General features: G+C 36.4%; 3 protein-coding genes across 7 annotated transcripts; 2 read left to right on the plus strand and 1 right to left on the minus strand.

The window, feature by feature from the left end:
• The first annotated feature begins 24,321 nt into the window (after positions 1-24,321).
• Positions 24,322-106,807, plus strand: LOC102692282 (neuronal migration protein doublecortin). Its single transcript, XM_006632623.3, has 8 exons — positions 24,322-24,400; positions 31,398-31,805; positions 42,660-43,003; positions 86,893-86,995; positions 92,515-92,568; positions 95,354-95,452; positions 99,242-99,336; positions 100,068-106,807. Exons 2-8 carry the CDS (start codon positions 31,442-31,444, stop codon positions 100,122-100,124), a joined length of 1,116 nt encoding a protein of 371 aa, XP_006632686.2. The 5' UTR covers positions 24,322-24,400; positions 31,398-31,441; the 3' UTR covers positions 100,125-106,807.
• A 13,620-nt stretch (positions 106,808-120,427) lies between these two features.
• LOC102699144 (calpain-5) lies at positions 120,428-163,225 on the plus strand. Its single transcript, XM_006632658.3, has 13 exons — positions 120,428-120,668; positions 127,587-127,772; positions 143,783-143,914; positions 150,445-150,653; positions 151,406-151,598; positions 153,740-153,933; positions 155,761-155,838; positions 156,252-156,447; positions 156,988-157,110; positions 158,714-158,916; positions 159,303-159,424; positions 160,097-160,233; positions 160,788-163,225. Exons 2-13 carry the CDS (start codon positions 127,608-127,610, stop codon positions 160,968-160,970), a joined length of 1,935 nt encoding a protein of 644 aa, XP_006632721.1. The 5' UTR covers positions 120,428-120,668; positions 127,587-127,607; the 3' UTR covers positions 160,971-163,225.
• Positions 163,226-163,544: 319 nt separating this feature from the next.
• Positions 163,545-226,632, minus strand: LOC102691808 (serine/threonine-protein kinase PAK 3). Of its 5 annotated transcripts, XM_015351133.2 has the most exons (18): positions 226,566-226,632; positions 225,699-225,962; positions 216,376-216,527; positions 192,843-193,039; positions 190,570-190,670; positions 187,619-187,772; positions 186,901-186,938; positions 182,321-182,386; positions 176,271-176,405; positions 175,526-175,697; positions 174,315-174,378; positions 170,920-170,968; positions 170,178-170,290; positions 169,293-169,410; positions 168,756-168,855; positions 168,442-168,638; positions 167,715-167,852; positions 163,545-166,979 (listed from the first exon to the last, which is right to left on the minus strand). In XM_015351133.2, the coding sequence occupies exons 4-18, from the start codon at positions 193,015-193,017 to the stop codon at positions 166,890-166,892; spliced, it is 1,710 nt and encodes a 569-aa protein (XP_015206619.1). In that variant the 5' UTR covers positions 193,018-193,039; positions 216,376-216,527; positions 225,699-225,962; positions 226,566-226,632; the 3' UTR covers positions 163,545-166,889. The 5 variants fall into 5 exon arrangements, with proteins under 5 accessions (XP_015206619.1, XP_015206620.1, XP_015206622.1 ...); XM_015351134.2 differs by lacking the exon at positions 216,376-216,527; XM_015351136.2 differs by lacking the exon at positions 182,321-182,386.
• Between the last annotated feature and the right edge of the window lie 53,251 nt (positions 226,633-279,883).

Raw genomic sequence — 279,883 nt, forward strand, 5'->3', positions numbered from 1 at the left:
CAGAACACTCACCACACATATGCTATCAGTGGGGAGGAGAACAGAGTAATGAAGCAAATTCATAGAGAGGGATTATTAGAGGGCCATGATTGGTAAGGGCCAACGGGAAATTTGGCCAGGACACCAGGGTTACACCCCTACTCTTTTCAAGAAATGCTGTGGGATTTTTAATGACCACAGAGAGTCAAGTCCTTGGTTTTACATCTCATCCAAAGGACAGCACCTGTTTACAGTATGGTGTCTCCATCACTATACTGGGGCATCAGGACCCACATGGGCCGCAGGGTGAGCACCCCTTGCTGGCCCCACTAACACCTCTTCTAACCACAACCATAATTTTTCCCAGGAGGTCTCCCATCCAGGTACTGACCAGACTCACACCAGCGTAGCTTCAGTGGGTTGCCAGTTGTAAGTTGCAGAGTGATATGGCTACCATGTATTTGTTGTTCTTGTTGTTTATTGACTGTCCATATGATCACTATTTATTATGTACTGTTTTGTAATGTACTGTCTACATTGTGTGGTGCTGTCTGTTGTACGATGTCGTCTGCTGTACTGTGCATGTCCCGACTGAACAGCACAAATAAATATTTACAATGTACATTTTACTAATATGCACACCTGATTTCATTATACATAAGAAATTCTCTCTTTGCTTTAGAAGAATACCTGATGCCATTATACCATGTCACTGTCTCTGGAATGCATTTTTATTGTTTTTAATTTTGAAAGAATTGATTATCTTTAACAGTTATCCATTCAACCAGTTTCTAATCATTTGATCCAATACCCGATTGAGGATCCTGGCAAGCAGCAGGTACAAAGTACACTCTAGACAGGATGGCTGGCACACACAGACACAAACATGCAGTTTCTTGGCCAGTTTTCCCAGAAGCCAATAAATCTACCTGTCCTTAGAAGAAACTGGGGTACTCAGAGGAAACACACGCAAACATGGGGAGAACATAAAAACTCCATGCAGGTCCAAAATTGAACCTAGGGCTACAGCACTGGGAGGCAGCAGTACTATCCACTGCACCACGGTGCCTCACTTTGACAGATACACTATGTATAAATAAAATAATGAAAAATAGGATACAATATAAGAAATGTGATCACTTTTAATATGATATGCTATGTTACATAATACAAGTAGGGGAATAGCCATCATATGTGACCAAAAAGAACATTTTTAAACTAGATTTTGCTTTCCTTCAAAAAATGAGGTATTTTACAGTGATTGGCTGTTTGAGAAAAGAATACTGGTTTACTGTGTTGATGTTTAAATGCCTGTCTGTTTCTGTAAAGCAAAATTATTGTATTATTTGCTTTTATCTTATTGAAAGATAGAAAACATTGTAATGCAGTTGTATTGCTACTGTTTGAAAGCAGCAGTTTAATTTCTAGAAAGGTTATGCCATAAAAAAGTTATAGAAAAAAATGACTGATTTTTACAATATTTCAAAATTTCAGGGAGTCTCATGTTTTGTTGCTATTATCTAGTAGTCACTCAACTGGGTTCATTTCCAGGTATGCTGTCTGCAAGGAGTTTGTATGTTCTCTCTGTGTTGGCATTAGTTTCGTCCTTGTATCCCATCCAGGATGTATCCTGCTTTGTGCCTGTTGCTTGACTAGATGCAGTAGGCTCTCACTCTCTACTGACCCTGGGTAAAGTGGTTTGAAAATGGATGGGTGAATTTTCCACCATTAAATGACTACTTTATTCATTACTTTTGCCTAAGACAGTTGTAGCTCTTTAACCTAACCAAAAGATGGTGCTACTGCAACACAATTTCATGGTGTGTTACCAGAGAATATTCAACAGAACCAAGACTAAGTCTTTCTGAGCATATGTATCATTGTTATACTGCTCTTGCATTGCTTTTACAATGTATACAAAGAAGCATACAGAATCTAGATTAATGGTACTACAAAGAATTGGCTATTATTGTTCTTAAAAAGCAAAAGAAACCTCTATGTTTCCTACAATCCCAATCCAAACTGTAAAAGACTGGCAGACCGCAGGATGCGACTTAAAAACTCAGAATTGCGACTTGAAAACTCAGAATTGCGAATTTATATCTCGGAATTGCGACTTTATATCTCACATTTGCGACTTTGAAATAGCCCATATTTCATTGTCTGTTCTTTTGTTATCGTAACGGATTCGGTTTCTAGGGCTTGTGCCTCTCACCGCTCCCACCCAAGTTCGTACCTCACTGCATTGGTTCGAACGCAGGTCTTGCCAGCTGACCTTCTTTTTTAAGTAAAAAAGGACATACAATGGAAATATGTAAAAAGTATACATTTCAGCTTTTATAATTGTGAATTCCTCTGGATTTGAAGTGTCTATTTCTGTATCTTATTTCATATTTTGTCTCCATTTTTGTATTTCTGGTGTTTAAATAAAAACTTTTTTAAAAAGCCCACCATCCACTATTCCGTCCGGGTACTATGGAAGCCTCACTGGCGGAAATTGGATTCCATAAAAATTAGTGTAATTAATTTAATTTTTTATCAGGGCACTGTACAAGACAAGTCTTCAGGCCTATAGATCCTATGATCCTGTACAATTCATGAATATAGTGTAACGGAACGGCAGACATATTGGTTGTATGATCTGGTTGCAGTGTGGTGACGGCACCGCTCTCCCCTGCGCATAACAGGGATGCTGGTCACCGGGTCTAAAGAAAGTGTTCTTTAGCTCAGCTGGCAAGACCTGGGTTCGAGCCAATGCAGCGAGGCACGAAGTAGGGTGGGAGTGGTGAGGGCACAAGCCCTAGAACCCGAATCCATTGCAATAACAAAAGGACAGACAATGAAATGTGGGTTATTTTGAAGTTGCAAATGTGAGATAAAAGGTCGCAATTGCAAGATATAAAGTCGGAATTCTGAGATACTAAGTTGCGATTCTGAGTTACTAAGTTACAATTCTGAGATACCATAGTGCGTTTTTTTTCCATAGGCCTGTTAGAAAGTTTAGGTGAAAACTGAATTGTGCATTCCAAGCCAAAGACATATAGACAGTTCTAACATGCATACAAACTAGGCCTCCCAAAGTTGTTCAATGCTCTTTATTCCTCCCAACTGCCAAATTAGTCCCCACTGATTCTGTTACCTTTTTAATGCTTCTTTTTTATTGCTATGTACAAAAACAACATACAGTACAATCATCTTATATACACACACATTAACTGGGTGGAGTCTGTTTCGGACCCTGAACTCCTGAAGACCTGCTGCGAGCCGAAAATAAATTCCCTTTACCATCAGCCACTCAGGGCCTCTGGCCAGCGATAATCCCCTCTCTCTATTGGGCAGAACAAGTCACTCTTCCCGGGCAAGTTATCCTGACAGAATACTGAACAGCATTCATGTTCTCAGTCACCATATAGTTTGCAGCCACACAATACATCTCCAAGTGCAGGCACACCTCCATTAAGCACATGAAATTAATCTCCTTGACCATGTGCTGCAGGTAATTGCAGTCTAGGAACTGGAAAGCCTAGTTGTGGAAGCAGTAGTGGAGCTTGGACAGAGGTATCTAGGAGCAGATGTGCAGATTGAATGTGTGGCCTTTGTCCAGAAGAATGGGACAGTACCCAAAGAGCAACACCCAGATAACAGTCTAAATGGAGTGTCCCTGGTGATGACTCCATGACTCAGGCTGCTGTATCTGGCCAGGGTCTCCACCTCAGCAAGATAAATTTAGGTTTCCTCCACCATAAAAAGCCATGGGTCTTATAGCCAGGCTCTGTCCTTTTTTGTGTCAGTAATTCAACAGATAGATTGGTAACACCGATGCTGTATGCTATGGCAGAAAAGTCTTGAATTATCTTAACTTTATAGACACCACTGTTTTTTTTTAATTTTATTGACATGTATTTAAATTCCTAGGTTGAGTGTCAGCATCAGCGGATACTCTGTTTTGCAGAGTATGTATCCAATTATAAATTACAAACTTTTAAATCTATGTCTCTGTATCTATAGTTTTGATTTTTTTTTAATTTTAGAGGCACATGTAAATTAAACATACAAGAATGTAATAAAAAATAATAAAGATTACAAAACCAATCCATTATGCTTACCGTCAGTTGATGGTTTAGTACACAGTTTAGTACACAGTAGCTTGTTGATTGTAACCAATGGTTCCTTGAAGGATCCCAAGCCTTCTAGACACCAACAACCAATGGCGTAAAGATGCATCTCTTGTGTTAAGTCCTAAATGTGCATCTTCTACATTTCTGCTTGTGTCCTCAGGTTCTGCTTTTACTTTTGTTCCAGAAGGGATGTTTATGATATATCTTTGTCTTTACTCATTGTAATATACAAGCACAGGATATTTTAATTTCCAAAAAGGTATTTGTTTTACTTTTAAGTATGATTGATGGATTGTATATACGGTATAGACAACTTTCTGTTTCAGTGTAGATTTACTTTACTTTTCTAAATTTTCCATTAGCTGTAAAACATAATTTCCAAACCTGAAAGCTTTCCATGCCAGGACATATCCTGGTTTTTGAAGGTGGAATTGGAGTAACTAACTTAAGTTAGTCTTCCAGTTGGGCATTGGACGTTGAGCTCTGTGCACTACTCTACAGTGCCTTAAGATCCACATTAATTCCACATGTTTGTTAAAGTAGAAAAAATAGTCATTTACTTTAATGTAATCATATATATATATTATACAGTTGTTATAAGTAAATAAGGATCAGATTTTACAGTGGATAAAAAGGCTTTAATATTCCTGTAATATGTTTCTTCCTCCCTCCCACTACTCCCACTACTGTCATATTAGCTTTGTGTGTATACATTCATTTCACATTAAAAGAGGGTACCATCTTTCACAATATTTGTTAATCTGCTTCAAGTCACCAATTTGTTCTCTGCACACTGTGAAAATGTTAAATAAATACTTAGCAAGAATATAGAATTCTGTGCTATTGTCTGTGCTATTGTAAGGTAGGGATGCCATAAAACATCAAAGAGGACAAAGACACAAAATGGGTGCATTATAGATACAAGCAAATGTATACAACAGGTGTGTCCATATCTATATGCAGAAGCAGAGGGATCTTTGGGATTTTGGTTCTCCCTTAGCTCTCAGATATTTAATTGAACTAATTACTGTATAATGTTTCCAGGTCTTAGGCCACTGAGGATGCAAAAGGACCTATTAAACTAGTAGGAAAGAAGTTCTCAAGGATTTCATTACTATGTCCTAAAATTAAAATGAAAGTTTCACTCTCACCATCTGAATCACTTCTAACACCTGTTTAAATTAAAAGACTTTCTGTGTATTTGTAAAGGACACGGCTGACCCAATTGAATTTTGTAGAGTGTGCTGGCTCTCTGTGGGTGTCAGTGTCACCTTCTGTAATGCTAGAAATCCCACTTTTCTTTGTTACTCCTATACAATGTTATTGTCAGGGTAAAAAAAGGCCTGGCTCTCCCCCTTTTCATTCCTCACAGGGTCTTTTATTTTCCTTAATAGTGTAACGCCCTCGCCTGCTGGTGAGGAGGAAGCGCCCCTAGGCGCTCATAGTACCGTTGGGCATGCTGGGAGTTGTAGCCGGGGAGAGTTTGAGGGTCAGCATGATGACCAGCGGCTGACCCTACCTGTGTAAATAATGTCATAGTAGTTCTAGTGTCCTGTGTAGTCTTATAAGTGTATAGTGTGTTGTTAAGTAATTACCACCCTAAAGATGTGTACGTGTTCCCTCAGTCTCCTTATGTGCGTGTATATCTGGTGTTTGGTTTTGTGGTTGTTAAAGAATAAAGCTATCGCTTGGTTAGTTAATCGTGTCTCCACTGGTCCTTTGTTCTGAGAAGAACCTGTAAACGCTACAGATGGTGGTCTCAAACAGGTCTGGTTAGGTTGTTCTGCTCTGTCTAAAATTAACCTCCTCTAGCTGTCAGAGTGTCAGAGTGGGATGGGATAGCCCTTCGCCGGGGACGGTGAGCTAAGCAGGGGAGAGTGTAACGCATATGGCTGGCAGGTACTGTATAAGAGCCAGCTTACCAGAGCGGTGACGTCGCTGCCCTTCCCTGTAATAGCAGGACCACAGCCCCTGGGCTGTGGAGAGATCTCTCTTTAGCTCACCAGGCTGGGTCCCTGTTGAGTGACACAGGAGTCCTGGGTTCGAGCCCCCGATGGTGCGGGGCTGACCTAATGCAGCAGGGATATGAAAAATCAGACAGAGACATCTGAGCTAGTATGGTAGCATGAAAAATATCATCTGAGTCAGATATAATGTATGTTATCTGTAGTGGTAGAAGTCCACCACTATACCGGTTGGTGGATGACACATGAGGACAGGAAGACCTCTGGTCATAGATCATGGCCTGGACTGCAGCCAGGGCAGTAGGAGACAAACGGGGGTCTGGACAGACTGTCAGGGAGCAGAGGAAATCCATCAACACTGAACAATAATGAATCACAGTCATAGCAAAGACAAAATAGTCTAACAAATTGCTACTATATTACATGAGAAAGAGAAGACATCATATTGCTTGCTGTTCTTCCTTGTTGCACAAAGTTCAGCATATTATTATTCATTGCATTTTAAATCAATAAAATCAAGAAGCATATTTCTGTGAAATGTATATTTTAGTGTATTAGAATAGAAACTGCTTTATATTCAATACAAAACTGAAGTGCAAAGTTAAACTGAATTAGACTGTAGCCTAATCGCAACTCAAATGCAGCATGTACAGTATTAGTTTTGTTATTATCTATCATTGATTCAAAACTCCTTATTTTGAGGCATAGATTTACACAGTATTTTTGATGAGCATCATTTTTTCCCATTAGACTTCATTTTTTTCAGTTAAGCTAAATTATACCCTTTGGACTGAGTCAGATCTTGCTGAAAGAATGCTTGGTGTCATCAATAACTAACCACATTTAAACCATTAATTCCAGAGAGTTAGGTCTTGGGTTACATGTAACAGAATCTGGAAGCCCTTTTGATGCTAGATGTGAGGGGCACTTGAAGAGGAATCAAAATTTGAGATACAGTTTAAAGAAACAAGTTTCTTTTTTTTCTTACGAAAATAAATGCAGCTGTTTAATCATCTCTAGACATTATGGAAAACTTTAGTACAGATTACAAAAATCTTCAATATTTACTTATACAGCTTTACTCCAGCCACTACATCTGTTCTCTCTGTTTTTGTTCTGTTCTTAAGTACAACATACTGTAGCTCTCCATTTTTTAACTTTTTTACTCATTTTGCCTGAGCTCATGCATTAAACACTTCTGCTTAGCACAAAGCCCTGGAAATCCACTTTGCTAACTTCCTAAGGTCACCTGATAAGTTTTTGTATCACTTGATAAGTTTAAATCTTCGAATCTACATGACATATTTAAATATCAATAACAGTCAAGGGCTCCCTCTTGCAAAATGCATCAGCAAAAGCCCTGTCCCCTTCATCTTATTGTTTTCTCAACTCAGCTGGATTATTCAGGTAACAATGGCAACATTTCAACCCTTGGTTATCAATTTTCAGAATTAAAAGAGAGGGAGCTGTCATTCTTGGTTAAAACACGGAGTACTGCGTCACAGACCTTAAGAACTCAGGTCATTCATTTTCAAATCTGTCTCACAAACAACTCAAATGCTCTTCACACTGTATGCACAACCTCTGGGTGACCCTGAATGCTACTGAATTTCAGTTAATTATTGTTTAGTGTGTTCAAAACCAGAATGCAGAATGCTTTGCGTAATATTTCAGATGGAAACAAAAGCTCATCATTTACTACAAATACTGCACAAATCCTATTGTTTAATCCTATTTACTCAATCAATGCCCAAGCCCAAAGATGAAATTTTTTTTTAAAAACATATACTAGACAAACCTAACCATTCTTATTTTCTTTCTTTATGTATCAACACAGGGATTAAATTAAGTGCTGAAGCAAAATCCAAAAAATATACACATCTACATTTCTGGTGATGAGCTGCCCAAAAATATTCATATTGTAATATACTGCATTGTTAAGAGTCATCTCAGTATTGTGTCCGAGAGCATGCGTGTGCCTTTGTGAAAAAGAGTAATTGTTTTAGCATATGATTTGTATCTTCTATATTTATGTTTCGGTAGGGAATGCTCATCAAGGAGTGATTTAAGCAGTGATTGTTTATATACAATACTTTAACAAATTGGTTTTCAATGCAAAGTCAGCTCACCCTCAGAGAATATGTACAGTTCATAATAAAATTGGTTATTAGAGGTATGGTCCTTCATCAGATGATGTTGGCAATTTCCTAAGTTTTCTTAATTGCAGTACACAGTAAAAATGTATGCATTGGCAAAATAGGGAAATCACATGTTAGCTATGGAATGTAACTCTGAAAAATGAACATTAAAAATTTCTGTTGAGAATAAACAGTGTTTTGATTGTTTACTTTATGCCTATACAGGCTAAGGACTGTGCCTGTGCTTCTCAGCCAGTTTGGACCGTCATGGACAGTAGATTTGAAAAAAATATCTTTTTATTTTAAAAAAGCCAGATAATTGGTAAGGGCCAATGGGAAATTTGGCCAGGATGCTGGGGTTACACTCCTACTCTTTTGGAGAAACACCCTGGGAATTTTATTGACCACAGAGAGTCATGACCTTGGTTTTATGTCTCATCTGAGGAACGGCACCTTTTTACAGTTTAGTCTCTCCATCACTTTACTGGGGCATTAGGACAGGGTGAACACCCCCTGCTGGCCCCACTAACACCTCTTCCAGCAGCAGCCTTAGTATTTCCCAGAAGGTCTCCCATCCAGGTACTGATCAGGCTCACACCTGCTTAGCTTCAGTGGGTTGCCTGTTGTGAGTTGCAGGGTGATATGGCTGCTGGCATAAAAAGATAAAGAGACATTTGGAGAGCTGAAGAGATCACAGGTGGAAGCTTGCAGGGAGGAGCTGAGAGCCAACTTTGCACCAGTTGCACATCAGTGGAAGGGAAGGGTTAAAGGGGGAGGGAATCCATCACTGTGTCTCCCAGGGCCATGACTGGAAAGTGGCCACCAGGAATGGTGATTATTGTGAACATGAAGCCCTGACCCAGCACAGACTGATCACTCAGTCAGAGTGAGCACCAGAGGAGGGGGTCCTACAGGGACAGCAAACTTAGAAGATTGGGGAAAGGGAGAAAAAAGGGAAAAGGGTGAGAGGAAAAGAGAGGTAGAGTGGGGGAGGAAGTGTTGGCATTTGATAAGTTGTTAAGGAGTTCCAGGGAGCAGTGATGAGAAAGTGACTCTGTTCTGTCTTGGAGGAGGTGGATATTTGTAAAATCGTTGAATGGGTGGTGAGTGTGAGGAGATGATGAGGTGGGAGAGGTGCAGGAACAATGAAGGCAAGGTCTAGCAAAATGGAATTCTGACAAGTCTGAAATGCCAAGTTATTAGAAAAGATGAGCACATATTTTGATTGATGTTATTTGTAACTCTCACTTAACTACTGTGTACACCCAGAACTCTCCTCCAAAACATGATCTTTTCATAAATATACAGTATAAAGTGTGACAGTGGAAGACAAATCCCACTCCCTGCTCCGCTGCGCATGGGAAGGCGCAGCTACAACACCTGACACTAATCAGGGCTACACTTTAAGATCCCCACGCGTCCACAGATGCGTCCTAGAACTGAATGTGTTCGCAGGTCGGCTATACAAGCAATTGCTCTCATCTACAAGAGGATTTATTCTCCTCATTTGAAAAGGATTCTCCTGGATACCGGAGAACAGTCACCTCCGCAGACGACTACACCCTATTGGATCCGACTCTATCACACAAGTAATCCTGTTGTTATTCCACCTAGGATCTCATTGGACTTTGCACAAATTTATTTTAAAAATGTATTTTATGTGCTCTTGATTGCTTTTGATTCAAAAGTCAACCTACAAATCTAGTGTCATGCCTAAACTTGAGATCATATTCTGCAAAAGAAAAAATATTTCAAAACTTATTTTGCAAGTTGTGATCTAAACATATTTTAATAAATCCCCCAGTTAAACATTATTTGCCTCAAACATAATTTGAGTTCATATACACCATTAAATAACAAATTAAATGATAATGAGCATATAAAAAGCATGTTTCTTAGATCTTACTGTTTCCTACAGAATGCAAAGAAATCTGAAGTGTTATTTTTTTGCCAATGTAAGATGACAGTATTTGTCTCAATTCTATTCTGGTTTCTATATCAGAATGGTCTTCCATAAGTGATGTGTGGAAGCTAGTCCTCAGTCTTCAAGTAAACAATAGTTACTGCACAGTGACAGTAGACAGGATGTAGCTAATGTACCTATTCAAAGAACTTCCTTTTTTCATGTTTGATCTCATGCTGATATTTTCTTGGAAAGAGTTTAAATGCAAATGATTGAGTTCTGGAAAGGCCAGCAATCAAATCATGACCTACCCTTACTCCTCTTTATGCAAACCTCTAGCCTTGATATATCTGTTGACGCTGTGATAGATCAAATGTCATCACTACTATATTGGTCCAATATGAAATATGAAACATACTTTTCCAAAATTGAGAATGAACATTTGTCTGCACTTAATCTGAGGTTTAAAATAAGAATTATCTTGTTGACAAGAAAGAAACACCTGAAAAAAATATTTTGTTGCTCTCATGTACTGTGAGTTTATGGTGACTGTCACTTGGTAGGTAGGCCTCTAATGTAAAAAGCATTAAAATATTTTTTGTGTGTTTTTCTAACACAAAAGATTTTAATCTGTTAAAAAAAAATCAAATAAGATTAAAAAACCTGAAGGCAGACTAAAATGTAACACTATAGTAAGAACTGTAGCAATAACTGTAGCAGGTACAGTAATTCATATAGGTTTGTGGGACATATTACATAGCCCATAGTAAAACAGACAAGAAGAACATCATAAATCTAGGAATTAAATCTAGTAGAAATAGATCTGTGTTTTTCTACTGTATTACTATAATGAATTTGTTCTGCTAATTCTCCTAAACTTTCCTTGCAGATTTTGACTATAAATTGTAACCTTTCATCAGGGTGGCGTTCTGTAGGAAATAAATAACAGGCTAATGCATTGAAATCTTGCCAAGTTCTCAGCATGAATTCTTGCTTCCCAGTCAAAGCTGCTCTTGTGGACATCCTAATGCTTGTTCCCTTTGATGGCCTGTTATGTCCGTTTGGAGTGCGCCGTCATCCTTAACGAAAGCACCTCATTAGAAATCCTTGCAAGAAACAGGGCTAGTTGTACACTCTGCAGAAAAGGTAACCATAGCAATGAGGAAGAAAAAAAATTCAGGTCATTTTTTTTTAGAATTACATTTTGAGTTTAGCTACGGAATACATACAATGTGGTAGCTTTGCATATGTTCTAAATGTTGATTTCCATACTTGTGTCATTAGAATGATCTTTAAACATGGTGGAATAGCAGCTGATTTTCATGTCTTAATAAAATACTAATAGGCTGTGGTGAGTTATACTTTCTAGTATCTCTCTTTTGGTGTTTAACTTTAACTTAATAACTTTATTAACCATCCAAAAGGGTGATAATTTGTTTTTGCCATCACCAAACAAAGCAAAAAAATAATAAATAATACATAATCCTCAACATAAAATCCATACATGTTAAAAACCAATAGTCTTAGTCATTCAACAATGCAGTCCATATACACACATCTCAGTCTGTCCATATTACACCACTCTGATAGAAACAGTCACTTGTGTTTAATATACCGACGGAACAAAAGATTTTTTGTATACATTATTCTAGGCCATAGTGTTTGTAAAAATGAAGGTAGAATTTAAAATGGGGACGAAGAGGGTGGGAGCAGTCATCAACAATAAGCTGAGTTTTCCTTTGAGCTGCAATATACAGTGTAATACAGCTCTTTCCAATTTCCCCTTACTCTTAATGTTCAGGCTACCATACCACATGTGATCCCAAAAGATAGGGTCCTTTCCATCAACATTCTATAAACCTTCTCTAAAATATTTTTACTCATTCTAAACCCTTTCAGCTTCCTGATCCAAAATGTATGCTGACTAACCTTCTTAAAAATGCAGTTGGTATTTTCTGCAAAGTTTAAATGTTCATCTATTACTGTTCCTAGGCAGCTGAAATACTGAACAACCTCCACAGGTTGATTAATAAAGTAGAGAGGGTAGAGAGGTTGAAAGTCTAGCTTCTTACTGACACAAGTAGACAGTTTTTTGGTTCTATCAACATGAATATGAAGCATGTCTGACTGATATCACCCTTTCAATTAACTTATCAGATCAAGTAATTCTCCATCCTTTCCCTATCACCCTCAGTAAACAATCTTACTAGGGTCATATCATCTGCGTGCTTTAATAGATCAACAAAAGTTCCCTGCATTTTAATTTAATTCATTTTGTTGGAAAATAATAGAGGTGACAAAAGACAGCTCCAGGGAACACCAGTATTTAAGACAATTTCATTTGAAAATGTATTGTTCATAAGAACCTGCTATGGGCAATCTGTTTAAAATTCCATAAATCCATTTTATAAGGCTCCCAGTAATAATATCCAAACCCTACAGCCATTCCAGTATTATGTTTGACTGTCTTGTAGCAACTTTTCATTCACATTTTGCTTGAATGGCCCATAATACCCACTCTCAAACTAGCCTGACTATGACTTCCCTTGAGATAACATTTTCAGGTTGGTTAAGCATGCTAGCTTCCTGGTGTCTAGTCTGTGTCTGTGAAGCTGTTGAAAGATATGAGGTAACATCCCCCTGATCTCATTCTACAGCTGGTTACTTCCATGTAAGACGAGGGAAGACTTATCTAAGTCATCTCTGTTGTTGGGAGTATATCTTAATGTCTTACTCTTTGGATCAAGAAAACACACACTCCACTGAGAAGTGTTCTAAGACTTCATATCAGTTTTAGAAGTCTGGGTAAGAATCTGAAATAATCTTTTCATTCATACTGGGTTTATGTTTATATGTGATAATTTAAAAAAATAAAAAGATGAGATCTTGATGACTTTCAAGAGGACTTGAAAATGTTCTGTAAAACCAAAAAATGCCAGCAGGTGCAGTTACTGGGTTTATTTCACAATAGAATCACTGTCCACCCATTCATTTTCTAACTGATTCTCTCCCAGGTCACAGGGGACCTGGGAGCCTATTCCAGCAAGCAGGGGTTCAATGCAGAATACATGATGAACAGGCTACCAGTCCATTGCAAGGTACATACAGTACAGACACAAACATACACAGCAGTGCCAGTTTTCCCAGAAGCCAACTAACCTACTTTTATGTATTTGGACTGTGGGAGGAAACTAGATCACCCAAAGGAAACACAGGCGAACAGGAAGAGAACTCTACGATGCTAACACCCCAGAAATTGAACCCATGGCCCCAGTACTGCAGGTCAGTAATGATAACAACTGAGCCATCGTGTCACCCTGCTATTGCAAACTGTATTATACTGCTAGAATAAAATAAAGGGAACAAAATGACATGGCACACTTTTGACAGTTAAAGGATCCTTTAAGAATCCTTAAGTGTTATAGGCTTTACAGTGCATGCAAGTACTGAACATCAGAAGTACAAGGTCATAGAACAGATGTTTTGAAACAGAGGACATGAAAATGCCAGTGGAGGATGATTTAATCTCTCCTGATTCACTAAACATCATCAGCAAAGCTTCTTTTTCCAGTGAACTGAAAATGAACTCAGTACAGACTTGTTTCTATACTGTACATGTAGGCCAAACCCCATCAAAACTATTTTGCAGACTTGCTTTCCTGAATACTGTATATCATCGTTAATTATATTTATAAACAGAAAAAAGTAATCTGGATGACAAAACTCATCAGAGAGAGCTGCTTAATCCTAACAAAGGTCACAGCACCCTAGAGCCTTTCCCATACTGTAGTGCATAATAATAATTGCTTACACTTATATAGAGCTTTTCTGGACACTCCACTCAAAGGGCTTTACAGGTAATGGGGACTCCCCTCCACCACCACCAATGTGCAGCCCCACCTGGATGGTGCGACGGCAGCCATAGTGCACCAGAACGCTCACCACACATCAGCTATCAGTGGGGGAGGAGAGCAGAGCAATGAAGCCAATTCATAGATGGGGATTATTAGGAGGCCATGATTGGGAAGGGCCAATGGGAAATGTAGCCAAGACGCCAGGGTAACACCCCTACTTTTTTAGAGAAGCACCTGGGATTTTTAATGACATACAGAGAGTCAGGACCTCGGTTTTATATCTCACACGAAGGACAGTGCCTGTTTACAGTATAGTGTCCCCGTCACTATACTCGGGCATTCGGACCCACATGGAGCTCAGGGTGAGCGCCCCCTGCTGGCCCCACTAACACCTCTTCCAACAGCAACCTTAGATTTTCCCAGGAGGTCTCCCATCCAAGCACTGACCGGGCTCACACCTGCTTAGCTTCAGTGGGTTGCCAGTTGTGAGTTGCAGAATGATACGGCTGCTGCCGTAAGGCACAAGGTAAGACTCTACCTTGGACAGAGCTGCAAATCATCTCAAAACACACACGCACCAATCAAAACAGTATGTCTTTGGAAGGTAATAGGAAACCAGAAATTCCAGAGCCAACCCATGCTGACATGGGGAGAATAGGCAATATACAGTACACACAGAAGGTGCCCCAATATTTATTCACTCTGCTGCCTGGATTTTCAATACTGATTTATAATGGAATAAAATTAACAAGATAAGGTATGATATAAAGTGAAGACAGAAGCAAAACATTTCTAGCTTATTTGACCATTTCTTAAACAGAACTATTAATAAAAAGGCCTTAGTGCATTATTCATACAGTATGACAACTGGATCATCTGAGATCTTTAATGCTTTTCTCAGTTTCAAACACAACCACAACTTGTAACCCAAGACACAAAGTGATAAAAAGGCACCCAGTGAAGTTAACAGATACTGGTCTGTTCAAGCCCTTTAGTCTGTCTTCTACAGTATGTGTTTTCAAGAATCACATGAATTTGCATTGAAAGAGGGCTGTGAGAGGTGGGTGGTGGGAACAGTGAACATCGATTTCCTCTGACAGAGACAAAATATAACAAGTATGTAAAACACACGATGTCTCAGTATGTTAAAATCTTTAATGAAAAGCTTAGCTTGAACCCCTTTGTGTTCCAGCAGTAACACCACATGTTTTGCTTTGATCTTGCAGAGCTCAACTAATATCCCAAAAAATGGTCTTGATGAACCATTACGGAGAAAGAAGGAGTTACAGGTGGGAACACCATGTGCTGTAGTGCCTAAGGAGCTGTGTTGTTCTTTCTGAAGGCCTCTCCTCATCTTTAGAGACTGCAGCAACAAAAGAGCCCTGCCCCCACAGAAGAGACAACAGCTGTTTACTGCTTGGTAAATAAGAAGCCACACTAGCCTCCTGCTGGGTTGGGTTTTTAATCTACCATGCAGTAGAGCTGCTATTGACATATGGCTGACATCATCACCTGGTGTGGTTAAGTCAGAGAAGAAACTGCAAAGTCATTTTCCATCAGTTTAAACCAATTCACCGCCAACCTACTTGCACTCTTTAGTGCAACAACAAGGTTGTGGGTAAATAAATGAGGCAATGTTATTAATCATCCCTGAAGCTGTGCTCAATACATATTGTTTCTCTTCCTCATTTACCCTGGGTTCCCTTACTGTGACACTTGTTTATTGGTTTCTGTGGAACTTTTGTTTTGTAAAATTATAAGAAATTCTTTATTTCCTTATTGCAATGGTGTAAACCTGGATTAGACACTTCTGGATGGATCAACAATTTTCCTATACAGGACAGAAAAACACCAACAGATACTGTAGATACCAGATACAGAGACCAGGGAGATTCAGGGATACAGAAACATGGATTGATGGAAGGATTGATTTAGATTTAGAAGGAAATGACGGAAAACACTTGAATCAAAAGGCATTTTAAAAAGGTGATATAAAATAGACTTCTCTTTCTAATTGCCTCTTATGCCTATAAAACATTAAATGAAGCAAAATTTGCTGATAAGTTTGTTAGCTTTTGCTTTCATATTTAATACTGAGGGGGAAGGAATTATTTCTATGTTTTATGATACTGTAACTGATAGGATTTGTACTTTTTTGCAGGGTTATGAGAATGATCACATGAACATTTTAAATAATGAATGTAAATACAAATATTTATTTTAAATTGTCTTTACAGAACCCAACTAGCACAATCTTTTTATGAGGTAATCTTCAGACATAATCCCACATCCTTGCAGGCCAAATCATGTACCCTAGTCAAGAAGCTGTAAATTATGTTTAAAATTAGCATGCTGAGTTATATTTGCTGTTGGAATCCAAATCATAATGATTTATTGTTATTTGAGGGGAATAACATTTTAGATATTTTTACATTAAAAATATTTAAATACTGTGCAAAACTAATTGTAAACATTTATGTGACACCTATGTTTATTAATTCTGCAAGGGCAAGATGAATATCAACTGTAAATAAAGGCTTGGTACTTTTTTATGGAGTCTGGCTTTATTTAGCAATACAATTGAAATTTTATACCAAAAACCAGTCTTCATGTTATGCTCCAGCCACCTTAAATTTAACCACCCCTGGGACAAGCTGTCATGTATTTATATCATCTTCTGTTATACCATACACCATATCCTTATCTGTGTGCTATATTGCATTACAACCTGAAAGCCATCTGATATTCCTAACACTGATAAAACAGCCACTTTCAATTTGTACTGTAAGAGAAGTATGTTTCTGCTGTCTGCTTTTTTGTGAAAGGTTTTTTTTTGGGCTGGTGATAGAACACATTTTGGATTTTTTAAAAATCTTTAGGCAAAGGTTGGTTTGACCACATTTAAAAAGATTGATCTACCGAAAAACATACTTTTTAGTTTGAGTGATTTCTGAGCAAATAAGTATTATGGAATATTAAAATGTGAATAAAAGACTGTTAAATCCGTTAAAGCAGTTTTCTGCTGCTCAATGTGTTACGTTTTTGGTGCAAAATAACATATTATGAGTTTGAACTAGAAGAAACACATAATATAAAATGGTATAGTATTTTTGCCTTAAATGTATTCATCTTTTATGTGTTTAAAATTAATATAATTGTTCTTACAGTCACTTGGTTCCTGAGTTTGATTTAGGAGTGGGAACCTTGTTTGTGGAGTCTTGTTTGTTGTCCCAGTGTTGGGCAGGTTTACTCAAGGTCCCCCAACAACATTGATTCTTGTAATGAGTTGATGTAAGATTCAAGAAATCTAAAATAGGACATTGAAGAAACTATGTGATATATCATCACAGAATATATTATGCTTCCTGCATTAATTAAATCAGCACTCCTGAAGATGGCAAATCTGTTCTGACAGCTTTCCACCAGACAAGAAAGCATGCAGCTGCTGGACCTGTCACTGCTTTTACATTCAAAACCAGTGCAGTTCAAGATGCACGCCTCTGTAATTATTTTTTCACTGATTTATTACATGGCAGACATCTGTCATGATTTGGGCTCCTGATTATTAGGCTACTCTGCAAATCATTACTTTATCAAACAGTAGCTATGACTTGCCCCGGTGACTGACTTTTTTAACCCCCATAGTATTAGAAATAGTTTATTAATTTCAAATTTCTGATTTCTACAGTAACATCCCTTAGGCTAGAGCTTCAAAAGAGAAAAAGTTGTATTTTTGCTCAGAAGAAGAGATTCATACCAGATCTTTGATTCTTTATCTTTGTACAAAGCACTAGACTTATCGAGTAATACCTTAATTTAGAATGCAAGTTAGAACATCATCAGTAGTTTTCTTCCATCATGACTGTATTATTTTCTGAGTCATCCAGGACAATATACTACAGTGTATTCAATTGCTGTCTTGTCCCTTACAATTCATAGTGGGTTCCTATAACTAAAACAGTGTTTCAAATTTTAATCTATTATTTAAACAAGCTATGCATACAGCTCCTTTTGTACTAGTTACACAATTTGTTGCTGACCAATGAAAAGAGGACTTAAAGAAAGACTCAAACTGACAAGCAGACATTATTTTGTGACTGAAATCTGTACAATATACATTAAGTGAGTTTATACACCTGGGCTACTAATACTTTCTTAAATGCATTAAGACATAGCACATAGACATTGTTCTTTTGTCTGTTTTACTAAAACAAACATCCCCAGATCTTCCACTGAAGCAACTTTATTTCTTTGTAATAAAACTATAATGTTCTTTAAATGTCAATGTAATGGTGCATGTGTGAATATCTTCTTGCACTTGACTACTGATAGATAATGGTTATTGCAATATAACAACTCAAGTCAAGTCAGGTCTCAGATAACTTATCCTGATAACTTTAACTGGTGCAGGCTTTTATTTGTTGAAAATTATGGAACCTCATTCATATACATTAAGCAATAGAATGTGCAGGTTTGAAAAAATAGACCCTGCCCATCTAGGCATTGGTCATTGAGAGGGGATTCTGCAATGGCCTTTACTTAAGAAACTGGCACAGTGTTTTTTTTGTCAAGTTTAATGAGTAATTCAATTTTGTAACTAAGAACTGGGTTGGAGTAAAAGGATACATTTACCCAGCCTGAACAGAAATTTTGCACTTGAGGGAGGCCTGTTGCTTTTGTCAGCTTTATTTTGAAACCCCATGTGGAATTCTAAATATATTTTTTCTTTGACTCACAGGTTGCAGCCATGTTTCCCATTTTGCACTCAGGACTGTGTCTGACAGCTGGAGGGCCTGCAATGAGATGGTGGTCAGAATGAATTAGAATTATGCGTAATATTTGCTGCAGCGTCCGGAGTCACCACAACAGCTGAACTCAGCCAGAATCCAGTAATGATACCACACTTTGTGAGTACACACCTTCCCACTGACAGAAGATTCCATCAGGGTCCTAAGTGCCACAGAATTTCCTCAGCTTTCCATTATATGACAGGCTGTCTGCAAATAAGAAATAACTGTAGAAATTCACTCTTTTTTGTAACCATTTTTTTACAGGTGATGTTATAGAAAAGGCGTGTCATGCAAGATATTTCAACGTTTTAATAATTCTCTTAAGCTTTTTGGTAGGTTTTCCCCAAAGGAATTGCCAGAGCAAGTTTTCAGGAGGAGCTGTAGTTTTTTTCATTTCCCAATTCCGCTATGTCACATAGGAGGAAGAAAGGTTTTATTGGTTCTGGCTTTCCAGAAGCAAGGAAATACTGTTTATTTTTTAGATCTGTGTGTATCATAACTCTGACAGGAATTGAAAAATATTGTAAATGCTGTTGTAATTCCAAATCCTAGATAGATAGGTTTGATTGGCTATTCTGTGTCCTGTCCAAGGGGAGAGCAGTCCCATCTCAAGCTTCTGGGACAGGCTCTGACCATCACTAGGAAAAGAGGCTTTGGGGGACAAAGGGGGATGCATATTTAATATAAAATACCTTTGTGCTAAATTCCTCACAGTCCACGCAGAACACATCATTCTGACGTCTATTAAAAACAGCAGTTCAGTTTGTTTACAAATGCTGACTGACTGAGAAAGAGAATACTTATGCAAATCATTGACTTGCAACAGGCATTTTGTTGGATTGAAACAGAATACTATCATGGATTTTTATAAAAATGACTGTTTCATATACGGATTTCTCAGTGCCAGGGCGTTGGTAATATTTTGTTAAAATAATAAAAATACAGCAGTTTGCTAAGTCTGTATTTTTGTAATTTTATCAAATGTCTTTAAATATGCCAGTATATATAAGAATATCAATTTCTACATATCATTTTGGACCAGTTGACCTGTTTTGAAGTGTGATCCATTTTTTAGTTTGTACAGTACATCAGGATCTAAGCTTTATGTGGAAAAAACATCAAGAATGATTTTTCTATACAGAACAATCAGGAGACCCCTCAGTGTCCTCAAGTTTGAACTGAAGAGCCAGCTGTTGTGAAGCGGTAAGCTTTTTATCTGCTGTCGAAAGGAGGTGGGATCACAACTTAATTGGAAATGATTAGTCTCTGAAGGCACACTGGTGGCTTTGATTACAGTAGACTGGGCCTGGCACAAATGGCCTTGTGTAAAATGAGTCCTTTTATTAATTTTTTCTTAATAAAGAATACACGTAAAGCATTCCCACATGCTACACATCATTCAGAGAGCTAGGCATTGTCTCTGGGAAATTAAGAATCTGCAGGCAGTAGTCAGATCTTTGTACATCAACAGTGAGTGTGCCATTTCTCGGTACAAATATATCAGAGCTTTCCATTGGCTCTTATCAAAAAGGACATCAGCTATTTGAATGAGCTGCTTGGTGGCCCTGCCTGAACAGATAAAGGGCTTTATTTTAAATCATGCGCATAGGCAAGCTGACTGAACAAAGTAACAGTTTTAACAGAAAATATGCTACAGTAAAGTGGACTGTCCAGCTAGATGAAATACACGCTCTTGAATTAGTTGATTGTGTTGCTTGGATGTGGTATAAAACATACACAGGAAAAAAAGACTTCACCTTGTCTGACTTTTACTTTCCAAAGCATTATTTTATATTAATCTATATTTGTGCCTTCTTTGCATATTTCAAAAACACATAACACAAATTAAATCAAGAAAAAGCATTTCTGTCACTCAATAAACTGAAATGCTGCAGAAAAGAGTTGCATGTTGTGCTTGTGTTTTACACAAAAGAGAGGAATAAAAGCTCTACTTTTTCTGCTTATTCCTTAACAGAGCTTTTGGATAATTTTCTTCAGAGTAATGAAATCTTAGTGTAGATTAAATGCAAAGAAAACCTTCCCAGATAAATTCAAGCTCTTTTGTTGAAATTGCTTCTATTGTCACAAAATATATTGTCCTTCTTATGTTAAAACATGTATTTTGGTCCTTCTTTATCAGTGGAGACAGAGATGCTACTCAGTTTACTTTTTTGCATTTTGCACACACTGTACAAAAATTTATTTAAAATCAAATGTCTCAGACCAATAGCCAAAAACAGGTGATAAAAAATATGTTTAGTTATGGCAGCTTGACAAAAGCAGTATTTATAATGTGGGTGCATGTTGCTTAAATTAATTTTCAATCTGCTAAATGGGTTAGATTATTTTGTACTTGCATTTTGTTGCATATTTTACACTACATCCCAGATATGGTACCACCCTGTTAGAAAGATCAGCACAATTTGATGAAACTGGGTTTTTATATTTGCATGAGTAATTGCAGAGTAATTGTCTCCGAGTTTCATGACATTTTATCACAAGGCTGGTTAATTTGTTCAACACAATGAAACCCTAATCTCTGTTTCTTTATTAAGGTGTTATTTATAGACCTGTGGTATAGCTAAACCCTTTAACACCTTGAGTCATGATATACAGTAGGATGACGAGCATTTAAAAGACACTGTAAGGTTTCTCAGGAGAATTACATGATTATCATTTCAGGTTAAATTCCATGTTCATTTTTTTTTGGTTCTTAATAGGCATGTGCTGGCTGTTCATTTTTTTCATAAATCCTTAAATACAAATGGTTTAACACACAACTGGTATAATGTCACTGGAGATATAACTATACACACCACGACTATCACAGCTTAGGCAAAAAACCTAGATTTTCTATCTGGGACAAAGCCCTGAGGAATGGTAGAAGGCAGCGTAAGTTTGTCAAATTGTTTTCCCAGTGCTGTTATTAACACTAATGGGTTTTAGGTGGTGTTATTGCATTAAGGTTTCCTTTGTTGTATCATTGGCACTACTATAAGGCACTAAGTATAAGGCAATAATAATGCGAATAGCGTTATAAAGCAAGCATGTCTTTAGAATAATGTAATATTTATTTTCTAATGTCACAACATTCTTGCAGTTAATAACATGACATAACAGTATGTTTTAGACAAAACACATCCTGTTTAACTTGCCAACATACAACACCAACTAACTTCAATATAAAAGTCACATTTAAAACCACAGAACGCGATGATTTTATTTTCATTTCAAGTGATTTTTTATGTAATTTTGATAGTTTTGATAGTTAACTTGCAGTGAAGAGTTCATGATACATCACACACAAGCAGAGTAAGCTCATATGGAAAACTGCCTTTCAGCTCATGAGGAGATTATATCAGAATTGGCTGGAAAGCAAGACATTTTATTTCTGGGCATGAAATCTAGAATACTGCAAAATGGAAAAAAAGCTGAAAATGAAAAGTAGTTGGGAAAAATGTTTTTCCTATTTTTCCTATTAAAATCTTTGCTTCCCTTTTCTTTTTAGCAAAAGCAAAACAAGCCATTTAAGCAATATAAAAGTATCTAAGTATGTCAAAAACAATATCTGGAGCACTCCTATGTAAATCCTGCTCTATTTGTGACTAAAATAAATCAAAACACTTTAGAATTTTTTAATCCCAATTGAAGACCTGGTGTGTCCTTTAAAAACATCTTCCTGTTATACTGTATATTTCATCTCACTTTACAAGTAGTCATGCTTTCTACAAATTCTGATGCAGTGGTACAGTGGTTAACATTGCTGCCTTGCAGTGCTGGGGCCCTGGGTTCAATGCTGGACCTGGAGTGTTATCTGCATTGAGTTTGTATTTTCTCCACATGTTAGTGTGGGTTTTCTCCAGGTGCTTCCTCCCACAGTCCAAAGACATACCGGTAGGTTAATTGGCTTCTGGAAAGATTGGTTCTGGTGTGAGTGTGTACAGTATGTGTCTGTCTTTGTGTGTTGTGTGAGGCACGCACTTCTCTTCAAGTATGTACTCTACCTTGCACCCATTGCTTGCCTTTTAAGGCTCTGGCTCGACCATTAATCTGAATTGGATAGAGTGGATAGAAAATGGATAGAAGGATTAATGATTGTTTTAAAACAACAGTCTTTTCTTTGAATATAAGTATTTGTTCTGAACTAGCCTCTGTATGCTTGTGATAGGGAAAATTATGTGAGATTAGTCAGTCCAACAGCAACCCTTGTGAAAAAGATATTATTTGCAGCAATCTCGAAAATCAGAGAATACAAGGTAATTTTCAAAATATGTTGCCTAGTAAATTTACTCTCAACAAAATGAGAGAAATGATCAAATGTGGGGAAAATCTAGGAAACTGAAATTAAGGAGAAAAGTATAACTACATCCCTTTCTATATGCACACTCTAAAAGCCTTTTGTTTTTTAAAAAATACTACATTGTAGTGAAAATGTTCAGATCAGCTTTTACTTGGTGATATGCTTTTCAGTCTTTGAGGAACGATGGAATAAAATACCTGAACTGATTTGAAATGCAGAATCGGTGCTTTTGAAGATTGAAGATCAAATCTTTTAACTTTCTACTTAAAGTAAAGCTAAATACTTTTCTTCTAGCTTTCAAATGCATACAAATTCGTTACACACAACTGGAAGTGTTACATACTGTTAAATAAATAGACAATTAAGATGTATTCAGTAGACATTTATCTACAGTATTTATAAGCAATACTTAATGCACTATGTTCAAAGCAAAAACAAGCTTCCAAAATAGATACTAAAAATATTGTGATTTTAGAGATTACTTGGATTAGATGATAAACAAGATTAATTTAAGATTTCACATGAAAATCAGTGTTATGCTGAAAGAAATAGATGCTGAGAGCCTGAAATCCTTTTAGTAAAAGGAGTGCTTCTGTTTTTGCAAATGTTATGTTTGGTTGTGTTGTGTGCTGTTGAAAGATGGTTATTTTATTGAAGAATTGGGGGAAAAGAGTAGTCTTGGGTCAATGCCCTCAGATATAAACGTTTTATGAGTTTAGTATTGATTTTTCTCTGTATGTTGTGTTCAACATAGAAGGTAGATGAAATACATTTATATCTTAAAAAGCAATGTCATCAGAAAGATTTGAGATAATCCTAATACATTCTCTTCATTTTGGGATGCATGATTAAAAATGTAATATACAGTAGGTAAGATATTTTGTACATTACTATAAAATTAGACATACTGTTTTTTTTTTCTACAAAACATTAGGGAAAGCTTTTTAAACAAAGATTACAATCTAGGCCTTACATATGGGATTACATCACATAATATATCGAAAGAAAAACATGCATATGTTTGCATTTTACTTGAGTTGAGTAACTTTGAGATTTACCTCAGACTTGTATTTGTTTCAATCTCTTCTTAAAAAGATAATTTCAAAGATATTCATATAAGTCTTTCTTGTTGCTTCCAATTGCTTCATTGAGCAGATCATCAGTGGCTATAACTGCAGAAAGCTTCTCTGACTGTGAATATCGATCATCTGTGGTTTGAATTTTACAGACACTAGGACCCAGCAGCCAGCTCTGCCAGCCAAGCAGAGCTCTCCAGGCTGTAGCTCAGACAAAGGCAGTGTGAGATTGTCTCTCTATCCTGCAGCATCCACACCCTCGCAGCACAAGACACGGGGTGAGTACTTACACAAGAAAAGCAAATAAGATGATATGGAATACATGTAAATCTCAAGCTACTACGTACTTATGGTCATATGACTCACAGAAATATTTATTTATTAACTACTGCAAATCTGTCTGTGAGATATTCTAAACCTTAAGAAAAAGAATTACTTAATGAATGCATCTCGTTGGGAGTGGAAGCAGGTGGTTGGAAAATATATGGACACCTTTTCGTATTGCCAAAGGAAATATTTTATTTGCTGTGTTTGCTCTTTCAATACACATAGTGCTTTTTTAAACAAGAAATTTAAGTAAAATAGCTGAAGCTCTGAAACTTTTAAAATTACCCTTGCTATAGTCTGTGGTTAAACACAGCAATAATCATAAGTCGTGCCTTTAATCTGAAAGTCTTGGTTGTGTGCTGATTGTAAGACAGTGATTTTCTATTGTGCATGGCTACAGTAGCTTCCTCTGCCTCAAATGCTGTGAATGCTCTGTTAAAGCCAAGGTGTCATTTTGATGTAACGAATGTGTCAGTGTTAAACTAAATATCCTGTTCTGCTCTGATTCAGTACTTGTCCTTCATATTACTGTAGTTTAAAATATTCTAGTTGCTCAAAAGAAGCAACCTTCTGTCTTCTGTTAAACAATGGGATACTAGCTTCCTAGGGTAATGTCAAAGTGATTTACCTCTTTCTATAGGAGCAGATGGGGTTTATACTGTTGACCACTGGAGAATACACCACATTCCCTTTGCTACAATATATGTTGTAAAATAGCCCACAGAACTTAGTAAAGGGTTTTGTAGTTGAAATCTTGCTGCTTCATCATATCAATGGAAACCATCCTCTACTGTATGCTAATGTATTTTCCTAAAAAAGCTCCAAATATGATTTTGACTAAATTGGTATTATGGCAACTTATTACTTACAGAAACAAGAGATACCTTTTGAGAGAAAACCAAACCAGTGCTTCCAAACTGGCAATGTCTGAGTGTTTTTTCCTTGGAATGAGCTATGGAGCTTTGTGTGGCTCACAGGGCTTTATGAAGAGTGAGGTGTGTGTGAAGCAATGGGATTAAGCACACAAATTAAGATGCAACACCAATGCAAGATATAAAACCATCCCTATTTAAATGATGTTACATTTCAGAGAATGGCTTGGGATTCACAAAGTGATAGTAAATCTTTTAAGAACTGGGTTCAAATCAGGTCACAAAGGCCATCCAAGCTGTAATGTGCTTGGCAAGCTGTAACACTACACATTTTGGCTGACATTTCTTTGTTTAAACCAAATGGTCAGTGATATAAGGTCAGGACTGAGCTGAGCTGAAGGGTTTTAATGGAAAAAGCGTGACCAATCCCTATCTTTATCCAGTGGATTTGGCCTGGCCTTTTATGATCTGCATGTGTTAAAGACAGCATCCAAGTAACACAAAGATGAACAGTGAAAGCAAAATCATGTGAAGATTCATATGAAGATAATTTTCTATTGCTCAATATACAGTTTTTAGAATCAAGGTATTCAGTAATCAATCTTAGCTGTTTTGGCTGCAAATATATTGTTATATAAATCAGTTTCATTGGTTGTGCACACCAAACTCTATATTATAAGGCTGAGCTCTTAATTTAATTGAGGGGACATGGACAGCGCATGGTAATCTAATTGTGTTCTAAAAATAGATAAAAAGTGAACAGTTTCTTTCTGTGTCGTGTGAAACTGGTATTTTTGTTGGGAGTGTACTGATGTACTGATGATGTGATAAATAAATTTAAGATGCTTTGTCAACTGTGGACAGAATGAATTCCCCCTTCCTAACTCTAACTACAGATCCATATTGGAGTCATTTATTTCAACAGCCTTATGAATCATGTGACTTTCATCCAACATTTGTCAGTGTATTCTTAGTACCTGTTTACCTTTTTACTAATAATGATTGCATTATCTCATTGTTAGTCAGAATAAATGTTGAATAAATGGCTAATGCTAGTATTATAAACAAAGCTGTGAATAATTAAATATGGTAAACTACCATATAGGAGGATAGGCCTATCATTGGGTCTGATCAGTTGTTCTAAACCATCTGGTCAAATCAATCACCTAAACTCAGATAGATTAATCTCATTGTTCTCATATCACAAACATTTACAACATATAAGTAGTATTATTTAATCTACTATATCTAATAAACCAGGACAGTGAAAAGCAGAGCCTTTGTACAGAGTGCTTTAATCACAATTAGCACTATTTCAAAAATCTTGACAATGCAAACACTGCAGGACTTGTCAGGAGACAAACCTCTTACTTTCCATTTATTAACCCCCTTGAGAGAAATGTAATGACAGCTTCCACTCTGAGCTCATCCATATTGCTGCTGTGTGACGTTTTGGTGTCAGCTGTGTCCTCTCAGGTCTTTGCCAGCCCATGTTTTAAAGATTTATCCCATGGTAGTGTTGCGCATTGATCTATATTAATAAGTAACAGAGAGCTATGTAGTTGGTTCCTTTTCCATAAACCTACCTATATGGCACACAATGGGAATATCATCATTATACCCTGGGTAATCAAAAGCATGTAGGTTCCCCCTGGTCCATTACATTTACTTCATAATGTGATGACATAATGTGAGCTTCTGCCACATCCCCAATGGGAAAAATGAAACTCTCTAAAAAATGCTTCAGTTCTGTCTGGAGAAGCTTTGAGTTTTGCCATTTATGTGGTGGGGGAAGGGTAAAGAGAATAACCATTTTCCATTGCCCTGCCATGGACTAGTGGTTATCATTAAATTAAGACAAATCATTGGAGGAAGGGCTATGATGTTAAATACCATTTAATAAAATAATAGAATTCCATCTGCTTTTTTTAAAGCTCTTATAAGACCAAAGTAATGCTGGCTGGTTCTTTGTATTTCAGACATTAGCTTACTAATTGTAAATAATTTCGTAGGTATGATGATAATTAATGGTTTCAGGTTACACATATTGTAACATTACAGTCTCATATTCAAAATGTCAAGAGGATGCTCCTTTTCACATTGCCTAACAATGACCTTGTCTCTCCTTAACAAAAACACATAAATTAGTAACTTCCCTTGGAATTAATTAATACAATGTTATTTTTTTCAAAATAATGCTATTAGTTATCATGATCAACGACTAAATCTAAGACAGTTCTTCATGTACAACCTTCTATATTAGGTTCATTGCATTGCAATGTCTTTAAATTTAGAACAGATTGTTTGATGACTTTATAAGACACAGAAAGAACATCCTGTGCTTATCTAGTGCTCATTTATTGTTTAAAAACTGGAGTTTTGGGATAATGCATTGCTTTGATAAGCATGCAAGGCTCTGGGTAAGTGTTTTTTAAAATACTATTATAACATTTCTCATTGTGCTTTAGTTTAGTATAGTTTTAATTTGGATTATAAGCAACAAAGCTTTTTGATGAAGATTAAGTTAATAGTTGGCTTACTTTGTATTATATGTATATAGGGCCTTGGAATGTATAGTATGAGATGTGCTAAGTTAAAGCTAATGTTATTGATAACCATAAAATAATAGAATCTGATCACTTTGTTAATGTAATTACATTCTTTAGTTAATACAGAGCGTAAATGTCTGTTGTCAGCTGTAACAAAATCTGAATTCACTTCATATGTTCTAGTCTGGTTAATTTAGGCCAGCTGTTTTTCATATAATTTTTTTTTCAATTCTGTTCCTTTTCTTTATTTTACAATGCTTTGCTATAGAAAATATATATAAAAAAAAAAATTATAAGTATGCAAGTAATTAGTCAGGATTCATTATTTTTTACTGTGACAATTTACATACCATTGGGAACTTAAGATATACTGTTTGGGTACTATCTGTGTTTGATCTCCTCCTACCTGTATGATTATGAAACATTTATTATATTTGGTTTAAACTAAGTTTTTGTGTTTGAAAAATGTATTATACTTTGGATAGTTAAGTACATACATGGAAGCTGTAGAATGCTGGTAGAAACAGTGGATTTCTTGTCTTATCAAACACAATATAGTTAGTAATTTAAGACTGTGACACTGATACTGGAAATAACTTCCTTGTGAAGTGTTATTAGGGGTTTCTTGCAAATGTCCTATTTTTATCTTTTGCTTTAGTAAGTAAGATTTTTGTAATTCTATCAATGCGAGCAGGTGCTTTCTCTTTTCAGGCAGAATACTGGCCCTCGACTTTGCTTGAAGTATTTATGTACAGTAAGAAAGATGCAGTACTTCGATGAATAGAACTAGGGGTTCTCACAAATATTGTTTCAACGGGTACAGTATCTTTCACTCTCTCTGCACAAGAGACAATGAACATTTGAACAGAACTGAGACTTTTAAGGTTGATTCATTTCATGAAGACTTGTTAAAGAGTTTTTTTCCATTGCATAGCCAATGAAAGAATCATTGAGCAAATAAAACACTCAGAGACAACTCAACAAAGCTGTTATAGATATTTTTTCTGAAATTCTTAGTTTACATTGATTTGCTCATTCCAGAATTGATATTGGTCCTTAAAGTACTGACAGTATAATAGACAGGTCTACTGTATCTAAAAAAATATATAAATGAATGTAAGACAATCACTTGAAAAAGGATCTATGAATGAAATAAACGTTTTAGGCTAATCCTTTGATTATTCAAAGTGCCAGAGCAAAGTACAGTGGGAGCTCCATCACAGACAATGCCTGAGCAGACATTCCCTGGAACACATCTTTTTTTGTAAAGAAAAGGGGCTTGATTTTCAATTGAAGAACTGTTTGTATTTAAAAGGAGCAGATGTTTGTGAAGGGTTTCTTTGGCACTGACACTGTTCAACGCAGAACTTTGTTCAGCCTGTATGCAGAGCTTACTTTGCTCTTTGGGTGAAAGAAAAATACAAGATTTTACAAAAGAATTATTCTAACTCTTTGATATTCATATGTTTCTGACTTTTTTAAGTTTGTGACTCACAGGGCATAATATCATTTTATCAGAAATAATAACCTGTCTTAAAAAAACACTTGCAAACACCTCTCAGAATACATTATTTGATACTGTAGATTTAATGTATTTATTTCTCCTTACTGTCAGTTTTTCGGAATATGATGATGATTTATCTAATGCACAATACTGTGGTTTTTGGGGCTATTGCATCTTAGATCATGGGTTCTGGGATTGATTCTGGACTTAAGCACCTGTGAAGTCTCCCCATGTGTTGTTGTCGGATGTGGAGTTCTCTCCACGTTCACATTTGTTTTCTATAAATGTTCCACTTTCTTCCTTGTTCAGCTATTCTCTTTCTATACAGTATATCCTTATGGACAGGTACCCCACTTGTGCTCTCAAACCCTTCTTGGGAATGTTCTTCTAGGATAGGTATTAGGTCATTGTGACCCTTACCAGCCATTATTTATTATTTAATTTTTTAAATGATGGTGATGAGTACTGTACAGTATGTGCAATAGACCACATAATTCAGATAAACATTATAAGTGATGTTCTATAATTAAATCAAGAATTCACATGCTAAAAAAGAGTGGTTATAAGGAAACATTTTAATTTTATCCACTTAGACTGGGAAAACAACAGGTGTATAAGCAGCTGAGACTGAAATACATTAAAGCTGCTTTCTTATTCAGTTTGCCAAAACACCCACTAGAGGGAATGTCTGTATTGATTCAGTCTTTTCAAAGAGCCATGATAGAGTGAAGAAAACAAAGGTGTGAGAACCATTAGGGAACTATGATCATAATATAGCATGCTTTAAAAGAAAGATTTATAATTTCAGGAAGGGCCATGATGGAATGAGATTAGGAGAAATAGAATGGTATAAGAACATAGATCAATAAAGAATGAACGACAGCCCAAAAATACTCAGCTTCAAGCACAAAAAAGATAATTCCCAAAAGTAAATAAAAGTGTAGATTTCAGATACTCCCAGACATAATGAATCAATTCATACAAATATAAGGAGAAAGAAAATGCTTTAAAGAGTAAGAAAAAAAAACAGCCAAAGAGAGTACAGTGAGTTGGCAGTAAAAAGGATATTCATACTAAATATTAAAATACTATAGTATGTTTTTCATGAAATGTTTATGAAATAACTTGATTTTCAGAGAAAATAGTGGGACTAATATTTTATTTTTTTAATTAGATGAAAGGGAAATGATTAGTCTTTTAAATTAGTGTTTACCAAGAAAGACATTTACTGCAATTCTCAAACTAAGAGAAGACAAAGTTCACTATTAAATAATATTAGCACAATTACTATAGGCACTAGAGGTGGGTCATCTTTATGGAAATAGAATTGTGGGGGGTAGCTAAAATGGAGTGAGAAAAGGTAGGTCTTACGTAGGACTAAATCAATTCATTGGATATGGTATGTTAACTGTATATTTTTAGAATAATGTTCTTTATAACAGTATAAAACATAATATTATAATATAGTATAATAAATGTAATGCATATTTCTGGATTGAGAACTACTTACAGTAAATTGGGGTAATGTAGTTAAGATCTGAATCAGAATTCTGAATTATGACAATTGCTCTTCGTAATTCATATCAATGATCTAGATTAATATACAGCACATGGGGTGGAGCGGTGGCTTTGTGGCTAAGGATCTGTGCCTGTGGCTGGAAAGTTGCTGGTTCAAATCCCATGGCTGGCAGAGGAATCCTACTCTGTTGGGCCCCTGAGCAAGGCCCTTAACCCCAACTGCTCCAGGGGTGCTGTACAATGGCAGACCCTGCGCTCTGACCCAAGCTTCTCTCCCTGTCTGTCTTCATGGAGAAAAAAAGCTGGGGTATGCAAAAAGACAAATTCCTAATGCAAGAAACTGTATTGGGCTAATAAAGAAACATTATTATTATTCTAATTAGCAACCCAACAGTAAAAAAGTAGCCTTTTCTCTTCTCTATAATGTATCAATGTCTTGATTAGATCCATTTATTTCAGTCCAGTCAGTGACCAAGTTGTCTGCTTCTTTTCCATATTTCCTCAGCTCTCCAAACCCCACCACAGACATTCCACAACTTGTGTGTCACTATGGAGCTAGACTTCGGACACTTTGATGAAAGAGACAAGACCTCCAGGACCACAAAGGGGGCCCGCATGAACGGGCTGCCCAGCCCCACGCACAGCGCTCACTGCAGCTTCTACCGCACTCGCACCTTGCAGGCTCTAACCAATGAGAAGAAAGCCAAGAAAGTGCGTTTCTATCGCAACGGCGACCGGTACTTCAAGGGTATCGTTTATGCCGTTGCTACTGACCGCTTCCGCACCTTCGACGCCCTGCTAGCAGACCTCACCCGCTCTCTCTCTGACCACATCAACCTGCCACAGGGGGTGCGCTTCATCTTCACCATCGACGGATCTCGCAAGATCACCTCCATGGACGAGCTGGAGGAGGGTAAGCTTCGGGGAATGGGGAATGGAGAACAGCATTCACATCACACATTTTCAATTCATCCCCTTAAAAACTCCAAATCCATGAGATGTGATTCCTCATACTGTGTATCTTCACACATATCTATCCCTACCCTTAATCATCAACCTAACCTTGACAGACACTGAATGTGCAGCAGTGTTTATCTTAAGGGAATGGTATCCTGCAAGGAGATTGTTGCAGTTACATCCCAGTTACAGTTGTTAACAGAAAAATTCTGCATAAGACAATGTTATGTAAAAATGTAATAAAAAAAGGTTGAGTCTTTTATTTCTGTGTAAACCCTAGCTTTATTTCAGCTACTATAGTTTTCTCTGTAGTTTTTCATGGCAGGAATTCCCACATTTATATTCAACTATGGCTTACATTAAAATAAAATTAAAATTGTATTTATTGCCTGCTTTAATCTAAAAATATAACAGTGTTATGGCAGAGTTGTTAGACACTTTGATGCAAGCTTTTACCAGTGCCCTTTTCTTGCCATAGAAACAAGTACTTATATTTTGAAAAAGAGTAAATCTAGAAATCAGTATCATTTACAGGATTGTTACTAATATAGCAGCAGTCTTACAGGTAATTTATTCAGTGGTCTTTCTTTAAAAGAAAAAAGACAATTGATTTAATTAGTTTTCGGATTGAGCATGGTAGTAGCTGCTATTTCAATTTTCACGCCAACCCGTGCAGAGCTTATAAAGGAAGACTTTAGGTCTGCGGTTCTCAAATGCACCACAAATGTGCCAATAGTGGCACAAAGTGAAGCATATGGCCAGGTCTTCTGTTCAGTGAGTGGTAGAAAAGTTTTCCATTCTCAGCTTTTGAACCATAGCCTCCACCTTTGAAAAAGCTGAGCGCTCACTTTTGTACCAACCTCACCAACGGGTTGTCTATAAAAACAAAACCTGGCCGTGTTTCAGAAGTTAAAGGGGGTAATACAGCTACAGAAAAAATGCACTCTAACTTCAATATGTTTAAATGCCAGAAACATTAATCCCAAAGTATTAGACTTTGGAATTTATGTGAATGCAGAGGTTTATGGCATTATCAGCATTACAGGAATTAGACAAAATTTGGTGGATGGTGTTGAAAGAGAGATAAACTGTTCAGGAAAGACAGAGGGGGAGTGGTCCTCATTTGACTATTGATAACATTTCCAACAAAAACATTGCTTTGCTGCTGCATCACACACACCTATATGTGTGAACTGCTTAAAGGCAGGATAATAGAAAAAACTCAATCAGAGTTACAATGTAGGGATGTTGTGTAGCATAATTCATTTCCTCACTGAAATGACATTGCACCTTTCTGAAATAATGTGCTGACTTTCAACAAATTAGTGTTATAGTCTGGGCAGATGAGAAAATATTTTAAGGTAAAAAAAATACCTGAGTAAATTCCTGTCTATGATTAAATGAATATAATTTAAGATGTTAGTGCATAAATGAGATTTCTTGCTCATGAGAATATTTGCATATGTATTAATAAAAGACATCTACAGTATCTTTCTATTAGGAGGCACTGAACAAAGAATAAAACGTCAGAGTAACTATGCATTTCTGGTCTTGCAGCAACAGCAACACATTGAAAAGCTTAGTGACTGCAAATGTTTTTTTGAATGTGCAGGTAATACTTAAATACCGCATATCTACACACTATTATAATTTTCCTTTTAATAGTAGCCACTATTACTGAGAAATCATATATTAGCAGCTTTTATATTTTATTGATTCTCTTCTAAGCAGTGCTTTGCAAACGTATTCAGACCTTTTCTACGGTATTCCATTTTTTGATATTCCAAAGTAAATGCATATACATATTTAAACTTTATTCAAAGGCTGAAATTTTTCAAAATGAAGGCTTTTACAGGTGAATTAGGTTACAATAAATACCAGCAAAACTGTGGCAAAGTGTATACTTGAACAGTATACAGTATGGGTGTGTGCATGTCTGTGGTTGTGTCTGTCTGCACCACGATAGACTGGCGTCCTGTCCACAGTGTCCCCTGCCTTGTGCCAGTTGCTTGCCAGGATAGGCTCCTCCAGGAGCCTGAGTTGTAAGAGTGGTTAGAAAATGGATGTATGGATGTATGGATCTAATATCTAGTATCTAGTATCTAGTTTGTTAGTATCTAATACTTTGCTCCATCTGTTTCCACGAGTCTTGATAAGCTTCCCACTCCCTGCTCACAATATAAAACAATTACATAATGCTGCCACCACCAAGGTTGACAGAAAAGATGGTGTTGACTGAGTGATGCACTAGGCCAAAAGGCCTAGGTTTTGACTTGTCTGACCAATTGTTCTAATGTGGGATTTGAGATATTTTTAATTTCAATCCCATACAGTATAAACCTCCTTCGTGGAATGCCTGGGATATTGTTGCCCCATGAACCTTTTCAGCCATCTCAGGTAATTCTGGCACCTCATTTAATTTAGGTGTACCACAGTAAACGGTTTGCGTACTTATGCAATCAAGACTTTTACATTTTATTTATTTTTATTTTTTTGCTTTGAATATGTGGGGTAGATTGTACAGCATATCAAAATATACATTTCTACTTCAAAATGACGTCAAGCTTTAAAATAACACTATATTAACACTGCTCAAGAGTTTGAATATGTTTTCAAGGTGCAGTATGTTATCCCAGTTATATGTACCTACCACTAACTCTCAGTAAAATGCAAAAATAATTCAGACTTTTACAACTACCGTTTGCCCAAAGACTAATTAAGCAACATGTTTCAATTGAGCTTTTGATGAGTTCAAAACTGGAGTCCAGCTTGACTGAGTCATTCACCTGCTTGAGTCATTTTAAGAATACTGCATAGGTTTTTGGGAACGGGTGGTGAAATGATATTTTTTTTGTTCTTTCTTGATAGAAAAAAATAGATGAATACAATTTGGTTCACAAGCAAAGACTGAAGGCTGCCAGCCAGAATTGAATAGCCACCAGCTTTCTACACAATTGGCTTTGTGTCTAAAAGTGTTGATTTGAGTAACAAATTGTGGTAGATTAAATAAAGGGTCAGATTTTTTTCCTTTATTTTAAAAGGCATGTAACTTGAGAAGAAATTCTCATTTATAACAAAACACAGTACATATTTTCTTATGGTACTTTATTGAATTATTCTTTCATAATCACATGGGTTCAGTAATCTGTAAATGAATCTATGTAGAAGTTATTCCAACACAAACATACAAGTTAATCTTAAATGGTGGCTTTAAATTATACTTAGCCCCACAAAAGCTTGTAGATATTACTCTATCAGGTTATTAGTAATTAGATTATTAGATTCACATAGAATGATATAAATCATTATTATATCAGTTATTTGATTCAAACAGAGTGATATAGATAGACAGATAGATAATACTTTATTAATCCCGTAGGGAAATTGATGAAATTGATATAAATGATGTGATAACATTTCAACATGCCCTTAAGCTTTCATTATCAGTGCAGCACATGATGAAGGTACCACCCACCCACAAAATTCCATTGTCTGTATTTTGTTGAAAGTGAATAGAGAACTTTGACCTATTTTGTATTTCTGTGTAGAGAACGAAAACATTTTTTTTAAATCAAAATAATTGTTCACCCACAAAAATGTTGCACTTTCATTCCCTTATAGCAAAGTTAAAATCAATAGCTTTTTCTTTGCACCCACTCCCACAGATACTGTACAACCGAAATACACCCAGCTGGATGGAATGTTATCACGTGAAGTATTGCTGGTGGCATGTTTTGAAGAATTCCCTGATCTCTGTGGTAGAATCTTAGAATCCTGATTCAAGGCCTAAATGGTTCCTGTGATCTCACTATCTAATACTGCTGTCTGGATTTAAGGAATTCTTTATGATTATGATTACATGAGCCTACTCCTGTTTTTAAGAGGTCTGTAGCACTGATGCTAATAAATGTAGATATTTTATATACTTTTTATTTAACTTAATTTTTCATTTAATTTAACTCATTTAGCATGTTTGCAAGACAAAAAGATAAATAAAGACCTTCTTATAGAATGAAATTGATAAGGAAAAAGCAAATAATGCTCTCATCCAAAATATAAATTCAAAATATCTCCTGAATTCTAAAATTCTAAATTCTAAAATTGATAATGTGACATGCCCAAGGTATACCAATCTTGTGTAAGTCTGCTTCTGAAGGCACCCTTGGAATGTGCTGTTCTGAGCTTCTTAGACAAGAGTCTGTGTGGAATTAAGCTTGATCACCCAATTTAGCACGTTAAGCAGCACTCTTCTCATCACCCCCCATCAAATTTCCTCTTTCACATCAGCCTGCATGTCACCCATGCCCATCAAGGACACTCCTGTTTCATAACAGCCATTTAAGGCTGAATACATGAGAACCCATTTATGAACTCATCATGCCCAGCGTGGTACAGACAAAGGATGGGGAATAAAGAAAGGAGTTAATTATACCAAAAAGAAGAGCAGCTGAGGAAAAAAGCCCCCCACCCTTGTCTTTTTATCCTTTTTGTAAGCAGCTCAAAAGGAAGAGATGATCACCTCATTTTGATCAAATTAGCACTGATTTAACTCTTTGTTGCTTTTCTATAATCTACCCCTTTGGGTCCTTCTGCCATTGGAAATTATTTTAAAATAACCACTGATCCATCTAATGAATAAGCATTTTATACTGCATGCTGGTGGAAAACAGTTTCAAAAAGGCAACAGATAAAATGTGGAGGGACTAGCGGCATCCACTAAGGAGAAGCAAGTATCCGAAAAGAGTCAGATGCTGATAAACATAAGTGAAAATTAGTTCTATAGGGACATGGAGCATTGAAAAGGATTTAAGACACACACAAGCTGAAGACATGCATGAGTTATTCATTTCAATCCAATAGTACTATGCAGAAATTCAATCTGGCTTTTAACAATTCCATATTTGCTTTTCTGTGCTGGTTTAAAGATACAGATGATATAGATGAAAATATTCATGAATCCAGGCATCAGAATTCCTGCTCATCAAGGTCTTCATTTTTTTTCCTTTTTCTTTGTCAGTGCTTTAAAAATGCCATTAAATGTTATCAAATGCTTAAAATAAGGAATGATAATATAAGATGGTATCAATTTAATTGGTTTCAGACAAATGGAAAGCAGCAATTGTGGCAGGGATGCAAAAAATGTATTCCTTTTTGTGCTGTACCAGCATACACCCACCATCCTCTGCTGAAAAAAAAGTAATCCTGCCTGCCAATAACAAGCACCTCCTGTGGCAGATAATTACTTAAAAAGAACTGCAATAAAAAACTCAAATGTTGCAAGCTTCCAAGAGAGATACAAACTAAAGCTCCTTAATTTTGTGTGATTAATTAGAGACTCTTATAAGATGTCTGTCACTCATAAACAATTCAACTTCCCACAGTCAATGTCACTCTTTAAGCCTCTCTATGCTGCCCACTGAAATAACAATACTTCACTTTCTAAGCCTTTAATCTAGAGACAAAAATCAAAACTGTCTTTAGCTGTTATGCTCCATGATTCTTGATAGCACCATTGATCCTCTAGTCCTACACCTGTACTACTAAGAATTTATATCCAGAAAATGAATGATTTTCATCTAGTATCCACATTAATGTCTGAACAGATTTAGTAATGGTCTTTCTGGGAGTAATATGTTTTTATATGTTTTTAGATCTTACATGCTTTTTCAATATATCCTATTGAACATTTTTTTCTCCAGTGATAGAGTTCTTTTACAATGTACCACCACTTAAAGCTAAATGGAGACTGTAAGAAAATAACCCTCCCCAGCTTAACACAAGGAGACTTTGCCAGAGACTAAGTAAAGAGCTTTGAAAATCATCTTTAATTGAACCAAACATTCCTCCCTAATGCAGTATTTAATATCTCTTCAGTTCTGTGTTAGAAAATAAAAGGAGCTCATAAGAAATATATTTGTCTTTATCTTTTTGTCTTGTAAACATTGTAAGTTAGTCAAATTAAATGAAAAAATAAGTTAAATTAAAAGTATATAAAATATCTACATTTATAATAACAGTGAAGTCTTCGGATAAAAAACTTTCTTTGGATGTTTGCCTATTAGCGGTTTTCTTGTTAACCTGCTCATTTTAGAAATGAATGTGCTCCTGAGATATTGTGAAGCTGTGAACGGAGAGCTGTTGGCAGAACAAGGTCTTAAGAGACAGTAATCTTGAAAGGTGACCTCCTAAATATAGAAGTGGTGGCAAACTTATAAATGGAGTCATTGACAAGGTTGAACTAGAAAAATATGTCAAAGCTTGAAGCCATACAGTATTAAATCTTGCTGCTCTCTTTTTTAAAACAGCCAAATACAATTTTTGGAGGTCATAGTAAACCATTTTTAAGTATTCTAAGTAGGGCATGGTTACTGTAAAACTGAACCCTTAACTTGAAAGTGAACATTTGCTTGCTGGAAATGAAGAAACTTTTAGTTTAAGGGATTAAACAGCTAAAAAATAAAGCCTCTTTGATGGGATAATTCACACTAAATCCTCACCAAGGTTTTTTGTTGCTGTTGGAATAAATGTACTTTAACTCTTGAATTTGACATTGGTTTGCTGAGAAATTACTTTATCTGACAGGAATACATACACAGTTGTTAACCATCTTAGGATTTACAGTACATGGCATTTGCATGACAGAAGAAATAGTAAAACTAAACATTTTTAATTTTCATTTAGATAAAACATGATTATTTCATTCCTGGGGGAAATAATCTTTAAAATTCTACATCTACCCCACTTTTTACAAGACTTAAGAGTTCAGTGATTCTCAGATCCAGAAAACGAACCTCAAAGTGATAGAAAAGAGGTACAATAACAAACCTCTGATCCTTTAAATAAACTCTAAATCCTAAAAAAAACCCAAATAAACTTCTACCATCACGGGTTCGGATGCCTCACATACATTCAAATTTCAATATCCATTTTTAATTTTTCTGAATCTTAACGTTACATCCTTTTTGCAAAAATGCATTTTCTAGTACATAATCCTGCGCAAATTCATCAACAGTAGTAATATGAAATACTAATAAAGGAAAACAAAATATGGTTCGAGATGCAGGTATACCACTAATGCTAATTTGTAAGAAATAATACATACAGTACCAATTCCTAATAATACACAGTTTGCTAAATAATAAGAGAATAGCTTCTCTCAATGCAATAACTTTAACCTAAACTACACAGTAGTGTTGAAATCTCCAGAGAGTAAGTACACGTTTGTTCACTGAATGCAGTGTTGTTGGTTTTATCATAGAGCCTTGAGGGTTTACTATGTAAGGAAATTAAACCAAGTTCCCAACTGACCATTTTAACACAACAAACTACTGTACAGCCTGTATGCTTTTACTTCAAACATTCCTGAAATATCTCCTCTGGCACTAAACTAATAAAACCAAGCAATGTTACATGCCAGTGGCTCCTGTTTCGCAAGCACAATAAAATCAACAATATGATGGTGATCAACTATATAATTCTGTGATTTAGATTCGAACATATATACTGTATCAGATTGAGCAACTTCTTATATCTTCAAGTCTAAGATTCAGCTTATACCTTTCATGAAATAAAATCTCAACACTCTTTTTTTCTGTCCTTTAAATAAGAGAACAGGAATAGCACAGTATTGTGAGTCAGAGACAAAAGCTGCAGATACAAAAATATAATAACTCTTAATACACGGTGGTGTACAAGCAGTGACAAATATTATTTGTACAGTTTCGCACGTCAAGATATAATTAAGTTTCCAGCAGCTTAAAAAGTAGTGAGACAGAAAGTCCCTTCATTCCTGTTGCTTGGCTTTTTGCTCAATTATTTTTTGACAAAAGCATTACCACCTTATAGCATCATACTGTATGTAAGAAGTTAATCACAGTTGTGTCTAGTCAGTTCTTACAAAGAAGAATATAAGGAAAACCAGGTAACTACTGTAAGTGGTGCTGGTGGACCAGTAAGTGGCATGCTTTCTTCTTGACCAGAATTAACAAATCAATAATGTAGTATATTAATTTGTGACAATGTGCTCTTGAAGATGCCATGTTTCAGATGAAACATTAAACTGAGACGCTACCCTCTGTACCCGGTCATTAAAGAACCCATGGCACTCTTAGTAAGAATAAGAGTGATATGCCTGCTGTCCTGCATAATGTCTCATTGCTCTACCTGATCTATTCTCTGTTGGAGCTTTTGGATCACCTACTATAGTAGGGTGCTGCACTTGACAGGTTGTTGAAGTGGGTCTACTTCTATATGTCGAATTCACCTAGATTTCACTCTCTCCAGGGTAAGCTTAGGAAACACAGAACAACAGAACATTTCATAACGTGTATAGATGTGTGTCAGCAGATTTGTTCAGAGGAATATGTTAGCTTGATTGTTGTTTGGAAGTGCTGTCCACTTACAGAAATATTTCATCATGAAACAGCTGAGCCATCCCTCTTCTGCTGTAAAGTGAAAGATTAGGAGAGAGAAATGTGCGTTTGTGTTGAGACTTGATTGGAAATAAATAGGTTCAAATCTTTTTTGAAATGAGCAACATTTCATTTGTTATTGTCTAAACCACAAGGAAATGAACAGGCTGTTTTATCTGTATCTATTAACAGAAGAACATGTCCTTAATTTAATATAAGAAATGCTGATTCCTTTGTTTGATGGGATAGAAAAACAAGTACAGCTGCCAACATTTATCCCCTGACTTCCTTTTGTGCAGTGACCAGCTTTATGGTTAAACAATGGTGAAAATGCAAGTTTGCAGTGATCTATGAAGTGGTTTATCCTTTCATTCTTTCTTCATTCCCATAATAATGCAAGCCTGGCTAGCAGTATTTGACAGCCGGTGCTAATTTATATAGACAGTTAATACGTTATTATGTTGATTTGTTCCTTTTACAATTTTGCTGCATACAAGCTATTTTCTATAACCTGTGTATCGTATTGAAAATAAGTCTTTCTGTTTATAGAGCTTTACACTGTGATTAACAATAAGATATCCAATCTTTAATCAGGGGATTGATTGATAATTCATGAAATTTGAATAGACTAAAATTTGTGTCCCCTTCAAATGCAGTTTTATGAAATGATGACCCGTACTTGACATTTGTGATCAAAACTGGAAAATTTCAAAACACTCTTTTAAAGATACCAGGTTCAGACAACAGTATTAGAACCTGAATCTGGCCTGTATATTGAATTAAATAAATAATAATAATAATAATAATAATAATAATAATAATAATAATAATTGCTTACACTTATATAGCGCTTTTCTGGACACTCCACTCAAAGCATTTTACAGGTAATGGGGACTCCCCTCCACCACCACCAAAGTGCAGCATCCACCTGGATGATGCGACGGCAGCCATAGTGCGCCACAACACTCAACACACATCAGCTATCAGTGGGGAGGAGAGCAGTGATTATTAGGAGGCCATGATTGGTAAGGGCCAATGGGAAATTTGGCCAGGACGCCGGGGTTACACCCCTACTCTTTTCGAGAAACGCTCTGGGATTTTTAATGACCACAGAGAGTCAAGACCTCGGTTTTACATCTCATCTGTAGGACGGCGCCTGTTTACAGTATAGTGTCCCCGTCACTATACTGGGGTATTAGGACCCACATGGACTGCAGGGTGAGCACCCCCTGCTGGCCCCACTAACACCTCTTCCAGCAGCAACCTTAGTTTTTCCCAGGAGGTCTCCCATCGAGGTACTGACCAGGCTCACACCTGCATTCTAAATGATTTAGTATGCATTTATCATACTAAATGATTTAATTCTAGTGACAGATCTGTAGTTGAATTCGCTGTAAATTCCTCTCACTTTTCACATGCAAGCATGTCTACAATGACTAATGTGGCTACAATGTTTAAATACATGATATTACACAATTTTAGTGAAAACCTAAATTAATTAAATGTTGTTCAATACTTCTGTTATAGCCAAGGTCCTAATCAGTCAAACGTATTTGAATTTTTTGTTTGAGGAATATTTTAAAAATTGTTTTCAGATTTCAGAATTAAAAAGCAGTGTCTAGTAAATGTTACCAACTGGACCTCTGCAGAGAGAAAGAGAAGTTTATTGTGGGAAAGTTTGATACATTGTCATTCACATCTGTCTGTTCATAAACTGATCAACAGCTAAGAGATGTTGAGATAGAAATTAGGGAGGGAATTCTTAAGAAAGAAGTAGAGAAGGAAGAAGGGACAGCAAAAAGGTGTGCATGCTAATGTTCTTCGACAAATAGCCTTGAAGTATGGTTTTTTGAGAAATGTAAGTAGCAAGTAGATCAATTAAGAGTATCAGTCAGTCCCAGTGATTAGAAGTTCAGTGGAAGATAAATCAGCACAATGTCCCACAGGACCAGGTCTGGGAACTGTTGCTCGAGCAAACAGGAAGTACTGTAGCAGGTGTGAAATCTGTGATTTGCCAGTGGCTTGTTTAATCTTTTGCCACTTTTATAATTAATAGTTGTACACAGGCAGTTCAGTTTTGCCTGTTGATATTTTAACTGATATTGTGTTATTGAAACACTAAAGTTATATTGGAGAAAAGGACAAATTTGGCAAATATAAAAATTTTCAGAAATCAGCAAAACAAAAGCATGGGGTGCAATTAAAGGTTACTTCATTCATCTATCCATTTTCTAACCGTTTTATCCAGAACAGGGTAGCAGAAGGGCCAGATCCAATCCATCATGCAATGGGTGACAAACTGGTTACACCCTGGATGGGACACTAGTCCATCACAGGGTTACTTCATGCATTTTATTAATAGAACTAAACTTGACTTATTGGTTTCTCACTGTCTGCAGGGGAGAGCTACGTTTGTGCTTCTGAAAACTACTACAAGAAGGTGGACTACACCAAGAATGTCAACCCCAACTGGTCAGTGAACGTCAAGGCTTCAGCCAACCAGAAAGGCTTGCAGTCTCTGGCCAGTGGGAAGGTGGCCAATGAGGTGAAGGAGAGCAAGGATTTTGTGAGGCCCAAGCTGGTCACGGTGATGCGTAGTGGTGTGAAGCCGCGGAAGGCAGTGAGAGTCCTCCTTAACAAGAAGACGGCACACTCCTTCGAGCAAGTCCTCACAGACATCACAGAAGCCATCAAGCTGGAGAGTGGGGTGGTCAAGAGAATTTACACACTCGATGGCAAACAGGTATGTTCTATTGCAAATGAATGGAATGAATAGGTTGTATTTCCGAGATGACTTAGAAAGAAAGCAGAACACTTACTATACATTAAAACTTATTAGGCTACTTCTCATAGAATTTAAATGTTTCACGTAGTTGTAGAAAATGTCTATAAATATGTTATAAGCAATGTATTACATACTGTATATTCCATAGGTCTACAATTTCACATGATATATTTCTTTGATTTTAAAGTGCCTGCTCGAGACACCAACATACAGTAGGTTCTTTAAAATAACACCTGAGCAAGGGGATAAAACATCATTTATGCTTTATCAAAAATTGTAATGTTGCTTTTTAAACTTACTTTGTATTATCAGCATGTATTCACTTGTAACTGGTTGATGTTTTCATCAGGTAAATTATGTGATTTTCTTTAAACTCCAATGGTGAAGAACATCCAAACCACATTTGTTAACCTATACAATTTAGATGGTCAAATGCTGGAAGGCAGTGATTACTGAAGCTGTCTGCAATGTCACAAAAGTTCAATCTACATAACAAAAATGAGACCTTTATTATTTCCTTTCACAAATACATGCAAGACTGTATGTAGGCTAGCATAATGAATATGGTTTTGATTTGTAAAAATGAAGAGATAAACTGTATAATACATATTCTTGGTTTCATAGTTATTTTAGGGACCTTTGAGGAAGTAAAGTTACCCTGGCACTGATATGGAAACGTGTATGGAAATGTATGAAAATTAGAATGGAAATTTGCTTCAGCTAAGAGAAGATCAAGGGCATGTACAGTTCAAGATTTATAGAAACATTCTTAACTTAATTATTAACAAAACAATCTGAACTGTTTTAATGCTTCCTTCATACTTATTAATTGTCAAAAAGGTCAGACTACTGTCTCATTAATTAATTTCTAAAGGGAACAAGTTACCTTTAAAATTTAGCATGTCAGGAAAAAAAAACATTTCCTGTTTGAGAGCAATAGTTATTACAAAGGCAGTGCAGTCTACATAATCTTTGAATCTTTGAAGACAAAGTGTCAACCATAGATATTAAGTGTTTTCTCAAAGGACAAGAGCTTCTCCCGAGAGTTAGTAGATGGCAGAGACAAGTCATTCAAGGTACAACACATCTGCAAATGACCATTCTGTTGACATTAGAAAATTATTAACAAACCAAAACACCATGCAACAGTTAGAGAGTTGTAATGGGACATGGTTACAGGTGAGGTTTAGGGATTAGGGATCGACTACAGCAACACCATCCCAGTGAAATGGTGGTCTCTGTCTCTTTAGAGGCAGAATAATGAAGTACTGTAAATGTCATTGAGTGAAATGCTAACCAGGAATTCATACAACAAGTGATTTCTGTACAATTTGATAATTATTCACCACCCCCCAGACAATACAATGCATGTACAGCATGTGCATGGGAAGGAGGGCTGGGTCATGATTTTGATGTCCAGAGATCGACGAGTGGAGAGGGATCATCTTTCACAGGATAAGCCTGTGAAAGTGCTAATTGGTATACTGTATATTTGTTATATTTTTAGATCATATGTTATGTTTTTGTTTGCTTCCTAGCTACAACATATTGAATAAAGATGGTGATGCCAAAAAGCAAACATCCAACCTTGTATTATTAAACAGTCTGGGGGTAACATAGAACACTTACTGTAGATTATCCATTTTAACATGTTTAAAATCCAGTTTATTTCTATCTTTGCTGGTGATTTAGAAGTTTCAGTTGTTTTTGGTATGAGCATACGTGAAGCTTTATAGAAACGTTTGATTGCATCTTATGTTCTTGTTAGTTATTTTGAGATCTCTTTTGAGGGCTGTTTGTTTTTCTGGTCTGACTGGGCTCCCAGAAATACTGTAACTATACTGTTGTAGCTAGAAGGGAGGAAATGTTTTCCATTGGTGTGATGTTGTGATTATTTTATTTTCACGTTATGATAATGAACAGCATTATCAATTGACTAGCATTATAGAATTAATTATACTGCATCATGGTTATTTTGGGTACATGGGTACTCTCCTGTTACATATTTAAAAGAACAGAGAACCTTTTTATTTCAAACAATAGGCTGTCGTGTGATTTACATGGATCATGTGAACACAAATCTACTTGTTTAATTTTATCCAAGATTCTGCAATTTCCCTCATGGGATCAATAAAGTATCTATCTATCTCATAGTGTTGCAAATGTCCTAGATTAGCTTGGCAGAGCCTTAAACTTGATTTACTTCTTCCGTTTATGTTATATTTTATCTTTACCTGTCTGTTATTTAGAAAGTCTGACTTTTAATTGTTTTCAGATTCTGACTGTAAGCAGAATTTATGACAGTGATGAATATAAAATACTGTATATTATACTGAGGGCAGTCAATCTATATTCTTTAAATGTTTGCAGAAACATTTAGGTGTCTGCCTGTACAGTACATGTTTTTTTTAATAGAAAATTCAGGTCCACTTTACAGGACAACTTTACAGAACTGTATAATTTTTACAGCAAATTACATGCAGAAGTAAACAAGATCTCTATTTCAAAATGCCACATGAGGTTGGCACTACTTTAACAATTATACCGTTGTACACAGGGTAATCACAGATTACAGTCTGTGTCTTTCAGCTGTAATTCATTATTTGCAATTTTAAGTGCTTTAAAGTAATCTAAAGTCAGTGTTGGAGGGCATTCATGTACTTGTGTCACATACGTCTTTTACAATGTTCACTGTATTTTCATAATACTTAAGTTTTAATATAAGGCAATCTTTGTGCATAAAGTATTTCCAGCAAGTACACATGTTCTCTTAATTGTTTTACTTTTAGTGAGAGAACAGTATTTCAGTTTGGTAGTAGTGATAGTTTGTCCCTGGCGTGAATCTGTTCTGCCTGATGATACTAATGGGTGGTTTTAATGTTATTTCCTACAAATAAAGTACTGTACTGTATTATTTTAGCAAAATAAGTATTGTAATAATTCCATGCATATACAGTACAGTAGGTAAAATAAAACGTAGTGCATTTCTATGTATACTAATTATTTTTAATAGAAGTAGATTTTATTTGGCTTTATGAGGGCACACTATAAACTGGATGATATTTTGCTTATTAGTTTTGGTTCCTGAACTGGGAATAGGATCCATGACAGAGCTGTCATTTGTCATTTCCTGACTGCTTTCTCATGAGTCTCATGATTCCATAGGTAAATATTCCATGTTGACAATCCCCACTCATGGACCTCCTGTCAGTTAATGTGCAGAGGGTTCCCTTTCTATTTCAGAGCCTTTCGCATTCTGAAGCAAAATCTTTTCATGCAACACTGGCTTACAAAGGTGACCTACTGGGATTACAACAGAGGAACCTTGTAATAATCAAACGTGCTACAGCTACATTGCAGATTTAGCAGGACCTGAAACAATGTTATAGACCACCTTTTTCTACTATTTATGGTTAATATTTCAGTATTTCTTCATGATTTTATTTGACCAGATGCCTTTATTTTAAATGTGAAAAATAGAACAGACCAGATCTAATATTAGAGACAATCAACTGTGTCTGGCTCTTACCGGTACATGCAGGCTTTGGTGTGCTAAAATAAACTTGCCAAGATAAGGAGAGTAGCTTGAAAAAAACAATTATATATGTTGTACACAAGGGTCAAATGTTCAAGCCAGGGACAGACTGAGACACATGATTTTACCAGTCTTCCTTGTTCCTGAAATGGTTGGTGTGTTTGGAGGTTGAATTGGCTTCAAAGCATCAGAAGATGAAGAGGTGGGAGAAGCTATAAAAGCTGAGCTGATACTAGTCATTATAAACTCACTTGAACTGAAACTCTTTTGACACACAAGTCCACCAGGATTCGGACTAGGATCTCTGAATCAAAACTGTTGTACAACATTAAAATTGAAGTACAGAAAAATGTTTCTCAGAGTGCTGTACATATTAGTGTATGTAAGATATCATCTGGGCAAAGGAAATAGTATTTTTTTTATCATGGCTTCATCCAAAAATGAGATTTGCTGGTTTTAGCTGCAGGTACAGTAAAATGCTAACCTGCCTATCTTTGATATTCAAAAGGTCAATGCAATAAGAAGGATAAAAGATGCAGAAAATAACTCCAGTGTTTGATCTTAGCTGTGGCTATGTTTTGTGGTTGCTATAGTGATTATATTTACAGTACACTGTGTTTTGAATGGCTTTGAGGGCATTGTTGAATGGTCTTGAATTAGATATTTCTCATTCTTCTCACTGCTCAAAACGATGTATTTATAATTTACATTGTATTAGAACCTTTTTTAATGCCTCCTTTTACATCACCATCCTTATTACAGAATATATTATATTTATATTTATATATGGAAGCTTGAGGGGTGTGGACTTATTCAACCTCCACACAAAACAGCTCCTACTGCCTTATTATTTTTATTTGGGCCACAAACACAAAATCACAGTATATTTATAACAATAATGTAAACTGGCAACTGGTGAAAAGTATAAGAGCTGATGAAATGATTCTAGTCTTTCTTTTGGTTTAGGAATTTTCACATTTATTTATATTGTTTGTGTGTACTCTCCCAAGCACTGCAATGGAAAATATGTAATTCTGCCACACCTGTAGGGTTCTAGATGATCTGAGACACCTGTTAATAGAGTCAGTGGGCTTGGGGAGCTTACAATAAAGAATATGAGGTTTTGTCCTCAAGTGGAATGTGTTTGACAGATGTGTATACTTCATTCCCTGGGAAAAGCTTGACCAGCCCAGACAGTAAGAAACGTTAGTGGGTTATGTGATGAGCTTCCTTGAATGGGCCAGACAGGTCAGTCATCTGGAAACTGCGAAGTTTGCTGAGGGTTATGCAATATGCCATTTTATCGGATAGTGTGGAAAAATGGCATTACACTCTTGATGAATATTAACAAACATTTGATTGATTTTGTACTGCTTTATTTGTTTTCAACCTTGGCTTCCAGAATTGATTCTTTTAGATTTTAGCAAGCCCCTTTTAAAGTCATTTTTAAAAGATGACTCATAACATCTTATATGTCCTACGTTCATGGAAATGTGCTGTGCCCATCAATCCATTCTCTACTTGCTTAATCTAATTTGGGATTGCAAATGCCCTGTGCTTATGATAACTGTAAATCCTGTGTCTATCCTTTCTTTTCATATGGCACTCCCATTGTCATTTTTACACATGTAAATGGATTTATATTTACAGTATATTACAGTATTTAAGTTTATATACTCTTTATCATATATATACCATGTGCTGGGATTTTGTGAAAACATTAGGAAGGTTAGTTCTACTTCTTAGAATTAGAAATACATTGATGCAGACTACAGTTCCATTCTGTAACTGTGTTACACAACCAAAGTCTTACAGTGTCAGTAAATTTCTGCTCTTTCCTAAACCTAGCATTAAAATCTGACAATCTGTTTCACAGGTTTCTTAGGGCACATTATCATTGATGGGTAAAACACAAATTTGTGTGGGAATTATTTTTGAAAGACATAAATGTAGAATTTAGTTTTAGCTAAAAATATGCTAAATGAGCACACGAAGTGTCTAAATTCATCATAACATTTAAACACATACACAGGACAGATTATCTAAAAATAATTGCTGTTAGAGACACACTATAGAAACACTGTGAAACTTGAAAATATAAATAAGCAATGTGGGAACTGCAATTGCCTTTCAATTGAGCTTGCTATCTGCATGGAGTTTGAATGTTCTCTGGGTGCTGCAATTTCCACCTCCTTTCACACATGGCGTGAGTATATGCTTGTTGCTTGCTGGGAAAGGCTCCAGCTTCCCCAGTTCCTAAAATACATGAAGAAAATAGATGGATGGATAATATAATATAGATCTTAACTTGTGACTAGAATATTGTGGACTCAAATCCAGGGTGAGGCACTGATTTTGCACTCCTAAACAAGGTACTTAACTCAGATTGCTCCAGTAAAATACCCGGCTCTGTAAAAGGGTAAAAATGTAAGTTACATTGGATGAAAGTGTCAGCCAAATAAATTATTAATATTGTTAACATTAGCTTTTTGTGTTCTGCTGGGAAGACTGTCAAGCTCTGTTTGCTTATTGTGGTGTAAAAAGTGGGCAGATAATCGCACTAGCACTGTTAACCAGCCTTTCTTCTTTGACATGGTAAATTTAACAGATCCTTTTGCTTACCACACTCAGATACCATCACAAATTTCTGGCCGCACCAGCCTAATAATAGATAATCCATTCCCTGACTGGGTGAGTGTAGCAGATTCTTCAGTGGGGAGGAAGATGCATAAACTACATACAGTGCCACTCTTTAAAGTTGCTCTGCGTGTTTTTTTTGTCACAAATACATTACCTGCTCACCAGATAATTTCTCTAGCTGCTCAGAAGATTTAGGAAACAAATTAAAACTTTTGTCAACCTCAAGCTAGAAATACATTTTACTTAATAAAATTCAGTCTGACCAGATAATGAGGGTTAAAAGGCTTTCTTATTCTGCTGACTGAAGTGAAAGTTTGTCAAAAGTGTATTTAATTGACTCTCTGTAGCACATATTATAAAACATTTGTCCTAACAAAGGCTAGTTTAGGTCACAATATCTAAAGAATTTTGGTCTTTAAGTATAACAGTAGAAATATTAGTTTTGCACAAAAACTGATTGTCTGGAACAGGTTCTGCAGCAATGTTAATGAATGAAGACAAAAATCCTCCAAGCAATGGTTTATAAGCTGTAAACAATCAAACAAGCAAGGTATGCAAATTGCCTCTTCTTGTGTGGAACCTTTCTTATGTTCTTGCAGCCCGTTAAAAGCATATAAATTTGCACTCAAGGATATCCTTAAAAAATTACTTTGATTTGTAATCAATATCAGAGCTTTGATCTTCAATCATTAACAGAAGCACATACAGTGGTAAATGTAAAACTCGTTGTTGGACAAATATACTCTTAAAATATGCTCAGTAATGAATAGTTATAGTATTCCACATTTCCTAGGTATCATCCAGACAGTGGGCTCTCAAGCTAATATTTTACAAAACCAGATTTGTATTGGTCTTTATACTATTCCTGTTATGTTTGTACTAATACAATAATGTACTGGTCATTGCTGAATCAAAAATCAAAAGTTTACTAGGTTCAATGAGTGTCAAAAAGCACTCAAGCTATCTCTTTGTTCAGCTGTCACCATCATGAAAGAGGACATTGTTAAAAATATATTCTACGGAGACATGCTAGCTTGGAAAGCATTATTCAGTAGTTTGTACTAAAACAAATCTCATATTTACAGCTTTAGTAATAGTTAACTTTATAGTTAATGACTGAAATAATCAGATGTAAATGATTCTATTACAAACTTTGAAGCATCATTTTCCCATTTGCTACTTTAAAGCTTGCAGTCATGAAACATTAAAGTAGTAATTAATATCTGTTATGTAAAAAATGTAACTGTTTTGTAAAAAAACGAAAGACTGAAAAAGGTAACTAACATGAATAAAAAAGAAAAAAAAAAGAAAAGTCATGATTGTTTTTGTATTCAAACATCCTGGTGTGGCAAACCTAAATTTATATTAACACAATTAGTCTGTTCTGTCTGTCATAGTGATTCACATGATTTCAGAATGACATCCAAGAACCTTTCAAAATTACTCAGGGATAAAACTGTATAAAGGCACAAGTAAGGGACAAAGGGATCAAAATATTTCAAAGACTATAAATATCTCTTTGAGCATGCTGTTGTCAATCAATAAGAAGTTGATATTAAGCATAAGGGTATAACACATTTCAAACTCTTTAAATATCTTTGTGACCCTGCTGAAGTCAATCATTTGAAGTGGAAGGCACTTTCACACTGCCCAGATGAGACGGTCCCTCCAAACTGAGTAACCAGACAAGGAGGAAACAGGTTCAGGATGCAGTTATGAGGCCAGCATTGACTTTGAAAGAGCTAGAGTTCGGAAAAAGTCCCTTGGTCGCCAATATCCCAGTCACTGTACAAAGGAGTTTCTTTACCACACCTACTTTCATGCTTTGTAGTGGCATCCTTATGTTATCATTCTGCTTCCCATCAGCAGGCACTGGGAAACATGTCAAGTCTGTCAGAGGAAAATGGATGGAGGAAGTACTGTTTAGTTCAGGTTTTTGTCTTTAGTTTCTGCTGACATTTACTATAATTTATCCTGCCCTTCAGATTGTGCCTTCCACTTTTGATTAAAATATTAAGTTTAAAAAATGTGTGTGCACAATTTTTTAATTTCACAAAATAGGACACCATATGAAAAGTCTGGATATCTCAGCAAAACACTGTTTATGCTGCATGATAGTAACATGTAAGTGCCTATCCTTTCTAGCATTTTAAAACACAATACGTAGTGTCTAGCTGATTAACCAACGATTTCTGAGGTTTCCTTTTGCCTCAGGAATTTTTTTATTGAGAAAGACCTTTGTAAAGTGAGGGCTTTCTTTTTTCGAGTATCTGCAGTATGTGTGAGTTTAGACAATGTCTTTCAGAGATTCTTTCCTTTGTTTCCAGCCAGTTGCTGGTGCTTTCTGGAGGAGTGAGTCTGATGCAGTGCCCACCCCTTTCTGATTCTGTGCTTTTCCGCAATGCTCTCTCCCCATTCCGCTCTGACAGCTGGTGTGACTGGTTGCTAGGGAACCACATCCGCGGCACAAAGAGACCCCAGCTGGAGGGGGCTGGTCCGTCAGTCACCTCATCCCCATGTGTGTGTGTGTGAGCGCATGCCCGGTACTTTTTTCACTTGTTTCCTTTTATTCACCACTGCTGTGAAAGGAGTTGGCACAATCAGTTTTAATTGCAAGCAAATTCTATCTATTTTCTCATCAGCCATCAGCAGCCTGTGCACTCAGACAGAACATGCAAATTCATTCAGCTGGCAGAAAATTAGCAATGATTTCATTTTTTAAACATGCAGTGAAGATAGTTGTAGTTAAGTATCAAGAACAATGCAAAATGATTCATCTCCCTACTGTAGTGATGTACATTTCCTTCTTTTGTCCTTGAAGACTCCGCTGCATGATGAATAAAGGAGGAATGCAGAAAATCTTATTCAGCAGCCATTTTTCCCCTACTGCTGGACAATGTCACAATGTTACACTGAGCATCAGTTAAAGACCCCTTTTGAAAATGATCATTATGTATATTTTTCATTTAGCGTATTCATTTATACAAGGTGATACAGGATATTCACCGTGATCAATGAACTGTACAGTCTTAGTCACAAGAAATTAAAAGTCCTCCCAATGTTAATATTTTTTTAGTCTGAATTGTCTTATATAAGAATCATACTAAATTTTATGGCATCCTTATTCATTCATCTTTGTATTGAGCAGTTTCAAAGATCTGCTTTTCAACCTCTGATCCAATGGTCAGTTGCCTTGTGTAAAATTACATTTGATCATACAGTATGTCTTTTTAAACAAATTACTTTAGATAGTTAACTATACTCTTTGGTGCTCCATCTTTGAGCAGATCAATGGATTGGTAATTGTAAAAGCTAGTCATTGATTTCCTTAGACCAAATTAAGATATACTGTACCAACACCACTATGCTATCTATTTAATAGATGTTATCTGTTTTCTGGAATTGTCAGATTTCAGATTGTCAGATTTCAGATTGTCAGACTTGTATATACAGTAGTTAGGGTTACAGTAAAAAACAATTCTGATTGAAAACAACAAATGGCAACCTTTTGTAACGTTTTAACCTTTTACAAGGACATCAGCCCCTAGTATGGCCCCACCGCCTCATCCCTTGGGGCAGCTGTACTTGTCATTGTATTCTTTGCAGCGCATCAGTATTATCACTAAGTGAAAGCTCAGTTTGGATGTGACTTTTTGTGACATTTTTGCTGGTGTTCTCTGTCTTTTATGGGCTTTAAATCGTTATCATACAGTAGTTTAGCTCAGTTGTTTTTAGTTTCTTCTTCTACAATACGTTTTCTATTTGAAAAATAAAAAGAGGTATGAAAGGGAAGTGAATGGGAAATCTAAAAATCTTCGATACCTGTGAATCAGCCTTTCTTAAACGAAGTGACTTTAATTGTCTGTTTTGTAACTCAAAATGAAATCCTCAGGCATTTTTCTTTTTCTCAAAATTAGAAAAGGAAAATATAAGGGACCAAAAATGTAATATTTTAATAATGATCAATTTTGAACAGAATAACCACTTTTTGCAGTTTTAGACATTTGGGTGGTTCAGTAGAGAGAACTCTATCGGTAAAAGCAGACAGCAGATGGGGTTGCCATGGTGATTTGCTTCTCAGTAATGGAGTAAATTTTATCAGTGACAATGACACAATGTGCTGAGTCTGCTCTTAGGACTATCCTTAATATTAATACGCAGTGAAAGGCAGGACATGCTTAAATGGAGATGTGTTCATGTGAAGAATTTTCATTGCATCATGTCAGACATGCTGGATGCTTTTTAAACATTTCTAATCCCACCTTTTGAAGCATTACACCTTTGGACACAAATTTTCTGCATCAACAATATATATATTTATATGGGAAAGGTCTTCAAACTGTAAAGCACCTAAAAGTACAAAGAAAAATGAGACCTGCTTTTAAAAATCATAAAAGGGGATTTTGAATTTGATTGACAACAAGCTAGAATGCACTTTTTCACAATAATTTGGTCTCTTCTCTTGCCCTGCATCAACCTCTCCATCTACAAGTGAGATAAGCCCAGGAGGAAATTGCTAGATTCCTAATAATGCCCCAATAGCATCAATCATATTAACTGCTAGAACTTAACAGAGATAGGGTGTCACCATAGCAACAGCTCAATGACACACTTGCAGGAGGATGCTTAATAGAGCTGGAGACAATTCAGACCATTTGTATAACATCACCTCAGCAGAGTGGGCCTGGAGGGCATTTAAACATCAGGTACCAGCTGTGATCCATGAACTCCACAAGTTGTGCATCATAATTGTCTTATATAGTTCCCTGCCCTTCAGTTTCAGGGATAGAATCCTGATAAATCAAAAGTAGAAAAGGGCATATTAGATAAGGCAAAATAATTATTTAGCTGATAACTAACTGAAGGGTTTATAATTTGTTAAACTAGCTGAATAAAACAGTTAGCACATGATGTACTTCTGGACTTTAGCCATAATATGTACATGCTTTAAAAAACTCACGCACAAGATTTTATGACATCCAGAAAACTTGACAGGAGGAAACAGCAACACTATTGCATACAGAGGGCTACAAAGAGATGAATGACAGAATCTTAATGTTCTATCTTGGCAGCCTTTAATTCTCTGAAGGAGTTTTTCTACATACGGCATTTAAACCCAACAAAGAGCAACAGATGATGATTCACAGGATTAAAGGGTGGTGATGATGTGGTGGATTTCTTGGGCTATGGCAAGCAGCCTGCTCTTGGGAGATTAAAACAGATTCAAGTCACGTTCTCTGCTGCAGTGTCATCGTTTTGAGGCCTGATCTACTTTTTTTTTCTGAGATCATTTGTTCATTAATATGGCTCTGTCCCTGTGGCACATGGCTCCCCTGGAGATTGGTCGTGCCTTACAGTCGGAGTCAGCATCCAGTGCAGTCTGTGATTTATTACCCAGCCATTCCCAAAAGGCATTCACTCTGGAGATCTCGTGCACTGACTCCATAGATTGCTTTTCTGACCCTCTAAACATGGTAGGAAAGGATGAAGGAAAATTAAGAGCAAGTTCTCAATTTTTATAGCATACTCAGTTCCAGGATCTCTTGCTCAGAATCAATGCCTTTATTGATACTATACTTGAAAAGACTGGTGTAAAAGAACCTATATCTGAACCAGAAAAATGCAGAATTAAAAATGTATTTTGTTCATCACCAATTTAGAATTTGGAATTATGGTGGATCAAGGATAGTGTGGTGACAGTCTGTTTTTGTCAGGAGGAATTATTAAACTGAGGTTCATTCATATCTTTTTGAGCCTGTAACATGGATTGTTATTATGTTCAATAATTGGTGGATGCAAAGGAAGAAAGGATGTTATCCACAATGTAACAACAACTCCAGAATTAATGTAAATCTGTCAGCTGCTTATGTTGAAGGCCTGCACAAATTTGTTCTCTATTTGATTATTTGATTTGATAGTGTTAACTAATAAGTATATGTTCATGATAAGGGTTGAGAAAAAAAGGACAGACTTTATTCAGGTCTGAATATATTTCAGCAAGTTTAAAATACTATAAGAACATTATGGACAAATATCATTATGTTCTAAAGAGGACTGTTTGTTCATAGTACTGTCCATGGTACTGAGTCGTCCCAGTGCCCTTTTGGACAGCAGTGTTCCTCTGAGCCAGCTTTGAAGGCAGAAGGAAATAAGAAAATATTAACTGTAATTTTCCTCACTAGCCTTTTGTGGGAAGGCTGGTATAGATCATAGGAACGGGTAAAACTGGTGTATATCAGGTATTGTGTCAGATTTCAGACCCCAGATTTAATTAATAATAATAATCATTATTATTATTATTATTAAAATGGTTGTGCTTGGAAGGATGAGGAAACAAGAGACAGTAAAGGGAATTCTGCAAAAGTTCATTTTCATGTACAAGAATGTGAGTCAAAGACTAATACATGTTTTCTGAGGGTGATTAAAATTTGGAAACATGAAGAAGATACTTAGAACTATAAAATAAAGTTGTACTACCTTAATTATCCCATTCAAGTGAACATTTAAAAAGCAAAAAGTCACATGGGATATACACACATGAAAAGAACAAATACACTCTATGAAAGCAAATCACTTACTATGCTAAGAAAACATACTGTACAGCTCTATATCCTTCCTAGGAAAGATGAACAATTAAATTCTATGTCTTTCATCACAATTTATTTGTTTCCAGCACCGAAAAATGTAATTCAATCTTAATATGCTTCTGTTCCTTTCAAAATTGTTTCTAGTTATTGAAAGTATAAAAGCCTTTGTGTTAGTCTCCTTTCAATGTAATCTTCTGGTATTTCCCCTCCCTGAGTTTTACATCTATGAGTCAATACCCTCTACTGATTGATATGCATTCATTTTAATTTATATACTGTAGTATCTTATTTGCTCTTCATTTTATTTAACTATAAAGGAATGGCTAACCTCTGGACAATTTTGTATTTTCTTCGTCTTTAATTGGGTAAATAAAGCGCAATATAGTCAAAGCTGGAAGAACTGAACCCAGAATACAAATCTTGTGACTATGAAAATGTATATGTACAGAAAGCTACCTTTCCATTAGCATTTTTAATGACTGTAGAGATCTGTTCCATTTTCTTTAATTAATCATTTTCCTACCTTGTTATTAAGGGTTTCATATTATTCCCTGACACATGTTTTGTAAATTACATGTTGAAATTGTATATTCTAAAGTCAGTCAGTCAGTTTTAATATTCAGCACATGCCATGTCTCACATACAATTTTTTTTGCATTTTTTATTGCTTTGTAACAAAATACAGTTGGGGCATTTCAAAAAGTCCGTATACACAGTGGGTCAATTACAATAAACTTTCTGATTTTTGTTGCGTACTAGCTCGTGTGCTACTGTCTGCATCATCCCCAGGTACCTGCACAATTGCAAGAAATAAACCAGCATAACAAAGTTAGAGACCGGCTGCACCCTTCCTAAGTATAGTACTAATGATTAAGCTGTTGCTCTACCGAGCTGGAAGTGAAAGGCTTTGAATGGGAATATTTGAATTATATGCTCATGATAATTTAATGCTATATTCTCAAGAGAACACACTGTTTTTTCATGATAGACTACATTTGTGTTTACAAAATAATTTAGTGTCAAACCTCGTACACTTTTGCCTCATTTGTTGTACTTCATCTAAGAATGTTTTCTAACTTATGTCTGTGGAACTTGACTGTTTGGGGTAGCTGGGTCTCTTCAGTTTTGCTAAATAATGACCTTGATTTTCCAAAAAAATCCAAGGCTAGAGGGAGACATGCTTTGGGCACTACACTCCAAGTTTTGTTAACCCTGTGTTCTTAGCCACTGATGTTTTTATTTGTTGTGCTGGTTATACCATGCATGTACACCACAACAGAATTTAAGCTACTGTTTGCAAAGTCACAGCAGTCACTACAGAGTTATGATGTAACAGACATATAAAAAAAAGAAAGCAGTAAATTGCTTATAGCAAACGTCGTACTAACAATCTCATACTTTAGTATCCTCTTGAGGGCAGCAACTACAGTTACTTTGGTTTCGTTTCAACTCAGAATATTTTTAGTATGGAGCTGGGTAATTGCAATGGCTAAGTTCATTACAATTTGTTTTTACCTATTGTAGTAGTTTAGTACAGAGCTGCGTATTAACATGGAGTTTATCATCAGTTAATATGCTGCTTTCAGTTTGCAAATAACCTATTTTGTGTTAGTGCATTAGTATTATTTTGTGGTGCTGTTTGATGTGTCACTCTGCATTAACAAACACTCTGTTCTTTCTGACCTTATTTTGAAGACACAAACTCTTCTGGTGTATGAAGGAGGTGGCTCCATCCTTAATCTTACTCTTAAAACAATAATTCACAGGAAAAATAGCTCTAATAAAATTTATCTAGAGAATCATTATTTTTTAAAAAATTTAGCATAGAATTTCAGATCACATTGCGTTTCCTTCCTTACAGTAACGATACTGTTGTTGAGGCACCTACATAGGATACCTGCAACTATGAGTTGATTGATGACAGTATGAAACACACAATTGTATTAGCACCTAAAGCTTTGACTCGCTGCAAACAATCTCTTAGATGGTGATCCTGTTTTGAGTTTGAGTTGATCATGGATTCTTTCTCTCAGTAGGTAGTATAGCTGCTTGTGTGTGGCGTGGTTTTCCCACCAGCAATAATTTGAGAGATCATTCTTTCTTGTTAATTAAAACAGGGCAGACCAATTTGCCCTTTATCACCTTTGCAAACATAAACTCCAAAGAATGTTTTGGCAATTCATATTCAGGAGGTAACACAAATGTCTAAAATGAATTGTGAGCTTTAACATTTACAGGTACTGTACGACTCTGTGTCCGACTCCGATAGATTGATTTGTTAGTGCAGGATAATTAATAATGTCTGAAAATGTTTTGCCTTTCTAGAATGTATAGATTTCTATATCCCCTATATTGTCATTATTACATTTTCATTATATATTATGTACATAATTTTATCTGATGTCAAATGAAATCTTAGCTCATTTCTTGTATAATATCCTGTTCAACTCTTAGTAATGCATGTACCTGACAAAGTACAATGTCAAAAAGAAAAAAAACACACAACATTTCAGCTGTGGAGCTTCTTCAGGTGTGATACTTTGTGTCTGTTTTCTTTTCTTGACAGTATTGAAATAAATCTTTACCTGTTCCTTTGCAGCCTATTTATGCTGACACAGTACAGTGTAATTTCAATATTTGTCATTGGAAATACACGGCAAATAGATGAGAAATACCAAAAGGAGATTGTAACACTGAAACAAAGTAAAAGAGAAACAAATTGGTAGACTTGTGTTAATCTTGCTCATGACTTTTTCCATTAACAGATCTGTAGTGTCCTCCGAAATTCTGATAGGAGATCTGTCATTTTTTTATATTCTCGTTTTTTGGCAGCAAAATAGGTGTTCATTTGTGATATCTTTTGAAATTTGAATTTTAATCTCTATTACGTGACTACACTTTCTTCTTATTTCTGTGTCCATAAAACACTTCAATATGAAAGCTTAGATGGAGGCTGAAAACACAAATAAGGCAATAAATAAAATTAAGAATGTTTGTCAAGATAGTGTATTCTCATACCTTTGAGTTCAAACCTCTTAATCCCCTTTTCATCACTGAATTTAATGCTTTTCTTGGTATGAAGTGTTTTGCATTCATTCTGTTCTGTATTCATAGTAACAGCAAACAATATGTCATGCTTCTCGTATCTTCCATATACAGTACCATGTTTAACTTAGAATAGTGCTGGCAAGGGGGAGCTGGAATGGCTGTGAGCAAGCCAACCTAAAGTCTGCAAAGCTGCTGATTCCTAATGGTGTGTGAATGTGTGGGAGGGTGTGTTGGAAATTAATTACAGGAAAAAAGGGATGCTCTTAACAGCTGGATAAAAGAAAGTGATTTACTGAATGGTCCTTGTTCTTCTGCCTTCTTGCAAAAAAGTATTGAAGTTAGAAGAATGTTCATAGGTTACTGTGTCTGCTCACAATATTCCTTTCCACAGAATCCTTACATTTAAAAATAGTTTCATTGACCTGAATAAGTGCAGTGTAATATATGTTTTTTTTGTAATTCCCTGCATACACTTAATCATATTGGAACAAAAATCATACTTTATGTACAACCTAGTAATTTCAAGTGGCCATAAGTACTGGAACATATTCACCTGAAGTAAATTTCAGTACAATGTGTGTAATTGTTTGAAAAGCTTTGCCATGGCCTGTGGAGTTCTTGCCTATTCTATATATAAGTATTTATAAAATTGGATTGAAATTGGGAAGGTGACTATTTTCCACTCCTGATGAACCTGGTTGCACTGGCTGGGTTGCGCTGGTTCTTGGGTGTTTGTCATTGTGCATGGTGAAGTATGAAAACCCTTTTCTAGGATTTTCTTTCACATGAGCAAACAACATTTATGTAACTACAGAATTCTGTAAACTACAGAATTCATTTGGCTGTTGCCATAGTTACATCAATAGAGACAAGTGAACCAGTTGCACAGGTAGCCATATACTGTATGCCTAGGCCAGGAAGTTACTTTCAGTAATACAGATGATACAGATGACATTACAGCTTTATACTGTATATGATATGGTGTTCTTTGGAGCACCAGCAGTTCCTTTCTTTCTGCACATTTGGTCTCATCTGTCCAAAAGAAACTTCAAAACTCTGTTGGCTCATCTTTTGGCCCTTTTGCAATTCTGAAACCTCAGGTTTTTGTAAACTGTAGATTTCAAAGCCTTCTGCTCTGCACTCTAAAAGATGTTATATATAAATATTCACCAAAAGTTGTTTTAGAGTGTTCTTGGATAGTCCTGATAAAGGTTTGGTTAATAATGTGCATGACTTCCTTTGGTGATTCATTCTTGGTTGATTAACAATTACAATTTTGGTTTCTTTCTTCTTTATGTCTGCTCATTTTGTATGGACATATTTTTTCCTTTCGCTTTTGTATAACAGAAAGTAAAGCCTTTTACTGGCACAATTAAGTTCAAGTAGAGTTTGTTAAGATATTGAAAAACAAACTGGTACAGTGAATGGAAATGTGGTTAATTATAGAAATCTTAACCAGGGCCCCGTAAACAAACAAATAAAATAAAATGTTCTCTTTCCTGCCTGTAAAACAAGATAAAATGTTCAGTTACACTTGTCACAAGATCAGGTTTTCCAATCTTTCAACCATTTTATCTTACTATGATAAATTGTGTCTTTTTTAATCTTTTTCCCATTTTGAACCTATTTTGAAAACTGTAAAGTGCTGTGTTTTAAAAATAAGATCAGTTTTGACTCTCAAACCACAATCTGACCCACCCATTTTCCATAATACATCACTTCAGAAATCTCTCTGTTCAGCAGGGACCCTGATGCAGTTCCAAAATCCTCTAGTTCCTCCAAAAGGACCCAGTATCAGGACAAAAAAGCACAACATCATCCATGTACAATATGTATTTTACCTCCAGTCCTTCACTGCCCTGAAGTACAAAAAAAAAAATAATCTCTGTATTTACTCTTAAGGCCTGTATAATACGTTCCATGCCAGACAAAAATAAAAAAAGAGGACATTGGACTGTCTTGTCTGATACTACACTTCTATTTACTTAATCACTTAAATCCCATTTATCAAAAACTTACGTTCAACACTGTTATACAACAGCCTTACCCAATTTATAATATTCTATGCTAGAGTTAACCTTTGGCTTGGCACAGCACATGTTTGGTCTATGTGCATGATATCCACTAAAACCTTCTCATACTGAATGTTAACATTTTACCAAACAAGTTAGAATCAAAACGTAGAAGACATTGGCCTCATTGGCCTCTAATTTCCTACTATAATTATGTTGATTAAATTCAAGTGGAAACCCATCACCACCAGATGCTTTTCCCAGTTTAAAAGTCTTTAAGAAAGAAACATATTCACCATCATTAAATGTTCTATTAAATCAGACTCTATTTTCATCTTATATATAGACTCTATTTTCATCTTCTCCATCATCCCACCCAATAACATTTTCAGTTTATCTTCTTCAATCTCTTTCCTCCATCAAAACTTCAATAAAAATCCTGTGATATTTTCATAATATCTTCTGTAGAAGATACCCCCATCTTTTTAACTGTTTGAAAAGGCATTTTTGGAGTATTTTCTTCTTGTAAAACCTGACTATTAAACATATACTGTATCTCTTATTTTGCTCTTAATGTATTTAACTCACAATTCACCTTTCTTTATTTTTTTCTTTTTCCCACCTCTTTAAATAAATATTTAAATAAACTTATGAACAATCAGCTGTCACCCACATAAGCCTCCTGTCCTTTACTCTTACCAGTTGGAAAGAGTTTAAAAGTTTAAAATTGTTCTGTATTGGCTGTGCTTCCTGATTAGCAACAGATTGCTGCATTCATTACCAGGTGGCAGCACCTTTCTGATAATGGATGGCAGAAAGAATAAATTTAATTATTTTCAAAGGTTATTTGATATTGTATATAATCCAAACACTAATAGTTCTGATGTCTCTTTTGGCTAAAAACCTGACAACAAATGATATACCCACTTTTACTTCTGGTAGGATATCACCAATAATTAGTCCAGATATTTGCTATGAACATTATTGTTTCAAAGTTTCATTCTGATTCTGTTTGCTTCATAGGTAAACAAAAAAAATGTTTCCTTTAAATGTATGCCATGGTTATGTTTTTTCAGGATACCAAAAGGGAGACGACCTAACAAAATACTGTCATTCAAAAAAATGATTTTTTGAGTACTACGTAAAAGCAAAATATTATTAGAGGTAATGTGGTCTTTAAAAGTGATGGCTGTGAAGCAGATGAAACTGTAATGTTTGTGTGTCTCTTGTTCTCCAGTGAACCTTATGTAGTGCACTTGCTAGAGAAGACCCAACTAAAGCTGGGTCAGCAAAAATGTGACTTAGGCTCTGTATATCATCTGTGATTTTCTAAAATAAAATTCAAGGAGGGCTTAATCACATCCATCCCACAAGAATAAAAATATAATTAAAAAGGAATGAATTGTGGTATGCACATGTTGCTGCTCATTCCAGAGGTTTGTTTATTCAGTTATAATTCACACTTAAAGTTCAAGGGGTTGGAATCATTATTTCTAATAGGGCATTTTGTAGATCAATTCTGAAGTCAAATTATAAGATTACAAGATCATATTGAGGAACACTGCTGGAGATCCCTTAAACAGAGTACTGCTAACACCAGAAAGACAAAGAAATCAGGACTTATGAAGACTGAAGATGGTTTGGACCAATGTTTTCCTCTAAGCTGTGCACGTGTGCGCACGCACACAGGTTATGAAATCAGCGCACATAGGAAATTGAACTGCGCACAAAAAATTAAATAAAAAAGATGATAATAATAAAACAAACATGGTCAATTGAAAGATGCTAAATTGACCACGAGACTGGCTGCGAAAGGCCCAACTTGGCTGTGTGTATTATTATTGCTACTTGATAATTGATATCTATCCTCTCAATAATCTCGAACCTTACTGCTCATGCTCGCTCGGCACTTAGTCTCTATGACTCGGCTTGTTAAATCGCTGTCCCGGTCTTTTGGATCTCTATGCTTCTATGAGAATTACTATATTAACAAAAAATGATTTCAGGTTTACACTTTTACATACACTCAATTTAGTGTGCACAAGCTTTTGTCACTGGGGAAAAAAATCAGCACAACTTGAATTTTTTGCGCACACAGGACATTAGAAGTTAGAGGGAACATTCATTAGGACTACTATTTCCCTGGTCTTGGATCCTGCCCGCATTAAATTCTGGACTGATGCATCCTCAGTCATGATCTCCTTGTTAACATGTTGTCTTTCACATTCCAGTGATGCGTGGGTGAGTCTTTTGCTTGCATCCTTAAGTCTATTTCTTGCCGAGATAGACTCTGGCTCCCTCACAACCCTGAACTGAAAGGAGTGGTTAGAAAATAGGTGGAAGGGGTTTTAAGCTAACCATTCATAATTATGGGTGGCATGGGGGCACAGTGGTTAGCATTGCTGCTTCAAAGCACTGGGGCCCTAGGTTCATGCTACCTGCACGGAGTTTGCAAGTTCTCTTCTTGTTCATGTGAGTATCCTCAGGTTCCAATTTCCTCCCACATTCCAAAAATATACCAGTAAGTTAACTGGAATTTTTTGGGAACATGGGGATGGGACCTTAGGATCAATTCCAGACCTGGGGTGCTATCTGCATGGAGTTTGTACATTCTCCCCATGTTCATATGGGTTTCCTCTGGGGGCTCTGGTTTCCTATCCCAGTCCAAATAAATACTGGTAGGTTAAGTGATTTCTGGGAAAATTGTCCCTGGTTTGAGTGTGAGCATGTCTGTGTGTGTCTGCGATAGACTGGCATCCCATTCAGGGTGTACTCTCCCTTGTGGCCATTGTTTGCTGGGTTAGGATCCGGTGTCCCCACAGCCCTGTACTGGATAAAAAGCCCAGAAAATGGATGAATTAGTTAAAATAGAGTTGTCTTTTTAGAACAGAAAGGAGCGTTTTAGCTTTATGGATGTGTGAAGAGAAATATATAAAATGAATGATGAGAATGACCTGACAATGACTCTTTGACAATAAGTCAAGGAGATTTGATTGGCAAATATCAGGGATTAGCTGCTACAGCACTTCATATTGGCTGCTTTTCTGTTGTTGTTCTTGAAATGTCAAGATTCTGATCAATGTGAAATAAAGATCAACAGGAAATAAAGATTGCTAAATTAAGCTGAATTAATAACAGCAATAGTTAACATAATAGCAAAAACCCTAATGGAGGCTTTAAGTAAATTGTTGATGCAAATAATAAAACACATATTGTAACTAAATTGTGTTTAAGATGCCTAAGATTTTTGCACAGCTGTTACATCTTCCTAAAACTAAACATCTGGAATGTTGGCTATTGGTAAAAAGCTTTATATCTTTCCTTTAAGTGTTTTCAAATAGAAATAGGCCTGTATTCTAACAGTTCCATTTGCATATGTTAAAGGCAGATATTTAATGAGAGCTGAAATACAGAATAATGTTCCATGAAGAAATGAATGTAATTAATGTTTTTCCCTTACTAAGAGGAATGAAAGACCATTTCATTGAATTAAGATAGTGCAAATGAAGCTACGGAACCTGGTAATTATCATCTGTAGCTGGGATGATAAGATGAATGGAAGTTTTAAATTGCTATTTTCAGCTGTTCATTCAAAGTCATTAAGAGTACTTAATGCAATTAAATATTGATAAATAAGGACATCCAAAAAGTCAGAGAAAAACAGAAAGTCCTATAGGAGCAGATCACTTCATTGGCCATATACAATTTCTCATAGTAGGAGTTTGTCTTTTCACATACCCCAACTTGGTCTCCATGAGACACACAAGCAGGGATAGAAGCTTGGGGTCAGAGCACAGGCTCAGCCATTTATATGGTGTCCATGGAGTTAAGGGCCTTGTGCAGGGCTCAACAGTAGGATTCCTCTGCTGGCCACAGGATATGAACCTGCAACCTTCCAGCCACAGGAGCAGATCCTTAGCCACAGAGCCACTGCCCCACCCCATATACATATATGTTGTGAATATCTAACGAGAGTCTGAAAAATTGCAAAGGTTTTTGTCTTCTCAAATCATACACAAGGTCATCTGTGAAATAATTCTACTTCAGAAAGCTTATTTATCAGCAGTGACATGAGAACAAAAGGGGACAGATTTTCCACTGCAGGCAAACTGTGAGCAAATTGCCCATCTAATTCATTTACTATTAGAGTCTGTCATTACATTAGTTCAATCTACAGTGGAAAATAAGCGCCAAAAAGGACCACGTTTTAAAACTATATCCTGTTTAAGCCTAATATACAGTATTTTACCTGCATTTGTTGATTCTGAAATTCAATTGTTCTCTGTCATCTGAGTTCTATCTCAACTAGATCTGCTTCAATTTTAGCAGTGACAGCTTTTCTATCTTTATTCTTTTGTTGGTAGGTTTGATCCATTTGCAGTTTACATCCTAATTTACACAAATTACAAAGAGCAAGGTGGCAGAGTATTTAGCCCTGGGTTCAATTCTGGACCAGTGGTACTATCTGCTTGGATTTTGCATGTTTGCCTTGTGTTCCCTCCGCAATCCAAAGACATACTGGTAGGTTAATCAGTTTGTAGAAATAATTGCTCCTGGTGTTAGTGTGTGCATCTCTTTGTATATTTCTGTCCTGCAATTGAATCGCATCCCATTCAGTGTGTACCCCTGCACTCATTGCTTGCTGGATAGTCTCTGGCTCCCTCATGACCCTAAATTAGATGAAGTGGTTGAAAAAATGGATGAATGGGTAAAAGGCAAGCGCAGCTGACTTGTCATTTCTTTCATATTGTCACGCCCCACACTCTCTCTCGCAAACGCCGTTCCATTCCTGTCACACCCCATACTCTCCCTCGCAAACGGTGTTGCATTCCCAAACTCACTGTTTTACAATCTCATTCCTAGTTGAACCCATCACATTCCCACATGCACTACATTCCACAAATTCTCACTCCTGAACCAATTATCCAACCACATCCCTTTCCTTTCATTATTTGAAGTTCCCTCACACACCCACCCTTGCTCACTATTGAGAAGCCTCCAGTAGAACGTCCGTCCGTCCGTCCGTCCGTCCGTCCGTCCGTCCGTCCAAACCTTTTGACTGATCTCCTGTTACATAATTTTGCTCCTGGCTTTTGACCACACCTTTTGGATTTTGTTTTTGGATTTCCCTTGTTACCAGATTCTTTGCTTCCCTATTTCACCAAGCCCCTGGATTACGTCTTTTGGATTGTCCCTGTGCTACTCCGCATTCTGCGAGACTCACGGTTACGCATAAGGATCCTCGTATTTTACCAATTGGCTTCCTGATGCATATCTCACATACAGTGGCTTTTAAATGTATTCAAGATGTCTCATTAAATGAAATTACACCTGCATACCTTTTTTAAACTTTATATTTTAAAGTTAAGTTACAACTAATATCAACAAAAAACAAAATTGAAAAAATTAAATGTATTGATTGCATAAATACACAGCCTTGAGAACTAAATATTTGGTAGATGCACCCTTTGCAGCAATTACTGTCACATGTCTTTTGGGAGTAAATCTCTTCCAACTTTGTATACTCACTTGGTGCAATTTGTGCCTGTTTTTGGCAGATAAGCTCAAGGTGCTTACAGGCAGCAGTTTTTAAGTCTTTCCAAAGATACTCAATAGCTTGTCAGATGTTATACTTGGCATTTAAACCAGTAATGTCTGGGACACTCAAGGACATTCACTTTCTTATTCTTAAGCCAATCCAGTGAAGCTTTGGCCTTGTGCTTTGGATGTTGAAATGTGAATTTTCGTTCCAATTCTAGGTACGAAGCAGGTTTGACGCAGGTTTTCCTCTGAGATTTGAATATAGTTTGTTCCATCAATGTTCCCAACAGTCCTGACAAACTTCCCAGTGTTAGGAATTACAGTTTGACATAATTTCACATTCAGAAGCTAGAGTGCTGACTGAGCGATGAATTAGTTAGGTTTGTGTCAGACGTTATACTTGGCATTTAAACCAAACAGTTCAAATTTTGTCTTGTGTGATCATAAAATACATTTTGCCATATTTTGCAACATGTTTACAATATCGCTTAAGTACTTTGTTGTAAACCTCATGTGGGTTTTGAGGTTGCAGATCTAGGGTAAGATTTACAGAAATGTTGTTTACCACCTCTTATTAATTTGACAACAACATGCTCAAAAAGATATTTTTTGTCCTTGAAATATTTTTATCCCTTTCTCCTTACCTGTACCTTTATAGAGTTTTATCCCTGAGCTGTTTTGAGAACTCCTTGGTTTTCATGGTGGAATATTTGCTTGAAATTCCCTGCCTGATTGAGGGATCTTACAGGGATAGATGCATTAATTTTGAACCAAGTGAAGGACTATTATTGCACACAGACATAAGCCATTCACATAATTGTTTTCTCTCATTAGGTAGGGAATTTTATACATCTATTAATAGAATCACAGTAGAAATTCAGACTGGCACATAACTTATATTAGCAAGCTATTAATTTTATATATACTGTTTTGTTTTTTAAGCTGAATGTTTGCTGTTCTTGGGGGCATAATAGTTAAAATAAAAAAGTCACTGGAATTTCACTGCATGATTCAGATGGCACTAGAAAAACTGATCTTTCTTTCAAGTAAGTGTCAGATGTTGGGCATAAATATGAATATAGCCTACTAAAACTAGTTTCTTATTTCTCTTAATGGTATTATGAAAATGACAAAACATAAAATAGTTTTCATATACAGTAGGTAACGCTGCAGTTCCTTTTTTCTATTGCCTTAATACACCTGGGGGAGGGATAAAACTATCCTGCCTAGCTTTTCGACAGTAATAAATGCTAAATGCTACAGAGCACTTTTGACAGCAGTGCTACTCTGGGATTTTAATGTTTTAGTTACTGTTGCTTCCTTTTAATGGTATATCTGGTGTTAATGGCAGCCAAATAGAACAAAATGTCAAATATGTATTCAGAAAAAAAAGTAATATACTGTATCATGCATCTTTGGTTTAGGAGCACCGCTTGGCTTTGCAAAGTGATGCATGTGACATTTTTTGCTAGATGCCAGACAAAAAGAGTTCTCGGCTGGGATAGTTCAGTACATTAGGTGGTTACTTTGTGGACAGCACCCCATCTACTGAAACAGAACTGCAAAGTAGATCCCAATGAATTCATAGATCTTTAAGACACATGTGTGGATAGTCACATTAGTGGGCAAAACATAAAAAATATTACCTCACAACTCTAAAAAAAGCTACAGTCAAGATAGTAAAATATATTTCTTTTACAATGTACAGCTCATCAAGTAATACTTTTTTTGTACTTCCTATACTGCTGTTTTCCGAACCTTTGCTTTCTTGCTGAGAATCTGCAAGGATAAATGCAAGTTGTGATTGTTGCATAAATAAAAGTCTTGTCTTCGAATAAAAAGAAAGGCTGTGGCAGGCTTCCAATAAAGATTAGTTAGTCTAAAAGCCACAGTAATTTTTCTGCATTAAGTGTGCATGGAGACTAATTAACATGCCTGCCTAAGGCTAAATTGACAATGAGAGATGGCGACAGAACATGAAGAGACTCTGACAGCATTTTTGGGATTTGTCTTTTGTCAATTTATTTTCAACTATAATTAAAATATGAATACATACATTTATTTAAGAAAAGAACAATAGATTTTTATTGCCAGAAAAAAAATGAGCAAGTTAAGTACAATATTAAGAGCACAAATTGTGGTTTCCGATTGTTGTCTTAGGGTAATGCCTTTGAGGCCATATTCTCTTTTTCATTTCTCAGTGAACAGTGATGTTTTATATTTTATTAGATATTTGATCACATTTTGGAATCTGGATTCCTCATTTTAAAAAATGCTGTTAAGCTAGCAACATATTCTATGAACAATAATAAAATAAATCATATAGTAATGCATGCTTGAAATACTGCTGAGCCTGTTTTGGGCACTATGAAAGTTGTGCAAATGAAGTGATTGCATTTCATTTGCATTTTTCTTTTATAGCTTAACATGAAACATCATCAACGAGATCCATGTTCTCAGCCAACTGTCTCATTGATAAGACATTTTTTAATGTAAAATAAATTTAGTTTGAGAATTTTTATTAAAGTTACTAGTAGACTATATAGCTAAAGACTATACTATCAGTCACATCAGTATACTGATTAAAATGTAATTTAAGAGATATATCACAACATATGACTAAAATAGGCAATGATAAAGTATATATGTTTGTTTTTTTATGTGAGGATCCTGGAGTTTCTTCTACATCTCTTAACCATATTTTATGCACAGTACCACTTACTCAAGAGCAGAAGACATTTGCAAATAATTAGTAATTTCAGTAAATTACTGCCTTCTGGGTCTTTATAAGAACCCATATATAAGTGTAGTGGTTGTTACAATTACAATAAGATATTACTTTGTGAAGCAGTTTTTGGCTTTTTATTTAATAATATGGAAAAGAATACATATTCCAGTTTGTGCCAGACCCAGAGACTTGTTTAAGTCTGAGAATGTTTTTCCATTAACTGGAGAATTGGCTGTGTTAGTGTGGGCTGTTGAAGTTTCCAGATAAATGCTGGAGTCAGTAATATAGTATGAGTTTACAGCCATTCAACACTTTGCCATTCCCCTGCCCCTCGTGATTCTTCACGTGTCTGGTCTGATCTGTCAGCACTAGCACGCAAAGCTGAAGGCTGAGACAAAAGTTAAACCTAATTTGCCAATGGCAGTACGAAGATGACAGCTGTTTTATAAGCTTATGTTATTTTTCTTTCTGGAAAATACTGTACAAAAATAGAGTTTTTTTGGTGTCTACACATTAAATTTGGCATTCAACATAAGAACGTGAAAAGGTTTCCTTAAGAGAAGAGGCTTTGCAAGCCATTCATGTTTTTGACATATTGCAAGTTCCATAGTGCTCTACAGGAGAATTATCAGTGACTGGAGGAGTGGCTTGTCTTACACTGACACCCCTTGGAGCTTGCAAGTAGGCAAACATACTACAGAAACTGTGGTAGCAGCTCCTAAACAGCTAACTTAAGCCAGCATTGCACAATCACTTGTCAGCTAATGACAACTCAGGCTCAAACTGGAGTCCTGTAGACCAAAGGGTTCAACTTGCACCCTGAGGAAATAACTGTATGAACTGCATGGAATACCTCCTTCTCTGTCTTGAAATCAGTATTTTATAACAAAAAAAACCCCCTGAAAAATCCCTCAGCAGGCATAAGAACTTTGAAACTGTTCTAGTCATCCATACGTATGTCATTAGATTCCTGTTTCTTAAACAGTAACATAAAACCAGCTATTCAGCTCTGTGATCTGACAATATGTTTTTATTGGTTATATAAGCCTAGAACTCAAGGGTGTTATAGAGAAGGTTATAGCTGTAAGTACTTTTCAAACGTAGCATGACAGAACTTTGACCACTAAAAACAACTGTAAAGCTGAGGTTTGACGAGTGTTTAAACGCAAAACTAACTGGTGTGTGCAAGGTAAATCTACGTGCTTCAGTTGCTGTTCAGTTTTTGTTGGCAAGCCCTGACACTAGCATTAAGATCTGAATATTGGTTGAGGATGTTTTTTGCTTCATTTACTGTGAGCTAGAGATTGTTGTTCCAATTTATCTGTTATATCATGTATGGAACCATTTTTTTAATGTAACAACTTAAGTGTAGCTTCAGTTGGAAACATGAACAGCTGTTGAAACAAGAATTAAGGTGAAGTTCCAGGTGAGAATGGGAGGTTTGAAGATAGGGCAGGGAGAGGTATATTGCAGTTCTGTTATTAATAAACAGTCTATAGTTTTTTTGTACTAGAAAAAGAAAGTGATATATTTTTTAAATATACAGAAAACAACATAGAACCAACATGCTCCCTCATTACCATACAAGACCATAGTGGTCTAAATATAGAGATAATGATGCATGTGCTTTAGTGTTGTATACCCACAAATTGACTGACTGTGGAGTCTGGGATGTAGCCTTAATTCTCTGATCACCTTATACAGTATGAATGTTAAGACGCTGAGCATCTATTATACCCTCTCTTTATTCATGAGGTACAGAAATACTAAATCCTCTATGTCTGTGGAATTCTGGAAGAAAGTCACCTTGAAAAAAGATTGAGATAATGGTGAGACATGGGCAATTTCATGCAACCATGAATTTCTCTGCCTAGTAATAAAAAAAGGATTAATACATTTTCATACTTATGATATTTCAAATAAATGCGACCACCTTACACACAAACTATTACTTTCCAAGACTTACTTCTAACATCAAAGGTCAGTGATTTTAAAATGCTTAGAGTGTGAAGATTTCATCCAGAAACTTCATCCAGAAATTATCATTAGAACATGTGTAAATGCTTAATGCAGTATAATAGCAGTGTAACAAAAACACAGTTAATTTATCAGTACTTTTATGTATTAATGACATAATTTTCTGCCAGTTTCATTCAGTATGAGTTCTAGAAAAAATATTGGTGCTGTTTTAGTTCTGTGTCTTGTCATGCTTTTAATAGTTACTGTGCCAGCGGCCATGTCACCTAGCAATTCACATCTAGCAACCCACTGAAGCTAAGCAGGTGTGTGCCTGGTCAGTATGTGGATGGGAGACCTCCTGGGAAAAACTAAGGTTGCTGCTGGAAGAGGTATTTGTGGGGCCAACAGGGGGCACTCACTCTGTGGTCTATGTGAGTCCTAATGCCCCAGTATAGTGACAGGGACACTATACTGTAAAAAAGGCGCCATCCTTTGGATGAGATATAAAACCAAGTTCCCGATTCTCTGTGGTCATTAAAAATCCCAGGGTGTTTCTCAAAAAGAGTAGGGGAGTAGCCCTGGCATCCTGGCCAAATTTCCCATTGGCTCTTTCCAATCATGGCCTCCTAATAATCACCACCTATGAACTGGCTTCATTAATCCGTTCTCCTCCCTACTAATAGCTGGTGTGTGGTGAGTATTCTGGTGCACTATGGGTGCTGTCGAATCATCCAGGTGGAGCAGTTTGAGTGGAGTGTCCAGAAAAGTGTAAGCAATTAATTAATTAAAGATAAATCCCTTCATTAATTATTATGAGGAACTGCTACAAAGAATATTAGAAAATCCCTGTTATTCTGCCAGGGTTTTTCTGCACAGCATATCACAGTTAAACCTTTGTACAAAATGTAATACTTGTTTTTGTTTATAAAAACACAAATATGGACATATGTAACATCCAGGTTGTATCCTGTTTTGTCCCTATTGTCTTCCTTTTAGGCTGCTGCTCAAATATGAGATGGTTTCTGTTAAAATTGCATGGATACAATTTAGAATAGACACAGAAAGGGGCATTAAAATAAGTAGTGAAATCATTATACAGAGGTTACATACAGTAACTCAATGTCCCGAAGTGAGGCAACATAGCAAAAAGTGTACGTTGTGGATTGATTATAAAGAGCCTCTTTTAAATCCTGTGTTCTATACCGAAACAACTTGCTCACATTGGCAGCATATAGTATATGACTAAGCCTCTTTCATTTCTTGGCTTAAGTATCATATAAATACATACATGTAGGATATTACAATAAGACCACAGTGAAAGGTAGCAGTTCTGCTGAAATGAATTATGGTATACAAAGACCGGAGGTGGAATACTGTATATTGCCTAATGTATCTCAGCAGTCCAAACTGAGGTGATATGCCTTTCATGGCAAATATATATTAAAAAATGTAACATGACATACTGTATATAGCAGATTTTAAATATTCTAAGTTATGTAAGTGCTGAATCTTTATAACACAACTTTTTATACCAGTGCATATGTAGTATTTTGGAAACATATATTGTATACCCTACAGTTTCTGGCTGAATTAATTCAGAAGGATTCAAGGCTGAAACTGGGGTGTTTGCCATTTTCTAAAAAACAACATTTATGTAATAAAAAGTAATGAGATAAGTGAAATAGGAACAGGGCTTTAATTCCACAGGAAGTAGCCGTGGAATCTGTGCGAGGCTCAGCAGTCCACTGTAGGCAAAGTAAATACAACACATAAATCCAGCCTGGCTTTTTTATGTAACTAAGTAGTAGCACAGACATTGAGTTGAGCAATAACTCAACTGTTTGACAACTATAGACAAATTATTCGCCTTCTGTTTCAAAAAGGATCATCTCTGGTAATTTACATAGAGCAACATACTGTAATACTAAAAACTGATTAAAAAAAGTCTCTAATTGTTTTGCATTTCCATAATGATTATGTTTTCTAAACAACAGCACAGGTTTTTAACAAAGTACAAAATGTACTGTGTTTGAGGACAGATGAAAAGTAACATCCTGAAGCACATAATGTGTATTTATTTTTAGCTGAGATATCTCTTTGTCAATTCACAATCCCAACATTGTCTCCCCTCTATGTGGGACTCTGTTAGCTGTGGAAAGGTCTGCTGCTCAAGATGTTTGTGACTGCGTTCTACAAAGCCTCTTCAGAATGATTCTGAATAAAGGACGTTTTATCACCAGTATAAATAAAAAGGCTATAAAAAATAGGATTTCCATTTCCATTTACTAATGTTTTATAGGGTTTCATATTAATTTGCACTTCAAATAGAATATTTAAAAGAAAATTTTGGAATTTACTGTTTGTTGGGGATACCGTTGACACATAAACTACTTTGTGTACAAAATGTGTTATGAAATCATTTACAGAGTCTTAAACGATCAGGAGAGAGGACCTAAACTTAGGACATGCACAGCTCATTATAAATACTGTATGAGTAGCAATTGCCTCTTTCCTCGTTTTCATCATTTTGCATCCTACCCAATGCAACAGGCCGTTTAGTCTGGTTGATGAGACTGCTGTAGTGCTATAGTCTACCAATACAAGAGGCTGGCTTTTGAGAAAGCAGATTGCACTGTTGTGTCTCTGAGCATGTATTTGGATTTTGCTTAATGGACTCCCCAGCTAAAGAAAGAAAGGCTTTAATATTTGTTTTTTATGCCATCGCATACTGCATGTATCGTAGAATCTGTAGTACTAAAGAGCCATAATACATGATTCCATTGAATACACGAAAACCATTAAAGTTGCAGGTGAAGGTTTTTTGGGGGATAAACTAGACTTCACCGCCAAAATCAGTAACTCTAAAATCATCCACTCGTATGCCCTTCCCAGAGTGTATCTGACTCTTTGTTGACATCATACGACTCTACCCCCTCGCTCTGTGTTTGCTCTGTCTGGGGGGTAGGTGGGAATTTGAGAGAGTTCAGAGGTGTCCAGTACTTTTGGCTGCAAAGTAAAAAGGTCTCTTTTTCTTTGTTTTTATAAATAGATATATCGAATAATATATAAAAAAACTTTGTTTATAGGCCACCTTTCATACAAATAGCAGCTCAAAATGCGTTACAAACCAAGCAGTAAAATAAAATCTTAAAATTAAGAGACATACTGTACTTTCTGTCGTAAAGGTACTCTTGGTACTGGTACTCTTCTATACACTTAGTGCTCTTTCTGGATAATGTGTTTAATCACAGCCTCTCACAGTGATAGAAATGGATCTGATTTGCTGGTCCAACTGTGACTGAAGAGACACTAGTGCTATGTTTGGAGCCTCTGCCTTCCCTTCTTTGGCCCATTCCCAGAATTGATATGGAACTCGTGAGAGCAACCATGGAGAGCATCCATGAAGGGGACAATGGTAGTTTGGGCTATGGCTGCAGACACAGTTACAGCCCTTTATAGGGAGCTTCTGTATTAACTGCCTGACTCATCTTAGTGGTCCTTCACTAGAAGCCCAATACACGAATACCTGTATGGGTGATGGAGGAATGAGTTACAGGAAATTAAAAAGCAAATGCAAATACATTTCTCTTGAAGAAAGTCTGCATTTTCATAGAACAAAAATGGCTGCAGTCTCATTCTTTTTGTTATCCTGCTCCTCTGGAATTATTATTTTGATAGTGTTGATGTGCCTTTACTCTAAAGTGAAATATAACATTAGTAGTTAATGGTTAATTAATTCAGAGTGTATATTTCTGACGTCATCGAATTAACCGTGCTTATGTTGCATATTCTGTATTTTTCATTATTTCTACTTGGTAATTTACAAGTTATTTATTTGTTTATTTACTGTACAGTTTGTATCTGTGGGGAAGGAGAAGTGAATTATTATTATTATTATTATTATTATTATTATTATTATTATTTACACTACTTAACTGTGAAAAAGTAGGCATTGTTTGTTGTATGGAAGGTTAAACTAACCTGTTCAGAATCATATTCTTTTAAAAGGAAATTCCTCAGCATTATCTCAAAGGACTTCCATTATGCTGCAACATTATTAGTTCAAATGCTTTCACAATTATAAAATATGTGTAAATGATAGGATTACACAAATTTGGATTGTCCAAAAAACAAATTAGCAATGTGTAAAGTGTAATTACATACAAATACTGCTTGATGTGCAAACCTCACACCCAACCAGGACGTTGTTGGAGCAGTGACCTTAAACCTGGTTTTCAACACAAAATAACAACAAAAGCATAAGGAGACTGTTGAATATAGTGCAAAATGTCACAATTTAACAATAAGAAGGACAAGGATTAGTCTTAATGGGATTACATGGCATAGCATAAGCACCGGTTTCTAAATGGGATGAGGGATTGGTTGGCATTGTTTAGAGGGAGAAACACTCTGTTCTGCTTCGTTTGGTAAGTGGTTGACATTTTGTAGTTATGAATCTTCATAAAGAGAGACCTATACATGTGCTAGCAAAGTGACTGGATACAAAAACTACTCCAACAACCTTCTCGGCAATAATTCTACATATCAGTCTCATCTCATGCAACCAAAAAATGTCTCTGGTGATAGAGTAAACAGAGAGCCTTTATCAAGCTCTTAAGTCAAGACACCCCCTGAGAAATTCAGCTGAATCTGGGAGCTATTCCAAAAATAATTTGCCCGCTCCAGAGCTAACAGCAGACATGGGTTGAATATAAATTAGTTTGGATCTCTAAGCAGGCAGAATCAGATGGAACTACAGTCTCCCTTATGTTTCTTTTGCTGCTCAAGTGTCATCTTCTCATCTTTTTTACATACAAGTAAATGTATATTTACTTATTTAAATGTGTATTTTATGGCTTTTAACATTGCATTTCACAGACTCATTTGTCAGTTTGCACACTATTTGGAAAACTGTAATTCAAAAACCTACAAATTTTTGCTTGTGGGAACTGAATCAAAAGATTTTAAGCTAATTATCTTTGTAAACATAAAATAATAACAGTATTTTACAAAACATTTTTATGGCTGCTTATACAATTATTTTCTGCCTTTCCCTGAAAAATACAAATAGGCAGGTCTTCCATTGGTTGCATATCCACTTAACTGTGAGGTCAATTTTACATTTAATGTTATTTTATTCTTCTCTAAATACAATATTTCAATAAAAACAAAAAACATTTATTCTTATTCACATTACTTTGAGATGTAAAACAAGGACTAACGTTAGCCCAAGGTGTAAAATGTAAAAATTAGTTTACATTTTACACCTTCTAGATTTTTATTTTGCTTGTGTAAGAAAAGATACATATTTGTCATGTAATGTGCACAGAGCAAGGAAAAAATGTATATGTGATGTGATGTGTTCCACCCATGTAACCCTCATTTTCAGACCTATTGTTGCTTGTACTGTGATTTCAATCACAGAAGGACATCTTCTTTCTTGTAATGATTAACCCTTGCACTGACCCTAACACTTATTTCTGTGTGCCTCTGATTTACTCTGATTGGCTGCTTTTCTCATTTCTCTAATTCAGATGCAATCAAACATCATTTGTGAAATACCAAATTTTCCAAGACAATGTTTAAAGTAGTGTACTCAGTGACTGGTGTCACTGACAATAACTACATAGTCTGGTTGGTGGCATGGACCAATTTGCTGAATAATCTCCAAGCCATTTCTGTGTCATTAATCATTTACTAATACAAAACTACATCATTTTCTACAGATCTCTGATGGTGCATCTCTGTTTTAGATGAGAGCAATTATTCATGACCATTATAGATATTGGGTCTCTACACTTTCTTTGATGTTTGCATGAATTTAGCATTTTGAAATAGATGTGCGTGCAAGATTTTTTATCTTTTCTTTTGGGGGGATGTTACTGTGCTGTCAGTGTAGTGGAATCGACTTCTCATTAAATTTGGACCAGTCCTGGAGAGCATGAGCATATGATCTCAAGTGAAAGACTAATAGGATTAATTACTTCAAAGGTTAAATAAGTCATAAAAATAAGAGCCAGGCTTTATGGGTAAACTAAAAATCTAAAATATTAAGCATTTGGAAACAGTGGAAAATTACATAAAGGAAGTCAATAATTGCTTGGTAAATTTGGGAAGAATTCAGGTGAAATAAAATAAAAGACATGTTCTTTACAGCTTAAGAAAATGCCTACTCTTTGTGCGAGTTGGAAATTAAAATCAAACTGATGACTCATTGTAGCACTATTGCTGTTGCCTCCCTCCCAAATAACTGGGCTATATTTCTCTGCTTGACATGATATGTATTTTTTTACATTGATCCTAAAGCAGGAAATTGCCCTGCTTTAGGTTTCATAATGTCAGTTCTTTAATGATGTTGAGAAGGCTCTGTGTGCATGCTTGAGCTTTTTATTTGCCTCCCAAAGCCCCAATCATTCTGAAGGGCACAGAGAGGGCAGCTAACTAGGTTAGGCAGTTGTTTTTGAGTATAGGGCAATATTCAAACAAAGTCATAATGCAGTATGCATGTAAACTTTGCTTTGCAAATTGGTGTTATATTTGGCTTTGAAACTTAAAAGGGCTTCTCTTCATTTTGCAATGACTTGGCTTTTAGTGAACATATGCAAAATACTCACAAAGACAAAGACATGACAGCAAAGAAGCTATAAATGGACTATATGAGTGCCTGGCAGGTAGAATAATGTTCATTTTATGTGCTTGATGCTTACTGATGCAGCTACTACATATTGTGACATACGCTTTCATTTTTCACTGCAAGTTGTCTAAAGATGCCATTGAGTTTAAAGTTATTTACAGATGCAGCCATTCAAAATAGGTGGGGTATTTCCTGGTATACCCTGGTGGGCGTATCGCATCAAAATGCAGTATCACGTAGTATCACGCGGTGTATTGCGTCATTTGACGTCATGCCGGAAAGTATCCGGAATCACCTTGTTAAACCGCCAGGAGGAGCCAATAAAGCTTAACCTCTCATGTACAGTACAGCATTTGAGCTTTTAAATTAAAACTGTGTATTACAGCATGTTAATCATCAGTCATTAAAAAGTTGGTATATTTTATGAAAGCAAGATTGCTCAGTTGGACAAAAGTACACAACCTACCTTTATCAGAAATATTTATGCATCAAAGCCTTTACCGAAGATGTTACTAATAGCATTGATAATGAATGACTTTGGAGAAGCTGTAAACTCAAAGTATTACGCTGGTCCACATTCTTTCTACCCGTCATATTAAACTAAAATACTTTTAGTTTTTTCTTTGACAAACACCACAGCATTTCCTGGATCTAACTAACAAGGACAGTACATTAGCTAGCCAATACGATAAAGGAATGACTTTTTTTGCTAATTTCTTTAGCACATTTGTACAAGCACTTGGAATCTGTCCAAGCCCTACTTTGTCAGGCATTTTCTTTTACTGCAACGGACATAAAAACTCCCTTGCTTTCAACAGAGCGTTTCATAATTTCTAACTACGAAAATTATTTAAACTGCGACACTTATCATTCAACCAGAGACAAAATATCACAAGGATCCTCAAGAGCACATCAAAGACTGTATGAAAAGATACTTGTATCAGATACATGAGAATCCAGCCTTTTTTATCAACGCTTTCTTTTCCGTATACCAGATATTATGGAACCACTTCAGCCGGTCAGATTCCAGGAATCGGTACTTTAAAGAAAAAATACAAACCGGTATTCCATTTCTCCCTAAACATTTTAAGCATCGAAGTCTTTAACTAACATGTGAAATAGCGTGTAAAAAAGTGGTAGTTTTAAGCTTTTCTGCGAATATAATATGGAATCGCGTATCTAAAGAAATTAATAACGATATGATTATATTCGTGTACTGCGACAGGGCTGTGTAGGGCTGTTTCGCCTCTTTCTTCAGGTGAATTCCCTAGTAGCCCACTGGTCTATGTGCCTGATTGCTAAACCTCCAGGTTGTGTGTTCAAATCCAACTGGTGCTGTGACTGTTCTTTTTCTTTTAGGAAACATTTCTTTGAAAAAATAGAATAGCAATATTGGACAATTAATTGACTTTTATATTTCTAAATATCACAACATGATCAAATTTAAGTCATTTTAATAACAATGAATAGTCACCTATGCATTACAATATAAACATTTATATTGATTTAAATCAAGTTTTGATTTAAATCACAAACGCGGGTTTAAATCTATGTGTTTTTTGATTCACAATCAGACAAATGCAACATAAATTGATATCTTTATCTCCTAAGTATCTTAATTAACTTTCAGCATAGCTTTCTCCCCGTTTAGATTTATTTTTCTTGGGATCTTGGGATCAAATGTGGAAAGATTAGATTGTAATCGTTTTTATGTTTTAAATACATTTTAGAAAAGTGTAATCTATACTAAAAAGCTGTACACCACCTGCTATAAAGATACATATTGGAATACTTTCAGGCTCGGATAGGACGGACACAAGAACTTAGACTTGCGGATTTAAAGCAAGTTAAAGTCTTGATTTTATATATCACCTTTAAAAGTGGCATCTCAAAGCAATACAGATTACAAAGTAAATACCCAACACTGATTGTACCCATCTGTCATGCTAATAAAGCACCTTGAATTGAATTTAATTGAATTGAATTGAGAGGGGGGGGAGGAGGGCGTGCGAGAGAGCACAGCCAGGACAGACAGGCAAATAAGATACACTCCACAGACATTCACAACAGCGACATATAAAAAAAAAACGTTTGCACATATTGTTAAATTATTGTTTTTCAGGAAGTTAAAAAAACACTTGAATTACTTATCCAGTACTTATCCAGAAATAAAATTATTTTTCATGCAACTAATGTCGGGCAACGTGTTTTTTTTTAATCCAACATTGACAGCCACATCTTAAATCTTGTCAGTCAGCTCTTTTTTCTCTATTTGAATTGTGGTGTTTCAAACAACTTGGGATAACAAGTGGTCTCAAAGTCACCGACAGCTTCAACAACAGATGTCAATTTCCTAAGTCCTTCCTTAGTCTTCCTGAAATTGTCAGATTATGAGTGAATAAAAGCATTTTATTAAAAACACGTTTGTGTTTGTTTGGGAGCTATATTATGTATTTTTCATATGTAAGATATAATGATGTGCTCCTGCTTACACATCACACGACTTTAAAAGCTAAAAAAACAGGTTTCGATTCACATTATCTGGCAAGCCTTGTTTTGTCAAAGGAAAATTCTATTCTACTCTGAGAATGTAGGGGGAGGAAGAATGCCCGTGTTCTTTTCACTGCAATATTATGGACACTCAATTGACTTAAAAAAAAAACATTTTTTTTTTGACAGCTGGTACAGCACCCCACCACGCCCATGCGCCAGCATTATATTCTCATGTACCGGTAGAATATGTTCATTGTCTTCCAATGAAAGAAGGGTTCCTTTCGCCGTAGTCGGGAGACATTAGAAGCTTGCCACGCCCGGACTGTTACACCAACGCATTAGCATGTTAAAGCGATTTCATTGAGGAGCCTAGCTTTCTTAACTAGTAAGTACTGTACTTACTAGGTTTTGGAGGGGGGGAGGTGTCTTTCTCTGGAAATCTCACCCCCTTCTACTTTGAAAATACCAGTGAACTGGTTTAATTCGTCACAGCCAGCACTCCTGCAGAGAGGGGGGTTGTACTTGCAGTGCATCGGTATAGATGCGAAGAGCCAGAGCCGAGTCGAGTCTAGCCATGTGTGAGTCTAGTCTCACAGAGCTTCAACAGCAGATGAGAACTTGTGAGTTCGATTAAGAATGAATAAAAGCATTTCATTAATAACGCGTTTGCGTTTGTCTGGGTGCTGACAAAGTAAAAAAAATGTTTTTTTTTTAATACATTTTAGCAAAGTAATGTACCATAAAATAATTGTGAGACATATTTGGGTTAACATGTTCAGTGTTCAGTGTGTGGTAATTTGTTTGGTGCGAGTGAAGTTTTATTTAATCTCTGACCCAGGGAAAAGTGTGGTGTGGACGGCTAAGGAGAAAATGCAGGCTCGCGCTGTGTCCGTTATTCTTTTTGTCTTTTTGTCATTTTGAGCCAGTGAAAGCTCTGTTGTCCTTCACATGAATGCCTGAATCATTGTACCGAACCCAGGATTTTTCAGTATTTTTTCTTTAAAATACCAATAACAGCAACATAAAGTTTACATAATATGTTGATGTTCCAACATCAACATATTATGTAAATGGCGTGGCAGTATCGTTTATGACCTTTATGACCTTCGTTATGCTCTTCGTTAATGTCTAAGCCAGAACACATCATTATATCTTTTTGTATTTCTTTAAAAAAAAAAAAATCGTTTGCCCAGCCTAACAGTATTGTTGTTATTGTTTTTATCCTGTAAAGCACTTTAAGGAGCCACCTTTAAAAGCGCCATATACAATAAAGTTCATTATTATTACTGTTGTTAATTTGTTGGAGAGGTTAATATTATTACGCAGAAGACAAAGATAGCGATTTATGTTGCATTGTGCATTGTGCATTGTGCTGCTGTAATACAGTTTTAAATAATTAAAAGTCTAAACAGTATCAGCTTTATTTTATGGGTTTTAAATAAAGGCGATTTAAACACGATTTAAATCAATATAAATGTTTATATTGTAATGCATAGGTGACTATTCATTGTTATTAAAATGACTTAAATTCAATCCTGTTGTGATATTTAAAAATATAAAAAGAAGTCATAGCTTCAGCTGGATTCAAACACGCAACATAGGAGTCAGGAACCTAACCCACAGCACCACCAGCAAGGTGACCTGAGGAGTGTTGAAAAAGCCCTACAAACATTATATAATTATATCGTTATTAATTTCTTTAGATACGCGATTCCATATTATTTTCCCTTTTAATCAAATTCTAAAAGTATGCTTGTTGACTCCGGTATCACGTTAGTTAAAGACTTCGATGCTTAAAATGTTTAGGGAGAAATGGGATACTGGTGTGTATTTTTTCTTTAAAGTACCAAGACCAGCCATATACTGTATGTTTATGTTCCAAAATTAATATTGTTTATGGCCTTCAAACACATTACACAGTAAAGACATTTAAATCTTTCTACGACCAACCAACGGACCACGAGTGCCCCTGTCGGTCAACCAATCACGTACCGCAGTATTTTGCGCGAGGCCGTAGCCAATTACAGTCCCTCCGGTACGTGTCTGTACCACGCACTTTGAATGGCTGCATCTGAATAATAAACCTACAGTGTATAACCTTTTCTATTTTTGTATAGTTTTTGTAAGATGTTATCATAATTAAAAATCCACTTTTTAAGTGGATTTATACTTCTTTTGCTTCGTGCAGCTTTTACACCTGTGAATTGAATATTCCATTTTGCCTGAGGGCTGAGAGCTTTTCTGTTTAATGTAATAAATTCCTATTAATTACCCATTCATTTATTCATACGGATTAAACTGTTTTAATGCCAAAAAGACCATGGCTTTTAATTGTTTTAGCTGATATAAAATTGTGAATCTTCTGTGAATAGTGATTACAGCTGTGTCTAGGAAAACACAAGACTGCAATGTGTCCTAAAAAATTGTGCACAACAATTGATCTCTATTTTGAGCTGGGGTGTTGAACACAAGGTACCTCAAACAACTACATCTTAGTAGCACTTGGATTAATTATGTTTACTGCTGAAGCAGTTATGGTGAGAGTCCTGTAATTGACAATAATAAGGAGCTCACTAATATCACAAATCCCTTTTTCATTAAGTAATCAAATAATTAATGGACACCAACAATTCTAATATGAAATATTTCTGTAACATCAGGACTCTTTTTCTGCAATCTGCAGATATCCTGAAAATCTGTTAAACTTAGGTTGCACTGTAAAACTCCTTTGGTAGTTCACTGAAGAACAATGAATTGTGATGAATGAATATCAGCTACTCTCTGGTCACAAAGGCTTTATGTACTGTTGTTACATTAAGTGCATAATATAGTCTTTAAGATGCTCAAATTGAGAAAGAGAAAATAAGGTTCAACACAGCAATGTCATTAACACTCTTGATATTTTCCATGGCATCTTCAAAATTTCTGGAGACAAAATTTCTGACAATCCATCATTATGATGAGTGCTCAGTCCAGAAGTCTCATGATAAAACAAATTAAATTAAAATGTCCCTGGAAAACGTTTGGACCAATGAACAGTATGCAATACTTCAGATTACCTTTATTAAATATCATACTTCTATTGTTGGACTAAAAGTTCATTTTACGTTAGTTTTCTGAAGGAGAACATTAATGAAGAACAAAGGGGAACGGCTGGAAAGTGTTTTTCTTTTCAAAACAAAGGTTTGTTTAAAATACTAAAAATGGTCAATTACATTACATTATATGTTCCATGTATGCAACTTATGCAGCAAAATTGAATTTTAAATATGTGACATTGTGTTAAATGCATGAACATTGTAACTAAGTCACAGAAGTATCAAACAGAACTTATCAGTATAAGATCATGCAACCATGTTCTAATCATTATCTAATGGTTAAAGAAAGAAAGGAATTTTAGCTGTTTTTTTACTAGAGAACCAGTTTATCAGCTATTTTCAATTTTGTATTATGAGACATAAAAAATTTATTTATTTAAAATGACTGTATTTAGGTAAGATATATTAGTGAACTTTAGGTTATTGGCTTCAGATTTCTTTTGTGAGTTATTAATTCCCTACTGTTATACTTAATACTTAAACTCAGCCTTAACAGAGTCTTTATGTCCTTGCAAAAACTTGTAACATAAATTCTTTTTTAACAAATATTTTAGTGTTAATAACTTATTTGTTAAACTTTTATAAAGTATAATTTGCAATTCCTTAACTGAATTGTTACTAATTTATTTTTAATCATGTACAGTTATGCTTTATTTAACTCAATTTTTATTTTCTTCTTCAGGCAAAAAATATTGAAATCTTCTACCGAAACTCTAGCCAGATTGTTTAAAATTAAGCACTAATCTTGATAGATCTTTAGCTTTTAAACTTTATAGATGTGTAGAGTCTAATGAATGAACGTGACAATGAGGCAACTCCTATCAGTTCACACTTGCTGCTCAGGTACAGTTTAAATTGAGTTGTCAATGTGAATTAAATATTGTTAAATGACTTAAATAATAGTGGTGAAAACTAGTGTTGGTTTTGAATAAACTGCTGTTGTTGATAACATACTGTATATAAATTATGACTCATTGTGTCTAAGATAAATACGTCTTGTTCAGTTTTGCTCTTCTAAAACTGCTCTCACCTTTTTAGAATCATACTATTTTATTATTAACTTGTGGCACTTGCAGAATTGAAACCTTTGGTTCAGACAAGGCCACATTTCCATTTAAAATCAGCTCTGAGAGAGGCTTGATGATGTTTTGTTCATGGGTGGTGAAAGTCACTGGAGAGCCCTAGGGCACACAATTTGCATCCCATTTCTGCAGACACAGCTGGAGAGAAGCTCAGAAGGGAATATAATCAGTCTGTAGGGACAGAAAGCTGATTTCCTTTGCCGTCAGTCAGCAATGTAATTGATAGCCTGATAGGCAGCACTTAATTACCACCATTGTGAGCCATTTCATAGGTTAACTAAATGCCACTTAAAAAACTGCATTTGTCTTAAAATAATTGCTAATTATGACCATAATAAAGAGTACAGGAAATCAAGTTGAATTTATTAAAAAAACTACAGTATATGTATACTACTGTATATTAGGATTTTCTACATCAGATGCTGAAAATGGGGTGGAACTGTGGTGCAGTGGTTAACTTTGCTGCTGTGCAGTAGGGCCCAGTGTTCAATTCCAGACCTGGGGAAGGGTTAGCTGTGTGGAGTTTGTATATTCTCCCTGTGTATGTGTAGGTTTCCTCTGGGTGCTCTGCTTTCCTATCACAGTCCAAAGACACATTGGTTGGTTAACTGGCTTCTGTTGAAGCTTGGCCCTGGTGTGAATAGATAAAGCAGTAAGAAAATGGATCGATATTGAAAACAACACTCTTATCTTTCCCTTGAATTTGTTTTCTTTAAGAACATAGAAAGCATTTTCTAAACAATGCTACAAGCTTTGCAACATATACACACCCACAACTGGATTAGTTTAGGCCAGTTTAATCAGAACTTCACTTACATTGTATTCAGAAGTTTACTATTAGGTTCCATATGATACTACTCTGTTCACAGAGTTCCTGTCCCAACTGCATATTTATTCTCATGATAATACCATGTTCCCTGGTAAGTGAAGAGGATTATACAAGACAAGCACAAACACTATAGTAGTTCTCTAAAGATGTTGATGTGTCCACCCTGGCCTTGCTATGCTTTAAGATGATTGAAAATGGACACAGCTGACTGGCGCCACAGAGGCAGCCCCTCTCTCCACTTATAGCATTCATTTGTCTGTAAACAATATGGCAGCTGTTAGAACTAGGGAGACTGGATTAGCTTAAGTGAGCCTAAAAATGTAAAATGACGGAGGTCAGTACTTGACTGAGCCATTGACCTTGATGTCCCTGATGCCACGATGCAGTGAGAGGATCTGAGGTTTAGGGCTCAGACACTCACTAGCCCAACAGATTAGTGTTTCTTGATTACATGGAACACTGGACTACATACAATACAGGGCAACATACTGATCGTCCCATAAAGCTGCTCAACAAGTGTCAACAAGTGTTGGGACCAGGGATTATGTCGTAAATTGGATGAACGTATTAAAGTCTTTGCATTAATACCGAGTAATTAGTTTCTGTGTGTTCTTAGCTGTAGCCTAAGCAAAGCCAAAATAATAATAATCGAATTTCCCACAAATATTGGAGACACAAGATTTAGAATCATTTGAAAAAGAAATGAAAATGCAATGAAGTGAAAAGTGCATCATAAACAGTACAATTATGGGTTAATACCATGCTGAAAAGTTAAAGGAATGTAGTAAAACAGTGTTTCAGCTATGGCACCTTCTTCACAGTCTCTTTTTCAAATGAATGCTTAATTAAGTAAAGCATCTACAGTAGGTAGAAATAATGCTGTAAGCCCTCTTGGGTTTCTATAGAGATCAAACAGGCATTGTGCTAAAGGTAATGAAAAGATGCAGAAAAAGGACCTCCACATATGAAATGTGATAAAGCATGTAAGAGGATACAAGCAGCAGGATATCATAATTTATTGCAAAATTGAAAATGTGCTTGTCGATTGGCCAGAATTAATAAGGTTTGTTTAGCATTCTCAGAAATCTGACACTACTAATGTTATAGACTCCAGATTAGTGCTTTTAGAAATTTAATTTGAAGACTTGGCAGAGGGATGGAGAAGAAAGTCATTCCTTTCTAGCGTACTGTACTGAACTTTGATCTCCCTCAATACACTTACTCCTCAATTAAAAATTTTTGTGTGAATTTAAAAAGAAGTCTTCCAATTATAGCCTTTTGAAGGGTATACCATTGCTTTTTCTCATATGAAATTATTATCCTGCACTTTTGTCTTGGTTCTGCTGTCAGCATATTTGCCTATACTTAAAAAAAGTTATCTTACTTTAATAGCAGTTCCGTTAAGCGTGTCACAGCAAGTATGAGGATGGTGACATTAAGCCTTGACAGTTTTAAAAGCCCAAGAGAGAATGCCATTTGCTCAATCTGATTTATTTGGTGTCCAGTAGCTTATTTACAAAAACAAACTCAATTGATTTTAATTGTAATTAAGTTGTAACTGTTGCCAGTTTTTAGGCAGATACAGGATGTTCAGTTTTTTGGACTTGCTTCTTACTTTGCTTCTGATTAACATAGATATACATTTCCTGCCTGTGTTTTAGGTAACATGCCTCCAGGATTTCTTTGGGGATGATGATGTCTTTATTGCATGTGGCCCTGAAAAGTTTCGTTATGCCCAAGATGATTTTTCACTGGATGAGAATGGTAAGTCTCACTTACTTTATCTTAACTACAAGAGTCATTAGACAGATGATTTCAGCACTACTTATGTCAACTGCAATCAGTACCCTATCGCTTTTCAAGTATCCTCTTGTTTTTATTCCTTTTTATGCATAGTATTTGTCTAGATTTTGTGTTAAATTTATTGTATATAAGTTTAATTCTCTACCAACTGCTCTTATTTGGTCTCCTGATGTCACAATTATGTTCTTGGAATGCTGACATTAATTAATTGAGCTTAGTTTTGAATGAAAAGGAAGGGATTTCAAAATAAGTAAAATAAAAGTGTAAAATGTTATAGCAATAGATCAATAGCAATTATAGCAATAGCAAGAGAATGATGACTGAAAAAGCTGAAAAATTAACAGAAAGGAAGACAGCAAACACAAAATAATTACAATATACTGTATGTATTTCATGTTCTTTTTTCTTGTTAGCAATGATCTGCTAGTCTAATATTAGAGCCATGTGGTTTTGTAGAGCCTCAATACATAATGATTCATTTGTTTTCATATTCTGTTTCATGAATACATAAATGTCATCTGTCTGTATTGGTCCATGCATGTAATATCGTGAGACACAATTATTTAAATTGTTTAATTGAGAACAATCAGAAAAGCAAAGTAAATAAGTGTTTTTCTTGCTCCAATTTTTTTTACTGATAGTCATGACATATATTTGTCTCTACATTATTAATTCAGAACATATTGACAGTTTTGTTTCACTATGAAGAGAAAAAATAATATTTTAATTGAGAAGACCATCTGTATTTACAGTTCTCAGAGAAGTGCTATTTTCTGCCCTTCATAGAATTTCACTTCTATTAGTACTAATCTTGTGATTTTGACATTACAGATGGAAGTTAGAATAGGCTTGAATCTTAAAACCCATTTGGCTGAAGAAAGCCATGGCTTAATTAAAAAATAACTGTTTATTACATAGAACGTTATAAAATTATTTGATGTGTCCAGGAAGTCAATTAGCTGGATCTATTGTCGGTTTCACTGGAAAAAAAATACATGTAAAAATGAGTATCACAACAGCCAAAAAAATTGTTGATCTACAGCCTCATAGTCTGGTAAAACAAAGTATCTACTAGGATATACATCACTGGGTGAAGTCTTCAATATGTGGCATTGCTCTGCTCTTTTCTGCAATATTATTCCTACTGTACTTCTTACAGAAACATAAATAGTAAAATTCTACTGAGGTGTTTTTAGTTTGAAACCAACAGTTAATTCTCATAGATCTGCAGTTTGTGGTGCAAAAGTTGCAATTTAGCTTCATGGATGTTTAGACAGGAACAAATTCTGTTGATTATGAGGAACAATTTACAATTAATAAAAAAAGGTTTGATTTGTAAATTTACTGGTTTAGTTATTATATTTAGTATTGTCTTCTCATGTATACTTTACCCTAAGTCAGTGTGATCACTGAACAATATGAATATAAGATTGCTGAATGACAAGCTTTGGTTTCTTCTCTCCCAAAATAAACTATATCAATAATAATCAGTGTTGTCATAATGCCAGAGAACACTTGTGGAGGCTTTGGAGCCTACAACTTTTGTTTTTAATACCACTGAATATACAATATATGAATTGCTCATTTTGTCTAGCTCTTGTGCATAGTAGTGTAGATACTGAAATCTGAAAAATACACTAAACCAAAGATCTCCAATTCTGGTCCTGGAGGGCTGGCATATCTGTGGGTTTTCATTACAATCCAGCTTTTAATTACCTTAATCAGATCAGTAATGGCGTAATTGTGTCAATGTAACAGTTTCTCCCCGCTCCTAAGAGGCTGAGTCAATACCTGTAGTCCTAATATAAACCAGTACAATACAAAACATAGCTTCCCATTCCCCTCTCTGAGAAAATGGAAACTCAGATGAAGAAAATACTAATGGCAATCAATGCATTCATTTCAAATTTGTTTAATAAATTTAAATCGCATCTTCGCAAGATCTTACGAACAGCAGTTGTGGATAATCTGGTTCGGCGTCACATTTGAAATGATATGTGCCCCTGACAGCACTGGTTCCCAGTCTTTTTGCATCTTAAATCACTTGCTGGTGTTTCTCTTTTATCCAATAAACTGGCCATGGTGCTCATCATACCAAATGTACTGTTAATTCACGTTAAACACTAAATCACATTTGGCACTGACACTGACAGACATCTGTTGAAAGAAGATCAAAAGCAAATTAGAGAGGATCTGTTCCACACAGAATGTAATACGTTGGCTTCTAGGACGTTCTTTCTGCTTCAATAAAAGGACATACAGCAGCCAGAATATGAAGTGATTTTGTAGTGTCTTATTTTTATCCATGAGAAGTCCATGGGAATGCCAAAAGAAGAGCAAAGTCTTGTTTAGATGCAATGCATTACATTTTATGTGAAAAGGAATATTAAGACCAAAATCCTACAACTTCTTCTCTATATAGTACCTCTCCCTTAATACACTATAGTTTTATTTACAATTTAAGAACGGTATAAGGCAAAAGGAATAAAAAGTTCACTTTATTTCAGAATTCCACTTATCAGTTTGCAGCATTTCAGAATTAGATTTTTTTTAAGACTGCAATGAATTTTAGACTGTGGTCTAAAAATCAGAAGATTATTTTTTTGTTTCAGCATACTTTACATGTTTATGAGGTCTGTAGCTCTAAGGTTAACCTTTTTTTTCTTATTCAGATTTTTTTGTAATTACACATTTAGACCTGTTCAGAAGAATTTATATTATCCTACACTGTCTTGGTTCAAGTACTGTAGTTTATGCATTTATTTGTTACTAGTTAAGATTACTAGGTTTGGCTGCAAATTTGAATTCAAGGAAAAGTTCTTGAAATGCAGATTAGGCATGTCTTGAAGAGGTCGAGATTAAAGGCCTCAATTTGCTATACAATTTGTCGAAAATCTCTCCAAATACGAATTCATTAATCAAGTGGTGAGTTGATTAATACATTTACCATTCTTTGTCAATCTACACTTTTGATAAATGATCATAAATTTCTAGACCTCATATAAAAATACATTTTCAGAATGCGCTAGAATAAAAAAAAATGTTCAGAGACATTTAGGCCTGTACAAGTTTTACTCTAAGCACTTTGACATTTATGTACATCTATGTGAAAGTTCAGCTGTCTGCTAATGAACCAGTGATGGTTTGTTTACTTCAGTTCCAAGAGATTGGAAAAATTCTTCAAAGAACTATATTTAATTCTACATCCATCTGTCCATTCTCAGTCTGTTTGTACTGGTGAGGGATGCAGAATACTTACTTCTGAGAAAGAAAAGGCTTCACTTGCCAAGTTATAAAACTTTCTCTACAGGAAATAATAGGTCCCCAAAAAAACAAATCCAGTATATGGTGTTTTCCATACTAGAACCGATTCATTATTAGCTGACATTTGCTCTGTCTTTTAGAAAGCTCTAGATTAGTAATTTTCCAGATATGTCTGTCTATTTTTACATACAAAAATACCTTAAAATTCATAGCTATTCAGTTAATTTTCAAAACTATGCTTAAATATGATAGGAAAATAAGTATTGTTCCAATCACAGTAAAAAATTAATAGTTCTACAGGTTACATTTTAAAAAAAGAGACTAAGATGGCAAATTGAATTGGATAGTCTGAGGTTTTAATTCACTTGGCATACTGTGCCTGCTGTGTATCATTAGTATAGCAACAGCCAAATGCCACTGTTTTTGTGATACCATTTGAACATAAATCTTTGCACTAATGAGCACATTACAATTCAGGAAATTGTCTCAGTTAATTTTCTGTTTGTGGCTTGGCCTTGGGGAGGTCTGCTGTGAAACATTTTGGCTTACTGTCAATTTTTCCTAGTGCCACATGACCCACAACTGAACTTTGCGGCAAATTGTGGGATACACACGCCTATCTGTTTTCAGATTTGCCCTACAGCTGACGAAAGGAAGCAGAGCAAATATTTCAAATCTTTTAAAAATGGGCATCAGCAGCTTAAAAAGTGATATTTGCACTGCCTTTGACTTCTGCTTTGGTAGTTGAGATCTTGATTTTGTACTTTTTAATCCCCTCTTATTTTTTTTAGTGTGAGTTAAAACTAATTAAATTAAAAAAATTAGTCTGCACCCATATCAGTTACTCTAACGCATTTGTAATTTATGCAAATATAGTACCAAGCAGACCTCAAAGAAATTTAATTAATTAAATCTATGAGTGGTGTGGGAGGGAAGACGTTAGTATCGTGTTGCCAAATTCCATTAGGTCTCTAATAAACAGATTGGAAAGGGCCCTACCTGCTGTCTGTTTTAATTTAGTGCTCTTCCTAAAGTATGTACAGTACCATTACAGTTAAAGTACTGTATGTCATCATTCAAGGGACAGGTAATTCACACTACAGTAAAACAGGTCTAGCACTGGTGTTGCACATTAATTAGTAACACTTCTTTTGACACTCATGTGGTTGTACTGTTCATGTATTGACAGCACTTACTCAGTGTGTTAATACCACTTTCTCTCCCTTGTGGTATTACCATCTTCCAAATCAAAAAATAAAAATAAAAATGTGTGAAAAAAATGTTTCTTGCTTGGAGAACTTTATTCTCAATTGTTTGCATAGTTACCCATCTGTTATCAAGACCTGCTCATTTTTCTCACATCCACAACTGGTCACATGTTTGCCTAATATAGGTGAACATATTTTAAAAATGCATACTGTATAATGTAGAAAGTCAAATATGCAGTACATTTTAGCAATGTCTTTAAAAGTGGTCAATCTGCATGTAGAGATAAAGAAAAGGGTATAAGTACGTTTGACAATGCTCTTCTGGTCACTATTCTGTATTTTCTTTAAGTACGAGCAACCTTACGAGCTCACATTATTCATTGTGGAAGGAGCTGCCATATCTGCTAGATTTAATGTCAATAGTATCGATTTAATTCAGTAATTGGCTGCAGAATTGTTTAAAAATATGGAATGAAATAAGTGTTGTGCTTGGCAAATGTAAGTAAAAGGAAAAAGATTCTCATGAATTTCTCAATGACAGGTTTAGGGCAAAAGCAACTATGGCATTACTCTTCAGCACAGTAATGAGACCTCTGCTTGCAGTATTGTCAATCCCCTGTGGCTTTTAATGCCTGCATTTTGAGAAAGGGAACAAGAACACATGAGGCTTCAGACAGTTGGTCTACTTCCTCTAGCAAGACGACACTCTCTCTGCAGGAGTCTGATTTATTTCAAGGGTGAATGAAATTTAAGATGACACATCTGTAGTTCTGACATTTAAAACTCCCCTCCCCAAAAAAAAAGTGCCTGGCCTCTGTTTTTGTGGTTGTTGTTACTCAAATATGAAGCATGAGTCATGTATCTAGCAGTTGTAAACAGGTGTAAGCTGTAAATATAATGTTGGCATTGAAGACCCCTTGTGTGAAACCCTGACACTGGGTTTCTTTAAAACTGTAAAAATGGAAGAAATAAGTTTGCCACGTTAATTATTTGGTTACTTTCTTTCAGCACGCTTTTCCTCTGGAACCAAATCCAAAACAGCCCAGGGGGGGTATAACCAAGGTTAGTGGAAATCTGTTAAAAAAACTGAGGAAATGTCTGCAGAGATCTACAGAGATATGGGGTCCCTTTGTTGAATATACTGCAATATTACAAAATTGAACACATTTTATCTGCAAATGTATAATGTTGAAGTAGACCAGGCATCCTAGAATTATGTATTGTGGAAGTTAGATAGAGTTGCACAAAAGGTGACTGGGTATTTATGCTGTTGTATGTCCATTACTCTACGTTTTTAAGAGCAGTACCCCAGCTGAAATTAAAATGATAATGATAAAGCTACATCTGGAATGGATCATGGCTGCCACTCCAGATTGAAACAATTTACGATATGAAAATGTGAAAAGCCTTACGAAAAGGAGTGGAGTTCCTCCACCAACTTCATGCACGTTCACAGATCATAGCAACAGAATTGTATGAAACTGTATTTGTCGAAAGAATGAGAACCTGAACGTATGTATATAAAATAAAAAATTTAAACAAAAAGTTTTTGTCTCTCATTATAACTCTCTTGCAGTATATCAGTACCAGCCCAAATGTTACAGAAACAATTTCTCTGACACTTATGGTGTTATGTAACAGAAGTTCAGGAGGAGGTCAAATCCTAATCTCACACTATGCTCCCTTATTTATTAATATTCACTGGCTGCACAAAATTCCCCATATATCTTTTGTAGCACTCAACATTTCTGTATCTTTAGAAACACTTTGTTGAACACTTGGTGTTACTAAGACAATAGTCACTTTCTTGCATCTTTTCTAACAAGCAGCTCTTCAACCACAATTTCTCTACGGAAAACAACTGGCTGTACACCTGCCATACTATTTGCTTTTTTTCAATTCACCTGATGCCATCAACCCCCCTTGGAATTCTGATCAACTTTGCCTCCTTTTCTCTTCTCCTAATTCTGCACACTCCACTATCTCCCTCCAACTCCCCTTATCTCTCTCTTTCTGGTTGAGTATCCAACCAACTGCACTTGTGACTCCTGTCAATATTAATTATTTGTCTCTTAATGTTACTTTATGTTTCTTTAATTATGTATCTTCCTTTTCCCCAGTTTTACACTGTCTCCACAGGAGATCGCCCAGTTGCTGATGCTCACTCTGCCCCAGGGTCTGAGAGCATGACATTGTCTGCACTAGGTCCAAGCCTCCTCATTCTCAGCCTTCGCTGTCCATGGTGCTTGAACCCTGGTCACAGCCCTGGCTGCTACCTTGACAGGTCACCACCATTTACCTGCCCTGTTGGTGTCCAACTGGTGCAGTGTTTGCCCTAGACTCTCCCCAAGCATCCACTTCTTCTTCTGGGGGTTTCTACTTGGAATCCATCCTCATCCATTCTAGCAAAGTCCAGCAACTAGTTCATATCCTGGTCACCTCCAGCTATTTTTCCCGGACACCACAGTGTCTTCCACTGCCCAAGACAGGATGCCATTCTCAAACAAGTGAGGGTTTGTTGGCAGTATTGCCACATTGTCCTTGACTTGCATTACATCACCAGCATCATACATGATTTTCTTTCACTTTTTTTATTGGTGTTCCTATAAAACATTGAAAATATGAATCTTCTCGATCAAACAAAACTTAAACTTGCATCATACAGTATTTGCTTCTTGCTCACTCAGTTCTCCGGCTCAAAACTCTACGATCAGTTCCTGTGAAACTTTGCTGTCAAACCAACTCACTCTTGGGGGAAACATTAGGAGGTTGTAACATCTTCAGCCAGTACTGTCATTTTATTAGCCAAGTGAGTTAATGTCAAGGTATTAAGTATACTCTTCTATTATATTCATTGGCGTGTTTCTTTATTATTAGAAGCTGACTAAACTACTAAAGTAGTGTTATTTAACAGATGTTAAGAAGAAGAAACTCTAATTTTGCACTTCCACTCTCCTACATATAAATACGTTCAGGTGGGTAGCTGGGTCAGCAGGCTGCCTGGAATTCTGTGACCATCTTTTCTAGCACCTCTCCCTCTACCCCCTTGCAGCTGCCTTTCTGGCTCATAACTTGCACAAATCGTCAGCCAGCACTTCCGTGTCCTCAGCCAGGCAAGGACACATTATTACCAAAGTATTAAGAATGCTCCCTTCAGATTTGTTGGATCATTTAGTATTGTTAGAATTTGACCACACTTCTGAAAAAACATGCAATTCACCTTTCTCAGGTAGGAGTAGATAACCTTGCTGAAAGAGTTTATAAGTACCCCAGGAAAGTATGACCTGGTGTTGGAAAATCCATCAGTCTCAACATGCTAACTTGAAATACTTATTAATGTAAAAATAAGAAGGTGGGCGTTATCATGTGAATGACTATGTAAATGTAATTCTTCCATTCCATCACTGTCCTTCCAGATGTTTCCTGGCTAAAACCTTCTAATAGGGACAAGAGGTTCGTTTTGCTCATCTCCATAGACAGGCAGCCATTCAATTAGCCAAGTGGTTAAAGCCAATATGCTCACTAAGCTGCTCAATTGCAGTATCTGTCAGGAGGATTTGCAATAATACAAATTAGTTTCAGGAGGTTTCTCCCCAAAACAATATCTTTAGATAACACCCAGCACCTCATGTGATCAGGAATTTGCTGGACAGATGGGTATACACTTCATAAGAACAAATGGATGGAAGGTTCACATGAACTCAGCCATTTTTCTTCGTCATAAATGTCTGTGTGAATGGTGTGGAGCTTAATTAATGTTTGCTCCTGTTTTTCTTGTTTCTTGAGGCATAGCCATTTTTTTATCCTGATGTGTGAACTCCCTGCCTGCGGTTTTTGTTTCCTCCAGAGTGCCATGTTATGAAGGGAATCCCTAAAGGAGGAGCTCAGAAGAGCTTGGCAAAGAGTCCAGGACCTGCCCGACGCAGCAAGTCACCAGCTGAATCGAGTGAGACGATTAACCTCTGATTTATTGATTCACCATGCTGACTGCAAATGGAACTTTTTTTTCATTTTTTAAATTTTTGTTGATTTCTTTTTTTTTTCATTTCTTTAGCTATCGTAAATTTGATGTGGGTAAACGTCAGGAACTGCTTTGTACATGCACACCATCCTTCAGCAAAACTTCTGTAACAGGACATAGCATGGCACAACTGCTGTTTTTATAATAGTATTCATTTTATGTTTTATTGTGTCATTCTCTTTTTCTCCTTAATTTGATGGTGGATTGGAAACTTTATTGGCTTCGTTTACTACAATCAGACATTGCTGTCCTGAATTTCAACATATCAGTCAAAATGGCACATTTGAACAGTCGGCATTTTCCACCTACTCTGCTTCATTTAAAAAAAAAAGAAAATATAAAAGAACAGACTTTTAGAGGTACTTTGACAATATTTTGTATTTTAAAGACTGTACTGTAAGCGTATGTTCACTTAACACTAAAATGGTAATGACATTCCAGAAAACCTGCTTTTCCTGCAGACAAATGTAAGATAAATCCAGACTATGTTTGACAACAGACCAGATCTATATTAACTAGTGTATATTACATATTTCCAAATGATCAGAAGATGATCTAAGTTTATTTACCATTTTTGTTAAACATTACCAGTAAAAGAGCTCCAGATTAGGAATTATATTCTATCCCTGGTAATATGACAGGTTTTAATAACAAGGGACTGCAGGGTCCTCTCCTATAAAACCCTTAGACAAAGGTAAATGCCTACATGAGAAAGTCTCTGTAACAATGTCTATGAGGAAGCAGCTCTGAATGAAGAAGTCACCTTGAAGGCTTGCAGACTGCAGTCATGCAAACCAAATTAGGGAGGCAGACAGGGCCAGACTGGGGAAGATGCAAAATATAAAACATGGAATTAATTAAGATCCAGCTTTGCACTGTTCTTATTGGACCCAGGGAAGCTCTGATCTATTACAAGTTGCTCATGGCCTTACACTGATTCAGTGTGGCACTCTGTGGCTCCATCAGGCAAATGCCAATGTCGCTCTGTCATTTAAAGCTGGTAGCAGAGATAACAAAATGACTAAATAAATAAATGAATAAATGCTAGTCCTTCCTAAGGTCTATTCAGGGAACATTCAAGAATTTAAAGAGTGGGTGAAGTTTATAGGAGCTGATGGGAGATGTCCTGTCAGCCTTACATTACAGAGGGGAATCATTGCCAAACCACAGGTTTGGAATTGTAACCCCAATATTGTTAATCACTTGAAATAAATAAAATAAAACCAAGTACCATTTCTGTCTTACATTTTTAAGGTGGTATAAAGGTAGTACAGTATGTACAGTAAGTTTGATGTTTTTTAACTCTTCTTACAAAGTTTAAAAAAAATTGGGATATCTGCTGTGGGAGCAATATACAAAGTATATAATGGGTACCCTGTATAAGCGTGTTAGTTTTGAAACGTTTTCATAAAATAGAAAATAATAGTTTTTCACCTTGATGCCCAGTGTTCTCAAATATTTGTATTTTAGCCTTCTTTTAGCCCAAACATGTTTCCAAGATTTAAAAAAAAGTTATTTAGCTATAATTTGAAATTGAGCTCTGAAATGACCTGGAACATGTGTTGATATGCTTCATCATTTACTAGAAATGTGTCTGCTGTCAGCAAGGAAAGCAGAGCTAATCCTAGATCTGAGTATTGAGAGCTCAGACGTTGTTTATATCTGAAATTGGAGCCATTATATTGTTAGAATCATGACAGGAAACTTACATGGAAATGAAGCACTGTTTTCTTTGTGACATCTAATTGATACTTTGTTAAATGTCAGTTTCAGCTACAGTACACTTCCTCTTTATTTTAAGGTGTACCTTGACCATTTTACAGCTTTCCAATCTTTCACATTATTTTAGTGAAGAGTGCGCTTTCCTTACATCTTCCCACTGCTGGTTTGCACATTATAACATTGTTTCTATTAATTTTGAAAGCCTGTTACATTTGCACTATAACTTTTTGTCTTTGCTTGTAATTGTACATTCGATTTAAATGCACTGCTTTTTCTTTCGAAATAAAGAAATTGAGTTTTCAATTTGATGTTAGTCTGTTCTCCTGTTTGCCCCCTTTCCTTGTTTAAGACTTTTTCTGTGGAAAAGGGTTTTGATTGAATAGGTACAATCTTTAGTTTGAATTCAGACAGTCAGCAGTTGGCAATGTCTGGCTGGCTCAGCTTAGGTCCTGGAAATTTTGGTGGCTGTTCGCTAAGCTCTATTGAGAAGATAAGCAGTCTTTTCTCCAGGGCTCAAAAAGACTCTGTTTTAGAATGAATGAAGCCAGTGTACATCCATGTGATATAATTGGCTTATACTAGTATTCCTAGGATTAAAAAACAAACTACAATAAATGTGTTGAAGAAAAAAAATTAAAAAGTCCACTCAGTCTCTTAGTTTCTACACAATGAGGCAGAAACGGCTCATGGGCCACTCCAGCCACCCAGGTGTTCCACTTGTTTTTATTTGCCCATTGTGCTTCTTTCTATGGAGTGCCTGAAAAACACATTACAACACGTGTTCTTTAAAACCCACACTGTGTTGTATTTTCATTCTCATTTTCATTTTCAAAACCCATTCCAGCTCAATAGATGCATTAAGTGACATTCTTGCCACATACTGTCCAAAATGTGTAAAATGACAGGACAGAGTACTGCACTTTAAGGTTACTTTAAAGCTGTTACTCTAGCCTGTACTGGTGTGGTTTGTTAAAAAAATAAAAGCCAGGCACAGTCAACTTGCTAGTTAAGCCCTAGTCCAGGTGATACTGGTTCTAGCTGTGGCTGATGTTGGATTCCCAATAGTGTGGTACCACAACGGCTGTGTTGGTATTAAAGGAAAAAAGGTTATTCCATATAGCATGTCTAGAAGAAATGTCCTGTTCTGCAAATCAGTACCAACACCTCTGTAAGGCACAATGAAGCTCACAACATGTCAAATAATGAATGCCTATGACAGGTGGGCATAGTGAAGGATGGCATTTTCTTTTTCCTTCTTTGCAGTAAAGAGGTGTACAGTTCCAAGTTAACAAGGGAAAGAAAATAAAAAAAGCTCTTCATAAATAAATATATCCAAAAGAGAGATACCAGTTTGGTTCAAAATTTTTATAGTCCTCTTTTAGCAAGGATTTGTCTGAAATTATTAGGTCAAAAACGAATTTGTTGAATAAATCATTTAGCCTAAAAAATAAAACACATCTTTAATTCAGACATTTTTAATTGAAAGAACAGAGAAATAGGGAAGCCCAATGATCGGGGACTCATAATGATCCTTCAGATGATTGTGTGGGAAAATTCAGTTACTTATGAGAAGAACCCAAAATTCCATAATTTTAGACCGTTTTCAATGTTTGAAGAATTTGCTTTTGCTTGAGAGCTGATTCATTATATAAATAAAAGCCTTTTTTTTCTTTTTTGAGTGTGTTTTTACTATCAGTTAGTGGACTGAGGCAACCACACCACCCATCACACCACCTTCTGTTGTAAACAGATGCCTGCGGTTTCCTAGCAACCTGTCAATGCAATGGAGTAACGTCTGTGCATTGGCCAGCAGAGTGAAAAAGAATGAAACACTGTACTGGTCAAAAAGGGAATCTTAAAAATCAAAGAAAAACACAAGGCATTGGAGTAATGGGCTTTGGAGGCATCATCACTCATTGTGAGTTCTTAGCATGGGGTGTCTGCGATTTAACTGCTGTTTAACAGAACTGTCTCTTTTTTTGTTTTACACAGCCAATGGCACATCCAGTAGCCAGCTCTCCACTCCTATTTCAAAGCAGTCTCCTATCTCCACACCCACTAGCCCGGGCTGCCTCCGTAAGCACAAGGTATACAATTTTGCATGTTTGCTTTTCTTTGCCTGACACTGAATGCAAAAATGGGCAGCATGATAGAATGATGATCAGTGCTGGTTCCTGAGTCCTGGGTTGCGTTATGGAAAGGGGTATCTTCTTTGCACAGTGTTCATGTTCTCAGCATGTGATCATGTGGTTTTTGACAGGAAAGATCCCCCACCTTCTTAAGGTATTGTGGGTGGTTTAATTGGTGTCTCAGGCCATGCCCCAAATGCCACACTAAGCCTTCCTCCAAATCCATACTTCTGTGACATTTCCTCCCAATGTCCAAAGACATACAGTACTAGTGAGTTAATCGTCTTCTGGGACACTTGGCCGTGGTGTGAATTTGGGTGTTTTTTGTGTCTGTATGTCTGGTCAGCAATGGACTAGCGTCACTTCCAGCCAGTTGCTTGTCAAGTTAGGCTCTGGCTCCCCCGCGAACCTGAATTGGATTAATCTGTTTACAAAATGGATGGCTGGTGTGAAGAAGCACATCTTGACGTCAAAGCTTGTCAACTTGTCAATTGACAACTTTCACAAGTCTCCATATTTTCATAAATTATGAACAAATGGTTGTGAAAGGTATAAAGTGTGATGGTACCATAAATGTTGTATGAAAATGTGAAAATCTTGTCATGAAAGTCATTCAATAACAGGTAATCTGCGGGAGAGTGCAAAACAAATGCTTTTATTTTTATTTCTGTCTTTCTTCCTCACTTTAGGACCTGTATCTACCCCTTTCATTGGATGATTCTGATTCACTTGGAGACTCCATGTAAAGCAGATCACCAGAAAGCAAAACAACAAACACCCTTGCAGTTGAATTCAAATCTGACCTGCTATTTGCAGAGGTATCTTTGGTGCTCACCATCTTGAAAACGCCAAAATGAAGCATCCAATAGACTTTCTTTATAAATTGTCTTTGCGTCACACATTATGACTACCCGGTTTTAATAACACTGCCTGATAAACAGTTTGTAGCTTAGGAATTTAAACAAAATGTTTTTACTTGAGGTACAAAGGTAATTATGCAGTTCAGTACGTGATCGTCTTGCCATTTAAAAGTTGGAAACAAATCATGAAATCAGTTTTTTCAAATCATAACTATGGTACTGTAAATGATGATTTAAAGAACTGTTGTCCATTATGCTGTGTCAGCTGTAACCAGATTTTCAGACTAAAAAGTCATTTTACAACAGAAAAAACAAAAATATACCACTGTCTGCTTAAAGGAATATTTGTATCCATAAATTAGTTGTCCTTTATGGTCATAGTATATAAGTATATAACATTTCCCTTAAAAGACCTGTTTAAAATTGTCATGCATTTTTAGCGTAACTGGCGCAATTTGTGATTCTTGGATTCAAAGGAGTTAAAGCAATGTTAATAAGGCATACTCGTCTGGTGGCACAGGAGTTGTTAAGTTTATAGTGTGACATTTTCTGTTTTATTCTCCTGGAAAGGCTGTATCTCTCTGCAGTGAATTTAATTAGACACATTTAATGGTGTGCATATGTATGAAATAGAAGGCACACCAAATCTACTGTTAATAGCATAAATTGAGTACGGCATTACACTTACAGGACACTCATCTGCTGTACAAGCTATTCTCAAGCAAGAGGGCTGCAGTACTAATTTCTCATAAAGACCTCACAGAGTGTCTGTCTACAGCAGTGATTTCATTACTTTACATGTAAAACCACTACATCGAATAAAATTTCATGCTTTCGCTTTTGGAGAAACAATTAAACAATACATATGAATTGTAACTGTCTTGAATGCTTAGACAGATTAGTAGCAAGAAAAGAATTTTCTGGAAGAAAGTGTAACAAAAACAAAAATGCCGTGTACGTGTATAACATGTTTCATTAATACCAAAGGTATTCCTAAGATTCCCTTTGGGAAAAGACAGCATTAGGCTACAGAGTTAAACAACCCTGATTTGTTAAATAGAAATTAAACTTTCATTTGGAGGCTTAAATTTAACATTTTTTATGTTGTAAGTTCTACTTCTCCAGGCATTGCTACAGTTAGAATGTTTTTTTTTTTCCAGGCCAGATATATCTCCCAAGCTGTTGAGTAATTTGACCTAAACTATGATCTACTCTGAACGTGTTCTTGTTTATATAACAGCAGCCATTATAGTGAAGTGTTCTAGGGTAAAGGAGGCCATTTTTTTTTGGTTCTCTCTTCAGATGAATGAAATATGCAAACAGACATTTGTTTTATTCTGCCTCAAATATTTTTTCACCACAATGAAACCTACCCACTCTGAAACTGATTGGTTAATATATACAGTACAGTATATATAGATTACAGCAGAATATTTACATTTTGGACCTGAAACAAGAGAAAAAGTTACAAAGTACATTAGAAAACATGCACCTCCTCTGTTGTACTGCTAACAATAGAGAAATAAAACAAACACAATGTGAAACGTGTAGTTTAGAGTACACAACACATACAGTATGCAATACAAAGATGTCTATACATTTAAAATGCATATGCTAAGAATATTATGTTTTTGCAATTTGTTGTTGTTAATGTTTTTACAATCATTTCTAAACGTAAATTGACTTTTGCATTAATAGAAGTGTCTCAGGCGATTGGAGTAGATTAAATCTTTAAAACTATTAATTTGTTTAACACTGCATGTGAGTGATATAAAAATGGAATAAATCACATAATGTTTGCATAATTCAAACAGTGAAAACAATTAGCTAATATTAGTTTTTCAATTAAACCCACTTTAAAATGAACACAGAACACTGTGAAATTTGTACAACAATTAAAGCAGGTTACTTTTTTAAACTACGAAACTCCAAACTTTGTAAAGAGATCATTTCAGTACATTTTGGAAGTTCATTTGTAAAATGTCTAACCCTTTTTCATAGGAATATTTTTTTCTACACTTTGTATGAATTAAATAAATGTCAAAATTTTCCTCAAGGAGAGCACCGCCATGCAACGTGGAGAGTGAAGATATTTCACTTCCTGTGGTGCCTTTTTAAGACGTACAATATGTGTTTTTATATACTGTAGTAAACAGGAAACCATTTTGTTTTGTAAAATATTTTAACGTATTTTATGTCTGGAATTTTGGGCTAACAGCAGTGAATACAACATACTGTATGTTGTCTGATTTGTTAAAACCATATTTTTTTAGTTTGTGGAATACTAGAACACACATTATAGAGTAGGTTTGCTGTGTTAATGTTATAAAACTAGTTATTTTCTGATGTAAGAAACACATTTGAGATATCTTCTTTTCTATCCATTGCTATACTGGAGTTCAAGCCTTGTTTAGTCCTTTGCAAATGCACCTTATTGTGGAATTACCCATCACATTTTCCAATCAAAACATGGAAACGGTTGTTCTAATGCATTTCATTTGTTTACTCTTGAACAGAGTTAAAATTCAAGTCTTTCTCTACTCCTACATGGACCAAAGAGGTCACAGAGTCCACTATGATTTCAAGCACCTTCTGCATAGAGAGAATTGTAGCATTTAAGGCTAGAGTTGAGTCAGATTACATCTAAGATAGTAGATCAATTTTGACTTTTTCATTTCAGGCAACTGGTTTATTTACCTCTGTTGCAGCTCTCTGTTTAACACTTGACCATCTGAGACCCTCTAAAAAAATAAATGACTTAGAATTATTCCCTTTTGTGACAACATGTCTTAATATCTACATGATGTGGAAATGAAATATAATAAATTGATTCAAATAGTTTATCTTTATTATTTAAAAAGGAGATTAAGTAGTCAGTTATATTTGCTTATCAGTCCAGACTAGTTTGTTTCATTATTTATCAGCAGTCTCTTTGTGAGGTTTTTATTCTGGTATACTCTTATTTACCTTGCTTTCTGCAATGATTGAGACTGCAATGGGGGATGCCTGACCTTGACTATTATATGAATTTGAAAATAGAGTAGTAAGCTACACTCTCTTTTCTTTATTCCTGATTAACCAGATTCAGCAATGTTCCAGACCAGGTTGCTATAGTAATTTAATAAAAGATCCTCTCCTCCTTTGATTAGCATTATAACAAACCGCTACCTTAAATTGTTTTTGGATATACAAAGAGCATTTTTTGCAGAAAAAATAAAAAGCAGACACAGCAAAAAGTGGTATTACTATTCTAACCATGAGCGCATTGCCATTCAGTCGTCCCTGTCACCATGGCAACATGGTGGTTTGCTTTAACACCAAACATTAATCTCCAGTATAAACAGGAATGTCTAGAGAATTAATTGCACTGTAAACTAATTGGTAGCTGTTAGCTTGTGATTCAGCTGTATTGAATGTATGAGAAAGATAAGGAATGGAGAATTGGAAATTGAAAAGGTGCTTTGAGCTACTTTGGTCTGTTCTGGCATACAGCTGTAGCATCTCACAGCACCTGTGAAACAGAGCTGTACTAAAAAAATGGATGCCGCTGTGTTCTTTCTTCGCATGATACCACTATATATGGAAAACCAAAATGATGGAGGATTGTATAATGATGCTGTGGAAACACACAGTGCGAGATTTTACAGTATGTGTTATATACAACACAACCTACTGTATATAATCTAGTCAACCAAGGCTTAACGTTATTTAGAATGTGGCATTAGAATTCAGCATTACAATGGTTTATCCCTGTAGCCCGTTTTATGATAAAATCCAGCTATTAGATCTTTATGGATCATCCCTGATGGTTTCAAATGCATAGCATTACTTTAGGTGCAAAAAATACCAATGTGGTATGCCAGAAACATTTTTGCAGGAAATGGTTCTGGACTTTTCCTTAATCCTAGTGATTTTCCAAATTGCACTGTTATACCTTGTACAAACAGCTCAGATATGACTCCCGGTTCGCATCAAAAATGAAAAAAAAAGTCTCAAGTGCTAAACTGTAAAAGTGGATTTATCAAAAATAAAATAATCTGAACAACACAAAAGCAGATTATTCTGATTATTCCAATTACCTTGACCTCATACTCAGCCTGTATTTCACTGGCTCTTGAAATTTTAAGCATAAAAAGAGGTCCATTCATACTCTGTATACTGTAAATTAAAAGTTCAGCACAACCATTCTCTTTTATCATGTCAAGTCATAAAACAGCATAAAAGGTTCATATTTACAGTACTTCACTATTTCTCATATGCTCAATGCTTATTAATGCACTCCTTTCTCCTTTTCCTGGATATCCTCATATTAGCTTAAGTTTATAGTTTTTCTTTTTCAAAAATGTGACAATATTTAAAAACAAGTGACTGGATGTTTCAATATATCATACAACCATTCATTTTTAAATGATCATCATTTGTACTGATGATCTGTACTGTTGTTTCTTTTTAAACAACTGTATTAGGAACTTGAAATGTTAAAATGCCAGTTAACAACATCCTTTAGTGAACTTACAAATAATAACTACATACTGTACTACAGTACTAAGAGCAAATTGTTGGAGGAAAAAAGGACCAGTTTACTTTTTCAGTAAAAAATCAGTGACTTGCTTTCTGTTTGCCTGAAGGTCTTTAAACATTTCTGTGATATACAGAATATACACAGTGCTAAATACATGAATGAAAAATCTGACCTAGAAGTAAATTATATTACATGATTAAAGCACAAGAGGTAGGTTGTTATTATTATAGTCTTAAATATCTGAAAAATCAATCAATTTAAAAAAAGATTATAAAAATATACAAGATGCAGTCCGTCAGAGGTTGTATTAGGTAAAATACTGTACGTTTGAAAACAGACTGCATCCTAAGAGGAATCTGACAGTATGCAGTGTTTGGTCTTGAGTGAGCTTCGCACCATTCAGGACTGATCAAAAGATCAACACTTTGTCAAGTTCTGCTTGTTTTACAATAATGAACAAAGGTTTGATAGACTGCTGTCTGTATTAAAGCACTGCATTATACAGTACCGTGCACTAGAAATACATGCACTGTTTGATTTTTAACAATGCAGCAAAGGTTAAACAGGGTTGTAAATATGTAAGCAACCTACATTCCTAGCCTGGTTACTATAATTTGCATCACACCACATTAATGGATAATTTTGTTTTCATATTTTCTTATTTCATATGTGTAAAATGGGAATCTCTATTAACTTGATCATTTTAGGTTAATGGAAGTCAGATTATCTGGGAAGATCTACAGCTTTATTCAGTAAATTATTTAATAAATTCCTACACAGAAAAGAATACTCATAAACGCCCTCTGGTTCTGTGCATACTATTTACCTGATACTGTGTTTGAGGCAAAGAAGTTCCCTGTTTGTTTCTGTAGAACTAGAAATTCATACCAAAGCAGTATTGAGTTCCTTAATCTAAGCAATTGTTAAAGTAACATTTCAACCCTTGCAAAGAACTTACAGTTTGGGATTTAGTTTTCCTCTTCAGAGTATTGTGTGTGCCTCCATATTTTCTCACACAAGGGTGTCCAAAAATCCACCTGTATTGGATTTCTTAAGTAATGGTTTATTGTGAACAGAGTTTGAAAGAGTGTGTGTACGTACTGTATGAGTGTCTGCATGTCAAGGTCCAGTCTCTTTTTTTATACTGTTTTTTTTTCTTTAGGTAACCATGTCCAGCAATTGGAATACTAGTTTAAAATGGTTCCTGAAGTATTAGAGAGGCGTTCCCTTTAAACATTTTAAAGCCACTACTTTTATACACACATGAAAAGCAAGTTAGTGCCAAAATTCTACTTCATTATCAAATTCATAATATGGCAGTTTCGGATCGCTCATCTCTCATTTGATTGTATACTGTATGTGCACGTCTTAGCTACATTTGCTCTCAGTGGTGAAAAAATGCTTTTTCTTAAATTGCCATTGTGCCATTTGATTTGTACATAAAAAACATTTTATTATTGACTTTTTAAGCAAACATGCAAAAAGAAGAACAATTCTGGTATGTTGTTATACTGTAGGTAGTATGCTGTAACTTAGATTATAGGTGGTTTTGTGGATTTAGAAACGCGTTGCTTGCAAATAAAACAAGCTTTTCTCTTGCTTCATTTTCTTTGCTTTTTTTACATTTGAGAGAATCAAATTGCATGGTCCATATCTTATTGTGGCATGGTCATAGTACTGGGATAGTTTGTCTTTCATGGAATGACATACTGTACACTATACTTCTTTCAGACTAAATTTACTTTATCTTCATCATCGCTGAAAGTTCATCAAATTCAGATTAACAGCTTTACCTTACCGGTATTTTCTAAAAGTTTCAAAACAGTATAAATTTCTCATGTATAGAATTCAAAAGCTCAGAGATAACTGCACAAGGCTATACAAGTGAAAACTGAAACTCTTGTATTTAACAATCCATGAAGATGGCAAATTTTAAATTGTGACCATGCAGAATTTCTTATTCAGATCTGTATTCCTTTTAATGTACATTTTCAGCGTGTGTTGTAATATCAAAATAATTAATAAATTTGGTTACAAATATTGTAAATGCTTGGTTTTTAATTAATACACTCAGTTTGTTTTGGTAATCTTACTGATAACATTTTTCTGTTTTAATTGTGTCATGTTGGTTGACCTAATATGCGATAAATACATCATGATATTAAACTTGATACATCATGATATTAAACTTAAGTAGGAACATCTTCTTAAAGTGAACCCAGCAGGATGTCAGTAGTTGCACATATATCACACAAGAAGACACAAATAACAGCCTTGTAAGAGGTTCTGATCCTTGTACAGTAATATGGAGCCAGCAAATATACTCTCTGTGTTGGAGGTTTGTATCTGATGCTCAGAACAATTTATGTTTTACACCTACATCATTGTTTGGAAACCCAGAGAACATGTAAACTGAAGATATATTGAAACTGCAACTGCATCTGGAGTTGTATGGGTCTTACCATGAATTCACATTACCCCTTGTATTTCAGATAGTTTTAGTTTGTTTTAATACCCATTAACATTAAGTAAAGAATCCCAATGAGACATATACTGTATACACTATGCCCAACAGCAAAAAGTGCACTGCACCAGCATTTAAGCAAATCATTACGTGTTAAATGTATGAAATGAAAGACTGGTGTTAATATGTCTAGTCAGTTATTAGTTATCTTAGACTACCAGTGTTGTCTCCTGTGGTGTTCATCACAATAAATAATTTTGTATTTAATGGTACAGTAGATGTTTCCTAGTTCACATTTTTTTTGGAACTCTGCACAGTGCAGACAATGAAGATGCACTATCCATAAGAAACAGATATTGTATGTTGCATAAGAATATTAGCAACACGATTATGGAATTGTCAGGATAAGACTACAAACTTGGCCCAGTACTTGGTTACTTCATAGCACAACGAAAAATACTTCTGTATAACTGCACTGTAAAATATTTCATCTTATTGCATCTGCATATAAAACGCATGTAACATAAAATTAGGCATCTTAGAGATTGCACACAAATTAGGTATGTCCTGCAAAGTATTTTACAATATTACCTCAGCAGGCCCAGCAACTATGTAAGACTAACAATATGATGCCAAAGAACAGCCTGATCTCAAAAGAATATCTTTAAATAATCTTTAGAATGTAACTTTATTTTCTAAAGATCAATCTTGTAAAATTACCTTCTATTCAGGTATCAACCAGGCGAGGTCTAAATGGAAGTATTTAAATTGAATTTTCTCCACAGGTAGGTACATTTCCTATACTAACCCATGTGAATATAGTCAGAATGTGATAAAACAAAAACTATGGTTGAACTGTGGTATGAAGAAAATTCTCATGGTACATTTACCAAAGTAAACTTCAGTAAAGAGCAGCACTGTCTATGCTTTGGTTCTTTGAAACATGATCACGATTCAAAGTTATATATATGTGCAAACTTATGTTACTCTGGAGTGATATCAACGAAACAGCTGCAGTGAAGCCAGACTTAAAATATTGCTCATTTCCCATTTGTCTTGGAAACTATTTTTAGAAAGTCCCTCCAACCAAGAACTCAGGGTGTGCAGATCTTCTGGATTAAGCCTTGAGACAGTGATGTTTTTGATATGTGACTTCTATTTACTGTACATCTATTACTTTAATTTCCACTAGTTAATTTTGAACTTGCTGGCTAGATAAATTCTAGTGTTTTCTTTTTATCTGGAATGTTATTTAGTGTAATGACTAAGAAAAACTAAAGGAGATCAGATGGTTATATACAAGAAAACACAACAATGCAAGACTGTTTTACAGATAACTTTTAATCTGTCTGCACATCTTTACCCTAATGGGATTACCTGATTAAACTGTTAGCATGGTGCTACAGACAATATTCGACCAAGGAGTTCTATAGCAAAAGATGTTTTAAAAATCTCATACTGTATTTGGGTGCCTCATCTTATCACCAATATGTGGTATTGGATTGTTGATGCATCCAATTAAATGATTGTTTATTGACCTTTTATCTTAATATTGTAACTTTTGTTCCTTTTTACGCTGTAATCATAAGTACAATAGTTGATGAGCTCAGTCTGCTACAGCAGGTGTCAGCATGGAAGATATGAGGATTATAAAAGCTGTCCTCAAAGAAACACACATTTTTGTGGCTCTCCTTTTCTTTACAGGAGAGCTCAGACTAATTGTAGGAGTGCTGCACTGCTCGTGGATGACACTGCAATCTCACAAGATTCTGGCAGTTCCCAGGCAATTACTGACCTCAGGGATCAGTGTAAGACAAGGACACCCGGCTTACTTACTGTATATCAATATATAACAACACTCATAATCAATTGGGGCACTGCTGTTCAGGGAATCCCAGTTAGATAGTGACATAGTGCAGACATTAAATGAGTATATCTGGACTACAGGGCTAAACCTATGCTCCAAGGGATTTTATGTACAAGTGGAATCCCCATCTTAATTTGAATATTTTTGTGTAGGGCTATTAAACCAAATCTCCCTGAAGAAATAATATACAGTGCCTTGCGAAAGTATTCGGCCCCCTTGAACTTTTCAACCTTTTGCCACATTTCAGGCTTCAAACATAAAGATATAAATTTTTTATTTTATGTGAAGAATCACCAACAAGTGGGACACAATTGTGAAGTGGAACGAAATCTATTGGATTTTTGAAACTTTTTTGACTAATAAAAAAATGAAAAGTGGGGCGTGCAAAATTATTCGGCCCCCTTGCGTTAATACTTTGTAGAGCCACCTTTTGCTGCGATTACAGCTGCAAGTCGCTTGGGGTATGTCTCTATCAGTTTTGCACATCGAGAGACTGAAATTCTTGCCCATTCTTCCTTGCAAAACAGCTCGAGCTCAGTGAGGTTGGATGGAGAGCGTTTGTGAACAGCAGTTTTCAGCTCTTTCCACAGATTCTCGATTGGATTCAGGTCTGGACTTTGACTTGGCCATTCAAACACCTGGATACGTTTATTTGTGAACTATTCCTTTGTAGATTTTGCTGTATCTTTGGGATCATTGTCTTGTTGGAAGATAAATCTCCGTCCCAGTTTCAGGTCTTTTGCAGACTCCAACAGGTTTTCATCCAGAATGGTCCTGTATTTGGCTGCATCCATCTTCCCCTCAATTTTAACCATCTTCCCTGTCCCTGCTGAAGAAAAGCAGGCCCAAACCATGATGCTGCCACCACCATGTTTGACAGTGGGGATGGTGTGTTGAGGGTGATGAGCTGTGTTGCTTTTACGCCAAACATATCGTTTTGCATTGTGGCCAAAAAGTTCGATTTTGGTTTCATCTGACCAGAGCACCTTCTTCCACATGTTTGGGGTGTCTCCCAGGTGGCTTGTGGCAAACTTTAGACGAGACTTTTTATGGATATCTTTGAGAAATGGCTTTCTTCTTGCCACTCTTCCATAAAGGCCAGATTTGTGCAGTGTAAGACTGATTGTTGTCCTATGGACAGACTCTCCCACCTCAGCTGTAGTTCTCTGCAGTTCATCCAGAGTGATCATGGGCCTCTTGGCTGCATCTCTGATCAGTCTTCTCCTTGTCTGAGCTGAAAGTTTAGAGGGACGGCCAGGTCTTGGTAGATTTGCAGTGGTCTGATACTCCTTCCATTTCAAGATGATCGCTTGCACAGTGCTCCTTGGGATGTTTGAAGCTTGGGAAATCTTTTTGTATCCAAATCCGGCTTTAAACTTCTCCACAACAGTATTACGGACCTGCCTGGTGTGTTCCTTGGTCTTCATGATGCTCTCTGCGCTTTCAACAGAACCTTGAGACTATCACAGAGCAGGTGCATTTATACAGAGACTTGATTACACACAGGTGGATTCTATTTATCACCATCAGTCATTTAGGACAACATTGGATCATTCAGAGATCCTCGCTGAACTTCTGGAGTGAGTTTGCTGCACTGAAAGTAAAGGGGCCGAATAATTTTGCACGCCCCACTTTTCATTTTTTTATTAGTTAAAAAAGTTTCAAAAATCCAATAGATTTCGTTCCACTTCACAATTGTGTCCCACTTGTTGGTGATTCTTCACATAAAATAAAAAATTTATATCTTTATGTTTGAAGCCTGAAATGTGGCAAAAGGTTGAAAAGTTCAAGGGGGCCGAATACTTTCGCAAGGCACTGTAAAGTCTTTTCTCTGTCCATTTTGTGCTGTTCTGTCTCTTTTGCTCCGGAGTTCTTCAGCTCAACAATTCAGCAATTAACTTCAGTTCCAATCACCAAAATACTGTACAGCAACTGTAATTATTCTAGGTAATTACTTGAGAACTTGAAGACACAATATCAAGAGGAGAGTTGTCTATGGCTGTTTGGAGCCATTATTATGCATTTGCTTTACATCTGGGCTTTACACAATGTCAAAGCCTTTTTTTCAATAGATAATTTATTTGAAGCCAAAGTGGTTTCACAAACCTCAGCATTGTGGGAACCAAAACCTGCTTCAAAGGCAATCACAACAAAAGTCAATATGTGCATTGTAAATACTCAAACACTGTGGAGCAGATTTTGAAAGCATCAAATTATGGAACTTTTATGCATAATACTTAAACAAATACATAAAAATAGGAACAATTGGATGATCTCACTGCTCACAACTCCAGGATTCTCACCTCACAAAAATTCCCACAGAAATACAGATAATCAGGATTGTTCTTGCTCAGTAGAAAAATTAAAAATGACCTACTGTATATTCTTGGCCTTGGATTCACCTAAACACATTATTCTGACTTCAAAAATCTACTATTTTCTTTCTTAATGTGTAAAATGTTTTGTAGTTTAACTTCCAGGAAGTGGCCAGAAATAAAATATGATAATACCACTCCCTTTTTCAGTAGCCATCTTTAAATTAAGTGTTCGTAGAACATTTCTTCAAGCCTTTGCAAGAGTCAGAAAAAATGAATTGCTTTTCAAACACACAAGAACATACAATTATTAAAAATTGCATAACTTGTCTTTAGCAGTTTATCACTTCAGTCACAGTACACACAGTTATTTGAGTAGAAATCAAATACATTTTGCAGCCTGTTTGGCTTTTCCCTATCAGTACTGTGACATTTAACTGCTTGTCAATGAGAAGATCCCAGTGTGTTCTCTACACCCTAATGAATTCTACGTACTCTATGCAATATTTTAAATCTATAGCAGATGTATGAAACGCCTTCACACCACAGAATCTGGGTCATCTGATGGCAGCTGCTGATGAAAACTCTCCATTTATTCAAGGTGAATGTGTGTGTTTACACCTATACAGTATATCTTCTTATTACCATTAAGCTGTGCAGAGTCTTGCAAAATATTAAACTTTAACTGAAGATGGTTGAAGAAAAGAGTTCACTTTCAAGAGTTCATGAAAACAGATCCCATCTAGGAACCACAAACGCTTCTTAATTGGAAGGAACTATCTCATCTCAGCCAGTTTCTTAATTAGTGTCAGACAGAGGATAACAACATCTGAGTTTCAAGTACTGCAAAGTGTGATGTAATATGGGGTGATATGGAATGAAAGCATAATAGTAATCTGTTCACCACAAGGATTTACTGGATGGTTCAATACCTTGTGTTGTATCTCCATCCAGTGGCTACTTGGGAAACAGCAGGATGTAAGAATCCAAGTAATAGACATGACAGGCATGCATGAGTGTTCAGTAACACTGGCATATCATTTAAAATATAAAATTCCTCAGCTTGGTATAGCACAAGAGAGATGGTGATCAAAGTTATCTTCTCAGTGTATCATAAATGCCAATACAAAGGTAATACAAATGGCACTACAATACAAACAACATTTCATTGTAATCTCAAATATTTTTTTAAATATAAGCACCAGAAGAAATCCAGCAAATTTCTTTTACTCTTATCTATTTTATGACCTAGTCTTTCCAGGTCTCCATTGTTCTACCTGGGTGTAGTTCATTCTGTCTTTTATAGTATATTCAGCAATATTGGCAAATCATTATTTTTGTTTCTTTATACACCAGTTTAAACACTGTTGTGAAGTTAGTTACACTAAAAGCTTTATTACCCGATAAGTTAGACTGCATCCATTAAATCTAGAATGTGAGCTTATATTTTCTAGGTGTTCATGTGAGTACTTTCATGTGAGTCTGGCAGCATTCACTTCAACCCATGTCTGGAAATCAGAGAAATGCTTAACAGTGAGTTAACAGGATAATCCTTAAATTAATTATGTGAGCTTCCCTGTTAGAGAGAGGATGATGTAGAGAGGAAGGCCAGATTCTATTTCCAGGTTCTATCACCTGGAACCCCTACAGTCAAATGTTTCATAACAGAAAGATTTCCCTTTATATACAGTATTCTGGCTGCCAATAACCTGGAAAATGGTATTCATTATCAGAACACAGATCTCATTGTAATACTAGTAACTATATACAGTATATCAATTATTTTAATAAAGCTAACAAAAATGTAATAACTTTTTATAGGAAATAGAAATATTAATATTAAATTGACACAAATGGACTCGCAGGTCAAATTAATTGACTTATAGTAGCTGGAATTGCTTGAGGAGTATAATACAAACTTCCATCACATTTTCCCAGATAGAACAAACCCCAGATTTCAATCATCAAGCCATCAAGCTAACTCAAACCAGTAGAAAATATATTCTAATTCCACACACCATTGCCATCTTCCTAACATCAACTTCCTGCTAAAAACCTTCCTAGTAGACAAAATGGGATATGATTGTATTGCAAATATTTCAAGCCTTGTGGAATACAGCCAGCATCTGTTCAGACTGTTCCTGCTACTCACAGGGGTGAAGCATGTTATTAAGTGAGCGTTACAAATATTTTGTTCATTAAGTGTTTTTGAGACTACCAGTGATTGGACCGGCTTTAGACTATTAAATATATTCAAATCATAATTAAAAATAATAAGCAGATGAGCAGTTAAAAAAAAAATAACGAAGAAGATATATAAGATAATATGGCCCCACAGAATTCCTGAATTATATCTTCTTCTAATAGCATTTAGTTTCAAGTAACATTTGATCATTTTTTACAAGCTTTTCTTGTTTTCTCTTTATGACTGCATTATCCATAATCCATGAAAATGCTTCAAATCTGAGAATTAAGAATCCTTGAGCTTCAAAGGGGCTTTTAAAATATTGTATTCAAGACTACACACAGAGGTCTGGATTATCCATTTAAAACCAAAATAAACAATTGTTTATTAATGATGTAACCATGCACTAGATCACCACGTCTTTCTAATTCTCAAAAGAAAATCGTTATGTGATGCTACAGCAAAGCAGCAGCGCTGTTGCCATAGTAGCACAATCATTTTCATTGAGTTTGCTCATAGTAATTTACAATGTGCCCCTTATCTAATGTCACAAACCTCTACATTAGAGTATCCTGTATTGTTAAAGATTCTCTTTTGGGTTGGGGATAATATTTTTTTTATTCTTTAAGAAATCATATTTTTTCTACATACTGTAGTGTACAGTACATTGAATGTATGTGCCTAATGAGACAAAGACAGAAAAATAATTTTGGGTACTGTACTGCAGCAGCTATAACTAATCATAACATAAATATCAACAGGACCTTTACCTGTCCACCTTCTCACTCATGATTTTAAAAAATCAAAAAGGTGCTTAGTTCACCATGTACTAGGTGAAAGGTTTGTGCTGTTTCAAAGAACACAGAACAGAGTTACAGGGAGGATGATGTATTGTACTGTAGTGTGATTGCAGTTATTGTCAGCCTATCAAGGGCTGATGTACAGTACATACCACAAGGCAGATACAGTATATGTTTCTCTTTCTGAAGTTTGTATGGAGTGAAGTCTGTGTGCATGTTTTTTTTTTTCCTGTATGACAGGTAGTTTGGTGTGAGTGTAGATGTATGGTTTTCATATTATTACAGTGCATTGGTGCTCCAGGAATGCGATCTGAATAGAACACAATGGGCGCTTTTATTTTATTTAATAACTGACAATCCAGCAGGAGTGTAACGAACAGCGCCCTTAAGGAGGAGGGACTACAATCGTGACAAGGAGTCTCACACCTGAAACAAATGATCTCATTCAAAACCCAAACTCAAACAGAACTTTTAAGAAATACAGAAAAGTGTGTTTCCTTTTGGACAAAGTAGTGTTAGGCAACTAGACAAATGTCTCATGGTATTACCCAGTGTTGTAAGGGATTTTATGAATAGATGTTACCCTTTGGATTAACAATGGCAGTGATTTTGTACTCTGACTTTATCACTGCCATTGATTACGTAAAATGAAAAAGACATTGACATTACAGTACTGCACTGTACTTCACACAAAACAGTATAAATTGTAAAATCGGAAACTTGTGGGAACTAACTTTTTCACATTTTAAATTCTGAGATTAAATCAAATCCTAAAAGGAACATATCCTTAGTTGTGTGGGTGGATGGGGATATTTCCCAGCCTTTCAGCTGTGTCACAGCCTGAGTTTGAACTGAGATTTATGGTGTCCATTTAGCTCCCAGGAGATATACTGTAAGTAAACCCTCAGGAAAAAAACAACAAATAAACAAGCAAGTGAATATGGTATGCTCAAGTTAAAGGGAAGGAATTTACTTAAGAAGTAAGTTACAAATCATAATCTTTTTAAAACTACTTGGGGACTAGAAGATCAGAACCCAACCAGATGTCTGGTTTGTATTGCACTGATTTGATTCATTTATAATTCATTCAGTTCAGTTGTATTCTTTTAGTGTATTACACCAGATATACTGTAAGCATAGTAGCATAATAGCTCCAAGCAATTTGGATGTAACAGACATCTGGGACTGTAAAAAAATCTCTTAATGCCATATTTAGAATTTCCAAATTTGGAAACCATGTGTTTTCCAAGTCTTTTCCTACAATAATCTCAGTAAAAAAATAGTGGCTATTATCCAGGGCATTATTTGTCCTCTCAGGCATACATACAATATTGAAGTGGGGAAACATCTTCCAGCATTCCAGTATTGCCCCATTCCTGCATTCAGAAGGACGGTGCACATTGCGATGTGAGACAAATACTCAGACATTAATGAAAACCTATGCTCCAGAGTCAAACTATCACACATGGTTGCTGCAAAGAAAAGGAGACTTTGTGTAGTGGGACCCCCAGTTAGGTATATTTTTATAATGCAAATAATGATATTTCCCTTTGTAACTCTGAAGAGATCATAAAGCACTTTATGACTGGGTGTTATACACTAATATTTATCATAAATGAATAATTTTATCTTTAAACATTTCCAAAAGCACATAAAAATATTATTTAAACTACAGCCTTCTAAGAAAAGGAATTAAAGCTGAATCTAATAAGCTTCCAGCCCAATGCTTCATTTTAACTGCTTTAGTATTTTAGGATACTAATGCAGTTGGTAGCAAGAAATCAGATGCTAAACATAAATGTTCACACTATAACTTACAGCAGAGTCTACACATACACATTGTTCAGAAATATTCTTATCAAATTAGCCTGTATCACATGTGGTTTTAAAAACATAAAAAAGAAACGATCGCAGACATTGCAAAGAACCAAATAAATATCTCTCTTCAATTAAACGAAATAAAACAAAACCCTTATAATATACATTTCAGGATAATGAATTACAGATATTTTTAAAAATAACATAATGTAGCATAAAAAAGGGCACATTAACAGTAGGTTTATTCAAGTTTTTAACTGAGCGTGACACTTGCATATGTAATACTTCTATATAAACTCCCCTTCAGAATTTGGTTTAATTTAACAGGGCTGAGCCTCTCACGAGGTGGTCTTAGTTTGTTATGGCAAAAAGACTGAGTCAGGTTTATTTGTTTTATTGCAATGTAACTGCAGTTTAAATTGTATTGGCATTCACCCCTGTTGTTTATAATGGAAAAAATAAGCTTTTTAAAAAGATTTTAAAGAGACAGATTCTTCTTCTGCACCAGAGTACAGTGACTCCTCTGATGCTAAATCCACAGAATGTTTTCCACTGAATAATTTCTGTAACTACGATCTCCAGCAGTGGTATTGTATTAATGATCACAATAATTCGCAACTTTGTTACTCCACAGAATTTAAGGTTCAGCAATAGTTTCTGGCTTTATTGTACAGATTCAACACAAGAAACTGTAAACTGAAAAAATAAATTCAAAAGGATAGCTCTCACCAGGCTGTACTGTATCTAAACTGCGAAGATAGTACACTTTTTTCCAGACCAGGACATTTATGCTTTTAATCCAGCATAAAGCAGAATACATACTAAAACCTCATACACCTAGGTCTAGCATCTACCATCACCACTGCTTCAAGTCTGCAAACCTTGTTTTGTCAACAAGTAGAATTCAAAGACAAGCCTTTAAACAAACAAAACTCCATGTAAACATATATTACAGACTCCCAGCAAACAACAATTATCCAATTATCTGCTATAGATGAATGATTTAAAATGTTTTAGTCTTTTATTTTTATAAACTAATGTTCCAAACCAAAGAAGGTCATTTGACCTATCTAGCCCATTTTGTTACAGTAATTGTTCTGGAGACAGTCCAGGGTATCACCTTCGACAATGTGGCTGGGTAGCATGTTTCATACTCCCCACCCAAAGTAGAGAAATATTTATAGCTCTTTCTCACAGCTAACCTGAAGTAAGTACATTCCCCTAGTTCTAACGAAAACCTTTCCATTTTGTATCAAACACAGTACATATCATAACATACATTATTTGATGTGGTTCCACTTTCACTTTATTGGCCATATACTGTACAATTTCTTGTAGCAGGAATTTGTCTTTTCGCATACCCAAACTTGCTCTCCATGAGACACACAGACAGGGAGAGAAGCTTGGGGTCAGAGCGCAGGGTCAGCCATTTATATGGTACCCATGGAGCAGTTGGGGTTAAGGGCCTTGCTCAGGAGCCCAACAGAGAAAGATTATTCTGCCGTCTGCGGGATACGAACCGCCAACTTTCCAGCCAGAGGTACAGATTCTTAGCCACAGAGCCACCACACCACCCCTTCTTTATGTTAGCAACATACTGGCACAGGATTAAATAATCTTTTTTTTTTCTGTCAGAGATGTGTTTTTAGCAGAATCTTACATATCAAGTTGAAACCTCAACATATTTTATGCCAAGTGGTTCAGTCCCTTTTTTATTAGAAATGTTTTGCCCATTTATAATTTGAAAGTTAGGAAATTATAATAGCTTAGCCCATTTATCATTTGAAAGTTAGGAAATTATAATAGCTGTTACTAAATAATATTTAGTTTGAAGTCAAGGTTTACCTTGCTTGGTCATTAAGCATTACTTATCTCACCTAACGATTTATGATCCATTATCACGTTATTGTCTTTCAGCTAAAGGTAAATTCTACGCTCCCATCCTGCCTCCAATTTTCCTGGTGAACATGGAGTCATATTCTCACCATAATAAATCTCAGGAACTGCTGTGGTCTGAGTACAAGACATTAACCCCACTATGTGGTTAGCTGACCAATCGGTGCAAATATTGGTACTGTATATTCACTCCCAAGAAAAAAACCCTGTAAATTCTGCACACAAAGTCACAAAGACACAAAGTCTCCAGTGGAACCATCTCTAGAAGCATCATGACTACTGTGCATTATCTCTGACCACTGTCTTGAGTTTATATTCTACTTTTTGATTGGATGGATTATTTATTTTTATACGATTATTTTTACAGTCCATTAGTTCCTTTTCAAACAAGCTACAGTCCCTTATCACAAGGGATCAATGTTTAGCCATTTTGTACCCTTTCTTGTGTCATAACAATGTATACTGTTTGTACATAACATTGAGATGATTGCTGCAGAGAAATCCAAAATAAAGTGTTTCTTCTTTGGACTGTTGAACACTAAATAGCATATAGTCTTCTGTTGGCATTCTGCACATGTTGAATGAGAAAATTAAGCTGTTGAACTGCTTACATAAATGATGGAAATATACAGTACGTTCTGTATTACTATTGTTCTGTGCCGAGGTGGTGGATAATTTATTCCATGAGAAGCAGTGGCGATCTGTTTCTGTGAAACAACTTTTTATAATGTTACTACAGGTGGTGAACATATGAGATATGAGACTACTCTGGGATTTGACTTAATTTTAAGGGATCTGTGATGAGCTTAAGCTGCCTTCAGCAAAGTACGTTTCCATCACTGCAGCAAATAATTAACTTTGCCCTTTTAAGACCAGAGAAATTAAAATTTTGATCCATATGATATTAGGGCTTTGCTATTCCTATGTTGAGTTCTCATACTCTCCTTACACGGCCTGCCCCATGTTTCAACCAGTCCCAACAGATTAATTTCTTCTGTTCATATGAGGGTCTTCAGGTTATACACAAAACCTCATCAAAACCTCATCTGTCATAGGATTGTGGTGTATAAGAAGCTATAAAAATGGTTAAAAGAATGGCTACATGATTGTAAATTACATGCAGTTGTTCTTATTTCTTCATTTGGGAATGTTTGTAAATCTTTGATATACAGTACATATACAATATTACTCTGTAGTGTGTTGAATAAAAATGACAAAGGAAGGTTTGAGAGAACTGGGAAAACAGATAAAAACAAAATGAAAGAAGAATTGCTGGTCTGGCTTAAAGCAAATATAAAATACTTTTTAATTAAAATCCATATTAAACATAGCCCCAGTAAACTAAATTAGCACCCACTGGGCAATGCATACTAATCGATGACAGATCTTTATGATCCATTCATCTATTGTCCAATCTATTAATTCAATTTAGAGTCACAGGGGAGACAAAGGCTATTATTGTATGTAATGGGCACAAGGCAAGATACACCCTGGAAGGGAAACCAGTGCACTGAAATAAGAAATCCACATGGGCACAGGAAGTATTCCTCAGAGGTAGCATTCCAGAACTAGAATTGAACCCAGGGCTTCAGCACTGCAAGTCACCAATACTTACCAATGTGCCCCAATGCCTCCCTGATTTTAATGAGGATTGATACAACTTTTGGAGAAACTTCAACGTACTGGTCATATTCACTGAATTAAAAAGCAACAATAAAGCATTTCTCCTGTTTGGTAAAGCCAACTTTAAATGAATGACGTGTACAAAAAAATCATGATGACATAAATCAATAGCCATAATTATTTCAATTATTATCAAGACTCTGTCACAAACAGGCTGACATTCCAAAGCTGTAACAGAGCATTTTATGTTTTTCATGAAAAATACATGAGCAATAACTACTTTGTAATGATATTTAGGAGTATATTAAATATTATTTGTTGAGATCTTTAGCTGGATCCTGGTATACAAAGTAGCTTGGATTCAAAGGGTGATCTCATAAGCTCTAAACTGAGCTGTACAGACAAGCTGACACGTGTTTGTTCTCTAATCTTATGAAGAAGTAAAAAATTGCATTTTTTTGGAATCCGTCTTTTCACCAGGTTTCTGAAATTCTACATTTTTACATATACTTTAAGTACTGAAGATCTCATGTCCTGTAGTGAGTCGGGGGCATTTTAAAACCAGCTCCTCATTCTTCGTAGACTGTGTCTGCAATCTCCCAACACTTAACTGAAATGAAACAGTATGCCAAGTATTTACATAATACTTCCCTGCCCTGTGACTTGACTTGTCAAACCAGTTTGGGGGAGTGAGGTTTTACTCCACATAGTTGAAAATACCCTGATACATGCTGGCACTGGAGACAGAAAACAATTCACAGTTCTCTTGCAGTGCTTATTGTTTCAGCAGCAAAACCCTGAAGACCCTGAGGACCTCCCTGCAGACACTGGTAAAGTACATCCCCAAATAAGAAAGGTGTGGAGACTCTTGCTAGTCTGCTCAGTTTTACAGAGGCTGTTCAACATATTTTGAGTCTTCAGTCATCCTGTACATAGAGAGGTAAGAATGTTTATCCTTTCTGGTTACTTTTCTCTTTCCATGTGTATTCGTGGATTTTTTATGAGATGTATGTCCTGTTCAATTTGGATTGAGTTAAGTGGGAAAAAAGGTTTTTGACTGGACTTCTTCATGTATCTTACAATGCTCTGGGAGTATCCTCTTAATAGAAGAAATAAGATCATTCACATGCAGATGAAGCTGCATGCATACTTAAGCATGACTGTCTGTGAGATATTTTAAGCCATTCTGTTTGAATATTAATTCACTATTTAATATCCACACTTTATAATTAGCTTTTATTGATGGATAAAGAAGTAACTATAGTGTTAAGAGTCATGACACATGACTTAGTGAAAGAATAGATATATAGCATTGATTCTTTTCTGTTCCAATTTACTGTATTTCATAACAAAATACAATTTTACACAAAAGCCACCACAAAAATTATAACCTGCTATTTCAATAATAGAAATTTCTGTATTTCTCAGAATACATTTACAGTTTATTATACAAAATGTGATACACAAAAATGGCATGCATGTAGGAACTTGTTAACTAAGTTTTCAGTCAAACCATTATGTTGTCAACCTCAAGAATATGACTGAATACTAAAAGTACAGATTTAATAAAACCAAACATTTACCTTATTATTCACTTAAAATCACATGCAACAAAACTAACATTTTTATTCCTGGTGCACGATTCAGACAGGGATTCAAATGTGTGATTCAATAGACAAATTGGCTTGCTGGTTAATTCACCACATATAAAAACATTTTATGATTTTCTTCAGATTTCAATGCATCTTGTAATTCTTTCTGAATAAATTAAAACATTTATTGACCTTTTAATAAATTGCTATAAAGCATTAAAAGAACATTCATATGTAATAAAGTGTAAAGTGTTACCATTCTTTAATTTTACTGTATGCCAGCACTTTCTACTGTACTGCCTAAGCTCAGTACATTGAGCTTACATTGAGTAGTATATTGATGGATTTCAATGTACATTAGTACTGATCCATTGCAGTACACAAAAATAAATTAGTTGATACTGGTTATTGTTTACAAGAATATATAGTTATGTTAAAATAGTTTTACAGTATCTCTCCATGTTTTGTCATTGATACAGAAGAAACATATGTGCTTATTGAAACAAATTCATATGGATATTTCCTTTTAAGAAGAGAAGACTCCTGTTGGGCATGTTTACAACAGTCAAGGTTTCAGTCTTATAAAAAGGAAATGCCGTTATTTCCCATGGTAATTCTGGGATCACTGCAGGTCCCATTCCTGTTGAACTGTGTGTTAAGAAACCAACATACAGTATTTAGCCTTGTTTCTTAAAGTAAGTATTAAAGTATAAAGACCAGCTCCTTCATGCTTTCTTTTAGCGGTTTATGTAGAAGTCTCACAGATACAGTATACTAGACAGAATGCTGTCAGTGAAAAGTGCATGTACTGTAAAGTCAAACAATGAATAGCTTTTCTGAGAATAAATAAAAAAATGTAACTACTGAATAGGAAATGGTTTATTTCTTAGAATTAGAAGACCTAGAGTTACAGTATATGCAAACCTGCAGTCATTTTGACTGCTATATATTCAAAGCACTGCAAATATGATGACAATAGGAAAAAGCATCACTGGATGTTCTCCATTTTTTTTCTTAAATTCATTCATTACATATATGAAAATCCTTAAATTTTCCAAATTATGAAAATAAATGCATTTTCCAAATCTCATCTTATCTTGTAATAGACTTAAAATCTTATCAAACGTAGGAGCAGAGAATGTTAAAATGAAAAATTAAATGTAAAATAGGATTGCAGAAGGTTTGTAGGAGGCAATCCGGTTGACAAGGAGTTGGTTCTTCACTTAATTGTTACATTTATTATTTTTAAGGTGTGCCCATCTGGTCATTATACTGTAGCTAATCAAAACATTAAGATGTCTTGATTTGTGTTATTTGATTAGGCCATAATATTTCTGATATAAACACTAATATATGACCTCTTTCATGGAAATTACATGCTCTTAGGTCTTTTTAAAAAGAAAGTAAAATATCAGCTTTAACAAAATGGCTGGGTATCTTATCCCAGACACCGACAACGCTACTGGGGTACACCCAATAAATACAGAGTGCCTGTATTTAAAAGAATTACATAAACATTTATTTAAACTCAATGTCTTATTCAAAACCTGAATGCTCACACTGAAGATGTTCTATGGAAAGATGTGTTACAGTCAATGTAAATGTCATCTCATGAGAAAAAAGATAATATATGTTAACTACATTAGTATTCAGACCCATGAGCTTGATATTTGGTAGAAGCATATTTGGCAACAATTACAGCACAATTGTTTTGGGTAAGTCTCTATCAACTTTACACACTGCCTTAGGCAAGATAAAGGGTCTTTCAAATGTTTATAATCTCTTCTGATCTCTGTCTTTATATACCTTTGTGATGTTTTGAAAGCCCATTGGTCTTCATGGTGGACTTTTTGCTTGAAATTTACTACCTGACTGATGGACCTTAGAGAGATAGATGTATTTGTTCTAATAACGTGAGAATCATTATTATTGTACACAAACAGAGGACAATTGGCTAATTGTGTAGCCGATGAAAGTAATTTTGTGCACCTACAGTAAATAGATTTAGGTTGACCACAGCAAAGGGTGTGAATAATCAATACTTTTTTACTTCAAAATGTCATTACAGCAAGCTTTGAAGCAAAAAAAATTAAAACTGCTAGGGTCTGAGTATGTTTTCCATTATATCTCCTTTATTTCTGCACTCCCATGTCCCCTGTCGGTTATGTATTTGTATTGTTTATGCACTTCCTAACTACACACTAGTGTAGCATGGTTATCTTAAAGAAGTTGCACCCTTGGAAAAGATTCAGGAATTCTTGTTTGCAGCAGGAAAGTTTTCATAGACTAAGCAAGAATAAGACCGTTAGTTTACAAATAAAGATATATGTAAACAAAAAATGATATAATATACTTTATCTATAATTGTTGCTGCTTTACTTCCACAGTTTGTGAATGTGCACAGTATGAATTTGTTTTGTGGCTATGGTCTCACACTTAACAACTGTTAAATACTGTATTTAACATGGGTTGGTTTAGTTCAGGAAGACAACACTAAAATGATTCTCTAAGGATTTTAAAATTAAAATTACATCTCCTAGGAACAGTTTGATTTTAGGTTTTATTGTCATTTTATAGGACAAAATAGTTTGCCAAACATGGTAATGCCCAACATACTCTATTACTAGCATAGTAACATCTGGTATTTTAAGTGCAGTGCTTAGTTAAAATTAAATTTACTTTCGTACTTTTTTCCAGGGAGTCTTACCACCAGATCTATTCAGTTCACAAATTTAAGAACTAAACTAAAAGACACTTAAAATTCCATTTTGTGCTCCTTTAACTACATCATTTGTTTTTAAGTGTGCTGGAGGACTTTTGCAGGAATGTTCAGGAATTTTATAATTGGTCATTCACTGCATGCTCTATCGCTAGTGAAAACTTGTTTACGAGCGTACCAATTAGTCATTTTCATTTGCAGATCCGGAGTAAATAAAATAAATTCATCCATCTGTTTAAAGAAAACAAATAATTGTAGAGAAAAATGTGTGACTATAAATTTACTAGAATGCTTTGATAGCCTTCTCTTTGTGTTTTTTTTTTTAATTTCCTTCTTTCCAATCAATTTGTCCTACACAGTATTTTTACAAGTAAATGTATATTTTAAATTGAGCAATAAAAATGACCCATTTATAATATACTGTAGCAGTGTGAAAAAGCATGCTATGAAAGTGTCATACAAAGTCAGAACATTTATGTTTAAGTTCCCAAACAACTCCTTGACTACTACAAATCTGCATCACATATAAGCAAGAAGAAATCAAAAGAGATTCCAAATAAAAGTCTCAAAAGACTTTTATACTGTAAGTAGAATGCTCCTAATGTGAATAAATGGTCTCTCTTTGCATCTAAAAGTAGTGCAGAAAAAAAAACATTGAGGGCACTCTCTCTAAACTACTCCGGATAAGCAGTTTACAGTATATATACTAAGAATCCAATACAGCATATGTAGTTTCTTTATGTGGAACCTGTATTTTCACAAGCACACAAACAAGTTGTAATTACAGGTGTTTTCTTTCTTCTGATAACAGAATAGAGCAAATTCATTTTCACAGGGACCTGCACACTTATTTATAGTATGGACACTGTGGTTTTTCAGTCAGGAGGTGTGGTAAGACATCTATTGTAAAAAAAAAAGGTTGAACTGAGACAGCTGTGGGAAATTCCAGGTGATAACTCTAAGGCAGACTAAAGAGAGATAAAGGAAACGTAGATCCTTCGATGTCATCTTCTTTAAACAGGCTTGCTGAAATGACAACAGCGCCTTCAAATGTCATATTATTCAATCATTTTGTCTGATCCCTTTCTTGGTTTTATGAGATAATTAGACATCTTTGGTGTCTGCTGATTTCTAATGTTAAAGATTACTGCTAGAATTTTGAGCACCAGGGCTCATTTATGTCTTTATAAAACTGGGATTTTCAGCTGTGTTTTACTTCAGAGCATAAGCTCTTTCCTGTTTTCTAAAAAGTAACTTTCAAATTCTGCACTACACTCAGAAGCTTTCATTGAAAGACATAAAAGTTCTTATTCATTGGCTACCTTTAATTCTCAGTTGTACTGTATGTGTTCAAAGACTGAGGTGGTAAATCTAGCTCTGGTGATATCAGTGACAAGTATTACATGATGTCAAAAGCATGAACAGAAGTTCAGTTTAGGTTAGGTTTGGAAAGAAAATCACACAGTACCAAAGTACACAGCCCTGGCTTATTACAATGACAGTTTTTGATGCAGTCAGAATAAGACACTGTACCAAGCACAAAGAAGAAGGACACACAAACAGAACACCATGTGTTCTTTCATTCTTTTATTCATGTCTATTTGGTATGTTGAGTGCGGTGGGATTGTTAACAATGGTTAACATGGCAGCGTCACAGCACCAGGGCCCTGGGCTCAGTTCCTTGAGCGCCTTCTGCAGGGTGTCTGTATGTTCTCCCAGTGTTCATGTAAGTCTCATCCAGATGCTCAGGTTTCTTCCAACAGTCCAAAGACATGCTGGGAGGCTAATTGGCACCTGGGGAAACTGACCCTACAGTGAGTATGGCTGTGTATGTGTGCACCCTGTGATGGACTGGTATATCCTGTCTTGCGTGTCTTGCTTGCTGAGATAAGTTCCAGATCCCCTGAGACTCTAAATTGGATTTGAGCTTGGATAGGGTGGTAATAATAATAATAATAATAATAATAATAATAATAATAATAATGCTGTAATAGTTTGTGTGGTACTATTAAATTACCTATCGCATCTTCAATCTGTGGCAATGGTGCTGGTCATCAGACACGAAAACTTTAAATACATACAGTACATACAGTAACTTTAAAACATACAGTACACTTCATGTGGCACTCAGGCAAAGTGTTAAAGTGGCAAAAAGAGAAAGTAAAAAGAGGCATGTCTTTTTTAATTGAAGATCCTGAACAACTGAAGTACTATTGTTAAAACCTTTTGCAGAAGATGGAGTTTCATTTGTGTTGTCTGACTCACAGAATTATATTGCAGTGATGTTTTATTTATATAAATTACAGCACGCCAAATGAATCCATATAAAACACAGTTTGCCAAATGAATCCATTATTTTTGGCAGGAGCACAGAGTGATTTGTGAAAAATAGTTTTAGACATGTCAGTGCAACATGGAAAAATATACATTATTTGCAATCAGCCATTAACAGTAAAACGAACATTTATTATTTTCATGAATCTTTACAGAAATGTGTACTATAACATTGCTAAGTATACAGTATAAAAAGAATTAAGGGTTCGCTTTTCATAGGCTACTGAATATAAAATTATTTTATTTTCTCAAAATAGTGGGAGGATAGGTCACCTATACCACACCCTTCAGCTAGATTGATTTTAGTCATTAAATTATTCTGAACCTTTTAGTATACCCACAGGATGACAGCTGTTTTAGAAATCTCTTTGCATGCTGCAGACTTGGCTCCCTTTACTTTCCTGTTTTAAAGCAAACATTTCTGAAAGCCAGATCTGACTTAAACTGCAAGTCAAAATGTAGAATTGTGTAAAAGTACTTGTGGAGTGACACTTTTCCAAAAGGGCTGAAGATAATATCTCAAGAAAGAACTTTTCACAGGCTTTACCTATAAAGAAAACAATCAGGCAAGCACTGGGCCAGCATCAACCCAACATGATTTGCTGTGTTTTTCTGGGGCTAACATAATTCTGCACAGCAGTCTGACTGTGGCCCAGCACTATACAACAATGTAGTACAACAATGTAAATGTACCAATATCAGAACAATGTGGAAGCAATATGGACATTTATAAATATGCATAAGGTTATGGGTACAAATTAAGGACTATGGAGGCAGACCTAACACTTACTTCTCAGGTTGGTGCTAAAATATATTGCTGAATCACTTTAGTGTGAAGAATCTGTTTGCCCACATGTCCTGCTGAATTATGTGCACTATCTGCAAAAATGGTTTGCAATTGCATTAAGAATTCATGAACACTGCTAAACAGGGTCTACGTAGACCTATGTGGAGTCCATGGAATATAATGTCTTTAGGTATTTACTGGTGTTTTTATTTGCTCCTATTTTTTATATATGCTTTGTCTCCAATCTGTGAACCAAGATGTTTTTTTTTAATTTCGTTTTGAAGACCTTTGGTCTAAAATGTTTCTATTTAAGTTGTTTTTCGTACTTTGTTTTCCCCATTCTGCTCAGATTTACAGTACAAGTTCCATTAAGCAACAGAAGATGATGCTTTAGAGTTATGACAAGTTCTATCATATTTTTTTCAGATTGGGACTGCAGCCTGAGCAATGTTCTCGTCTTCACATCCATACAAAAAACAGAGGTACTCTGTCCTGAAGCAGCAATGCATAGAGAGCAAAAAGCTCTTTGAAGATCCAGAATTCCCGACCACCAATGAGTCTGTGTTCTACAAGAAACCCCCACCTGGAATTGTTGAATGGAAGAGGCCCAAGGTAATGTCAAGCTGCAATGGGTGGAAGTAGTAAAGTAATTGGAATAATTGTGAAATATTGTAGAGAAATAGGTTTGCATGTTGCACTACAAGGACAGAAATCAGTTGAAGGCAAAATTTGTTTTTTTCTTTTCGTTTTTCTGCATGGGCATATAACATTATTTAAAAAGTGTCATGCTTGTCACCATGGATAAGCAGAATGGCAAGGTAGTATTTGTACAGTAGCTGGCCACCTGACATTCAGAGCTGGTTACTGTGGTAATGTGACAGAAGTTGTTGACCAGGTGGTTCAAGACTACATAAGCTGTGATCTAGCAGTGCTTAGGAAATCTATCATAGAGTTTGCTACATCTCTAACTTCGTCCCAAATTCTTTTTGTGTTTGCTCCCTGGATTCTGGTCCCTGCTTTGCCCTGACTTCATTCTCTGGCTCTTCTCTGGTACTTTGGAATGTGTCTCTTAGTTTTGAACTTTGCTTGCCCCTGTTTACAGCTCTGAGCTGTGTTGGTCTGGACCATGCTTGCCATGCTCACCTGTCTCTGCTGCTTACTGCACACAGCATGCTGTGTGCTCACACATCTGCTGGCCTGCTTGCCCATGTTTTCTGTGTGCTTTTAGGTTTATTTTTATGTTTTATTATCTACAGCAGTGACACATTACAAAAGGTAGAAATGATTATTTATAAACTATACACAGATTTTCATTCTAAAATATTCTGCCACTTTCTCTTTCTTGTAAATTACTTTGATTCATTTATTGTATGAACAATGCATTAACATATTTAATTATATAATTATGAATCTAATTAGAGAGGCATGGTGTTGTAGTGGTTAGCATTGAGGCCTCACACAGCAGAGGCCCTGGTTTCAATTCCAGTGGAATGCTATGAGTGTGGAGTTTGTATGTTCTCCCTATGTTTGTGTGAGTTTCCTTCAAGTGCTTTGGTTTCCTCCCACAGTCCAAATACAAGCTGGCAGGTTAATTGGTTTCTGGGAAAACTGGCTCTAGTGTGAATGTGTCTCTGTCTGCATCTTTTCTGTGATGGGCTGTTGGATGGGAATCCAAGGTGTATCCTGCCTAGTGCTAGTTGCTTGGTATGATAGGTTCCCTTGCAACCCTATACTGGATAAAGTCGTTAGAAACAGATGTATTTAATTATGATTAGCATCTGCTTGAGTGTTCCGTCTCCTTCAAGTGTTTTTGGCTCTTCTACATAACTGAACTCATGCAACAGTACGTCCGGGTCAGTTTTGTAAACTATTTAAAGAGAAGTATAACCAGTGAGCGGTACTGTAATATATGCTCTCCATGCAAAATCTAATCTCACTTCTAATTCTTTCCTTCGTGAAATATACAGATCAGTGTCTCCCAACCTTTTTCTTACCACAGCGGATTAACAAATATAAATATATACAAAAATATAAACATTTTTCAGCACACTGCATCCCTCCCTACAAACACTTCCGCCACCCAGCATTATTATAAATATTACAAACAGAACTTATTTCAAAGTTCAGTCTGAGTTAGCCTCAAAGTCACCTTGTCCTGGCAGAAACTGATGACAGAGAAACAAAGAGCACTTTCACAACCCTTCTCAGAACACTGTTCACGCAGTTAGTAATATTCTACATCGGCTGTGTCCCTGAAGCATGTTCTGCTCTGATCTGCTCTGTGTTACACATATAACACAGGATTCTATAGCTTCTTGTACATTTTGTCTTGTGTTGTCAATAATATAGCACAATTACCAACAAATTTACAGTTTAATTAAATTATATTTTAATTTCATTAGATAACCATCACATAGATTACAAAACACAGTTCTCCCGCTTTGCACCAATGGTAAATGAAATAACATGAAATATCATTCTTCTGACCAAATCTTTTTTGCAATGTCCTGGTTTGAAAGACTGCTGGGGGCGTAGAACTCTTTGTATTTCTCCACTTCATCAGTAGTTTATGCTGTTTATCTAGTCCATAACTCCATCAACCAGCATTTCAGCCACAGGTTTTCAAGAAATTTACCGACAACATGTGGGAATCGCATAATAATAATAATAATAATAATAATAATAATAATAATAATAATAATAATAATAATAATAATAATGTTTCTTTATTAGCCCTATACAATTTCTTGCATTAGGAATTCTTCTTTTCACATACCCCAGCTTTTCTCCATGGAGACACAGACACAGACAGGGAGAGAAGCTTGGGGTCAGAGCGCATGTGTTGGGTGTTAAATTCTTCAGGTCTGACATACATAAACAGATCTCAATTTTTTGTTTAATTGTTGAAAGCAGCATTGTGTGGGTTAAAGTGTGCCCTCTGTCTCATGCACATACTGTTCATCAAATGTGCAACATTACTTTTTAGTTAGTGTACAAAACTAATATATAAACATTTAGCATTCGTTACCTGATTATTATTATTATTATGTGTCATTGCACATTAAAAGGGAAATGCAACATTATTTTTATATGTCAGGATTAGAAAGAATTGATGAGTGCATTTCAAACCACAATGAAAGCAGAATGTACACAGTAACATGTAAACACTTCAATTACATCACAAAATAGAAATTCCAAATTCAATCAAATTTCTAGATATACATGGCACCATATTCTGCAATTCAGAATGAGGCAACAAAATTTCTAGTTACAGTGGAGTGGCTTTATTACATTGTAATGAATACATCTTTTGTAATCCAAGAGAAATATGCTCAAGTTGGTTTTGCTGACAAATACAACTTTCTAGTGAAGTCTGCATGCAGATCACTTTGGAACATTTCTGCAGTGTAATGTCTGCTGCACAACCTGTTCCTATTTCCTCCTATATCACATTACATTAGTCATTATGGAGACTACTGAGCAGGAAGGGCCACTTCACATCATTATTCGTGCAAACTCTTGCTCTCGTCCATCACAAGACCAGGTGATTGTGACAATATGGCGAGTATACAGTATTTTAACAGATTTAACAATTTGGTCCTTAATTTGGAATTTGTAAAATTTTGTAATGTCTTCAATTAATTTATGTTGTTACCAAGATTTAATAACCAGAATGAGAAGTTGGGATTGCAGTTCCCGCTTTAATATCTGAAGGGACATGACTGTCCCTCAGCATGCTGGTTAAGAGATTGTATAGATTGTTGAGATTGTTATAGATTTTTTAGATACTGTATCTATATCATACTACTACTACTACTGTTATTACTACTACCACTACTACTACTATTACTACTAATAATAATAATAATAAGTGCCTTTCCAAACCCAGGAATGCTGTACATCATAAATAGATAGATAGAGACAAGTCGTGATGTAGATTTTCTGGGGTTCGTATGAGAAGATGACTTGTAGGTGGTACTTGGATGCTTTGGTTTGATCAGGAGTGGTACTTGGTCCAAAAAGTTTGAGAATCACTGTTTTAGATGTGGGATTTGTGACTTATGGCACATCTTGACGTTTCTGTGCTGTGTTTTCTTCTGATGTAGAAGACATAGGAAAAGCCTAAACCTTCTTAAAAACATTTCAGGCTCTCACATCATTACATTAATTGTTTGATATACTTTCTCTTTTATTGTATATTGACAACCCTTCTTCCCAGCTCTAAGAGCCCCAAAGCAGAAGAAGAACCATAACCCAACCAGTATACGTGTACAGCAGTGATTACTAAGTATGGAAGTGCCTTACAGGTGTCAGCCATGTTGAAACAGCATACAGGTTTTCGAGACAAGGAAGGTCTCACCCCAGGTCTCCAGAGTTGTCCTTTCCCCATGTTAAAAAGTACTCCCAATCGGTATTGTTACGGATTCGGCCAGTGAAACCAAAACCAAAGTAATGAACCCACTTGCAGGAGCTGATAGAGACAAGTCGTGATCCAAATACCATAGTCGAAGGAGAGAGCCGAGAGTCCAGGAGAAACCAGTGATCCAAAAAGGGAGAGAGTAGCCAAAGCCAGACCGTAATCCAAAACCGTAGACGAAGGAGAGAGCCGATAGTCCAGGGGAAGCCAGAGATCCAAACTGAGAAAGAACAACCGAAGCCAAGCCGTAATCCAAAAGACGTAGTAAAAGGGGAGAAACCAAAGTCGGAACCAGAACAGTACGAAGAGGTAGAAGGCGTAGCGCAACTAAGTAGCTCGAAAGGAAAACCAATACTGAGCGAGGAGGTAGGGAAAGACTAATGCTTAAATACCAGATAAGACGGAGGTGTGGTGGTGAAAGTGTACACTGATAGGTGGACTAATGAACTAAGGCTACGCCTTCTTCTGCCTCTTTCGTTGCCGAGAGGCAGGGATCGTAACACTTAGGGAGCCCATAAAGTAAAGAACTGGAGAAATCAAGCCTCGGTGTTATAAATGCATGGATCAGGCACTCAGCATTGGACATTGATAAAAATTGCCTAATGCGGGCACTATTTCTAAGGTGAAAGAAAGATGTCTTATTCAAAATTTTCACATGTGGTTCAAAAGACAGGAGAGGATCAAGTGTGACTCCTAGATTCCTGACTATGGCTGACGTGTGAATGTGGAAGTCATCCACCATCACTGTGAAATCCTTAAGTTTATCCAGCTGAGATTTGCTGCCCACAAGTAACATTTCTGTTTTAGCTTCAGGGAATTTGAAGTCAACCAGAGTTTGATGTCACGCAAACAAGAGATAAGTGACGGAGGGGGTAGACCAGAGGGGGAAGAAGTTTTAACATAAATCTTAGTATCATCTGTATAACAGTGAAAATGAAGACCATGTTTTTGTATAGTTTGGCTGAGAGGTAGCATAAAAATAATAACCCATCTGGGATTGTTGGGAACTATCAGGGACATTGTTCACTCCTGGGACGTGAGTGGAAGGGCAGGGTTTGTGTACCCCCCCCCCCCCACCAACACCACCAACACCACCTTCATTTTGTCTTCCAGTGGATTTCTTCTTTCTGGCTGGTGAGAGCAGTCCTTTTAAGGATAATGAAACTATGCCAGTCTGACTTAGAAAAGAGCACTTCCATTACCACTCTTCTGCATGTTTCATTTCCACTTGCAGTTTGATCAAATTGAACTCCATCTCATCTATCCCTGCACAACAGTAGTGGCACATCATCATCTTCATTCATGTTGAGCAGGCTTGACTCAAAACGGGTGAAGTAAACTAAGGAAAACTTGGCAATACCAGTATCAGTTTATTCAATGCCTTGTACTACTACAATGCAAATGCATTCCATCTTGTCTGTCACTGTACAAAAATGACAGTATGAGGAACATAAGGCCTTCATTCACATTCATGCAAGGTAAACTAAATGAGGTACACCTGGCAATAACTCAAAGCTTTGTACAAATAAACAACAGGTAAATGAATATTCATCAGTCTTAATGAGGTGATGAAAAAAAATAATGTAAAAACTTAATGATTACATACAGTATGAATCTAAAGTTAAATTTGACTAACATGTGAATATTTTATTCTCCATAGCAATTTCTCTCCACTTTGATAGGCTAGATCATGAAACATCACCATTCCGCAAAGGATTGGGGGTAATTTCCTTCAGCGCAGTCTGGACAATGCAGACTTCAGTGAAGGGTGGATTAAGGGTGTATTGGGGAGGTCATGAGCACTTTTGTGAAAAACAAATTCACAAATGGGACACCCTAAGCCCTTGCAGACTTGAACGGGAACTCACATATGGAGGGTGCAAAAGCATAATGATATACAGTAGGTTTACAGTATGAATGTAAATAATTCATACATAATGCACTGTATATAGCTGGTAATGGCAGGTTAAAATAAAAATAAGGTTCACAACAGTATTCCACATTCTTCATACCATTTTCTGCGTCAATCTTCAAAAACCAAATAAGAGTGACCCATTGCCGAGATATAGCTCCTCTGTTTTTAGATAATCACGTGATTCACCACACTTAACCCCCAGAATTGGAACACTGAGGCTGGAGTCTCAAATCTTATTTTAATTTCTTATTTAAAGCGTCTTATTTTAATACCTCTTAAGATATTATTCAGCGTTGTATTTTTAGACCTGAAGAAGGCTCCACAGCTGAAACTTTGTGTTTGTTTTCTTCTCTTTCAGCATGGAACAAACACTTACTGTACATGTTCCTTTTCAGTCTTATTTTAATGATGGTCTCACTCCTATTATTGAGGTATTTTCTTCTTGATTGATATACGTTTAGCTGCGTATTTCTAAATTCGTTATTGGAACAATCTACACTTTCTAGTTATTGTTTTTTCTACAAAACTAATTTAATTCCGGTGAAAAACCTTGATTCATATTAATATTCCATATTAAGTGGATTTAAAGAAGTACAGAGTACAGAAGTATGTACATGGCTATATCATTATATTATGAATGTAATAGTATAATTATGACGTATTATTTGGTCTTTAAATTGAATATATCATATGGCCCACAATTGTATTGCAATCTAAAAGTAATTTTAGAAAAAAAGTTTAATTGTAGCAGTAAATACTTAAGAAATGAATCAACTTTATACTTATAAACATCATGATTATTACAAAAGAGAATGAAACTTGACATAATTTGTTACAGTTATGAATTTTAATTAAAATAATTACTTCTATCTCCTAATTAGGAGAAAAAAATACAGAAACTGTATTTTAATTTTTTCCTCATGGCAGCCATAGTCCATACCCCTGCATTGTCTTGCAAATGCACTGATCTCTTAGAGCGCACCATTTGTAATGACTGAATAGTTAATTCCTTCAAATTGCTCTCTGTCTGTCCAGGTGGTGGGGTGTAGGGCTGAAGTAGGGCTGCCCCTCTTCCTCAGTTTAATATCTGATATGTCCACATTATCCACTACGCTTGAAAGTGGCATCACAAAGAAAATACAAAATGGTTGCAAATTGCTTTTAAGTCATATACTATATATGTACCAGCAGCCATATCACCCTGCAACTCATTAAAAATAAAAAGTCATTAAAAATCCCAGGGCGTTTCTCAAAAAGAGTAGGGGTGGAACCCTAGTCTCCTGGCCAAATTTCCCATTGGCCCTTATCAATCATGGCCTCCTAATAATCCCCTTCTATGAATTAACTACATTACTCTGCTCCCCTCTGATAACTGATGTGTGGTGAGTGTTCTGGAGCACTATGGCTGCTGTCGCATCATCCAGGTGGATGCTGCACATTGGTGGTGGTGGAGGGGAGTCACCATTACCTGTAAAGCGCTTTGAGTGGAGTGTCCAAAAAAGCACTATATAAGTGTAAGCAATTATTAATTATTATGAATTATAAGTAGAATAAAGAATTTTGGTTTGCGCTACTTCAGACAAGAAGGTGAATCCAAAAAGAGTGAAGCCCACACCCAGTTCCCCCCACTGCAGAGGCACACACACAAAATAAACAAATCTTTCTTTATAAGGTGAGATCTTGATCTTGATCTTGATCTTGACAAACAAATGCAATGAATTTGAGTTCACTGGCAAATGTCCCATCCCAAAAAAATATAACAAAGTCATCAAAAATGATTTACACTCATCTGCAGCATTCCTCTTCTACAGTACAGACTGTACTGTATGGCTGTCAAAAGAAATGCAACACTAAGGTCTAATACTGTGTAGGCATCCTTTCACGAGGCACCAGTAAATGTAGGGGTTTGTGCTTAACTGGGACAATTATTAATTGTAGCAGTAAGCCACAAAATGATTATTTTGATGGTATTAGAATCAACCTTACACTAATAAGTGGTACTAATACACGAAAATACATTTATTAATACATAAAATGTGCATATAAATATAACAGTTCTTATCGTGAGGGTTAGCAGAATACAAAAGGCATATATTCAGTCACGAAGAGTTACAAATACCAAGAGGGACATACGTTCAGTATATCATTCATTTAGACCGTTTTGTAAATGAACTTGGATTACAACTTCTACACTAGATACTCATAAGCAAGTATATCACTCATAGGAATTAAATTGATATCAACTGTGATTGATGTAACAATTGAATTATTGAGCGGTAATGCAGAATGCTGAATACTCATCCAATCTGTGTAGATTCAGATCTCCCGCAGGCACAAAGAAGCAGTGGCAGGCTTGTTGCTGTTCAATCAGAGCTCTCTGGCTCTGTGCCGGGCAGTGCTGTTCCTTCCTTAGGCAGGAAGACCGGTTCGTTCCTGATGAAGCACTAGTCCTGAATCCTTAGATTCAGATTGGGTTCACGAGGCTTGCTGCTGGCTAATCTCAGGTGGATCCTTTGGTACACGCTGGCAACCTCCGTTCTCGACTCTTAGAACAAAGGAAAGTCCTACACTCGGACACACTGGCTGTTACATGGTGGTCCGGGCTGAGTCACAGAATGTTCATGAGGCGCTCTGAGTCGAGAGATGCCCAGGAGGCGTGCTGAGGCACTCTGTGTTGCCTGTTTTACCTGGAGGAACTACCATCCATTGGTTGAAATGTTTCATGGGCATTCAAGACCCACGTGGGGTTAACCTGCCCTACCAGTTCCTGATTGGCTGATGATGAGTAACCTTGCCCTCTGACCTTAGAGTTGTAAACAACTTTGAATAAGACTTTCCCTTGGAATCCCAGACTTTAAGGCGCCAGAGATGACCATTTGTTAGGGTGGTTGATGTGCCTCAGCCTTGGGAGTTGTTCCTTATCAGGACACTCTATCAGCTAGAAAAACACCTTAGATTTGAATCAAATGGAATGGCATCTCTGTATCAAGCACCACTGAGGTGAAGGAGACAGGGACTGGCAAGGGAGCAGAAGACTTAATTCCTGTACTTTAATAAGCCTCGCTGCTACAACTGTATGTTCTATCAAATATTTGAAGCACAGATATCAAACCAAATTACAGAATATCTGTACCAAGCAATCACATTTAAATCAACTAATCATAGGACTCAGTATACAGTATATATACACAACACACTGTCAAAATGAAAAAATAAGTTTTTACCTATCAGATGTGACCTCCCCGAGCATTAACATAGACCTAATCAATAAATTGCCAGTTATAGGATGTTCACCCACTCTTCAGTTCTGCAGTTGAAGGTTGCTTTAGGATTACCACTCAACACATAGCATAATCAAATTAACCTCGCAAGAAAAACTGAAAAACTAAAGCAATCCCATCTCCACCTGCTTGATCAAGGGCTAACCCCCTGGCCATAGAATGAGGAGGCTGGAACCCCTATGCAGAGTGAGCAGTTAGCAAGAAATAAATGCAGAGGTGGAGAAAGAATGGAGAAGGGTTGCAAAAGATGAATCTGAAGGTGAGAAACCTGTGAATGGTATTTTTTTTTCAATTGAAGGTAATGACATTAGGAATGAGTAAGAGATAAGGCAACTGAGGTGAAATTGAACTTGGCTACTGTCCTACCTCCCCAATTTTCATTCTAAACTTTATTTAATTATTAGCTGTAATTTTGATAAATGTGTTGTTGTAAATTGTGTATTAAAGGGTGTATGATGTTTTTTTTTTATTCTGAAGTGCCTTAAGATAATATTTTGTGAAAGACAATATATTAGATGATGACAATGATGATGATTATTATTATTAAATATTCAATACAATCTTAGTGATCTCTTTTCAAATTTTAGAACCAAATTCTCAGTAGTTGTTTTAATTTAAATTACAAAGATATGTTGACTGTATTAATCTCTATAAATACACACTGAAGAAGATAGAGGGTAGAAGGTAACAGGTTTTCCTTTCCTACAAGCAAATCAAGTTCTGTCAATTTTCAGCAGGACAAAGCAAGACCACACAGTGTTAGTTTTATAGTGGCACATTGAAGTGAAGAATGCTGAGATCTTTCCTTGGGCAGCCTTCTGTATTCAACAGATCATTGGTGGGACAAGCTTGCTACTGCCACCGATGGATGACAATCATGAGCAGTCAACTTCATTGATAACTGTTTTCTGATATACAGTAGTCAGACACCAAAATACTGAAGCAGCAGCATTTTGTATTTAATTCTGAAATTCAGGGAGCCAATACATTTACAGTATGATAAAATAGAATAGATAAGAATAGTGTTGTAATTTTCAATGAAGATCCAAGCAATTGAGTTCTGAATTGCTTTACAGTATTGCATCTTAAAATATTAAATGTTTTAAAGGTGCTGGAGGACATTAATCAGGCCTGGAATGGAAGATTAAAGCAGGCATTAGCCTCTCTGCATCAGACATACAGCAACATGAACAGGGATGACACACAGATTTCTAACTCAAAACCTGGGACTGATTTCATTAGCCACCACAGTGAAACCAAAATAAACAGTAACAGAGCTGATAAGGAAACCAATCAGCATGATTTTGACCCTGACAAACCTCAGTTGTTACAGTCTGTTGCTTCAATGTGCTCTAAGCAACAAGACAAGGCAGATTGGAAAATTGAATGTCATCAACATAAAGTGAACATTACTATTATACTTGCAAAGAATCTAACCTGATGGAAATAGAAAGAATTAAACCCTACGAGATGCCAGATGTGACCAACTGTGCTAAGGAGGAAAAAATCCCAGTTTTAACAAATTGTTTTCTATTGGTTTAGGCAAGATTTAAACCAGTTATAAAACACTACCAGTAATACCAATAAAAACAGTCCTCTCTAGTCTACTCTGCAAGATGAAATGTCTCTATTAAAGCCAGCACTTTGAGTTCCAGAAGAACAGCAATGGAAAAAAACAAACATTCAGCGGTCATTAGTAAAACATTAATAACCCAAACAAGAGCTGGGCCAGTACTATACATTAATCTGAATCCAGATTTAAATGGATGATACAGTTTATTAGCACATAAATGATCCTGTACCTAAATGGCAACATTCTGTTGTAGAATCTTTGCCAAAAAGTGGCAGAGTATTGGCTTATAAAAACTGTGTAGTTTTAAGGCTAGTTTCTGCTTTTTTAACAGTCAAAGGGAAAGGGGAGCAATTCATTATTCATTGATGCAATGTGTAACATTGGGATAGAGAAGTGCAAACTTTAAACAAAATAACACAGTATGGATAGGATCCAAGGAATGTGTGATGGGTTTTATTTCAGTAGACATTTCAGATATTAAATGAGGAGCCACTGCATGAAACTCTGCAAAGAGAGATGCTCAAAACCTTAAAGTTGAAAAACTGCTTAGAGTTGGAACCTATGGATTAAGTTTGACTTCTGATTAGCAATTTCAGAATGAAAAAATTAGAAGACTCTAAGACTTTTTCTTTCTATTAGCTTTTTCTTTCATAAGCAACTTATGTTTGTAAGACGAAAAAATGTTTTATCATCTTGTTTGGAGACATTGCAGCAGAGGTCAAATTATTTCACTTCATTGCGCTCTTTAATCTTTAATGCAATGAAAGTGATTTTTAATTTATTAAGTAATCACACCTCAAGGTAGAATTTAAAATATTAACTTACTCATTTTTAAATGATAAGGAAGCAGTAAGGGTGCACTTTTTCAAACAAAAAAGTGGACTGATTTTTTGTTTAATAAATAATTACAAAGCAATGTTTTGTGTTACCTGTCAAATGAAGTTAAAAAAGATAACATAGCAGCAGTCAGTGCATTACTATGGGATTGTTGGTGTTGTTTAAAATAAAAGAACTTTTATTTATACAGGACTATTGTCCTTAATCTACATTCAAGTTTTGTCATCTCTAGGAGCTCAATCACTCAGATCACTCAATTATTCAATCAACACACCTTTCTGCTCTATAATTATAATATTAATCTTATATTATATACAGTATGTCCGATGACTTATTTATGTAAAATGTAAAGACCTATGTGTTTTCATTGTGCATTAGTACAGTATATAATTACATTCTTCTACTGGAAAAAACTTTGCACCTTATCACGGTCTTCCTGACAAACATATTCAAATATAAATAATTAATCAAAATATCATTTTTAATTGGAGCTAAAGGAATGTTGAAAGAGACGTTTTAGATTTTTTTCCTTTTAAATTTTTCAAGTTACACATCGGCACTCCTCGTAAAAGAACACATTCTTCTGATGACATATTAGGAGTAATAACAGTGTGTTGAAGTAAAAACATGAGAGTTCACATCATTTTCTTAAATAAGAGCCAAGAACTAGGTCTGTCCAGGATAAGAGATGTCTGGGGAGAAAAACCTTCCAAAAGCCCTAGAGCCTTGGTTTCAGTCTCCGTTCCATGGTTTAAGGCATCTGTCTGACCTTATCCTTCTGTGAACCTGCTAACAGTCTGAGGAGTGGTGTCTGGAATAACCCTACAATTTGTTCACAGTCCATCTCATGGTTGGTTAGCTGAAACATTGATATTTCTCAGAGCTTTTTTTCATAAGATGTGGCAAAGTAGACGAACAGTATGCACTTGGCAGTTGTGAAGATAATGCTCCATGTTCCAATGTATTTAATGATTGTGAATTGGTGAAGCAACACACATTAACATGACATCAAAATGCAATGTTATATAATACTTTGCCAACAGAAGTCTCTCAATGGGAACTTATTGAAACAATCTATAGCCCTATTTTAAATAACTGATTTAGGTTTTAACTCTTATTGTTTGTCCTGTGCTGCTATGTGGAGATGAGTCCTCAAGGGGGAAGTTTTTTCAAAGGTTTCCCCTGCCCAAAATGGTGGTACAGAGATCACGGGCTGGTTGACAGAACACCATCAACACTGGAGCAGAATCAGCTGCACATCCTGCTCTAGACAGTAAAAATAGAGTGCCAAGCAGAAAGAAGATGGTGTTGCCAATAAGGTGAATCCTAGGAGGAGTGCTGTCAGATTGCCTAGCTTTTAACCACCATAGACTGAATCTGTGCTTCGACTGAATGTTTGCTCCTAATTCTATTTTTGTCCAGCTCTGTCTGAAAGGAAAGCTCTGCTGCTGATTAGTTTTCTACCCCAGCACTACCTGGAAGGCCACACTGCAGCTGTTTTCCTCTCCAGCTCTAAATATTTAAATATTTTTCCCATAGTCCTGTGGGAAGAGCTCTATTCTCTCAACCCAACCCCGCTTCCAGTGCACGCTGTTATATACAGTTATTTTTATCACAAGACAAGACTTGTAGAAATAAAACTTTCTCACTTTACATCTTGTATCTGTAACGAACAGTTCTTTCCGGACCCTATGCGGACGACGTAGTCCGACGGAGTGGGGAAACACTAGGGAAACGTCATGCAGGAATACGGGGCAGAAGACAGGGGGCCGTGTCCAAGGTGCGCTGGTGCACGGGGGAGGTGTGGCCAAGGCGAACAATCCGAGAGAGTAGTCCTTAGGGAATATCCAAAAACACACGAGAAAGTCCAAAACCATAAGATCCATCAGAACAAGATAAAAACCACGAAGGCCGGGTCGGAACCGGCGGACGGGGAACAGGAACGGGAACAGAGGTTAAAACCTTAACGGGACCAGGCGCTTCCAGGTCCCGGACTCGCACGATATGGAAATCAGATGCAGAGCCCGGATGAGCGTCAGCGCCTGGCTTTTAAGGTGGGCTGGGAATAGGGAACAGGTGCAGAGAATAAAGTCTTAAGTAAAAGGGCTGGAGTACCCTTAAGGAGGGGGACTAATATCGTGACAGTATCACATTTGTGGGGTGTACAGTATCTGTGCTGGGGGCCCACCTAGAACCTAGGCCTATTGTGGCCTCCCCATGTGGCTTCACAGTTCAGATCCCAATATTTATTAATATTAAGATTTGGTTTAAAATGTTATTCTAAGAGAACCTTGTTATATTATTAGTTTGGACTAATATGACATTAAACTACTGATAAAATTTGTATGAACAGATACATTTTGATTAAGATTGCTATTACAGATTTTATTATACACTTCAAAAGGAGACACTAATTTATCTTGTTCATTTAGTTGCTAGTCGTTTAGAACATCTATCCATTTTCTAACTGCTTTAACCAATTTGGGCACAAGGCAAGATACACCCTGGGCAGGATGCCATTCCAACACGGGGCCTACCATTTTCTTCAAAAAATGAAAACGCAGTTTGTTCCATTTTGTTTTTTTTTAAAAACATTGTAGCAGTGAGCTGTTTTATGTTTGTAAGATAAAAAAACGTTTTATAACCTTGTTTGGAGACATTGCAGAGGAGGTCAAATTATTTCACTTCGTTTCACTCTTTGATGCAGTTAAAGTAATTTTAAGTTTTTAAGTAATCACTCCTCGAGGTAGCTTTGAAAATACACGTTAAAAATATTTAGTTACCCATTCTTAACCAATATGGAAGCAGTACTTACGTTTTCAAATGAGGCTACTGAATGTTGGCTGATTTTTTTTTGTTTCATAAATAATTACAAGGTAAGATTTGTGTGTCTGTTATCTGTAACATTTGGTTAGATTTATCATTGTTAGGAATTGGTAAGGATAAGATGAAGGTCAGATGTATAATAATACTAGAACTTTCTTTTTCACATCACTGTATATATTGATTTTAATTCTTCTTCATGATAAGATGACCAACAATATCTGAGTTGTGACCATTTCGATGTTTTTAAAGGGTGTTGACCCAGACATGTCTGTTTACTGTAAGCGGCTTAAAGAGAAGTTAGACTCGATGACATAAAATTGCTTGCATGCTTCAGACTGAAGCCTAATCAAGAGGTTTCTTGGCAGCTGTGAAACATTTTTATTTTTAAGTGCCAAGATTAAAGCACTAACATTGCAAATGTTTCCCGAGAGTCTGATTTAAAGACTGTTGACAAGAACCTGGAATTGTGTTCTCATGATAGTTAGAGATAAACCTTGGCTTTTTATATGTCTTTTGTGTATTTTTGCCCCATGACAAGTGACAATAGATGACAAGCTTGGATCTTCAGATTGTTTTAAAAGGTTTCCTTAAGCAAGTGAAAAATCTGATGAATTCACAGCTCTATTCAGTCCTGGCTATTGACCTACTAATACAGTAATATGGTTATTTTAAGTACCCACTCATTAGGCTTATATGTGTTACCAATAATATCTAGTGTCTAGTGTCCAGGCAAATGGGAGTACAGGTTGGAGATTCAGTGCATACTGTATTTCTCCTACAAATTCTAAACAACATTCTATTAATGTAAGATATCTAACACATTCTAACATTTTAGGTCATTCATGTGTGCCCTTATAAATTTCATATTCATTAAATCTTCAGTACATTAATACATGAAACTTCAAATACATTATGTTGACAACAACTGCAATCACAGGTAAGTCACTAGAGATTTAATTGCAGAAGTCCTGAAGTGCAGTGTGAGACAGCTCTAATGGTGCCAATGTATATTTACATTTATAAGTGTGATTAAATGTGTTAAATGATCTCAGATGCTATAATGCAAACAATAATAAGTCTAACCATACTCTCTGCTTTTCAAGCTTTAGGTACCACGTAATAACACACCACAATCTCCACTCTTCAAGAAAATACTTTTATAGAATAATCAACATTGTCTATTTATCTTTAATGAACAAAAAATGATTGACTTTTGAAGGAATGCAGGCATAATGTAGACATTAAAAGCAGACTTCCTAGACTTTATTAGTTGCGTTTGTTATGGTACTCCATCAAGCATTCCAGTTTAAGTTTTAAAGTTCATTGACATAAAAGAACCAATTTATTATGGTTAATAAAATGTAGTAGTGATTTTCATAGTGTTTTGTGCACTATGCTTTTTTTAAATCTGGTACCTGAAGATTCAACACTTCCTCCAGCTCAACACTTTGGGTCTCTTAAGTATTTTCTTTCAGTGTTAAATCAAATTTGACCAACTTAGTCAACAATTGGTCCACTTACTGTATGTATGAGTTCAGCACAAATAAAGACTAGTGGATCCTGTTATTCTCTAGATTCAGTCATTATCACTATATATTTTTGTAGATTACAAAAAAAATCGTTAAAGCAAAAGGGAAACAAGTTAAAAGTGAATTATTCACTTTTATAATTTACAGAAGTTGATGCTAACATTTTCCTAAATTTAAAGGTGATACATTAAATGGTGACATTTTTCCACATTAATTTCATTATTTATCCCATGCCTTTTTACAGGAAATTTGTGATGATCCTCACCTCTTTGTGGAGGGGATTAGCTCTCATGACTTAAACCAAGGGACACTTGGTAACTGCTGGTTTGTAGCAGCGTGCTCCTGCCTGGCACTCAGACCTAGGTTCTGGCAAAAGGTAAGGTTCCCTTTTAAGTCTTTTTAAGTCACAATAGTAAATAAAAGAGTCCTTAAATGTAGTATCCTCTATTCTAATAACAGAAAGTGTTAACTACAATACATATCATGTAATTCACTTCACTGCTGTTGCCTATGTGCTCTGGAAGAGTGATATCACAAACTGTCACTATAAAGAGCAAAACCTAATTTTTCAGTTTTCAGCACATTGTGCATTGGTAATGTGCTGTTCACATTTTTCTTACTGGGGATAACATCCAATGTCACAAAACCCAATCAAAATACATACTGTAAGTATTACAAACATTAAAATTAGAAATTGCATATCAACAGGTTCTCTGCAGACATTTCCTAAATAAATTAAAGCAAAGTAGCCCTTGCATAAGAATGTAGATTTTTTCTCATTGATGGTAATTTCAGTGAAATTAGGGTTAGAATGTATAATGAGCCTGTTACATCTCTCTACTAATTCTCTTAACTACTGTACACATTTACACACTACACATACTTTTGACATACTGTAGTGGATTTATTGTTCAATTGGATTATGTGTCAGACACAGCAGCTTAAATCCAAGGACCAGCCATATAACTTAAACTTGTACCATGGACTTGAATACAATCAATTGATGCCTGTGAATTTGTGCAGCTGCAACAGAATTTAAAATTTGGAGATGGACAGTGTAGGAAGGCTGGTAATACTGCATATGAAGAATGAGACTGTTATGATATAACTTCCCTAACTATAGTATCTCAAGATCTTTCATGTTCTTCAAACCAGATGACCAGTCTTTCTGTGTAACAAACATGCATTTGACATTCATTTTAACTGTGCAATTCAGGCCATCAGAATTACAGTACATAGTCCTTTACAGTGCCTTGCGAAAGTATTCGGCCCCCTTGAACTTTTCAACCTTTTGCCACATTTCAGGCTTCAAACATAAAGATATAAATTTTTTATTTTATGTGAAGAATCACCAACAAGTGGGACACAATTGTGAAGTGGAACGAAATCTATTGGATTTTTGAAACTTTTTTAACTAATAAAAAAATGAAAAGTGGGGCGTGCAAAATTATTCGGCCCCTTTACTTTCAGTGCAGCAAACTCACTCCAGAAGTTCAGCGAGGATCTCTGAATGATCCAATGTTGTCCTAAATGACTGATGGTGATAAATAGAATCCACCTGTGTGTAATCAAGTCTCTGTATAAATGCACCTGCTCTGTGATAGTCTCAAGGTTCTGTTGAAAGCGCAGAGAGCATCATGAAGACCAAGGAACACACCAGGCAGGTCCGTAATACTGTTGTGGAGAAGTTTAAAGCCGGATTTGGATACAAAAAGATTTCCCAAGCTTCAAACATCCCAAGGAGCACTGTGCAAGCGATCATCTTGAAATGGAAGGAGTATCAGACCACTGCAAATCTACCAAGACCTGGCCGTCCCTCTAAACTTTCAGCTCAGACAAGGAGAAGACTGATCAGAGATGCAGCCAAGAGGCCCATGATCACTCTGGATGAACTGCAGAGAACTACAGCTGAGGTGGGAGAGTCTGTCCATAGGACAACAATCAGTCTTACACTGCACAAATCTGGCCTTTATGGAAGAGTGGCAAGAAGAAAGCCATTTCTCAAAGATATCCATAAAAAATCTCGTCTAAAGTTTGCCACAAGCCACCTGGGAGACACCCCAAACATGTGGAAGAAGGTGCTCTGGTCAGATGAAACCAAAATCGAACTTTTTGGCCACAATGCAAAACGATATGTTTGGCGTAAAAGCAACACAGCTCATCACCCTCAACACACCATCCCCACTGTCAAACATGGTGGTGGCAGCATCATGGTTTGGGCCTGCTTTTCTTCAGCAGGGACAGGGAAGATGGTTAAAATTGAGGGGAAGATGGATGCAGCCAAATACAGGACCATTCTGGATGAAAACCTGTTGGAGTCTGCAAAAGACCTGAAACTGGGACGGAGATTTATCTTCCAACAAGACAATGATCCCAAACATACAGCAAAATCTACAAAGGAATGGTTCACAAATAAATGTATCTAGGTGTTTGAATGGCCAAGTCAAAGTCCAGACCTGAATCCAATCGAGAATCTGTGGAAAGAGCTGAAAACTGCTGTTCACAAACGCTCTCCATCCAACCTCACTGAGCTTGAGCTGTTTTGCAAGGAAGAATGGGCAAGAATTTCAGTCTCTCGATGTGCAAAACTGATAGAGACATACCCCAAGCGACTTGCAGCTGTAATCGCAGCAAAAGGTGGCTCTACAAAGTATTAACGCAAGGGGGCCGAATAATTTTGCACGCCCCACTTTTCATTTTTTTATTAGTTAAAAAAGTTTCAAAAATCCAATAGATTTCGTTCCACTTCACAATTGTGTCCCACTTGTTGGTGATTCTTCACATAAAATAAAAAATTTATATCTTTATGTTTGAAGCCTGAAATGTGGCAAAAAGTTGAAAAGTTCAAGGGGGCCGAATACTTTCGCAAGGCACTGTAGATTAGGAAGTTTGCATTAGATAAAATCCAGGATACAGTTGATTATAATAATAATAAACTTTATTTTATATAGCACCTTTAAAGGTGGCTTCTCAAAGCACTTTACAGGATGACAACAACAATAAATAAGAAGAATACACAAGATAAAACACAATTAAAATATATAGAGAAGACTCTGGATGGTGGTAAGAAAAGCAGAGGTGTGAAGAATGGAACCAGTTAAGTAAAGGCTTTTCTGAAGAAGAGGGTTTTGAGTCTGGATTTGAAGGAGTTTAGAAAAGGTGACTCTGATATCCTTGGGAAGAGAGTTCCAGAGCTTGGGGGCATAACAGGAGAAGGCCCTGTCACCCATACAATGTAGACGGGCTTGGGGAACAGTAAGGAGAGAAGAATTTGAAGATCGAAAGTTGCGAGGTGAGGAGTAGGGCGATAATAGTTCAGACAGGTACTGAGGTGCTAAGCCATGCAGAGCCTTATAGCATGAGGATTTTAAAGTCTACACGGAATTTGACTGGAAGCCAGCGCAAGGACTCCATGATAGGAGTAATGTGTATTACAGTATGTTAAGCTTGCATGGACCATTAAAATCATTAAATAGCAATTGCGTAAAGTATTATTAATGTATATGGAAAAAGAGAACATATTTATGCAGTTTGAATCCGTAGCCTTTTTATTTCACTGACATAATTAAAAAAGAATTTTAAAATGTTGTCTCCAATGTCATTTTCCAGTATGTACAATAGATTCTGCATAAAAGCTCTATTTACACGAAACAACTTAGTAAATGCAATGGCATCAGACACTTCCTGACTCCTAATTTTAAAGGATAATGTCTGAAGCTGTACAATGCTCAAGCCAAGCAAAAAAAAAAAAAAGAAAATCACAGTTAATTATGTACATACAAAAAGTTATCAAAAAGCAACAAAAAGTACAAGAAAATCACCAGAAAAGGTATACAAAATGTGTTTACAGCATTCTAATTTTCTGGTATTTCTGCTGTATATCTAAATGAACAGATAAACAGCTGAGGATATTTTTCCTAATGTTAAGTGAAATGGCTCACAGAAACAACAAATAATGTGGTATTTAGTCACAGCTCAGTTTAGACTTCATGTATAAACAGGTTAATGGGTTAGGTTGTATATAATATAAGAATATATTGCATAAGGTTGTTTATTTTTATTAGATGATGTCTTGCATCAATTATGGCACTAGCTGTGTACAGTATATAATGATTAATGATTGTAAATTGTAAATTGTAAAGTTCAACATTTTCCCATAAGAACTAGAAATGTGCAAAACATGTTTGCCCAAAGAAGGCAAGTGGATTTTGCTTTAGTACAAAATTTGCTTCTGATTTTCCAAATGTTTAAAGTTTGAACCTAAATTAAAATAGAATACTTTATAGGTCAGTGGGAAAACAAACAATTTTGAAGTTCAATTTTGAAGGCTTGAAGGTTCAGTTTTCCACCATACTTTTTTGAAAATTAGCTGCAATATACTTGAAACTATGATTAATGCAGGCAAAAAGCTTTGAAAGGCATCCTATTATTAATAAAATAGGTTATTCTATAGTACTCTAGCACTGGATTTCCAAGATTTACCTAATTTACGATTAGTTAAAAACAAATTCAATGCACACAGATAATATACGGTAGTTGTGTTCTTGTGTAGCATAAAGTACCTACAAATATTCTTGCTACCTTACTGCCTGGAAAAGGGGCAGAAACAGATGCTGTACAATTTCACAGATGCACTATATGAATACTGTATATAGTCACTGTGTCACTGATCTAGAGTTTTCAAGATTACTTCTTGTTGAGATGTACTGTAAGACCACTCCCAGAAAGAAATATTTTTGGATAATTATTTCTAAAATGTTTCTTAAATAGACAGACACTTTATCACATGTCTATAATCAACAAAGCATTCCTCCTTTTAGAACCAATGCCAAACCAGAATTAGTAAAGTAATTCTTCCATCAGAGGGGAGAGAACTTGAGCTGTGATTCCAATGCTTTTGTAGTCCTCTGTATCTTCTGTATACTTGGCTTATGCTACAAATGCTCTGAATTTATGTCTAATACAATGTATAAAATTGTCAAAGTGCCTTTCAAAAGTATACATCCCCTTGCAAAGTTTTTTTTTTGTCTGAGCATATAATCATCAAACTTGCAAAAAGGACTTTATTTTTAAAATCACAATTTCAAAGGGTTAATTTTTCCATTCACAACTCATACGCAAGAGTGCTAAAACAAATTGACCATGAAGGCCAAGGAGCTTTGAGCTTTCAAATCAAAAGAGGGATAAAATTAGGGAGAGGCATAAATTATAAAAAGTTTACTTATCCCTTTGAGTAGAGTGAAGTCCATCACTAAGAAGTAGAATATGCAACATACTACCTTGACATTACATAGATCAGACCTACACTCCAACATTACCCTTCAACTTTAGCAGCTGTGCAAGCAGGAATGGGTTTGGACTACCCGATGATGCCAAAAGTGAAAAAAACTGCAAAGTTCTATGTCTGACATTTTTCATATACTAAGAATACCCTAGTCCCTAAACAAAATTGGTCTGTCAGTGGCAAGGAAAAAGTCTTCACTAAAAAAGACTCATTTTAAAACTAATATCTATAGATATACAGTACTCAAAACCAAGAGATATACTGAAGATACAGGTAAGTGTCTGGATTTATAGTCAAATTAGATAAAAATTGAACTTTTTGATTTAAATGCAGAGTGTTCCAACAAGCCAACACAGTGCATCACCAAGTCAGAACAGTAGTGGCAACATTATGTAAAAGACATGCTTCTCATCAGCAAACAAGGGCAAGCTTGTCAGGGCTGAAGGAAAAATCAATGGTCTGAGATATGCTGAACTCAAAAGAAAAACCTAACCACAATAAACTTATCAGAACTGGAGAACATTTGCTAAGAAAATGGACAAATTAAACCATCCTACTGTACAAGGCTGGTAAAAATCTACCCAAACGTTTTAACAGCAATAATACTGCTAATGGGTTTTCCACCAAGTGCTGACCGAATAGGTTATGTAGTTAATAGATTTCACTTTGTATATTACTTTCAATATTGTTCACATACCTGATATGACAGTTTTCAGCTTGATTATTACCATAATGAATCTGCAAAAAAATGCATTAATATTAATTGTTTTTCATCAAAATATAATATTATAAGCAGGGGGTGAATACTTTTTATGGCAAAGTACAGTGCCGCATTATTCTGTAATATAAGAATGTGGCATTAACCTTCACTGCACTACTGTACATGTCCTTCATTGTGCATTCACTTTGTCTAGGAGGCCATACTGTACATTTCTGGCTTTGTCTTTGCACATAGACTGTATAGTATGTCTAATTTTACTACACAAATAAAACATGAAGTCATGCAGAAGACAAGTGGTCAGGTTACATCGCTGCTTGTCACTCAAGTGTCAGCTCTTGTCTTGAAAGAAAATACCCTGCACTCTGCCTGCAGGAAGTTAAATACAGTATTTCTTTCTCATTTATTGCACCATCACTGTTTGCTTTGCTTGGAGCATGAGGAGGCACTGCCTGAAGAGGTGCCTTAATGTTCTTAAAAAGGAAAGACCACAGGCTACACTGGCTGTCACATCAGTCTGTTTCAACAGCTGCATTTCACTTCAAATCAGTCTCATTCCTGGTCCTTGTCCATGACTGTCTGCTTCCAGAAAAAAATCAGCAATCTTTAACTTGCATCTGTTTTGTGTTCTTACAATAGATGGGAATGATATCGGATACAAGGGTCCAATCATGATAACATATTCAGAATAATAGGCAACAGGAAACTCTTAACAACTATCTCTTTTTTTATTTTTCTCCTCATGCTCTATGACTGTTCAGAGTTTTTGTGGAATATGAAGCAAGCTTTATAGTTGTCCTAACTGAAATGCTTTCATTAGGACTGTATGTTCATACCTTCACATTTCTTCACTCTCATAAGAAACCATGAGGTAACCTCTTACATCTTTCTTCAATATTCTTAGGTAATTCCAGACTGGAAGGAACAGGAATGGGACCCGAAGCATCCTGAGAATTATGCCGGGATATTTCACTTCCAGTTCTGGATCTTTGGCGAGTGGATTGATGTCGTCATCGATGACCGTCTGCCAACCATAAATGGCCAACTCATTTACTGCCACTCCAAAGCACGCAATGAGTTCTGGAGCGCCCTGCTTGAGAAAGCCTATGCAAAGTGAGAAGTTCTTCCCCATATTTACAGAAACTTTGTATGACATTGTAGTGTTTCAATATGGTGGTAGGTATTAGTCAGGAGGTTTTTCGAAGGAATGTCGATGCCAGTAAGCCATTGGGTGCACACAAGTTTGCAGTGGTATCAGCTAACCCTGTTTAGTAAGACACAGTTGAGCGTGAAAAATGTTCAGTAATGAATGGATTGGGTGTGTTTATATAAGAAGCTTGTTTGAATGTTGAAAGGAGTTACTTCTATAAGCAGAGTCTTAAAATAATTTGTGATTTCAAATTAATTTTACATTTAATAAAAAAATAACCCTTACTAATGGTCCCAGATTTAAAAAATGACAAGCTTTATTCAGAAGAGCACAGTGGCGCAGTGGTTGGTTTTGCTGCCTTGCAGTGCTGGGGCTCTGGGTTCAATTCCAGAGCTGGGGTGCTATCTGCATGGAGTTGTATGTTCTCCCCACATTCAGGTGGGTTTCTTCCAGGACCTCAAGTTTGCTCCTGCATTTGAAAGACCTACTGGTAGGTTGATTGGTTTCTGGGAAAACTGGTGTGAGTATGTGCGTGTCTGGTCTGTCTGCCCTGAGATGGACTGGCATTCTGTCCGGGGTATACTCTGCCTTGTGCCCATTACTTGCCAGGATAAGCTTCAGCTCCCCTGTGACCCCATATTGGATAAGTTAAAAAATGGATGGATGTATTGAAATTGCATTCCCTAAGCTGTCAAAATGTTGTTTGTATCTTTAGGCTGTCTGGTTGTTACGAGTCTCTGGATGGAGGGAATACTGCAGATGCAGTGGTGGATTTCACAGGTGCAGTCACAGAGTCCATTGACCTGGTAGCTGGGAAATATGCCTCTGAAATCTCAGAACAACTGAAGCTCTTCGAAGATTTGCTGAAAGTTCACGAGAGGGAAGGCCTCATTAGTTGTTCCATTAAGGTAAATCTGTTTTTCTTTAGACAACATTGCCTTCAGCCTCATTACATCACAATTTGGTAGACTACTGTAATCCAGTGATTACTATTAATGCCAACCAATTTGCATTTTGCTATCACAATACATTATGTAAGTGTGCAGACGTTTAATTTTCAGCACTTAAGAAAAGAGATGTTCATTATAAGAAACAGATATTACTTGAAATTAAATCCCTCAAGGAAACAGAAACAACAATGTACTTACATATTTACTTTCTTTTGCAACCATCTTCCAGTTTGCTATCGGCAATTATCAGCCAACCTAACTAAGTACCATACCAACGTTAAAGGGATGGGAAGACATATCTAGAATATTCACTACCAGAGCCAGCTCTCTCTTGTTGGCATCCCTTGGCTTGGCATCAGTCCCCTTCTCTCCTCCCTTCCTTGTGTCTCAGTGTCGCACTCTAGCAGGGTCTTGACTAGTCACACAGATCTCAATGTTGCTGAGTCTCATTCTGCCTGGCTGTGTTTCACTGTTGTTCTTGCTGTCACTGTCTTATTCTTGTCTCTGTGCCATAATCTGTCCCATTCTTGCCCTCACTGAGTCTCGTTCTGTCTTGCTGATATTCAAGCTGTAATTGCATCTCACTTTATTTCAGTCTTGCTTTCAGTGTCACAGAATCTTGCTGAGCCATTCTGGCTTCTGAAGTCATGTCTCTCCTGACCCCTGCTTTCCTAACAGTCCTGCCTCAGCCCTATCAGGAATCTTATTTGTCCACAGCATCTAGCATCCTACGTGGAGCATCTCTTTGTGCCGAGAAATGTGTGGATTGCACATGACCCCAGCTGTTCTCCTGCCTATGCTTTCTCACTCTCCGGACACTCCAGCTCCTCATTCACACATGAGCTTCAAGCACATTTTTTATTGAGTTTCCAAAGAGGAATGCTTTCTTTATGTAGGAAATATTACAAAATGCTGCAATATTTTCAATAACATTTATAATGATCAAATGCTCTTGCTTTAGAGTTCCCTGAATAATCAGTAAATTGCTTCTTTTCATTTAACTTTTTTAATGTTGTGAGACTTAGTAATAATTAGTGTGATATGTTGTAAGCGACACCACATCAGTTTAATAGAAAACAGATGTTTGTCTTGGAATCAGCAATAAAAGGAATTGAAACGCACCAGCCACATTAACATAGTGCCATATCAGTTTTCATTGCAAGTAACTGTTGCCAACTGTGGAAAGACAAAAATAAGAAAAAAAGGCAATTTCATCTAATAATGTTATTTACATAAATTGCAGGGCTTAAAAGCACCAAAGCTTGAAGAATTCAAGAAGTTATGCAGTCATAGCTTATGTTAAGTAGATACTGCTAAATCATAATGCTACAGTAAATTGTGTTAGCTTGGTTTTGGGCCCATTATCAGCATGACATCATAAAAGATTAGAGTAAATATATTTAAGCTTAAAAACCATGAGTAAGCATGAACGGAATTTAACAAGGCACCAATTTGCGTATCCTTAACTCAAACTGACATTAATAACTGGTTGGGTTCACGTGGGGTTATCTACCAGTCTGGTCAAACTGGAAAAAATGCTGTATGTGTTATGGGTTCGGTAAGAGGGACCGAACCAGTGAGTGAACCCACTTGCAGGAGCGAACAAAGCCAAGCCGTAATCCAAAAGCGAGCCGTAATCGTAGGAACGAGCCGAGAGTCCAGGGGAAGCCAGATATTCGAAAGGGAACGAGTACAGAAGCCGAAGCGTGATCCGAAGTCGTAGTCAGTAGAGCAATCCGATAATCCAGGGGCAGCCAGTGATCCGAAACAGAACGAAAGTAACCAATCCAAGCCGAGATCCGAAAAGCCGAAGTCCAAAGGGAAAAACCGCACACCGAAAGCCAAGACGAACACAGAGTAGAAGAAGCGCAACCAGGAAGCTCGAAAGGGAAAACCAATACTGAGCAACGAGGTAGGTAAGGACAGGTGTTTAAGTAGGATGAGACGGGGGTGTGGTGGTGAATTGGAAAACTGATAGGTGAACTGATGGATAGGGGCTACGCCTACTTCTGCCTCCTCCGTTGCCGGGAGGCAGGGATCGTAACAGTATGTCTGCCCAGTTAACCTCTTGTGATGTCTATACTGTATATTGCTCACAGGCCACTTCATCTTTGGAGATGGAGGCCCGGATGAGCTGTGGATTAGTGAAGGGTCACGCCTACTCAGTGACAGGGGTGAGGAAAGTTCGGCTTGGTCATGGGTTGATGACCTTCTTCAGAGCTGAAAAGATCTTCATGATTCGAATGAGGAACCCATGGGGTAAGACAGAATGGAATGGCACTTGGAGTGACAGGTGTGTAAAAAACATACCAGTTTCATTTTATTTTTAAGCGTGTCCCATTTTTGCTAGCGTAAGCTACAGTGAGTTACTGTAGATACTCATACAGGTAAATATTGTATGAGTCTGTGCATGTGTGTGTTGAAAGAGCTTTAATGAGGAACATAATGTTTACAATATACTGTAGAGTTTGTATAATAAAACTGTTTTATTATAGCATAGTTCAGGAAGGAACTGTAATCTTACATTTGTAAGAATATTAGTGAAAAGATGGTACAACAAAGAACCAATGTTCTGAGAAACCAAGTTTAGTGTATTAAAAACATATTAAAACAACATTATTATGGAAAACATTCAAAAGTGGGTGCTCTTGATATTACATAAAAATGAATAATATGCCAAACAAGGTCTTGTGTTTTACTGCTAACATTTTTATACCCAAATAAAACACAAAGGCATGTAGACAATGTGGGAAAGACTCATTATAATTGGAATAGTCTTGCACAATTTCAAAGTTTGTTTATGATCTGCAAATACTATGAAACACAATCATAACATGCAAAAAATGTGACGAAGCAGGAATTTATGAAGAGAACAAACACCTGTTCTCACTAATATAAGCATACGAAGCTCACCCTTATAAACTGTTTAGAAGGAAACATTGAATTAATTATAAGATTGGCAATCATGTTGCAGTACCTGCAATGTAATTATTTATGGTGTTTTTTGTAAAAGTTATTGTAAAGCATAGTTTCAATGTTAGAAAACCATTCTACAATGTTGTGTAAAGACTTACAGTGCTGTTTTATAGTCGTTTTGTGAGATACATAGAAATATTATAAATAACAGGAGGCTCATATATCTCACAGTAGATTACTAGTGCCTGAGTTATCTGAGGTTCTCATCCAGCGATTTCCTGACATGTTGCTTTGACAGAATATCTACTGTATGTAGCACGTTCCAGTCTGCCCTTTGTGTAAGACTAGAACAGCCCTTTGTGTAAAGAAGCTCCACCAGTTATCAGCTTAATATCCTCTGATCTGTGTTTTACACGTGAGGAAGTCCATTGGGATAATTTGTAAATGCTTTTGAGAATTTTAAATATGTGAATCAGGTCCCAAAATGGGAGCTTCATTTGGAAGGATAATAAAAAGGGCTAATTGACCTGCTCCTATTAATTACGTAGATGTTGCATAAAATAAAAATAATACCTACAAAGAAATGTTTCCAGGTGTTTGCAGAGTTTTTGGTTCTTGAATTTTGTCAGTCTTGTATTTCCTTTGGTATTCCTAAACTTATCGTGAACTAGGTTCCTGAATGTAGCAGTATTTATATAACTAATACACACTCTATACAGACACACACAATATGTGTATATATTTTTTTCAATTAAATTCAACTTTATTGTCATTAAACTTACACAGATGCATAGTATATTGAAAAGTTTTTCTCATTAGTCACTCAGGTGCAGTATATAAATAGGACAGAAGATAAGACAATAGACAGTAACACAATAGCAATAACAGTAACATGTAATAACATAACATAAATAACATGTAATTTATACCTATATATAAACAAACTTAATTTGGCTGCAATATTTTGCAAATCCTACATATTTACTGTCACATGTACTGTATGAAGTACTGTACTTAAAGTAAAAGTGGCCAACTTTTTTTTCAACTAATGCCATTTCCATTATTTTATTGCTTTAGACAGATGAACAGTGAATCTGAAAGGAATACATGTTACAGTCCTCCTTCACATTAAGTCATTCTTAAGAATGTGTACATATATCTAAACCCCTGCTCCAGAGGTTGATTTTCATCTGTGCCTTTCCAGCTCTAAAGAGTGGGAGAAAGTAGGCAGCAGTGAAAGGGAAGCAATGGGAATTACAGTTGAGGATGATGGGGAATTTTGGTAAGCATTATCATACAATATACAGTATCTATATTAGTTTAACTGGAAACAAAGCCTTAAAAGTCCAGCAACTATTACATTGAAACTATTAATCATTTATAAGAAGGAGTGGCTGATGAGATACTGGCTGAAGGTAGTGATGTGTTTCTGGCTATTTTTCACAGCTTGATTTCTCGTTAAAAGCAGTCATGGTAATTTAATTTCTCAGGCTGAATGGAAAAACTGAGTGTCTTTGGGGAATGTATTTAGAAATAGGTCTGTAAATGTCTTTAGTTGTAAATGTCAATGTTTTGGATTGAGCACATCAAGTTTTGCCCTTCCTGCTACACCATATTTAGCAGTTTGTGTAAAAGACGTAGTTTAATGGCTTCAATGACAATGGAGACATGTTGATGGTTTCAACTTTCCCACAGGATGTCATTTGATGACTGGTGTAAGTATTTCACTGACGTGGATGTGTGTCGCATTATAAACACCTCCCTTCTGAGCATTCATAAAACTTGGCATGAAGCAATATTTAAAGGGAGCTGGGCCAAAAATGCTGATCCCCTCCTCAACCGCAGTGGAGGATGCATGAACCACAGGGAAACATTCCTGCAAAACCCACAGGTAACCCATTGCAGGAGTTTATACATTTATCACCATGTGAAGTTACCATTCACTTTAAATAAAATATTATGGAAGTCTTATTTCACCCTAAAGGCCCTGAAGAAGTTGCCCCTCAGACACCAGACAAGTGCTTATAGGCAAGGACCAAATACTTCATGCACTAATATACTGTTGAAGGTTCAGTACAAAGAACAAAAATGTAGAACTGGTAGGAAGTTTGACAGTTCTAATATAACTTATGGAAGTGGAGGAAGTTCCAAAAAATCTAAATATTCATATTATAATTTTTATATTTTTTTAAATCTAAAAAAATAAGACTACTAAGAGGGTTACTAGCAAGAGTGGGCTATCATACAATGAAGAGCATGCTGTACTAATTTGGTTACTTGTATATTGGATGCTTACATATCATATTGTGTGTATCATGTTATAAAGTACACAGTATTTATCTATAATGATCAGCTAAGCTAATTAAATAAATGAGCTACTGTAACTGGTCAAATCTGCCTTGTTGCTATTTCTATTATCTGTTCTCCACAGTATGTGTTCGACATTTCAAAGTCAGAGGATGAAGTTTTGATTTCCCTTCAGCAGCGGGACATGAAAATGCACAGAAGAATTGGTCAAGGGGAGAACTTTACTATTGGGTTTGTCATTTTCAAGGTACAAGGCTAATATATTCAGAAATCAAGGGGTACCTCATCGAAGTCCTCATCTGAGCAGTAACCTACTGTATGTCAGGTCGTAAGTTATTTACAGAATGGGTGAGGCTGACTTTGGATCCTTGTAATGTCAGACAGAAAGTGATTTGGCATTAATCATTGCAAAATAATCTGGCAAAGAGAGTGTTGTTTTAATGTGTTTTCCATCTTATTTTTTCACTGACCAGTCAAACAAAGCAGTAATGGAGCTGACAGGGTCATTCAGTCCAATTTAATTTATTTTAAAATAAAGCAGAGACCTTTTTGAGACTAGGTTATGATTGAGATAAAAGTTCCATTTAAAAAAATGGACAATTGTGGCTTAATTTGTTTAGTGAGAAGTAAAATGAAAATTTACCCTGCAATCGGGCAATGGACTGAATCCTGACCATTTCCTGAAATCATTGATGGAACAATTTCCATTAATATGAGTAGAGTTGACACATAGAACTCCCGCACTCTGGATCAAACCAACAAAGACTAGTGACAAGCCTTGGGGACAGCATGTTCAAATGGTTGGCGGCTATTAATTGACAGAGTTATAACCATGTGGAAAAGAGAAAGGACCCAATACATTTAACTGTAGCCATGGTATCAAGTATCAACTCAGAAAACTTAAGACAGCTCTAGTGGTGCTTTTCCATTTATTTAATATATGAAACATACTGGAAAAAAAATCAGACAAGGAAAAGTCTCCTTAAGAAAATGTGTATCTGTTTTCTATTTGGCAGTATATTGGGTGTTTTTACTGGCTTTTTAATATAAACACATACAAAAGACGTCACATATTGAACATTTTCTAAATTTGAGAACACAATAAAGGGGCAAACAAAGATAAGATTGTTAAAAGTATAATTTAAATGAGGGATGTTATTGTTATTTAAAATTATGCAATACATTATTGCGAAATGATTTTCAAGATGATTAAGACATTCCCAGTCTTGATGTAATATGCTATATTAACAGGCTAAAAGAATTGAATCTTTCAAGCCTTGAACATAGAAGACTACGGGGTGACCTGATTCAAATATTAAAAATCCTCAAAGTAACACCAATGGACTTCTTCAGAATTGACAGGGAAACAAACCATAGGACATAAACTGAGGCGTTTCTTACAAAGTGTTATTGAAGTTCAGAACAAGTTACCCAATAACCAATACCCTGACTTGTATCAAAAAACAGCTGGATGAGATCCTTGGATCAATTAGTAATTCAGAGTAAGGATGCTTTCCTCACCTTTACAACATGTCTAATGTCTAATGTTCTTAATATAATAATCCCATGTACCTGTCTTCTTCATTTTCAAATGAATACTGATGGCCTCATGGATAGTAGCATGACAGCACAGTGCCAGCATAGTGTTGTAGTATTATGGAAAATTGATAGAAGGGTTTTAATTTTTAATTTCTTGATATAATAAATATCATCCACAATCCCACCTCATCCTCAGATCTAAAGCAAACTTTGAGATCTACTGACTAAATTCCAGTCTGAAATTGAACTAGATTTTTTGTTGAGAATTTCCCTTAAGAAGTCATTGTATTTTTCACTCGCTTTTTTAAAAGGTGGAACTGAATAGGAAGTATCGCATGCATAAAATCATCACACAGCAGGTCGTTGCTACTTCAACTTACATCAACGCCCGGACCGTTTTTATGAGGAAAAATCTTCCTCAAGGCCGTTATATCATTATACCAACAACATTTACATCAGGAATTCTGGGAGACTTCATGCTAAGAATCTACACAGATGTAGATTCCGGATGCAGGTAACCTTTATGCCTACTTTTCAGTCTCATCTTTACTTCATTCCAATTTGTTCTGTGTGCATGTCTATATTTCAAAGAGAATTATGTAAATCTTACATATTGTCAGTACTAATAAAAACTTTGACTAATAATAATAATCTTCTCTTTACATTAAAAAAGTACAGTGAAGCTTACTGTTTAGTAAAAACTATTCTTAAAACTATTTAGATTTATTATAGTTTACAAATCAATGATTCATCACAAACAATTTCAGCTTAGTTGCATTCTATAAGTCTTTTCTCTAGACCTGTTTGAACTTAAACAAACCCAATCGGATACTTTATGTTCATGACAGAGCTAAATAGAGAGTTTTAAGTTGTGCTCTGTTGGTCTTTCGGTCTCTTCAGCGAGCTGGTGCTGGATAAGCCAAATGTGAAGTGCTGGAGTTCATTCTTAGGCTATCCACAGCTAGTCACTCAGATACACATCCATAATGCAGAAGGACTGCAGAACCAAGACAGCTCGGGGGGTGAGTCTTTCTTTTGCTGACAAATGCATACTGTAAACTGGTCTGTGACAAGTTAACAAGAGGGGTCCCGTCAATACCAGCTGTACGTTGTTAATCAAAAGCTGATGTTACATACAGTAGCAATTCCATAGAAAGCTGTTTTAGCACCAGGGGGATTGCCAGTAACAAGACATTGGACAGAATACCTTGTAGAAACTCTGACTGGATTAGATTGTTCTTTTGAATTTACAGTATGATTCATAAATACGACTTATTTATTTATACCCATCTTCACGTTTGTCCTAAAAATAAATTTCCATATTCACTTATCATTAGGAATGGATAGAAAAGATTGTCTAGGGAAATTTATTCTTTATAAAGTGCAAGAAGCTTTATAAAAGCTGCTGTCAAAATGGTTTATAAATGAAAATTAAATATTCTGAAAATTCATGATGATACTCAGTGGCTCCTCGTCTTCTGCTAGTTATAAAAATCTGTAAAACAACTCCTTGATGTTTTAAAATGCTTTTTTAAAAAGGTTCCTTAACTCACTTCAGCCATAAATGCTGTTTATTTTCATCTGGTTAACTACATATACAGTAATTATTACTTTTGTACATAAGGTTTGTTTCATGATTGACTGTTTTAAACAGTAATATTTGTATTTGTATTAAACTGTTTCTTTTTATACAGGAGCTGACCCATATTTAATCATCTACTGTGAGAGAAAGAAGATTCAGTCTACTATCCAGAATAACACCCGGGAACCTGTGTTTGAAACTCAAGCTATCTTTTACAGAAAGAATCCTAGAAAGCCTATCACTGTTCAGGTGAGAGAAATCCTTTTTTAATCCTGATCCCTTACCAGAACGTCTAGTTCACCCTGCTGTTTGATTGTTAACCTTATCTGTGTTTAAGCTGCTGAAATAAGATTGCTAAGCATGAAGAAGAAAAGCAGCAAAAGAATGAAATTGGGTTGCTTATTGACAGTGTTATCAGCATCAATAATCCTATTTATCCTTTATCCCTTGAACAAAATCTGGTAGTTATCAGTAATGTGGCCTCCAGGCTTCAGATAGTTGTGAGAAACATTAAGGATGTGACAGAAAGATGGCTTTCTAATGTGTTAATGAAACCAATTCTACTCCTGTTGATGGTAAATCCAGACCTCCTAACATTATCATATCATCACTGTGTATAACAATATGTTAAATATTTTTTATTGCATTTTTACTTTGGAAAAAGTGTACTTTTTCTAACAAGTACACAAGAACTGGGAGATTTGGCAATACATAATTCTAGCTTACCAGAATAGATCTGTGGGGGTTGCACATTTCCTTGAGGAGTCACTGACTGCTGAACTTTCCCACTTCCCCCCCTAAAGATTTGGAACAGCAATGCAATTCAAGACCAATTCCTCGGACAGGTTGTCTTAACAGCCTCTCTGAAGGACCCCAGCCAACCTCAGAAGCTCCAACTATGCAAAGCAGGACGTCAGATGGCCGAAGAGATGCCTGGGAAAATAAATCTAAGAGTAATCACCACTAAAGAGCTGACAGATGTGTGAGAGAAACAACGCAACTCCAACACCATCTTATCACTTCCTCCTGAATCCAGGGAAGCACATGAATATGTTAATCGATTTTTGATATCAACTGACTGAAAACCAGACGCAGTTCATTAGAAATGAAACTAAAGACCAAGAAATACATTGGACAGCACAATAAAGTACTTGAGGAGTTTATAGTATTTTGAAGAGTTTGTTTGCACATTTTGCAAGTTTTTTATCCATACTTTATAAAAAGGATTTGATATTTGAGCTACTGTACTTATTGATCTATAACCAACTCTTGTCTGTGGGTTCCTCTACCTACCTTTTTATGTGTCACTGAAGCAGTCCCACTCATATTCATCAGCCTTCACTCTGTATGTCAACAATTAACACTTTTTTAAAAGGCAAGAACGTGTATTCAATTACTTAGTATCCTTTATGGAAATTTAATATCCACACTACTGCTGCATTTATGTAACTAATTTTGTCCAAACATATATATAACACTATCCATATCTTGTGCTTCTAACTTATTTAAAAAAATCTTAAATATGCCTTTATTTTGTAATGAGTTCTGTTTTCCCTTTCAGACTCCTTCTGTAAAGCTCTAGGTTGTGGTGGCTTTATTTTCTATGTAATTAGCAAATATATGTATTCTTCAAGGGTTTTAAAATTATTTTTTTAATGCAAGTAAATACTGTATACAGTATTAAGCACTGGGGTTGTTTTTAGCATTTGAAACCATTGCCAGCTTCAAATCAATAGCAGTTTGCAGCTTTTGCTGAAATGCCTTTGTTCTAGATAAATCATCAGAGAAAGATAAAATGACCTCATCCTGACAGAAAGGAAGACCTCATCTTCAAAATAATATTTTTTGGTTTCTATAACCAAATATACAAAGATGCAAATACACCTGAAAAACTACAATGCAAATAGGCTGCCTGATAGCACCTTTAACAGGCTAAAGAGCACCCCTTAAGGAGCTAAACCAATATATTTGCCATCACCAACAAATACAGTATGTCATCATGCAGTCTAAACCTATTTTCCTCCTAGGATTTACAGAATTTTACCTGATTTCAAATTCTACTTCCATGTTCAGTCCTTGAACATTCAGCAAGGTTAATCATACATGAAATATATGGGTAGAACTGTTAGGACTCTGAAATATCTAATTAAACTAGTTATCAACCTTATCTGTTCATTGTGTTTTATTTCCATTTTCATTCAATTGAGAGATTCCTATTTGTGCTGAAATCCTACAATATGGGTGTACAACCAGAACCATTACTATTACACCAGATTTGGCAATTGTATATCCCTCATTTCTATTCTTGTCAGAATCTGTTTTCAGCCTTGGCATTTTTCTGCTCTTTACCTTCAGCTGTGTTTCAAAGAGACAATTTGTTCCTACACAGCATGTTTCTAACCCCTCAAAAATTCCAAAGTTTATATCCAATGCAAAAAAAAATCATATTCATAAAGTAAATTAATCTTGAAAGGTTTACAGAACTTGTTTTGAAGGAGAGAAAAAAATTAAGTTAGGAGTCTGTAATCTCTTAAATTAATTTGAAAGCTATCAAGTTTCATTCATAGGAATAAACATAGATGTCAACTTAATGTGTATGAAAATGAAAAACTCGTCAGCTTAACTGAGTGAAAAAAACAGAACCTTTTTTGGTCAGAATGTTTTTATTTTTCTTATTTTTATTTCGGTCCAATTTCCAAACTGCAATTTTTGTTGTTTTTTACACTCAAGACACAGCCATGCACAATCCATAATTCAAAAAGTCTATTGCTTCAACCACAATTAAAAATAGCTTATTGAAAACAATTGTTTTTTTCATTTTTTTAAAAAAAAGAATGAAAAAAAATCTGCTGAGGTACAAGGGATGGATCAGCACTTTACAATTTTTAAATAATTAAAAAAAAACTCTTAATACACATTTATAGAGGAATCTCACATCACATTTACAGGTTTACATATCATCCAAAAATGGGGAATGTACAGGAACTTATACCATGTATGATGATGCTGAGCAAAATGTCTTGTGTTGTTGGGGCCCAAATTTTCAGTCAGAGAGTTTTGTGCTCTTTTTCTTTTCAGAGAATTGATTACACCCAAAAACAGGCTGGAGCCAAACCTTGTCCTGTCAGCCAAAAATTAAAATCTTTCACAAGACTATATATCCACATGTTTCTACATGAACATATCCCTTTTGTCTTGTACAAATGAAAATGTCTCAATTAAAAGTTTTTAAGCTGTCAAAGTTTATCTATGGATTGATTTGAAACATACACACCACAGAACATTCTATTATTATTATTATTATTAACATTATTATTATTATTATTATTAATAGCACTAATAATAATAATACATTTCACACACATTTTGTGTTTACCTTTTTCAACATAAATCCAAAAAATGGGAACTTTCCACCTATATGCTCTTCACCAAAACAGTGCTGTAATTTAAATAATTTGGGGCAATCTACAAAACTTTCTGTTGCATACATACATTTAATGAATACCATTTTTTATTTTCCAGACTTCAAAAATCACCCCATCCTGTCTAATGTGGCTGGATGAAAGTGTTAAAGAACATGAAGTGCCTGTAGCTAAGCTTCTGTTCTGGTGAAGTACTGTACCTGAAATATACTGTACCTATTTTTCCCAGTAACAAGCAGAGGTTAATCCCAATAGGAAAAGTAGAAAGAAAAGTAGAACGAAAGGCTCAATTTCAACTGCAAAGCCTTTTTTTTTCTTCTTAAACTAGCTTTATAGTTATGTTTCTTTACTTTTAAGCAAGAAATTAACCTCTGATTTTTCCATTGCATTTTGCATGATGATGCAGATCCCCACTTAAATATTTTTCACTGTGATGAACATCGGTAGCGCTCAAATTTTGACAGAGGTTTAGGACGAGCCTTTAATTGACATCCAACTACTGTATTGAATTACTGTAAGTCAGTTTTCTCAAATTACAGTGTATGCAACACAATTATCGCACAAAGGTGAGACCATGGCAAAGAGGAGAATTTTAGTATTGACACGACATGACTTTTAAGGTAACAAGTTTTGAACAGATTCTGTGACCAATAAATACAATACTTTCAATATTTCAGTAAATTCACAAGAAATAAAGGGTGCTTGGAATATTCAGTCCTCAGTTTTAAAAATCTTTCACAGGCTTTAGGCCATTTAATTATGATCATAGACAACCTTCTAAAAGTACCATTCACTTTCTTACTATATGTCTTCGCATGCTTGCAGATACAAACATCTTCAGGAGGACATTAGCAGTCTGGTGGACTTACTCATTAGGTCTTCAATGAAAAGCATTCAATGAATGGGCCCAACTAACTTTGAGAACCTTATGCAGGATGAGAGATGCTTTCTTTACATCATATCCTCTTTATATGTGTTTAATATTTAAACACATATAAAGTGTTTATGACAAATTATGACAAATGAATATTATCCATCTATCCATTTTCTAACTGCTGCTTCCAATTCAAGATTGTGGGGGAGCCAATGTCTACCTCAGTTATAATGGGTGCAAGGCCAGGTACACCCTTTGTGGGATACCAGTCCATCATAGGGCAGGCTAAATGAATATTAATATTTCAGATATCAAGAAAACGTCAGAGTCTAGAAGAATGTGAATTCAAAACTTTAAGAGCCAGTTGAGTGTTAATGACGAATTAGGAGAATAATATGAAACAATTGTACATATCAAAAGCTAATTGTGATGCTGCGGTGTTTTAGAGGTACAAAATATATATCTTTTCAATATAAGAAGCAACTGATTCTGCACACATACATGCATATATATGCGGCTTGTATATAGTATATGTTAAAAATATACTATATATAAATAGTTATTACAACCAACATTGTTAATATAAGCTCTTCTTTATTTTATTAATCAACTTCAACACTAGTTTAAAACAAATTTATTTTGTAATAAGCAGAGGTTAATCCTGTTAGGAAAAGTAAAAAGAAAGAGAAAACACATTTCAACTGTGGAACTTTCTCTTTCTTCTTATACTGGCTTTACACATTCAGTTTGTGTAATAATACAGTATTACTCTGCTTCTGTCCTGTTCTTCTCTTCTTAAAGGAAATCTTGTGTTGAGCCTGGGTTAACAGCCCATTTCACTTTTAGTGACACCTTTTTTGATGTGTATTGTACTATGGGTCTGACTCTTGGAAAGCTATAAAATATGGTACAGTTTTATAAAACTTAAAGTGGCAAAAACTGATATTTAAAAGATGTACTGTAAGTGTACTAAGATATTCAGAAATGCCTATCTGAATAGATGTATACTGGTACATTTTAAAGCTCTCTTAACAAAATAGAAATAGGGTAACAATGGTGTCATGAATAATTAATAAAATACTCATCACCATTCTATCCAGGACTATCCAGTGTTATTATACTTTCTGCATGGTAGTCTAACTTCTTCAATATCAGTGTATCAGAGCACAGTGTATGAATAGAACTTGGATTTTGAAAATGCCCATGTTACCTCATAGAAATACTTTTATTGATGTTTTGTTAAAAAAATATTTAAAAAATAGGCAGCAGTTGATTATAATAGGCTGAAGAACATACAGTAGTGTTTCTCTCTCAGTGCATCAATGCACCAAAAACAGGGTACATTCACAAAATGGTACACTTGATCACTCTTAGAACATTTTTACTTGTAAATGATTGAAAAACACTAACAATAACTGTTGTCTTTGACTCTTGTTTTTTCTATATTATTTCTAAAAATAAGCTCCTGGAACAGAAGTGGGACCTGTAGTTGAAAAAAGCATTAAAAAAAATAGCACCCCTTGTAAAAATTATATACACGTTGACCTGATCTAACAGACAGATGATCTTATCGTCCAACTTCAGAAACATGCTTGCAAGTTTCCACCCCTGTGGACAAACGGCTTGCGCTACAGGGGAACTCTTTACAATACCAGCTGTCTCTTAATTGAAAGAAAAATAAGAACCAAACTTTCTTAATAATTTTGTCTTTCAGAGGCAATCTAAATGAGGAGCCTAAATCATTGCTTAATTTATTCTTGCACTTTTAAACCATTAAAAGGGATCAAATCCAATCCTCAACCGTTTGAAGCCTGAAAAACTATTCAGTTGGTTATCCAGTTTGTATCACGGCTTTCTGTTCTCAGCATCACTAAATGTCATCCAGAAATGATGGACCAGTTTAGCTGTACAGTTGAAGCCTGCCTGAAAAACACTGATGTCACTTCACTGACTCTGACTTTAAAGAACGACTAAAACAAAATTGATCCTGTTCCAATGGATTTACACCAGCATCACACGAATGACGTTTGAGACTCAAAATATAAGATATGAGGAAATCCATTATATTATGTAATGAGAGACATGATCATGCAGTCATTTCAAGGTTCCGGAACAAATTTGGTAGTTCCTCTGCTTCAGTCATTGAGGTGTACAATGAAAAGCATTTGGACCAGTCTAGCTCATGGAAATACAGGAAAACAAGGATCTTAGTTGGACAGCCAATGGACAGGGAATAAACCAAGGCCTTTTGAGAGTTTCAACAGTTGAAAAGACTGGCAATATATTTCTTCCGTTTTTTTGTTTCTTCTTGAATTGCTCTCTGATTCCAGGAGTAAAAAGAAGAAATATGGATCTCTGCTAGCCCAGACTCCCTGAAAAACAAATACTCCTGACAGACATGACAGTTCCACAATGAATAGTGTTTTTAGAAAGTAAAGGGAGTCAAGATAAATTCCTGGGCCTCGGGAGCAGCAAAGAAAATGCTGAATTCCTTTGTTGTTGCTGTTTTCATTGTGCAGTCCCATTTGTAGTCCACTCCCATAGCCTTAATACAGAGGTCCAGTACGCGTGTTTTTTGTGAGTCTCCATCAGAAGGACTTTGATCTTCCTTAACGGCTGCTGTTTTTTATGGCTTCCTTTGCTGCTACAATCAATGGCGTCAAGCTTGAGAGGGGTTTGGCTAATTTTAAGAATGGATGCTAAATAAAAGAAAAAGAGGCAAACAGTCTTTATGGTTTAATTTGGTCATGGTTGGTTTTATGTTATTCATTATAAATTTAAAATGGTGTTTTAGGCATCAATCAAGATGCAGATCTATTTCCCATAAAACATTTTCATGAAAATAAATAGGTGTTGATTTCCAAATGTATAGCAAAAAACTTGAAATGGTGGTCTTAAAAATGAAATCAAAAGTCTTAGCAAGTTACAGTCTGGAATGGAGCAGATCAAATTGGATAAAAACTGGTAAATGGCTGATTGGATTACTTCATCTTACAATTTTAAAGTTTTGTAAACATCAATCTGTTTTCTAATTGCTTCATCCAATATAGGGTTGGGGTAGAGCCAGAGCCTATCCCGGCAAGCAACAGGCGCAAGGCAGGCCTTTTGTGAGTTTCAACACACACCAGTTACACTGGGGCAAAAACACACAAACACGTACACACTCACACCAGGACCAATTTTACATAAACTACTTAACCTACTAGTATGTCTTTGGACTGTGGGAGGACCACCCAGGGGAAACCCATGAGATCACGGGGAGACCATACACACAGATAGCACCCCAGGTCTGGAATTGAACACAGGGCTTTACTGCTGCGAGGCAGCAATATGAAACCACTGTGTCACCATACCATCCACCAATATTCATATTCTAAGTCAAATTCTAAAGCAAATAAAAAATATCTGTATCCCAAAGGGGGGAATACAGTTACCTGTAGCAGTTCCTTAGCTGATCCTCTCCTGTCTACATCCATCTCTAGGCAACGATTCAGAAAGTCCCGGAACACTGCAGACAGTCTCTCTGGGTTCTGTAGCTCTGGTGTTCCATTGGTAGCAATAAGATACAAAGCCTGAAAAAGATGTGTTTATTTGCACATAATTACAAGAACTGGCTTAACAAAGTTATTTGCTCGAATTTTATTGATTTGTTTTCTGTTTTAACAAAACATCTTAGTGATGGATGTAAAGACTCAAATGAAGCTAAAAGCTTCGCTTCTTCTAGCCTCGACACACTTTGACTGTTTTAGTAAATTGATATGTTGACATATGGAAAGGAGGTCTAGTTAATGAGATTAACAAATACTTACACTTAAACACTCCATAAAATGTAGCTGTTCCAGGCTAGCCAAAACACATTACATGAGTTATTTTACAAACTTTGACCAAAAATGTTAAAATACTCAGAATCAAGATCAGGAATATGTCTTGGCTGTTTTTTTTCTCATATATATATTCTTCATTAATTGTGGTTGGTGTACTACATATTAGTACATATTATGATGCACTGCTACTTCAGACTTTAAAAAAAAGAAACACGTATATTCTAGCATACAACACAGCTGTTTCTAGAAAAAAAAGTAACATTGTGGAAAAAATACAAAATCATTATCAATTACCAGCTGTGATGACATCACCTATTTCTAAGCGCCAGTCTCTTACCCTGAGTGGATTTTCATTAAGATATGGCGGCTCTCCCTCCACCATCTCTATTGCCATGATCCCCAAAGACCAGATGTCCACTTTGGGGCCGTAGGCTTTCCGAGTCACCACTTCTGGGGCCATCCAGTAGGGTGTGCCCACCATGGTACTGCGTTTGCTCTGCTCTGGGGTGATCTGGGCACAGAAGCCAAAATCCGCTACAAGGAAGTACAACACAGGAAGCTCTTTAGTTATAGCAAACATAGTCAGAGTTTTAATTGGTTAACCCACCAAAACACATCACAGAATGATTCATGGTTCTTCATTATGCTTACTTAATTTCACAGATCCATCCATTCCAAGGAGAATGTTGTCGCTTTTAATGTCCCTGTGGATCACCTGATTCGAGTGGAGGAAGTCCAAAGCCTGTAGACACTACAATTAAGGAAACAAGCAGTATAAACAGCAACAACAACAATAAAACAAATTGACTATAACATTGCAGCCCAAAATAACATTTTTTAGAAATAGTAAGAATACATTTTTTATATATAAAATGCATATTGAAATACTCCAACTACTTATTTCTTAATGTTATATAAATGTAATACTGTATATACATGTTTATAAATAGTGTATATATAATGATTAATAATATGAATTATATTATTAATCATTATATTCTATTACTTTCTATCTTACTTTCTGAAAATGGGGCTTAGCTTTGGGTCCAAAGCTGTATTTAAATATGTAAGACACAAAGATTTGAGAATTCCAGTAGTTTAGAATTTAAAGTTAAGTAGACCTGTACTGAATTCCATGTGTTAGGAAATATGGGGTGATTGGCAGGCAGAGAGACGGCCATGTCCTACCTCTCGACAGACTGCTGCTATCTGTCCCTCGTCCATGCAAGTCTCAGTCACCACGTCTGTGAGTGAGCCCCCAGCCAAGTATTCCATCACCACCCACAGCTCATCACCAACCAGGTAACTGGAGAAACACCAGCATTGCAGCAAGCATTACAGTTACAGTGGGCCTAATGCTCTAGTGGGTGTCACTACACAATTCCACTACCAGGTTACTGAAGAAACACCAGCATTGTAACAAGCTTCACGAGTGGACAGTTACAATAATCCTGTTATTTTAATTCACAAGACCTTACCACCACAACTGCATGTGTCTCTTCAGTATCTTCCTAAACATGTAAATCAAAAGAAGGTTTATGTTAATAGTACCTATAAATTAATTATTTCTTTTCTATGCCATTTGCTCACATCCATCTGTTTTTTAACCATTTAATCCATTTTAAGGTCACGGGGGAGCCAAAGCCTATCCTGGCAAGAAACGGGTGCAAGGTGTGGTACGCACAGACACACACACACTCACACCAGGGCCAATTTTTCTAGAAGCCAGTTAACCTCCCAGTATGTCTTTGGACTCTGGGAGGAACCCAGAGCACCCAGAGGAAACCCACACAAACATAGAGAAAACATACAAACTTCATGTATATAAAGTACAGTAGCACCCCAGATCCAAAAGTGAATAAATCCCAGGGCCACAGTACTGCCAGCTATGTAACCAGGCTAACCTTGTTCACAATTAATATTGCTTAAACTAAACAAGCACCATTAAAATGTCTAACATGTTTCATTGACAATTTTTAACTGTTTCTCTCAATGTGCTGTGTATTAGCTTATATGAAAATTTCAGCTATACACAAAACCTTAGCAGATGTTTTAGAAGTTTTAGAGACCTACCTGTCCAAATAGTTAACAATATTGGGGTTTTTGTTTTCCCTCATCACAAGGATTTCATTTATTATCAGCTCCTTCTTCGGCTGCTGCTGCAAGTTCATCTGTTTGATCGCCACCTTAAAATACAGCAGGACAGATCACAAGAGTGCTCAAAGTAAAGAAATCACTGCTTGTGTTTCACTGTGACATCCTCATCACACTGGAAAGTGTCTAGCAAAAACCAAACTCCTGCTTCTCGGTTAAACAACAAAAAAAGTCAGTAAGACTGGGAATGAATGAATAAAGCAAATTTACTAGGCTATTGAGTTTGCCCTTCTGGGCTTGCTGTTTAACACCTTGTGGTAAGTAAAGTCAATGCAATTTTTCTAAAGGACCCAAAGGTCTAAATAGCAGAAGTCCAGAGGACTTAAAAAGCATTAAAATCCTGAATTTTACATTTAAGTTTCTTTGCACATACTGTAAATAATTCCTCTCAACAGAACTGTCTGAAAACATATACCATATAGTTATATATATATATACTGTAGTTCACTTTCCATGTAGCCATAATAGAATGACAGAAATAATCATTTTTAAAAATCAGAAGTAGTCAGTATCCTACATAATTGATTTGAATATGATCCCATGAGAAATAATTTATTCTAACTGCCTGCTAAACAAACTGTATTTCTCATACTGTGCTTTTAATCCATACTTTTAATGAATAAATAAATGAACATTAGCACAACCTAGAGATCTGGCTCACCTCCTGTCCAGTGGCAATGTCTATTGCCGTGTACACAGTACCAGATGCCCTGTGGAAACAACAGGAGAGAACGTGAGAGAATAAGAGAAGATAACAGGCAATTAATGGAGTTTCTTTGTAGAAAAGATTGTATTTTTAGAACAGGACAAAATAGGTGCTTCTTTTTGTTTCTTTTTTTCTTTTTTAATTGACTCCCGTGGAGTATTTCTCTATAAATTTGAAGGCATGAAGAGGACAAACACGTAGATTGATTGTAAACAATTCAGTATGTGAATTACTGTACATTCAGCTAGGAAAAAATTAACCTAACAGTTCCTCTTCACAGACATAATTTAATGCTCTGGTTGGGAAAAATAAACGAGTGGGAAACATTTACTGCAACTGTTATGTGGTAGATCTTTTTCACAAAGCAGTATCCATGAGATCTAAAAAAATGAGGTCCATACTTTAGTTCTTTTATTCGTAGCATGTTTGGTATCCTTGGGCTCTAAAAAATGCTGTGCAACCCCTAGTTTTTCTGTCCACATTGGCATCTCACAGTAGTCAACAGCATCCTTTAAATACACTTAGTATTGTACATTTTTCAAAATATACTCCAATGCAAAGAAGGCATAACTTATGATACAGTAATATCGTGTGCTGGAATTTAACGCCCAGGATTACTTAATTGATCAACTTTGTGCATTATCTTTTAAATTGCCCCCAAAATAGCTTCATTCCATAAGTGCCTTTGTTAAATACAAACTGAGCATAAAAGCATATATCGTCTCAAGAATCATGATAACTCATAATCGGACATATACTGTTTTGCTAGGAAGGAAAACCACTACTGACAATATGCAGTATTTAAAAAATATTATTCATGATGGAGTATAGGGGGACTATTAAAAATGCATTATGTATCTAAAGAGAAAAGCACATGCATTAATCAAAAAGTCATCACTAGATGGCAGTACAGTCTTGCATACTCTATTATTTATCATTCTGGTCTGAAGTCAATAGAAACATTAAACATTTTTTTGTGAATGACAGAAAAGATCTTATATCTCTTGAGACTTAACTAGTTCCCTCCTTATGTTTGTTTCAGAAAACCTAAGATGTCATGCTCAAAGTCATTGCTGATTGAGCTGTTAGTACCAAGGACCATTTTGCATATTAGAAATATATATTAGAAATATAGAAATATATTATCCTTGTTCTGCTGTCTCTCTTTTGTCTTGAAGCCTGAAGTGGCTATTCAAACAGAGATCATTGTCTGCTTTGTTCATATTTCTCTGGAGACTTTTTATTCAAAATATTGACAGCTCTTTAAGTCAAAACAAAAATAGTCTAGATTTCAGTAGGATTTTGCAGCAGTATACCAAACTTTCATTTGATCACCCTATTATTAATATTTTTTTTTTCAGTTTGTATTTTTACAGATGTCTGGATCAATTCTACGTGTTTCCTAACTCAAACATGAGTGGATAGTTTAACCAAAAACCCACAAGATATTTGCCTCAGATGCCTTTAATGTGCTGATTCTGAACATACTGCTGCCAAAGTACAGTACATTCAAATACGTTTTATCAGACTACCAGAGATTAAAATAATCTTCTAAAAGCTTTTTTTACAGTATTTTCTATTTCACACTCTCAGAAGTTGCTGCAGCTGTTTGGCGTCTCTTCCCTGCTTTATATGAGGTGTAATCCACTTTCTTCATTTTTGTTGTGTTATCAGCAGGAGTAAATTAAAATATGTACAGTACTAATGTAGTCATTTATTCACCTTGCATACTGTGAAATGGGTACAAATAGTCATAGTTCAAAGTATCATTTGGAAATTTTCCTGTATCCTTCCAATGCAATATGCAGCTCATGTCATCATTAGTGAATTTATTAATTTGGTCATCTTTCAACTTGAGATGATTTTTATTTTTTCACAAAACCAGCTTTTGTGTCCTTCATTTGTTCTTTGTCAGCTTCTTCTAATATATGTGTGAAGCTACTGGATTGCACATGTATCAGCTGTACTATCTCCTTATTGTACTGTAATCCATTTATCAGGAGGTTTGTATTGCTGCGAACTATGTAAGGATTCTGCATAAAGTTTCCATAGATTAAGAGATTAATTAATTTCTGACGTGAGAACAAACAAGGAATCAAGCATAAGGCAAGGTTGTGAGATGGACAGTTTTTTTTAACAAGGTATTTGTTTCATGTTTTGTGAACTCTGGCCTAGTTTGTAGGCCATTCCGTATAACATTTCATTTTCCGAAAGGCCGACTGCTGTAACCATGACTTTTCACTGTCATAGGCTCAGGCACAGAGGTGGAATTGAATCCATTATTAAAGAGATGCTGCCCAGGAGAAATTGGAAAGAACAGCGTATTTGTTCAGAGGCATCTCCCCAGGACGGCACTTTTCTAATTGAAGAGAGCCTGCCATTATGCAACTCAAAAAAGAAGCAACTTGATCCCTGGCTTCATTGTTCCTCAGCCCACTCATGAAAGTGAACAGGCGTATCTAACCACTTCAGGTATCCTGCAATTACCCTGCCTGTCCTTCTGATAATAGGTTCCTATTGCCTTTCTTACAGAGCACAGAAATGCATTGTTGCATTCACTCCAGCCCAACCTCTAAATGACAGAGCCCACATGACACAGGAAGGCTGCACTTGACTCCTTCTGTTCAGGGCAACACATCAGGCAGCAGCTTTGAAAATGCACACGGGATGAGCAGCAGGTTATAAATAATGAAACCGGCTCCAGGGAGATGAAATTGACTTATTTAATAAATTAAGAAGAATGGCTTGCCCCATCAGGGTATGGAGTTTTTTATACCGATAGTTTTAGGAATATGTACAGTAAGCACAATCCCCAGAAACATTGGTAGAACATTAACTGCTCAATCTGTGGATGTGAGTGATAAAAAAATTATTTATATGTACAATGACTTTAAATAGGCCTTGTTAGATGCATCTGTGAAATATCTGTGATATTTGTGAATTCCATTATTCTGCTTACAATTTTAAATGTTTCACAAAGTTTCCTGAATAGAAAAATAAATCTTCTTATGAGAATCATGTTCATACAGTATAACATATGGTATGCCTCTTAATCTACTCTATTATATATATATCGTTTTCATTTTAACAGAGTTTTTTAAAACCCCTTCTCCTACATTTTATATCTAAACTGTAACCCATGGCCTGGCTCAACATACTTCCTCTTTCAAAATGTTAGTTACAGTATCTTCCTTCCCTTGCATAATTCTTATACAGAGTTTTAATTTCCTGTAACCTTATTTTTTGTTTTGTCTGTGCTTAAGACAAAGAGCTTTCTTACCATATCAACTCAGAATAGCTACATTATCCAGTCCTGCAAGACAGAATTATTTTTAAAGATGTTGACTCACCCTTGTCCTATTTTTTCAAAACGTGTGTATTTCTTTTTCGGGTCTCCCACACTCACTATGCTTCCTTAAAGAAAGATGACAGAGAAAAAAAGAATAAAAATTAATGAAGAATAAGGTATTTTAGAATGAGAGACAAATGTATTCAGGCGTGCATAGTTATGACGCTCTGCTTCCGAGCTATCACTGAAGGTTGTTGCTTAAATTGTATTTTTTACACATCCTTTATATATCTTTACATTTTAAGCATGTTTTATGCTCGGTATTTGACTTACAGAGAACCTGAAACCTGAAATGGTGTATTCATGCAGTGAAATCCCCTAAATGAATGAAAATGTGTTAAGAGACTGAGTGGCTCTTAAATAGACTTAATTAGGAACTTATTTTCTGTATCTTGTTAATAAAAAGATAAAGCTTACCGCAACAGCACCATAAGCCTGTTATTTTCACATTTTTACTACTAATTAAATTATGACATTTGTTATTCTTTTTGTCATGTGAAAATGAGGCCTCAAAACCTCAAAACATAAGCATTAGCTAGCAAAGGACTACAGTATATAAAGAAGAAGAGCTTTCCCAGTTTTTTTAAAGGCATTTGGAACCAGGAACAGAAGGTCAGTGTCTGTGCTGGAAGGAATCAAAGACGTCTTTGCTCCCACAGCAATTTAATGAGATTTTCAGCTCACAGACTGCAGCAGCCCTATTTGATGCCACTTTTCAACTTAAGGCACACAGCAGGGCACAATACATAAATACAGGTACTGTTTATACTCCATATGCCTTACATTGTATTACTGTAGAATTTTGAAGGAAATATTATGTTTGAGTTGCCAACATTAATGTCCAGTTAATGGTTAAAAGGGAAAAAAAAATTGAAAGCTACTGTAAGGCAGTGAGTCTAAAGAAGATTTTCAAAGGATGTAAACCTGACTTTCAACAATTACAACTGGCAAAATATAATCAGAGCAAGGCAAAATGTTATGAACAGTTATCATGGTAAAAGCACATGTTTTTACTTTATCAAATTATAGGACTACCATAATGCAGAAAGGCAAAATGAAACCATACTGTAGGTATGAGGTAATGAAAAAGAAAGATACCGTATATTGATGTCTACCTTACAGGATAGTCATATTAAAAGTGTGAATTTACTCTATAGATTCATTAAGGTGCCTTTTCAGGGAACAAACTGTAAAGTCAAGCTTAAAGCATACTTAATCTCTCTAAAATCTCTTCATCTGTCATCTTGGACTTCTTTCTCTGCCGGTCAGTGTGTCTGTACAGTGTGCTGGATGTGTTTTCAGATACCAAAGACACGGGTGAAGTTGAGACCTCCTTCACTGGAGCTGGGGGAGCTACTGGCTCAATAACAGAGCGGGTATAAATCTGTGAAAAAAAAGCATAATCATATATCAATACAATGAGTCCAATCTCAGCCACTTCACAAACAGCACAGTGACAAATGGAAATTTTATCAGCAGGGAACAGATACAAGTGTGAGACAAGAAAAAAAGCATCAGATTTGCCTGTTAGAAAAGTTTAACTCAAATACAGTTTAAAGTTTTTTCTTTGAGCTGAATTGTAAAAGGGTTGTTTCCCAAACAGACTATATTAGAAAATGACTCAGGTAATGATTAGTTAGACTTGATTATATACAAATTAACGCTGGTTAAGAGCTAACGCTAATTAACACTAGTTAAGCTAGTGACACTACTAGGTGAATACACTGCAAAGAATCTGATCACAGAAAAAAAATTTCTCCAAACATGAAGCCAGGTCCTTTATTGTTAAAAAACTTTTTTTGACAAATGATTGTTATTGAACCTAAGCTTTGAGATTATTATGAAAACTTGCCACCAGACTATTTTCCCTTTACTTTTCTTATGTTTTAAAACGTTTCTTCTTTGATTTTGGATTATATCTTGATTGACCACTTGTATGGGTTGAACTCTTCCGTACTGATTTGGTGTGCTCTGGCCGAGGTGCAATGACAGGAGGGGGCTCGTTGTCATCATCATCATCTTCGTCGTCATCATCATCCTCCTCTTCTGACACTGGTGGGGCCAGTGGGGGCTCTGATGCTGTCTTTGTGCCCTACAAAATCAAAACCAAAATGACAAAATTCTGAGATACCGCAGGTTTCTGACAATATTTAAATTAACATTTGCACTTGCAATTACAATGTAATGAGATCAGAACAGGTCCAGATCTAATTGAGAGAAGCACGGGGAGATGCTAAATCTTTCGTGGCAGTCAGAAGGAGAGAGAGCAGGAAAGAAAGCAAAAGATCCCGTCTTAAAATGTCTTGGCATTTCTCCTATCATTTTTCAAAAATCTCAAATTCAGAGCAAATACTTGATGGCAGCTTTCAACTGGACAAATGCGTAAAGTGCCTGGCAAGCAGGAGGCCCACATTGGGTAATGTTCTGGGTTTGATATTATTAGAAGAAGATCTTATCAGTTCAGAAATGTTAGATCTTTGAATAATGCCTCTTTAACTAATTTTGAAAGAAAGTTCTGTAGGTACATTCCTCTTCACCTTCCTCAAAATCTATACCAAAGCAAGTGCTGCTGGTCATTATATTGGAACAGTACTCTGGTTTGATGTGTCTACAGATCTCTCCCGATAATGTGAGAAGCACATCAGAGAAATCAAATGGAATTGAAATGACACGCGGACAGTTCTAAGCACTGCAGGAATAAAGCATTGCATTGCCAGGAATGCTTGGCCCTGGAAATTCAATCCTCTGCTCTAATTGTTCTCAACGTATAATTGAAGAAACAGAAAGTCCCAAGCCATACAGTGCACCCACAAAAGACAATCTAAATCAATTTTGAAGGAAGAAACAAAATTTAAATATTCTTGATATTATCCTGCTTTTTATCTTAACCCCACAGTTTGTTTTTAATTCTAATACGTATACTCTTTTTGGAAAGCTTATTTAAAAAAGACATGTACTCATTAAGATGTAGCAAATATGTGCACAATCTTCTGTTTCTGTGTCAAGAAAAAAAAAATTTAAGCTCTTGTCTGTTCCATTGCTTTTGGTGGCATCCAAAACACAAGTTCTTTAACAGGTTGAATGAAAAAAAGTGAATGCTAATAATTTCTTCATGTACTGTATAGAGTCTGCACCAGGAAATAGATAATCTATAGAAATTAACCTTAGGCATCATCAGTGCAAAGATAGCATGTTTAATAAGATATGATGAAAGATACTTTCTACAGTTATATTGATGTCACTACAAATTTTCTGAGGAAGAAAGAAAGGAAGACAATTTTAACTAGTTTTGTCTGACAAAATATCTGTTGAATACATAACATGCATTAAACATTATGCACAATGATGGTATACCATTCAACTATTTCTGTTATTTCTGAGGTGGCTTTTGCAAAATCGATTCATCACAACAGTATCTGAAATCATCAAAACACATTACGAACGTACTTAGAGTCATTCTAATAGAAATATTGAGATACTTGAAAATTAAATAGCAGTTTTAATAATAACTCATTGGTTTGCGTTATCAGCAAGTACATTTTTGTGTATTATATTACAGATGTTGCCCATGACTAAAGTACCTTTGAAATGCCACATATTGCATGTATTCATTAATTATAAGCAATTTTATGGAGAGTCACTGCAAGCAAGAGACTATCCAGCAAGTATCAGTGGCTAGGCAATATTGGGAGTACAAATGGATGAACGCCAGTCCAACATGGGAATACTGGGACAATTTAGAATAGCCAACCAAATCTATCTATCATGTCTTCTGGAAGTGGGAGGAAACTGGAGCACCTGAAACATGGGCAGAACATGTGAACTCCACACAGACAGATCCCTGGATTTAGAGATCTGGACTTAGAGACTCAGGAGCCTAGAGCTATAAGCCAGCAACACTGCAATGCCACCATGCTGCACAAATAATATATTTTCCTTGGTCCAGATCTAACTTCCAAAATAATTAAGTGATTAAATTGACCAAGAAAAATGTAAGAAACAAATCGAATGCCAACTTTATAAGCAGCCCCAGGAGCAAATGCACAATAAAACCCAAAACAAATCTGAAATGCGTGCTTTTTAATTTGGTAATATTTATGGGGATAATTTTAATCAGGCTAAATGCAATGGGAAAAATAACAGTGAAAAAAGGACAACCATAGACGTTTTGTTGTAAATAAAATCAAGATGCATATATTGTAGGTACAGCATATACAGTATGGTACAGTAACAGTATAAATTTAAACAGGCTGTATTTGGAAGAGGCTTGCAGCATTTGAACTGTTGTTTAAAAACTTCAATCAACAGAGGAATATTTCAGTCTCAAAGTGATTTATTTTATTACCATTACAATTATTGAAAAGGCAAGGTGCTGTGAGGAGAATGGGCTCTAAGCTTTTATACAAAGAATATTAGGACAATATCTAAAATAAGACAGAAAACGTGTTTAATAATGCAATTTAATGTCTTTTACAATGGAACTAATTGCTAATACTACACACAAAACCTTCTGGGGTGGGACATCAATGGAAGCTGAAATTTGTGTCTGTAACCGAAACTAGAAGGCACATTGTTGTCATGTATCCAAATGAATTTAATCTAAAACCACATTCTAAACCCTATTCCTTACTCTTCATTGGAAAAAATCAATGCCTGAAACATATCTAGCAGAATATTAAGCATAATTATTTGTCATAATTGGAATTTAATAATTTTGACATTTAAAATGAACCTAGTGGTCAATTTGCAAAATGGTGACTTTAACATGTAATGTATTTCACTTAATTTAAAAGCATAGCAAGTCTGCTATTGATATTTTTCATATCTTCGGCAAGTTCCAGCTTTTTGTCACTCAACGAGTTAAAAAAACTTGAGGACCTCTCCTAATCCATTTAGATCACACATTTTCTAAGCAAGATTTTGTCTTTATACAGTCTAAAAGACAAATGCATCATACATCATAGCAATAACTAGATAATATGAAGAGAGAATGAATGGATGAGCCAGTTTAACTATCTTTAAAGCAGGAGAAAGCTGACAGTTTGAACTGTTGGTTCTGTCAGATTCATCTAACATTGCCCCAGTGGTAGATCCAGAGCTTAGACTGCAATAAGTAAAGGCATTAAAGAGTCTTGATTCAATTGCAGTAACTAATCCACTCAGAACTTGGGGAGTGTTTTTTTTTTCTTTAGCAACAGTTCTAAGGAAAATTCAATGGAATTGCTTTCTAAATTGCTTTCTAAAAAAAAGAAAAATATCCAAAGGAGTGGCTTTCCTGATGCCGATTAATTTTGTATATTATAAATTGTAGAGAGTACAGTGCGTACTGTAGAAAAACAACTCTTTGGCATTTTAAAAGAAAAAAAATTTTTTTAAGAGCAAAGTCACACAAGAGAATGAAGAATAGAACCAATGATTACTTAGTTTGTAGGTGTGACATATACAAAGTGCTACACAAACATCATAAGATTGTTATTCTTTTCTTCTGCTTAAAACTGCATGGTTCTTTAATTAATTAATCTTTTTTTTCTTCAGTAAATAGATAGCATCAATAACCAGATGTTTACATTTTAACAATATATGTGAAAGGGAAATTTTAATTACCAGTATTGGATAGATATCCTATTATCTAAATTACCAAAGAAATGAAGGCTAATTATATTGATGTAATCTTTCGTTTTAGATCATATAATATATTTCCAGCCATTATTTTTATGATTACCAGTAAGTTAACATGAGGATAAGAATTTTTCTGTAAGGTTTAATAATTTATCAGCTTTTTTTAAACAGAAATTCTTCACTCTAATCATACAGTTCTGGAGAATAAGCTTACTCAGCAATTTTAGTAATGACTAATGTGTCCTGATTTAAAAGGACATGACGCTTTTAAGAAACATTGGTGCCACGAAAGAAATAAACTTCATCATGGCATTCCTTTGATTATTCTTCTTTTACCCTTGTTGGTTCTCCTTCTTGATTGAATTGTATAAATAAAAAGTATAAATCGCAATAAAGAGAAGATGCATTTTTTATAATCCATGATTTACTGTAGATGAAAATAATTTAAACTGTTCTTCAAAAGTGGAAAACATAACAACAACAGTTTCTTCTGTCACTATCTGCAAGGCGTCATCAGTTGCAATCTGGCAACCCTTATTTGGTTTTATAACCCATTGGGAAATGCTGCTTTCATGTACAGTTGTTGTCATACAAGGAAACAGTGTGAGACAGTGTTGTCATACAGGGAAAATTGAGGGCTTGAGTTTTAATTTGTCCATTTACAGTAAGTTTAACTGTACATAGGACTACAGTGATTCCCATCCTCCAACAAAGCAACTGTAATAACAATGTCCCATCTATCTCGTTTGGTGGCTAGTTGATCCAAAGATCTCATCTTGTTGTATCTTGAAAGAAGATATCAGCTTCAATTTCAGGTTACCTTGTCACAGACTCCTGCACCCCTTTGTGCAAAACAGAGCCCCCTGTTTACAGTTTTAAATGCACATTCCCTTGGTTTCCACCTGTGTCCTATGGTTTTTTGTTTCGATGAAGAAAGAATGAAAATGGCTCATGCTTAACCAAAATTAAATCAAACATTTATGCCGCTTTGCACTGGAAATACAGAAATATACGCATTTATTTGAGATTTACCGCATTAGCAAGCAGCAGAAAGCAAATCAGCCCAGTGCAAGCTAAAACATTCTAAGACAGAAAAGGCAACACCTCTGATACTGCAGCATTACCCAGCTCTCTGAAACACTAACGGCATCGGTTTTTGTTTCATCTTTTTACTCAGCTCATTAAGAGCTGCTTTCTGAAGCAGTGATGCAGCTTAAGAGTCAGTATTGCTGTGTACACTGGAAGAGAGAACATGGTTGACAATTGACTACCTGCTTAGATCAGAAACCCAAGACGTTAGTGTGGAAAAGTGGAGCGGAGAACCACTGAGCTGACAAGCTAGCTTAAAAGCAGACCTACCAAACCATGTGTAGCAGATCTCATAGTAGGAGGGAGACACTCAAAGCATTGCATTGAGATACTGTATGTACTGGCCAAACCTGATGAATAATTTTTTTAAAATCAGACTTCATTTCTAATTCCCCTTAAAATTCATAACAAAAAACTTCCTACTTTCATCCACACCATTTACCTTGAAGCTTAAAGTTATTCATCTGCACTGCACTGCTTGATATCTATTAAAGAAACAGCTTTCTATACATTTTTTTTAGCAATTAATCATAATATCTTGATCTGCTGTGTACTCATTGTCCTCTGAACTGGTCAAATTATTTTATTATAAAAAATAAAATTTTTGCAATACATTATAATACATCTTCTACTTTATTAGCTTCATCTACTCACTTCTAATGCACTGTATGGTAAATGTACCTGAGAAAATGCAATACCACATTGCAGAAACATTACATTATGTGAGATTATTACATAAATCATGCTAATTATGGCAGATACAGTCACAACTCTAGCTCTGATTGTGTCCATAGTAACATCGAATAAAAACAAAATCAACATCAAAAACCAAAGTTGTGGTTTGTTAAGTGCTTAATGTTTCACTTCAATTTCATCCTGGTGTGCTTGGAAATTAATGGAATACACAACCTGCTGCTGTAGGTCTTTGCTATAATAGCATTTTATTTGTGTAAGCTAGGCCTGGTTTTAATCAAAACAATGTAGGAGGAAGCAAAATTGAAATTGGCAACAATCCAGATCTTTCTTTCCAATTCATTTTTTCAAACATTCTTTCCAGCTCACTAATGTTTTTTTTTCTTCTCAAGGAGACAAATGTCAGCTTAAAACATGATCTTATCTTACAGTTTGCCATTTAAAACACTTCATAGCAGCATTCCTTAAGGTGTGGCTCAAATAGTGCCTTCTCTGTTATTACTATTCGATTCCATTTAATGCAATCGGCTGGACATTATTTGGTAGGGGTGGATGGTTTTAAAGGTATATCTCTGTTTCATATAAATGTAGAAAGTGTGTCATTACCTTGTCATAAATTGCTGCGCTGAGGGTTCTAAGGGTAACTGGAGCCCCAGAGGACAGGAGACGAGTCTGGATATGAAGGTTGAGAACGGGAGGATTTATTGAACACAAACCGACACAACAAACAATAGCAAATGGCCTTCAGTGCCTTTTTTGTTTTTTGACAGTGCTACCCCAAATCTTCATCCCTAGAAATGTACTCTGCAAGAATTAGAACCACATCCTTTCATACAGAAATTGTATTAGGGTATAATTTCAAGAAAATCTTCAATAAATGCAATTTTCAGTATTATCGCAAATAACGTTTTGTTAGGTTCATTCGCAAAATCCTAAACTTTGAATCTGATTTGCCTTTAAGACAGTTTTGTCTTTGGAGCAGTTTTCATTACAGATGGTAGGGATCAGAAAGTAATAAAACCCCTCAAACAACTTTTAAATGTGAGCTTATATTTTAATATTATGTAAGAGTGGATCCACCTTGAAGACATTTCAATGTCCAAAATAAAAGGATTTGTAGAAGAGTGCGAAGGAGGTTAACAGATGTGTGTCAAGTCCAGGAAAACGTTAGCCTATTTTTACAGTATCTTTACATTTGAACTCTTCTCTTAAATGTCACTCGTCCCCTGTGACCCCTGGCAGAGATCTTTCACAATAAAATCAGAATATGTGGCCTTTGGCTCATCTGGTTCTCCTTTCCATATATAGTCACAGAATGCATGCTATCATAAAAGCTATACAACCAATCTGTGCTTTGGAAAACAACAGGGGTGTAGTAATTGTCTTGGAAAAACACTTTTCCATGATGGAACTGCAGTATAAAAATCTACAAATTTCTTCTATCTATTTATTCATACTGCCCTACAAAAATATTAGATAACTGTATGCTCAGGATGGGAATCCACCCTGTGCGAGGCACTGGAAATAACCAAGACAGTCTCATATTAATATGGACAATAATGTAATAGCAGACCAGTCCTTTCCCTCAATGGTGCAATTTGCTTTAAGAAAGAAGGATATTGGCTTCACAGCATAAGTAAGGTTGCTTCTGATAATAAGCTAAAGGCAAGACCAGGCTAATGTGTCCATTTATACACATTACAGGATCTAGACAGTGCACAGGTGATAAAATGTTATTGAACTGCTACCCACAACTCATACTGTTGGCACAATAACTTCAAGTATCCACAAAAATTAGTGAGTATCCAGAGTATCCAATAATATTAATGTCACAACATGGTACAGCTTTAATCAGCATTAGAGATTGCTCAACTTTTTAGCTTGGTATACTCTAATATTTTGGTTGGGCAGTATATACTGTAAATGTATATTCAAACAAAATGAAGGCAGACACTATATATTGTTCTTACTACAGAGGTTTATAGAACTCTGCATTTCTATAGAACATTTATGTTGTAGCGATGCTAACAATGCAATGCTTCACATTTTCAGCAATAAGCAGTGTCAAGCTGAATTTATTAGAAGCAGCTTCAGCAGCAAACTCAAAGACTTGCACATACTGTACAGTACAGTTAAAGCCAGTTGCTTGCTTGGTAGTGAAGGAATTAGTACATTACACTACAAAACATTGAGTGCACATTCAGCTCCAGAAAAAAACAACAACATAATAATTATGTTACATATCAGATTTAGTAACTCTGGAGTTTTGTGACTAAATATAAGTTTTTTTATGGTTGGTGCTGACCAGATGCTTCTAGATTATAGAGAAACTTTTTCTTTTTCTTCTTACCTACTACAGTAATGTTTGCCAGTTTCATGTGGGTATTTTTATGACTATCTTTAATAATTTATGAAGTATGCTATGCAACCAAATTTTTTATAGGCATTTTATGATTACTACATAGGCTATTTAGGATGAGATACACATTTACAATGCAAGCCAAACAAAACAGTCTAGTTATGAAGGTGAAAAAATAATATATCATTGTCAGCCAGAATAGCTAAACATTACTATAACATAGGTGTCACAATGGCCTTAACATATAGACAAGAATGAACATCACACTTCACCTTAAAAGCTGCAGGTATTATTTAAGTGCAATGCTGGGATTTGCATTTTTAACAAAAGCACAAGAAAAGCTAAAAAAGTTTCAAAATAATGATGTATTATGTGACATTTAATTATGAAGCTAATAAAAGTTAAAGTATTTTTGTTTGGTGAATTGCAAACCCAGGGGATTGCTGTTTGGTGTATATTTGTTCCTTTTACATTCACCTTTAGCAGTGTGTACTTCTATGCATCGCCATTCAATCATTCTAACCCCCAACACATTCAGTACCAAGCCTGGCTGTAAAAATTAATTTGCTCTTGATCTATGGAAGGGCCGAGTGCATCACATCATACACCTGCTCCTGAAAAGCTAGTATCGAAGGAATGACTACAACAATTACAATCACACATATAATAAGCTACAAGCTTTAAACTGCAACTGCTTTGATGTTTAACTGGTAAATAAATGCGTACATTGTATAATGAGGATCCATTTTCCCCTTTTCTAAATGGTGAATTCCAGTTTGCTCTGATTTTGACTTAATGAAAAAGTAGTTTTATCTATTGGTTGAAATTCATCTCACATCTGTACTTATTCTGACTTTTATTTGCATTTTAATGACATTTCTGCAATGATGGTCTTTTATTCTAAGCACGACCATGACATATCCAATGTTATTTAAAAAAAAGATGATGTACTAAATGGGACATTAGGTCAATTGCACCGATTGTTTAATGCTGCATAGCCAGAAACACAGTTAATACAGGACACATTGTGGTCTTCAAAAAGCTGCCACCCCAGTCTAAACAAGTTTTAAAGCAAGAGCAGGCCTCACTGCCCACGTTGTGCATTCAGGAACGTGGTTTTAATCAAATGTTAATCAATGTTAATCAATAATGTATGTTAATTAAACACTTGAAAGCACAAACACTGAGAGAATAAAAGTCCAAAAGAAAACAAAAATAGCAGACATGCAAAGCAATTGAATATCAGTCCAAAACACCTTGTTTCTTTGCCACTACAAACTAGAAGAATTGGATACCACCGTCAACCAGACAATAATTACAAAGGGCTTTGTCATCCATGACAGACCAAAAGAGGTTTTTCTCCGCTACATTTTTCAAACACAAAATTTGAAATTATACCCATAAGGGGTTTGCAACATAAGCTTCATGAAATATTTTTCCATCTGTGCTGAATTTTAAAAAATGTGTTCACAATTGATTTATCTTTTTAGCTTTGAATAGGAAACAGACTTACCTGAACAGTTTGCAGATTAAAATCATAAGAAGCTTAGGCCAGTTACCAGTGTGAATGAACGTTTTAAAAACATAATTCTGTTTTAAAGACAGAATATTACACTTGCTTTTCTTGAAAACAAAGTCTAATCTTGAACTACTAGTCACTCCCAAATGCTTTTGGTGGTTTAGAAACGTGTACTGACAATTAATTTTTGCTGTACAAGCCTGACTAAACATTAGTGATCTATAAAATATTAAAAACCTAGAAGAGTATCTATTTAATAGAAAAATCATGATTAAACTGATTAACTATATCTTACTGAGGCCTGGGTAGTATTACAGGCAGGTAGCATTTTATTTTACTGCAGAACTTCCTGCAGTGCCAAATTCACACATTGTTACTGTTAGGTTCTTCATGTAATCAATTAAGAGTTTTTTTTCTGTAGAAGGCATATTTTAAAAATAAAATTGTATCCATTTATTTTAAAGCCCAGACTCTTTGTTTAGAGAACCAATCCAGATAAAATAACTCCAATTTCCTGCAATGCTGTTTCTTCTTAAATTGTCTAAGGTGAAATACATGGCTTTTATTTAAAAAAAAACACTTTCAGTAAAAACATGTTCAGAAGCATTATTTTCTTTCTGGCATTAAAAACACAGTGCTAAATCACAGGGCTTGTATGCCAAAAAATAATGAAATACGAAAAAATGTAATCTGTAAAGCTAGCATTCTATGAAATGTAAAAAGAAAACTGTAAAAGTTTGATATTTGATATTTCAAATGAGAATAAGAACTGCAAGGAAAAAGTACAAATTTTGAACCTTCAAAGGGAACGTACAATTAATTAATTTTACAATGTACTGTCCATGAAGTTGTCTATTGTCTCTATAATCTTGGGAGATGTTAAAATTGGAAACAAGCACTCATATCATAATGTGATGTCATAAAATAATTAAAAATAGTCCTTTTAACTCATTTTTGTGTGCTCAGATCTCAGTTAATTAGCTTTCATCTAAAACTGTTTCCACCTTTTCAGGCTCCTTGTTGTTCACTGATCTGATTAAAGCAGATAATTATTTAAGACAATCTGATTAAATAAATTACTGAGTTTTCTAAAAGGTATTGCTTTCTATGATTAGTTTTTAGACTTTTTTATGATTGCTTAGTAAATGAATATGTTTCAAAACCTATCCAGTTTATCCATCTCTGCTCCACGTCATTTATTCATCACTATTCTTGTAAAATGTTATTAGTGTATCAAATGCTATTTTTCAAAAATGAAATCCCAAACAGAGGGTAAGCTTTCATTTTATGAAAACCAAGATCACTTACCAGAGCATTGGGTGCTATGTAACCATGTGCTGATTTGTCTGAAAAAGAAATTGGCAATTATTTAAATAAAATATTGATCCCTATTCTGTGCTAATGTGTGCTTACTCTGACAGCAAGAGTTTTGTCTTTACCAATGCCCTTGCTCCTATAATAAACTTGATTTTAATTTCAATTTTAGTTGAAGGAGCTGTTTAACTTTCATGTTATCTAAAGACCAAACCTCTCTGTAAATTCAAAAGAGTACAATTGAAGAATCTTTTTAAATTGGTACTTACAATAATAGACTTGTACTGTACTATCTAACATAAAGAATATACTATTTAACATAAAGCTAAATAAGCACTTTAAGATGATTATCATTATTATCTGGAGAGCAGATGTAAGTTGTTACATTTATTTAATAAATCCCTGCCCTCATCCTCAACCATTTTCATTCTTTTAGTCACATAGAGATATAAGTAGAAGATAATGTAACATAAACCACTGTGTACTGTGTAAAGTATGCTTTCAGGCATACATTTTTCAATGGCCTAGAATTAGAAATTTTAAACCACACTGAAATTCAAAGCCTACTGTAGTTGAAAAACTCACTATCCACAACATGCTAAGTACTACTGTAGATGAATACTAAAAGACAATCACATATATAATATATATAATCACAGTATACTGTATATAATAATGATGATGAATCCATTATAAAGATCCTGTCTCTCACCTCCAGAAGTAAAGCTCATGTACTTCTGGTTGTTCACTGTCTCTTTGGAATCATAGAACTTGAGAACATCCAGCACAGCCTGTGGGTTCTTCTTCTGTTCCAGTTTGGTAATGTTGGAGGTCTGGAGTAACCGAGCCCACTGCTCAGGAATTCCCTGTGGGAAAACAAGGTCCATTTGTCTTTCAAATCCAATTACAATCTTTATATCTAAAACAGATACAGTATGTGGTTCAAATGCATGATCCCATTTCACTCACACAGCTCTGAATTCAGTACAATTCATTTTCCTTAGCAATACATAATATGCCATTCAGATGAGCCCAGGCTTTGCTTGCAATATTAACAAGAAGTGACAGATACTGCTTGTTGAACAACTGTGACTCAACAAGATCATTTTAACAACAAGAAAACTGGGAAATGTCTGCAGGAGCCAATCAGCCTGTCATTTCTAAAACATTTCACCCTTCTTAGATGTTCCCCAAATTCAAACACAATAGCTATTTCTTTTCACACCTGGTTCAAGGCAGCTCCCAGATAACGTAAAGCATCAGTTTCTAAGCACGTTTGTACTAATGCAAAATATCTTCAATAACAAAAGTATTAGAAAATATCTTTATACAAACATGAATTGAAGACTGTGTATTTTCTCCATCACAATAATGAAAGCATTTTTCATTTCCATTTGAATTTTGTTTCACATTTTAATTTTCACATAAGAGTGTTATTTATGTGACCTTTCAGCTTTCTTGCTTTGAGAAAATGTCCACATTTCTTTCTTCTTTCCCATTTTTAATATTCAGTCATCATTGCATTCATCAAACACTTATGGAAATGTAAACAGATTGTAATGTATTTCTTCATGTTCAAAAAATATTATCTAACACTGTGCTTATTGTAAAGTACTGTATATTATATTCATATATATTAAAATATCCTGAAATGTCCTGCTTCCAGAGTTTTGAACAAGCAACACAAATACAGTAGATTGTTAAAGGTGACATAAATAAAATTGAAGGCTTTTTCATAATCAGACTCTGCATGGACAAGATAAACAATTGGAAATTGTTTCTAGACTTTATCAGATGCAAACATTCATATCCATATTCTCCACAACTTCCCTCTGAATCGAATATGGTATGCTATTAAATTAAACAGAACACAGCATCCTTTATACTTAGCAAATAAGTAAAGCTTTCCTTTCAATAATTCAGTAGGTACAGTATCTTTCATTTAAAATTGAGTCAACTGTTGATCGATTTGAATGGAGCTGTACGTGAGTAAAAAAGGAGATGAACAGTATAATCAAAACTGGGAGTGAAGCTTCCCTATCTTCATTTTCTCCATATCTGAGTAGTTATTGTTAGAAATTGTTATAATTAAACAGATGAGACCATAATAGTAAGGCTATATACATAAAGGATTCTTGTATACTTTGTTTAGAATACTCACTACTATTCATTGCCTTATCTTAAAGGAAATTCATACTTTAACACATATTCAAAACCCATGTACTTTTTTCAAAGCTTTGAGTAATCACACACTGATGGTCATAGTCTTGTAATCTACTTACACTAAGTTCATTCAGAAAAGGGGGAATTCTTTGTTTCTCTTACATATGGGACTAGTCTTAATGAAATATAATAAATGAAGCTTGCCATTTCAATGTATTTAGCCATTAATAAGCTCAGTCCGTAATCATACAGAACATATATTACACACTCTGGGTAACATATGGGTTGACTTGCATAAATGTAACTTTACATAAACCTCCTGCACCTGTGTCTAGAAAGTTTCCAGTTCAAATCCCGCAGCTGGCAGAGGAACCTTACTCTGTTGAGCCCCTGAGCAAGGCCCTTAACCCTAACTGCTCCAGGAGCACAGGATAAATGGCTGACCCTGTGCTCTGACCCCAAGCTTCTCTTTCCCTGTCTATGTGCCTGTGTGTCTCATGGAAAGCAAGCTGGGGTATGTGAAAAGACAAATTCCTAATGCAAGAAATTGTTTATGGCTAATCAAGTGATCTTACATGAGTTGGAATTCAGTTGAGCTAAGCAGAGTTTACATTGAATGTGTAAAGAGCAAGTACTGAGGGAAGTTCTTTCCACGGATTAATAGCATGAGGTAAACATAAAGTGGTCTACACCAGTATATAAAGGACTGCATTTTAATGTTCCGTCTCACTTTCTTTACACACTTGTGTAGAAAATGCAGTGTACTGTATAATCTTGTGCTTTTCGTTGAAAAATTAAATTAACCTGTATTGCAAGTATGTTAGAGGACTAACCAAATGATTTTATTATTTTTATGTTTTACCTTGCATTTTATTTTTGTTTAATTACTGCAAAGTACAGTCACGGTAATGTCAAGTATGAATTCAAGATCATTATCTTTCAATTATTTTTGGAATATTGTATATTTTAAGTGTACAGTACACTATATGGTGTTTAATTATTGTACTTTTTTTAATTCAGTCTTATATCATTTCACTTCGCCTGTAAAAACATGGGAAAGTTTATTTTCTTTCTCTCTATCTCATGGCCTGCTAGCTGCTTCTACTTGCTCTCTTCCCTCTCTGTGATCAGCACACATACAGTTCCATTAAAGGACAATAAACCCCAGTGAGCCTGCTCCAACACCCCTCCTTCCTCACTCGCTGACATAGCTAGGGAAATTAAGGGAGGATCACCGTAATATTATGAATGGCAGTTCTCTACGTGAATTCTCACAATGGCTAAGAAAGGATCACTCCTAAGCTAAGAAAAATTCGGCTTAAGTAAAATTCAGACTAAGTAAAGAGATGTGGAACCCAGCCCTACACTACCCATAGCATGACAGGCCTTAGGAAACTACTTTATCCTGGTTGTTATAATGAACTAAATGAGAATTACAAGAACCAAGACCTCATAGTAATGTACTGTTGGAAATTCATAGTGAAAGGTTAGGTTACTTACTGTGAATTCTCCTGTTACTGCATCAAAGCCAACATGAATTGTGTGCTCAAAGTCAGAAGGAAGTGATATTTCAGGACGTTCCTTCTCTTTCTTCTTATTAGCTAAAAAAATGACAAAACAATATTTAAAATGTTAGAGGGCAGCTAACTTGACTGGGTGATACTGTATGTAGTACAGTTGAATTTATATTGGTCAGATTCAAGTGATTTAGATTTGTATTTGAAAATTTGAAAATGTTTTAAAACTAAACAAACACTGCTTTAATGGCCTTAGAAGAAAGGCTTAGAAAAAAGTGGCTTTCTTCTTTGCATTTTTTAAATGTTCTTAGCTTGCATATCTAGGGGGCATGAATAATTTTACCAAATTGTTCAATCTAAAAAGACTGATAAACAGAATAAAGCACTTAGAAATGTTTCCTTTTAGTGTACTGTATACTCCATTATAGGAGAGGACATGGCCAAATAATGTTATATTGACCATGAGGTTTTTTTTTGCCTGCCCAAGGTTACCTTAAATTTTTACTTTTTATTAATGCCAGAATGTACTAGGAACAACACAATGCTTTCAAAAGCTTATAAAGAATGAATCAAATCCATTCTTGAGTTTCCCATCCATGTGGTCAGCAGGTTTTAATGAAAAAGTGTTTTCTCCTTTCTTGACAAGTGACTTAAGATAAATGTCTATTTAGGAACTGATCTTAAAAGGTTTCCACAGTTATAAACCTGAATGAACACAACATTGCTTTGTGTCCAATTTTCTAAAAAAGAGAGAAAGCCTTATTCTACAGTACTTAATAATTTTTCCATTATCTTTACTAATTGAAAATGTATATCTCTTTTAAAATATCCTTGCAAAGTAGTTTCAATTTCAATGTCAACATTATATTAAGAAGAAGAAACATTTTATGTATGGAATTACTTCAAAAGTAATTTACAGAAATTCTCAAAGTGCTTTACAGAATGAGAGGAGACATCAGAATGACACAGTTACTGTACAAATAGGGTTTGGAATACAGTAGGAAAGCAAAGGGGCAGACACATAACCAGTTAAATATAAGAGCTCAGAACTCTCTGATATCCTTAGGGATATAATTCTAGGCCTTTGGAGCATAGCAATAGAGTGTAGATGGGCATGGGGAACAGATGGGAGACCAGAATCAGATGAACAAAGGGTGCGAGGTGGAGAGTAGGATGATAGTAACTCAGACCAGTCACCAGTCACAGGGGATACTGCAGTTATTTTAAGCCATTGGTACTTAAAATAAGGACTCATTGTTATGACCAACAGGGCAAGGTTAGAGAAGCAGGATTTACATCAAATGGTGGGAATAGGATCTAATAGACAGGTGGTGGATTTCATACTTGATACCAATTTACTAAGGCATGTGACATCAAGTAGAGAAAAGAACCAGCAAAACTAAGCCATCAGGGAGCAGGTGTGGTGGTTACATGTGTTATGGAGATAATGCGATGCCAGTCATTGTCAACCTTGGAGCTAAAGTTGGGCTAAGGCAGGTAATGTGGTGGGGGAGCTTGCCTTAAGCAATGGAAAACAGGTGTCTAGGATTATTATGGTTATTCTCAATACTGTGGGAAAACTGGATCTAACAGACTCTATTACAGTATATCCTTTGCACCCTTGTATTCTGTCAAGTATTCTATCTCAGATTGAAAATGTACATTTTGGGCAGAAAGATGCCACCTATGTTTTAGTTTGCAGAAAACTGTCTTTATTGACTACAGCTGGTCAGTAAGACCATATTTGTGAGGCAGAGCAAAAAAGAACATCCATACTATATTCAGGTCACAGAGGAATATCAAAGATTAAGGGAACTGAATCTTCTAAGCCCATAAGAGAAAATCACATAGAAAATCGTGTTTCAGGTGTTAAAAATCCTGTAAAGTGTTGGCAAAAACAATGAAGGAAAGATTTTCCAAAATCAGCAATACTACAAATACTTCCTTCAGAAGGAGTCATTGGAGTCTGGTATACTCCCTTGCTATTTAGTTGCGGCTGATTCTGTAGGATCCTTTAAGACAAACCTTAATGGAATTATTAGGCCGGTAGGCTACTACAAATCAAACAAAGAATTTGTACCACAAAGCTTCTTTTCTTTTCATAACTTACTAATGTTTTTCTTAAAACACTATATTAATTTAGTTTATCTTAATTTAGTTTACCTCTACAAGGTAATGCAGCTAAGTCCAAACAAGCACTGTGGTGCCATGCAGTGTGATTGAGGCCTGGTTATAGTGCTACTTCTGTGCCCTTACTTTTATCACCTCCTCCAGGGAAGATAGAACGGAGTCGGGCCTTCTTGTTCTTCTCTTCTGGAGCCATTGGGAGAGGTTTAGAGCTGTGGTTTGCTGAGGAAGAGTCTCTATTGTTACTGTTCATTCTCAAGGGGGGGGCTGGCGGTTTCTCTTCAATATCGACACTATCGGACATCTTTAGCAGAACTCACAATGGCCTGTAAGCAGAGTTTCAAAAGAAAATTAATGTTAGAGTACTGCAGGTATTTCTTTAATGGCACCAACATATTTACGTGAATAATGCACATTTGGAAGATGCATGTAATGCTTTTCGAAAAGAGGAACTTCACGTAGCTCAGGCATTCTGCACTTCGGATAGAAATATGCAAAAACATATTCCACACATACTGTATCATTCACCACATTTCAAACTTTAAAAGCATGACTAAGAAGTGTTATGTAAATGTTATTATTTTACTCATGTTTTTTATATTTTTCATATTCAACATGACATGCATCAGGCATGTGACTATTGTAACAGGTCTCACAGAACATGAGACTATTACAGTGACTTAACGCTCTTAGCTAATCCTACATCACATTTTTTCATGCAGCTGACTTCACAGCTATTGGAGGGCAGGCTGTGCAGCAGGAAGCTCAGAGCAATCAAGAGAACAGTGTGAAATCTGCACATTACAACCCTACATATTCAAACTAACAATGTAGTTTTTCATGTGCAAATCTACCTTACATAGAACTCTTCTATCCCTCTTAACAAGCTCGCGGATAAAGCATTTCATTGGTGACAACACTGCTGTATGCTGTACTGTCTGTGCATAGATAAATAAACCTTGATTGATTTACTAAAATAAAATTTAACCATTGGGAGCTGAACTATTTATTATTGCATACATTCAAAATGTACATTTTTATAGACACACAGTTTATTATACTTGTACATCAAAATATATTTTATATCAAAAATGATATATTCCAATACTACAAAGAACTTCGGTGCTCAAACCATATTTCCATAGCGTGCTTCTGTCATCTTTTCTAAATAACATCTCAAGACGTGTCCATTTAATAACAAATTTCAGTCAACTTCTTATCCAAATCCTTGATGTTTGAACGCTGGACTTCTTCAGATGTCTCCTATCTTGTCTCCCTACAACTGCAACCCAGCCTCTCAGATTCATTCGAAACAGTAACAGTAACAGTATTTAGATCTTACAACTACTCCAGTCAAAATAGTTTTATTACTTGTCATGTTTTGGTCTTTTAAAGGACTCAGATTTATTGATTTATTTATCCCGTCCTTCAGATAAAATCCCAGGGCATTTCTCAAAAAGAGTAGGGGTGTAACCCCGGTGTCCTGGCCAAATTTACCATTGGCCCTTACCAATCATGGCCTCCTAATAATCCCCAACTATGAATTGGCTTAATTACTCTGCTCTCCTCCCCACTGATAGCTGATGTGTGGTGAGCGTTCTGGCGCACTATGGCTGCCATTGCATCATGCAGGTGGATGCTGCACATTGGTGGTGGTGGAGGGGAATCCACATTACCTGTAAAGCGCTTTGAGTGGAGTGTCCAGAAAAGCGCTATATAAGTGTAAGCAATTATTATTATTATTATTATTATTTATTAAATTATAGATCTATTTTGTTGATAGAAATTGAACGAGTAGCAAACATAACTACAGAATGAGTACAGGTTTATTCCATGCCGAAAAGAGAACAAAAGAAGCACAATGTTTTGGCTGTGGGGCCTTCTTTGGGTGTGAGAAGAAGGCTGCTGAAGAAGGCTCCACTGCCTAAACAGTGTGCTTCTTTTCTTCTCCCTCCAGCATGGAATAAACCTTTACTTGTTCTTTTGCAGCCTACGCATGCTGATGCAGCTACCTACAGTACTTGAACTACCTACAGAACTCTGTGAAAGAAGCCATCAGAATTATTCATAACTATTTGTTTTTGCAATTCAACAATTCAGTGTTATTCACTTTTTATATAAATGTACTGTAACGAACAGTTCTTTCCAGACCCTATGCGGATGACACAATCCAAAGAAGTGGGGAAACACTGGGAAAACGTCATGCAGGAAAACGGGGCTGAAAACAGGGGGGCGTGTCCAAAGTGCGCTGGTGCACGGGGGAGGTGTGGCCGAGGCAAACAATCCAAGAGAGTAATCCTTAGAGGGTATCCAAAAACACAAGAGTAAGTCCAAAGCCAGGAGATCCATCAAAACAAGGAATTAAAAACCATGAACCGGGTCGGAAACCGGCGGAACAGGAACAGGAACAGGAACAGGAACAGGAACAGGAACAGGAACAGGAACAGGAACAGGAACAGGAACAGGAACAGGAACAGGAACAGGAACCTTCCAGGTCCTGGACTCGCATGGTGCGGAAACCAGATGCAGAGCCAGGATGAGCGTCAGCGCCTGGCTTTTAAGGTGGGCTGGGTAAAAGGGATCAGGTGCACAGAATGAAGTCTAAAGTGAAAGGGCTGGAGCACCCTTTAGGAGGGGGACTATAATCGTGACATGTACAATGTTTTAGGAAACTGTGTCTATGAACATTTTCTTTTTTTGCTGTTGTTGCATGTGTTTTTGTTTTGTTATTGTTGTATGTGTTTGACCAAAGTTAATCATTCCATAAAAACATCAGTTCTTGATAACTAGCATGCAATATTACACTGGCCAACATGTTCTGAATGTATCTCCTTTCTAAGGAAAATACCCTCAACCCTCTTTCAAACGTAATTTTAAATGTTTGACACATTCATTTAAACCACAGCTTATGTACTGTAAGGCTGTAACCACCTAAATACATAAGGGGTCTTAACATTGATAACATCTTTAGCAGGCAAGCTACAAACCCAATCTAATGGGAAAAGAACTATATGCTCTCATCAGTTGGTATTCAATTTCTATGATAAATGGAGAGAAAGACCTGAAAAATCAAATCTGAAAAGCAAAACTATAGCTGTTCTATTGAAAAATGATTTGTTTCAAGAAAGTAGACTGCTCTTTCTTTTCCCATTCTTATCAGCATTTATGTGAGAATTATGTTATATACTGTAGTGTAATTTCTTCCCACGTATGGAATTGAATGAAAAATGATCTTCTAATTCTTACTTATGCTTACATACAGTAGCATAACAATAGGCTACAAAGACATTTTGCTTACAATAGCTGCAGAAATACCTATTTCACATGCCACCTGATTGTAATTGATTTAGACCATCGTGACAGTGCACACCTGTACAGTAATATAGCTAGATCTATCTGGCTAGCAATTTGGCATATCTGAAAGAGCAAGTGCACCTTCAAAGTGTTGCATAAAAATAACAGATGAAAAAGTACTGCAAAACTATGATTAAGTGCACCTTTGTTGTGTGTGACAGCAGTCTTGTTAGAACCTGGCTGGATACTGCTGCAGAGGTGATGATTGGACTTAACCCAGGTGCAAAAGCCTGGAGAGTCGAGGAGACGTTTAAAGAGATACGATTCATTGGAGATCGAGCGCTCTGGTACGGAGGGAAAGTGAAATGAAAGTGAGTGCTAATGGAATAATAGATAACTGACTGGCAGTTCTTAATTAGAAATACTGTCCAGTGGAGCAAGGATAGCCCTGGATGGTCAGCTAAGAAAGGGTGAAGATAATTGCTGTGGAACCCTGGTATTCTAGACAGCTGTCCCTGTATTGAAGTTGGAAAATCGATGGAAGGTGAGGGAAATCTGACAGTTGTCCCGGCTCCAGGGTAGACAAGCAGCACAGGAAATCTGCTGAAGATTCAGCCCACAACAACATAAGAGCTCAGGGTGCATGACGGCAGTTCAGCCAGGGAGTCAGTGACAGGAAGTGGAATAATGATGAAGTACTGTACCACAACAGAGGTGCCACAGCATTATAGACAGAAAAGGCAAGAATTGAATAATCAGAATCATGATTACTAATTAGAATGAATCCCCTGAAAGAGCATCCAGTCTGAGTGGCAAGCCCTGGAAAACCGTGAATCATAGTGAGAATGGTCTCTTCTAAATTAACTTTGTGTGTATAACTTTGATTCTTGCCACTTCTTTGGTCTTGTTGAGATTTGCGACTGACATCATACAGTAAATATTAAAACCTGGAGCCTTGGTAAACGTATGACAGTAAGTATGGTATAACGGTAAATAGCATTTCTATAAAGAAGTATATTTTGCTTTTTTTGACAATTACTGAATTCAAGCTATAAATAATGAGAGGTCCAGCCCAGTTGTGACAATTTGATTGTGAGAGAGTTGGAGCTCTTTCACAGTACTGTGACTCCTATTCTGTTTGTCAACAAGCTTGAACACAGGATCTGAAGTGTTTTGTGGACACCAGAACTCTAGGAGATATGACATGTACAGTGTAATTGTTCTACATTATTGAAACTTGTTTTTCCTTTTCAACTTTTTATATAACTGACTAAATCAGATTTCTTCCTACTTTTAAAGTATGAAATGCATGTTGAAGTTCTTTCAAGTTATCACTAAAAAAATAATTCTCAATGCTTTTGTACCTCTGGCATTTTGTTTTCCAACAATATGGTTATACTGTGGGAAAGCAAACATTCATCCCAAAAAGTCCTTTCAAAAGTCCTTCAGTCCTTTTAACCTGTTAAAGAGAAATTGTCTCCTCTTTTCACCATTGTTTGATCCATTGTCTTCCCAAACAGCAAAAGACATTTTGGGGACTGTTGGGGCATGCATTTGGTTAGAAATAATAGCTGACAATGTTAGCCTACAGTGTGAGTTTCCAATGCACAATTACAAAGGTTTTGGATAGGAAGAGATTTTGTAGAGCTTCTTGTTTAAACTATTAAAGTCCCTTGTTATTACAGCTGCAGTCTTTTCAAAGTGGCTCTTGGTATTTCAAGGAAAGCAGTCCTTAGAAGACAACAACTAGAAGACAACATGCTTTCAATCTACAACAGACCATAAAGACCAGAAGGAGGGTTCTAAAGGATGTGACCACTTACAGTATATTGAACATGCAGTTGATGTTTCAGTACATTTTGATAGTTATGCTGGTTGCCTTTTTTACAAAGTCAGAATTGTTTTCTGGTTTAAGTGGTAAAGCGCAAAAGAAAAACATAGAAGTCTTAGCATGTTGATGTGTAATGGAAAATGGTTGTGTTTAATGGGGGCATAAAAAGGTCTGCATCTAACAGAAAGGGAAACACAAGGTATTTATAGTGTACTTCAGGTTATGTCATTTTACAGAGCAGTTTATCATTTGCATGCACCTACTGTAGAAACTGAACATTAATAAATCAAGATTTAGGGTCTCATCAAATCTGTTATGCTAGAGGACCCTTGTCAAGGAAGTCATAAATTCCTGTAAGAACTGGGAATCAGCAAAAAAACATCATCACCGGACTGTTGCAGTACTTTTAAATCAGACTAAGAAACTCCAAAGTTTTCATCTTAACTGCAAAACAAAATTATCCAGCCATTATATCAATCCCCTTTCTAACAATTGGACAAGTTATTAATATAACACAACATAGACATGTTATTTATAACAGTGTGTGTGTTATTATTGCCCACAGTGTTGTATTTTCCAGTTTGGTTGCCTTGCTTTATCAACTATTGATATTTAATCAATTCAATTTTATTTTTAAATAATATTGTAATATTATACAATTATCAGTGTGTTTCGTGGTTAGAAATTAGATCATGCTTTGCAAGTGATTTTTTTTAATCTACTCAGTAAATTTAATATAACAGATATAAGGAAGTAGTGTAGAGCAGCTTGTGAACAAACTGAAATACTGTACTAAGTAGTTCAGAACTACTGTAAAGTAATTATCTAAAGTACAGTGCATACAGTACAGTACTATGCACAAATTAGCACCTTTTAACCAAATTAGGAGTTTTGTAAGGGAATCTGAGATTTCTTTCAATCATCAAATGTCTTCTTTAGATACGATCCCCCTCTGGCACAGGTCAAAGTTTCACAAAGTAGTATAGACTACGCCAGATAAACTGAGCTATTTGTGTGGTTTGAGAAAGACAAAAGTATTGTGTTTTGCAGTAGTAGTAAGAGGGGTGCGTGTGTAATGCTTGAGCCCCGGTAGCTGCTGTTTCCAGTTCCTGTACACACCATAGCCAGGGGTCAAAGTTAAATCAATCTACCAATCGTCCCGTTCCCATGGTAACACAGTTGGGCAGGTTGTCAATACCACCAACAGCACTTATCTTGCTCCCTGCAAGGCATTTATTCAGTGGCATTGCAGTATTTGTCTTAGCATTTGTTCTGTGCTTGGTTCTCTCGTCCTTGAATAATCCCTCATGTTTGGACTTTCTCCACGGCTTGACTCTTTGCTTGTTCCCTACATTATGATGTTTAGATTCTCCCCGATTTTTGGTGCATGTCGACCTGGATCGCCTGACTTTATGAACCCTCTCCAGTGTTGTTGCCTGTTTTTATGACCTCATTGGCTCTCCCCCAGGTGCTTTTGTTTGTTTCCACCTCAGTGGCATACCTGCAGCTCTACGACCTCTGTTTGGCCACCTGCCCGCACAGGTGTGTGGCTGCCAGTTGCACTCCCTCACTTTCTGTTTGCTCCACACACCACTGCAGCCTGCTATTGGCTCTCCCTAGTTCACCTCTTGTCTCTTGCATCAGGATCAATCACCAGCCCTGGACCATGGCATACTGGTGCATAGCAGCTGTATTGCTGGTTTTGCTTATTTTTCAGGTGGTTGTTCTTTATATTATGCTGGAAAAAAGTAATCTTGTATGCAAGAGTTACAAGGGTATACTTCAGCTTTTGACAAAACAGTCACTTAACATGGTTTCACCATGAAAACACTTCCGAACTATGATCAGGGTTATAAATCATTACCACCTGAAGAATAATCCAAACAACAGTGCTTGAAAGTGAGAAAAGTGCACTCCCAATTTCATTAAAGGACAAAACAAAGCTTTGTCCAGAACTCTATAACTGAGAAATGGGCCAGAGTGGTTCTGTATATCTGCATTTTAGAAAAGGATGATAAAAAAATGTTATACGCTAAGTTTTGATCAACTTAGCTTATGATAGCTTCCATTTAGTAGAGAGTTATCAACTTGGAAGAATTCTATAATAGAGCAAATTAGGTGCTATGCTCCTTAAGGACCACTTATTTACCGTAGGTTGCCATAAATCACCAGCTTCAGAACAAGGAAAGGCTTCAAAATGTCCAGTAAAGCATATAATGAGTTCAATTTAGTAATTAAGGGTTAAATTAGAAAGACAACTAGAAACCTTTTCCCCCCAGGCCAGAATGTTTGCACTTCTGCTTTGAAAGTTCTGGATTTAGGGTTCCCTATTGAACCTGCAGATCAAAATAAACTACAGTACATTAAAATAAATATGTCTCTCTATGTATACATGCATTTTAAGAAAAATAAAATATACAGATTTTGCATATTAACTAGATGTTTTGACATAATTTTGATTATTTGAGCAGCCGTGGCTGTGATACACTAAAGTGACTGTTGCATGTGTACATAGTTATCTAACCTGTTTAATGTTGCAAAGTGAAACTCAGGAAGGAAAAACAAAAAAAGGAACCATGCTCATCCAGAGAACAATAACTTTTACTGTTAGGTTAGAAAAAGCCATCTTTTGCAATGAATCAAAGTTCTATGTAGACCATTTTGATTGATGCTAGTAAGTGTGTACAAACAGAATAGTACTTTGATTGATAGCAAGCTGACTGCTTGATACTACCCTGATCAAATTCTGGGACCTCTCTAGCTGCCCATCCTCTGGGCTCATCCTGATGTGACAACACTCCAGCAGGACAATGTTAGTCCTCATGCTGCTCCTGTAACAATGGCCTTCTTGCCAAAGGAGAGTGTCACAGCTATGCCATGGATGCCAGACATAAGTGCCAGTGAACATTTGTGGAGTGAGTTTGGATGTTGTGTGTCTTCGAGGGCTCAGAGACCAGTGAAAAGGCATATGATTGCCCAGGCACAACAAGAGGTATGGGACTAAATCTACCAGATACTGTAGCATCTGCAAACATTGCAGATCTGCACCATACAGTATATTGCTTCTAGCAGTAGCTACACATGCTAATAGCCTGTTAATTTCACAGTAGACCCCCTGTTGATTAAACCCGTTGATGACAGGTTGTTTGGCAATGTTACTTGGCATAATAAACTTTCATTGCACCTGGTAAAAAAAAGATTTATTCTTCAGTTTATATCCCTGTGAATAACTTTAATTTAAATGCATTAATTTGCTTCTATTGCAATTATAATATATGTTGATGCTCAAGAAAGTAAAAAATCTCTTTACTAGACAATATTTTCAATGTGCATTTTTTTCATTTTACAGATAAAGGTGGAGTAAGAAACATTTTATATATTGAATAAGGAAATAGTGCTAAACATTTAAGTTATTTTTTAATTGTCTTTATTTTTTTCTTTATTATTACTAGATAAAAGGTGCTAAACTCTCAAACCACAAATGAAGGAAAAGATTACATTATTTGATAACACATAGGTTTAATACAACAGCAATGTGTTCAAGATCAGTATACACTATATACATGTGTTCAAGATATAAGTAACAAGTACCGGTTGGTCTGGTATTATATCTAAAGTGTCTTATTTTTGGTAATAGCCTATCCCAGAAGCATAGAGTGCAAGGAGGAATTACACTCTGAACAGATAGGCACTAGTCTATTGTGGTGAATACACACAGGGAGACAATTTAAAGACACCTGTTCCTTAACTGATATTCAGTCTTTGAAACCTGATGGGAAACCAGAGCATTCTGAAAAAATTCCATGGGCTCTGGGAGCCACACCACTGCAAGGCAGCAATGTTAACCACTGTGCGACTGTTCCACCCTAATTACAGTATATAACAAATTTAACATGGAAATGTTTCAATACTTTACACATTTCTGTGAGAAACTTATCAATTTTTTAGTATATGGAAAACATGAAAGGTTAAAAAAATTACAAGCCTGGCTAGAACTAGAGGGTTGTGATTGATGTAATGAAAATGTTTAAAGGGCTACACTGTGCCAGGAATAGTAGTAAAAACAAGGCCTTCATTAGGGTGGCACAGGTGAGCTGCCAAAAGGACTTCAGATGGTAAAGGCTTGTTTGCAAATGAACTTCAATCCATGTAATGAAAGTGGAAAAATAATGCTTGCAAGATGCTCTGGTCAATGGTGTTATAAAAACATATTTCACAATTGGAGGTAGAACCACAGTATAACTCTTTCAAAGCTAAAGCAAAAAGTTACAGTACAAAATATGAAAATACATAATAGAAAATACTAAGAACTTTTTGGTCAATGAGCAAACCTTCCTATTCACTGAACAGTTTCAAAGTCATACAGTACCATTTGCGTATTCATAATAAACTAGAAAAGTAGTTAGGTCACTGCCTTCTTTTCCATTTATTTATACAGTACATGTCATCAAACATTCTTTGTTCTGTTTTCAGTTAAATTGATTAAATAAAAACATAAGCTTTCTATTATTGCCATAGATCTCAAGAGGAAACCATACACAGCTACCAGTTAGATGCTGATCTAGGTGCTGAATACCAGTAAACATTCTAGTAGACTTAATTTATTGGCTCAACTCTTTCTGCAAATCTCGTAACTATAACATATAAAAGTAACATTTTAATACCATTTCGCAGTATCTGTTGGGTACAGCCTAAAAGTGGTGGTGAAATAACCCCAAAAACAGATATATAACACATGCATGTGGTGTATAATATACAAACACCATATCTCTTACAGTTTGTATTCAATATTTCTTATATCAAAATTGAAAACAAATTTGAAAATGAAATAAAATGTCCTCACTTTTTTACACCTTACCATGTTATGTTTTCCTCCAGATAAATCTTGTATATGTCTTTTTTTCTGAACAATTTACATTCAAGTCAAAGATGAGGCAGAGGAGTGTAAATAATTGAACCTGGTGATCTCACTCAACAAAGAACCCAATGTTCCATTCTTGCTTTCTTTTGCCATTTTCAGAGAGGATTTCCTGAAGCTCTAGACACAGCATGTGATTCACTGACAGGCAGTCACAGGGGGAGGTCACAGTTGCTCCTTTGTATGCATAAAGGAATGGGGTTTGGCACAAGAAGAATCATTTTTAAAGTATCATCCTGTTTTGAATGAACAGATACACAGAGTGGCACCAATATCAATATTTGTGTGTCTGTTACAAACTCAAATATATTTTTAGTAACCTTCTAAAACTGTATGATGAGTAGGTCATGCACCAGTGACCTGATTATATTTTTTCCAGCTAATTTGTTACATTCTTTCTTCTGGGTTTAGAGACTTTTCACTTTGACAGAATAGACTGCTGTACAGTTTTTAGTATTTAGCTAAATGGTACAACTTTTTGACATGGAAAAGGCAACATAATGTTTGTGATACACACCATGAATCTCAAATCTTGCCTTGTATTTCCTACATTATCATTTGCCTATGAAATTAATCAATGCCAAATGTTGAAAAAAGACTTCACTCCACTCACAATCCAAAGATCTACAAGTAGGTTAACTGGTTTCTGGGAAATTAGGTCCTGGTATGAGTGCATGTGTGTTTGTGTCAGTGTTTGCCTATGCCCATTGCTTGCTGGAACAGGCTTCGGTTCCCCTGCCACTCTGTATTGGATAAGGCAGTAAGTAAATGGATGGATGGATAGTTTCACCAGCAAATTTGTTTGTTTTCTTTTGGTTCCAATGGATAAAATTAATACAGGATCATCCTAAACATAGAAAAGGGAGAAACGAGTGAAGGGAGAATGAATACACAGATAAAGTGCATTGAATTGTGTACCGAGGGAAACTGGCACTTAAAGGTGCAATAGATGCCCAGCTTAACACACTATAGAAACCCAAAAGGCTATTATTTTATCATCTACAGTAATTGGTGAAGCCCCCCTTCTCCTCTAACCCAAAACCTAACACAGGATCATTAATAGGGCACTAGTCTATAGCCCAATCAGATGCATTAACATTGAAATTCAATTTGAACTCTCAAGGGCCAGAGGGCCATCTGCTTTTGTTCCACTTACTTAATCAATTCTTTAAAATATTTCAAAAAGATGCATTGGCAATTAGAATAAAAATTGAAGATGTACTGTTTCACCTTTATAAAAAGACAGATTTTAAATTGTGCATTTATTTAAGGTTTCATATTACTGTATAATGTATTGTTGCATTATTCCATGATTCCCACAATTTCCATTAATAGTTTGTAATATTTTCAGTTATTAGAATATACTTTTTGTGCATATTTCGATGTATTGTAAACATTTTAATTAAAATGAAAAAGAAGCCTTGAAAATTTTAATGAAATTTCATTCCATTCCTCTTTTCGATAGGATCCGAATTTACAGAGACTTATTGAAGCAATTACTAAAATGGGAGAATCCATGTCTTTTCAATCTTTTTGACAGTGATGAGATCACCCTTAGTCACAAGGTACTCACTGTTTTCTTGACATTTGGTCCTGAAAATCCAGATCTTGCCTCGGAAACAAGACAAAGCACTCCACATCAGTGACCTCTGCTGAGCTCTGGAGTAGACCATAGAGCATATCTTTTGTATCATAAAGAAAAGCAAGGTCTCAGCAGTATACAGATGTTGACATTCAGGATAGGAAACAAATAGTGGACACTTGAAGCAATCTCTCTGTGGTTTGCTCACCATATGTGCTATAGGACAATATATATTTTTACCTTGTTTAATTATAACTCTGATTCTCTTTTTTATGACTGTAGAATGGCTTTGCTCGTCACTGAGACACATAGTTCAGATTGACAGAAGACCCATTTTTTAAAGACCTTTTTTAAAGATATTCCTAATTCCTAATTACAGTACATACAGTACATTGCCTAAAGAAAGCCTACACACCCTTTCCAAAGTAACATTTTGCAGCCTAACAGATTGAAATCAAGTCACAGTAGACACAGTGTCTATTTTATCTTTATTTACTGAATATGTAATTAAAAATGAAAACCTAGAGATAATTGGTTGGATAACCTGGAAATCTGAGTTAGTCCTTGATGGAAGCATCTTTTCCTTGAATTACAGTAATAACCATAATTATGTTTGGATAGGTCTGTACCAACATACTGTAGCACACCTAGATTTAGTAATGTTTTCCCATTTCTCCTCACTCAACTGTTCTAACTCATTCAAATTGTGAGGAAACTGTTGATGGACTGCAATCTTCAAGTCATTCCACAGATGTTCAATTGGATTGAGCTCAATCTCAGTCTAGTTTCCCTTCAATACTTACTAATGACCTCTTCCATACTGCAGAGAAGAAGGTTTAGGTGGTGCCATATGGCTTCCACTTCATAATAATTTTGACTGTGCTCCAATGGATATTTGAGGCCTTTGGCATTTTACAATTAATATATTTTATTTTAAATCCATCTCCTGCTCTGTGCCCAGAGGTCTTTTGGTGTAGCTCCTTGTTGCCCATAGTTGACTCTACTTTGAGATGTACTACCTAGCAGAGGAGAACTAACGGAACAGCTGATTTTGCTCTGAAATCATCAGAATCATTACAATTTAACACAGATGGAGGCCTTGTAGTGTGATTTGGAAGGCAATTTGTTACGCAGAGCTAATAGTTGCTGTTACTAATAACGGCGTACACGTACCCAATCCATTTGGGGGGGGATTTTAATTTCTAGTTACATTTCAAAATCTTTGAGCATTTGTTTTTCACTTGGAAGTTATGTGTAATAATGTGTAAATTAAGGTAAAATAATTTCTGATTAACGTGTCTTGATTTCATACTGTTAGGCCGAAAAATGTTAGTTTGGAAAAAGTATATAGGCACTGTAATTGAACACACAATTTGATGTCTTCCTAGTGTGATTACTTTGATTTCTGAACAACAACAGCTTGAAACAAGGGCCACTGAAGATAATTAATGACTCCCACCCCTGAAAGAGAATGTGCCTTAGATTCCATCCATACTCAGTAGAATAACAGCTTTAAGATTTTGTTGTTAAGTAGTTTAAACTGTCAAGTTCTAAAATGTTATATCCTATGTAAAGATCCTATTTTTTGTTGTAAATGTGTATCATTTTTGTTAACTAACCATATCCTCAGTCACCTTGAATAAGGATATCTGTATCATCTAAGATGTTTTGGATAGCAGCATCATTCAAAGAATAAAAAATAAAGTAAAGCAAAAGTAAAGTAAAGCAAAGCAAAAGATCTTGCAGCATATACAGTATGAAAAAAATGTAATCAGTCAATAGACATTTTGTTTTGTCAGCTGATGTTGCATGGTCCTTAGGAAGCCAACTGATTTAGTCAGACGATGAAAGATGACAGAGAAAACAAGGACTCTGAAGAACTGAAATGACACAATCATTAAACAATGTATAAATACTAATGAGAATGCAGTAGTTTTCTAAAAATATGCAGTTTGGTTTTAAAGGAAAAGAGAAAAAATGTACACCACTTCTAACAACCAAAGAAAGTACAGTAAAATGTTATCAATATATTTCCTTTTATTATATGTTTCTACTTTGGAGTAGACTTGCCACACCCTTTTGTCAGTAATTATTTAGTTTTTCATGTTAAAAACACATTCATATATTACTTACTCTTAAACAATTTAAACCATTTATTTTCTGTCATTTGGATCATGGATAAATTTATTTTAATATCTTGTTCCAATTTTGATGTGGATATATATCATATTTTGCACTTTTTGAAACATAATTTGGCAGTAAAACCATCTAAAACTACAATAACCTAATCACTTTTGATCAATCCTATTTTATCATTAATAATATCAACACACACTGGGTAATTGTTCCATGTTGTTAAAAACGACAATTTAAGTTCTAATAAATGAATAAATAAACATATATAATTAATTTTTTATTTATATTTTCAGAAGTGGCTACGAGAATATTGGACATAGCTCTATATACTATAGGTTAGTGTTTATTCAATTGCGTACAGTAGATACATAAACTACACCTTTAATCAGTTATCACATTAACTATCAATAAACAGATAAAGTCACACTCATTTTTTTTATTTATTGAGTCTTTGGTTATCCTGAAAGATCTGAGATGCGTAGATGATGTCATAGCATTTTGTTTCCAGTCTGTGCTCATGAATAAATAATTAAATTAATTCATAACTTAAATTACCTTCATAATCAAAATTGCATAGATTATTTGTTTTTGAATTTGTCTCATCCTGCAACAATTTAACTGAATTATTTTTTTTTACTAATGACCAGTGCTTCTCTTTTTTCCCCAGTTATAATTCAAAGGTATCTCAAAAACATGCAGGATTATCTATCTTGACTAGTGTTTCCCACCCTCTGTAAACAAAGTCAAACCTAGGTCTACAAGGACTGGAGAAGTTTGGTATTATTTTTTAGTATGCAAATGAATCTCAAATTTCTGAATCAATAAAGAAATATGTGGACAGTAAAGGTATCTTATTTATTGCTATAATAGTCATAAATTGTTCTTGGTTTGGCGGACCAACAAGCAGAGTACTATGGCAAAAACCATGGCTATGATCAAACTTTAGCTGTTGTTCTGAAGATTATGACACTGAGATGGGATTGAGGGCCTTTTTAAGTGTTTCAATGTTGTGATTGTTGTGCTTCAATGCTCTTAAAAAAATGTATAACTTAAAAATGGATTACGTTGTAGAAAATTCAAAGTAGACCTTTTCAAGATTGCTGGAACATGGTTTGCTCACAATGTTCCAATACAGAATATGGAATACTGTATTTGTAAATAAACAAACTAGTAAACTCTGAAATATTTTGTTTGTAATCTTAAAATGCAATGTATGCAATCAATCTTGTCCAGAATTACCTACCTTATCACTCATACTGGTATACAGTATGTCAGCAAAGGAACAAGTAATAGGTTTATTCCATGCTGAAAAAAAGAAGAAAGAGAACACAACGTTTCGGCCGTGGAGCTTCTGAACTACAGTATGTCAGCTGATCTGTGCAGTTCAGTAGAGTAAACCCATTTTACACCTCCACGTCCCTCCTAATTAATTGCTAATGAAATCTTGCTGAGTGGTTGGTTTCCAAGGATGGCTAAACATGGAAACTGAATGGGAGCCCAGACATTCTTGATCCTTCAATGTGGCTAAGCAAAAGCTTTGACCTATTTACTGCATTTGCCTGATCAAACCGGCTTCCAACCTCATCTTGAGTAAGAATCTTTCTGTTGGACATGGTGAGAACATCTCTACAGAAAATAGTCTCAAAATTCTGATCTTAACAGCAGATGCTAAACTGGGCAATGTGACGTAAAGGTATAAAAAATGGCAACTATCAACCTGCACATGCTGCTCTGCTACTGCTTCCTTTTAATACATTTGTTTTCAAGTAATATGCAATCTGAAGTATAACTAAAGTAACATAGTCACTAGAGAGCTTTTCTTCAGGGTTATACAGGATGCCATAGAGCTATGGTTGATACAACTGGCACATAGCAAAAGAACTGTACTCAAATCCAACTGTTCCTAGCACAGTGATAGCCAATTGAATCCACAGTTCAAAGGGTTCTCTTGTTCTTTTAAACAGCTCACTTGTTAGATACTTAAAAAGAAAAGCAACTAATTGTTAAATAAATCTTTGATGTCTGCTGCATTGGCCATCACCAATTTCATTGCATAAGAGCACTGGAAATAGTTACCTACTAACTCTCACCCAAAAGTGACAATGGTAGACATGGACTGTAATTTGTGCTTTCAATTTCTTAATTGACCATCTTACTTGATCTATTATTTTCAGCAACAAAAGCGTTAAAGAATGTCGGTCTCTAGATCTGCTCACTGCTGCTTTTTAAAGCAAATCCCTGATACAATACCAGTATTAACCGCCATTGCCACATGAAGTTATTTGTTCTGTGTAACATAATCTAGAAAACCATTTCAAGAACTTGAGCTTTTAGCTGTCCATTTTTCAAGAATTTGTCTAAAGGTGGAAAGGCTGCCAGATTCCACTAAAGGTTGCATGACATACCATAATCAAATATAGTAAAGTTTAGTCATGTTAAATTATGTCCTTGATTAATTACTTGTTACTGCATTTATCATTGTGTTGAAACTGTTACTGTTCGTGTGTTTGTGAATGATTAAGATAAATGATGTGTATTTAAGGGCAGTACTGGTCATGCTTATGCTTTGGAGCATTTGAGCAATGGGGAGAGTACTGGGACTTATGCGGAGTCTTTGGAAGGGTTCTGTTCTTCCTCTACGCTGTGTACAACCATATAGCAGAGCTTTGAATAGACATTGGCCATCCTCATAGCTTAAATTGCATTTATAAGCAAAAAATTATGTTCTATTGTAATTTCAAATGAGAAAAACCAGTGCAATGAAAGGTATGGTAACAAACCAAAACTGTTATGTGTATTTGTCCTGTTAAACCTCACAAGGACCAGTATATTTGGTCCTTGTTTATTGTGCAAGTTTACTTTAGTGATTTCTCTCCTGTCCTGTGAATCAGCAGTGCTTCTGGGAGTGGAAATTACCCTTTAAAAGCATCTTAAATTTCTCCACTGGAAACTTTCACTTGGGAAAAAAAGAACTGCCTGTGAAATTAGCGTACATGCCACATGGAAAACTTAATAAAGGTGCTCAAGTGTCTCCCCTACAGCCATCATAAAATCATACTGGAATGCAAAAAAAATTGCAGCAGGGAGCTTAATTTTACATTTGCACTACATTCTTGTCAGACTGATAATATTGGTAACACACTTCTTTTTTTTCCAATCTTTGCTAAGATTACTGTAGGCTGTTATTTGCTAAATATGCCAATGATGGAAATTCATTATCACACATAATGTATGAAGCTTCAGAGTTAATTGCTGGCAAGAATGTGAATTATTAAATGACTTGCTCAAGTGACCTAAAATGACTCACTACTAAAAAAGGATGCAACATCAACCTCTTCCCACTCACAGGCAAGACAACTTTGTGCACTAACTGTCCTAGTGCTAGGCACTAGCATTTGTTTCAAAATAACGATCTCATGGCAAAGGCCAGTAGGTGATTCCATTAATATAAATACTGGCATTGCAACCACTGCTCCCACGCCAGGCAGCTTTGGGAGATTTGAGCGACTTTATACTTAAACACTAAAAGGTACTATATGCACATGAAGGGGTAAAATTCTCTAGTAATGGTAAGTGCATGAGAATAAAGCCTTTGAAAGAAAAAATACCTGGAAAGAGTTGGAAGGCTAGTTGAGGGAACATGCAGACATTAGATAAATGTAACTCGTATAACCTTATAAAACAGACATCAATCAGGTAACACATACAGTACTTGGAATACAATACCTGCACTACCAGTAAGTATAACAGGTATTGCTCACTGTAAAGTAGGATTCAGCTAATGTTATTTTTTTTTATTTCTGTCTAATCATACCACCACACCACTAGATGTTTTTGTACTCATTCTGTAATGAGGGGTTCTACTTTTTTTTTTTACAGATCACATTTTGGTGGTTCTAAACCTGTGATTTGTGAGTGTCTTGGTTTAAGCAAATCCTCCCTTAGCTATCATAAGACAAAAATGAGGAAAAAAACATCAGTCACAACACAGCTCTGACATTCATAATATACAGTATGTATCTGTGTTGCGAAACAGTCTAAACCAAGGGCAATTTGTGTACACCATAAAAATAGAAACTATTTTTAACAGTCAATCATTAATGGAGCCAAACTCAAATGACTGCTGAATTAAAATTTCTATTTGGACAAAAAACCTTAAAGGTTATCAGGAAATCATATTTTTGACAGTAGATAAATTAAATGTGTCTAACACAAGAAATGTTGTCTTATCACTTCTGAATCCCTTCAAAAACAGTTCTATTAAAATGTAATGAGATGTGAGTTCTTCATACTGAATCAGGTGACCTTTGTAGTCATATTTTCTGTTCAAGGCAGTTTACGTCTTCTCTGATGGTAAAAATAAATGTACTTTGTTGAAACATGGACTATTTAAGTGAAAATCAACATAATGTAACCACAATCATTCAAAATTTAGAAAAAAGCTGCAATATAAGCTGTATAATTTGGAGTTTGATTATGGTTCTTTGGAATGTGAACATGCTCTTACTAACCCTTACCTAACCATTAACTTTACCTACTGTAACCTCATCACTACTGACTTATGGATCTATTGGAAGTAATTGCTAATCTACTTATTTGTAGAAACTTTATCAGTCCCTAATTTCTAAATACAAATCCTTTCTTCTACAGTGATGAAACACTGCACATTTTTATTATCAACATTCTTTCATTTTAACCATGAACGTACATTGAGATTTTGGGTCTTTATTCTTACCTTGCAAGACATTTGCAAACCTAACATAAGATGATATGCTTGATAATTATGAAATAAATGTGTTTCTTTTTGCATTCATGTCTCTTTATGAACCCCTTATTGTTTCTCCTTGATTTGTAACTTGAATGTGAATGACACTGACCCTGATTCTGATTCTCACATTTCATTCTTCTCTAATTTAGCCTTCAGTTGTGTGTAGATTTGCTGGCTAGTATTATTTTATCAAGAAAAGGTCATGTATTTGTATGCTGTCTGAAATACAAAATTGCAGCAATTAAAATTTAATGATAAGTAAAAATATCTAGAATGCAGGTGGCACTGCATGTTTTTTCTCTTAATTAGGACACAGATCACCTAAAATACATTAATTACTATTAAAGAGAGGTGTGTTACATAAAAGCAGAATAAGCAATTGAAATAAGCATGAAAGATATTGGAGTATGGTAAACAAGGGTGTGGGAAACTCTTCTTTACACAAAAACAAAAAAAAAATAAAATAGGTGTTATAGAATCACATATACTATTTCCTAGCTAAATCAGTATGCTGAGTGTGGTGGACCTTCAGAGAATCCTCTCCAGATCAATGCAGTGTCCATTTGTCTATACATGTATGTAGCAGTGTGGTTGGATCTTGGATTTAAACTGTCATCTCAGGTACCTCCTAGCAACACACCCACACAATCTAGATATTCTTCAAATATTTTAAGCCAAAAGACTGTCTCTTTGCTTCGGGGTGTCAACTTTATTATTGATATAACCTTAGTCCGAACTATGGAACCTGCAATTTATTTTACTTGAACCAAACATTACATTTTAGTTAAAGAAGCAAATGGTATGACCAAACACATCCATAATGCATTATGGAGATCTGTGCATTTTAGGAAAAACTACAAAAATACATAATCTGCAACTGTACGTGCTCTGAAAGCAACCATGAATAATGCCATTAGCCATCAGTTCCACTTTAAATATTTGCCAATCAGTTTATAATTCAAATACCAAATACACAGCACAAACCTGTATAATATTTTATGAACTTTACATTTAGTTTGAAGTCAGATAATCCTTCCAAATCTGTGTTTTGGTTATATACATTGTCATCTGTGAATAGCTACTGCTGTGAAGTTAAAATTCTATCTGTTCAGGAATTCTGAAAAATATTTGGGCCTAAAACCATTTTCTACATTATGTAACAGAGTAGTGTGCTGTACTTTAGCTGATGTGATTTACTGCATTGGCTGTGCTTGAGAGCACTGGATTTGTATTGGAATGTACTGTACAGTATATTACAGCACATATTGCCTCATGTTAAGAATGTTTACACCTGCCTTATGCTAGTTTTCATACAGTAGACAAGCATATCTCTAACATAAAGGTCAATTGCACAAAAGAGATTATTTCTGGAGTAATCATGCATTATACTTATTGTGGCAGATTCAGACTATATGGCATCTCTTATCTGAACTACAGTCCCCAGGGTACTGTAGGAAATGACCTTAGGCAGTAAGTCATCTGACCAGTTAGAAGAAGAATATTGGTCAGGCCACAATTTAAAAAACAGGAATCTGAGCCTTCTAAAGGATAGAGCCAATGGCACCAGTGGAAAAAGATGTGACGGAGAATAAGTGAGGAAATGACAGATGGGACTTTTGCATTTTTGGGACTTTAGTTTTGTGAAGCTGAGAAGCAGCTTAGCTGCCCAGCTAGTAAATAGAGAGAGGCTTTCAAGAAGTTTATTTAAAAGCTCAAAGACAATCCTGGGTTTTGTTATGTGGTTTTGCTTTGATTGTGGAGTTCTATGCACTGTAAATAAAAGAGCACTATTTTAACCTCAAGGCTGTGTTTGTCTCAGTTTGCCATGAGACTCGCCTATTTTAAACATCCCATTACATCCCATTACTGCACCCTGTCCATGGGTGTGTCATGGCATGAAAAACGTAGCTATCAGAAAATGGCCATGATATTAAAAAAATACATTTTCTGTGTGAGTTTTATACTTAGTGCAGTTATAGTACTATACTCACTAGGGTAGCATGATTTTGTTTTTAAACTTTTAATCATCTTCCCACACCCATATTGTTAATCCATTTATCAACTATTTCAGAATTTATTTCCTTCTCCATGAACATCCTGGATTGTGATCAACTAATCTTACAGAGAAGCCATGTGAGCACAAAGATATAGCTAGAAGGGCAAGTCACAAGATATTCTGCAATTTCACAGAGAACACAAAGCACAATCAGCTCTTCTAAACTCCCAACACGTTTTTTTTTAGAGATGTGTGGCTTAAGCAATAAAATAATATTCAGTCCTGCTAAACTGAAATTCCATATCTTTAGCTTTTATTGATTGTTCTGTTTGCATGCATTTCTGTTAAAACCATTAACAGAGAAAATACAAGAGATTTTTCTCTTTAATTTCCTCCTGTAAATCGTCTCTCCAGTATTTTCTATGAAAAACCTGATCGCTGTATTGCATATTTTAACAGCTGACAGCACGTGACAGTACTGATTTCAGCTGTGTACATTATACAGTATATGTGAGTGTTATTGTTGGCAATAAAATGCCTCACTTTGTTGAGCGTAGATCACAAAAACAACTAGGGCGACTTGTTTTCAGTTTCTAACAAGAAGATTTCCACATTTAAGTTTCAACAAGCAGAATGAAAATAATAAATAAGTAATGGGTCACAATATGGAGATTCTATGATCATTAGAATGTAAGAAAGGTAGCAAAAGCAGGGAAATGTGTGAACTGTTATTGGAAAAACCTATGGTATCAGCTTTAACAAGCTGGTTAACTTGTTCCAAGCTTAAACTATCGTAAAAAAGTGTGATTTTCTACTTCCTCTTCTAAGTTTCAAATGTACTTCCTGGTATTTCCCCATTGTTTTATCTGGTTGTCTTTCACGGTTAATTCTGAAGCCTTTGTCTCTGCTTTTGAGGATTTTAAATACTGGAATCAGGACTCATGTGCACAAGAATAGAGAGGTCCAGTTCTATAACAATTGTCAGAGTAGGACATTCCTTTAATCCTAGGAATCTAATTACTCATTTCTTGATTGCAGAGCAGCAATATCTTTTTTAATGTAATGAATAAAAAAACAAAAAGGCATGAACCCAATATATCAAATAACTTTCATTATAGAATGCAGGACATGCTGTATGTAATACGGTTACATTCAGTGGAATCTAAAGAGTTCCAGTACAGTAAACTGGGTACTGCTGATTGGTTAGACATTATGTGACTGTAATTTAGTCTAACCATTTTTGTCAAACCATTTAGTCAAACCATTTTTGGCATCCTAATGAGTCTCTATCTGGCTGTATACATGCAAGCCACTGTGCATCACTGCATTTTGAGTTCCATAACTGAATGTCTGCATGGAAATCCCATAAATAGTATTTATTACTGTGGGACAATATGCAGTTACAAACCTGATTCGATTCCGGCATTTAACTTAAATCTTTCAAGGCTAAATTAAATCTTTCAAGTATTTTTCTCCCACATGACAGGTTTTATAAGATGTGTAACAGTCAAAGCCATGATGCTCCAATGAAACATTCCCATTCTAGTCATTGCAGATTTCATGAAACACACATGGCCCATCATGCTTTGTACTGGATTGATTCTGGAGTTAATTTCATAAGGCACTATAACACTATCTTTTCATATTTTCTTCATATTCATGCACGTTACATACATATTGTAGCACTACTAATAGATAACTAGCAGAAATCATACGACTACCTAATTGGCAAAAGAAAAAAAGGTTTTAACAATGGAAATGTCTGCCATCAATAAATAAAGCATTGTGTTTGTATTTTTATTTTGCAGAGTGTAGTTTTCTGTGTAAATAAGGTAATTTGAAGGCAAAATAATATACTGTATACTGATGGAAAAAAGAAATGCAACACCTCCAGCCCTCCCGTCTGCGTAGAACAGGCTGAAGAGTGACTTATCTGTGAAGGGCACCTGATGCCACTGCTGATGAGTCCATTGCAGCCTCTGTCTGGCCCAAACCAGTCAGGTGTGATGTCCAGGAGGTGTGAACAGAGGGCCTCTGACAGGTCGCCTTGCTCTAAGGCCAGCAGCATGGAGCCTCACTGCCCTGTCGCTGATGTGAGCATTGTATCTGCTGGCAGTTTCAGCAGCAGTACGGGTGGCAGATCTGAAACTATTTCTCAGATGTACCAGTATGATGTGTCAGTCCTGCTCTGGTGTGGTTACTCAAGGTCGACCGGATCTTGGACATCCTGGTGGTCTCCTGAAACCTTCTCTGCAGTCGGGACACAGTGAAGCAGCTTATTCCACACTGTCTGGCAATGCTGGCACATGACATGCCTGCCCGTAGCATGCCAATGGCCCTCTCTCTTGCTTCTGGTGACATTCAAGGCATTATGGAATGTGCAGAAACCTGACTAAGTGTGGCCTTTTTCTTGCAGTGACCTAAGCTTTGAATTAAGTCTTTTTTAAAGGTGACCTGATCAGGCATTGTTCCACCTGGATCTTGTTGGGTAAAAGTGCACCTAACAAGCTTTCCTGTGATTGGCAAGTTGCAATGCCTCACTGCACAAGCTGTATTGCTGGTCAGAGGGCTTAAAACAAATTGACAACTTTTTGTGAAAGTACATATAAGCTATAACTATAGTATTCTCATTCCAGTATCAGTATACATGGACCAAACATAGATTCCCCTGATAGGAGATCACTAGTCCCTAGGTATTTGAATTAATGCTTTGAATATTGTTAGCAGGCAATCAGCACAGATAAGGATGTTGGACCTATGATTGGTCCTCATCATACACCATGAAAGCGATTACTTAAAGAGCTCTTAAAATCTTATAGAACAACACACTTAAACAGGTGTCTACAGGATCTATCACTTATTGGTTCTGCATCTTATGATAAGGTTTTATCTAGTTCCTTAATAAACCAAGTTAATTTCCTAACAAACTGCTGCAAAACAGAATAACCTAGTAACAAGGGTAAACCCATGGGCCTGCTGCAGAAATAACTTCACAAGCATTCTACACCGCAGAGCACCAACATGAACATCTGTTACAAACTGTAGATTTCATCCACATGAGCAGCAAATATTCAAGTGTTGTAACTTTCAGAAAAACCTTAAAGACCATGAAGGCAAACAATGGAATAAGGCATAACCTTAAATTTCCTGGATACGATCCTCACAGAGCAGTAAAGAAGCAGAATTAAAACGTCCAACCACAAAATTCTGTAGTGATGCTTGCCATTTGTTTAGATGTCAGTCATTGCTTTGTTGTTGCTTTTCTGTCAAGAGTTTGTTTACTGTACTTCTGCAGTAAAAAAAGAACAGAACGAAAAATGAAAAAAAATGTTAGTGCAAAAAGCATACATTTAGAGACTATTTTAATATTCTAATTATCTTTACAAGTACCTTCTTCACTGGAAAACAAAACAAAATACACTAAGATATATAATTTTCAGTTTCACATTCTGAGAGCAGAGCTTTCTATAAAGCAGTAGTTCCAAACCCTTGTCCCGGAGGAACTCCAGTTCAATCCAGTTTTTGCTCCAACTGAATTCTTAATCAGAAGTTAATTGATTTCATTTTTCTATTTGGGGCATATTTGTAAATTTGATTTCAGCTTAAAAGGTCAGATGAGAGTAATGAGAGTTTGTAACTGGTATCAACCCTGTACCAATGCTGTCGTTCAGTTGTGTTGCCTGAAATGTAATTATTTTTACCTTGTGTAAAGGTCCAATTGTTCATTCTGGGAGTATCTGGTACAGTGTCATTCCCTGCTGTATTTGTTTATCATTAATTGATCCAAGTAATGGCAAGTAAGATTCACGGATGTTGGGAAGGACAAACCGTGGAATAGCAGGAGAACGAAAACAGACCCTATGCGTAGCTGTGAGACTGGGGTTAGTCCAGGCTAAGCTGTTCAGGAAATGGTGTATAGAAACCTACAGTATGCCCTCAGGCCATGGACACTGGTGACCTGGTGCTAGGTAGGTCTCGGGACATCTGAACCTCAATGCTGAGCGAGGAGCAGCGCAGAAGCAGGAAGTAAATAGGCTACACAACAAGACACACCAGAAAGACATGAATAATCACAGGGAACTAGGAACAGGAGAGAAGTAGAGTGCCCTCTAGGTGTACTGGGCATGACAGCAAGTTCAGGAGAGGTTTGTACGCTGAAACTATACCCTTAAAGTAGGGTATTTTTGTCACTCAGAATTGACCAAAAAAACAAGTTTTTTCATGAAGACTTGTGAACTTCATTTCCTTTGAGTCCCAAATCATTGTACTGCTTTGATTCTGACGATGTCCCCTAGTTTGACTTTGTCAATACCTTTCAGACTATTGAATACGTGAATTGTCTCCCCATGCAATTTTCTGTCTCAAAGGATATTTTAAATCTAATCTAAATCCTCAGCTCTATTGGAAATTTGCATTTTTTGTTTCAGGGGTTATGAGTAAGACGAGCTCAGGACTTTATATGAGCATAAAGTCTGAGCCTTAGGCATTGGTGAGCAAAGTAAAGCCACAGAATATAACATGTTCCAGTCAGAAAAAAAATAAAGCTGTAAACTATAGCTCTGACTAGTGAACTAATCAGCCCAATTAAGTGTTCAGTTAGAATAACAAAAGCCAGATCTTGTGATCCTAGAGAATAGATCTCGCTTTAGTGGAAAACTGATCTCCCTCAGTACACATCTATTATTTACTGTATTCTAAGTTCTTCACGACAAACTCTAAGTAACTATACAGAGTTTGATAGAACCAATCCAATGAACAATATGATTGTCTTAGTCTGAAATACTATGTCATTATCTTTTTTTTATTGATTTTCAGTCTTGTGTATTAAATGATGGTCTGATTCCTAAGGTAAAGAGTTTCCTTCTAGAGTCCATTTCAGTTCTGTTTTCTTTCCCATGTAATTTGGGACAATTGAAACAGTGGTTGAAAAATGCTTTACACCAAAACTAATTGTTGAGTGCAAGAGCTTATACTGTAGGTTACTTTCTGATTTGCCTATTAGCAACTTCATCAATCCATCATTGGGCATTGAAGCTAAGGCTAAACAAAACAAACTGAATAGTGCTGGTTTTCTTTAGAAAAAACTGGGATTTTAAAAGTTTTCAAGGTTTTGCTTTGTGTCTGCAACAGACTGTACCCTCAGCCAGGACAGTCCCTAGGGTATGCACACACAAACTCAACAGCCTTGAAATGAAGTCCAGGAAGCATGATTGTAGGCCTTTTCAGGTTATACAGCAACAAAAAGACAGCACTCAAAATTTCCAATCCCTGTGCACACCCTTTCAATACCAAATAAAACCTAATTACACCCTTGTGAGTATGTTGAATTCTTATTCTTTCACTAATTATCCAATAATAAAGCCATTCACCCAGAGTGTGGCTATTTACAGGATTTAGAACCTAGTGGCAGCTCAGCTGTAACTACAGTTTTTTCTCTGAACCAAGTATTGCAAACTTTATTGCAGGGCTGCAGCTTTGTGAATAATATGCCCTGTGTTATTTATTGATTAAGATGTCGTATGCTCTTCTTTGTGGCCCTCCGCCCACAGTGAAACATTCTCAAAGCATTTAGATCAAATCTTCCTCAAAATTACTGCACTCTTCATAAAAGGTAACATACTGTATACTACCATAAATATTTTTAATCCTCAGAAAACCCTTCTGAAGTGTTAAAATTTGCTTTAAATTTAAAGATTTGGAGTGCTTGGGACTGGATTTTGGCCTGTTGTAAAACTGTCTCAACATTTGCCCCAGACTGACACTAGACGTATCTGCGCACATAAAGAGATACAGGAGTATTCCACTGAATTGCTGACCTTCATCATCATGGCGACATTATAAGATACAAATGTAGCCAAGTGTGCGTACTGCTATTGACAAATACAGGAGTGCTATAAAGTGTGTAGTCCTTTTACAATAAATTTATTGTGAAAAACACACTGTGGAGTGATGAAATTCAGTACACACTGTAATGGAACCAAGGAGAAGACAAGAACAATGGACACCGAATAGCTTTATGCAGCTGTGTCCTACACATAAAAGTCACTCCGAGACTTCTGTTGTGTGTTACTAAGCATATCAACATGTTACCCATTGTTCCATTTGTAATTCAATCAAATGTAATCACTCCATGGGACACAGTTCTCACAATGCAGTTATTTGAATAGACATACTATCACAGTAAGCACCCTGTGTAAATCAAAGAACATGAAAGAGTGTTTCAATTCTGATTTAATTAAAAAGTGATTTTTTTTGTAGTTATAAATAATGGGGCACTGAAGGTAGCACAGTGTGCTGGGCAAATAGACTTGTGGATAACCACCACTTTCAAATCTTTGCAAAATATTGTTCACCACCTAGTTTCAAAGGACACTGATTTTCAAATACAGTATACTAAAAAGAACAGTGTTTAATTGTGTGCAAGGGTGTTATTTGTTTGAAAATATAGGTGCAAATCACCAATTAAACAGAATTATAGATTAAATAATGCTCACTAGTGTTAACAACCAATAATTAAGTACAGTACAAATCAATAATTTCATTATCTTCTTAGACCTGGTTGTATGTTATCAGATAAAATGAAAATCAGCAAATCCTGATCTTAACCTGGATTTTGATTTCTTTTTTATCTGAAAGACAGAGCAGGTAGAGGATCACATGGGGTTACTTCAAGCCACTCACTTTTCAAAGAAGACACAAACTGCACTAGGATCAGATGGAAGCATTTGATCTTTCATTATCCTGCACAATATGAATGTCCAGTGCAGTGTATTTCTCTATAACTGTTCCTTTCATCATAGTTATTGACTTTCAAAAAGAAAGCATCAGTTGCATACCAGTAGAACTAACGTGATTATATTCAAATTCAAAATCATTCTGAAGAGGAGAAAAATTAACCAAGTGAGTATGTTGTGACGTCAGAATTATAGATCAGAATTAGAATTAGATCAGAATACCAAAAGTACCAAAAATGAATGTTTTCAGTGTACATGACTCCAAACCTTTGGATTTACCCTACATCAAGATGTACTGAATATATCTTTATTAGTTATAATGCAATGATGTTCTCTGACACAGATAAACCTCCTTAAAGCCTACAAGATACCAAACAATTTGATATATTCAGGTATTTCCGTTTTTGTCAAGTACCATCTAAATTTGAATTGTAAGACTAATTGATTACGATCAAATAGAAATATGACCAAGTGCCAAATTGTTCATGGCTCTATTACAGATGTCTGGATATGTCTGGATTGTGGGAGTTAAAAGATGAACAGAAGAGTATTGTATACACACAGTTCAAACAGAAATGCAACATATTAGGTGTGGCGTTGGAATCAGCCATTGTGAAATAGCCAGATGGTCCACAACCTGTAATGAAAATCCACTCCTCAGACCATACAGGATAGGGAGGTTGGGGATGCTAAGCAAATTCTTTGTTCTTCAAAGTCTTGGTAATGGAAGATAATCTAGCCTTTTTAGCTTTTAAAACCGTTACTTACAGTATACTCAATCTCACATTTCTGTCCTGTCCAAAAAACAAACTGGTTCCATCAGTGAGAAGTATAGAAAAAACTGTTTTAACCGGTTTAGATTGTGGTATATATTATTTTTCATGGGAAGACTGCTTTTAATGGAGGCTTAAATAATTGTTTATCAAACAGATTTACTTAATTAAATTTGTCTCTATCAACACTTGTATACGTACTATAAAAGTTAAAACACATCCATTATAACAGGAATATTGAAATTAACTTTGGAAGATATGGAATCTACAAATTCTTAGTGGGTTGTAAAAACTCTTGCCTCACAGTGTATTACGCATTTTTGTGTATTTTATTTTGCATATTGGAACAAGCATTAGGTTTATTCCATGCTGAAAAAAAGAAGAGAGAAAACGCAACGTTTCGGCCGTGGAGCCTTCTTCAGGTGTTTTTTCAGCATGGAATAAACCTATTACTTGTTCCTTTGCAGCCTATGCATGCTGACGCAGCTACCCACCATTTTATATATTGTTCCACCTGCTCTGGAATAGAATTTAAAATTATATTTAAGAGAAATTGGGGTCTACAAATTGAAAGAATAATGTCATTATAATCCTTAATTTGATAGTTATGTAAATGACTGTTGGTGATTATTCTGTAACAAACAGTTCAAAAACATACAAATTCAAATAATAAGAAAAATACCAGTTTAATCAAATTTTAATACGTTCTCCTAGGTGTAAAAAAAAGAAATTGAATTAAGGTTAACAAAGGTCACATGTGGACCAGCTGTAATATTTGATTGCTGAAGTTTAAGCTGTCTCACATGCTAATTAAGATGAAAAATTAAGCCCTAGTGTTGAGGTAAATGTTCATTCATTAGGTTTCTGTGAAGAGATGACCAATCTTCACCCCGTGCATGCATATTGTCTGCATTTCTTTCTGTCTGCAGTTTAATCGGTTCCAGTCTAAGACTAAACAGATCCTTATGGTAAGAAGACAAAAAAATAAAAGCATGATGAAGTTGTGAGATTGAATTGTATTGATATTGGCAGAACTAATCCAATCACATACTGAAAATCTTCTACATACTGTATGGAGATTTTAGCAGCTGTGCACTATTATTAAATACACAAAAGGTAGAGGAACAGTATAAATGTTTTCATATGAAATCTTTTGGAGGATGGAATTCCTTTGTTCATGCATCCCATTCTTTCATATTAACTTAACATATTAACTTAACTAACCCCCCACAAATTAAAATCTTCAGAGTTACTCCTTTCATTATTTCTTACATTCCTGGAAAGCATACCTCATTGATGTTGACCATTTTTAACCATGAATAATTTTGATTTCAACTTCTAAGGTATTATCAATTTATCAAACGAATGTTTAAAAACAGTAGATGTTAATTAGATTGCAACTGAAAGATATAATTTTTATAATTAAAATAATAATATTTAAGCCATGTTTCTGTTCAGGAATTGAAACTATTGAATGGACTACAAATACTGAAAAAATCCAATAGACCATCTCAATGAAATTATTCTAAATAATATTATTAAATTATTAATAATAAAAAATAATAATAATCTCATCTAGCACCCTTTATGTTTGGGCTTTGAGGAATAATGTAATTAAAAACAAGTATATGAAAATACATATCCAGTCACTATGAATGACATACAAATTGAACCAATAAGAATGGATTTTATATTAATTTTGCAGAATACAAGCTAGTGTTTCTATATACATTATACAGTAGGTATATCTATATAGGTATATCTATACAGTATATTTTTATAGTGCTGAAACAGATTGAAGTGGAGTTCCAAAAATACATCACAGCTTAAAGAATAAAAACTATCTTGGGGTAAACCAGCAGTTTCAGGTCTCTGTGAACAATTAGGAGCACTTGGAATAAATACAGTATCTCCTGAAGCTAGAAAAGCCCTGACTCATGTAGGATTTTAAATGTCATTGTTGTACACTTAAAATTAATTTGAAAACTTGGTAGCTAATGTAAACTTAAACAAAGGATGATATGAACAGATATTAACGTTTGTGTCAATAACCTGAAAAAACATTCTGAATAGGCTGGAAACTACTGGGTTTGTTATCAGGTACCTGTATATGAAATAAAGAATTATAATTTGTATTTATAAAAACTCTAGGTTTACTGTATGTTATAGCAACATGGAAACAATCTTCAATCCCTAAGCCACACATCCTTTAAGTACATCTGTATTTCTCAAATTATAAAAAGCAGTTCTAGTTACACAGGTTTAAAACATTAATCAAATGGAACCTATTAAAAGATGTCAAAAATGACAACCAATTTCTTAAGATACTATCTGAATATTACTATCTGAAGATATTATAACAAGGTTTCTGTCAATAGTGATGCTAAAAGAATCATTTTTTGATCATCTGTGCCCAACAACAATAACTGTTTTATGAATGTTATTTTTAACCCATTAAAAACAAAATGATGGATTTCAGTCTGTCTTTTAGAACTTTGTCAGATTGGTTTGTCCTGAAATTAAGTTTTTTGATCATATCAAGTTGTAATGTACTGTATATACAGCAAGGGTCTCAAGATAGAACTCTGCAAAACACCAATTGGACCATCTCCTAGTGTTGATTTATCTTTATCATCTTTTAACGTATGAAAACCAATCTAAAGCCTTCCCAGCTAAACTAATATAGGATCAGAAATGTTTCAACAAATTCACCCTCTATTCTCTGTCAATGAATGCATGCAGGTTTCATTGCATCTGTAGCTTAAAAGTACCATCGTCCATTTGTTATAATGCTTCAGATAAAATACAAATTCTAGCACTGGTTTTGGTTTTTAGGAATTTTTTGTTGGAAGATTGCAATACTACATGAAGCTCAAAGTTGAGGTAATTGTGAAATAAAATATTAAAGGCCCAAACAAAACAGTTAACCGGTCCAATATTGGCTATCTTTCATGCATTCACTTAATAAGTTCCTTAGATGATGAAGCACCTTTGAACCCTGTAATACAGGTCTCCTGCACCCAAACCTTAACCCAAACCCAATTTATTCTATTACTAGAGAGAGAACAATCAGCTCAATCTAAGCAATCTTCCTGGGTGACCTACACTGCAAGGGTTCAAAGAAAAAGATGAAAAATGGACACATTTTTCTTGACCTTAATCACTATTGCAGCAACATGACCTGAGGATAAATTTATATCCAAATAATAAGAAGCAAGTACCTATAATACAGATGCATTGGTTTCAAGTAATCCAATTTCAAAAGACACAGGCATGACAAAATAAAATGGATCCATTTGAGAAAATTATATTACCTACTAAACCTCACCACTTTTAAAAAGTGAATAACGCATATTAAAGCCATTTATTAGCACAGGCAAACTTTTGACCTCCAGAGCATCCTGGAGAGCCACAACTTCAATAAACATAATATACCTATCTATATTTACTACAGTATATAGAATATATATCGACCTTCTGTATAGTATGTATAATAATCATACTATACCCATGTCCACCTCAACACTTCCTTGCTAAAAAAAATACCTTTTCTATCTTTGTTTTTAAAACAGAACATTCAAATCAGAAATATCTTCCTTCTTTTCAGCTAAACTATTTCAGATGCAGACAGAATAAATCCTCCACTTAAAAATTCCTTTACTGTAGTATGTATCTTATATATTTCTTTGATTCTGTTTTCAGACTCAACATTCAAATGAGAAAACAAAAATCCAATCTAAAGTCACGAACATGTAGCTGTTAGTTTGATAGAGATAAGAAGAAATGCAGGAAAATTTTAGATGGGATCTGCTATTTTATTCACTTCATTTAATGGGAGAGTTTAGACAGTTTTTGGATGACATTTAAACATCAAGCCACTTTATTTAATGAATGCAGATTGACCAAATACACACATGGTTACCAGTACTGGTCACATTACTTTGTACTGGGAGAACAGCCTAGCCTAAATCTGTGCAGCAAATTGCATGATGACACAGCAGCAATGGCAACATCCCCCAGTCCTATCATAAAACAACACTCTAATATCTCACCATTTATGTTGCTCACTAACATGGACTGGCTCCACTTCTAGGAATGGGGTGAATTTCTCAAACCAATTAAAACCCGAACTCACAATCTCTCAGGTTGAATTTTGTCAAGCACATCCCCAGAATAAGCCCAGCCTGCCAACTGAAAAATAGAGCTTTCATTGGCTGCTTGGGAAATAGGTGCATATTGATTGACCCCAGTAAGCAGTCATTCTGCACAAATAAGAGAGCTTCTGTGGACCTTGTAACTAGGAAGGATAAACCATCTCCATCCACATAATGTACACAAAAAAATTCAGACACTGCATATTTCTAATGCCCAACACCATACCACCCTTTCTAGATAGCATCTCCTGTCAGCCCTTGCTTTCAAATTGAGAGTAATATGATTGGAGTCTTTCAAAGCATGGTAAAATGGCATAAAAATCCAGCAACATAAATAGCCTTAAAAGATTAATTTCTTTTTAAAAAAATTTCTTGGCCTAAAATGAAAAGGAACCAATCATTCGACAACTAAACCATGCATTAGCTCACTCAGTCCTCAAATTAGCAATGCATCTTCCTTCATTTTTCTACTTAACAAGCCAATGCAGTTGCTGCTGCACACACTAGTAGGAACAGTGTACTGATTCAATGCACCTATTCTTGCTTTCAATCTCACACAATAACAAAGATGCTCTATATGGAAAAAGGGATGTGTCAGGGGTGGGGGAATAATCCTGAAAAGCCACCAGAAAACATCACTAAGCTGTTAGTTATACATGCTTTTTTATAGCAGAGAGAGACAAAGTGCACATCAATAGTGCTTCCTTTTATAGCAGGAACCAAAAGCAGAAAAAATACCCTACAGAAAATGCCTCTGTCCAAATCCAACTTATTAAAACCAAGAGATGTTGGGGATTACCTGAATTATATCTTGTCATTCTTTTGCTCAGTATACAGCCTTTGGGTCCAGTGTTCTGATGAATTCATCGCAGGATATCAAAGCCCTAGTGACAGTCCATCGGCAGGATTGCCATTCTGTTGTCAGACCGGTCCCTGACCCCAAACCCTGGCTGTTGAACAGGCTGGATGCTTCACTGGCTTCTTGCTGTTCCCTAGCCCATGATGTCATCCTTGCAGCCCAGCCCATTGGCTGACAATAAACATGATAATAATGCCAACGGCACTAGGGAAGAACCAGACGGAATTAGTCTTTTGTTTGGGAGCTGACAACACTGAGTAAGAAGCAGAGAGGGAAGCTGGATTTTTTTTATTTTGCTTTGTGTGAAAGTGACTATGTGTGAATCTTTGCAGTCTCGAAGAATGTTATTTTGAACATTAGTATAGGTCTACATTATTAATTAACAAAATGGTTGGTAATATTGTAACACGTCTCTGGTTAAACATTACAGTGCAGATACTAGACTTTATTTAGCTTTTTAACTGTTTCATTTTTAAGGCAAACTGGAGTAGCTTTCATGGAGTGAACTGTTCTTTTAAAATTAATAATTTAGCTCCAGGGGTGCCTAGAGGGGTGTAAACAAACAAAATCGTAACTGCAATCTTTTAACATAAAAACAACAAGGTACAGAAATACCTAGTATGAAGTCAGAAAGTTCATACAAGGTAGTATAGCAATACTAGTATGAAGCCAGAAAAGTTATAAGTCAGAAAAGGACAGAATATGAAAACTGAAACAAAAGATAAATTAAATGCTTCGAGGAATCCAGGGTAGTAACAACACCGACAATTGTACATACTGTAGAACACAATGGACACGTTTAAATACCTGGCAAACATTATGAGTTCAGGTTCAGTGAGTCATCCAAGCAGCAAATGTCATCAGTGTGGAACTTTTCCACAGTAAATACAATCTATACTGCAATAGTAAACAGAAGGCGCTGAGTCCAAATTCTAAAGCTGTTCACCACAAAAATGAACTGCATTTATGCATGGTGTAAAAAACACCCTGTTTTATGTTACCAAAAGCCCCATGAAATTAAGTTTCATTAATATTTACTTTATTAATCCTTTCGGTATATAACTTTGCTATGAATCCAAGCCTTCTTGCCTGCTGTACAGTACATGCTTTCCTGGGTGATTAAAGATGCCTTTCTTAACGGGGTCTAATTTAGTAAAACGTCCACAAGACAGACTAGAGTAAGTTTTGTGGGTGGTAAATATGAAAAGGAACTGTCAGCCAAAACTTGTGTTTCGTTATAAGAGAAGCTACAGTAGCTGTTCCGTCCTTTTTCCCTTTCCACAGTCTCCTGACAGACCCAAGCTACTTATCAAAATGGGTTTGATTAATGACATCAAATCCACTCAGGAAAAATGTTTTTTTAGATAAAGAAAATGTGTTTCCTTACATTGAAATTACAAGCAAAGGGCAAAACAGCAAAGTGTTGTAAGTTATTGAACATACCTATAACATTACCATGATTAAATACATCGGAGTGCATGACTTATGTGTGTAAAATGTGCTCTGATGTTATATTGTTAATCAATAAAAGACACATTTAGGATAATGAAATACCTGCCTTGACTGTGAATGACTATATACACATGTAGTATTAAAATAGAAGGATGCATTAAAGCTTTAAACCATAATTAAATGGCAGTGCCAAAGCAATGTAATATGTGTAAGTGGTCCCCTGTACAGTAAAAGTGGTTCTTTGTTCATGTAAATTATAATAGAGATTCTATAAAAATCCTGCTTTACCAGTCTCAGTGATAGTACACAGATACCCTGGAAGATAAAGATATATGCCTGTTAATTATAAACAGACTCCTGTAGGGTTCAGACAGAGACAACTAGCCTATTGCCCCAAGCCTTGCAGATTCATTGAAAGGCAGTAAAAGCGGAGACAGCAAACAAAGCACTTTCACTGTTTGCCCTAATTTGCCTATGATGTCATCTTTTTCCCTGCTCACCTATGATTGGCTGGCTTGCCCAGCATCTGCTCAGATCTCAAGGCTAGCTGCTTGCCTGAGGTAGAGACCTATCAGAGCTGCTTTGAATCACGGCTGGTTGTCGTGACAACCCATGTAATGTCAATTCCTCTTTGGAGAATAATATGCTTGTTCCATGATGGGATTCACTTATGGGGAATTGGACGCCTGGAACTATTTTTTGTTTGATGACACCTGTCTTAAAGTGGTGACTTACTACTACAAGCAAAAGAACCCTTTTCTATGCTGAAGCTGTATGGCCTATCCAAAAAGATGAAAATTAACCTAACTTCATTTTCTTCTGGTGTTTGTGGAACCGGCAGCTGCTGTAAAAACATACAATCTTTAAATTAATCGCAGACTAGATGAGTCTTTCAGCTCCACATGGCATTTGGTTCCCATTTTACTCAAGTCAGATGAAAGTTATTTAGAAAATCACCTGCAGGAAAAGGGACACAAAAGATGCAAAGATCACCTAATTTGTCAGTGTTGACACAATAAATCTATCAATTTTAAACACTCTATAAGTAAAAAAGAGCAAACTCCATTTAACTCAATGCCTGAGCTTCAGCCTGTTGGGTCTGTAAATATGTTATTGCATTTTTTCACATTAAAAAAACAAGGCAAAGGACAATTTGAAATTGTTTAAAGCATTATGGTGTCACATAAATAACATTAATATGTCAAATTTTAAAAAGATAACTTCAAGACAAGCTTTTCCATTTTTTAAACATATCATATTCTTCATTGTATCCATTAATAAGGTTGCTTGTTCAAAGAACTCTAGCAGAATAGTTAGAGAAGATCTATCTTTTCTCAATCTGTGTTGACTACAGCTACAATCCTACTACCATGCAGATGATCCTAAAGCTCTATTCCAATTGGCTTTTCCATACTTTTACAATTAATAGATGTAAGAGCAATGTGTCTATGGTTGCTTGTTTCAGAGTTGTTGCCCTGTATGACATTTGCAATGCTTCAGTCAATGGGTATTACCTTGAATGGCTGCTTGTAGAGTTTGTTAGCATGACTGCTATGAGTATATGAATAAAATCTCTTGTTTCCAAGTGTAATTTATATAATATAGTCAAAACCTCGAGTTTTGTTGACTTTTAAGTCCCTTATGTTCTTGTAACACCTTGTATTTAATAAATACATTTTAAACAAAAAATCTATATGCAGGTCATGCACTGCAGAGATGACAACTAGGACTAGATATACAGTAGTAGAAATAATGCCTTGTAATGCGGTCTGATCACCCTGATCACCCTGTGGTCTGAGTGGGTCTTAATGCCCCAGTACAGCAATAGGGATGCTATACTGTAAAAAATGGGTTCTCATTCAGACAAGATGTAAAACTGAGGTCCTGACTCTCTGTGCTCATTAAAAATCCCAGGACATTTCTCGAAAAGAGCAGGGGTGTTACCCCAGTGTCATGGCCTCCTAATAACCCCTATCTATGAATTGGCTTCATTACTCTGTTCTGCTCCCAACTGTTAGCTGGTGTGTGGTGAGCGTTCTGGTGCACTATGGCTGCTGCCGCATCACACAGGTGGGTGCTGTACATAGGTGGTGGTGGAATGTTCTCCCCATGTTTGTGTGGGTGAGCATGAGAATTTTGAAGTCAACACAAAAACTGACAGGAAGCCAGCGCAAGGACTCCAGGATAGGAGCAATATAATCACTTGCACTAGACCTGGTCAGGATTCTGGCTGCCGAATTTTGGACATAATGGAGTTGTGCAATGTGGATTTAGAAACCCCAGCAAGAAGAGCTTAACAGTAGTCAATCTGACAAATGTGAAGTAGACAAAATTCAAGAAAATCAAGTAGACAAATGTGTTGTTCAGCTTTTCAGCAACAGTTAGTGGTAATATAGGACATAGACTGGCGATATTTCTGAGGTGAAATAATGACCTTTTGACGATATGTTGCACATGTTGGTCAAATGTCAAGCCTGAATCAAATATCACCCCAATTTTTTCAATTTTGACTGAAACTCAAGTACAGTACCATCCACAGATAGGGTTATGTCACGGAACCTATACGTGGAATAGGAGGATCCTTATGCGTGACCGGAATCCCACAGGACACAGAGTAGCAAAGGGACAATCCAAAAGACAAAATCCAAAGGCTGGGTCGATAAGGGAGGCAGAGGGTCCAGTAACGAGAGATATACAAAACAATTCAAAGGCAAAATCCAGAAGGCAAGGTCAAGAGGCGGAAGCAGAAGATTCGTAACGGGAGATCAGTCAAAAGGTTTGGAAACGCGCACTGGAGAATACTAAGAAAGGCTTCTCAATAGTGAGCGTGGGAAGGTGTGCGAAGGGGGTTTAAATACTGAAAGGAAAGAGGTGTGATTGGATGATTGGTTAGGGAGTGAGAATTTGAGGAATCTGATGCATGTGAGAATGCTGGGTTCAATCAGGGATGAGATTGGGAAGCAGAGGTTCCGGGAATGGAACGTCATTTGCGTGGGAGAGTGTGGGGCGTGACAGTACCCCCCCCTCTAGGGTAGGCTCCTGACGACCCCAGAGAGCGAGTACGAACGAAGTCATCAATGAGGCTGCGATCCAAAATATCTTTCTCACAGACCCAGGAACGTTCCTCAGGACCATAGCCCTCCTAGTCCACTAGTTATGTTGGCGACCTCGGAGCCAGCGGGCATCCAAGATCTTATTGACCGTGTAGGAAGGTAGACCATCAATGAGTCGTGGTGGGGGGTGGAGGTGGCCGAGGGCGGGAGAGGGGGGATCTGTGGTAGGGTTTCAGGAGAGAGACATGGAAGGAGGGGTGCACCCTGAGAGTTGGAGGAAGAGCAAGACGATAGGTTACAGGGGTGAGCTGGGAGAGGATGCGAAAAGGTCCAATAAAACGAGGCCCCAACTTATGTGAAGGCTGTCTAAGGGGTAAGTTTCTAGTAGACAGCCAGACATCTGTCCTCGTCGTAGTCTGGGCACAGGTCGTCGATGACGGTCAGCAGTGGTCTTCTGCCGCAAGGAGGTCTTCAGGAGGGCGGATCTGGATGTCTCCAAATCCTCTTGAGGAAAGTGAGGCGCGTCTGGAGGCAAGGAATATCCGAATCAGGAATAGAGTCTGGGAGAAGAGAGGGTTGGTATCCTAGAGAGCAATAGAAGGGAGACATCCCAGTGGTGGAGGAAGAGAGGGAGTTATGGGCATACTCAGCCCAGGGGAGGAGAGAGACCCAGTCATCTTGAGAAGCAGAGACGTAAGATCGAAGGTAAGTAAGAAGGTCCTGGTTGGTTCTTTCCGTCAGTCCATTGGATTCAGGATGATAGCCAGACGTGAGAGATGTGGAAGTCCCAAGAGATTTGCAAAAAGTTCTCCAGAATCTTGAAATGAATTGAGGTCCTCGCTCCGATACGATATCCTCAGGAATGCCGTGAAGTCTGAAGACATGAAGAATGAAGAGGTCAGCCAAGTCTTGAGCAGATGGAAGGGCAGGAAGAGAAATGAAATGAGCCGACTTCGAGAATCTATCCACCACGACCATAATGGTAGTTTTGCCTTGACTCTCAGGAAGATCCATAAGAAAGTCCACTGAGATGTGGGACCAAGGTCTTCTAGGGGTTGGGAGTGGTTGGAGTAAACCGGGCTTCTTAAGACAGGAGGATTTGGACATGGCACAGATGGGACAGGCCTGCACGTACCCAGTAACATCAGTCCTCATAGAAGGCCACCAGAAATGTCTAGAGATGAATTCCAAGGTTCGTTTGACACCGGGGTGACCTGCAAATAGTGAGTAATGACCCCAGCGAAGAACAGTGGAGCGTATGGTATCAGGAACAAAGAGTCTGTCTGGAGGACATTGAGGGGGAACGGTTTGGTTGTGAAGTGCACGTTTGACTTGGTTCTCCAGGTCCCATCTAATAGCAGCCACAATTCTCTCAGGGGGTATAATAGGTTCAGGAGGGTCCAAAAAGCCAGGAGGATCATGGAGGGGAGATAGGGCGTCAGCCTTTATGTTCTTGGATCCCGGTGTATAAGTAATGAAAAAAATGGAACCTAGAAAAGAAAAGTGACCAGCAGGCCTGGCGTGGATTCAAACGTTTGGCAGTTTGTAGGTAAGAGAGATTTTTATGATCCGTAAAAATAGTAAAAGGGTGTAGGGCCCCCTCCAACCAGTGTCTCCATTCCTCCAGGGCGAGCTTGATAGCCAGTAGTTCTCGGTCTCCAACATCATAATTAGTCTCGGCCCAGGACAATGTTTTGGAGAAAAAGGCGCAGGGGTGGAGGATACCCTTCTCTCCATGACATTGAGATAATATGGCACCGACTCCGTTGGCTGAAGCATCCACCTCGAGAATGAATGGAAGGTTGGGGTCTGGGTGACAGAGGAGGGGTGCTGCGGTGAACAGTCTCTTGAGATGAAGGAAAGCTTGGTCTGCCTCAGGAGTCCATTTCCCTTGATCAGGACCTTTTCGGGTCAGGGCTGTAATGGGGGAGACGACAGAGCTGAAATTCCTAATAAAACGGCAGTAAAAATTGGAAAATCCCAGGAAGCGTTGAATTTGTTTTAAATTCTGGGGGGTTGGCCAGTTCTGTATGGACTCAGTCTTGGAAGGGTCAATTTCAATGCCCAGGGGTGAGAGGATGTAGCCAAGGAAGTGGATTCTGGTAACATGGAAAGTACACTTTTCCAATTTGGTGTAGAGTTTGTTCTGAATCAAACGATGAAGAACCTCGCGCACATGAGAGACATGCTCCTGGGGACTTCGGGAAAAGATTAGAATATCATCCAGGTATACCAGGGCATATTTGTGCAAGATATCCCTAAAGATATCATTCATGAACCCCTGAAAGACAGCAGGAGCATTAACCAGTCCAAACGGCATTACTTGGTATTCATAATGACCGTAGGTAGTAATGAATGCCGTCTTCCATTCATCACCCTCCCGAATGTGGATCAAATTATAAGCACCGCGGAGATCCAGTTTAGAAAAAATAGTGGCGCCCCGGAGTGATTCCAAAGCCGATGAAATCAGAGGAAGGGGATAACTGTTTTTGATAGTTATGTTATTCAGACCGCGATAATCAATGCAGGGTCTGAGAGAGCCGTCTTTCTTTTTAACAAAGAAGAAACCGGCGCAGGCAGGTGAGGAAGAGGGGCAGATGAAACCAGATTCCAAGGACTCCTGGATATAATCTTCCATAGCCTGAGTCTCCTCGTTGGAGAGTGAATAGATATGGCCCTTAGGGGGTAGAACCCCTGGAATTAGATCTATAGGACAGTCAGAAGGGCGATGAGGCGGGAGGGATAGGGCCTTCTGTTTACTGAAGGCTAGGTGTAGATCCGAGTACTGGGAAGGGATATTGGGGAGGTTATCTTGAGATATGCAGGAGACGGAAACTTTCTGAGGAAGCTGACAATGCAAAAGGCAATGGGAACCCCAGGCTGTGAATTCCCTTTGTGACCAGGAGATGTGTGGGTTGTGAATCTGTAACCAAGGGAAACAGAGAACCAATGGGTGAGAAGGGGATTGAATGAGAAAGAACCAAATTACATCCTGGTGGGTGGCACCGATGTGAAGATTGAGGGGAGGGGTCTGCCACTTCTACAGACCAGGGGAGAGGGGGGAGCCATCAAGAGTGAGGAGCCGAATGGGTTGGGTGACTGGCAACCGGGGAATATTCCAGGACGAAGCAATAACAGCGGACACTGGCCATAACAGCGGGTGGATAGGAGCGAGGAGGGCGACCGGGGCAGGCAGCTCGGAGGTGATCAGGGGAACCGCAGTAAAGGCATCGCCCCTCACGAAGTCGGCAATCTCTTTCCTCAGAGGTCAGTCTCTGGAAGGAAGGCAGTTGGGAGGGTGTGGGAGGGGTTTGATTGTCTGACCTTCGCTGTTGAATCCTGAGCGCTAGTTCAAAAACTCGAGAAATGAAGGAGTCAAGTGATGGGAAGTCCAGGGGCAGGTGCACAACGTGATCCTTGAGTTCATCAGATAATCCGAGGCGGAAGTAGTGAATCAGGGCATTGTGATCCCAAGCGAGTTGAGCAGCCAGAAAACGGAATTCAGAAGAGTAGTCCTGAAAAGAACAAGATCCTTGAGTAAGGGAAGTGAGGCGTGCAACAATGAGGTGGTGAGAGTGCAACTGCGCAAAGGCAGATTGTAGAGCTGTCTGAAAAAGGTGGAAGTTGGCAGTCTCAGGAGCGTTTCGAGAGAGGAGATGTCCAGCCCATTCCAGAGCTCGTCCAGAGAGACGAGATACCATAAAAGCAATTCTTTCTCCATCGGTGGGGAAGCAGTCTGGGCGGAAGTGGAAAGCCATCTGACATTGAGTCAGAAAGCCCTGACAACTGGAGGAGTCGCCATCAAATTTTTCCGGGAGGGGAGGGGGTAGAAGATTAGTTTGTGTTTGAAGCGGGGGTGCAGGAGCAGGAGCTGCAGGTGGGGGAGTCGGAGGAAGTGCAAAGTGGTCAGCTAGTTGCTGGACTGCCGTAGTTAGCAGGTCCAGGTTCCGGGAGTGTTCAAGGAGAATAGAAAGTTGACTCTGGTCCGCTGGATCCATTTTAATATGGCTCACTATTCTGTCACGGAACCTATACGTGGAATAGGAGGATCCTTATGCGTGACCGGAATCCCACAGGACACAGAGTAGCAAAGGGACAATCCAAAAGACAAAATCCAAAGGCTGGGTCAATAAGGGAGGCAGAGGGTCCGGTAACGAGAGATATACAAAACAATTCAAAGGCAAAATCCAGAAGGCGAGGTCAAGAGGCAGAAGCAGAAGATTCGTAATGGGAGATCAGTCAAAAGGTTTGGAAACACGCACTGATGAATACTAAGAAAGGCTTCTCAATAGTGAACGTGGGAAGGTGTGCGAAGGGGGTTTAAATACTGAAAGGAAAGGGGTGTGATTGGATGATTGGTTAGGGAGTGAGAATTTGAGGAATCTGATGCATGTGAGAATGCTGGGTTCAATCAGGGATGAGATTGGGAAGCAGAGGTTCCGGGAATGAAACGTCGTTTGCGAGGGAGAGTGTGGGGCGTGAAAAGGTTATAGCATTGGCTTTACAAAGTTGATGGGGGGTGCCAATATGCATGACTTTAGTCTTGTTACAGTTTAAATGAAGGAAATTTTGAGTCATCCATGTTTTGTGTCAGAGATGCAATTAGAGAGAACAGAGACAGTCACATCAGTGTCAGGTTTGGTATGGATGTAGATTTCAGTATCATCAGCACAGAAATGATAGTTGAGGCCATGTTGTCTTAAAAGCTGACCAAGTGGAAACATGTAAATGCTGAAAAGTAGGGGGCCCCGTATCAAGGCCTAAGGAATACCAGACTTAACAAGTCCAATCTCAGAACCAAATTCACCAAGAGAGACAAAGTGACACTGATCAGTGAGGTAAGACTTAAACCATTTAAGAGCGGATCAAGAAGAATAAGGATAGAAAGATCGTTAGAAGATGCGAATGTTAATCTTTCATTAAATTCTAATATGTAATGTAGGTCAGTTCTACATATTAAAAACTTACCTGATATCTTTTGAAGTCTATCTAAATGTAGATTGCATTGGTCAATCGGAAGTCCCAATGCCTGTCCTTTATTCCTTGAATCCATCTTCTAGATCAACCTCTCTTCCTTCTCATATTCTCACTTCGTCACAGCCCTAAGGTTTTACTGACCTATGTATTAAAGTCTAGCCTTATTTAAAGCTGATATGGTCTGCTACATGGTTACACTACATGGTAGGATTTCCATTATGAAAGAGAATGTATTTCTTCCCATCAATTTTATACTTTATATGATCCCCATTTCATTCAGACCAACATATATAGAACAAATAATCCTGTTTTCACTAGTTTCATTCAGAGTGGTAAGCAGCCAAGAGTCTGGTTGACAACTGTGCAAGATTTTGTTAGCCTGGGTGCACCTAATTTTTACTATTACTGCTAGACTTCACACCTGAGACTGTTTACTGTTTACAACATAGTTGGATTGTGGAGGATCAGCTTCATGGCAAGCAGATTTAAATAAAGCCAATCGGGATCTATTATGTCCTGTTCCCAAGGGTCAGGCTTTGTCTTTTAAATGGGTCCAATAATTACAGAATCTCTGATCATTTGGAGGAAAGTCAACCACTTTCTTAGAATGGGATTTCACTAATTTAGTTGGGGTTTTTTTAACTGACAGGTTATGTAAGCAATGTAAGCAAGAAGTGTACAATCCCTTGATAACATTTTATTCTTGCAATGGCCTGCACACATTCCAGGATTTGATGGAGACTTACTTGCTTTCTCGGTTTTCCTGTTTTATTCATCTTAAACCCCACTTATTTCACGCCATTACCTACTGTGTTTCAAAAAAACACAATAAGGAGTCCAGTCTCACTTGTGCATTTGTATTTAAACAAAATGGTGATTTTCTAAAAAAAATATGTTAAAAGGTAATGGAGTATGAAAGAAAATAATAGCTGTACTTACGACAACAGCAGCTCTTCCTATACAGTATGACTTTTCTCATCTAAAATTAGTCCCCTACCAGTTCTAAATTTCTATGGGACAGTGAACTAGAAAGCTGGTTGAAGTTGAAGATTGCTCCAGGTTCTCTCTGTCTCAGATGTACTGTACTCTTGGCACATACAGATTTACCCTGTACCTACTGTACATACTGTACACGTTTTGGGAACATCCTATAATAGAGTGCTTTTGTATGCAGGGAACTAGAGTGCTTTTGAATATGACTGCCAAAGAGCCAATCTTTTGCTCTCTCTCAATGACAATTCAACTATCATACCCTGTTGCAATGTATAAAGAAATTCATGCTGTCATAATGCAGTGTTTGAATAGATTAAAAAGAAAGTGCTTTCTGTATATCAGATCTTTAATTGTAATTTATCAATTTCATTAGTCATTTAAAATTATTTAGCTTTACCAATTGATTGATTAATGTTTAATAGTTTGAAAGCCCAGTAACAAATTGATCCTCTTAATTAAGACCCTGTTAGTGTGCATGAATCAAAACCACATTTTTTAAAGGACAATTGTAAACTCTCAGTCCATTTTTTTCAATTCTTCAGTCTGGATTCTCCAGCTCTTCATCTCATAGCATTTAAAAAAAAGGTTAAATTAGGTTATGAATTATTTTATCTGTCACACATCTTTAGGAGTACGACAATGGGTGTAGTGTTTCTGTGAAACAAATAAGGCACACAATAAGAAAATTAAAACAAAAACATAAAATATATAACTAATGTGTTATTGCATTTCTATGCAATAGATCAGTAAATTACACTTCCATGATGGTTCAGCTAATACTCTCACCGGATTAGGGACACCAAGACCCAATATAAGAGCCAGGCATAGCGACCACCTGATAGTCTGACCATCCCAAAATGGTGAGATGTGGAGCCATCATGTGGGCTTGTTTGCAGATGATGTTGTCCTCTTTGCCTCATCTCTCTTTGCCTGAGAGGGTTAAAGCTAAATGTGAGGTTCAGCACCTCAAAATCTGAGGCCTCTCCCAGAAAAGTGTGGATTGCTCTCTCCATGTGAGGGGGGAGTTTTTGGTTTTTATTAGGTGAACAAAATTCTTACCTTCATCCCCATTTATAACAATTTCTGTAGTCAAACTTTGTTTGGTGAGTATGAGTGTGTGTTGTGCTCATTGTTCAAATGGTTTAACTCATGTGCCAGATTTTCCTCAAAGGTAGCTGCAATTTTCTGATTCTTTTGCCCTAAAAATCAAAATAAAAGTATTTAATTGGTGGGCTGTTATGGGGATAGCCTTATCTCATTTGTAAGATTTCTAAAGTCTTTACTGCTGGATGACATCACTGGATCACTTAAGTATTCAGTATCAACCGGGCTACTGTAGATGTGCCAAATAGAATCCTCTCATTTATAACCTTTCTTAAGTTTTTGTGATATCCCATGTATTAAAGGTATAAATGTGTAGGCTTTATATATATGTAAATTTATATATGTAACTGATGTTTTGTGATAAATCATACAATGTTACGCCACACCCCGGAGAACTTTCACCTTGCATTCCAGCACGGTCCCCAATTAACCAATTTACCCCACCCAGTTTAATACTGCTGTACACTCTCTCCAGTGCTCAGTATTAGGGTTTTTCCTGGCTAGAGCTATTTCCATTTTCGCTACGACTTACTACTTGGCTTTTGGCTTCCTGACCCTGGTTTGCTCTCCGACTACGTCTCCTGGTTTTGGTTTTGGTACTTTGGTTATCGTTCTGGTTTCGACTCTTGGCTTCCTCACGGCTTAAGGCTCCGCTTCTGGTTTTGTACTTCTGCACTGGCTTGTTTACCTTCAGGTTTCAGACCTCGACTTGCTATATCAACTACGCCTCTGGAGAACGTTCTGGTTTTCTGCGTAAGGTCCTCACTTCAATTTCCTAACATACCATAATGATGTATTTATATAAATAGGCGGCCAGTTAAGCTGCTATGAAGTCAATTCTATAAAACAATGCTGTATCATTTAAAAACTTATCTTTATGTTAATACTAATCACTTGTTTTCCTGTTCTGCAGTGACAACACATAATTCCTTGCAAAAGTATTCTGACCCTTCCTGAGGAGTCTCATTTTGTGAAATTACAAAATATTGATTCACATTTTTTAAACTAAGCATTTTCTGAAAACCGGAATTCTCTAAATGAAGACATTAAAGGGTACAAAAAGTAACAGTAAATATCAGCAAAACCTATAGAGAAAAAAAGATACTTTCATTTATTTCCCATGAAATCAAAATTTGGTGGAAGCACCACTGGCAGCACTTACAGCTGCAAGACATCTTGGGTAGCTAATGACTTTGCACACCTGCTTGCTACAATTTTCGGCCATTCTTCTTTGCAAGATTCTCTCAAGCTCTCTTAAGTTGCATATGGACAGCAGTTTTCAAGTCTTTCCACAGACTATGGACATTCACTTTATTATTCTTAAACCACTCCAGATTAGTTTTGATGTTGTGCTTTGGGTCATTGTCCTGCTGAATAGTGAATTAGAGGTAAAGATTTGAATGAAAAAAACCCATCTACAGTATGTAGCACTCAGCTAATCAAAACAGAAAATGCTGTCCATCAGGATGATTCTACAGCACACATTTTGCCTCTGTGCCAGAATGACAAAGCAATATCATTTAATTCAGGAAGGTCAAAAAAGCCCACACATAATCATGTGTTGAGTAATTACATCTAATTCATATTTCCTTTGGGTTTCTATTCTAAGACTTACTGCTTGTGTTTAGAGTTTGGATGCTGCAACCGTACAGTCTTAAGAAGTCTGTACAGTCTCATTTTTACATTATTCTTTTTTTTTAATTCACATGCTGCATTTGAACAAATGAGCGAACATTTCAATTGCAAGGCTTAGAGCTACTGTATAATGCTTAACCTGACACATTTATCCTGAATGTGTGAAAACCTGGCCCTGGACATTTTTTAAGTGAGATCTTTGTTATAAAACCGACCTTCTTACCACTTGATGTCATTGAATTTGTAAGGAAGGGAATGGAAAGAATTTAAGATACACATAACAATGCATTGTGTTGATACTATCAAGTGTGAAAAATAGTCAAAGTCAAAATCCCCCTTATTACAAACCTACCCTTTGGGTTGTTAGGATTTTTTTCCTGAGATTCAAAAAGGCACAGGTACAGACAAGAGACATAAGTAACATTTGTGGACACAATAGATGGTAAGTCACAGCAAGTTATTTTTGAAGCTTTGTGGACCACTCTGTCCTTCTATTTTCTCTCCTGAGACACTTAAGTTCCCAAACCAGACTGTAACAGAAAAAATTAACATGTTCTCAACTGTTGCCCTGTAAAAATGGATGATGGTTTCCTGAAACACACCAAACTTTCTGAGATGCTTGAGAAAATACATTTTTCACCATCTGGTGAACATTGGTCTCCCATTTCAAGGTGTTGGAGATTATTGTGCCTAGAAACTTCCTCCACTATCTAACCATCAATCACAAGAGGTTGTAATTCTTGCCTGTCACATCTGAAATCAAAGATTCCAAAGATTACCTCTTTGGTTTTACTTACAGTATATTGAACTGGAGATTGTTTTGACTGCACAAGCGCACCAAAGCAGTGACCTCATTCCTGTACAGAGATTCATCATTTTTTGTTATTCACCCTACCAGGGTAGTATCATCGGCAGACTTGATTATTCTTTACAGTTTCAGTAGTAGAGTCATTACTCAGTCATTAGTATACAAGGCATACAGAAGCGGGAAGAAGACAACACCCATAGAGAGTTGTCTTACACATTATAATACATTATAAAACAAGTCTGATACAGATTTAAAAACGTTCTGTGAATTAATCATAACCACCATGTGTATTTTTTTGGGTTTAGAATGTTTTGTTACTATAAATTGCAATGATAAAGTACTATTACTAATGCCATGCAAAAAAAGTCCCTATGACCTCTGTGTGGCTTGTCTTATGTCTAGAAATTTCATCTCTAGTTTATATTTAACTCCACTGTGTCAACATTTATTTATGTCTACAGTATTTTTACGGATATGACCAGATGGCTTTATTTGTACCTACACTGTTCAAGGCTTTACAATTGACAGTTTCTTGCTTTCAAAAGACAAACACCTTAATGCATTGGGATGTGAAGTCTTGAAGCCTATTCAATGAGCAAGGAAGGATGAGTATAATTTTTAATGTACTGTTCAGTCCTAAACATAAGCATGGTGCTTCTACACCATACAGAGTGTCTGTATGGAAGTCTGTGTTTGGGTGTTGTGTTGGGCTGTGCTGACATGTTTTTGTTTGTAAATAGATGGATCTCTCGTGATGGTCAACAAGTCAGAGGAAGAATCACACTTAGGCAGAGAAGGGATAATATATTGGACTATTCGAAGTTGTAGCCTTATTACAGCCCAACCCCCGTTCTATGTGAACCCAAAGTCATTACACTACTATTGATTCCATTAGCAATAACCATTCTTCTTGTCACCACTTTTTACCCAGTTATATCCCAAATCCAATGTTTAACCCCTGGAGTGGTTTACAGATGTGAGCATAGTAAAAAAAAACACAACATGCACATATAACATTTAGCTTTAAGCTCTCGGGTGAGAAGAATCACAAGAAAATATTTTTTCCATTAAAGTTGTTTTTAGCATTTTGTACACAATGTGACCTTGTTGGGCACATAACACACAGTTCTTGGACTCTTTAGGTCTGAAACGGATTAATGTCTTGGAGTGACAAATGTGGGAGTTGGACAGCAGCTTTGGGACTATGTTTACTTAAGATATATATAAATAATGGCAGGGTTTTTTTTCCGGGTATTGTGTTTTGTTTCTCTTTTGTGTCTCATTCCCTCTCATTTTAAGGTCTTCATGCCACCTGGCACAAACAATACAGCACACTGTCTGCCAAGATACCCTGACAATTATGACACAGTCACAGGGGACACTTTAGATGAGGGTGGCTTCTGAGCAGCTGAGACCACATCTGGAACAGAGGGACAGAGAGGAAAGACAGAACAAGTGAAGGAGGGACACCATGTCATCTGCAAACGGTCAGTTGCTTAAGTGGTCCTCCAACTTGAGATGATCCCCCAGTATAAACTTCAACCAGTGGAGGTCTGGGTTTTACTTTCTCTCTCCCTTACCGTTTGTACTCAAGGGAGCTTAAATCGGCCATATGGCTCCCAGACGTTGAAGACAATCTAGATGCCAGCAAGACAACTCAAAGACTACACTGAGTTTTTTATATCTGTTTGGCATGAAGAACGATGCCTGGATGGCTGGACTGACCTAAGTACAGATGGCAACAGCTTGGGCGAGAATCCTGGCACAGGAACATTTGTGATTTGGACTTAAAGTTCGACTGGAATTTTTATATGGATCTGGCAAAGAATGGAGAGAGACAGGACTGTACAGCTTGCAAAAATCCCTCCTTGGGATATTTCTCTGGTTGTGCACTATGATGTTAATTGTTTTTTTAGTTATGTTCCCTTTTTAACATCAGGGGTAATTACTTTATTCTAAATGCTAAAGAAATAGAAACTGAAATTATGTAATTCACTATACCCGTTTTGTGCTGGTCTATGGGTGCTCTGGTGGCTCTGGGGGATTCTGACAGCTTGTGGAGGGAGAAGGCACCTTTAAAATCCTTAGGTGTCGGAGTTGTCTACAGTACTTCTCACTTTCACAATGGTGACGTTAACTTAAAATTGTCATGACCGCCAGCCAGCAGAGATCAACTCACAAGAGAACTAACCAGTACCAGCAGTGCGTTAATAATAGCAAGCACCGACGCACGTGTTAATCCATCAGCACACGCTCTACCGTGCGGCACTCAGCGCTATTTAAACCATCCAAACCCGCTTCCTGCTGCTCGGTATTGAGTCTTCTCTTTGAGAGCTCTACCTTGCCTTTCTGTGTACTTCACCTACGATACTTCTCCAGGTTTCTGATCTTCCCCTTTTACCCCTAGACCTCGAACCTCGCATTTTGATTGGATTGGACGCCTCTCTTTGTGTCGCCTGGAAACCGAACTACCTTGTCGCCTTTCAACCACGAGTTCTCCTCATGTTTCGGATTATACGCTTTCGATAACTGCCCGCTTCTGCGTCTGCATAGGATCCGCTCACCTCTTCAGTGGGGATTCCTTACAAAAATGTTTTTTTTTTATTCAGCCTATGGCGTATCTGGGAGTGGGATTTTGAACTAGAAGAGTCAAAGCAAAACAGATACACAGCCATAAGATAAAAAGATAGTGCTCCTTTATTCACAGTGGGAAAACAACCTAACTTCCAAAAATTACATAACACAAACAAAAGCCAACACTCCTCATGAATGTTGACTCCAGTTGTTCTGGAGCACTTTGCATAAATACAGATTTCAAAGTAAACTCTCCCAAAATCTCACATGTCCCAGGTCCATGAGTTGGTAGGGAAGTTCTCTCTCTTGCTCTTTTTCTCTCGTTAAATCATGTGACAGATGTGCCCTGTGTCTCTGCTTTAGTTTCTTGGTTTTTAAAATGTCACCTGACCAACTGTCTTCTACCAAATGGACAGGCAACTGAGGATGGCAGGTCATTCTCAGAGCTGTCCTCTTGTATGAATGTACTACCTTCTTAAACAGATATAGAACTGTTATTTAAATTTGTTTGAAATGCCATTGAAATTGACTGTGATGGGCTGTCAGTGTGTTTCACAGACCCAAGACTATTGTCCTAAGGCAAAAAAAAAGTACTGCAATCCAAAATTAGACTTCTCACCAAGGCAGCTTCTATGCAAACATGCAAATGTACACCCAGTTTGTTCTTAAGAGATATTAAGTCTCCTTAATGAGCATAAAACTAAGGAAACATCCATTTAAGCAAACATATTCTTCAATATAATAGACATTTTTAACATTGTAAGACACACATTTAACAAGAAACAGGTTATTCTTTCTTAAAACAGGTTTTTAGGGTATACATTATTACAGGCATTAGACAACAAATACACAAACAGAAACTGTGACACCTAGTTGTTTGTGTGTGCTATAATGCAGTTAACAGAAGTTCTAATAGCAAATAAAATAATAAGCAGAATTCTGATGATGTATCACTATAATGGTGGCTATGAGCCCTAAAGCACACCACACAAGGATCAGCATATGGAAAAGGTCATTGGAAATGAGACATTCTGTAAATTTGTTTTGCACATGAGAAGATGTTCTGTGTAATATTTTACCATCACTTGTATAAACTACAAAATAAACTCAAGCAATATCATTTTGCCTTTTTCAGTCTTTGTGTTGTGAAGGATTAACTGTGATTATGTACGGTTAGGCATCAAGTTAAAGCTTTTCAACTTTCAGGGACTGCTGATTTTGATTAATGGAAAGTATTGTAGATATTTCAGAAATGTGACACCCATTGCAATGGCAACTTGGCTTCAATAAATTAAGAAATCTCAGTTAAAAATACATTTAAAGATGTAGCTCATCTGGAAAGCTTTTTAATATGTATCTAGACAGTTTCAATATATCATTATATACATACTGTACAGTACATTTCAGATTTCTTGAAATAGAGAGAAAAATTTCACGTTTTCAAATGCTTAAGGCACCTGATTGATTCAGATATATTTTTAATGCAAAATATCATGTATTATTGCTTTGCTTTTGTAATGTGGCTTTTTATTAGATTTATCAAGGGGTGGGGTGGATTCATTATAAAATGAATATTTTTCTTCAATGACAGATAGTGTTAAAGCAGTACAAGTCTACCAATTCAGCACATTTTGCATCAGGCAGTGATTTTTCAACTCATGTGTTTGGAATAATTGATATACAAATATTCAAATACTTAAATACAACAACTTTAACAGTTTATGGCCAATTAATTGTTAATTAAATTATTAAATCGACAACATTAATGGTGCACCAAAGACAAAGACCTAACAGCGTTCTGCATCTGTAAAGATACAATATTAAACAGCAATCTGTAAACAAAAGCCACCAACTGCCATAAAACAGTTCACCTGACCTGGCAGCATTAAGATTGAGAAGTCATCCTATTTTGTACAATTTCTTTTTTAATTAATACAATTGTTGTAAAAAGGATATTTCTCAAATACTGTACATCTTACTTTGTACATCTTACTATATATTAAAGTGTTTCATATGTATTGATCAATATTCCATCTATCCATTTTCTAGCCACTTTATCCCATAAAGGGTCACAAGAGATAAACCAAAGTTTTTCATAGCAAGCAACAGGCACAATGCAGGGTACACCCTGGATGGGATGTCAGTCCATTGCAATACACACACAGACACAAACACATACTATACACACATCTTCCCAGAAGCCAATTAACATACAAGTGTGTCTTTAAACTGCAGGAGGAAACCAGAGTACCGGGAGGAAACCCATTTAACCACAGGGAGAATATATAAACTCCATGTAGATCCCACCCCAGAAATTGAACCCAAGGCCCCAGAGCTGTGAGGCAACAATGCAATCCACTGTGCCCCCTTGGCGCCATTAAAAACTAAAATTTTTGTTAAGAAAATTAAAACCCCTATAATGATTATAGGTATTATTGCTTTACAAAATGTTACATTCTGGAGAGCAGTTTATTACAAAATAAGCTATTAAAACTATTAAAATAAATGTGTTTCTGAGGCTACAGACACTTGCTCTTGCCGAAAGGACCAAACCATGTCACAGAATGTGACCTTTTGACCTGTAGCACAAACCCAATTAAGTTAATTATATGGCCGCTTGGGATTTACACATCCTCAAAAAAGAAAACAAACTACGACAGCAGACTCTGGATCTATAACTACTGTAGATGGAATAAAGAGTTTAAACATTTTCTTAAATGTCTGTGCAACCACTGAACATACTGTATAGGCATGTCAAGATCCACCTTTTGATATGCTACTTTTTCTGATTGATTGACGTTTTACCATTAATTTTAAATTATCTTTCTCTTTTTCTCTCATTTTATTTCTGATTTTATTTCCACAGTAGGCTGACTGCACCATCCAGCAAAACCCAATTCCACTATTACTAGAAAGCCATTGGTTTCCTTTCAATCCCCTTTTCCACAGAATGAGAAACATATTCTACATAAACATGTTTTTCACATTAAAAGTATGCATATACCAATTTAGACAGTGTTGATGGCTCTAGGTTTGTTTTCTGTAATTTTGTTAGAATGTGGTACTTAGTAAAACATAATCATGTAATAATGGAAATGGAAGTTACAGAATTAATAAGATAAATGCCTAATATCTTAGACACATATACAAGTGTTCTATAGACCTTGAATATGAATGTCTTATATGCCTTCTGAAGAGGCAAGATACAGTAGCCTCAAGGTTTTTTTTTAGAGCACTGTGCTTCAGATATTCATCCAGTCAAGCTGGATTCTCATCATTCTCTTCAATATTATTTGCTATAGAACTGTGATTCAATATTATGTGTTGGAGAATGCGATCACCTCAGTGACTGTATCCTCTGAGACCTTGAAGCAGAATATGCTGTAGTCTGCATTATCATTATGTTTTATTTAAAAAAGAACATTTGCAGTATGTTGTTTGTTCTTCTGACACTCTGGTGCAAATGGTGAATGTTACAGATACTGTAGCTAAAACCACCTCACACACATTCCTTAAGAGGGTGGTTTTGTTGATATAAATGTCTTTTGGTTGGCTTAGATAAGAAAAAGCAACTGGAAAATCCATAAATCAAAAGAAATTAACAGGGTGTGCATTGAGATCACCTACATAGAACATCTGCAAATCCCTTGCAGAATGCACTATACAGGACTCGTCTGAGAATCTTCCAGACAAAAGAATGCAGTTTTTCTTCCAAAGGAAAAAATAAGGAGCCCATCAGAAGATACTTGAAGAAATCCTTTGGGTATTGGACAATCAGAGATCTGGCAGATTTCTGTTTTTTAATGCACAGTATGATTCATGCAGGTTAAGCAATAATTGATCCAGTCCATTTCAGGACCCTCACAAGGAACAAATATTGTTGCAAAAAAAGTGAAACAATGCAATATAACTGTAATTTCAAATCTGAATACAGCCTCACAGATGGTGATTTGCCAGAACCCAAGTGCGAGAAAAGTGAAAGGAAGAGATAATGACATAATTGATTACTGACCGGCAGGGCTTCATCAGACCAGGCAGTCAGTAATAGGAAAGAAAAGAATGGGATGGCGCGACAGTCCCATGAGGAGCTGGCTAACTGCTTCCCTGGGGAAAAGAGGCTGCTAAATACAGGCTATCCATCGGAAAAAGGGAGTCTCGGCTACGGAAACAAACCGAATAGTGAGACTCCTAGGAAGGGAATTGAACAGGCAGCCTTCAGAGTGCCAGGGGTGCAGGTTGGCAAACTCAAGGGTCGATGTGGTGACCAGCGAAAGGAATACATGCGGAATGGAGAGCGAGCTTGTATCTGAGGCTGCTGTATCAAGCAAGGAAGGAGCTGAGGCTGCTATGCTGTACAGTGCTGTGAGACAGATTGGAGCTGAGGCTGCAGCACCAGGGGACACTGAGATCTGAGATTGCTGCACAGCGTGAAGGCTGGCTCGAGGCCGCTGAGACTGCTGCACAGGGCGAAGGCTGGCTTGAGGCCGCTGAGACTGCTGCACAGAGTGAAGAGCTGGATTAAGACCAAAACTTCAAGTGTTATCTTGAAGCTCAAATTGCTGCCAAACACAATCCGCCAGTCGGAAAGAGAGAGTCCCGAACAGGGAAGAGACCGAATAGCAATCCACTAGAAAAAGTGAACCAAATGGGTTTGCAGGGCAGGCTTGAGTCTGCACTTCTGCACAAAGTTAAGTGCTGTCTTGCTCAGCAGAGATATGTGGAGAGTAAAAGCAGTACTGCTAGTGAGGAAAACCCAGGGTGAAATGAAAAATGATGGTGCCTCAGCTTTAAATAGAAAACAGGGAATCAAATAATAAACAAGAAATTGCTAATTAACACAGATCACGAAAAGGGGATCTGGTCAGAATAGCAAACCCTGCCCAGGAAAACCATGAGCCCTCGTGAGAATGTGATAGTTTCCCAGGGCAACCGCTAGCCAATAGATGCTGTAGAATGGCTATGACAATAACAAAGCATGAACAATCATGATAAAATGTTGGCAGAGCCCTCTCACAAGCAAACATAAGCCAATGGAGGAAGGTAAACTGCAGCTTGAGCTGTAAACTCCAGGTTAATGGGAACTGGATATACTTATTCAGGTTTCAATCTTGATTGTTAAGTGTTTTGACAGGATAGTGTCATGATGGAGAACATGTCTATGTCTTCGTCCTTAATTTCATAACAGTTGTCCATGTTCTGACACAATTAAGTGATTATCTATCAGCCAGCAGCCATATCACCCTTCAGCTCACAATTGGCAACCCACTGAAGCTAAGCAGGTCAGTACCTGGATGGGAGACCTCCTGGGAAAAACTAAGGTTGCTGCTGGAAGAGGTGTTAGTGGGGCCAGCAGGGGGTGCTCACCCTGTGGTCCATGTGGGTCCTAATACCCCAGTATAGTGATGGGGACACTATGAGTCCCCATTACCTGTAAAGCGGTTTGAGTGGAGTGTCCAGAAAAGCGCTATATAAGTATAAGCTATTATTATTATTAGGAATATGTTTTGGGTAAATGAAGTGTGAGCCTGTGTTGTCACATGCATTGAAGTTTTTGAAGACAATATTTTTCATTTCTTTTACTACTTTTTATTTTCTGTTAGTGGCAAACACAGTCAAGATCCGATTCCATGTACAAGCATTATCTAAAAATTATTTGTGATTATTATATTAAGTAGTTTCTCAGTATACAACTGGACTGCATTTCTCAGTAAAAATGCACAAGCTGTTTACACAGAAATACCTCACCTAAGAGCTATAAATTATATGGACACCAAGGTAATAAGACAAAGTGTGAGGCCAGCTATTATTGAGAGCTCTTTTTACACAGCTCTTTTTAATAATGATTACTTCTATCTCTCTGTTTTGTATCTTTGTTTCCTTCTGGAATGACAGCTTCCATGAAACAAATGGCCATTTTATAAAGAATCCTAAGTGTGGAAGCTTACAACAAAAAATACTACAGTAGCTTGTAAATTATGGTAAATGCTTAGTTGAGTTGATACCTGATATTGCCTGTTTATTATTATTATTATTATTATTATTATTATTATTATTATTATTATTATTATTATTATTATTATTAAACTACTATTATAAATAAACTCAGGATCCCTGCTAATGAACAGAACTGGAAGAGAATACATTCTAATGGCTCAGAAATATAAGATGTTGATGATGGTACCAGACCAAAGAGAGCACAGCTACAGTTCCACCTCAGTCGATCTCTTCAAACATCCCACTGACTTCACAAACCCCTCTGTGTGGCAATGAATCACTTCTGGTTGTCATGGAAACACTGTACTTCTTCTTCCCACCAGACAGCCATATTAACATCAGATTTATAGCCAGATCAGCTCTAGTTTGAACATATTAGCATGCAAAGAGGAAGAAGCAGGTGTTCTGGTTAAATGTCCTTTTTTATAAAAAATATAAACAGATAAATGTCTGTGTAACTTCTGGAATTAGCCACAGAATTATCCATTCTGGACTGTATATAGCTAACAAGAACCATCTGCAATATAAATAGAGACACAGAAATGTCATGAGTTGCTAAGATATTGATGGATAATATATGCCTTTGAGGAAAAAAAAGGTCAATATCATAGTCTACTTATTTTAAACTTCTGTGTTTAATCTGTTAACTATTTTAAGTATGTAACATTAGCTGTGCACTAATCCGTAAAATTCTGACTCATAAGAGGAGAACTGCTCATGAATCTTTATGGAATACTTCACTAAAATGCAAGATAAAAACATGAATAGTGAATTTTACCATGTAGCCTTTTAAATCAAGGTGTTCCTGTTAGGATGCATTCATAGTACTGGATACGTAAAGTTGATATGTTCATAGCAAAATGAAAATGATTTACCAGTAAACTCCTACTGTATGGGGCCAATAACTAAGCTACTATGTAAGCTATTAAGCTACTATGAAAACAAAAGATAAAGAGAATAATAGAAAGATATGAACAAGAGAGGCATTGCAATTATGTAACGAACAGTTCTTTCGGGACCCTATGCGGATGACACAAGCCGACGGAGTGGGGAAACACTAGGGAAACGTCATGCAGGAATACTGGGCAGAAGACAGGGGGGCGTGTCCACGGTGCACTGGTGCACGGGGGAGGTGTGGCCGAGGCGAGCAATCTGAGAGAGTAGTCCTTAGGGAATATCCAAAACACACGAGTAAGTCCAAAACCAGGAGATCCATCAGAAGAAGGAATTAAAAATGTTTTTGGACTGTGGGAGGAAACCAGAGCACCAGTAGGACACCCAAGCAAACCCACATGAGGAGAACATGCTGTACAGACTCCATGCAGATAGCACCTCAGATCCTGAATTGAACTCAGGGCCCCAGAGCTGCTAACCTCTGCACCACCACGCCTCCAGCGATAGATAATACAAGTGAAAATGAAAAAGAACATTAGTATTACAGTATAAGTTATGATTATTAGTTAATTTAACATAATACATTTAAGCAAACATCTTACAATGGTGAAGTGCCACTAAATGGGTGTGGAAGCATTTTCATGTACAGTATATAAGCTGACAATTTGTTTTAGTGAACTTTATTCTGCTACTGCCAAATTAGATACACCATCACTACCAGAGGCAGTCATATGCACAGGTAATAATAACATTACTTCTACCTTGCTCAGGTACAAAGTGGTGTTCTTCCACATTCAGATTTTTAAAACTTCATTACAAAATTCTCCTGGCCTTTTTTGTACTTCCAAAATTATTCTAATCTGTCTTTCTATTCTTGGTGCTGGGTGCAAGGATTGTATCTTGGTGTGTAGCCTTTGTAGCCCTTTGTCCATTGTGGGCTGTTGATTTTGATACCTTTACCCCTTCTCATGTTTCACCACACCACCATGATCTATAGGGTCCTGGATAGCTCAGATGGGTTATCTGACTTTCTTTGACTTGCTTTTTAAGTGTATTTAATTTTTTTTTTTATCTTGGTGCGCCCAGTTTCTGTGCTGCGGCTCTGATTACATTTTAGTTTCTTTCACATTCAAAATTTCCTGCTTTTCTTTAACAGATTTACAGATAGTTCTTTGGTTTTCATTTTCAGATAACAGATTTCAAACAACAAAATCCAAAGGTTGATAGAATGCACATACAGTACATTAGCTCGGAGTGCCTAATTACCCCAAAAACAGAAAATCTTCAAAACAGAGACATTCAGCAATAATTTTAATTATTTATTTACTTATTTAATTCAAGTATAGAACTGAATATACTTTAATTTGTGTTTTTTAATTGTGGTTGCTTCATTTTGGTACTCTCAGCTTCTGAAATTATTACGTACTTGGAGAGCTACAATAAACTCAGACTCTTAATCTCAATAAAAGATTATTACCAAAATATGCATTTATTTTCTGTAGTAAAGTGAGTAGGCAGAAAGATAGGTACTGTATGTTCTCTGTTTTATGAATCTTTATAGTGTTCCTCATGAAAATGTGCTTTGGACCATTGCTTTTTATGCAAACAGGCCTTTAGTGTCAAATTACACTATGAATTCATTAAAATGCTGCTGTTCATGAACTTGTTTTTATTGCTCTCAATGCTCTGTGTGATTTCTATTTTTGATTTTTATATTTTCTATTTGTGTTAAACATAAGAACCTCCTCATCTTTTCAAAGCCCCTTAAAATAAAAACGTTATTAACTGCTAAAAAGGCTTTAAAAAGCCTGAAATACTATAAGGAGATCATAGCCATTCACTGTATGCAAGAAAATGTTTGTGCAGTATAACACCATATGACAGCTAACTTTGAGTTTCCTTTCTTAATGACTTAGTTTAAACTAAACAGGTTTATGGGACATATCCAGTGGGTCCTTGAACACACTAACCCATATTGTACTTCACAGAATGAAAAGGTCTATAACAATTACAAAAAATAATGAAAAAGGATGACAAGTAACAGTTCATTCTACATGTAATTACATGTAATTCATTTACAATACTCTTTATTTTTTACTTCCTTAAAAATAATTTTACAGTATTTTTAACTGATGTGAGAACTTGTTATACTGAGCCTTAACTTAGCCAATCATGAAATGTACCAATTTAGTAGATGATAGTACTCTCTTTTAAAAATCTAGCATGTTTTAGCCTTAAGCTTTTTTATTGACTCACCAACACATTAAACTGCCCTAAGGCGAATAAGAGAGTTACTGTTCAATGACCAACCTCAGAGAAAACTTGCAAATATTTGCTGTTGTAATTTGCATTGCCCAAAATATTTGCATTAGACTCAGATGTCACTGTATTATGAATAGAGACCAGCTTCATTTAGATTTAGATTTTTTGTGTGTCTATGTATGTGCTTCCTAACTCCAGAATAATCTTTCATTAACGCAATTTTTATCTTGAACTTGAACTTTATTGCCATATGTAACCGGTACATGTACTGGTACAATGGAATTCTTACTTACATAAAGTCTCTCGATTGTTAAAAAAGTGTAAAAACACCAAGTGCAGACAGTGCATCAAGACTAAATAGAAACAAACAGTAGACAATGTACAAGTAAACAGTTTGAATGTAAACAATGCAGACATGTTAACAATGACTGCAGATGTGCAATAAATAATAAATTATAATGAGGTAGATGGTGTAGGTGTGGTCCGAGGGGCATGGCCAACTGGTTCGCTAATCGCACTGCTTGTGGGTAGAAACTATTGAAGAATTTAGTGGTAAGTGTCCATATGCTCTTGTATCTCTTGCATGGAGTGAAGAGCTTATGGGTGGTTACTGTCCTCTGTGATGGCCAGAATTCTACCATGGCAGCGGTCCTCATAGAGCTGTTTAATCTCTGTGAGACCACGGCCGACAATCTTCTGGGCCACATTCACCATTCTCTGCAGTGCCTTTCTCTCTCAATAAGAGGTGTTGCCATACCACACAGTGATCCAGTTGGTGAGGACAATCTCGATGGTGCAGTGGTAGAAGTTCACCAACACAGGCACTGACTTCCCCCATCGTTTGAGGCACCTCAGGAAATAGAGGCGCTGCTGAGCCTCCTTCAAGATAGAGTCCGTGCTCACAGTGTCAGGAATCCTCAATGAAAAGGTTTGCAAATCCTGTGCAGACGCAGGAGCAAGTAGATATTGAGACAGGCAAACGATCCGGAACGTCAGGCGAGATCGTAGTCGAAAGGTAGATCAATAACCAGGAAGTACAGAGAGAAGCAAACAGTCTGAAACAGAAGGCGAGGTCCAAGGTCGAGAGGCTAAAGGGAGTTCAGTATCCAGTAAGCGAGGTTCAGAGTTAACGTGAGGTAGAGCTCTGAAAGAGAAGACTCAATACCGAGCAGCAGGAAATGGGTTAGGATGGTTTATATAGTGCTGCGTGCTGCACGGTAGAGCGTGTGCTGATGGATTAACACGTGGGCAGCACTTGTTATTATTAACCCGCTGCTGGTACTGGTTAGTTCTTTTGTGAGTTGATCTCTGCTGGCTGGTTGTCGTGACACACAGTCCAGGTTAGTACATTAGAAATTTGAATTCCAAAAAAACTAAAGCTGGTGACTTTTCTACTTCTGTTCCATCAATACTGAGTGGGTTGTGAGTGTGTGGCCTGTGTCTCCGAAACTCCACTATTAGCTCTTTTGTTTTATTCACGTTCAAGTCCAGGTTATTACTATGACTCCACCTCAGCAGCTGCATGACTTCATCCCTGTAAGTGGACTCATCATCATCGCTGATCAGGCCTATTATAGTGGTGTCATCCGCAAATTTAATGATGCGGTTGTTGCTGTGTCTTGTTGTGGAGTTGTGAGTGAAAAGGGAGTACAAGCTTGGACTCAGACAATAGCCAGTGCTCAGGGTGAGTGGTGTTGATGTTTTATTACCTATTCACACCACCTGTGGTCTCTCAATTAGGAAGTCCAGCGGCCAGGTGCAGACAGAGTTGCACAGTCCTAGTCCCCTGAGCTTTGTCACCAGTTGGCTGGGTATGATGGAATTGAATGCTGAACTGTAGTCCACAAACAACATTCTCACATAGGAGTTCTTAGTGTCCAGGTGTTCCAAGGCTGTATGAAGAGCTAGGGAAACAGCATCATCCACTGATCTGTTGTTTTGGTAGACAAACTGCAAGGGGTCCAGGGACTCTGTGATGGAGGAGTTAATGTGTGACAAGCTTCTCCAGGCATTTCATCACAGATGTTAATGCTACTGGGCAGTAATCATTCAAGCACATTACTTTTGCCTTTTTGGGGAGTGGAACTTGGTTCTAATTCCTGGTTTCATTTTATGTTAATTTAAGTTTCACTCCAGCATGACATTATATGTTCTCCATCATAAAAACTGGTTTATAATGTAAGGGAGATGTGCAGATTCAAGCCTGGGTCATGTCACTAGCTGACTTGACTGTGAGCACTGCTGAGGGCTGGATAGAAATAGCCAACCAAGACTGTGGCTTGTAGGCATGTAGTGATGAAGGTGAATAACATACAGTACGTCTCTTCCTGTCATCTCTGAATCTGTGATAAGGGGCTATGTTGCCCGTGATTTATCAGAAGACATGTAACTAGAAGGTGGGTGGACTGAAGGTATCTACCTACACTTCATATTTTTTTCCTATGTGAGTTTACATTGTTCACAATCATATGCAAAGATATTAAAATCACAGTGGCAATTATAAAATCAATTGGTTACAACACAAAATAACTGGTGATTCCAAATTTTAAAAAATGGCAATGTTGAAATCCCTCAAGGGAAAATATCAATTCAATTAACATCTTCATGTCTTGTTCACCCAAATCACACATTCAGATTTCAGACCAGATTAATTATCCTCTGATCTGAGGCATCCCAGACAAAAATACCTAAGGATTTATCACAATTCAGAGCCTGGCTTTCATGTATCACAAGACTCATTGCCTTGAACTTGGACCACCAGAAATTTTATTTTTCTCCTTTATTTGTCTTATATGTTGTTGTTGTGAAGGGTGATATAATAATAAATAAACGCTGACTAATTGATTGGTGTTTAATGAGTCTATTGCATTTCTCTACAATGCTTATTATTTTCACTTCTGCAGTTAGATGTAATTGCATTTTGTCATTGCCTTGGTTATTTTCATTTCAAAGACATAAGTATGTATTTCATACCAATGCAAAGATAACACTACTAATAAGATGATAACAAAAGAAGGTAGACAGTTATCCCATGTCAACACTTTCTTTTTGCTAGTTGTCCTTTTCATGTGCACACTGGGAAGTTATGGTTGGCCTAACCTCTTGAGAAAAACCTTGTGCTTTGCCCTCAAGACAAGCAGGGGCTTTAAGATTATAGGAGCTGTAAATCAGTTTCTCATCACATGCTTTAGTCATGGGATTTAACTTCACATACTGACAATCAGTTCACTAAATTAATGGCAGTCCAATATGAACACAAATCGCACCAAAATAGGCACAAAATCAGCATATTTTGACCAGTATTTTCAGCTCCAATTGGCAGTTTAACAGAGTTTATGCCCAAATCACTTACAGTTTATTTGTTTCTTCATTCACAGGCCCAAACTCACTCAACACATAAGTAGTTCTATTCTTCTTTTTCTTTATACTACCTTTTGCATCTCCAACCTGTTTGACCTCTCACCTCTCTTCAAATGATGAGGACTCAATGCACATCTAATGAGAAAAAATGCAAGGTGCACGACAGGTTGAAACATAGGAGAAACTCTTCTTGTTAAAACCAATTTTCTTGAATATCTTATATTTTTGTATTTACGAAAAGCTGATCATCTGCCTTCTGAAGAAGCCATAAGCAATGATTTACAGGATCAATTACTTTATGCAAGTATACATTATATACTTTTACAAAACAGAATTATAAATGCTAGCTCCAGCTAAATTGATCAGGATGACTAGTCTAAAATGTATGTATTTAAAGTACTATTTAATTCTGTATGGATATGTTATTAATATATACACAGCGTCATTGCTCACAAGAAAAACCTAGAGAGTAATAACCTACTTTTAAACAGTAAAAAAGACAATTCTACATCAAATGTGGAAATGTATCAAATATTTGTTTGAAAAAGATATTTCCTCACACATAAATCAGTGTAAGCTTTTTTGCTTTCTATTTTAGTGCACAATTTTTATGACAAGTTTCAGTATATTTCAGTGACATAAATGTGAGGATCTGATTTTAAAAGTTTAATTAATCCTGCTTTAACTATTGTTACCTTGAGAGTGGAGTATTAGAAAGTAGAGTGACTGGAAAGTTATTTACCCTACAGAGACTTTGAACACTGATTAAAGCAAAATACAGTACATTGGTCATGCTGAATCATATTAGTATTTCAAGTTTAAATATTGTAGTTCTGAATCTTGCTGATTTGTATACGATTAAAAAAATATAATATTCTATTGGATTTCTACATTTTTCCATTCATTGGTTGAGAAAAATTAATCTATTTTCAACCTCACTTGGATAATTATGTTTAAGTGTGTATTTCATATTTTTCAGTCTATATCGAAACATACAGTGCTAAATTTGGAATTTGGGGCAAGGTTTTGTTTAGTCACATATTCTTCTGTAACCCACGAAAAAAACTGGCAAAACAGAAAAAGTATATTTTTCAATGCTGGTATTGAAAGAAATAGAGATTCTACTTCCTCATGGTACAGAACAATATTCACTCTTTCAACATACAGTAAATGTTAGTCATTGGCGAACATTTTTTTTGTTTTGTTTTTCCTCATTTTTGATTGTATTCCTGAATCGCTAATTGTTTTTAGATGGGCTGTCTAGCAACAAACTGTATCTGCTGAGGAGAAAATGAGTTATGAAGACATACTTCTCCAAGACACCCACCTGCAGAGCCATTCATCATCTCCCCACAGCTGCTGACAGAAGAATTAGCGCCCCCTGGAGGAGCAGAGTGTCTCTCGCTGATGTGACTGCAAGCCTGCAAGACTAATTCCAAACCTACCCTAGCAGTTAATTGCTTCATGCAGCCTGAGTAATCTTGGCCACACACATTTTTTATGAGCAGAAAGTATATCTTAGTGTTTGTTATTATACTCTGAGTGCTCCATGGTCCTGAATGTGAAGTGGAGCATATTTTATTTATTTGCAGACCCCAAGTACAGATCTGGCCTACTGTATTATAAAACTACAGTTACTTTCCTTACATATCTGGGAAAACAACATATACTGTATGTGTAAAATATGTGTAATATTTTATAATATTTTTATTTCAGTAATATATAATACTATAGGTTTCCTGTTACACTACAGGTTCTGTTTGTAACGGGAGAAAGTGAGAGGTGCAATATTTATTTTGCACTCAATATTCTTCCAGCTGTTCAATGTTCAGTAGTTAAGTCAAATTCTAATTATGATTATAACATGCCAATAAATATAAAGGAACAGTGTACTTAATAGGAACAAGTAATAGGTTTATTCCATGCTGAAAAGAGAAGAGAGAAAACACAACATTTTGGCTGTGAAGCCTTCTTCTTGTTCCTTTGCAGACTACGCATGCTGACGCAGCTACCCACCTGAACTACCTCAGTGTACTTAATACTTTAGTAGTTGGCATTAACTTGCCCAGCTGAGGAAATGACTGTCCAAAGGTCAATGCTGTCACAACCCCCAAAAGGATCCCTACAAAAAACAGATTCAGATTTCTAAGGAAAAAAACAGCTACTGGGGCAAGTCAGTTAAAATACAAAGATTTGTAGGGACTAATTAGTCCAGTGAATGAGACGAATGTATGATACAGGTGTGATACAGGTATGGCACGCGGGGGCTTGTTCAATGATGAGGCGGGGCCCTGGATTAAGGGTGATGCGTTGCCTTAGTAACCACAGCTGCCCTTTAACAACACACTGAGCACCTCCCCAGAGGGACGAGCAAATCCCCGCAAGGGGAAAACATTCCAGCGACAGTGCTGGAGGAGATGCATTAAGGCCACATTAATACTTCATTCCATTTTCTTTTTTTCCTCCTGTCCTGCCAGGTAATTCCCAGGCTGAACCTTTCCTCCTCTGTCCCACTGTGACAGGTTGATTTCTTTTTTTTTTCTCCTCTAAATAGGGATAGTCCAGTCTGGACACTGCTGTGTGAAGCGGCACATTTTTCTTTTTCATATTGTTTTTTCCCTATTTGTATTTTGTTCTTTTTTTGCTAACCTCACACCTGTGCCTCCGCCCCCTCAGACGGGGCATCAACTTTTACCGGTGTTTGTGGCGGCTCCCCCCATTCCCGCAGTGAACTTTGATTTAGTTGGGTAGATTCAGAGATGCAATGTTTCTTTGGAGCAATAATGGAGCACTATTAAGTGTTTTTTATAAGAAAAAGCACCTTGATGCAAGCATTATTATGTGCTGAAGGTTACTAGAACTGAACCTCTAAGGATAGATTCTAAGTAGAACCCCCAGAAAAGAAGAAACATCATTTATGTTTGTGGGTGGATGCTTGGAGAGAGAAAATAGTTTAGAAAATAGGTCATCAGCTGGACACCGATGGAGGGGGAGCAAAAGAGGAACAGTAGTGTTAGAGTATACTTTGACCTCCTCCTGAATTTTTGTTTAACTACACCATTTTGTGCTATTTTGGTGCGTATATATTTCTTTAATTTAGTGACACTAAATGTGCCTATGCATTTGTTTTCCTTATCTTTTTGTCCATACATGTATAAGATATATATTTGTTATATATCTATGAATAAATACTGTACATAGCAATATATATATATCATAGATGTACTGTATACTGTATTTTGTTAGCAATACTGTGCAACCTGACTTATGTTGATACATGTTAAACAATGAATTGCTCAATGCCTAGCTTTGCTTTTGGTACCACCACTATCCTAAGCAGAAAGGCAGGGTTCAGCATAAATTTGGGTGCTAATGAAGTAACAATTGTCAAGTCTTTTTGTCTGTGTTGGCCCTTTGTTTCTAATCCTTTGTAGACCTGCAAAAGCAATACTGTCTTGCTTTCCTGATATATTATTGGTTAATAATGCTCATATCTACTGTACTTAGTGTATTTACTAGTTGATAGTAAAGCACAACATTAGACATGTTTTTCTTCAGTTTTGTGTTTTCAGTAATAAAACAGTATTATACAGGTTTAGGATAATAATAATTGCTTACACTTATATAGCACTTTTCTGAACACTCCACTCAATGCAATTTACAGGTAATGGGGACTCCCCTCTACCACCACCACCACCAATGTGCAGCATCCACCTGGCTGCGATGGCAGCCATAGTGCACCAGAACACTCACCACACATCAGCTATCAGTGGGGAGGAGAGCAGAGTAATGTAGCCAATTCATAGAGGGGGATTATTAGGAGGCCATGATTGATTAGGGCCAATGGGAAATTTTGGCCAGGACAGCAGGGTTACACCCCTACTCTTTTCAAGAAACACCCTGGGATTTTTAATGACCACAGAGAGTCATCCGAAGGACGGCACCTGTTTACGGTATAGTATCCCCATCACTATACTGGGGCATTAGGACCCACATGGACGGCAGGGTGAGCTCCCGCTGCTGGCCCCACTAATACCTCTTCCAGCAGCAAGTTTTTTCCAGGAGATCTCCCATCCAGGGACTGGCCAGGCTCACACCTGCTTAGCTTCAGTGGGTTGTCAGTTGGGAGTTGCAGGGTGATATGGCTGCTGGATGCCAGAATTAGTACTAGATCTTAGATCATCATAGAGTAAAATATTTCAAATTCCACCTAGAAAATTGGCACAAGTAATAGGTTTATTCCATGCTGAAAAAAAGAAGAAAGAGAACACAACGTTTCGGCCGTGGAGCCTTCTTCAGGTGTGACACCTGACACCTGAAGAAGGCTCCACGACCGAAACGTTGTGTTCTCTTTCTTCTTTTTTTCAGCATGGAATAAACCTATTACTTCTTCCTTTGCAGCCTACGCATGCTGACGCAGCTACCCATCTGAACTACTACCACCTGGAAAATTACCTTCTTTTGGATACCTAACTTCAAATTCACAAGACTTCTGTTGTGTTTGTTCTAATTATCTTTGCTCAGATATTCATTCATTACTTGTAAAGAAAAATATATCCTTGACCAGAATTCTAGAATAATAATTAATCCATATCTACTGTATAGTACACCTTTACAGTTAAACAAGGAACCTGTTTTGCCATTTGAAATTCAGTTATTCTTGCTTTTGTGTTTTGTCAGTTTATCATTTCTAAATGATAAACTAACATTTTACCTTTTCTTTACACCTCTAAATGAGGTGACCAGACCTGATGTGATGTGGGAGAGGCAAGGGAAATTGTGTGACTTTCACTTTTCAGTCACACAGTTCAGATTAAACAGGGCTGTTCAAAGTAGGTTTTAACCCTTACTTGAAAAGAACTACCATATTGTAATTTAAAAGTATTTTACTGCCAAGCCTTTCAAAAGTGAGCATGTTTTGGGATATTACCAATACCCCATTGACAGAGCCACATGCCTGCTCACCCTTCATCATAACTCACAACTGAATCTCAAAGCCATCTGACTGCTTTCATAGCAGATGTAGTAATGTAATGTCATGTCATTTCCCAAACCGCTTTATACTATACGGTGTCGCAGGAAGCCATAGACTACACATCAAGCTCAAGGCAGGGCACACCCTGGATGGGGAGCCAGTCCATCGCAGAGTAATGTAATGTTTTGATATAATTTGATTATTTAGCTATTTTCTAGCAAACCACATTTCTACAATGCACTTTTTAGAAATATTTATGGATTTGTTAGCTTGCACAGTCAAACAAACCACTATCCGCAGTGCAGGGCAATTATTCCACATGAGAAAACCTAAAAGTGTCACGATTGTAATCCCTCCCTCTTAAGGGTGCTGCGGCTCTTTCACATTTTAGTTGATTTTCTGCACCTGCTCCCTGTTCCAGCCCATCTTTAAAACCCAGGCACTCACTCTGTTCCGAGCTCTGCTTTGGAACATGGACATCCGGAGGCCAGCCTACCACCGAGTGGCCCTACGTCTGCGGCTCAGGGGACATTCACCTCCTATCGGTGTCCCGAACCAGTGAATAGCAATCTTGCTTCTAGTTGAACAAATTAGGTGTCTAGAAAGTAAAGTTGCAAAAGCCAGGGATTCTAACTATAGTTTGGTCAGAAAATTATTACTGGATACAAGTCCAAAAAGTTATGTAAGAGAAGTATGTTCAATGCTAGCTTGCTTTACTGTGGAGAAAGGACAAAAATGTGCCAAAGAATAACATTTGGGGGGGGGGAAGGATTTTTTGGTGTTGATAATTAGCTTGCATTTAACAAAAAAGCTTAATTTAATTTGGTTCCATAAACATATAAACAAGTGTACCCTCTGTAGTGTTGCTCGGGTGAAATATTTCTCTTCAAAAGACTAATATTGTCACGCCCTCTGCAGCCAGGGGGCGCTCCTTCTCTGTCCTGTCCCTAGTTTCCGGTCTGCTGTCCTTCCTGTCCCTCTCTTTCCCTTGGGCTATATATTTCCGGGTCTTGCACTCTGTCCTCGCTCAGCATTGATGTTCGGATGTCCTGAGACCCGCCTAGTACCAGGGCGCCCCACGTCCGCTCCCTGAGGGCATAGGTTTCTATACGGCATTCCTGAACTCTTTGCACTAATGAGCCCGGGCCTTTTTCCCGTCTCGCCGCCACGCATATGGGTCTTTTTCTGCTCTCCTGCTCCCCACGGTTAGTCCCTTTGGACGTCCGTGACAGAATGCTGAGCCACCTACTGACCCCGCGAGCGGCGTTTTTTTTGTCTTGCCGCAGTTTTTTTTTTCTTGTTCTCTGGGCTGTTTTTTTTTCAGTTCCTCTATTCTAATCACTGGATATCACTCCGATCTTCCGTGCCTGTGAGCGGGTCCTGTACCTGGCTTTCCTCGGGTAGATCACTCCGATATCAGTGATTGAATGTTGAGCTGGCTTGCCTATTCTTATTACTGGATATCACTCCGAGCTTCTGTGTCTGGAGCGGGTTCTCTTGCCTGGCTCTTCCTGGTCTTGCTCCCTCCGATATCAGTGATAGAATGGTAAGCTTTCTGCCGTTCCTCCATTCTTTTCGCTGGATATCACTCCGGGCATCTGTGTCTGTGAGCGGACTTCGGTCTGGCTTTCCTCAGGTTGTCCACTCCGATATCAGCGTTAGTATGTGAACGTGCCCATTTGCCGTTCCTCCATTCTTTTCGCTGGATATCACTCCGGGCATCTGTGTCTGTGAGCGGACTTCGGTCTGGCTTTCCTCAGGTTGTCCACTCCGATATCAGCGTTAGAATGTGAACGTGCCATTTGCCCAGTCTGCGGTATTTTTCCCCGGGGTTTTTGTGGTTTTCCTTGTTTTTTGCCTTTTGTTTTGATTTTTTTTTCTTCCTGGTTTCCCCTCCTTTTTGTACCCCCCTGCTCCCTGTGTCTCGGAACTTTGGTTCCTACCTGTTTTTGGTTCCTATATGTTTTTTGTGGTTTGTCTCCCTGGCCTTTCCCAGGTTTTTGTCTGTTGTGTTTGTGCTTGTGTACTTTTTTGTTTTAAGTCTCCGGAGGTCTTCTCTACCCCCCCTTCCTCCTCCCAATAAAGGTTTATACCCCGGAGGAAGGGGTAGCTCTCAGCCGTGGATTCCCGGAGGTTTCCTTTCAGTTAAATGAGGTTTTTCCTCCCCCCAGTGCTGTGCTGCTTATTTATTTGTATGGGCGTCGGGAGCCGCCCATGAAGGGGGGGGTACTGTCACGCCCTCTGCAGCCAGGGGGCGCTCCTTCTCTGTCCTGTCCCTAGTTTCCGGTCTGCTGTCCTTCCTGTCCCTCTCTTTCCCTTGGGCTATATATTTCCGGGTCTTGCACTCTGTCCTCGCTCAGCATTGATGTTCGGATGTCCTGAGACCCGCCTAGTACCAGGGCGCCCCACGTCCGCTCCCTGAGGGCATAGGTTTCTATACGGCATTCCTGAACTCTTTGCACTAATGAGCCCGGGCCTTTTTCCCGTCTCGCCGCCACGCATATGGGTCTTTTTCTGCTCTCCTGCTCCCCACGGTTAGTCCCTTTGGACGTCCGTGACAATATGGTTTCAATAAAAGTGTCTTTAGACAACAATCTGCAGATCTGTACCACCTACACTAATTATCCAAGCAGAGGATCCAAGAAACTGCTACTTCTCCTGATGGGCCCTGATGGTGAGCAAACACAATACATGTTTGTTTGTTCCTTTATTTGATCAGATTAGTCATTTGACCCAACAGGACAATGTTACCGGAGCAATATAGGTAAAGGCACAACAAGCAGTTATCTCAAGTGGGATTTGAACACTCTGGTGTATGGTCTAAACCTCTGCTACACAGTGCTGCAGAGCAGAGTAGATGACTGAGAATTCTTGGGGGTGCATCTGTAGACTTGCAGTTCTGCTATTAATATTTTGCATTTAATAATAGTACTGCTTACAGTAATGATAGAGTTCAGTTAGATTTTATATTTAAATCAGAAGTTAAATTAGAAGAGGGGTCTCCTTGCAAGAAAGGTTAACAACACTCATGTTAGAACAGATTTAATATATGATGTGTGGTGTATTGGGCATATAAACTGTTAAGTTTCAATAAATCAATTGATCTATCTGAAAAATGAAAAATGATTCAATATAGATCTTTCAATTTAGATGTAATATCATATTGTAGAATATAAGGAAAACCATTACATTCATTTAGCATACAGATATTATAAAGTTAAGAACATGTCTTGCTTTGGGAGTATTTCGACAGAAAAAAAAACATTTTGTCAGCTTTTTCTAGTCCGATTGTCTGAAGACTTCAGCTTATGATAGGCCATCGTGTGGAATGTTAAAGACATTAAATCAGCATTAAGAGTCAGTTCTTCATCTGCCACAGTATTAGTTTTTTCATCACCACTTACAGATGGAGCCAGTCAGGACCCATGGTATAACGAGTTAATGCATTACAGGGGCTATGCTTTGCTTTACTATACTGCAGTGTAGTTCAGCTGTTTGATTCACCGACAAAAGACAAACTGGTCATTCAAACTGAGTGACCATGTGGCTAAGTAATAGAATTGGCACCTGTGAGCTAGAAGGTGCTACATTGACTTCCAGCTTATGCAGCAGTTGTACTTTTAAGAAATGTCTGTAATATTTAAACCAAATAAATAATGTATATAGTAATTTAATATTTATAAAATTATTATGTATTTCTAATTATTATGTAATTGTATATGTATTGCATATATCAATATTTATATGTAAGTATGAAAATAATATTAATAATTAATTAACAAAAATTAATGAGCAAGCATGTTAATACTGACAATAGTGTGAATAAAACCCAGTTCAGCTGGCCAAGTGGAACTAACAATCTCCAGTTGTGTAATGCAATGAAGTGGCATTTAAAAGACAAAAAACAATAAAAATTGAAGGCTAGTAATATTATAAGACCAAATCAAAAGGTGTTTTGCATCTCCCTTGAATCAGCCTTTCTTCCAAAACTATCCAAACATTAACTATCCAGACATTACTAAGGGTGCAGCATCACAGAGATGAGTGCATTTGCAAGAAATGCAAAGTTTTGAACTGCAACAACCATGAGTCCTGCTGCCAAATGGAAAAAAATAAGAGGAGAAATTATTTTAATTAAAATTCATAACAATTATAAATTATGTCAAGTTTCACTCTCTTGTGTAACAATCGTGATGTTTCTGAAAAATGAAGCCTCTTAATTTTTAAAGTATTTGCTGCCACATTAAACCATTAAATTATTTTTCTTAAATTACTTTAGATTTAAAATAAAATTGTGGGATGATCATCAATCTATTCAATTTAAAGATCAAATAGTGGTGTCATGATTATAATATATTTTGCATAAAGTAATAATATAGCTACATATCACTCTGCAACTCACAACTGGCAACCCACTGAAACTAAGCAGATGTAAGCCTGGTCAGTACCTGGATGGGAGACCTCCTGGGAAAAGTAAGGTTGCTGCTGGAAGAGGTGTGAGTGGGTTCAGCAGGGGGTGCTCACCCAGCTGTCCATATGGGTCCTAATTCCCCAGTATAGTGACAGGGACACTATATTGTAAACAAACACCGTCCTTTGGCAGAGATGTAAAACCAAGGTCCTGACTCTCTGTGGTCATTAAAAATCCTAGGACATTTCTCTAAAAGAGTAGGGGTATAACCCTGGCGTCCTGGCCAAATTTCCTATTGGCCCTTACCAATCATGGCATCCTAATAATCCCTGTCTATTAATTGGCTTCATTACTCTGCACTCCCTCCCACTGAGAGCTGATGTATGGTGAGCATTCTGGCGCATCATTCAGGTGGATGCTGCACATTGGTGGAGGAGAGTCCCCATTACCTGTAAAGTGCTTTGAGTGGAGTGTCCAGAAAAGCATTATATAAATGTAAGGAATTATTATTGTTACATCACAGAGTGACATCACACCCCAACAATAAGATACTATGTCTCGGGAACAAAATGCTGTGGGTGTCATTGTGCTATTTTTTGTAAAATTGCATGTGTGGGGGGGCTTGCCCTTGTCTTCAGTTCCTATGGTGCTATCTGTGTGAGGTTTGCATGTTCCCGTGTTCATGTGGCTTTCCTCCAACAGTGCAAAACCATTCCAAAAGATTTATTTCCAACTGGATACAATTTAATTTTGTTTTGTGAAACTGAAATTCAGACTTTTGTCAAAAAATTTACTAAAGTTATCTGGCTGAGTAATCTCGCTTTAAACAGTTAAACAGTACCCTGTTGCTTATCCTTATGCCCCCAGTAATTAAAATAAAACACCTACTGTGCACACCGTGATCTCATGTGCAGGTTGAGATCTGTTTGTATCTTTTGGAACAGTTAATACAATGGTGAATGTAATTGCAATTCTTCTGTTTACTGCCTAATATTACAAGTCATACACATGTGTTGTACCAGTGATATTTGAAGTCGATTGATTGTTAAATCATAAAGTCATTTCTGACATCTTTGTTCAAGATTTGTTCTTAATCAAAGGTTTGATGCAATTGTTGTTCCACTACGGACAAACTGTCCACTTCATAGCAAAGGGACAAATGGACAGTTTGTCAGTAGCTTTACACTAAGAAAAATAGGATCCATAATCATCATTGTTCTATAAAAGAAAACTCTAACATTGTTTTAAAACTCTAACCCTACATTTTTTTCTTTTTAACAAATGTTACTCTTTCTATTAAATACTTATTCTTACCTTACAGCTGATCTCATAATTCAGTAGAAACTTTCAAGTATTTAAAACATTCAAAGTAGCTGTAGACTCAAAGGTTCATTTGTTTGAAAATTAAGGGAAAAGGTCAGAGTATTAGTCATCAATGGTTTTCTGAAGTGTCATTCTGATAATTATGTTCTTGGTCTTCCAAGGTTTTCAGCAGTTGCCATTTTAGCATGACAGTGTATTCAATTTATGTTTTGACTAGTTGCCATGGAGAGGCGTTTGGAAGTAATGGAGTCAGAATAATGTCCTTGCAGTGATTCAGTATTCTCTCATTTAATAGTTATTTTCTAAATGCCTCGCATCTTCTTCTGTATACAGCAATAATCAAATAGTCTCCCCTGAGCTTTGACTAGTCACAAATAAGATGATATAAGATACCAATGTCAGAGAAAGACAACGTGTTAACAGCATTATGTAGATGAGGAAACTGCGAACAATTGTGTATTCCAAACAGTTAATATATATCTGCCATTTATGATATGAAGGGTATGACAGTGACAATTTTGTTTCTACAGCAAAGCAGTTAAAAGTCTAATCATCTCTTCTACTAATACTCAATAATAAAATTGTACCTTACTTTACATCTGACCAAATGGTCAGAAGGAAATATACAGTACAAGTAGTTAGAAGGAAAGATACAAGTCCTGAAATTGCATCAAAGGCTAGTAACAAGAATAGCCTTTTGTTTCTGGAGTAGTAAAAACTCTTCTTTAGTAGGCAATTTGAAATTATTTTAGAAAGCGAATTGTGGACTCAGAGAATAATGCCTTTCATCTTGTCATGTCACAGCAACAGACATGGTACATTTCCATAATAATCCCCTACTCAGATTTCCATAAATGTAATTAATGTATTTGAATCTTTAAATACATTAACTACTAACAAATGTTTCAGTGAGGTAAAGATTTTGTTAATGATTTAGTAATAATTCATATACATACATATTTTGTTTTTCTCTTTTTATCTATCTTTTTCTCTATTTATCTTTGTTTCATTTTCTTTATAATGTGCCAGCATTATTGCTTTTCCTCAACATTGGAAAGAGGGTTTGAATAAGCTGTGAAACTACATCATAAAAACATGTGATGGGGATTCCATTTATTGTATCACTATTCATCATTTCTCATGCATCATCCCATCCTATTTAACATGACATCAAAGAAAACAACATAATCTAATAGTGACCTTGGGTTGTTTTCTAACAAGACACCTTTCATTTTGCCAAAATTATTATTTTCTGAAATCAACTATTGACTTCAATGATGGAGGGCAATATTTCCTTAAAATCTACTAAAATAGTAGTCTGGCTCAGATACTGTACATGTACAGTACACATTACACACAATCAAAGGACAAATGCAAGCTCAGAGCAAACAGAAGTATTGCAAAAACAGAGTCTCCTCTTCCTTGCTCTAATATGTGCTCTATCAAACAGATCACATCAAACACTTGGAATTTCTTGAGGCTTTGAGAAGGTGTCAGATAAGGCCTGAAACAGCTTTTTAATTAGATGACAGTTTCATCCATCTACCAGTTTTGTCTCTTTTGCCCAGGGCTATGTCTGCATTGTAACCCCCTGTAGACCACATATTGCATATCTGTAACAAAAAATTCTGAAGAAAAGGTCCCCTGCTATTTAAGAAGGAGATATTGAAAACAGATGTCAAATTAAACATAAAGTTTGGGTATACTTGACCCATGAGGAAATAGACACAATTCTAAAACGCCAAATGCACCTGAAATCTTTTCATTTGTAATCTATATCTGCTATCTCCACTGTAAACTACTAAGGTCTTTTGTAAACTTTTTTATTATAAGCATAGCTGCTTTGTGAGCATGCATTACGTTATGAAAGAAGCCATGTCTCAGAGAAAGAATTCATGTCTGGATAGAGTTTTTGTAAGAGTGTCAGAGGGAGACTTAATATTGTGTAAAGTCTGAGAGAGACTTATGTTTTGGAAGCCAGTAAGCAGCTTAGTTGCCTGGCAGTGTTGGTAGAGAGGAACTGAAGAAGTCAGTCAGTAGCTTAAAGAAGAGCATAGGCTATTCTTTTGGTTTCTTTTTTGAATTCCCTACACTGGTTTATAAACATTGGCTGTGTGGGTCTGTTTTCCTGAGAGCCAACTTTAAGAAAGATCACTTGCTAGGGTACCCCAACCCCTATTGTGTCCAAGAATTAGAATACAAGTTTTATTTTTTAGTCTTAGAAAGTGTAGAACGGCCAAACTATTTATATTGTATAGTGCCTGCCAAATCATCCTCTTTCTGTGCCTGTCAGTTCATACTCTTTATGCAACTTGGTGTTGGACACAACAGTTGGTGGGTATGATTGAACTGTGAATATTGTTTGAATACAATGTGTATAAGTTTAGTATGTCAGATGTTTGTTTTATTGAACATGTGTATAAACAGTAGTGCTGTTTTTTTCATAAAGATACCAGGTGTGTTTACTATCTCACATTATTCACAAACCTACTATATAATTGTGTTGTGTATCAAAGCAGATAAATTGCAGGTACATTTTAAACCCCTTATATAAAAAAAGCCCTTTTATATATCCCTGTTTATGTATATAAAACCCAAATGCAATTTAAAATTACTGTGTACAGCATTTCACATGTGTGACATGAACACTTAGAAGTGATGAAGACAAAGTGACAACTGTGACAAATGTGACACAAGTACTACAGGTATGTATTACTTTTTATTAAGCTGAAAGTGCTAACCACGGTATTGGCAAAAATCTTGAAAATTGTAATAAACCATTGTAATAAACCATTAATGTTTAAACAAAAGCTTTGGTAACCCTTTGTAGTTTTGCAGCATTACAAAGTGTCTGCATTTTTCTAATGAGCTACATTAGTGCAGCTTACAGGCTGTGAAAGGTTATGCTCAGTTCTTCCCATGTTACACTAATCTAAATAAAACCCGTCAGTGTAGTATTCTAAGAATGAAAGCTTAAAGCACATTATAAAATGGTTCTAAAGATGGATTCTCATTGGTGATGTCATTTGAAAAATCACTGTTTGTATCTGTCATGGACTGAGATATGTGATAGCTGATAATTAACCAGTGACCTTAAGAAGAGAAAATACACTCTAAAGAACAATGTCGGATGCAAAAACGCAATGTCCCATTGAAAACCATAGTAATTTGTTATGTCTGTCTGGCTACACTGAAGACATTTTGGTCAAACTGTGCACTCTGAAATCGCACATTGTGTTCTGATTATGTTCACTCCCAGACCATTTACTGAAATACACAGTCACAAACCCATTATTCTTTTTTAATTATGTAGGGTGTTCAGAAGACGAAAGAAATGAGTCACACAGTAAAAGGCCTTTTCTTTTTTTTGTTGACGATAATGTAAACTATATAATTAATCCATTTTTGTGTTTCATCTTATGCAATACAGGGTAACAGGGCAATAGGCTAGAGCCTATCCCAGCAATCAACAGGCACAAGGCAGGTAATGTAAGCACACAAACATCCACACACTCACAGAAGTGTTAATTTTCTTAGAAGCCAATTAACCTACAGTACCAGTATGTCTTTGAAGGGAGGAATCAGAAGTGTCTGGAGAAAACTCTCATTGACATGGGGAGAACATACTATAAAAACCCCATGCAGATAGCACTCCAGATCTAGCTGGCTATATCTTATCTTAGATATTTTATTTAAAAAATATTTAAAATATTAACCAAAGACCAACTTAAATTATCATGCCTGGAACTACCCTTTTAGAGATCTGAACAGTTCACATACCTGTAAATCAATCAGATCTTTTGTAAGTGGTTTAATTGTCATGCATGAATGACAAATGCAGACAGAAATGCAGACAGAAAAACACTAGAATGCTGTATCCTAAACAAACTGAAAAAAACCTGAGCAAGAAACAAAACAGCCAAGCACATTTGAACAAAAAGACATTCTGTCATGTATTTCCATGGCAGATAGGGGGACAGAAATTAATGGCTATGGATTTGTTCTTTTTTTAACTTTAGCAACTCTGTAATGTCTTTAAAAGAACATGTAATTACTGATAATAACATGAGTATGGAGCAGTAAAAGAGATAATGCTTTTTTTGGATAAAGCATTATTATCCAAGAAATCACCACAAGCAAAGATTTGTTTGATACATTATGTATATGTTCTCCCCCTGTGGTTTCTCACAATTATGTAGCTGTGACATTTGATGTGCTTTTCAATGACAGATAGCAGCATCATCAAAAACAAGCAAACAAGCCAGGCAGCTCCTTCAGTCTATTATTCAGTCCTCTGGTAAGTCCTTCACCCTGAGACATCAGGCTGACCAGGAATGGATCTTTATACAGCCATTTAAATTTCCTCTTCAGAACAAACGGTGGCTCAGCATTGAATCTGCTGAGCTGCCAGCTGGCTATGTTGTGGCTGTAGAAAGGGATCTGATTAATGAGGATGACGTCAGGGATGCTTAATTAGCAAACTCCTCATCAAGAAATAATTGGTTTGCTGTGGTCCACAACGAAAGCAAATTGCCAAATTTATATTTAAGGCTGGCTGGCTTTGTTGGACTTTGTAGTTTCAATCTTAGAAAACAAGGTTCCCAAAATGTAGTAGAGTGAGAGGTGTGTTCCAGTATCTTGAGAAAGACAAAGATTTTAAAAGCATAGAACAAGAAAAAAAGAAAGCATAGAACCACTTCCCAGATTGCTAGATCACTATACTGGGGGATTCATCTTAGAAGATAAGATCACTTTATTAGCCACAAACAAGTTCTTGCATTAGGAATTTGTCTTTTCATATACCCCAGCTTGCTCTCCATGAGACACACAGACAGGGAGAGAGAAGCTTGGGGTCAGAGTGCAGGGTTAGCCATTGTACAGCACCCTTGGAGCAGTTGGGGTTAAGGGCCTTGCTCAGGGGCCCAACAGAGCAGGATTCCTCTGCCAGCCGCAGGATTTGAACGGCAACCTTCCAGCCACAGGCGCAGATCCTTAGCCACAGAGCCACTGCTCCATCTGAAGATCATACGAGTGAGCACAGTGAGACCAAAAAAGCTGCAAGCCTGTTCTAGAGTTTGTGTGAAAATGAAATTATAAGTGGGTATAACTATAGGTTGACTATGAAACTAGGAATGGGAATGAATTATTCCTATCAGAAGTTACATGTCCAGTTAAAAGGAGGAAGTGTGTCATCGTGGCTTGGAGCTTCAAATGTTGGGTCAAGGTTTTGACCAGAGACCAGCATTAAATACTAGAAGTAAAAGTAAAAACTGTTACTTTACCTGCAATTCCTATACGACAACAGCCAATGTCTGGCTTTGTATGACAAACATTTTCTTCTGAATTAAGAATGGACGGTATAAACAGTGAATGAAAAACTAGAAAATAAATAGTACTAAGGCTGGGACGATTTAAATTTAAGCACAGGAGGCAAATCCATTAAGAGTTAAGGGAGTCCATAACAAGTTACCCAGTCATCTTGTCATAACTGGTTCCCTGTTTTCCTTCAGAGAAGATTCTTGAAGCAGTTAGAAATTAGACACCAAATGAGAAAAATGGGCTGAATGGCAAGCCACTGCTGCTAAGCAGGTGTGGTCAGTAGCAGGATGTGAGACCTCCTGAGAAAGCTAATGTTGCTGCTGGAAGAGGTGTTAGTGGGGCCAGTAAGGGTTGCTCACCCTGTGTGGCTTCTAATGCCCCAGTATAGTGATGTGGACACAATACTGTAAAAAGATTATGTCCTTTGGATAAGACATAAAATTAAAATCCTGACTCTCTGTGGTTATTAAAAATCCCAGGACATTACTCAAAAAGGGTAGGGGTGTATTCCTGGAGTCCTGGCCAAATTTCCCATGGACGTTTACCAGTCATGGCCTCCTAATAATCCCCATCTATGAAATGGCTTCATCATTCTGTTCTCCCCACAGATAGCTGAAATGTGGTCAGCATTCTGGTGAACTATGGCTACCTTTGCATCATCCAGGTGGGTGCTGCACATTGGTGGTGGTGGAGGGGAGTCCCCATTACCTGTAAAGGGCTGTGAGTGGAGTGTCCAGAAAAGCACTATGTAAGTGTAAGAAATTATTATTATTACATTTTCCACTTGCCAATCAAAACAGTTCACATTAGGAAGACAAAAAGCAGCTTGGACAATTAATTTTGAAAAGCATTTACTTTTGAGGCATTAAAATGTACAGCACGTCAGCAGATGTGTAATTTCATGGCTCTTTTTCTTGTCAGAACAGAAAATGTCAGAGGAAAATGATAAGAAAAACATTCCCCGCATACTAATTAACCTGAATTGAGAATGGGAAATGTATTGCAGGGAAATCAAAAGGTCATCGTCAGGAAAACACTGAAAATAGGGAGACAATACTCTGGACAAGTGTGTAAAGCCATTCAAAACCTCATGTCTTTCAAATGTGGAAGCTTCAGTTTGTTCTGTTTCACTCCTTCTGTTGCTGTTCAGTGACTTTCTATTTATTTTAATTCATTCCTTAGAACAGCACTGCAGTGTAGACGCAAGCCACAAACTTGGATTATCAAGTGAACCCAGAACATAAATGCTTAACATTTTACTGACAGGACACTACTTACCAGTAGAGTAGAAGTGGAACGTGAGAAATAAACCTTCCAGCATTAAAGCTACAAATGAAGAAAATATAAAAGTTATTTAGATCACTAAGGATTGAGGCTCAGGGACTGTTTGAAATTAATGTATAAGTCCGGGCTTATTTATTTTAACACTTAAAAGGTATAAATCTTAAGCAGCAATATGATAGGATATGATCATTTATAGATAGTGTGTAAAACCAGTCTGGAAAGGAATGTAACTGAAATGGAAAAGGTAAAATTACGGTTAGAATAACTGTATCTGATATCTTTAAAGAACCCCTGTCTTTATAGTCCTTCAGCCATTCTGTTGGAAAATGTTCACAGACCTCTCTGTCTTAGTCATTGGTAATAACTATGACAGTAACTACTTTGGATTTCTGTTGCTTTTAGAAATTGATATTTATTCTTTAACCATTACTACTAACTTTGAGATTTCTTGTGGACATTTCAGTTTTTCTGTGCATTTTGACTGAAATGCACCACATGTGCTTCTTCTTAAGCCACCACATGGCATTATCATTAATCCTCTTTCTTATCGCAGGCACTTATATCTTAAAATCCTGCTTAAGGCCTTGAAAGGACTAGGAAGTAGCAACAAAAATGATTGTAGATTAGAGACCAGAAAAAGGTTAGCATGAAAAAGTTAATGGCCATTTAGGAATCAGATGAGTTAAGTGCTTGCAAAACAAGTTTTAAAACATAAATGCTGAGGTCTATAACTACCTACTGTAACTGTATTTTATTTGTGATATGATACAGGTTTGAGTTGCTCCTTCTGTTTTCGTACTACAATATGAACAAGTATAGCACAGGATAATACAAAAGCTTTAAAGCTTAAATAAAGGACTGAAATAGACTACTTCTTCCTGTACTTCTCACAGTTCTTCCTCCTTCCCCCACAGTCCATACTACCATTCTCTCAATCAAGCATTGTGTCAATATTAATCAATGCCTGCTATATAGGTTAGCATCCTGTACCCCATAAATTCAAAATATCTACCAATCACAGAAAGGAGTCTCAAACAAAAGGCCTATCCACTGCTTGCCCTACTCTGAGCAGGCTCTGTCCTTGACAGCTGGCCTATTGTGGGCCACACAGCTGCCTAATTTATTTCACCTAGATGGTTCAATAACTAATCTCAGTTCTCCAGGGTGATTTGAACTAGCAGCCGCTATTTAAACCTCTCCCACTATAAACAGAAAGACATTTCTGTAAGAATTCAGCTGGCACTTGGGCTTAGTCTGTTCTTCACAGTCCCCCCAGAAATGCACTAAGACAACAGGATTTAAATGCAGCATCTATTTCAATGTGGGAACATTTGTTTTTCAAAGTGAACAAAAAAGATCTATTTTTCTTAGTGTCTGTAATGTTTTTACTTTGAAAAACACAATTTGACCGATTATTTCTGCTGAAAGTTGTGTACTTAAAAAGGGTAGAAAAATAAAAATAATTAGGACACCTTATTTTTAAATGAATAATAAGTTATTGGATAGTGGATAAGGTCAATATTGCTCTGAGTAAAAGAAAGCAATGTGTCTATGGTTCAACAGGACAACCACATGTAAGTTTTGTTTAATACTGAAATCTGCGGCAAGTACAGTAAAATCCTCTTTTGTGTTTAATTGAGTTCATAATGAGCCACTGGAAAGCTAGCAGCTTGTAGTATCACAGACTATAAACAGATGGATTTAGCAGGTGCTTGTGTAAGGAATGTCTTTATAAGTGTGCTGTATGTAGTTTATATAACACTTGGTTTTGCTAAATAAAATTTTAAACAAGAAGATACGATCTTTTTACTATGTTTTAGGTTTTTTTTTACTTCAACAGAAACAGCAAAAATGTTTTCATATTTCTTGGACTACTAATGCTGATTCAATCCAGTCTATTTTTTCCATCAGCAGATATCGGAAATATTGAACAAAACAATACTATTTGAATGTTGTGAAATGTTTGTGTCACACAGACAATATGATCACAGCAATAATAACGAAAAGATCAAATTAAAACAATTTCACCCAAGGGATTGCAGGATGAAACAGAAAACTTGTATTGAAGAATCAAGGTTTCACAATTCAGTTTCAGATCTCTGGTTTTCTGGCCTGCTTCCCTCTAGAGCTGTGGTCTCTTCAAAAAAACTGTAATCCTCTGCTGCGATCTGCTATAGAACAAACCCTTGTTACAGTTTACACTTCTTTCCTCCTGGACTGAAAGATGAAGCCCCCCCCAGCTGTTTTAATGTCATAAATGTTCACCAGTAGGCCTTTGCAGCTTTTGGAAGAGGGGAAACAAAAAAATACACTTCATTGAATCAGAAACAGCAAATTAAATTCAAAATGGAGTACTTAGGAAAGAATACAGAGTGCAGAATGTTTTTGTGTCGCTTCCTTTGTGTAGGATAAAATCACAAGTGCCAATTATCTGTGGACACGTACTGGTAATTAACAACCAGGTTGCTGGCCAGAGGAAGCTGTGTGTTCTTGCTGTTCTGCCTGGCCTAACATCAACAAAGAAGGCACGTCTGGAGTGCTTCAGGCCCAACCCTCAGGGAAGGCAGATGGTGCCCAGAAGCTACGCCAATATTAGCATAAGAATGGGAGGCTGGAGGGGGGACGGAAGGACTCAGGTTGGTTTTCTGAAGCCTTTCCCCCAATTCTATTACTGGCCTTGCCCTCACCAAATGAGACCTAGTCCCACCACAAGAGTATCTGTAGCCTGTAGTCAATTTAACAACAATGACAGACATGGTGTCAGTCTGTCGACACGTGCTGTATACATACAATTCATTAAAAATCAGGGCAGGAATGAAACGCACTAAACGACTCATAAGATTTTATGCACAGCTGCTTTTTTTATCAAAATGGCTTGTCTTAACGTGCAGAGACCTGATATATTTAAAGTCATACAGGCCTAATAGCTTTACTAGAGGCAAATAAATAAAATCATCCACCCATTATCAGCAAGCTGCTTATTTCCTATTAGGGTCATGGCAACAAGGAGCCTATCCCGGATTATAGGGCATAAGGCAGGTCTACAACCTGGGTGTCAATACACTGCAGGGTGTGTACACACACAAGCAAACCAATAAATACTAATAAAACTGAAGAGCTTGATTATGTATCAAACCTCTAATTACTGGGATTTTGAATTTCACAAATCTGCTTGTGAGATGAACTAGGGCTTGTGTGAGTCATACTGAAGTAGTATCCCAGCTGCCTTTATCTTTCAAGAGCTACATTTTTATTTGTAGCACTTTATGTGACAAAAGACAAAAAAAAACATGGCATGGCCAAACCAGTGCTATCATTTACACACTTCTGAATCTGAGCTAGCAATACTAACATTTCTTGACTGTTGGCATTGCTCATCCCATTCTCAGCGGGCAAGGCAAGCACACCTAGTGTCTCAGGCATATATTATACTAATCACAAAATCCTCCACCTCTAGCTGTTAATATGCTGTATAGCTCAGTACTTAATTGCAGCCACTACCTCTGATATCACTGAACAATCATTAGTGCTGTGATCTGCCCACAGCAAAGTCTTCCACAGCAGAAAAGTAATGAATATCCTGTAAAAGTAATGAACAACCTTATTTTGTTCTGTTGATAATTACGCTTACAGAGGAAGGGAGCATTTAGTACTCTGTATGTTCAAAGCAAACACATATAACACAGAGTTTAGCTAAAGAAATGTTATACATAAACTGAAAACAGTTTTATTAGTATGGAAGCATGTTATGTCTTAAACCAACTTGTCATATATTTAGCAATAATCATTAATAATTATTCAGATTTGTTTCATGTAATGAAGTGAGGAATGTATGCATACCTAGAGGCATTACAATTCAACATTAGCATTAGAACCTATAGTGTGAGTTGCATTTTTGCCTCCCGGTATATAAAGGAAATTATGGTTATTATGGAAGGTTTTAATTGTCCTCACATAGACTAGGAAAAGACATCTAGGACTTCAACAGCTTCAACAAAGTTCTTTTCTTACACAGGTTGTTAAAACACTAGCAGAACTGCCTGTATTTAATCTTTTCAAACTGGTGAGATAAATCACTAGGGAACTTGATCATAATAAGGTATATTGTTCTAGGTAATTTTGAAGTATATTCAAAATACTTTGAATGGGACCAGGCCTGGTAGAGCAGTGGTAAGCATTGCTACTTCGTAGTCCTGGGTTCAATTCTGGACCTTGGGTGATGCTGTCTATGTTGTGTAGTTTGTATGTTCGTGTGGGTTTCTTCCAGGCACTCTGGTTTCCTCCACAGCCCAAAGAGATTATGGTAGGTTAGTAGGCTTCTGGGAAAATTGGCCCTGGTATTAGTGTGTGTGTGTTTTGTCTGTGTGTGCTCTGGTGTTCTGTCCAGGGTGTAGCCCACCTTGTGCTAGTTGCTTGCCAGGATAGGCTCAGCCTCCCTCACAAACCTACATTGGAAGAAGCAGTTATAAAACAGATGAATGATTAAACTTGGTGACTGCTGCCCAAATTACAGTTACAGCAAAATTATTTTATGTCTTTTTATGTCTTAGTCATTGTTTGATTAGGTTGTTATAACTGAATTGGCTGTGTCAAACTTAATGGTACTGATCAATTACTTTTTCTGATCATTAAGATGTGTTATTCAATGCCAATTGCCCATTACACTTTGTTAAACCCAGAAAGTATCATGCAGTCATTTTTTAAATCCACTTCTCTTTGGTTTAAATTCTTGTACTCTGGACCGCGATTTCAATGTCTTTGAAGATTTTGATCTCTCGGATCAGGTTTGTCGTCTTCCCTGTTTGTGAGTAAAAACATTCAGTTATTCTAGCTGTCCAGGGTAGGATATTCGTTTATGCCCTAGATCGTAATGCTGGAATGAAAAATCCAGTCTTTATCCTCCCTTTTCTGGACTGATCAAAGAGCACCAACATATAACATGGTGGCCACAATTACACAATACAGTATGTATGTTAGTATTATACTATATGAAAGTGTTGCAGGAAAAAGGTAATAAACTTAACACTATCGTGTTTAATACTACATTTAATAATCGATTCAAACACACATCAATTAATTCAATACTTACAGACCTATTGTTAGTAGCAAATGTACATGACAAACATGGGCTACATTAGTGTACAATTAAAATGAGGAACTATTAAAGTGAAATATTTTCAAATTAATTCCTATAATGATTTCCAAAATCTGAAACTATGGGATGAGAAAAATAAATAGGAGGGTTTGGGGAATTCTAAGCGGATGATCGACTAGACCTCCCCCTTTCCTTCTTTCACTGTCATGGGACAGTCAGGCAGCCCTTTCCCCTTTACCTCTGTTTCATGAACCTCTGGCATCTCTGCCTCTTCCAAAACCCATAAAAGAGGAAGATATGGCAGGTCCACCTCTTTATGGCAGAACATGGGGCCAAAGAGAAAATTGGCCCTGGTATTAGTGTGTGTATGTTTGTCAACCTGTTTCAAATGCTTAAGAATTGATAACTGTTCTTGCAAGTAATACTTAGTTTACTGTTCTCTTCTCTAAAAAATATCCTTATTTTGAATATTCTATAATTTATATATATATTAATTTTGCCATTTATGTTGTTTTATTTGCTTATTTTGTTTGAGTGTTTGCCGGGGTTAAATTTGTTGTTGATTGTGCCGGCTACAATTTTCTATTGGTCTTTTATTTGCCAGATACTGTATACTGTAGGACATCTGCAATCCTTTTTAAAAGTGACTGTTCCGTAAAAAGAATGCCATATAATAAAGACGGATAAACTGACTTGACTTTGCACTAACAGTTGAGTAAGTTTTAATATTACGGGAACATGACAGAAGGTGTGGGAAGGAACTGGGAAGCCTGCTGAGAAGGAAGACGTACCCACTTATGACACAGAGAGAGGCTGCCCTCTTCAGGTTCCTGGAAGTCATGACTAAATTGTCTGCGGCACCTTTTTCCATCCGGTTTGAAAAATGTAATTAATAAAGGTTCTCCTGATTCAACAGTCCTTGGTACTTTTATCCTTACACTCAGTACATCATTAGTAATCTGTTCTCTGCAATTGAAAACATTATAACAAACCAGATCAAATTGGGTGCAAATCAACTTGAAACTTGAAACATCAACTGTTGTACTTTTAAAGGGAGCACCACATATAGTCTCTGCTTATATAACAGCTTGTGTATCAAACATAAGTCAGAAAGTTCAGAATTTTACAATTATGAAAGTGACTGTACTATATAAGAAATGTTACAGATGGGCCATGTAGCCCATCTAGCTTGTTTGGTTTGAGTAGCAAACTGATCTGAGGCTCTCATCCAGTCTTCAGTGGATCATCATCTTTCTACATTGCTGCATAGTTTGCTCCAGACTCGCACAATACTTTATGTAATAAAGTGCGTTCTAAAATCCACTTCTCTTTGGTTTAAATTCTTGTACTCTGGACCGCGTCATACTAAAGCAGTATCCCAGCCTCCTTTATCTTTCAAGAGCTACATTTTTATTTGTAGCACTTTATGTGACAAAAGACAAAAAAAAACATGGCATGGCCAAACCAGTGCTATCATTTACACACTTCTGAATCTGAGCTAGCAATACTAACATTTCTTGACTGTTGGCATTGCTCCTCCCATTCTCAGCGGGCAAGGCAAGCACACCTAGTGTCTCAGGCATATATTATACTAATCACAAAATCCTCCACCTCTAGCTGTTAATACACTGTATAGCTCAGTACTTAATTGCAGCCACTACCTCTGATATCACTGAACAATCATTAGTGCTGTGATCTGCCCACAGCAAAGTCTTCCTAAGCAGAAAAGTAATGAATATCCTGTAAAAGTAATGAACAACCTTATTTTGTTCTGTTGATAATTACGCTTACAGAGGAAGGGAGCATTAAGTACTCTGTATGTTCAAAGCAAACACATATAACACAGAGTTTAGCTAAAGAAATGTTATACATAAACTGAAAACAGTTTTATTAGTATGGAAGCATGTTATGTCTTAAACCAACTTGTCATATATTTAGCAATAATCATTAATAATTATTCAGATTTGGTTTCATGTAATGAAGTGAGGAATGTATGCATACCTAGAGGCATTACAATTCAACATTAGCATTAGAACCTATAGTGTGAGTTGCATTTTTACCTCCCGGTATATAAAGGAAATTATGGTTATTATGGAAGGTTTTAATTGTCCTCACATAGACTAGAAAAAGACATCTAGGACTTCAACAGCTTCAACAAAGTCCTTTTCTTACACAGGTTGTTAAAACACTAGCAGAACTGCCTGTATTTAATCTTTTCAAACTGGTGAGATAAATCACTAGGGAACTTAATCATAATAAGGTATATTGTTTTGGTAATTTTGAAGTATATTGTGGGACCAGGCCTGGAAGAGCAGTGGTAAGCATTGCTACTTCGTAGTCCTGGGTTCAATTCTGGACCTTGGGTGATGCTGTCTACGTTGTGTAGTTTGTATGTTCGTGTGGGTTTCTTCCAGGCACTCTGGTTTCCTCCACAGCCCAAAGAGATTATGGTAGGTTAGTAGGCTTCTGGGAAAATTGGCCCTGGTATTAGTGTGTGTGTGTTTTGTCTGTGTGTGCTCTGGTGTTCTGTCCAGGGTGTAGCCCACCTTGTGCTAGTTGCTTGCCAGGATAGGCTCAGCCTCCCTCACAAACCTACATTGGAAGAAGCAGTT

The sequence above is a fragment of the Lepisosteus oculatus genome, chromosome 8 (genome assembly GCF_040954835.1).
Source record: "Lepisosteus oculatus isolate fLepOcu1 chromosome 8, fLepOcu1.hap2, whole genome shotgun sequence".
In the NCBI taxonomy this organism is placed as follows: Eukaryota; Metazoa; Chordata; class Actinopteri; order Semionotiformes; family Lepisosteidae; genus Lepisosteus; species Lepisosteus oculatus.

Coding starts and splice junctions, on each gene's coding strand:
- LOC102692282 (XM_006632623.3), top strand. CDS start 31,442: ATGGAGCTAGACTTCGGACACTTTGATGAAAGAGACAAGACCTCCAGG. Junction 31,806..42,659: donor CATGGACGAGCTGGAGGAGG/GTAAGCTTCGGG, acceptor CACTGTCTGCAG/GGGAGAGCTACGTTTGTGCT. Junction 43,004..86,892: donor ACACACTCGATGGCAAACAG/GTATGTTCTATT, acceptor CCTGTGTTTTAG/GTAACATGCCTCCAGGATTT.
- LOC102699144 (XM_006632658.3), top strand. CDS start 127,608: ATGTTCTCGTCTTCACATCCATACAAAAAACAGAGGTACTCTGTCCTG. Junction 155,839..156,251: donor GAGGATGATGGGGAATTTTG/GTAAGCATTATC, acceptor ACTTTCCCACAG/GATGTCATTTGATGACTGGT. Junction 156,448..156,987: donor CATTCCTGCAAAACCCACAG/GTAACCCATTGC, acceptor TGTTCTCCACAG/TATGTGTTCGACATTTCAAA.
- LOC102691808 (XM_015351134.2), bottom strand. CDS start 193,017: ATGTCCGATAGTGTCGATATTGAAGAGAAACCGCCAGCCCCCCCCTTG. Junction 174,379..175,525: donor AGAGATTTTAGAGAGATTAA/GTATGCTTTAAG, acceptor TCTTTCTTTAAG/GAAGCATAGTGAGTGTGGGA. Junction 167,853..168,441: donor TTAATGAAAATCCACTCAGG/GTAAGAGACTGG, acceptor CATCTTTTTCAG/GCTTTGTATCTTATTGCTAC.